Source organism: Camelus dromedarius, chromosome 13 (genome assembly GCF_036321535.1).
Source record: "Camelus dromedarius isolate mCamDro1 chromosome 13, mCamDro1.pat, whole genome shotgun sequence".
NCBI classification, from domain to species: Eukaryota; Metazoa; Chordata; class Mammalia; order Artiodactyla; family Camelidae; genus Camelus; species Camelus dromedarius.
Genome location: NC_087448.1, coordinates 59,557,667 through 59,846,024, shown reverse-complemented (window position 1 = coordinate 59,846,024; position 288,358 = coordinate 59,557,667). Strand labels below are relative to the sequence as shown.

Here is a 288,358-nt window from a genome sequence, read left to right as displayed (position 1 = left end):
TTTTTGAAGTTTTATTTTCTTTGAAATTATCTGTATTTGCACATGTCTTGGTTGACTAAGTCTTGGTCTACTCTCTCATGCTGAGGGTTTTTCTCCCATCTTTGGTGACCTTGGACCATTGATTCCATGGATAGTTTCTCTCCTCTCACCTTCCCACCCCTCCCCTCAAGGATTCCTGGCCTCTGACATGAATGAGAACCACCGAACAGACAGTGTCCCCATTTCACCATCAATGCCGTAATGGGGAGGGTCCTGTTCTGGGACACCAAACCCCATTCTGAAAGCTTTATTCACTTTCAAAAAAATTATTTATTTTTTTTAAGATATTCTTCACATTTAAAGCAAAAATATATAAATACATATACATATATTTATATATATTCATACACATATATATGTATATGTGTATACACACACACACACGGTATGTTCTTTGCTTTGGGGATGGTTTAAAGGAAGTGACAGACTGCAGTTCATTCATTCACTCCCATTTCTGCCCTTCTTCCCACTTTCAGTCTTCTTACCTGTTGAATCTCAGGGCAATCTGTGGAAAATGACTCCAATCTCCACTCAAGACTTCTCTGCACATTATGGCTCTGACTTTCTCTGCTACCATCATCCAGAAGTCATACCACAGTAGCCTTCTGTCTTCCTGAAATTCATCACAATCTTTGGTTCATTCATGACCTCTCTCTCCATTCATATTTTTTAAAAATAATAGCACATAATCCATAATCATGTACTTTCTAGTTAACAATTCAACGATTATTGGGGAGACACAGAAAATAAAAACTGGTATTTTTTTGCCATGGTGAAAAGGAAATCAAATTTTATTTTATTGGCTGCATACTTTTTCCATGCTGAGAGAACAAATTTTGAATACATAGGTTACACGACTCCTGCATAACCACGGAAGACCATGTGTAACTGACTCCACAGTTCTATTCTTGTTCACACATCAAGCCCACGTATGTCTAACCCTCATAACGTCATCCTCACTGCGTTCTGTAATGTGCTTACATTGCTTACACCAAAATGGCACCTTTTAGCACAGTGACTGGCACATAGTATAAGCTTGAGATAGGCTGGGACCTGGGACCTGGGGCCCTTTGCTGGAGTGCTTGCACCTGGACAAACATCTCCAACAGGATATAAAGTAACTTTAGAAGGGACTAAAAGTAACTGCACACATGCTCAGTTGGGACAATTATGAAAAATAAGACAAAAACAGGCCACAAATCAACTGCTGTTTCTGAGATGCCGGGAGCAAAAGCAGGGACTGTGCATGATCCCTGCACACAGCACCACCAAGGGGGCAGGCTGACCACCTAAGCCACCCTCTGTCCGACCCACTGATCTGTCCCTTATCTCATCCCTTTTAAGGGACCCCTGCCCTCCTGAGAGAGAGAGCGAGGGCGCCTGTTACTTGTTCTCGCTCCCTCCTGCTGCAGCTCGAGTCCCAGCAAAGCCTTGCCTCAATTTCTCATCTGGCCTCATCAATTTCTATTGATTAAGGAGTCCAAGGACCAGAGTTGGTAACAAGCTTAAGGCATGTTATCTATCGTAATGGATTAATAATGCTCACCAATCCCAAAATATTCCAGGAGAAAAGCTAGGACTGATGGTTGCTCAGACACAAAACAATTCATGAAATATTATATAAATATGTTCAAAAATGTATCTGTGTGCCCTGTAACTGTCAATTACTATTGTTATTGGTTCTCCTTTGGCTTTCTAATTATTTGTGCACATTGCCATGCGTCTTCACTAAGTAGCTTCTCTTTGTCTTTAACCTAATACAAATTATTTGTCCCCTATTTTGGCGAAAAGTCCAAAACATTTTCTCCTTTGAGATTTCCCTCACCCACTGTCTTAAATTCCCAGTATTTCCAGGAAAATGGAGGTGGTTCACAGTAATATTTGTAGGGCTCAGTAGTCAGATGACCTTTTGTCTGCTCTGCCACTTACTACATATGTGAATCTGGGCAATTACTAAGCCTCTCCCAGCTTCAGTTCCCTTTTTTGGCAAAGTGTGGATACCAACAGCACACGGTGGTGCGCCATCTACGGTAGTGAGAACCAAATGAGCTATTAGATGCCGTTGCTGCCATATAGTTAGTGCTGAAGAAAGCCAGACAATTACAGAGCAGTGTCAAGGCAGTCTACAAAGAGAAAATCGCAGTCATACTACCTCTAGCACCAAAGAGAAAAAAAAGATAAGAGGCCATCTTTCAAGTACTATGCAGCAATAGCATTTGCGGACTTGACTGTTCTTGTTTCTTTGCAATCCCTCTCTCCAGACTAGAAGTATTCTGGTAGAGTTTGAGTTTTGTAACCGCCCCGGTCTACCTTCCCTGTTAGTGCCACATTTGCTCTTAAGCATCACTTTCACCAGGGCTCTTCATCCTTTATCCATCAAACTCAAGCACTTAAGCCTGGCTTTGACTGCTCCGCATGCCATGGATTCAACTCCACCTGCAATTTTGTTTGCCAAACCTTTCATGCATTTCTGCAGGTCTCCAAGCCTTCAATTGTGCGCCATATGTGTATTGAGCCCCTCCTGCGCACCTGTTGTAGTGTGAGGCGTTAAGGATTCATAAGTTCATAAGACATGCGTTGATGAATTAGCAGTCAAGTGTAGGAAAATAGATACGGAGACAGATTATCCCATCCAGGGTGATACAGGCTCTAGTGAAGTTATGAATGAGGTGCAGCAAGAAGGGATGATCCTTTCCTGGCCACTGCTCTTATGTGAATAAGGCCACGTCACTGAGGCCTTTAGCAGTGTTTTACTATTTCAATGTCTTCACGTTCCTTAAAATGCCAGCCCGTGGAAAGGTTTTGTTTCAGAAACGAATCTGCCCTGATAGTTAGTTTAGAGGAAAAGTGTGGCGGGCGGTGTGACGCCCGTGCAAACGCTGAACAGGTGAGTTCCCAAACGTGATTAACTTACCGTGTGGCACAGAGGAAATCATTTCACGAGTAAACTCTGGGACTCTGCTGTCTCATCTGCAAAATAAGGACTTGGGCCAAGTCATCTGTAATGACCATTTCTGGATTAGCAACTTGTGGTTGCGTATTTGGCCCCTGTGGCCACTGCCCTTCCAGCTGCCTAGGTAAGAATATTTATTGCCAGTTCCAAACAGGTGGACTTGGGATCTGGGGTCCTCAGATAGGGGTAGTTTTGAAATACACTTGCACCGGGCTTCCTAACTTCATGTATAAGGGAATCGGCCAGGAATGGTAGGAATTGCAAAGTGTCATGTGCCCCCTTCCTTTTTCAGGATTGGATGCAGGAGGCAGCAGTCTGGAGCACAAGGGAATGGAGCAGACTGTGAGATGCTCACCTCCTCTTGGCCTTTCCAGATGAAGCAGCAGCACTGTTTGCTGGGAAACTTTAAAGGAGGATGCTTCATTGGAATTGGAATGAGCTGTGGGTGTTCTAAGGAAGAAGCTTTAAAGCTGTTGACTATTCCACACCTGACTGAGTCTGGCTTCCTTCTCCATTTTGCTTCCTTAAATCCTCTTAAAGTTTCTAATATTTTGTATATTTTACCCACAGATGGTACTTTCCAAAAATAACTTGCATTTCCCTATGAACGTTTTAAAGTCTTTTTCTAAGATTAGAGAATGGTTTGAGCTCGGTAACTTTACTGTGGTCTTTGTATTAAATGTCTATATATGTACTAAAATAATAAAATGCACTCATCTGAAATGGACTTGAGCCCATTCTCAAAATGTGTGCTAACCCCACCAAAAATTTGTATTAATCCTGTCCCGAACTGTGACAGAAAGACCATGGCTAGTCTAGCTGGCTAGAGAAAAACCTCTTGGGTGCAAAACATGTTTAGATCTCGTGAGAGCTAGAGTTGAGGTTTAACAGAGAAAGTGAATAAATCCTCAGGCTGGTCCTGGGGAGGCAGCAGGACCAAGCTACACCTGGGACACAGGAGAGGACGGAGAAGAGGCAACATGGGTTGCCAACACAAGACTGGGGGTCTGGGGTAGATATCTGTAACTGGAATATGAATCCAAAAAAGAAAAAAAAAGATGAATGGAACACAGACCCAGCAGTTCAAATGGGCAAGTGGGGTCTGGTTGTTAAGGCTGATTGCTGGATGCCGGCTCTTCCCCAAAGTCACGTTCGTTTACTCTCTTTGGCTGTCCGACTCCACCTAAAAGGCCAGGAGAGGTTCTTACCAATCATGTTCCAAAGTACCGTGATGAGAGGGCTGGGTGCTAGGAGAGTAACTCTCACCTGGAGAGAACACTTTCTGGAGTCTGAGTCGGTGTAAGTGTCACCGTGGGCGACGGCAGGGCCGCCCCTGACCTCGGTTCTTGTTGTTGGTGCCACAAAGAACTGAGGAGCCACACCAGCAGCAGAGTACCGGGAGGGTGTGTGGGGAAGAAATACACTTCGAGAGAGAAGCGGGCCAAGCCAAGGGAGGCGATGGCCCCGACAGCAGAGGATTTTAGCTTCTTAAGCTTCCGTTTTGCCTGGGGAACCACACCACTTTTGATCGATAGTTGAGAACTCTGTGATGGGTACCCGAATTGCGCCTTTTCCCCAGAATTCGCTTTGTTATGATGAGACTAATATGTGGGCAGAAGATGGAGCAGGAGACAGCGAGCGTTCCAGGGCGGCCGGGTCATGAGAGGACTCGGCGCCCCAGGCTTTGCGCATGCTCGCCCAGGGCAGTTTCCCACCGTGGGTCTTGGTCTCTTCTCTGTGGTTGGTGGTTCGTTAGGCGTTACCCGCATGGGGTGGAGCAGAGTCTCTTCTGGGTCCTCCCAGGATACCGTCCTCCTGGGTCTCACTGCTCATGTCTCAACTGCCTAACAGAAAGATGTGATGGATGATTAATTTTACCAAGAATAAATTTGAATCCCAATGGGGAAAAAAAATGGCTGTAGAGATTATACAGGTGCCAGAGAACAATATCTGTAAGAGACAGAAATACAGGAAAGTAGCTAAAGAAGAAAACAAAACAAAACAAACAAACAAACAAAAAACAAGGAAATATCAATGGAAAAATAAATAAATAAATAAATAAATAAATAAATAAATAAATAAATAAATAAATAAAGTCCAACTACAAAGACTATCAGAGAAATAACAAGACTAGAAATAGGGGTAGACATGTCAAAGGCGAATTCTTTCCTTCGCTGTCTTTTATATTCTAAATTATGTGAGGGACAGTGGGTTTGTATTTGGGGCAAGAGGTCAAAAGAGCCCTGCCCATGTGGTAGCTCTTAATGTTAACTAGAACAGAATGGTCAGAGTAGGATAGGATTTTAAAACGTTAGCGATTCTCTTGCCTGTACTTTTGTCAAAAATTGTTAATTTTACAAGTAATGTATCTACATAAAATGCTATGAATATGAATCTATTTAATAATTTTAGAAGATATGTATTATAATATTTAAAATTGTATCTGTAACAGATATATAATGTTTGTGTTTTGTTTCTCACCAGCAGCCTGATCCCCCCCTCAATGCAATCCACGTAGTTCTGGAGGCCAGATATAGCACTCTGTCTCCACCATTGATTTAGGGCAGTCCACGTGACTCAAGAGTATTCTATTCCCCTGGCCACAATAGTTGACCCATGGATGCTATATGATTTAATTCAGACCAATCAGGATGTTACTCTAGAGTTTCCATACCAACACTGGAATGGAAAGTCTACAACCCACCGCCTGATACCCTCAGATAGAGTTGAACACGCATCGTTGCTTAGCCGGAATGATGCAGCCCTAGGGGCGTATTCCAACCCCAGGGTATAAAGCTTTGTGTAAAACAGAACATAGTCAATACCCAGTGTGGAAGGGAGAGGAATGAAGAGTAGTTGAATAGAAGCTAAAACACTTTTAAGTCTCCAGATCCTAATGTATCTTAAAATCAACATCATGCCCATCCTTTGGACTTTAACTAATAGTTAAAATTATCTGCCTTCATTTTTCACTAAAATTAGTTTGAATCATATTGTACATGTACATGAAAAAAATTGTGAAAGCATGGTATCTTGAAGGTAAGTCATTGCTTCTGAAAAGATTGCATTTTTTGATTTATACCAGAGTCAATCTGTACCAGAACTAAACAATTACAGTAAATACAATACAGTGTCTTTATGACAATGACGTAATTCTACTGGAAAAAACATCTAATTTGGTGCCTTTTATAGGATGGAAATAGAAGTAGGCAGGCAAACGAACAAATAAACATAAAAAATAAGCACTAATCTTTCTTACTCATAAAGTCAATTTGCTTACCTCTCAGTAAAACATTCAGCACCAAAGTTCTTGCTCTATTAAACTTGTTAATTATCTTGTGGTGTGCCCCTGCAATTTGCAAATCAGGAAAAACGTGTAAGATGTTGAACCATTAATTGGTAATTACTCTTAAAATAGTAGTTTCCCTTGCTGTAGATAATATATCTAGGCTTTTCTCCATTGTCCAAGATAAAGATTCCTTTTTAACAAGTTCTAAACAGTTTTCTGAAGGTTGAGGTCAATGATATTTTTGTGAAGCCACTTGTCAGAACTCATTTAATGAAATATTCTTCAGCATTTTTGCAAGCTAGACTGGACGTCTGGGATCTTTAATCCCTGGTTAAAAAAAAAAAAGGAATGAACATCCTTGACATTGATGTTCCCATTAGATAATGACATATTTTCATCTTGCATTTTACCCATGGACAATCAAAGGAATTGTATATTTATCAAAAAACTTAATGAGTGTGTAAATTCCTTCTACATCTTCAGCATCTGCTAATTGCCAGCCCTTCTTTAGAGTTCTTGAAGTTGACACCAGGGAAATATTGGAGAAGAAGAACGGGGAGATGGAGTGCATTTGTTTACTTGTGATAGCTCCGTGGTTGCTCAGTCCTCATCAGGCATGCCCAGGCCCCGGCCTGGGGCTGCTGTGCACGTACAGGTGCTTAAAGACGCTTACTAGCCTGCATGGCCATGAATCTGGCACAGTCTTAACTGATGTTCTTCCTTCTGTCTTTGCCCTTCTGCTTTCTCTGGCCAGCCTATTTAAGGAAGCCCTGAAAAGAAGTGATATTTCTGCACAAAATATCCATATTTAAAATTATACAGTATTTGTTCATTTGATTAGTATGACGTGTAAAGTCACGAGAGTAGGCAACTTCCTTGGTTTGTTCATTGCTGTGGCTCTGGGAAGCTATCTTGGGGAGTGACATTGAAAGCTTTTGATAAGTACTTTCTTTTTTAAAATTTTTAAATGTATTTTTATTGAAGTATAGTCAGTTTACAATGTGTCAATTTCTGGTGTGCAGAACAATACTTTAGTCACCTTAACAAATGAAAAAAAAAGAATTGATAGATATAGTCTGAAGGAAAGGAAGGAATTGATGCAAGAAACATCAAGATGGGAAATTTTATAACACTGGGAACTTCATTGTATAGACAAGGTGAGATAAAGTTCGAGCTATCTCCAAAAATCAATAGATATTTGGGATAATGAGGTCATCAATTTCTGAGATAGAAAGCAGATATAGAAGAGAAGGTGGGAGAAAGGAGAGAAAAAACGCTTATTTTGGGAGCCTGCCTACCTGTCTTCCTGGGGAAATCCATTAGCTAGGTTGAAAGGCATCTTTGAAGCCCAGGGAGACATGACTAGAAAAGTAGATTGAAATATTATTATCATAGTACTCATAGTTTAAATGTTTTCATGTATTATTTCTTCTGTCTGGAATAATCACCTTTTCTTTTCATACGTTCTGACAAATGTTCTATTTGTTCTTCATCGTCCAGATCAATGGCATTCTCATTTGGGAAGTCTAACTGACAGAAGAATATTTGTTTTCCTTCATACCATCATTATATTATTCCTTGAACACAGTAATACACGTATGGCAAAGCAATACAAACAGGAAATCGTATTCTTGTCTGCTCTGATCCTCATGTCCATACATACTTAGCAAATCGTGATGGTAAGGGAGATATTTATCACTGAATAATAGCAATAAAACTTCAATTATAGTAATGAGCATTTTATAGCCGAATGAATGAAAGCAGTAAGTGGAATCAATAAGCAAGAGGTTGAAGAGATGCTGATGTTGGAGCGTGGGGCAACGCTACATTCAAATGGATGAAGAAATGGAGTTTATGATGGATGAAGAGAGAACAGCAAGGAACATTGAGATGGAGCAAAGGGGAGGACAAGAAGCAAGAAAGTGAAGTGACTTCCTACTTCTTAGGGAGGGAGCCTTCAAGGACAAGGTCACGCAGAGAGGTCAAGTAGTACGTTGCCAGAGCAAGACCCTTGGGTTCTAGTGACTCAGGGCACTAGGGACCTACAAGACAACTATTTAGTGGAATAAAGGCGATAGAATCAAGGCTGAAGGGCGAGTGAGAGAAATGCAATAATGAGCAGAGGATGAAGCGCAGTCTTCCCCCAGGGTATGAGCGCTTGATGAAAAGAGCTGTAATAATTCAAACAGCTGCAGGATCCTCAAAGATGTTATCTTCTCGGTTTACTCTCAATACAGAGGAGAACTGAGATACGATGTTCTTTAAAAGAAGGTGCCCCATGTAAAAGCAGAGGCCAAAACTGCAAGAGAAGAGACACTTGATGGAACAGTTATCTCAGAGTGTGTGGGAGAGGAGAGGAACAGGAACGAAGGTGAGGGGGGTAGAATGCCGTTGGCTTTGGGAGAAAGGGAAGGCTGACTCTTTGAAATGGGTGGAAAGAGGAAATAGTGACAGTAAAGGGATTTTTATTTTCCTATTGGAAGGGAAAATTGAGGACATTGCATTAAAAGAAGGATTTGCAAAATCAGTGTTATTAGGTAGATACAATGGCAATTGTTTCATTTGTGTCAAAAAAAGATTGCCAGTTAGATGTGAACAGAAACGTACAAATATCGTACAAATACTAATGGTCTGCCTATGATGTAATTGAAATACAGTAAAAATGTTAATGACATTTACAGAATCTTTTGGAAGCCCAGAATACCCCTTTTGAGCTTTTGATTATCTTAGTATTTTAATATTATAATTACAGCATGTCAGTTACTCTATTTAAAGTGCAATTATCAAAACTCAGAGGAAACTGATTCTTGTGCATCCATAATTTTATACGTTATAATTTTAGAGCTTGAGCTATTTTTATGTTATCATTTTAGTCACAGAAACATAGTTAGAAGGCTAAGGACTTGTATTTTTCAATAGGCTTTTCAAGATAATCTTCGCTTTTAAAGTGGCCTTGTCACCGAATACACGTTTATCTGAGCTAGATCAAATTGCTTCTGGTGGAATGAAATGGTTAATGTAGCTTTCATAAACACGTCAGGACAAAACTATATCCTCCAAAAACCATGTCTTATAAAACTCTTTGATGGAGGCCACTTGATCCTATGGGAATGAGGAGGGCATTTTACATTATATTGACCGATGATGATTTACTGATTTCACGTGAGTGTTTACTGAAATGTCATCTCAAAGTGGCCTTCCTCAACTACTCCATTTAAAATTATTCCTCCACAAAAATGTAAGCTCCCTGATATCTGGGGCTTTGCTTTGTTCACCAGTGTATCTCGAGGGCCCAGAAAGAAGTCTTTCTTGCTGAATCAACAACTGTGTTTAGATGATGTATCCACTTAACGACTACGATGTTACCCTTGAATAAAACAATAGTGGTTCCCAAACTAGCTGATAGCAGAATCAACTGGAGAAACTTTTAAATACTGAGATTTCCAGTCCCCACCTCCCAGAGACACTACTTTGGTGGGTTTAAAGTGGAATTTAAGATTTAAAAAATAATACTCTAGGTGTTTCACACAATCAGTTGGAATGGGAATGACAGTCAAAAGCAACATGTGTAATTTATTTATTTATTTTTTTTAGTATAGAATTGCGTAGTTTATGTCTCTTTTCCCTGCCTTCTCTCCCTCTCTCCCTTAACTTCCTTCTTCCAACTCATATTATTAAGCACACTAAATACTAGGCATTGCAGATACCAGAATCAAGTAACTAATGGTCCCTGCCTTTAAAATGCATCCAGTTAAGCAGGGAAAAGTTTTTACCCTTTGAGAGGCAATATGCTTTTTGCAGAGTCAAATACGAGCAGATAATGAGTGATGAAGCTGGTTAATATAGCCTGTGTGTGTGTGTGTGTTTCAAAAATGAAATGTGAGCGAATAAAGGAGCTAATCTTCTCATGAGATTTATGACAGACCCTGGAGAGAATCCAAAAGAGACACTGTAAACATATTATGAGAAAAAGCACAGTTTTGGGAATAACTGTAGGAAAATGTTTTGAGCCGGTCTCCTTCCTAAAGCACAGATTCCCTATACAAACTCTGCTTTTACCAGAAATATATATGGTGGTTCGGTTCTCTGACCAACGGAGTCTAATTTATTAACTGCTTGAAATAAGTAGGAGCCCAGAACTTAGCATGTTGAACAACACTTCCCATCACATTACATTCAAGGCACTGACATAAGATGGCAGGAATCTGTTACTTTTCCTTGCAGCTCTGACCCAGAAGAGGGTTCTTCTCTCCTTCCCATGATTCCCCTGCTGAACAGTTCTCGTCACAGTGCTCCAGACAACCTTAATAAGCTAGAGCGTAGTTCAAGGCAAGGTGGTGACTTGGGCACAAACAGGGGCTGCAGAGGGAAGGGTCCTGCCTCTTGCGTCCTTTGTCAACATCCTTTCCCTGTAGGCATTCCCTCTCCTGCACTAAAATAATCAGCTTTAAAACAAGGCAAGCAGAGGAGGTTAGGGCTAACGAGTCACGACTGAAGTTGCTCTGTGCTGGTAAAAGAGAAGGAAATGACAGTGAAAGGAAGTGTAGTGGTCTGCACTGAGCGCAAGGGGAATCAGCCAATTCTGAGTCAAGACAGAATTCAAACGCTGCCCATAGTTGGCAGAACAGAGTTCATGTGGATGCGTAAGCTCAGGCTTACTAACAACCAGTTTTGTTATCATAACACCTAATAGTAGCTTCGAGGATAATAAATGATTCTTCATTTAAAATAAAATATATGGAAGAAAGCTATTTTCAGTTCATACAAAAGGAGAAGTTACTTCACTAAGACAGGGAGTTTTATCTTGTTTTGTCTCAGGGTTGCTGTGTTAGTTTGAAGTCAGATCTGTTTACCACAGGTTAAAGTGGAATAACAGAAAATTCCAGAAGAATTTGATTTTCAGAGAATGTCAACTTAAGAGGCACAAATAACCATCGACAAAGCTGAGAATCTTGAGGACTGAGTCCGAGGGGTTCTCATACATCTGTCCTGGTCTATGGGGCCCTGACTTGTACCACATTCCAATTTTATAAGGGCAAATATGCCTACCACCACCGATTTCAAGTTACCAAAGGTTTAACCATGACCTCAGAATTCCTCAACATTTAACTATTGGCTCCAGCGTGTGACTGGCTGGGACAGAATCTGGGTACCATCACACCCAACACAGAGCTGACTGTTACGCAGTAAACATTCGCTGAATTCTAGTTGAGAGAGTTTTAAAACAACCATTATGAGAATATTGCTTCTTCCAGTTCCTCCATTGTTTTACTTCAGGGCATGCCAGTTATTACGAAGGCAATTTTACCTTCTCCAGCCTATAACATGCCCTTTTATAGCCTGTAAGGGATGAAACGATAGAGGTTTAGGAAGATAGAGTCCTACATACTATATCACAAAGTCCGTGGACATTTCCAAATGCAGTAGATTTCAAAAGGCTGCTTTGATAGTTAAGGCAGTTTTGTCTTATGTCATTAAATGGATAGAAGTTAATCACATAAATGGATTATTTCAAGATTCCCCATAACTAACATTCTTATAACAGAATACCAGTGGATGAGAAAGGTGTCTGCCTTTTTGTTACTGAAGAGCACAAGGCACACTTTGGGTGACTTAAACATGCTAGGATTTGTTTGATTTTAAATCTGCGGCCACCTATTTTTACCAATTAAAACAGAGTCATCTAAAGACCAAGTTGAACAAGTCAGACAGTTGCAACAAAAAAGAAGATTAGAACCTTGTTTGACTGATTTCGGAGCCTTTGCTCGTATGATGAGGAGACAGAAAGCAGAGCTACGAGGGACAGGAGCTGGATAGGGGTCTAAATATAGCCCTTGTCTGCCCCTGCCTTCCAGAAGGGAGGCTCTGTTTACTGCTCAGTTCCGCTGGGCTTTCTAGGCTTCTGAATGGGTCAAGGCCCAGAATTTAACAAGCCAAAAAAGAGGCTGAACTATTCTTTATGAAGAAAGATCACTGCATAACTGCTAGAAAAATGCCCAGTCCTGGAAATTGGGAAGAGCGGTGGCAGGGGCCAGCTGCTCTTACAGGAAACTCAGAGAAGGAAGATGGAGAAAGGAACTGGAAAGATGTGTAAGGACTTTTCAGAGATTTTGCTGAATGCTGGCAAGTGTCACTTTCCTCACCCCACCCCCTCTGCTGGGATTTCAGAGACTTTAGGAAATATCTTCTCTAATATTTTTCAAAGCTTTGGAATGAAATGGATGTTTACATTAAGTTCATTGCCTTAACTGAGATTTGCCTAAATGTAGTCCTACTTTATTCTGGTTGTTACTAATTAAAAAAAAAAAAAAAAAAAAAAAGGAAATAGAAAGAGAGAGAGAGAAAGAAAAGAAACAAAAAAATAAAATAAAAAAGGAAAATTGCAAATGATTAGTTCCTGGAAGAAACAGAGAGAACTTTCATTTCCTGGGGAAGTGAGATATTAAGTGTTTGATGCCAGCTATTTCTATGATTTCATACTTTTTTTAAAAAAAAATAAACATTGTCATAGATTTTTCTTCATCATTTCATCCTAAATACAAAGGAAGGATTTTCATGAGACTTCAAAAACATAGTACTTTGGCAATTGTACCAGAGTTGTATATTTGACATACCATTTAAAAGCAAAATATTCACAGCTTCCCTTTCTTATCTGAACATCAATAATATTTTTCACTTTTGGCAAGGAAAAAAAAAGTTGCTCACCATTTTTTATTTTACCAATGGTATATTTCATTTAACTTATTTCTGCTTGTTAGTTTTTGAGCACATTAGATTATTTATTGACTGGAAATTCTGGCAGTCACAACAAGAAGGAATCCAGGCAAGCTTCCTCAGCTATTAAAATATACAGCCTTGCATGTGTCGGATGCCAAGTCTGACTGGCATTGCCCCTTGTGATGCCAGTTCTTCTTTTAGATTTAGATGGTCACGTGCGTTGATTTTCCAGGAAACTGATCAGAAACTATTTTGTTTCCAAAACATCATGTTTCAGTTCACAGACATTGAAAAATGTAAATAGAGCATCGAGGCCAAAGACCTCATGGTACATCAAACAGCAAACAGAAATGAACATAATCCGCATGTGGGTTCCTGCCTTCAGAGCACAGATGTTTCTCTGGAGTCACTCAAGGGCTGCAGCTATGGCCCTTCCACGTCAAAAGCAATGGACTCTCTCCTTTCAGATTTCCTTCCACCATTAATATCAGCATTCTGGGGCGTATCTCAGTTTCCATGCATCAGAGTCAATAAATACAAGGCAGTGACCTCAGGGAAACCCTGCCTTCCCCTGGACCTCTGGAACTGGTGTGCTTGCATCCAGCAGTGGGAGGTTATACCATTAATCAAGGGCATTATCCTTCCATCAGTGAAGGTAGCTGGTCATTTCCCTCTCCTTGCCCCTCAAACTGAACTCCTTCCTCTAGTCTTCACGCGGGATTCACCTCCCTGCCAGCTTTGAGTGGGGAATGTGCTGGTGGGTTTGATTACAAAAGTGTTAGCATATCAGAAAGAAATCATGAGACATTTGGAAACCTAATAATAAAACTGAAAATGTAAAACTTTGAGCCGTGAAGCAACCCAAATTTGGGGGTTATTTTTAGAATTTTCTCTTAAACGTTCAGAATTTTCTTCCCTTGGAAAACCTAGACTGTGTCAAGGAAAGACAAAAACTTTGGGCATGGAGATATATTGATTTCTCATGGTTATAGTAGGTTTAATGTTTGTAATCTACAAGACAAATATTTTTCTAAATATCTTCTTTTCTAATGGGCCTTTTAATTGTTCTTAATTTGGAAAGAATATGCATAACTTTGGATTGTTTAAGGTTGTCTCTTTTCGTGGCACTCTTTTTTTTTCAGAGGTGAGATCAGGCTTCTGGTTCTGGTCTTCTGGCCTTATTTTTCTTTCAACATTTATTAAAACAATGTAAACTGAGTGTTTACTATATGCCAACCCTGTGCTGGACATTTTTATCACATTGCTATCCATGCTTTCCTTGTGTAGTGATACTAAATAGCAATCTGGAATGTCTCTGGAACTTCTTTACAAGTCACATCCCACGGAACATGAAAAACAGGAGTCCTAGGAACTAGAGGAAGACTTCACTCGGGGGTGCCAAAGCCACGTTCAAGCTAGAATTCTAGCTTCGTGAATGATACCACCAGAATATCCCATGAAGTGAACTCTCGGATCCAGCCAAACCATTGTTATTAGAACCACTTTGAGTTCTTGACAACTTATTCTGCTAAATTGATGTTAATATAAGGGAACACTGGGGAGGCCCACCTACAGCAGAATTCTCCAGGACATTGTTTCTAGTGCTAGACAGTGAGACAGTGTAGCAATCACTAGCTCAGTACTCTTAGAAAGTCATTGCTTAAGGGCTTCATTTTTTTTTTTTTTTAATGTGGAACCAACTAGGTGGTTACTAAGATTCCAACTAACTCTAAACTCTGAGCTTCTATTGGCTCTATGACAGGTGCAACGTTTGTTCACTCATTTTGTTATTGACCAACTGACTCAAGAGATTTTAGGAAACTGATGGGAAGAAGTTTGTGGACAGGGAAACTATTCCACCAGTCAAACAATCAAAGATATATGGAGTGCATGCTGTGTGTGACAGTCTAGGTATGATCTGTCCCTAGGGAAAGAGGAAGAAAAGTAGAGTCAGGTGAGCAAAAATCTGTTCTGAGACGCTCCCCCCCACCCCCGACCCCGGATATTCTTGGACGTCTGTAACACAGAAAAGCTGTAGCCGAGGTGACTTGGTCCAGGTGTCTTAGGCATCATCAAAGAGATACTTGACTTCAAGTATTGAGAAGAAGGACTACAGAGAAAACAGGATACTGATATATATATAAACACACATAGTGTTAGTTATACTGATTTATCAAAATTTGCTTGATGGTCACATATTTTGCATATTACAAAATAAATCAGATTAACCATGTTTTCAGTCATACTTGCAGTATTCGTTCACACATGAGACAGGTGGTGAAGGCCTCTGTGTTAGATACTGTTCTAGGCAAAATCTAAAGCTATTCCAGTGAACCAGTCACGCAGATCTTTGACCTCATGAAGCTTAGTTGTTAACACCTTAACCTTAAAAGTAATTAGGAATTATGTAATTCAATGCATTTTTTCCTGAGTCTTTCATAATCTTTATAATCTATATTAAGGCATTCAAAATGGGTAAGTGCCAAAGACAAAAGTTTATGAAAAAAAACACATTTAAACCTTAACTCAATATCTAAGTTCTTATTCTAGAGTTTTCCAAAGACTCTCAGAATAAAAGTTATATTCATAACAATGTGCATTTGAAAGATTTCTGAGAAGTATAATAATTTTTCAATTTTAAGACTTTGGTGTTTAGAAGAAGTCCTAGTTACCAAAAAGACTTTTAAGAATTAATAGGACGAGTAAAAATCGGTTTTCATAGACCTATATCATGTCATGAGGTACAAGGTACTTATAAAAGTTATACAATGAAATAGACATTCAGGAACAATAGACTGCCTTCTCAATTCCAACTGGCAGCGTTACAACTGAAGTGGGTAAACCTAATCTGATTATGGCCTAGAAAGTTCTGACATCGAGACTTACAACGTAAGTCTAAGAGATTTTCTGACCTTATTTTATTCTTTAAGTCAGTTCAGTTCCGTCCTGAAACTCCTTACTGACGGTGGGACTTCCTGAGTTCTGAGCAGGAGGGCTGAATCTGGTTTCAGAGAGACCACCAACCATTCGCACAGAAATGTGGAAACTTTCCATATTGGAATTAAATTTTTATAGCAAGATTAAACTTGTTCACTTGTTTTAAAAAATTCAAGCACATTCTATTGCTTCTACTCAAACCAAACGGTAGAGGTTTCTAGTTCACTTTCAGATTATGGATCATTTTAAGACGGTCTCAAATCATATGGCTACTTTCATTGCATTTCAGTTGTTAACATTAAGTACTTAGTGTTTAAGAGGGAATCAATGATTGTTAAAGTCACACTTTAGAGAACATTGGAGGTTTTTCTTGACAATATGACTTCAAAGTCTCTATGCATTTAGCAATAGAAATTATTCAGTCAGTTTCTCAGGGAGACTTACATAGAAATAGAATGAATGGAAATCCAATAATGCCGAACGATTCCATAGACCAGAAGCACAAGAATGAAAATGGAAAAACCTTTATGTAATCGCTTATCTTTAATTTTATTCCTTCTCTCTCTCTCCCAGAGTTTATGGTCCTTTACTAATCTGAAATAATTTCCCCTGAGGCCCTTGAATGTAATGAGTTTTAACTTAGTAACTGATAATTATAAACTACTCAGCCTCACTTTTTATTTTTTTATTGAATTATTGCTGCTTTCAGGCCATTTGATACATTTTTCATTCCTATCCGTAAGTTGTTTCATTTCTGACAGAGGGAACCAGTGGCGTGGAGTGGTTTATAAAGGCTTATTGACCTTGAAACTGCCTGTCATGTGTTAACCCAATCTTTCCACGTTTCTGAAAGTGGATACACGTACTTCTGTATGGTAACATGAGATAAACCACGACTCTTGGTCGCATACACTTCCCAAGTTAATGATAATAGCTTAATTTTCTTGAGCTCTGACCTCATGTCAAATCTAGGCTAAACACCTTTCATATGCTGCTTCTTAACCTTACAAATGAAATGAGACCATATTCTTATGGTACCCATTGTAAACATGTGGTAATCGAGGCTCAGAATGCTTACGTAATTCACTCAAGGACACATGACTGTTAATAATAGCATCTGGACTTGAGCCAGGGGTGCCTGATTCCAAAGCAGATGTGCCACCTCTATGATGTCCTGCCTTGTACACACTTACAACTACTTAGCTGTAAAAGAACTCATGTCGTAAGGAGTTAATTCCACTCCAAAGTTGCTATTGTCTGGCTGGTCCAACCATTACTAACAACTAAACCATTACTAATTAACTAAACTCCCTACCAGCATCCTCTCAAAAAAAAAAAAAAAAAAAAAAAAACAGAAAACAACAACAAAAAACAATAAAAACCTCAATCTTTTTTTTTGCCTATAATTTAACCCATTGTGTAGAGGCACTTAATTATTAACAAAATTGTGGACTCGTGTATTTAAATATGGGAGGTTATTTATTTATTTGAAGTATAGCCAGTTTACAGTGTTGTGTCAATTTCTGGTTTCAGCATAATGTTTCAGTCATTCAAATAGATACATGTATTCCTTTTCATATTTTTTCATTATAGGTTACTATAAGATATTGAATATAGTTCCCTGTGCTATAGAGTAGAAACCTGTTGTTCATCTATTTTATATAGAGTAGTTAGTATCTGTAAATCTCAGTTAGTATCTGTAAATCTCAGTTAGTATCTGTAAATCTTGATTAAATCAGTTTTAACTCATGGATACTTTACAATTGGTTATGGCTTATAATTATGTCTATATGCAAATAATCTCATACTCAGACAGTGGGTGCCCTCTCAAGTTGACTGCCTTTCTTTTTCCATGTCTGCATAATTCTTAGATCACTTGCTTACTTCCTGGAACAATAAGATTTCCAAGTTTATCTTAAATTGATTTTCTCAGCTCCAACAGTGGAGTCCACATTTTCTCCAACGAACCCTGGCTCCATCCAGTTTCTGTCACAATTATTCAATTCTGACACTCCAGTGTGAAAGTAGTTGTAAATAATACGTAAATGAATGACTGTAGCTGTGTTCCAATAAAACTTAATTTATAAAAAAAAAAAAACAGGTAGCGGACCTGAGTTGGCCTGCAGGATGTATAGTTTGTTGGTTCCTAACCTAAAGCATCCTGAAAATGTTCTTTCTTAAGGCCTTTGTCTGTTTCTTTGCACGCATAATTCCTCAAATGAAAGATTCATTAGTATAGGTTCTCTTTATATTTTGGATCTTCAGAATCATAATTTCATTCAAGTTTTCTTTTTGCCAGCTACCAAAACAGAAGCTATATCTCCTGATTTAGTCAGGCTATATTAAGCTTGTATAACAGAGTCCTCACAAAACAGTGGCTCAGAGGTTATCAAAGTTCATTGTCCTTTCCTGTAAAAGTTGAAGTTGAGTGCTGGAGGAAGGTGGGCGTCCTAGTCATTCAGGAACCCATGCCAGTGCTGGGTTTGTTATGATGAGTTTTGGCTTTCAAGGATGCTGTGGCCATTATCATTCCATCCAGGGGAGAAGGCGGAGGAGCGTATAGGGTCGGCACACTCAGACTCTTACCTTGCCCCAGAAATGGTACCCATCCCTTAATTCTCACATGCCATTGGAGATAGTTCAGTCCTGTGACCAGAATCGACTGCAGGAGATCCTGGGGGAATAGAGTATTTCCATGTTCCCAACCATAAGTTTCTTACTATGAAAAAACAGAGGATGGATTTTAGTGGACAACAGCTATCTCTGCCAGCTCCAGTGTTGGACCAATCCCTATACCATTTTGTTGGATAATAAAGTCCACCGCATTTTTAGAGGGTTAAATTGCCAACTGGATCTCCCAAATTGACAGGAATAATTAGCACTTGATGAAGGAAAGGCAATCAGAAAGTATACAAAGGCCAAGAAGTTGAGTCAAATCAGCCTTGACCCTGGTAAATCCTTATACTAGGAAGGCCCCCCAAAATGTGTTCTGTTGGCTTACAGCTCTGGCTGAAAAACACAGCAGAAGGACAACTCTGCTTCACTTGCCACAGGTGGACAGCCAGCATTCAGAAACTGTTCTAAAGTAGATATTAATGTGCAATAAGGAAAACAAACATGTCGTCTGAAACTAAATGCGCAAGTCCACCTTACACTGGCCCCATCAAAAGCTTCTGGAATAGAAATTTGACCCTTAAATGTATAATCTCTATTTCTCAATTAACCACATATCAGGGGCACTATTGATCATCAGGGCCAGTGGGCAGCAAAAACAGCTGGATGTGGAACAGAGGAGAGTGTAGGCAGACTGGAAGCTACCAAAACTCTGCATCTGTCTGCATTGAAGCATGGCGGCCTTCAGAGAATATTGACTGTTGTCTCATTTATCACCTCCATGTCTCTCCTGGTTAACTCCAATCTAGAAACTTACAGGGAAGCATGTTCTAGTAAATAAAGTCCCAGACTAACCAATCTGACAGAGTCCAAACCCCCATATAATGTGAACATGCACGGGAGACTTTATTTTAAGTAGATATTTGAAAATTTTTTTTCTCTGCACTTTAACTGCCTCCTCCTTAACTAAAACTTTTTTAGGCCTATTTTCCAAGATTTTAGAAGACATGGATTACAGTTATCATTTTTTCACTAACAGGATCATCATCCTTAGAAAGATGCTTAATTTATCTGCAAGGTAATAACCTTATTTGAAAAATGAAGGGTTTGGAATGCATGATTGCTAAGATCCCATCTTGCTTCTTGCTTCTAATAGTACAAGCGAAGTGTTTTCTTCTTTTCAATGAGATTTTCTCAGAGCTTAATTCTTAAAAATAGAAACCTAGATTATTTTTCCTAAATGTTATTCCATTTGGAAAGTCTTTCCTTCACAAACACAATATAATTCTACTTTTAAAGCAAGAAATCATGTTCAAATGCAGCTTTGATCTGCCTTCACATTAGATCTGCATAATAGAGTAATTGAAAAAAAAGACAGAAATATAGTACATTACTGAGCTTCAATTAAATTTCCGAGCTGGAATGTGTACACAGGGAAATAGTCAACCACAGTTTAATGCATTTAAAATTGCAGACATCATTAATGCTGTACATTAACAAAGCACAAATTAACTGTCTCATGTCATTTGCTTTTAAAAACCGCTTCAGATGCATTTATATTCAAAATCCAAATACAGTCATTATTTTAAATAAGAAATTGTGTCTGGTTTGTGGCTTATAGTATAAATCAGTATGAAGATACCCTGTTCATTTCATTTTCACATTACAAAGTATGACATAATATGTATAAAGATGCTCAGTATACCTTTTATCATTTTACCACAAGAAAAATAAAAGAACTTATGTGTTGATAGATTTGATTAACTTTTCCAGATTGAATGTCAGGATATTAAATTAGATCTTCTAGAATTATTTCTTATTTTAATCAAAAATTCAAAAATAAACCAGTGCTGAAAATAGTTTACATTGGGTTATATTCTTTTAGCCAGTTTTTTCTTGTCAATTTTTCTCTGTTTTAATTAGTCAAATAATGACATGGTTCCCAACCTGGGGTCTTTGTATCCACAACTTTTTTTTTTCTAAATTGTCTACAGCATATATTAAAACTTCATTATCCATTGGGCCTCTCTTTGTCACTCCCCGTGGTATCCTGCTTGGATAGAACCTGCAACTCTGAACTGGGAACAAGTCCCCCAGATGACTCTGACGCACAGCGGAAACTGGAAACCCCGGCTTGAACACTTTCAAACACAGCTGTATTTGATGAACAATGATACGAGAGACTTTAAAATACGTAACGTGTGAAGTCCCAGTCCCTGTGTCCCTTTCAGTCTCTCAGCTGATACTTGACTGGTCTGGGCTCTCACCAGTTCCTCCCTCGGCTGTAATGGGAACACCCCGCATCAGTTATCCTGCGCCCTTCCCCTCATTGCCCATTTCTCCTTTTGGCTCCATCTTTACTCCCACCAGTGTAGACTTTTCTCACATATCAGTCTCATCACATGATACTTTTCAAAGTCAAACCACAAATCTACCTCCCTAGGCTTATGTTTTAACCCTAATGTTTAAACAGTCTATACTGTCTCTATCCCTACAAAAATTCTGTGTTATCTAAATACAACGTGTTCTGGCCACTTTATGATTGAGGTCACTAAACGTTAGTGTTACTTTTGCCTTGAATGTCCATTTTCCCCTTCACTTTCTAATTTCCTAATTATACTTCTTTCTAAGTAATCTTGTTGTTTTAGTTAAAAAAAAATTTTTTTTTGTGGGGTAGAGGGGAGGTAATTAGGTTTATTTATGTTTTTATTTTAATGGAGGTCCTGGGGATTGAACCCAGGACCTCATACATTCTGGGCATGAGTTCTACCACTGAGCTATACTCAGATGGTACAGAGAGTTCTCAGTTTCCCCATGGCTAAAATCTTACATTAGTATCGCAGATTTCTCACAAATTATAAACTTAATGCAGATACATTATCATTAACTGAAGTCTCAACTTTACTTGTATTTTCTTAGTTTTTATCTAACATCCTTTTTTTGTTCCAGAATCTTGTCAAGGACACCACGTCTTCTACTTGTTATCATGTCTTCTTAAGGCTCTTCTGTGGCTCTTTGTTCTTTATGACCTTGACAGTTCTGAAGTGTATTGGTCAGATAATTGGCAACGTGTCCTTCCATAAAGAGTTTTATAGTGTTTTTCTCAAACCAAGATGTGTGCACTAGGTATGCGTATTGTTAGCGGAGTGTGGTTGGTTCCTGGTCATCTCAGCTGTCGAAACAAAGAAACATCTGTGTATACTGTATTAATTTCCTTTAGTTCCTATAACAAATTACCCTAAATTCAGCAGCTTAAAACAACGTAAATTTATTTTCTTGTGTTCTAGAGGTCAAATTTCCAAAATGGGTCTGAATGGGCTAAAATTAAGGCATTGGCAGGGCTGTTTTCCTTTCTAGAGGTGATGAGGGTAAATCATTTTCTTGCCTTTTCCAGATTCCAGAGGCTGGAATCACTTCTTGGCTCATGATCTCCTTATAGCATCAAAGCTAGCAATATCTGGTCAGTCTTGCTTACATCACATCACTGGGGCACTGATCCTCTTTGCACTGATACGGGACCCTCATGATTCCATGGGGCCTGGGGAATCCAGGCTAATCTCCCATGATAAACTATTTTAAGTGAAAAAAGAAAGCATTAGAATCTTTGTCAAAATTTATTTCAAATATAACTAAAGGAATTTATCAGAACATTGACAAAATAAGCTTTTTGTTAATTTCATTTTGCTAAAATAATTTTAATAAGATGGTTAAAGTGTTGCTTTAGCCATTTAAACAAGAAATGAACAGCATCTATAAAAACAGATTTAATACCTTACAAACTACTGGGTATAAGACAGGCTCAAGGATGTATTGTACAACACGGGGAATATGGCCAATATTTTGTAATACCTATAGTTGGAAAGTAACCTTTAAAAATTGTATTAAAAAAACACCACGTTGTACAGTTTAATATCTTACTACTTAATTTTATCAAATAAATCTCAATAAAGCTGAAAATTTTTAAAAAGATTTAATAAAAATTGGTTGCATAAAATTATGTCTGATATAACTATTATATTTGGATAAATCAATTAAACAAGGTGGGTGCAGGATTGGGCTGAAAATAAGAATACAGTAGAGTGTGGCAGGAGGAAAAGACATACAATTCGTACATCTCTGATGAGAATAAGATTCTCTGAATACAGTTCTTCGGAACATATATCCTGAAAGCTATTAGAGCCACATGAGTTTAGTTATGAAAAACAGCACCAGGGGAGCAGCAATCTCTCTGTTTCACCACTGACTACGAATTTCTTGAGTTTTCTCTAAAGACAGTAAGATCTATTTAGATGTCTCACCACGTACGTGCTTTTTGATTGTTTTATAGTGACATGATCCTAAGCTTCTGTGTTTTATGGAGTAGGAGGTAACGTAACATAATCCCTACTTGTTTAAATTTTGGAGGTGGGATTCATACTTAGACTTCATCACTTACCAACTACATGAACTTGACAAAATTATTTAACCTTCCTAACAATCATTGTTTTGTTGGCTTTTTTTGCTTTTGTTTTTGTTTTTTTGGGGGGATGTTAAAGATTAAATAACATTATACAAGTAGAGAATTTAGCACATTATAAGTACTCAAAAGATGTTAACCATTATTATGATTGACATTATTAGTGGAGTTATGTTCAAAGTGGCATAAAATTGTAAAGAAAGGTATCTGGAGAAAGGACTACTGCGGGGTATAAAATATGATTTGGGGGATAAAAGCTATGGTACTCCAATGAAAAAACTATTGAAGCTAAAGTGTTCATGTTTTCTTCATCCTGATGGTTTCTTTCTTACTCAATAATCAACAAAATCAAAGGGACGTATGGATTGTAAGTTAAAAGAAAAGCATGGCACCGTTGTCCGCTCTAGGCGTTTTGCCCTCCAAAGCCACCATCCCGTAAGTTAAGCCCTACTCTGGCCAATTAAGTGGCCCCTTTATCTGTGGTGCTGCTTTCTTCCACCTTTATCGCTGCTATCTTCCACCTCGAGGCCTGCAGACACCCCGGTCTCCAGGCTGTAACATGCGTTTCTCTCCCTTTGTGCTCCTCTAGTATATCTAGTTGACACGCACAGCCAACGCCTAACAACTCGATTTGCTTCCTCCAAAAAGCCTCCTGAATGGCCACCAGCATTTAGTAATTCCTCTGCTAGAACACAGATGCCTTATTTTCTAATTGTCAGTTCACTTGCCAGTTTGACCCTCTAAACTAGTGATTTTTCAGCTACAGCACTGTTGACATTTTGGGCCAGATGATTCTTGGCTGGGGGATGGGGAGGGGACTGTCCTGTGCATTGTGGGTACTCAGCAGTACCTGTGGCCTCTAACCACCAGATAGACATTGGTAGCATTTAACCTCCATCACCAGTTTTCACATTCAGTTGTCTCCAGACATCACCAAACGTCCTTGGGGGAGAAAAACTGCCCTTGATTGAGAATCACTGCTCTGGACAAGTGGATCTCAATCTTGGTTGCTAATTAGAATTTTCTGGGGAATTTAAAAAAAAATCTATATATGGATCTCACTCAAGAGATTCTGTTTTAATTGGTTTAAAACCAAACCAGGATTCAAAATAAAGAGTAAGAAAAAAGAAAAAAAGAAAAACCTTGACACTTAGCTTGTTTTAAGTCACAAAAGCAAGCCTCTGAGTCTATTATTTATGTTATATTACCAGCACATAATAAAACCTGGCACTTCTTTTTGTCAGTCATTAGATATTTTGATGATGAAATGAATGAATGAGTGAATGAATGAATTCAGCTAGGTGCTTATCTACATCACAGACATGGTTCTGCATTTTACTGTAGTTTTCTGTTTCTTTATCTATTACGCATTCTTTGTAGGAATTTGTCTCTGTATTTCCATTCTAGCACAGCACTCAGCATCTATTTGACAATTAGCTAGTATTCTTGAAAGGATGCAGTAATGAATGAATGAATAACTGAAGGAGCATAGCATTTTGCACTTACCTAGTTCCTACTGTGGTACAGACTGCTGGTTGCACTTTGTTATTATCATGAAAAATTTGCCAATTCAATGTCTAGTCTCATTTTTTTATGTTAAGCAAAAAAATTCTGATTTTATCAGGGAAGGAATGTTCCAGCTCAAAGACTAGATTTCCCAGCCTTCTAGTAGCTGGGTACGGTATGAGACTACATCTGGCCAGTGAGATGTAAGGAAGAAATTGTTCAATGGGGTTTCTGGAAAAGCTCATTAAAAAAGGGTAAGAAAAATGACATTGATCTCTTTCTATCTTCCCTCTCTCCTCATTTTCTTGCTCCCTACTCCATATGGCTGGGGCTCCAGATACGATTTTTGATAGCAGGATGATTTTAGACTGAAAGTCATTTGTCAAGATAAGAAGCAAAAACCCTTGTACGCTGTCATGCCAGTTCTGGGCTGCGCACCTTTGCCCCTTCAGGTTTAACTGAGAGAAAGAAAAAGTTCAGTCTTCTTTCTGACCTTTGTGAGTAGCAAGCAGCTGGATGTAACGCTTCACTACTCCAATAGTCAACATAACACAGTGGGTTGGCAAAGCCAATTTCCTTTATCTTGCCTTCATTTCACTATGTACTTTTCACAGGAAGAGGGCATACACTTTAATTATGCCTTATGTGATCATAATGCTTATGAAGATGGATATATCAGCCTATGGTTTGGGCAAATGCATTTTGATCTGGCTTCCTGTATCAAGCTAGCACGTTCCTTTCAGCAAATCATGTCTGGAGTCTTCTTTCCGAATTCCAGAGTGCGCCTCCAGTACATGCCTAAATGCACCTCACAACGCTCACTTGCCTTTAATGGGAATTTTCTTGCTGTGAACTTGTTGTCCGTGTAAGAATGCTTCCTTTCAGAGCTTGCATTAAGGATTGTAAGCTACGCATATAAAAATGACTGGCATGCCTGCTGTTAAGTAGTTGTTTTTAGAAAAATAAATCTTTTGCTTCCAGCAAGATTCTGCTATCTCAATTCACTCAAATGGAATGGAAATTGCCATCTAGACTAATTATACACTTGGAAATGTTCACTTAAGGATAATTGTCTGTTGGTAACTGCCCTCACCGGCTACCATCTTGCAGACGTGACGGTGCCCTCTTGATGGTGTAACATTCTACTGAATACTTGAATGGAGAAACTGTGAAGACATTGTTAAGCTTTTGCTGAGAGAACGCTGAAATATTTATAGGCCTCAGACTCTCCCCTAACTGCTTTAAAACCTGGACTTATAAACATATTCTCTTCTTTCCTCTTAGCTCCCCCAAATATAGAAGTAATAAAAAGATTTGTCAATTTACTTTCTTGTAAAACTCACATTTTTCAACAACTTAAAAGAAAGCTGGATTTGTGTTACTCACCTATATTTCATTCATGTGTTTGGGTCTTACTGTTTTTTTTGTTTTGTTTTGTTTTGTTTTTTTGCATAGACGAACCAGCAAAATATTATCCCACTGAGGGAAAATAATAAAAACATTTGAGTTGAAAATACAATTGGAGGGGGAGGGTACAACTCCGTGGTTAGAACACATGGTTAGCATGCACGAGGTCCTGGGTTCAATCCCCAGTACCTCCATTAAAATAACTAACTAAATAAATAAACCTAATTCCTCCCCCCCAAACAAACAAACAAACAAATAAAAAAAGAAAATACAATTTATATGGTAGAACTTCCATCACAAATATAGCAGTAATCATTTGAAAAGCACGTTACTTAATCCATAGTACAGTGATACGGTTGGAAGATACCTTCCTACGTTATAGTCATTGCCTCAAAAGAATAAATAAAAGTAACAGAACTATCTTCAATAGCTTGTAATAGCCTATAACAAAAAAGAATATGGAAAAGAATATATCTATGTATAACTGAATCACTATGCTGTACCCTAGAAACTAACACAATATTGTCAATCAACCATACTTAAAAAAAAATGGGATATATTTAATCCAGCTGTTTGAAACCAAGTTATTTTAACCATTCTGGCCAGCGTTTGGTGAAATTTCATTTAATTTCAGCTCTTTATGGACAATCTGAATATCCACTTCTCTCCTAGTTCTTTTTTCAAATATTTTTCCCATTTATCTATGGAACAGCCTTTTAATATTGATTTGTGGCATCAAATCAATATTGTTTACATACATCGTAAATATCTTTTCCTACACTTCTGGCTTGCCTTTTTAGCTTTTAATATCTTTTGGTTAGCAGAAGGTCTTAAATGTATTGTAACTAAATTTAACATTTTTACCTTTATGCTTATGTCTTTGGGTTTCCTAACTGAAAAAAATTTTGCCTACCTTTCAGGGTCATTAGAAAATCATTTAGTGGTAATTATTAAAATCAATATGTGATTAATTAATACATTAATATATATTATATTATTATATTATAATTCATTAATAGTCATTTCATTTCATTTCTGAATATATATATATATATACACACACACAAAAGAATTTATCCACTTGTCAAATAAAAAGACATCTAGAAGGATGTTTATAGTGATTTAGCACTTATTTTTATAAAACTATAAACAATCCTGATATTTAGTAACAGAACAGACAAAAGTAGTAAATTTACACAATGGTGTGCTATGCAGAGACGAGCCTAAACTACTGCAACACGGATGGGTCATAAAAACGTCTTTATTTAACCAAAGATGTCAGACACGAATTGTACACAAATGTGTGATTCCAAATTATACAAAGTTCAAAAGAAGGCAAAGCTAATCTCTGGTCATGTTCAGGGTCAGAATAAGTCAGAGAGTTGTCATCTTTGGAGAGAGGAGACCTTGATTAGGATAAGACAAGTTGGTGTGTGTGTGGTCTTGGGATGGTTCCGTTTCTTGCTCTTGTTCATGGTTACATGTTGACACAAATGTGTCCACTTCATGAAAACGTAGTGAACCCTTGTGATTTGTATTCTTGGTATGTATAGTAAACTTCAATAAATAATTTTAATTTAAGTAAAGACCTACCATTTCACAAAGAGCCTTAGGAAAACAGACATATGTATGTATATGTATGACTGAAACATTACGCTGTACGCCAGAAATGTACACAACATTGAAAACTAACAATACTCCAATAAAAAATGGAATAAAAAAAGATAATTAGGATGGACACCATATTTTCAGGAATCCATAATTATTTACTAACAGGGGCTCTCTTATCTGTTTTTTGAGAGCAGCTAGTTGATGTTCCAGCCTGATTTAACTTGAGTAATCTTTACTCTGGTAAATTATCTTATTCATCAGACTGGCTGATTTACTGATACAATGTCCCAAATGATACCCTAAGAGGTTCTATTGGGAAGGAAATTTTAGTAATCATGGTCTACAGGATGAAAGAATTCATTCTGTATAGCCTCTCTAGAGTTATTATTTCCTTCATCTTTCTACCTTTATTTTTAATTTTTTTTAATTGGGGTGCAATTTACATATAATGTTATATGAATTCCAACAACAAAATGATACAATATTTATACACATTGCAAAATGATTGCCACGATGAGGCTAGTTAATATCCATAACCATATAGAGTTACACATTTTTTTCTTGTGATTAGAACTTTTTAACATTAACTCTCTTAGCAACTTTCAGGTATGCAATACTGTATTATTAACTATAGTCACCATGCTGTAAATTACAATCCCATGATGACTTGGTTATTTTATAACTGGAAGTTTATACCTTTGGACCACATTTACCCATTCTGACCAGCCCCCACTCCCTGCTTCTGGCAGCTATCATTCTGTGCTCTGTAAACCAGTAAGCCATTATTAACTTCCTATAACTTTGTCCTAAACAAACAATCACATATATGTTTTCTCTAAGTAAACAATTACATGCATGTCCATAAATGTATAGAGTTCTCTTTCTCTTTTTAATAGGGTAAGATTATATGCCCTGCTCTGAAACATTTTTAACATAACAAATAATATTGACAAATAATAGTCTTTCTCATCCTGTGTTACATTCTATTTTATAAAAATGCTATAATTTGTTTCATAATGACCCAATGTCTGATTATAAGCAATAAAGCATTGAACTCCCTCAAATTCTGTTTTCTCACATTTGATAGAGAATTTCTATACACATAATTAGTATAAGTAAGACTGCTGGTCTAAAGGGAAATACATTGATCTAGTCATGATTCATGATCCCAATAGAGAAATCAATTTATTTAGCTTGAGAAAAATACCTTATCATAAAAGTATTGTGTGTTTCAGAGCTTCACCAGGAATTTTAGAGACCCAAACTCAAAAAAAAAAAACCTAGAAAACTAGGAAAGGCAAGGAACAGCCAATGTTTTATCACAGACTTGTGTGTCTTTTGAGATTTAAATGATACGCATTTCACTATTTCTCTGAACATAAAATGTTACAAACGTTAAGAGTTAAAAGGTAGCGAATGACATTCACTATAGCACTTGATGCTTAATCCCACAACTGCCACCACAGATGACCTCTCACCATTGCTACACGTGTCAGTTCTCTCAGGGATCAAAGCCCTGGACAGAAGAGTCAGGCTGACCAAGGCTCAATAGTGCTGTGAAAAAATGTAAAGAATTTTTGTGCACGAGGTGTGGTCCTGGGTTTCCCCAAATTAAGAAACCCATGCAGATACTGGGGAACCCTACACAAATTGCTCACACTATACACACATTTTCAATTTTAATAAACACCATCAAATTTTATTCCAAATAAATTACACCAATGTTTACTCTGATACACAGTAGATGAAGTATACATTTCCCAGTAAGCACTGAAAATTTTCAATTTTTAAACTACTGCCTATATGACAAAAATTTAAAATTACCATTACACGTTGCAATTTGGATTTCCATGATTACTTATGAAGATTAACATCTTTACATTTATTTTAAAATATTGAGTTTCCTAATGATAAATTTAACATATTTCTATACTTCACATGTCTTTCTCTTTTTTATTTTTTGGGGCTATTTTCATTCTGAAGATGTTATCTCCTTATTTAATTTAATGGTGTGAATATTTTTAAACTCTATTTGATTCTTGATGAACTCATCTGATATAGTTTGTATCCCTCTTTAGTTTTGTGTGATCCTAAAACTGGGGTGTGTATAGTATTTATTGAAAAACTCAATGATTAGAATGTGCTTACCTGACATAGTCTAGGAGCAAGAAGTTTCTGACAGTTCAGAAAGGTCAGAGGATTAACATCCATAGATAATTAGACCAACTATAAATCCACCACTAGGACTAACATTTCCAAATTGTCCAGTTGAGTGTCATGACATGTTATTGAACATCTTCTTGCTAAGTTAGAAAGATTGATCAGAGCTTCCATCACTGAAGGAAGTAAAGCTCTCTTATTAGCCATATTCATACACATTACTCACTTACGTGCTATGAATTTTGTGCCACCACCCTAGTTTATATTCTATATTCATTCAGCAATATTTGTGGCACAACTGCTTTTTTCTGAGCACTGTTCTAAGAGCTGGAGATACAGCAGTAAACAAAGCAGGTGGTCTACCTTCATGGGACTTACATTCTCTAGGCTGAGCTTGGTAAAATCATAAAAATGAAGAAATACATAGTTGTTCTGACAGGTGTAAGTGCCAGGAAGAATGATAAAACAGAGACATGGGGAGAAGGAGAGCTGAAGACACATAGAGTGGCCAGGGAAGGCTCACAGGACAGAAGCCTGAAAGACACTAGAGTTGAGTCTTCAGGACAAGGTGCTGGCAGAAGTAAAGGTGGAGACTGCCACGGCACTAAGGCAAGGTACGGATCGACGTGAAAGCTAGGAGGCTGCACAACAAGTCAAGAGAGGTGCTTCTAGGACACAGATGTTGGTGCGCTACATTACACGGCGCCAGAGTCATAGTAAAGATGGTAAGGATTTGGACTTGTACCCTAGACTTGTCGAAGGGGCAACCATTGCAAGATTTCGAGAAATGCAGTGACCTAATTTGACTTATGTTTTTAAAAGACTGCTTCGCTGTTTTGTGGAGAAGAGACTCTGGAGGAAGAAAAGGAGTAGAAGCTGGAAGACGTTTAGGACACTCTGGCAGCAAGCCAGGCAAAAGATGCCCAGGGCTCGGAGTCACTAGAATAATTCTAATTAACAGAGTAATTAGAATAATTCTAATATTTTGAAATAAAAGGCTATGGATTTCAGAGGACAGCCTCTGCCTGACTTCATGGGCAGCCATGCTTGCACACTGTGTGAAGGTGAGAACTCCAGAGCCATGATGTGTGGGTACCACTGTCAGCTCTACTAATAATTAGCTTTGTGATCATGAGCAACTTAATTAACGTCTCTGCCTCAGTTTCTTCAAGTAAAAAAAAGGGGTAATTGTGAGGAATAAACAGTTTATAAAGTGTTTACAATAGTGTGAACACAGAAAGTGCTAGGTAAATGTCAGCTTATTACCATGTTTATTTCAGGCAAAACTCATAATGAAGTTTCTAGAGAAATCTTTATGGCCAAATTGAATGACTGTTAATCTGTTATATTCCCATGCAAATAATATTTTCAGACAAAAAAGACAAGTGAACAAAAATCCTTTCAATTAAATACGAGTCAATGATTCTCAATTTGGGGCAATTTCCCCATCAAGGGACATTTACCAATATCTGGAGACAGCTTTAATTGTCATTTATTGGGATGAGGGAGATGTGTTACTGATACAGAGTGGATGAAGGGTTGGAATGCTGGTAAACATCCTAAAATGCATAGGACAATCCTCCACAACAAAGAGTTATCTAGTCTAAAATATTAATAGTGTCATAGTTGGGTAAACCTAATGTAAATTCTAGAAACAGATTAGCACAGGTATTCAAACTTTCATATGTACTTAAAAGTATATCAACTGGAACATTTTCACACTGCATTACATTTTTCCTCTTTTCTCTACGTGAAAAGTCCCTTCCTTTTCTTTCTTATTTTTTTCACCTCTCAGAAGAGAAAAGTTTATCCTCAAATCTCTATAGTTTTGAAGATCACAAAAGATTTCCTGTTTTTAGTATTTAAACATGGCACCGCAGTTAGAGAAAGCTCTTGAAGCTTGCGTTACTGCTCCTTGCAGCCTTTTTCAGGTCATACCAGTATGTCCCAAGCTTCTGATAAAACTTGAACTTTGTCGTGGGATTTATTTCTTATGCATTTCTACAGTCCTGTTTAGAGCACATTTTAATTAACTGTATCACATAGTTCATTTTATTTTGTACGAATTTTTCCTTCATAGGAAACTTCATTGGATCACCCAGTTGAATTTACAGGAGAATGGATATAAATTGTAACTTTAAACAAAGTTGTCATCTGAAATGCACAATGCCTGGCTGGCCCTGCTGCCATTCAGGGATACCATGCCCTGAAAATACACGGAAAAGTTAGAAACCGCTTCCTGGGCTGCTTTAATTACCTCTCCTTTTGGTCTTACTGATAGCGATCTGTATTTTTAAGACTATCATACCTCTCAAATTATTTGCAGACATTAGTGACTTGTCTGTATCATCTGTGTGTTCTCACTGGATCTAGGTTACTGGCAGTCTGAGAACGCTAAGGTCTAGGAAATTCCTGACTTCCTATTTAGGTAAAGATGTTCAGTTTGATCTCTTACCGCTTAAAAGAGGAGTATTCTAACATAAAACTACGAGACAATCCAGCTGGGTTGATTTCACTCGTGGGTTTTTTGTTTATTTGTTTTTGTGATTTTTTTGTTTTGTTTTGTTTTGTTTTTGCCTTTTGGTAATGCCTTCTTTAAGAGCTTCAAGGACAAACGGCTCTCAGTAGTGGAATGGGGCTGGCTCTCACCACTTGGCAAGAGCCAATGATACATGTTCCTTCCCCTCTTTACATGCAGTGATGTCCTACTGATAGCTTGTAACTGGCGGTGGTAGGAGAATTCACACCACTGACACTGGCAAGTACTACAGAGCAGAGCTTTCTCCTCCAGAGAGCCAGCTGTTAGCCTTACTACCCTCCTAGGATTTCAACTTGTTTTCCTTGCTTTGTTAGAAGCTTGCAGAAGTGCTACATAAGCTTTCAGTGCCAGAGAGTCTGCGAACATTATTGTCAAGCTGAGAATTATAGTTAGTTTTAAACTGGGTCCTCCTACTTTATAGGAGAAACATTTTTCTTCCAGTTTATAAGATCCACTGAGATACCTTGGTCAGTCAAAACGAATTAAGCAATCACTTTTGAGTTCTTCCCATCATTGAATTACGGCTAATTTTTCCCAACACCTCTTATGTCTTCCTTGCTAGGTGCCTTTTATTAGCCAGGTGTTTCTGGCAGGTCGAGATCCACAGATATATCTTGGAGTAAATGTGGTATTTACCCATTTTGCTTGTTTTGGAACCTCTAAAAACTAACGATGGTGTGACTCTGTCATTGCTTTCAGCATTTACTGAAATCATCGGGCTGCACATTTGAATTTGGAGTTACTAAATTTTCAATAATTATATGTTAGTATTTAATTCTGTAGATTTCAAAAACAAAGATTTGAAGATTTATGTCATGTCTGCTGTAGAATATGTCTCCGAAAGGATTTTTTCCTTTGGGTTTGTGCTCAAAGTTCTTTTCTTCTGCTCTATCAGCTAAGCTATAATTTTTTGGAGATGCTTTCATTCAAGGGTATATATATTTTGCCAGCATGCTTGGTGGGAGCGGGATATTTTATAAACACAGCACCTAATATTTCAAATACATGTCTTACAGATGCGGTATTTATGTGAAACCACACAGGACTCCTTTATTACAAGCTATAGAAGGCTGTTTAGGACTCAGGCATCAATTAGCCTGGTGGCCATGTATAGATCATCAAACTCTGTTGCCATCCCCACAACCCACAATTCAATGTTGCTTTCATTAGGAAAATATTTGGGGTTTTCAAATTCTAGTGAAATGCATTTGTTTATATATAAATCATACAAATTTTAAAAAAAAGACAAAAACCCCCCCATGAATCAGAACCAATCATGCAACAGTTCACCAAGTTCTTAAGCAGAATACTGCCTTTCTATTATTTGAATTTTCCACACAGATATTCCCTTTTATAGAAATCCATAAGTAACAATATTAGGGTAAGTCTCATTCAGTAACATCCTGTTGTCGACTGGAGGCTTAAGGAGGTTTTTTGATTGTTTTTGTTTTTACTTTTATTCTGGGTTCTGTACTTCTGGTGCCTCAGGCGTATCAATTCCCTGTAGCGGTTTCTGCTCACAGCTCTGTAACTGGTGCTAAGAGCTGTGTCCTTTCCTGCAGGTGGTCCCATTTATCTCTGGGCAATGGCTGAGAACAAGATGCTCAGCTATTCAAGATGGGGGCTGACAAAGGGGCTTTGTCATCACGCTGTTTCAATCTATCCATTGTGAAAATTGCTTTTCTTCATTTGATGTTATATTATCAGTATCCCTCTATGCCACTTAAACTCTTCAAAAACTTTGTCCTTTATAACACGTTAAAATGTTTTCTAAATATGATCGTAACAGATGTTCAATGCAGACAACTTGGCAGAGGTAGAAAAATGTAAAGAAAAAGCAACTGCCAAAACCATCCACTCAACACTTCAGTGTGTTACTTCCAGTATTTTCGTAGGTCACATTCTTTCACATCTTTTATTTTTCACTTACCACTCTTTACTGAATGTTTTCCATGTGATCACGTGTTTTTTTCACTGTGATTATTTTTAATGGCTGAATATCAGCACAGTATCTATTGCATACTTTGCCCTACTTGTTAATGATGAAGTTCTGGGATTTAATTTTTTTTTAAATTAATGTAGTAACTTATGGTGAAAAAGAATATGACAACGAATGTACATATATATGTGTGTGTGTGTGTGTGTGTTCATGTATGACTGAAGCATTATGCTGTACATCAGAAATTAACACAACATTGTAAACTGACTATACTTCAATAAAAATATATACACAAAAAATTAAAATGTGTGATGATTATGCTGTACATATAATCTTTTAGAAATTTGCCTTAAAATTATATTACTGAGACATTTTAAGGTATTGAAGACATTTTTCCAAATTGTTCTCTGCACAGGCTGTTATAATACACAATCCATCAGGAACACATGAAGGGGCCTATTTTCACACACTTTAGCTGGTCAATAGAATATTCAAAGAATTATAGTTCTTCATGAATTATTCCCCAAGAGGAAGGAACTTCAACGTTTCCTCTTACTTTTGTAATAAAATGCTTGCATATAACTCTGTCTGCATTAGGTTGGATGCCTAAGGACACAGTGCTTATATTTTAACATAGAAAGCTAGATTAAATGGCCTCCTTGCTACGTATGCAAATATTCCCACTTTTAGGATTTCCCCTCCCCCCCATAGTATATGCTTTTTATGATCTTTGAAGAATATTATTAGAACATTTTGACTACAGTTGTTTTATGTTTTTGATAGATAAAGGCCTAATAAATGATGACAAATCATGTTGATGTGATATTTATAATATGGGACTTGGGATTTTATATTTTAGAATGCTTTATTTACCCCAAAAGCTTAAAAAATGGAATTTCAGTAGAATATAAAATAAACATAATTTTGAGCACAGTAATAACAGAATGACATAAAAAGAGGGCCAAACTTAAAGAATTAATTAAAATTGCTACATACAAAAATATTTAATGGGAAATATTTTTATGTAGTGTCACTCAAAAAGTGCACATTTAACACATAAGAATTTGGATAAATACCACATGTTGTCAATATCTGCCATTTATTCTTCAGGAAAATTCATTTTCTGTTTGTTCCCACGCCCTATTTTTCACTTAAGAGCAAGATTTTGCATTTTCTAATATTTTTAATTAAGTCAGATGAAACCATACGTGATAAGCCATGAGATTTTACTTTTATCACTGAAACGTGCACACTGAAAACAAGTCATCCCAGCGCAGGCAGAGTTTACAATTCAGTTTGTATGTATGAAAAAAAAAAATTTTACTACCTTCCTCACTCCGCTTTTCCTTTGAGAACACTGTTAACCCAATTCCTAATAAGGAAACTGCTCGGCACACTTACAGGAAAAAAGGCACGGGTTTCCTTGGCAACCGGAGCCATGTGCAATCTCTCAGAACAGCTCCTCCTACACTCAAGTTTCCTAGGTAGCAGGCTGCATATATTTATAAAGACAATGGGATAATGGGACAGATATGACCCTGTTCAACCTCGCATGTAAAAAGCTTCAATGGGAAAGATGCATTTGCTATAATAACTGGCAATTTGAGAGAAAATGTTAATTGTAGAATGAGGTCGCTGCCTCTGCCTAATTCAGGTTTAACAGTTTAACTCAAGATCCAAAGTATATTATATGTTCATCAAGAATTTTTTTACAGCCAAAAAAAAAATTTAAAAAATTAAAACCTCCACCACCTCCCATGTTACTTCACCCCTACCTCTCCACCAGCAAATTAGCTCATACATGTTTGCAGCTAAAGGTAAACTGCAGGTGAGCAATTTCATGGTAAAGAGCGATGACTAATCTCCCAGGGTTCTGTCAATGAAGCAGAAAAGCTGAGCCTTTATCTCACATGAATGGAAAGGAACTCAATTTACCCTGAAATTGACAGTAAAATGCCACAAAAGTTGAAAAATGTCTAAACGGAACTTGTCTATTGATCTAGAAAATATTAGTGAACAAATCACGAATGGTTTAAAGGAAACAGATACTTACAGTAAAATTTTAAAAAAGGAGAAATTATTGAGAAAACATTATATACAGTCTATGCACAGGGTTAGTTTCTGGCTGTAGGGATGGGTGGGAAAATTATATGAATTCATTTATATCATGCAAGTTCTGTTTTTCTAACATAAAAACATTCAGAAGAAATCAAATTAAAGGGCAGATGTAGATTATTATCAAATGTGGACAGAGCCAATGCAAAATTTCCTGGCTAATTGGGAATCTTTACAAGCCAAATATTATTCAAAAAAATTTTTTTGAAAACTTAAAAAATTCTTTATTTGACATAATAGGAGCTCCTATTCTATGACACACAACTTCTATGCTCTCACAGTGCAATTACGTATAATTGTCTATTGAGTTGCACACAAAGAAAAATATAATTTATATGTAATTAATCAGCTCTGGAGCATTCTGAATTTTAAACTATGAGCAACTTGAGGAGTATAGATTACATTGTTTAAAACTGTTTCCTGAATACTTAGTAGAACATTTTTACAACTAGAACCTGGAGGGAGGAATATCAATACACTTACTCTAATAACCTTCCTGCAACATACATTGTGAAATAGTCTATATGTTTATTTTTTGAACGGACAAGTGGGACACATTTTTGAACAAAAATTTGGTACACAAATATTTTTAGATTGCTTTTTAAAATATAATTATGTTTAATTTCTGTCTAACTTTCTGTCTGTCTCTCTCTCATACACACACACACTCATTCTTTTTATCTGATCACTTTCATTGAATTAATTGAAATAGTATGCTTTCCTTTAATGCCTCATAGACCTTTTATCAGGTTAACCTGTATTACATAATGTAGTATGTTTAAAAGATATGTTTTACTCTAGTGTATAAATTTAGCATAAATTACTTAAAAATTTCTCCTCTGCTGGATGCTTAACTTGGTCTACTTCAATTGTGTACACAACACACATATATACCCTATACTTGTGCTTTTTATTTCCTATTTTGTGTGATTCCAAGCAGTGAAGTTTGCAGAGTTTGAGAATCAGTCTTGGAAAGTATTTTGAGATTGCAAGTATGGACTGTAAATAATTTATGACAATAACAGCACAGACTCCTTATATTCGGAACTGTTAGTTTAGTGCACTACAGGGTATGGCTAAGTACTCCATCTGCAGGTTTACTTGTCTCACGATGCAGACTTGCCAAGCTCGTGTTCAGCAGCGTCCTTTTAAATTCGTATTCTTATTCCAGTGCACCCTCTTTTTCTTCCTCACAATTCTAAATCCAAATGTCCCTCTTCTATTTGCAAAAGCAAAAATGCAACAATAAGAGTAGACATTTACTTAAGTTATCTAATTATTTACTTTGTTTTAGGTTAAGTATGTACTAGGTGCTAAGTGATTTACTTGCATTAGAGGATCAAATATCAAGGATTAATCTCTATTACTTGATTATTTTGTTACCCTTTCAGTCCTTTTTCCAATATAATTTGAGCAGACAATTCTGTTTATATTTTTTATATCCAACTAAAGCCTGTCTTCTGGCTGTTTCTAAGATGTGTTTTGTTTTTTTTTTGTTGTTCATCAGGGAGATCTTTCCCATCACCCCTGATAGCACACCGTGAACATAAATGAAAACATATGAAAATAAATAAAACAAGAAGAAGGAAATTACTAACATCTGGTTTGAATGTATAGAAGCAATGCTTATTCTGAGGCGTTACAGAACTAGTCATTATTTTTTAACTAATAACTAGCTGCCATGCAGCATAGTGCTTCCAGAGTAAGAATGTCAGAGCAATCCGTGTACGTCTTCTAGCCTAGTTGAATTTTATTTTATGGTAAATAACACTAAAATCAAGGCCATCTTTGATGGGCATATTTAATTTAATATGCTTCTAATTTTAGTTACTTGGTTTTTAACTACTATACTATGTTTAAGAAAAAATGTTTGGGAGGAAGGGCATAGCTCAGCAGTAGAGTGCATGTCGCATGCATGAGGCCCTGGGTTCAATCCCCAGGACCTCCATTAAAATAAATAAATAAACCTAATTACTTACCCCCACCCCCCCAAAAAAAAAAACCCAAACAAGCCAAAAGGAAAAAAAGATGTTTGAAGGAACAAAAGATATTAATTTAAGCTGACAAACAAATGAACATTTATGGGACATCACAGACAGAATGTCTTGCTCAGATGAACAACTTGGCTATTACCTCTAAGCCTGTCCATCTCTGAGATACTCTAATTCTCATGCTGCAGTCTTAGAATACATGCCACCATCAGTGTCTTTGCACAGAACTGAACTTTGTCCTTTTTAAATCATGTCAGCTCCATTAGCCACAGATTGGACATTTTAGACCTCTTTTCATCAGAATGGTTACTCTTTACCTAAAACTAGCAGAGTAATATTCTTTAATTTGTTAAACCTATGGTGCAATTAAGAGATGTCTGGCTAACTATTTTGGAAATGGTAAATATTTCTTACATGAAAGTGGCAGTTTAAAGTTTCCCAAGGAAAGTGAATCCATCTGTAAATGGTATGAATACATTAGTGAAGAAACCAGCAAGGTCACAAAAACCATTTTCAATGTCAAGGCTTATCGTAATCCATAAAACAGATCTTTCTTTAATCTTTTATGGAACTATAAAAGACAGTCTCAAAATTTGAATGATTAGGAGGAATACTCAATTTTGACCTTTAAAAATGTATTTATTAGGTTTATAGAAAGCTCCATGTACATAGAGGCTTGATTGCCATGCTTCTTTCTTCTCTGAGCTACTGCACACACTCAGGCAGACCCCCCCCTCCCCATGCTCTGCATGACTGGCTATGAAGGGAAGTGCATCCATTATCTTTTACTCTGCCCAACACTAAAGTGCTTATTTTTCAACATATTACTCAACATATTAAGCCATACATAATGAGCTCTAATCCTACAGTGAAAACTTTCTTACTTGCTTTGCTATGTGCTTAATAAAAAGTCACAAGAAAATGCAAAAGGAAGTCTGAGAAAAATAACACGGAGTACCATCTTTGTCATACAGCATGTGAAATAATCTACCTGATGAAGCAAGCTCCAGTATTAAGGAAACAACAGTTTCCTTTTTTCTCTGTTTTATCTTTATCGCATTTCAATGTATGGAATAAACACACATAGATAAAAGTAATATTAATATGACTTACAAAATAAAATGATCTCATGAACACCACAAACCTACTACCCAGTCCAAGAATAGAATCTGGAACTTGCATTACCTCTTCCTGCTCTGTTTCTCTTCCTACCTTCTTCTATATTTGATCTTATATATATTAATTGAAACAATGAATTGCTTAGTTTTTCTTATTAAATTAGTGAATAAAAGATAACATATGATAGATAATCTTGTGGAACTTACTGCTTTTACTCAACATTATGCTTCCAAAATTCATTTGTGTTGCCTTGTGCACCTGTAATTTATTGATTTATCTGCTGTTTAATGTTTTATTGTGCTAGTGTACCACAATTTGTGAATTTGGATTGTTTCTAGGTTTTTTTTTCCCCTAATACAAACCGTCTTGATAAGAACACCCTTTTGTACATAGTTGAATAGGCTAGGATGTTGGCATAGCTCTATGAATGAAATGACTCGGAAAGAGGTACGTGAATATTCAGCTTTAGGAGATGGTGCAGATTATTTTCCAAAATGGTTGTACTACTTACATTCTCATTAGAAACATATGAGACCATGGTTGTATTATTTGACTTAATTTTTGAAAATCTAGAATGCATAAAATGGTTTCTCATTTTTGTTTTATCTTTATTATATTTACAATTTTCAATGATTTTCAGCAGTTTTCACACACTAATTGGCCTTATGTGTCTCTTCTTTGGCCTTGAGTTTGGCCTGCTTTTCTATTGGCCTGTTTTGCATTTTTATTTAGATTGATTTTTAGGAGTTCTTTATACTCCGCATGCTAAAACTTTGTTGGACAAACATAGATACATACACATCACTTGTACATGGTCCCTTTTTGTGATGTCTTTCAATGAACAGGATTTGAAAAATTTTATTGTGGTCATTTTTTATCATTGTTTAGACTCTCCACCAGTAGTAAGCTTAGCTATAGCTTTTTGCTTGTTTGTTTTTTTCCTTCTTCTTCCTGCACCAGGAAAAAGGATTCCAAACCAAGGCAAATAAGGAAGTGTGTAAGTTTGCATGTATAAGCCACACAGCGCAAACTTATAAATCTTCCTGTCAGGAACTTGACACAAGGAAATGAGGAAACCATCCTGCAAACAAGTAATATTTGCTCTGCAATGACTGGCTGCTGGCCAGCTCAGAACTACCGATGCGGTAACAATCGTATAATTCTAAGAGACTGATTTATGTTCTCACTGCATAAAGCATCCTACTCACTGTTAAACAGCCACTGCTCTGCAGACTGGAGAACAGCCTTTGTCGGTATCTTTATGTAAAAGTCACCTTTCTGGATGAAATCATTGCCATGAATTTCACTGTGTCTTAATAATACTGTTGGGTGCAGAGTAGGTATAATTGGCTCAAATTCTTAAGGCTCCAACTTCCTTTTCCCAGCGTCACAATTTTACTGAAATTCCATTTTTACAGTAATGAGTTTTGATTTTAACCACAAAAATATTCTTCAATTCAAATGCTTGATTAACGTTATAATTTGGCCTGACATCTGGGTTAGTATTTTATTTATCTCAGGCCCATGTTCAGATTCTGAATCTCACAGATATTCATTCTCTGAATCACCCATTTTTAAGCCTCTCAACATCAAAGGTCAGATTCAATTTAAAAAAATAGAATTTCTATCGTGTTATTAAGCCGGAAATTTGGGTTTGTCAACAGAAGAATAAGAAAGGAATTGGGGGAGAGGTGCCCTTATTTTTCCAACATGGCATCCATTGAGCATTCCTTCTGTGCTCTGTGCATTGCCACCAGGTTTCCAGAGGGCTGCAAGAAGGTCACAGGTCAACAGTCAGGGTCCCCTTTGTCATAGTAAGGACTAACTTACATGCAGTGTGGCACCTGCCCCACTCGGCACTTCCTCCTGTCCCACAGCGAGCATAGGGATAAGATGTGGGGAGAGAGGTCACGAATGGCAGCAAACTGACTTCTTTCCAGGCAGATAAGGTGGACTGAACACTTCAATACGATCATGGCCAAGGATGCCTAAATTCTGCATTGAATGCTGGAATTGCTCTACCTGCCTCTGGATTGTCTCTGCTTCTGGATCACAATGTGCTAGGAGTTCCATCCGAACACCTGGGATGTTCACCAGCCCTCCCTATGGCCAGTTCTGAACTAAAATTCCTTCCTCAAAAATGCAAAATGTAATCTGTATTTTTAGCCACTTGCTCTAGGCAGTTGAAAAATAGAGAAAATAACTTTAGAGGAAAAACTACAGGTTGTGGGGACTGTATCTTGGATGTTCCCTCCCGCTTAATCACCGAGATTCTGGTCACAAAACTTTCTCATTTTTATTTTTCTAGCCCTGGCAAACTGCCAACAGCACAATCAGTTTCTCTGTCTTTAAGACTATCCTTCTGACCAGACCCTCTATCTGGATGCCTAGCATCTTGTCTCATAAGCAGAATGTGCAAATGTCCTGAGGTTACCAGAGACTGCAGAGTAGATGGCTCACCTTTCTTCCTTTTCTTGAAATTTTACCCACAACTTTAGCTTGTCCCCATAAATCTCAAATGCCTTCAAATAAGTGTCTTTCTAATATACATATAGTTTATTGGGTTTTTTCCTTCTGTCTTTTGACAGGATATTTATTTGGTTTTTACAAGCTACTCCATTATATCTGAAAGCAGAATCCCATCATTCTTTTATAATATTTCTTTTCCTATTTTGAGAATAAAACCCTGAAATTTTAAAATTATATTTTTCTTCTATTATTTCTCAAAAAGATATCACTTTACTGACCTGCAATTATTTTAATTAACTAATGCATTGGTGAAAATAACCATACAGAGTTAAAATACTTTTATTCATTAGACAATTGTGTACTGTATATAAGTATATTTTTATTTTTGCTATTGTCTTGTAATGTGAAACTTATTAGTCCTTCAAGCAAGTGGGATAATTTATAATTTGTTTTACTTTTCTTTCTAACCATCTGTGGTAACTCAATTGTGTTTCAAGCTAATATATGTTCTAACCAAACACATAACCTGCAATTGCCTTTAATTTCAGTCTTTTTAGGATTTGAGGCAGTTTTTGCTTTTCCTGTTTTAAGCTGGAAAGACAAACCTTAAAGTAAAAATTCTGGTAACCGCATTCATAGCTACAGATTTATGTAGGAAGTACAGAACTAACCAAGTCTACAGTGGATAATTAATCAATTTCTCAAAAACTAAAAACAGCAAACACACACTTCTGTATTTTATAGATGCAGAAAAAGAATAATTGTTTTGCAATTTTATTTGAAGAAGACATGCAGACTTCTTAGTCTTTTCTAAGAGGATCTCATTTGTCAACTGCTAAAGAAACAAACTCTTAAATACTACCAACAGTTACAAAATTAAGTTACCAATTATATGATAAAATGCATGTAATTCTTGCCAAACTGAATCCAATAGCCAAGAGGTTATAAAAGCAATACAGATTCATCCTTCATAATATCATATATGGTGAATATGATTTATTTTAGTAAAATAATTTTTAATTACCTAGGTACACTGGGAAGTATCTCTTCTGTTATTTGAAGAGGATCGTGACAACTTTTGTCAGTAATCAATATGACACTGTAGGAAGTTTTAATCTATTATTAAATAGATTTTCTGAGTGATCCCCTATCAAAATCAATTTCACAGCAAAAAATGGAGCTTAAAATTACTGAAAAGTGTTGTTCAGGTTTATCCGTATAAGAGAAAAACATCAATAAATTAGACATAGTGTAAGGAATGTCTTTTTTTCTTAGCAAATGTTGGTAAGAGAATTAGAGAAGTAACATCTTAAATTTTAAAAATGTGATGCACAATCATGATGTATGTTTTTAAATGACATCACATACATTTCAATCTGATCAGCTAATTCTTAGTTTTAAGTCAGCAGAACAAAATAAAAAATGAAGAAGCTTTAAATAGTAGTTGATTTTTTTCCTTTAATTTGAATATATTTCTACTGAAATGGATTGAAATTGAAGTATTTTTAGAACATATCTAAAACTTAGTCTTTTTTGTTCTTCCCAGCTGTAGTTTCTAACTTCCATCTTTAAGCTAATTTTTAGCCAGTTCCACATAAAATGAAAATTCTCATTTTTCCTTCTGCCTACCCTCCTCCAGTAAATGTTTGCCTCCCACAGAGCCTCACTTGAGCCTCAATTAGTGGGAGTATTTGAAATAAAATAATTTCTCTTTCAATCTCTTACCTGAGCATATTTTTGCCTTACTTTTCACATTCATTTCAATTTCATGGAGAAGCCCAATGTCTTCCTATAAAAGAAGTGACTAAATGTTTTCTACTAGTGTCAGTGATGTGCTTTTGAATGGTACCAGGATAGAAAGTCTTATCTTGAATGTTGAATGTTAGATGAGATAAATAACATTATTTTCATTTAAAGGGTGATTTTAATAAGACTATAGAGTTCTCTTTAGAAGTCCTTAGGGCAGAAAACATGTCAAATATTAATAATGATTTATCTCCAAATTACTGTATATTATAAAAAACTCACATAATGCCAATATTACCCAACTGACTTCTGCTTTTAGAATTATCGTGGACTAGCTATTCTACTTAAACATATTCTGATTCTGGATAAATTATACATAATTTAAAATACTTTGTTAAGCTCACAAAATATTAAGGAAAATCAAGAAACAATCAAGTAAAAAAATAAACAGCAAGTTGAATCAGTGTTAGGACAAAATAAAACTTTTTTTTTTCTGCAGAGGGAGAAGGGGGTCAAATCTCTCACAAATAATATACTGCACAGAGAAGGACTACTCCCTTCGAGAAAGACTGTAAATGAAATAATTCAAACACAATTGGAGCAAAAGGACCAACGGGAAATCTATGTTTTAGCTCCAGATTAAGATGATCTCTCCTGAGATTTTTGTAATGAAGGCCTGCCTCACTTGGGTCTAGAGTTTAACTTTGTATTATAGACATGGTTATAAGCCTTCTAGAGAAGAGGTAAATTAAAGTGCTCCTTGGCACACTCAGAGTTAAATTTTTTGAATGAAAAGCTTTTTATATAAAGACCCTCAAGCTAATGTTTAGGCAAAATGAACTCAAAATAAAGCATTAAAAAACAGACCAAGAAGTAAGTCAATATAAGTAAATATAACAAAAAACTCTCTGAAGAAATTATCAGAGATAACACATAAAAATGATTCGTTAGGTACAAAATAAGTAAATAAAAGATGAATTTGAAATAAAATAATCATGGATCAAAAGGCTATCAAAAATAGGCAGAAAGATTTTTTAAATGGACCAAAGAACTTCTGAAAATTAAAAAATAATAATGGAAATAAAAAGTATTTGATGAGTGGTATAAGCAGATTTTATGATAGATTAAAACTTATTGAATCATAAAATATACCTATGAAATTACACATCATGCAGTGTAGAGATATAAGTAGTGATGGGGAATGTAGAGGAGAGTTAAAGACATGTAGAATAAAATGAGAAAATTTAGTATTTTTTTAACAGATTTCCAAAAAGGAGGTGAGAGATAGTTTAAAGATACAATGCTTGAAAGTTTCGCAGAAAAAAAAAAAATGAAAGACTTGAAAGTTTTGAGTTAAATGACTCAATGAATTTTCATAATAATAAAAAAAATAAAACCACACCTAGTCTTATTGCAGTGAGGATACAGGGCACTGAGACAAAACATTAAATTCAGCAAGAAAGAAAAGAAAGGCCACATACAAAGGAATCACAAGGAAAGCTAATTTATATTGGATTAATCCAGTCAAAATATTAGACAATAAAACTACTAACTAGAACTTTAAACTCAACAAAACTATCTTTCAATAATGAGTGAGAAAAATAAACCAAGAGGAAAAAAAATGACACTGGAGTAAGAATATGTACAAAAAAATAGAAAAGAAAAAAGAAAAAAAAGCCCTAGGAAAGTGAAGACAAATTTAAAACGTGAACGCAGTGTGCAAAAATATGAACAAACCTTTTCATTAGAAGAAGGGATACGAATGGTTAATAAATATGCCCATCCTCATTAGTAATCTGGGAAATTCTCATTAAATGAAATAGAACTTTTACACTTGACAAAAGGTCGAGTACCTGGAAAGCACCAAGTGTTGGTGAGGACGTGCAGCACCGAGAATTCCTACATTTATCATTTGTGGAAGTATGTCGGTCTAAACACTTTTGAAGACAATGTGACACTGTCTAGGTAGTTTGAAAGATATGCATACTTGTGACCAAGCATTTTCAATCTCAGGAAAGTACCAAAGAGAATCTCATATAAATTATAAAAAGCAGGCATTTGCAAGAGTATCACTGTAGTACTGATTTTGATACAAAAGCTGAAAATAGTCAACCTATTGAGATTTTGCACTTTGACATACTGACTCCATGCAACCATATATTGAAGCGACTGTTGATAAATGAGAGTGGAGGTTATCAAGAGGCATGGAATTCCCAAACATATTAGGTGCACAAAGCAAGCGGCAGAGGAATGAATTAAGTATGTGTACCATTACTATACATATTATATATATATTTTATACATATATTTAATAAATATATTATCTTTGGCATACATACATGTGGCAAAATTATAATAAAAAGCAAGGAAAATAAAAACAGAAAAATCCAAGAAGCAGTTAACAATGATGGGAGAGCCCTAAGGGTGAGGAAGTGGAATGTAATTAAGAAGTAGCAAGCTGGGGTCCTTTAAGTTACTAACAATAACGTATTTTTAAAAATGAGTGGTTAGTACAAATGCTCTCGTCTGTCATACTTTGTACTATATATACAATACAGTTTTCTTCACATGTGACAACTTCCTTATTAATGAACTTGATGACATGGCCATATATCTATTATTTTAAAATTTAATTTAAATTTACTGTCCAGTGCTTAGCAATTATTCATCAAAAATCAAAGGTCATATTTGACTCTGGAATTAAAGGATGAAAGTTTTATTTCAATAAACTATAATTTAAAAGTTATAAATGGCATTACAAATGTATTTCTATTTAGTACTGTACTTTTGTATTTTTTAGTTTAGAATAATTTTGTTTCCCAGAGGAGTTTTTTTTGGTTGCATTTGCGTTGTGTAATTTATTATAGAGCATCAATTACAAACAAATATCATCATAAGGAAAATATTGGGTCAAATTTATTCGCCAGATTTTTTATACATGAGTCCCAAAGAAAGTAACGTCTCACCGCACATGGTAGTACTTTATTTACTTACACGTTCTCATGTGTTTTTTTTTTCTTTTACCCTTTGTCAGTTTCCAAGTGTTCTATTGTGTAGCCCAAATTCTAAGAGTTTCAATAAAGTCACTCCCTTTAACTAAACTTTAACTTTGAGCAAAAGAAAATATATTAACTCTTCCTAAAATGTTAGGAACTTGGTATTATTACTATCTTGATTTTATGTGTGAGGAAACTGAGACTCAGAAAGGTTGAGTAAACTGTCCAAGATCATAGAGATAATTATTGACACAATAGGAATTCAAACTCATCTTGGAATAACATTCTACCTTATTTTCCAAAATGTGATGCTTAAAGAGGGATTTCAACATACATATACGTTTGAATATGTGTTCCTAAATGAGTATATGGCTCAGAAAGTTCTTACTGTGGACAGTTTTCACTTGTTACATCTATTCATTTCATTTTCATGATTCTTTCTGCATTTTGGTAATTTAAACAAATTATTTTCAGTATTATTTTATTTGAATTATTATTTATTAGAGCAATCTCCTACTAGATTGTTCTAATACATTCCAGATCTTGGATACATGCTAATTCTTAAAATTGTTCTTAAATATGACTCATTCATTTTTGTCCAGAGTTAGAAAATATAAAGTAAATTATGATTTGTCTTTAAATCTGAATTTTGACTAGTGTTGGCATAATTTTAGAAAAATTCTTCTAGTCTAGAGTATGGAAGCCTATTTTCAAAGGATGCCAGACGCTCCCTATATTCTCTTTTGTAAAAGAAAAATCTGATAATATATATGGTGACATTCATTCATGAACTTGAAAGGAAATACTTCATATAAATACTCTTTGGCCTAAAAGACATTCTATTTTTATAACCAGATCTCAAATACTAGAAACTTTTTTGCTTTTGCAATAGGGGAGGACAAATCTCACTCCACATTGATCTGTTTCTTTTACTTTAAACTTTGTGCTCTCTTGCTTTTGCTACAAGTTAATCACTAAAGGAATGCTGCTTACAGCTTAAAGTATACATAATGGCCCATCTCCGGGAACCCTTTCTCCCGTGTCTGAGCGTCAAGCTAAAATACGTTTCTTTAATCATAGGAAACATCCTGACCAAGTGCACCTGTCAATGGATGCAGGAAAGAAGAAATTAGCACATCCCTTCCAGAGTCTGGCCAGAACCAGGAAATATTTGCAACAATGCCTTTTGAAACTAACCTCCTCAACTCTTCCTCTTTGCTCTATAGAAGAAACTAGCATCCAAACCTGGGCAAGATGGTTCTTTGGGACACTAGTCCATCATCTTCTATGTCTGCTGGCTTTCTGAATGAAGTCTCTATTCCTTGCCTGAGACTTGTCTCTTGATTGACTGGCCTGTTGTGCAGCCAGCAGTAGGAGCTTGGACTTGGTAACACTTTTAATTCACTTTATTTTGAAACGGAAATGTATATTTTATCAAGGTGTGATAATGATTAAAATGTGCCTAATACTGAGTGACAATGAAAATGACAATGGACAATCAGACAGAAATATGGTGTTTCTTCATAAAGGCAATATAAATGTTCATGATTAGTAGATCATTTAAAAAGCAAAGGCCAAAAAAAAAAAATGAAATCATCGTATGACTATTAAAACACATAAACATACAGTAGATCACTTGAAAGTATTCAAATCAATTCCTCCATACAGATACAACCTACTTTTAGAGTCATTAATTCAAAAGACTTTTACTTAAGACATGTTTTAGGGCTAAAACAATTCTCTATGTATATGTATTCTCTGTGTACATGGAGTCTCTATGCAATGTAAAATCTCAACCTTCAAATGTAACCTAATTGAGGAGACAAGACTTACACAGAAAAATGTGAGGATTAGATAAAAATGCTGTAAACAACAGCATAGTTGTTGAAGAATTGTGAACATTTGTATAGATGGAGTGAAAACTCGAATTTCTAGTCAGAAAGGTTGGGATGAAGTAGGGGATGTCGGGGGCATCTCATCATCTTCTGAGGCATCTCTGTTCTCCCAGTTTCCTGGAAAAAGTCCCCTTTTTCTCAGTCAATTAGATTAAAAGCTGTACTTGCTATGCTATGACTATGTGTGTTTCCTCTCTTATTGCCTTATTCACTGAAAATAAACTATACTTAAATTAGATAACATTTTTATTAAATGTTCTGCAGAAGGAATAAAGGCTTCATTTGAGTCACTCTTACCCTGTGTTCATTAAACAATATTAGGTCACTATTACAAATGCAGAGAAAACTATATCCCCAGGATAGATGGTCAAGGATTTACTAGCATCAGCAGGAGGGGGTGAGGGCAGGCTGAGGGGAAACAGACATGAAATCAGGAATCTACCCAGAGAAAATATTACTTGGAAAACAAACATTCATCTGTAAAGAGAACAAAGATGACTTTTTTTCTTTGATTTTATATGACATTTTCCCAAAATAAAATATTTTATTTCTGTGTGAAATGCATAAAATGGCCATGCTTGGATTAAAATCCCTTGCATTTTGGCCATAGTGTCCGACTGCAAGCAGTCTGCCTACTTGTCACCACTCACTGCAAAGGCAAGCCTGCTGGTGACATGGTGACCCAGCATATACTGAGCCTACAGCCAGGTAGGAATTCGGAGAATCAGCTTTTTAGCAAAATAATTTAAAACTACAGAGGATACCCCTACAATTTACCTTTGCTGATAAACTCATATCTACAACAGTATAGTCAAAATTTATCAGCGATCTTTTGAAAATACTTGATGAGTATAAGAGATATGCAGAAATAACCAAGATGAACAAATTATTTTGAAGAAAATGGAGACGATTCATTGATTAGAGAAAAATAATAATTAAGAACCACTGAGAGTTGTAAAAGATTGTTACATCCATCAAACAAAAGTAAGTTAATGAAAAGGCTTTTAGAGTTTTTGATTCTCAATTTGCTCTTGTGTTTTTCAAAATTTATACTTACTTTGTATTAAATTCCCTCATGCATTTTGAGTGGAGGAAGAGTTTATATATTTTTGAATGAGTTGTTTGTCTTCTTTTTATTGAATTGTGAGAGAGCTCTACATATTCTAGATATAATTCATTGTCAAATACAGATTTTGAAAGCACTCTTTTCCAGAGTGCGGATTGCCTTTTCAATTTCATAGTAGTGTCTAATTTAGTGCCTAATTTATTGATTTTCCTATTTTATAATATTTTATATTGTGTTCTATCTAAAATTTCTTTATCACATCCAAAGTCATCCAATTTCCACACTGTTTTCTTCTAGCAATTTTACAGTTACAGCTTTTATATATTTAAAGTAATTTATATATATACTATAAGATGCTATATGTGGTATCATTTCTCAAATTTTACATTTCTCACATGTCCCTATTAATAGTAATATTGAGAATTTTTATATGCATTATGTCAAGTTGTAGCATTTCTCCTTTTTCAAAGTTTCTGTTCAAATCTCTTGCCCATTTTTTTTTTCCCATTAAGTAATTTGTCTTTTTATTATTGGGTTTTAGAAGTTCTTTATAAATTCTTGAGACCAGACCTTGTTCCTATTTTGGGGGCGAATATTTCTCCTTGGTTTGTGGCTTGTACATGTATTTTCTAACTGGTGCTTTTGATGAACAGATTTTTCTAAAATTTTGATACAGTTAATTCATTATATATATAAATAATTATATATATATATGTTTGTTTGTTTGTTTGTTTGTTTGTTTGTTTATTTATTTATTTATTTATTGCTTTTTGTGAACTGGCCAAAAAACAAACAAAAAAAAATAAAACCTCATGTATCCCCAGTCATATAGATAGTTGCTTATATTTTCCATTAAAATTTCTATGTTTATAGCTTGTATCTTTAAATCTATTACTGTATTTAATCAATTTTTCCACATCATGTAAGATAAGAGTCAAATTTCTTTCCCTTCATTTCTTTCACATGGATATATAATTTTTGTTAATTTCTCTATTATTTATCTATTATTAATATCTCTATTATTCCTTTAATCATTGATTCTTATTCTTATCTCTATTATTCACTTTTTCCTATGTATTCCGCATTTTCTTTGCACATCTGCATCTAAAGCCATCCATGTATCTCAAAGCACAGCTTTGCCTGTATCTTGCAAATGTTAGAACTGAATTTTTAATATCATTTAATTTAAAATATTTTCTAGTTTGTTTTGTGCTTTTCTTACCGCTTTATAAACCTGTTAAGAGTCTGTTATCTCATTTTCAAATATTTGATGTTTTCTTAGATAATATAAAATTATTGATTTCTAATTCTATCTCATAGTGGTCAGAGAGTTTAATTTGTATGATTTTAATCTCTTAAATTTAAAGATATTTAATTATGTAATTTTCTTCCTTAATGTGTTTCTTGTTAGCCACATACACTTTATGATTTTATGTCTCCATGATGAATAAACTTTTTATCATTATGAACAGTTCCTTGTTTGCTATCATAATATACTTTGCTTGGAGTCTATTTTATATAATATTAATATAGACAAGCCTCATGTAGACAAGCCTTATGATCTTCTGTGTATGATATACACGTCCATCAATTTACTTTCAATTTCTATATGCATTAAAGTCTATTTACTTAGAAACCATATTAATTAGTCTTTTTTTTTTTAAATTCACTCTGTTAGGCTCTGCCTTTTACTTATTAGCTACTTACTCCATTAACATTTAACAAGACTATCAACAAAGCTGGATTCTGTTCTTCCATTTAATTATTGGTATTGTTCGATTTTTTATTTCAACTATTTATTCAACTACTTATAGAACAGTTTATTATTTTGTCTTGCCAAATTCCTTACTTGTAAAATCCTTCTTTAGCTTCCTGAGTTGAATAATGTAGATAATTTGTTCTCAATTTTAAACTATTCTTGACAGATATTTAACTTAGGATTTAAATAACAGAGTATTCTTGAAAACACTTGCTATTTTAGTAAAGGCACTTGGAACCATCCTGCAGGGCATCCCAGTCACTTTATAGCAGTTGATTAGTATCTAGCACAGTGATCTCATAAAGACATTAAAGGAATTTATCAGAATTACGTAAAAAACCAAGTTGTTTAGAATAATAAAATTACAAATTCATTATATTATCCTCTAGGTAAGAAGAGAAGCAGTGATAATTAATTGTTGGCATAATATTTTAAGCATCATTTTTCATGCTACTGCAGAATATGTTCAGTAAAGCCTCTGGCTTGCCCTAGTTACTAATTGTCTGCTGTAGACTTTATTTTTTCCTCCCTCCTCTTTTTTTTCCTTCTCAGCTCTTACATCATTTAAATACTCAGTGATTGGTGTCATCATCAACTCTCTTTCTTCCAACATGTTGATTTAATTTAGCATGTGCAGTTCACAGATGCAAGGTTATTGATAAAATTTTGAAAAATAAGGTTTATTTTAGTACCATACAACTGGTAGACACTTTAGAGTTTTATGTGTTTCCTTTGAAAATGAACAGCCGAAAACCTATTTTTCAACAGCATTCACATATCTTCTACCAACAATATGTTTAACATTCTAAAATTTATCTAAATGGTATCTTCCCTGAAAACTTTACTTTTGGAGTTAAAAAATGGTATAGAAATCTTTGCTGGATTATACACATTAATTAGTAACAAAAGAGACTTTTGTCAGCTATACAATAGAATAATTTATCTTTTAATGTGTTCATTGTTCATTAATATTCCTTAAGGTACTATTATCAATACCTTACTAATTGAAAGGCTGAAAAATTACATTAGATCATTTCATCATTTTAGTCATTCCAAGATGTAGGCAAGGATAGATATTATTTACGCTTTATGAATCAAGGAAGAAAATTGGCAAACAATAAAATGAGCAAGTTGTTGAATGAAAAGAAAGACCAACTCTTCTGATTTCTTGGACCTTAGAAATTTCATCATTTTTAAAATGATTATTCTGCATTGATTTCTCTCTAGTACATTTCTGTGATGTTCAGAGCTTGGAGGCAGTTAAAAGAAAGGAACAAGTAAACTGGGAATTAAGAAATCCTTGAATTTCATACTCACCAAAAGATGGTTCTAAAAGCAGATGGAAACAGTTATCGTGAGTGTGAAAGCACTCGATCATTTCCTACCCACTGTTTCCTCTTTTCTCATCCTTTTGGTGACAGCTGGCACTGAGACAAGCTCATCAAATAATACAACACATTTTCACTGAAGTCATGTAAAACCTGGGGGCTAAATGATATGAACCTTTAATAATAGTCCCTCTTCACATTTGTAGAGCTGACTAAACGGATCTCAGAGACATCATCTCCGAGGTAGGAAAGGGAGGTGCTATCTTCCCCAGTCTTTTTTTTTTTTTTTAACTGAAGTATAGTCAGTTACAATGTGTCAGTTTCTGGTGCACAGCATATTTCCCCAGTCTTTAAAAAAAGGGGAAAAAATCACTTGTTGGGGGATTACTAAGTACTGGGTATAATTGCCATAGAAGGAAATAGCAAATTAAACATCAGGGTAGTTAACAGTCCCAGGAGCAAAAGTTGCTCAGTTCATGTTTCTCTTAATGCATGGAGCAGGGAGGAGGCAGAAGTCCACAACGGAAGACCGAGTTTTTGCATTTCTGGCTCTCCCTGGGCATGAGGGAGGTACAGAGCTGTACCCACTCTTTGTTGAAATTAATGAGGTCACATCCCAGGCATCTCAGAACCTGGAGCATATTAGCGTGGTATCCGGGCAGAGGCTCAAGAGACCCTGAGAACATGGGAGAAAAGGAAATTTTGCTTTTTCTCTACACATATTGAATGGTGTTTAAAACACTCAGGTTAAAAGTGACAGATCATGTCTGCAAAGAGACAAGAGCTCCACTGAAAGTTTCAAAACAATATATTTTGTATTAATAATTTTATGGGATACAACTACATTTTTATACTAGTAATGATAATTATGAGCTATCAAGTCCATATGCTAATACTGTTTTCCATGCTTATATATGTTCAACCATAAGAGAAAGGAGCAATTAGCTTTATATATTCCTAAATTTCATGCATATTTTTAGAAAGGTGCTTTATTGTTTTGTAATGCTATTCCGCAGTCCACTCTAGTCCAAGAAAGGTTTTGCATTTTTCCCCCACATACCTGTTCATGGTACAGTTGTATATTGTATTTTCGAAATAGGCATATAATGAGACATCAATTCCATACCTGTTATCGCCTTTTAGCTGATAGATATGGCAGCATTTATATCTTATTTCACTGGGATTTAAAGTTAACCATTCCTAATTGGAAGTAAGAATCCAATAACTTTTTAAAAATAAGGTATTTTGTACCATATCAATGCATTTAAATGACACTTTCACAAGCTCACTATCTGACACTTTCCTTTCTCAACACATTTGAAAAACAAAGTGATGGCAATGTCTTCCACAATAAGCTTTATTTTCAATGTACAGATCCATAGAAGTGTCAAAGGATTCTCTTCTAGTCTTTTTCCCTTAAATCTAACACCTAAGAATATCTATATTATGCCTTCTTATAATAGAGAATTAGAATATAATGCAATTATTCCCAAATGATCAATAGGTCACTACACTTCCCATGGGTAAGATGCTTTGAAATGTGATTTTCACATATTTAAGCGATAAAAAACAAGCTGTCTTTGTAATTTAGAATATCTGTAGTATAAAGGCTTGGCCTTTTAGGACAATGATTTAGATTTTTTTTTTTTTTTTCATCTGGATACCTGTGGCTACACTATTTTACCTAAATTGTTCTGGTGAGAAAAGTCAAAAAGAAATACAGCTGCTGTAAGGAATTTGGGAAGAAAAAATATTCCCATGCCATTTGGTTTAAACTAAGCCCCTGAGTGACTGAGCCATTGGGCACTAGAGAGTTTATAAAAAGAGCAGAGAGAGGTATTTCCTAAATGTTCACATTTGCCAAATTGGAGCTACACTAGGGATATTTAACCTACTATTTCATTTGATCCTCAGACCAGCCCTGAAAGGTAAACAGAGTGGCCCATCTTACAGCAGAAAGCTGAGGCTTAGAGCTATTACATACTTTGTCCACGGTCAAGTGGTTATTAAAACATAGCTAGGATTCAAACCCAAGTTCTGTCAAACCCAGGACATTTTCGGCCACGCTATATAGGCACCTGCTCACATGAATTGCTAGCACATCCTCAGGTATTAGGACTATTAAGTTAGAGTTGCTTAAAGTATTATGCGATCCAAAAATGAAGGAGAGGACAGATCCTTCTTTTATTAGAGTATAAATGCAAATGCCTCTTCCAAATCACAGACCACCAACAGGAAGCCTGCAGAAATTATTAATTGTGCCAGCTATCAGTCTTTTCATGCATAAAATTCAAAATTTGTTACTCTGCCTACAGATGAAATGACATTTTATAAAAAGCTAATAATATGCACTCACAAGTTTGCCTGTCAACACCAACGAGCCAATAGCAACCTGCCAAAGCTAAACTTGAGTATCGTATTAAAATCATTGGCATGCAGGCATAAAATTATACAGTTTATTCTAACTGTGTTGAGTATCAGTACTATTTAGTTTTAGAGTATAGCAGAGGCTTTTGGAATTACAAAACTATGGATAATTTGAACGCCATTAGAGCTCATCTTGACATACAGAGTCCCAGAGGTAAGGACTCTGAGGGCCAGAAAAAGTGACCCACTCCTGCCTGGGAGGAGGTCGGTCTGGCCTGCGGCCTCTTTCCTTGCACTTCCATCCCAGGGATTACCCAGTACTGCATCTTTAATCTCCTCTCCGTGCCTGAAGCTGTACAAGGATTATTCATTTATTTATTTAAATCTATTATAGTTCATTCCAGAAAACAGCCGGGACAGCTTGCAAATAGAATTTTAAAAGATGGAATAAACTAAAATAGGAGTAAAAGAAAGAAAAACAAAGATTGAGTTACAAATGGACCTAGAAATTAGACAACAAAAAGCCTGCCATGAAGACCTATAGATGTGGTTTTAAATTAGCTTTTACTGTGGCTGGAAGCTTTGTAGGACAAATGCAGGAATTCAGATTTGACCCGGTACATAGTTTGCTGGACCCAGAAAGTCGGAAGTAGACTTACTCCTGGAGGTGGTGGTGCTCAGGTGCTGACTCATACCGCTCAGACCACATCATGGAACTCAGTCATACACATCTCTTCCCAGCTCTGACTCCAGTGACGTCACACTGGTGTCCTGAGATCAGCCACTGTGGAAGAGTTCACACCCTGGGAATCAGTCAATGCTACAAAGGATGGCTTGTGTCCCCCGGGGAGCTAGTTGTCAAACTTTCACCGGCACACCACTGCTTAAATTTCTTTCCAAGACACATACAGACATTAGGCCTGTCTTATAGCTTCCCTCAGCGTAGGCAGGATACATCAAAGATACAATTCAGTAAAAAAAGAAAAAAAAATTCACGAGGCATCAATACATTGTAGTCTTGATTCTCTCATCTTGATTGTCAAGAATTGATCAAAGTATAGATTTTAGATTCTATAGAAAAAGCAATGGACCACATATGCTTCATGTGATTTAAAAATATATATATATTTTTTTCTCTGAGCTGAATATTGATCAATATTTGGCGTAAGCATCTGACTACTTAGAATCCAATCAAAATTTAATAAAACTGAGAGAACTGAGGCCCCTTAACAGGAGAGGCATCTTTCACTTGCTTGTGGATCGTGTATGAAATACAACTTATAACGGTAGAAGCCACCACATTTTCAAAGGACCCGTCATCACAAAAGTGAAAAGACAATCCACAGAATGGGAAAAAATATTTGTAAATCATATATCTGATAAAGGACTTGTACCTAGAATATTCGTCCAAGGAAATTATCCTCAGTATCATGGCTATTTGACTCAGTTCACATCACTATGTTCAATCCTGTGTCTCTAAATATGATCAACATCATAACCTAAAACCACAACATCCATCTGAGGTAGAGAAAATTTGATTTTTCATTCCGGCTTCACCACTATTTGTGCTGCTTTTACGTTTATCTTTGTAAATCCCTCTCTCTCCATCAGTCCACTCAAACGGAAACCAAGTAGATTAAACGTGATGATTTCTAAGATCCCTTCTAGAAGTGTAGACCGTAGAGAACGGGGTGTATGACCAGATTTAACCAATGAATATTTTATACCTTTTAGTAATATATCTGATGTATAGAAAGTGATATAAAATCAATACAGGTACCTCATTCAGATAACTAACAGGCAGTATTATTTTCTTGTTCCTGAGCTAAGTGTTAAGGATGTCATTAAGGTAAAAATTAACTGAGCAATGACTCATTTATTTTTCCCTGTTTTTTTTTCTTCTCCATAGATCTCATCTCTGCCATCTGCTAGCTGTGTTAATACCTAAAAGATGGGAATATAACAGAACTTATTAAATCAATCTCAATAAATTATCATAATGACTAGTTGAGATAATCCAGTTACCCAGAAAAGAGTAAATCTTCAAAGATTGTTTTTAATCACAAGAGAAAAATCTTCAGCAACTAGCATGCCCAGTACAAAAAAAAAAAAAAAAAATCCATTCTATAGAGGAAATTTCACACTCAATTTTATTCACTGCAGACCAAACTGAATTCTAGAGTTACCTGATAAAATCTGACCCTAAATTAACACCTATGGAATTTCAAAGACCTAAGCCAAAGTCTCTCTAACTGACTTCCATTCCAGTCATTTATCTGGCTATCACCTTTGGTGTGATAGAATACTTGTATATGAGTTCCCAGGGTTGCTCAGATATTCTATTTATTCATTGATTATTCTTCAGTTCCATATGAGTCAAAGCTGTGCCTTATTGCAAAAACTACATATACTTCCTAGCAACTTGTTCAGTGATTGGTTATAGCTTCAGATAAGATTTACATCAATAACCGGGAACATTTAAAATACATTTTGCAGTTATATGGAACTTGAACTGTTAAGTAATAGTTTGTTTATAAAATTATAATTCTGATTATATGTAGATCCTCTGAAAACCGCCATCTTCAATTCAGTGTCACTGCAACTTTCACGTAACTGGTATGTTCATAAATTCGTTTTATTGGACTTTGTGTTATATTTAACTGCTTAAATGTTTGTCTTCCTCAATGAAGGGTAAGTTACTGAAAGTCAGGTTTCATGTTTTAGTTAAGTTTCTTCAAAATAGCATATATTTAATTGTTAAATATATTTACAGTTTACATCTATTTAATGTGCATCTTCTGTGTCCTACACACTTTGGCATGTTTTTTTATACATAATAGATCAAAAAATAAGTGTGACTATATCTTTGCAGTTTCTAATTTCTAGCGACTTTAACTGTTGAAAGCTTATTTAATTTATTAGAAAAAAATCATTAAAATTTCACCAAAATTAAACATAATACAATTAATTAATGGAACAAAATGTTCAAGGATATTTTATAGGTGACAAAAAGCATCTTTATTTTTGAAAATAAAAAAGTTGGGACATGATCCTCTTGAAACTTATTTGGCTTTTAAAGTAAAGGGTGACATCAATGGATATCAATGGATTTAGGAGAAATGGGTCTCAGCTTTGACTTCTGTCACAAAGCAGAAATTTGATGTTGAACTGATGAGACTCTTTACTCAACTTCATTATGTGTAAATGAGAGAAACAGATAAATTCCAACATCCATCCTGACTGTAAAATTTTGATTGTTCAATATAAATACTTCTCTAAAAATACTTTTTTGTTTTTTGTTTTTTTTACAATTAATCTCTCCCTCCCCTTGCTCTACCAGGTACATTGGCTAAGAAAACCTTTTGAATCAGTTTAGACCTTTCATTAGGAAAAGAAAACCTGGATGGAAATTGCTCAGCAAAATATGAGCAGGGGCTGCAATATTCAATGACAGGTGGCATTTGCCTTCCAGAGAAATGAAAAGCAGCTCATTCTCTCATTGTTATAGAAAGGCGGCATGCCACCGCTGCAAAGCCAACTTCTGAATTGTTGAAACCCCCTTCACTTTGCAAGCCTCGCTCTAAGGCATGCAGCAAACTTCCCCAGCAGATACAGCCGCAGGATGTGTCTGCCCACTAGCACGGGATGAGAGGAATAAACGCGCGTGCGCTTGCGTGCACACGCTAGTGTGTTTCATGCTGCCTCGTGCCCTCCGTGGCTATAAAGAGCATCTCTCTAATTTCAGGTGGTGGGAAGGGGAGAGAACACGTTAGTATTTTAAAGAGAACTTTAAATTCAACCTCAAAGTATCTTTTTTATTTTTTGGTTTGTGTATAAGTCAGGCTTTAAACAAAGCTCTTTAAATGTGCCAATTAACTATATTAATAAACACACCAACATATTGCATACCTGATCATTTTAATGCTGAAAACCCGCAATTTAAAGTTTGAAGGATGGTGACATGTCTGCATTTTTTAAATTAAAAAAAATTTTTTAGTGGGGGGGCAATTAAGTTTATTTTTATTTATTTGTTTATTCATTTAATGGAGGTACTGGGGATTGAACCCAGGACTACTGAGCTATACCTTCCCCCCAGGTCTTAAATAGCCTTTTGTTGCCTGAATTTGAGTTCTTTTCTGGCTCATTAACCTCCAGGAGAGGAAGGAAGAGGTGTCCAAAAATCTTACTCAAGCTATTCTTGTTTTAAGGATAATATACAAAGTTTACACCACCATAAAGAAAAATCAAAGAACAAGTTCAAAATGGAGAAGGTATCATCAAACACAAGCCTTAGCACCTAACCACTGCAGCTTCTAGTTAGAACTGGGTGGAAATTTTCGGAGAGACTCCTGTTTAGATTGTGGGCCAGAGATTCAAAAGAAGGTTGCCTTTAAAACCCAGTTGAATGAGAACTGTTTGGGATTTACTGGGTAGACAATATTAGTTATCTGGTCAACCGTAAGCCTTTAATTCTCACCTTGATCCCCACCCCCACTTCTGTCTCACACACAGGCTCGTACACAACTTTGTTAAATATTAGCAGTGCAGTATATTGCAAAGAGTGCTATCACGGAAACTTTTTAATATGTGGTTTTTTTTTTTTACTGTTTTATTCACCACTAACTGGGTGTGATACTTTGTGCAAGCAAACCAGCTCGTTGAGCTTCCTTTTCTTCTTTCAAAATAGAAATATATTATATATTTCTTCATCGGGGTGCTGTGAGGTGATGTCTGATAGTACTGAGTGATTTCAGTATGAACTTTAAATCAATGTACTTACGCATTAGAAGAGGAAAAAAAAAGACATCAATTCATAATATCACAATTCAGCTAAATTAGTACATTCTACAGTCAATAAGCATTCATGGTTTTTTTTTGTGTGTGTGTGTATAGAAGCAACAGTGGACAATTTCAGTAACATTCTGTGGAAAACTGGAATTAATTTTCAAACTCACTTTCAACTGCCAAAATCAAGGTTTCAGTAAAGAAGAGTAGGAAGAGTTGATAATGGGAAGAAATCAATTGTGCTTTAATGTGCAGAATGTAGAGGTAGAGAACGACTGTAGCTCAAATTATTCCTGCCTTTCCATCCAATGAAAGAATGAGCTGCTTTTCATTGCTCTGGAAGGCAAATGCTCTTTCGAATTACATCACCTTGGAAAATTTTGTTAATACTCTAAATCCCAGTTTCTCTTGTGTAAAATAAGGATGCCAATAGCTGTCCCTTAGGGCTGAGTCAGGGCAGGGTTGTCTTTTAAAATAACCCTTTAATAGTGAATTGATGAAAAAGGTACAAAATCCATGGAAAGAAGCTGCAGTATCTCTTCTCTTCAGTGGAGAGGATAAGCAAGAGGCTAACTGCTAACCCAGCGCAACTCTGAGTTCGCCAACCCTTAGTCTTGCGTGAGACCATTATTTGGGGATTGGATTATTCCCTGTGTATGTTCTCCTTTTCATATCTGTTTCCAATTAGTCTTCTCATTTATCCTATTTCCACCGAATAACTCTTACTTACTGATAGTTTCCACTTTTACCTTACTTTATAATGTAGCAAAGGTTTTCCAATTTTTTCTCATAACTGCTGATTTGCTGATTCCAACGAACTGTCTTTCTCTCTTAATATGCCCTACTCCAATTCCCAAGACACAGAAATGTGACTGTATCTGCTTATATTTTACCCAAATGTGACACTGTTGGTGACTTGCGAGGGTTTGGATTGGATGTCCAGCCATAAATCCACACGTGGGCCAGTCAGCAATGCCTGGTTGTGAGAGGAGGAAGATGTGCTCTCAGGGTACCAGTTGCTTTTTCTAGCTGCCACCTGAGTGGGGGATTGTGGGCAGAGCCAAGTTTTCTTGGAATTAGCTTACAGGTATCTTGAGTAAATGTCAAGTGAGATCATTATTAAATTTTAAGTCCAGCCATACTAGGCATCCAATAAATGTACTTATTATCATTCCTATTACTATAATGATTAGAATTGTTAGTTGATGAATATTTTAGTCAAAAACCGTTGTGGAAAAATACTAAGAAAATATGTTGTTTTTTTTTTTAAAAGGTGGTAGATATTTTTATAGCTAAGTATGAATTTGAGAATAAATTTTATCTCCTACTGTATTTTATATTCACTGCAAGTTAGGAAAAAGAAAACTTGCCAACTGCCTATCCATGTATTTCTTTACTTATCCATAAGAAGTTGTAGTTACAACCTTGACACATAATTTGTAGGTGTTATTAGTTTCTGGGAAGTCAAAGATGTAGCACTTTCTAGGTTAGTTTGGAAATGGAAAAGGAAAAGGACTTTCTCTTACTCTTCTTCTAGCAGAAAATCAATTTGTAATTACAGAATAAATATACAAAGGATAATTCACAGACAGAAGCAAATGCAGAATGCTCATATTAGTGGATGAATATTTCTGTGTATGTAAGTCAGGCAGATCAAAGTTGAATTGCATCCTAGAGACAGCGGTAGAGCTGTCTATACTTGGGAAATGTTGCTTTTATAACTGTAACGCCCTGTGCTTTCTTCCCTCTGCTCCTCAGAACGACTGACAGCCTGCCCTGCACCTGTGGACTGTTTGCAGCTGCCTCCTCCCCACAGTATTCACCCACCAATCAGCCCAGCAGACACGAGGTACGTAATACTAGAAAATCTACAAACTTACATGCCTAGACTCTTTCTTGATTTCTCTGAAGTTTACTGAAGGAAGCTTGTGTTCTGGAGCCTGGAAGACCTCTCCATCCCTCTTATTTAGGTATGTGACATTAGGAAAGCCATATAACCTATGTTAGCTTCAGATTTCTTTTTTATCTACAAAGTAATACTATCTGCTTTTTGGAACTTCCATAAAAGCTGAAGTAATAAAACATAAAGTTCCTAGCCTTTGGTAGGTTTCTTTCCGACTTGCTAAGTGTTAAGGAAGGGAATGCAAAGTTCTATCAGAATACAAAAATGCAATCTGCATCTCTTCCAGGCACTGCTCCCTAATTTTGACAGTTATGACGATAAAACAAAAGAAATTCTATACCCACCTAAAATATTTCAACGTTAAGTGTTTCTACCACATTCCACTGAAATATCAAAGAAAAAATATTGTCAAAGTAAAATACATAGTTTTAAAAGAAAGGTTTTCTATCAAACTAAGTTCCAGAGACTTATCATCCACCAAAAGGGGCTAAATAACAAGTTTTATCTAGTCTCCCAGACAACAGTGAACCATTGTCATTTATCTTCCCCTGTGGAAAATAAGCTCCATGTGGACAGAGCCCAGTTTTGCCCTGGGATGCGTCTCTGGGATCTAGAACCAGGTCTGACACACAGGTGACAATTTGTTGAATAAATGTGTGAAAGCTCCAAAAGGTACTTGTAGTAATTCGGTGAGAAATTAGATAGCCTAATAATGGAAGAAAAGTTTAAAAATACCATGGAAGTCTAACAATGGCAACCACTAGGCACTGGACCATGTCATGCAGAGGCAAAAAAGGGGGTTTTGTGTCTAACCAGCTCGTATCAGCACAGAACAGAATGACTGAAGTTCATGTCGAGGAACCTTAATTACTCAAAATGTTGGAATATGTTAAGTACCTTTACTGTTTAGAAATCAGAGAAATAAACATTTCATAAAGAATTTGATAAAAGCTACTTTTAAAAATCCAAGTTTTGATGTTTTAGAAAGAAATCTTCAGGCAACACTTCATGCCTTGTTAAGTGTACAAAGTTTGTTACAGAATTTCACATTATATGTCTGTGCACATGCATGTGTGCACGTGTGTGTATGTGTATAACATTATATTTCTAAATGGAAATCAAATGTGGTTTCAACAGACGTTTACTCGAAGATAAGAAGCTTTCTAATAGTTCTGATATACCCCTTACTGATATTATTTACAATTTAAAATAAATTCTGACATTAAAAATTGGAGAATTGGAGATTTACTCACACATATTTGAAGTATTACACGTGAAAATAAATTAATAACAGCATTGTGTGTTATAGCAAAAAGCAGAAACAAACTAAAGGTCCAGCATTAAGGAGCAGAAGAGCTGAAGTCTGATACGTCCGCACAAAGAAATACTGAAGCTTCAAATTAAAAAGGTGGCTCCGAACGTATTGTTACTGACAGTTCTCCTGGTTACAGTGTTAAAGAAAATTGCAAAGTACTAAAAATGTGTGTAGCGTGCAATAATTCGCATTAAAATTAAATACAGTATACCTGTAATATGTCATATATGCTAACGCATATACGTTTCATTCTGCATGGACTATCTTTGGAAAACGAATTAAGAAACCAGTGACCCTGGCTGTCTGTGGGGACTGAGGCAGGTTTAATTTTCATTCTAAACCCTCTGATAACTTTTCTCTGTGTACCTTGTTCATGTATCTCCTGACGTCCCGTATTTCCCAGCCCACATCTGGGTTCACCTGCAGCTTCAGGGACCAGTTCGGGAGCAGGCTGACAGCTTCCCATCTCCGGCACCCATAGCTCTCTGCCCTGTGCCTGACTCTTGCTGCAGCACAGGGGTTCACTGGGGCGATGCCAAGAACACCCAGATGTGGTAGCCCAGCGCCAATAGTGTGACTGGTTCTTTTTCAAAAAATTGTAAAAAAAAAAGATTTACATTTGACATTTAAAAATACAATTGGAATTTAAAACATAGGCATATTTTTAAAGTATAAGGGTATTAAAGTATATTTGAATTTACTAGTATATGAAAGCATTTCAAGATTATACATTCAGTTTAAAAAAAAACAGTAAGTAGATATTTATTTCCTTGAAAAATCAAAATAAAATATAACAGGGAGTGCCATTTTAGACACCATAATGTGTCATTATTAAAGGTCTACAAAAGTCGTATGTCATTTTTATTCTGGGTAAATGAGAGTCACTTAAGAGTTCCTAAATTTTACAAAATATTTGTATTCCATACAAAATGTATCTACACTTCAACTTTAAAAAATGGATTTAAGTGAAGCCATGAATATGGTTGCAGTTAAATAACAATATTCTGAAGTTTATAATGGAATACTTTCTATGCCAAGTTATTTACTTGTTTCCTTGACTAAGGCTGAATTATTAAGAAAAATCTGGCAAGTAAGAAGTATCTTATTCCTAACATGGCCACAAGAATGAGTGCTAAATACGACTAGTAATATAGTTTATTTTAATTATTTTAAAATCAACATATATATTATAGATATATTTTAATTATATAGAAATAATTTAGCACTCATCAATATATCCACCCTTTAAACAGACATTAATATTTTGTCACATTAACATCAAAATTATGTTTGCATTTTGGAAAGAGCAGAAATTACAAATTTGGATAAAGATCTACCCCTCCATTCTTTCTGCCTTAAAATTAGTGTACTGCCTTTTTTGGTTTGATTTCATATTTTACTATGCAAGAATTATATCTGTAATTTGTGCTTTTTTCACATTTATACGAACATTATTTTACTGTGATATGCTTTTCCCCTAAATATTATGCGGTTGAAATTTATCTATGATAAATAATGTAGATAGAGTTCATTAATTTTAGCTGATCTACAGTTTTCCATTGTATGAATGAAGGAGTCCAACATATAATTAAAGTTAGCTTAAATTTTTGATGTTTTGGTTAAACCGCTGTTTCACTTTTTGATCATATTTACTTGGCGAAACTAGTACCACATCCTAGGTCTCCTTTCTTCCCTGGAGTTTATACTGTTTTCTGCAAATGACATTTCTCATTTCTAATCCACAGGATATAAAATGTATCCAGATGGCATTGAAAAAGTAATAGTAGAGATGGCCATATATATAACACTCAATATAACCACAAAAGCATATTGAATTTGTTTTTATTTTGATACTGTTCATTCCCATGTCATTCTTTGTATATTTTTGGAGAGGCATTTTCCCAGGATAAACAGAAAAGAAATGGTCTCATCAGAAGCTAAAAGACAGATCTGACTTTTTGTCTTGCTCTCACGTGCCTTGCATTGGGCTTGCCTTCATTGGTACAATCTCCCCCTGGCAAGCAGCCACCCTCTGATGCTCATTAGTCATTAAGCAGGAATATCTGAGCAAAGCACCTTGTACAACATTTTTTAGAACTTGACTAATCAGAATACCTTCTGCAAAAGTCAGTCCCGAATTGACTTTATCCTGAACCAACTGGCAGTTCTCACACTATGATCCAGTGTCTGTGATGTGAGGCCCCGCTCCTCCCCTTCTCTCCTTGTTTTCACAGGCGTCCTTATAAAATCCACTTTGTTTCCAGTACATCTCTCTGTGAGCATAAGGACTTCAACTACCATGATAAATATATAAAGGACACCAAGATGTGCCAGACAGAATTTTTTTCCAACAACATTCTGCAGAGAAGAAAATACGAGTGAGAAAAAGTGATAGAGCAAAATGTGGATGTGACCTAAGAGATGTCAGCCATGTTCTATGGTGGGAAAAAACAGGCGAAAAAAAAGATTATTTCGAACAGAGTAAAAGAGGCAAGGGGAGAGGCATTCAAACTGAATCTTGAAGTGTATGCAGGATTTCACTAGGCACAGAGGAGCTAAAAGCATATTCAGTGCAGAAGTTTTGCAGAGCTGATGGGTTGGAAACACAATGACTTTCAAGGGTAAATTTGGCTAATATGAATTTTGTCATACATTTTTGTCAGTTTTGACATTTTCACTATAAGATTAGCATGTGGATGTTAAGGGTAAATTAGGTAGATACAGTGACAATTACAGAAATATTACTTTCATGAGATGCTAAGTTTGAAGAAAAATTTTAAAATTTTTGCCTAAGAATAACTGTGTTTGTAACGTAGATATTTTTCAACCCGACTTTCCAAAATACTTAACCTTGGAGAACAAAATAGTAATTCATAGAAATTTTTTTATGAGCACAGAAACTTGGTGAAACAAGATCCTATATATTATAGCAGAAATATTGCTCTGTTTATTCAATGAATACAATATGCCTTGTTACGACAATGTAATTCATTTCCATGTAATAGCTTTAGGAAGTAATTCTAAATTGCAATGTAAGAGAGGAGCACAGGAAGGTACCATTAATCTTCTTCATGGAATAAATCCCAGAATATACCCAAAATACACTAACCCAAAAGGGATTATGAGCTTTAAAAATATAACATGATGTTTAAGTTCATTCTCTTATAAAATCATCCTCTCCAGATCCATAGTAACATGCTAACGTATTATAAAAATATATGGCAGAAACTTTCCCTTTAAATTTGCTTAAGAATGACAACTAAATCTGATGATTTAAGATTAAGTCCAGGAGAGAAGAAGAGAGAGAGAATGGGATTGGCCCTTGAAAAGCATGGTGAGGCACGTTGGGGGAAAATTCTCCATCAGTTTCTCTTACATTTCTGCACATCTCGTGAGCAGGGCAAGTAGCTACTCTGTTATTCATTTCAAGATTATTTGTATAGCAAATAATCCTGGAAGAAAGAAATGATACTTTGCTTCAGAACAAAGGGCAGGTTTGTTTACAGCCTTATAGTTAGAAATAGTTTCCCCCTCTGGAGCAAAGAGCAGGTATACTTACTGCCCAATATAATAAAGGTAATAACTCCTTTTTGAGGAAAGGTCAGGTCTTTTTCGCTGCCCATTAAAAAATATTTCGGGTCGCAATTCCTCTCCTGTAATATAACCCACTGTATATGCAGGTGTTAACTCTCTGTGCTGCCTTGTGAGAACTGGGCTGGGCAAACTCGTACAAGGAAACTCTATGAATACTCTAGCTACTGCTACTGCCGTGAGCAGTAAAGTGCTTTGTCTCTAAACAAGTTTTGTTTTATTTTGCCAGCACCGATGTAACGGTGGCAGGCTAATTTGTTAGTTTGCAAAGACATTAAAAATCTCAGTCACTTTATAGTTCTCGACAAGATGAAGTTTCCCATCTTGTGTTGAGGGTATTATTATTATCATTATTATTATTATTACACTATATTTCTCACAACAGTTTTCTTAGCATATCAGCAGTCCTCAAATTGCAGAAATATGCTCTTCGATTTCTTTTTCATCCAGGGTATCAGAGAGAGTATCCAGAGCTACAATGCTCCAGATTCGGGAATACTGGAGACTAGTAAAATTCAATATATACAATATTCTTAATCTAAGGAAAACCTGCTATTTTCTTTTCCCTTGACCAGTGATCCTTTTATGATGTTGTAGCAACTGAGCGTTTTATTCTGGAAACAATTCTACTAGTGGAATTGACAGCCCTGTGAAGAAACTGATGGCCTGATAAACCAAGGTTGGCATAATATTTATTAGGTTCTTAAAGGCACTGCAAAACAAAGAGAAGCAGAGTTATTGCTAAGAATCTGCTGATAAATAGCATATGTTTAGAATTTGTTAAGCTTTTCCTGAATTAAAAAAATTCATCTTAATTGAGCCCATTAATTTCTATCTTATCTATTATCAACCATGAAAACATATTTCACAGAGATAAACAGATAAGAAATTCTTCATTCCTATACACTTAAAAAAATTCGAGGCACTTACAATTTTTCATGTTAGGATTTTAAACATAGATATCTAACTTCAGTCTCCACTGTAAAATTGCTTTTTTTTTTTTTTTTGGTAGGGTAGGTAATTAGGTTTATTTATTTATTTACTTTTTAATGGAGATACTGGGAATTGAACCCAGGATGCTAAGCATGCACTCCACCCCAGAGCTAAACGGTCTCCGCTACACTGTAAAATTACAGTAAAGAAAATGCTTTTAAAGATAAAGCTCAAAAGAAGGGGGATAAGAGAAGAGCAGACAACAGTAATAAAATTCTGGAAACAGGAGCGGAGGCTGATGTATTCATGCACTCTAGCCTAAGCTAGAATGAAAACCACACCAAATTGGTCAGGGAATCCTCAAAGTCTTAGGAAACAACAGTTTCAGAATCATCCAACACTGGAGGTAAATTTGGGCCTAAAATTAATATAAATATTTTAAAAATGACTGACAGGAGTGAGCTCCCTAGGTGCCAGTGTCCCGTACACAATTATGCAGGCTGCTCTTCCCCTGCTGGACCACCAGGTGGAGTGATGAGCAGGACCCTGCACTAAATTCTGGGGCTCCTAGTCCTCTGCCTCCAGGCAGCTCCCAGGAAGCCAACAGACTCTTATCCTTCCAGGCATCAATACCTACAGAAAAGTCAGAGGAAATATCACATCAATGAAACTAAAAAAAGAACTTTATTTTAAAAAAAATAAGAAAATAAGTTTTTGGAAGCCCTCACATTTACCAAAGAAAATCTATTGGAGACAAAAGTTAATCTATTTAAAGTTTGTGTTTTCTTCCATTATTTTTTGTCATGTGCATGAATTTACATGATTTCTGCTTGTTTCTTTTCAGACACTAAGTAATTATATAAGAAGAACAGAAGAAGATGGTGAACATCTAAGGGAGGGAAGAGATTATTAAGTCTAACCAGGCCCAAAGGAATTCAATAGTTACACTTTCTTCTAAATAATGTTTACTTATTTTTTTCAAAAGCTAAGTTTGCATCATATATTTTAGAACATTTTCTATCTTAAAAAGGGGTAATTTTTTCCCAGTCATCTTTTACAATTCTTTGAATGTATGGAATCAATTATTGCGAAAGGCACACTGTCACAGTTTGGTAGGTAGATATAAACTTAATTATTCTGACCTCAGCATAAGCACATAATCACCTAATTAGTAAGAGCAACAGTTCATTAAGCAATGCAAAACCCCATGCCTTTCTGCTGTATTACAAACCTGTTTTGTTTTTACAAAAAGTTGATTCAAATGCCATCACAACCTGTTTTAAGATGGTTAGTAACGCTATTGTCATTTTAATTTTAATCCAGAAGAAAATGGATTTATCATTGGTCATTTAACAAGTTAAAATCATGAGCTCTTTGTCAAAATTTCTTTATTAGTACAATTTATTATCTTGCAGGAAATATTTGATCATAGAACATATACTTTTTGTGCTAATTGTTTTGCTGAGGTTGGGGAAAAAAGGAAATGACCAAGAATTAGGCCTTGAAGGGAGGAAAAAAATTCTGTTTTGTGTAAGTAAGAGGAATTGAAACCGGCAAGAATTTGGAATAGTCCCCTAGAAGAAATAGTTAGTTCTTTAAGCCATTTGCAAAGGAATGCAAGATTGGGTAAAATGATGTTTAACTGATGACGTAAATAGGGAGAGGATGAATTGAATGGCTAGGGCCAGTGTAAGAGGACTGTATCAGTTTGGGTTTGATCAGGAGAAGAAATTACCATAGATAATATAAAAACAGGAAATTAGCAGCCTACATTTTCATTGAAAGGAATAAGGGAGGAATTACCAGGAAAAGCCTCTGCTGGCTTTAAGAAGGCAAGAGAGAAGAGAAGACAAATGTCAGTCATCTCAGCTGCAGATCAAAGAATCATGCTTGGAAGCTACCAGCAAATCCTCACCTCACCACAGCCCAGGTACACGACTGTAAGGGTTTTTTGTTTGTTTTTTGGGTTTTTTTTTTTTGTCTGCCTTCCAAAATTCATAGAACTCCCACTGATGGAATCTAAATGGGACACTATGGGCAAGACATAGATAGTAAATCAGCTATGATTCAACACAATGATAAATTAAAGTGTCTAGGTTGTGACCAGGAACCCATCAACTATCAAAAATAGCAAATTCCTACCTCAGGGACTGGATAGGACACATAACAAACTATCATAACTGCTAAATTCAGAACTTAGTTCATTTGAGAGCTTGAGTAATAGTTTATCTCAGTCGTGAAAGTCAGATTGAGAAATACAAAATGTGATTAATTAAGATATATCTTCAGATGTCCAAGTGCTTTTTAGACTATAGACACTAATAACCTTAATCAAGACGAAAATTCTGGTACGTGACATACACGACTTCCCTTTGTCTTTATAACAGACATAGGAGCAAGACTCTAGCTGGTGAATTCACCAGTTACTACAGACAGTCAATAGTCTCACTGACTGACTTCATGTTCTAATGACTGGGTGACAGCCATGTAATACCTTATTATCAAATAGCCTTGGGGACACTATTTCTTGTCATTTTGAAGGTGGCCTCGTAGTCCAACTAAATCAGAAACACTGTGAATGTTGTTTACTTACTATTTTATCCAGACTTTATTGTCTTCTTGCCATTGACCGAATCAGTAACAATTTAACTGGCTTCTTGCCCTAATCCTCCAATTTTCTTCACCCTTTTCAATCTCTTCTGTTGTTGGTATTACTCCTTTGACATCTACACTATCTATTTTTAGAGCAAAAAAAAAAAAAAAAAAAATCTCCTGGGAATCTGCTTCACCCACATGACAGGGATAAGATGTCAGAACCCCCAGCTCTACTCCTGGGGAAAGTACACAAATGCCCAAAGGTTCCAAGGACTTACGTTTGCACAGTCGTTTCTGCCCACAGGTTCCAGCAAAGGGCGATTGCTCAGAGGAGCGATGCTCTGCAACACCTCAAATCTATTGAAAAGAAATGTTATTTTAAAAATGGGAAGAGACAGAATAAAAGCAAAGGGAAATCAAGGAACAGATTTTTTTTTAAATTGAGGTATAGTTGACTTACAGTATTACATTAGTTTCAGGTGCAAAGCACAGTGATGCAATATTTTTATAGATTATACTCCACACAGTTATTACAAAATATAACTCTACTCCCAGTGCTGAACATTACCTCCTTGTAACTTATTTATTTTTACCTACTAGTTTGTACCTCTTAATCCCCTTCGCCTATTTTACCACTTCCCCACAGAATGTTCTGAAAAACAAAAATTACCTATCACGGTGGGGAGGGACAATACAGGGGTGGTGGAGCGGGAGATACAACTTATTGGCTGTAAGATAGGCCACAAAGATGTGGGGGATGTGGCCGATATTTTGTAATAACTGTAAATGGAGTATAACCTTTTAAAATGATATAAAATTTTAAAAATATCAAAAAACAACACTTCAGCATCTTTCTCCTTTGCTCATCTTTATCATTGCTCTATAGTTACCTTTTTTTAAACTAAAATAGTTCTTTGTGTTTACTATGACTGCATATTTTTTTACTTCATAATCAACAGGTCTTTCCATTAAATTTATTTACTTGGGGGGGAAAAAAAAATACCCTATTGTCAGTTCTTAGGAAAAAGGAATAGAGGCAGCCAGAGTCAAAAATATGTTCAGAACTCTGCAGGGGCAAAATGAGAGCTCTTCGGGGAAGCTCCAAGTTCAGAGCCGGGCACTGAGGTAATATTTGTACCAGCCCTCTGCTCTCAGTTGTAGCAATAGTTGCTGTAATATTTATCTGTATTTTGGAGGAAAGCAAACCTCAGCCTTTCCCTTAGTCTGCTAGCGACAAGTATCTAGGTTTGCTCCGAATCTTCTTATTGAATGATAAACTAGTTCCCCACATTTGATGTGAATTTCTGTCTCCTGATAACCTGAAGTCCTTCAAAGACACAAAAATGAAAATGATGGCCTGCAGAGGTCCCGTGAATGATCTCAGTAGCACGGAGATATCGTGCCAGATAATCCTGAATTAAAGATTCGAAGTGTATGGTGGGCCATTCAGGATAACAGTAAATGTTGCCTCCAATCATTAGCAAATTCCTATTTTTTCCTGTAACGGGGTTTGGCAAATTTTAACAATGATGTGAGAAAACCCTGGAAAGTGAACCCAGTAGTCTCAATAAATGTTCCCAAAGCTTTCAAAGGGAGATAGAGCATGAATGTGTTTATTCCTTCTTAAACCACCCACGAGAGAGACTTTTCACATAAAGTTATCACATGACATACTTCACTTAGAATAAAATGTGTTTTAGAGCAGCGTTTCAAAGTTCTGCGGAAGTTGTTCCCTCAGCCTACGCTCTGTGAACATAGATTTTTTTTCAAGATTTTTTGCTGACCAGACTTTCCGTATGATAGTCTTATCTTTCAGAATCTACAATAAGAGGTTCTTCATATTTAAGATTATATAAAAAATTGATATCATCTTGAACAGATCTTTGCAAGTAAAGATAGGGTGACATATAGGCTCTTAACTGAGATTTGTACATGTTCCCATTAAAATGGAATCAAGCAGAGAGGAATTCCATATTTCAGAATCAACTTTTTAGAATTCATGAAGTCCAGACTCTGAAGCGAGATTTGCATCCAGTGATAAAACACATTATTCAAAGTTAACTATGGTCTGTTGTATCAGCCTTTAATTCCTCCTTGCCGGGGCACTGGTAATGAACCTCAGGCAGGAGCCCTAAGGGAATATTCTCAGTGCTGATCCTGTCTTGTGTGCTACATTGTTACCCGAGTCAGTGCTGATCAAGGTCTGATTTTTCAGGGTCTAGAGTAGAGATCCCTGACTTATGAATCCAAGGATGTCCAGCGTTATAATTTTCTATTTTTGATGTCTGTATTCACGACAGCCTGGTCTAGCATAGAGTCACACTTAGGCCACTTTCTCCACTTTTTTGCAAATGTCAGTCACTACTCAATTTGGTTTCCTTTTTTTGGTACTGCATTCCTTTCCCTTGGTTTATAAATACGCTAAATAATCGAGGTAATGTTCTTTGGTAAATTTGGTCCCATTGATTCCCAACTTCACTGATGATCTAGCCTCGCAATTGAAGAATAGCTCAGCATCAAAGGGCAGAATAATTATGACTTTCATTTTATTCTTATTTTTCCTCACCATTTAAAACCTGAGGAATCAAAAGGTTATAAAATAGTTTAACTAGAAACAATAAATATACATTTATTTTCTGTAATATACTTAATAAATACATATGAGAAGGAAAGAAGTTTGACTTCTGTTACAGTCCCAGCCTTGCCAGAAAAATCTATGTAACCTCAGGCAAATTAAAACCTCTCCAGACATCACTTTGCTCATCTACAAAAACAACAGCCACAAAGGAACAAGGATGTTGGATTAGACGTATAAAAGAAGGCACTGATTTCTTTTCAATTGTGAAATTCTAACGATCTATTAAAAATTATCTAAAAGTTTGTCTCGAATTATCCCAGTGTTCTATCTAATAAAAACATGAATCACAATTGTTCTTCATTTACTCCACACGGAATGTTTCAAACAATTAAGTGTTTACATGTGATTGCATTTTATGATTTGTTACAATTTTACTTGACTGCTAGATCCTGGGTCAGAGAACTTGATCTAATTTATGCTTGCTGGCACTGAAGTTTATTTATGGCACTGAATAAATGATGGTGTAACAACACATTTGAAAATATCTTCCTAAGGGACCAGAGTTATAGCATTAATTTGCATTTTTCTTTCTAAAATTCAGATAAATATAAGTATTTATGGAAGGAACAAATGTTGTATGTTGGCTCTGAGATCTGTCTTCAGTATGGAATGCTGGGTGTTTATCCCTTGTGTTATCTTGGTGCTGAGCTCTTTTCAAAGAGTTGTAGGGTGGTTTAGGTGGCAGATATGAAAGCAATGTTGATTCAGTTACATTTTCTATATTTTCCCTTAGTAATGTGCAAAAAAAAAAAAAAAAAAATCATCACACCAAACAGCTAAATCAAGCCAAATTCTAAAATTATGACAGGCTGTAAAGAAAATTAGTGATTAATTATAATTCAGATTTACAACAGTATTTGTTTTTGAATGAAGTAAATTTCCATTAAAATGTAAACAAAGAACAAGCCTAAAAAAGATGGGATGTGTGTTTGGTAAAGTAAATAATCGTTATAATTTCTAAAACCTTTGGCTGGGAAATTCATGGCAAAAAAAAACTGTAAGTGATATTTATAACTAAAAACAAAAACAAAACCTTAATTTTTAATTCTTTCTCCCACCAAAGTCTCAATTATATTCTCTCAATGGCGATACAAATTAAAGTATTTCTCTTTGTGAGGTACACAAGTGCTCTGAATGGATGAGCCTCTCGGTCTACCTGCTCCATAATGGGTGCAAATCCTGGCTCTACTGGGTGTTAGCTGAGAGACTCTGCCCAAAGCACTTGGCTGTTTGAATTTGCAACGTCCTCAGGCATAAGATGTAAATTATTCTTTCTTAGTTTGATTGTTGCATTGATTTGTGATGTCCTACGTGTACAGCACCTATGACGGAAACTGACATATAAAATTCTTAGTCAATGCTGTTTCCTTCCATGTTTTACTTATTTTCTTTCAATTCTGCACTCACTCTAACCTCATGGGATATAGACTTGAAGATTCTAGAAATTTTATATTTTCATTGCTTCTGCTTTTATGCATCTGTTAAATTCAGTATTGTAAAAATTAAGACAGGAGGGAAGGGGGCAGGGCACAACTGTTAAAAGACTGGCACAACAATTGAGGATAGGTTAACTGGTTAGAACCAACTCAGCCCAAGATGGCAGAAGATCTGACTTCTGGTAGACCTTAAGCCTCATTATAGGCTCATTGTAATACATTAGCAAGCCAAATGACACACTCACAGGCACCATGACAGTTCCTAGGCTGACCATAAAAGGGGGGACCCAATTCCTGGAAATCCCCGCCCCTTCCCCCAAATAGTTGGAATAATCCTCCCACTCCTTAGCATAAGAAATTACCCAGCCCATAAAAACTAACCACCTGCACATCTCGGAGCCACCTCTCTTGCCCTCTGAGATGGCCAGCTCTCGGTCTATGGAGTGTGTATCTCCTTAAATAAACTTCCTTTCACTATATTAGCGCTTGTTCTTGAATTCTTTCCTGCATGAGACAAGAACCAATTCTCTGGTAACAAAACTACAACTGTCTAACAGCAGGTCAGTAAGTTCAAGTTAAACAAGGTAATGAATGAAGGGCCCTCCCATGTTGATATGATGAGACACAGAATGGGAGGATGGTAATGGTAGTTGGTTGAGGATGTAAAGATATTGATAATTATTGTGCTTTTTAAAAAGCATCTTGAGTTTGAAATAAACATACGTTTTAATTCCTATCATTCGATGGGAAAATCAGACAGGGAAACCTATACATATGTACAAAATGACTGAGTGAGATAAAAGTGCGTAATTTCCTGCTAAAGAGATAATAGTGTTACCCTATCAAAAAAAAAAAAACAAAAACAAACAAACAAAAAAACAAGAGTATGGAGTCAATGATGGAAGATTTCATAACAGAAAAGAGCTTGAGACAAGTTTGATAAGCAGGAAGATATTCTTGTGTGTGGTAAAGAATAATGACAAAGTCATTCAGAAGCACTCTGTCAGAGTATCTCAGGTCTCAGAGAACATTTGGTGCTTGCTTGGTGTCTTCTAAGCTAAATCTCACTATAAAATGGGGAAAATCCAGGAAGAGTTCACATACAGTAGGATTATTTTACCAGATTTATTTTAGAAAATGAAAACACCCGATCTTCCTTTGCATTGGTTATAACTCACTATTGAGTCACAGCTTTTTGTTATGCTTAATTTTCTTCCAATTTCACTTACTTGTCATTTCTCATATTTAATGCTACCTTTGTATGACTAACAATTGCTGCTTATCAAATGAATGTGACAGTCCCCTCAGACACAACAGATTTTTCTGGGGATATGATTAATACTGAATGATTCACTGATATTAGATGTAGTACATATTAATTAGTATCTTTCCTTTGAGATTAACTCCATGAAGGCAAAAGGAAACTTCAAGTATTTTCTTCCCCAGAAACCAAAAGGCTCTAGTTAACAGTGTGGCAGTGAGATATTTTTTTCCTAGCAACTTGCAATTCCATTTCTCTATTCTTTTGGTTGTAATCCTAGCACTAAGGGAGGATGCCCTGTACTGACAGCCTACAGAATCAAGATCATTATTTCACCCTTTCCTCTCCTCCATCACACTGCACTACCTATGTCTCCATGGTTTTAATCCATGAATAGCTAATATTTAAGCTGAAGTGTCAAAACTGGTAATGAGATTTTTATCTCTTCTATAGAAGTTCATTCATTCATTCTGTAACTATTCTATAATTTTTCCTATTTTATTTTTTATATTTCATTATTTATATTTTTGTATTTTAAATATCTGTAAACTGATAAAACTATATTATAATAAGAAGAACAATAATAGAATCATAAATAAAACATCATAGGGGACCAAGAATCGAAGTCTTCAGCCTGTATCATTTCAATATTCTCAAGTGCATATAAATGAGGACTGTATTTAAGTAACTCTGATAGTCAGTATCAGGCTAGCAAAAGGTTATTCACATAATGTAGGTGACCAGCTAATCAATCAGCAGTGTTATCCTTATCAAAGAGTATAGTTTTCAGATATATATTTCAAAAATTAGTACAAATCAAGTGTCACTGGGACCATAACTGTGTTGCTCATTCAATCAAATCTGATCACATAACTTTTAAAAAACTTCTTACTATTGGGATTTTTGAGTGGCTAACATAGATAAAAATAAAAACTATGAGAGGTAGACTGGTTAGAGTAGCATGGTTCCTTTGAGCCATCCATCTCCTCCAACCCAGAGCACACAAGGATTTGGGATCATCTCTGGTTAAAATGTTACTGAATGGATTTCCATGTTTAAAAAATGGACCATTGCAACAGCAAGAGAAGATACTGTAAGTAAAATCCAAAGGTGAAAATCTGTACAAGATAGCCATTCTGTCAGTGGCATTTTCACTTTTTGTGGAAATCAAGGTGTTGAAAGCAAGGTTCTGCCACTGTCTCTGTAACTTGTTCTCGCCTTTCAATGTTGAAGAAACACTTAATGAAATCCACTCTCTCATGTACTGGACTGTGAATATTAAATGTCAAGGATCTTCTCTAGTGTATTATCAACTGTTTTATTTTTTGGCTTTTTAATTTATAAGAGTTTTGAGATTCCCCTTGTTTGAACCATCTAAGCGGCCAGCTATTTTTGTATAGGCTTGTAACCCAAAGAAGTCTCAAAGCCCTCACTATCTGACCCTACCATTTATCATATATGTCATTAAAAATTAAATAAGCAAGACACAGACAACTGAGATTAATATTCTACATTTTATAATTGTGTAGCTCTGAGCATAATGAAAATGCTCAGGCAAATAGAAATAATTTGCAAAGTATATTTTCTTCTCTTGTTAGCACAAAATCTACCAGATGCTTACACAGTCCCTTCCTTTTTCCTTCCTGATTCTCCTGGCATTAATTTCACAATCAGCTTATGTCTTTTATTCTGCTTTTCCCAACTCATAAAATCCTGGCCACATGCAATTTTTAACATTACATTCTTGATTCATTACCCCCTCCCATCAGTACTTTATTGTCATACATGATACAGCTATGTAATTCTGTGCGTTTATAAAAGTATAAAAATTGTTGAAATATTTGGCTCTGGAAGCAAGTACATCCAAATATTTAGAACATATTCATCATTTTCACAATTTAAGATACATATTTGTTATTTGTGATACATATGAATACTATTTATAATACAAATTATTTCTAATACATATTTGCTAAATTACATTATTTAAAAAGTCAGGTCATTTTGTGGGTTTTTTTTTTTTGTATTTCTGGGGAAAATCATACGTGGTCAGAATGTATCATAACAACCACATCTTTTTTACTGGTCAACTTACTAGTTTTTATTGAGATATAACTGACATATAACATTATTTTAGTTTAAGGGGTAACACATAGCGACTTGACATTTGTATATATTGAGAAATGATCATGACAATAACCTAGTTAACATCTATCATCACACATAGTTACAATTTTTTTCTTGTGATGAGAACTTTTAAGATATGCTCTCTTGGCAACTAGTACTTATGCAAAAAAAATTGAAGCTATGTTCATTGAATCTTGGATTTGTCTGTTTTACATTTTTCTAAAGGACTGAATTAGAATTTTGTTAGATTCCTGTCTGGTTTTTTGTAACCCTATTTAATTTGTGTATTAACTACTATTCTTGTACTTTGGGCATAGCTAGGCTTTCTCTAAGTTTTTGAGTTGGATAGCTTTTCTAATACATGCATTTAAGTAAAAGTGGCTTTTTCTAGTACAAAGCAGAGTCCATAGCAGTTGTCAAAATATTTAAACATTTCTATTTGGATATATTGAAAGCCACTATCCAGAGCCACTGCCCTCAGTGCTCCTACAAATCTCAACAGATTTCTTTCCTGGACCTTCTACCTCCACCAGACCAGGCTGGGAGCAGAGTGAGGCAAGTCACATACTTGCCTAAGGGACAATATTTAAGAGGACTCAAAACAAAACAAAACGAAACAACTCAGTAACTAAGATAAATAATAGTTCATACGCTATTTAAAAAATCAAAATGGATGCTAAAAAATCCATGGTGAAGAAAATATCAAAATTTTAGATTAAAAATGCGGATTGTTGTTCACCTCCTTCAAGACCCTGAGACGGGAACGGTCACTTCCAGTTGGCCCGTAGTTCCGAGAACACAGTTACCAGCGGGGCAGGTCTGTGAGAGCTGACGATGGTGTGCAGACAGACTGAGCAACACAGGGCTTTCTATATAGTCACGTTTTTTATTTGTTTGGTTTTTGCTTTCTTGTAGAGCTTTTTATTCTCTTTTTTCCATTTGGTTTGAAAAATGGGAGGATGTTTTGATAAGCATATATAGGGGCTGTCTTCCTTTTGGCCCAGCACAGCACTGCCTTCAGACCTGCCTACTTCCATTTGATTGTCCAGTCCCTGGCAGTCAGCACTCCCAAGTTCTTACCTCTGGGACACTGGCATTTGCGTTCTTCAAGCACTTTAAATACATGCCCTCAAGAAGCCACAGGTGGGCATCACAGGAGCACCGACTATCTCACTGGTGGTCTTGCCCACTGACCACAACCTTCAGAAGTCGGCAATCTTCAGAAGGGTCTGTCATCCCTGGTAGAAGAGCTTGGAGCCCTGGGGGCCGAATACCAGTCTGGCTTCCCCTCCTCAGTTTGGTTTTGAAAGATTCTAGGAGGGGCCAGAGAAGCCCATGGCTGGTGATGAAGGGTCCCTGCTGGCTTTGGCCAGGCACCGTGGTGTCCACTGACGTTGTGAGCACTCCAGCAACAGGAGGAAGACCACGGGCACTGAAGGAGGCTTTGGTGTAGTTTTGGGCCATGAACCTGAAGGATTTGGGGTCATGTTGAATTTCATCTTCATTTAATTGCACCGCGTTAGGGAAAACCCTCAAATACTCACCTGTCACGGCTATTAACCCTCTTCCTATGAATACACGAAGAACGCAGCACTGGCCCTGCTGCGTAATTCTAAATGCATGCTGACTTGTTAGAAGGATATCATTTTCATCATCGTCTCCATTTGGAAGGTGAAGATACTGAAACTCTAAGTCATTACTTACTTGGGTGGTAGAGCTGTTAATTGGCAGCCCAGCAAAGAGCCATAGTCTCAATTACCCTCCTATGCCGCATGGCATCTGGCCTGAAGAAGTAAATGAGAGTCTAATCCATGGTTCTCAAGACTCAGTCAAAAATGGAGATAGTGATAATATAAAGATCTCAGGCAGTGCTGTAAGTGTTATAAAGCTAATGAAGTCTTCCATCGGTCTACCTGTTGTTTTGTAAGTAATCTCCCACTTTTTGCCAGGTGCTTTCAGGACTTCTTTATTTACATTTAATGAATTTGTAGTTCAGCAAAATTAGAGAGAGGAAGGAATGGCATCAACAATGTCACTGATTTTCAGAGAATTTTTTCTTGAATCTATTGATCATTTAATAATTATCAATTTAATTGGCGGTGGTGGGGAGTCTTTGAAAAAGTCAGTGTTGTTCCTTAAATGAAATCATGGCAGAAATGGAAGCGACATTCACAAGAAAAAGTTTCTTCATACAAAATAGCATGCTAACAATTTTTAAAAATCAGCAAGTGATTTGGAAGTTGGTTGAATTATTAATGAATGGTTGTCCTGTAAATTATATCACTTGGTAACTGAATTTGAATAATACAGAGTTAGGGAATGAAAGTAATACGTATTTTAAGATTTAACTTATTTGCTGGTTTTAAATTAGTTTGAAATTTTAAACTAATTATTAAACAGTTTCGCTATCGTACCAGCATTTATGGCTAAAAATTGCCTTACTATTCATTAAGTTATTACTTTCTAGTGTTGACCAGTCTTAAAGACTCTTTGAATTAACCAGTGTTATTTGCCTTACTGACTTCTGAAATCCATCCTTGAGCATATCTATGTAAAAACACATATACATACATATATTATGTATGTATGTATATATATATATATATGTGTGTGTGTGTGTGTGTGTGTATAGTTTCTTACATTTTACTCCTTTCTGGGTTCAACTTCCTTCTTCCTGAAGTGATAACTCTTTCATGGAAATCATATAATTTGATTTTTTTTTTAATCTCTGCTTCACTCCTCAAAATTGTATGCATTTCACTCTCACTTTTCAATAATAGTATAATTACTTTCCCCACAACATTAAAAATAGCACTCTGTGCTTTTCTGGCCTTTCCTGTTGCTTAAGAAGACTTCCATTAATCTAGCTGTGTTTTGGTAGGTAGTCGCTCATTTCTTTCTGAGTGCTTTCAGGGCTTATTTATTTGGCTTTAATATTCTACAGTTTTACTATACTGGGGTCAATTATGACATTTTTAAAATTCTGTTCAAAATTTGAAGTGTTTTTAAATTTTAGTATCTATGTCTTCCTGTAATAGGGAAGAACAAATCTGACTCTATATTGGATCTGTTTCTCTTACTTTAAATTTTGTATTCTATTGCTTCGGCTACAAGTTAATCACTAAAGGGGTGTTGCTTATAGCTTAAAATATACATAATGTTCCATCTCCAAGAACCCCGACTCCCATGTCTTAAGCATTAAGCTAAAATACCTTTGTTTAGCTCACAGGAGATATCCTGAACAAGCCCACCTGTGAATGGCTGCAGTCAAGGAGAGATGAGCACTTGCCCTCTGGAGTCTGGCAGGAACCAGGAAATATTTGCAACAACTTACCTTTTTGACTTTCCTTCCTCACCTCCCGCCCGCCAGCTTTGTTCTATAAAGGACACTAGCATCCAAACCTGGGCAATATGGTTTTTTGGAACAGGAGTCCACTATCTTCCTGGCCTGCTGGCTTTCTGAATAAATGTTGCTATTTCTTGCCCCAACAACTTGTCTCTTGATTGATCGGCCCGTCCTGTTGGCAAGCAGTACAAGCTTGGACTCGGTAACATTCCCTCAGTTCTGAAAATATTTTCAAATACTGCCTCTCTTCCATTGTTTCTATTATTTTCTCTCTGAAACACCTTTTATAGATGAGTTGTACACTGTCCTTCTATACTTTGTGTTTCCTTTCCCGTCTCCTTAACTCTCTGAGCTGAATTTTGGATAATTTTTCAATGGCTGCCCAATTATTATTTTTAAATTTCTAAATGTTCTCCAAGTTATTTCTAAATGTTCTCAGAATTATTTCTAAATGTTCTCCAGGTTTCTTATCTGTCTCTTTGTTTTATTTTCACATTGATTTGTTAGTTACTTAGGGGATTCTTACCTTGTATTTCTCCAGTCATTTTAAACTCCCTGAGGTTGGAGTTTAAAAATCTCAAGCTTGTGGGGAACACGTTTTCCATTGCAGTCACTCATGCTCTTGTTTACAATGGACTGTTTCCTCTCTTATTTGTAATATTTTCAAATGACCGCATCTTAGGTCTGCAATACGTTCTTTCGTTTCTTATAAAATTTCTGTGCAGTACGAGTTGTTGAAGTTCCTTTCCATGTAGTTTTTCTTTCCTTCACTTCCGTCAGGGGCTCTGGCCCTTGACCAATTTAGGTTCGTTTTTCAGTTTGAATTTTCCTGTATTGTACAATTAGTGTAAATTCTGGCCTAAAGTTGACTAAGAGTTACTTCATAGGGAAAAAAAAAAATTCTCCCCTAGGGCTGGGGGAGGCGTGTTTATTGTTATCTCTTTGAACAAGAGGATGGAGGATATACGTCCCCTCTCGTGGGGGTTGCAGCCTTTAATTCTCAGCCATGTGATGCCACTCTTCGTCCACCCCGCCGTCTTCTTGCGGTGACCTCATGATCCGCCATGATCATCATAGTTTGCTCCGACCAGTGTGGTTGAGTTTCCTCTTCTTCTCTGGCCCCTACACATTTGTTTTCTTCTATTGTAAGCCTAGACAATTATTGAAAAGGATGCATTTATTTTCCCCCAGAATCTTTTGTTATCTATACAGGGAAGGATTCTGGCCAGCCTGGTCTACCATTTTGCCAGAATCAGACAGATTTATTTTTACAATGCTATTTTAAAACAGGTTTTCTTCTATCTTGGGTAGACGCCATCATCCCTAATCACAGAATAATTTGCAATGACGCTTATTTCTGCACATGGGCCTGAAACTCTCTTTACATAACCCCCTCCACACACACACACATACAATAATATACACATGCAAAAGAGAGTCAGATGGTAAGATGAGATACAATTTAACACATTTATAACTTGCTCCATGCTAATGGGGACAAAATTTGTTAGGAAGACTTGTTGTGAAAGCCAAGAGAAGCTGTTCCAGGCATGGCGGCTGTCATCATAGGAATGCATGCAGGGGACAGTGTTGTACTTCAGAGGTTGGTGTGAGGTAAATGCATTGATAGGATACAGTGCTTTCAAAACAAAAGTATATTAGAGTCATTTGATGAGAGAAAAATAATCATTCCTGGGCCTGAAAATGCTTCCATGTGTTTAGCTGGGTCCAGGAATCTACACTGTGGTAAGCACTTCAGTTGACTCTTTGCAAGTAGCTTATGGCATATGGGGCTGCTTTGGGAACCACTGGGGAGACATAGCAAGAAATTAATAGTGGAGTAAGGAAACTGGTTTATAAAGGGCTTTGATGCCTTCAGTAAGGAATCTATGCTTTATCTGGATGAATGACCAGGAGATCCAATCCCTGAATGGCAATGAAAATCCCCAAAAGGCAATGTGATGTGAAAACATTAGAATGTAAGCTATATGTGTCAATAGCATGAACTAAATAACTGTTAAATCTGCTTATTTATAAATGGTGATGTATGTATTAGATCAGGGGTCAGTCAGCAAACTCCACCCCAAGGACTGAATGTTACCTGTGCCTTGTTTTTGTATGGCCAGTGAGCTAAGAATGATTTTTAAAGAATTATGTTTGGGGGTGGTAGGGTAGGCATTACTGAGTCCAAACTCATTCTGCTCATTACATGGCAGGCCAATAAATTGGGAGATGAGGTGTTGGGGTAAGGAATAACGACTTTTTTTGGAAAGCCAGCAGACCAAGAATGTCCTGGAGAACCATCTTAGCCGGGTCAGAATTCAGACTCCTTTTATGCTATAAAGGGGAAAGAATGTGGCCAGGTGATGCAAATTTCTTGATGTCAAAACCCTTTTTTCTTGCAGCTGTCCATGTAAGTCAGGTGTTTCTGTATACCTCCTACAAGACAAATGTTATTTTCTGTTCTGCAAGTTTTTAATCTCTATGTGAATGGAAAAGTGTTACACCCTTAAAGGTCAAAACCCTGAGAATGGGCTAACCTGTATATTTTAGGCTAGAGGCAACATTCTTTTACAAAAGGTGCAGAACCAGCATGACTAAGCCCAGAAAGCAGAGCACAGGGTTAGAGCTAAAGGAACAGATCTAATATGGAGTCAGATTTGTTCCCCCCTGTTACAAGAGTATGTGACAATAACCACATGTGGCTCTCAAATCCTTAAATATTTACTGTCTGGCCTTTTACTGAATATGTTTGGCAAGTCTCTGAATTTAGACAGACTCAAGGTTTTCCCAGTGGGTGTGACAAGTTAGCAAGGCATCAGTGTGACTAGAATATATGAAGAGAAGCTGCATCAGAATGAGGCAAAAGCAAGTAGGTCTGGACTAGGAGCCATGGTCCACACAGCTCTCAAAGCAAGATTATTAAAGGACTAGATTGAGAAAGTGACCAAAGTACCTTCCATGAGATGACACAGTGACCTTTTTAAAAATGCAAATTTAATCATGTCTAAATGGAAATCCTTCATTAATTTCCAGTCTTCCTCAAGATAAAATCAAAACACGGAATAGCACACCAAGCTCTCTGAGACACATTCCAAACTCACATTCTTTCTCATGTCAAAACTGATCCACCATAACCCATTCTCATGAAACTCTTTGAAATTCTATGGATGTGCAAAATACTTCCACTGCATTTGTTATTTGATTTATTTACTTATTATTTGTTTTTAAAATAAAGTACAGAGTTTAAAAATCAAATTGTACATGTATTATAATAAATACCAACTGTTCCGAACTCTACTTCTGATTTCCCCCCTAAAGTTCTTTTCTAATATTTCCATTTTTCCCCTGAAGTTACCTCCATTCGTCTAAATAATTCCCATAAAATCCTCTTTCCCAGTTTTCTACATTAAATATTATTCACTTAATTCTTATTTTTGAGATCAAGATTTAGCACTGTTACACTACTCCTTCTCCTCCACGTAATCCTCTCACTTCCCTCCCAATATTATTTCACCATTTGAAACTCGGTGTCTTCCTAGTACTGATGTTTTTCTGATGGTGAACGTATTAGACTGAACCTCTGATTTTTCACATCTGTCTTATTTTCTGTCTGTTAGTCATTTGGATTTGCTTTCTGGGAATTTGCTTAGTATTATCAATTAAACCTGTTCTTTTTTTTTTTTAATTTCCGACATAATATTTTCAAAATATCTTTCTTTTTCTCTGGTTGTCAATATTGCCTGATGTGTTTTTTTTCTTTATGAATTTTAGTTCTATTTTCTTCGTCAGCTTCCTGCTTTGCTTTATTTCCTTGGAACCTCCCCTCCACTTTGTCGTTTACCTGATTTGCTTTCTATATTTCATGTTGGAATCTACAAATATCTTTGATTTCTTGGCCACCCATTAATACTTAAGACTGAAGACTGAAAATCTGTCTAGAATTCCAGAATTCCATATGCAACCGTGGACTAGGAGTGGATTTCACCAAAGGTAGTCAAACAGGAACTCACTTATACTATATGCCTTCTGTCAGTGTTTGTCTGCTATTTTTTCTGTCTTTGGTCTGTTTCTAGGGAAGAATCCTCTAGTAGTCTGGCTGAGGGAATCCGCCACCTGTCTAAAAGGTGATTTGAGGTAGAGAGTGTGGTGGTGAAGGGAGTATCTCACCATTCAGCCTGCACACTCTCACATATCTCTCCAGTATTTGGCCATTCAGTCTCGCCCTCAGTTTTACTGTGTGCTCCAGAGAAACGGGTTGCTCTGGGTCCAATTCTATAGAGAATGAACCCACTGTCTCCTTCTTAGGCGCCTGCTATAGAGTAAGCTCACAAAATTTGTAGTAATTTGTGATAATGAGAAATAATAAGCAAGTGTCAGGATGAGAATGTACACAGTTGTGTTAGGATTATGGAGATGGAGTATACAAACAAAAACAAACAAACAACATATAGGAGCAGAAAGGCCAAAAAACAGGCTCATAGGTTTGATAGCACAGTGTGAACTCTAGCCCATGAGCAAGAATCAGACCTGGAGACGTGGGGAAAGTTCCACTCTGCCAAGAGGTAATGATGTCTCACCTGGATTGATCAGTGGAGATGCTTCAGTTTATGAAATTTGTTCTAGATGGAAAGAGAAAGGGATGGAGGATGAATCAAGGGTCAATCTGATTGAGAAATACAGCATGTAGTCTTTTGAAGTTTATTGTCTCAGTCACTGCCCACCCTGTGATCCTGCGAGTTGCCATGATTCTGTAATTAGTATCATGAGCTAATTCTGTAATTAGTGTCATTTGAAGGAACTGATAAGTATCCACAGGCATTAGAACCAGAAAATGGAGAGGAACACTAGTTCTATGCGCTAACAGATGGGAACTTACTACTGGACTAAGCAGGGTGACAATCAATCATCCAATTAAATAATCAGTACACCGTACCTGGCTTATTGCTAAGTTTCCCAGCCCACGGATCACTTTTTAAACTTACGGGTGACTGTTTTGAGGTGACCTGGAACAATGGCTGGGGAGCCACCACCTTGGTCTAATATTTACTCTGAATTACTTCATACAAGGGAGAAGTTTCATCAGCCCTGGACATTCAAGGTCGTTTTAAATCTCATTTTTTTTACTTTTTGTGGACAAAGTAATCTCTTTCAAACTATGCAAGGCCCTGAATTTCTGGACCTTTTCCATTGCCTTTCAGTTCTGATTCCAAATCAGCTAATTTTTACCATGCTCATTTCCTCTTTCTTTCAGTACCTTGACAAAAGCAGCTAACAATAAGCATTATACACTATTTATGGTACTATTTTCCAAAATTTTCCTATAGAGCTACAGAGCAGGCACATTATTTGCATTCCAAGCTATAGCAGGTGAGCATTTTATTAAATATTTTGCAACAACATAACATGAATATCCAGGCATCTGTTCTGGTATATCTTTTTACTTGCCACCTCCATGTAACTAACAGTATATATTTTATCTTATATGTTGGCTGTAACAAATCCTATGTGTTTTACTTTTTTCCCCAGTAGTAGCGTCCCAATTCAAGGTAGCAATTAAGACAGCTTAGCCTTGCCAATAGGATAGGCAAATATCCAAAGGAATGGAATAGCATACTCTAGAACAGATTTACTCATATTTGGATACCTGATATATGAAAAGCTAAATTAATACACCAAACAAATGAAGTTAAGAAAATTGAAGATCCATGTTGGATATCACATGAAAAATAACTCCAGTGGTTTGAAGACTTAAGTGCAGAAGTAAAAACTATAAATGTTTTATCAAAATTAAATGGAAGTAAATAGATCATGATTTCAAAACATGAAAGAATATTTGAACAATATGGGAAAATGCTAATGTTAAAGAAAAAACTGATAAATTCAAATACATAAAAATGAAGGATTTCTTGTCATTAACACATGCCATAAAGGGAGTAACAAGACAAGAGGAATGACTATTGAGTTTACAAAGAAAAATATCCAAATGCTCTGAACCCACAAGAAAACATGCTCGACCATGTTGAATTATTCATGGATAAAAGAATTAAAAACACATGTGATAGATGGGCAAAAAGTTAAAAGCCTGAAAATAAACAAACTTGTCAAGCATGAGAATGAACAAAATAACACAAATGCCCCAATAGAGGGAGTATAAATATATATAAAGAACTTGAAGAATAAATTGTCATTATTTAGTAAAGATACATATATCTTATAAACCAACAATTTAATTCCTTGTATATACTGTTAGAGATAGTCTTTTTTATATTTGCAAATCTTGATACATTTATAAAAATGTATAATGTATTTCGGCAGCATTGTTTTTAGTACACAAAAACTGACAAAACCAAACCACAAAATCCATAAATAACAGAATGAATTTATAAACTGTTGCATACATATACAATAGAAAATTACATGGGATGAAATAAACACATCATAATCACCTATAGTACCAGGTATTAATCTCACAAACTCAAAGTTGAATGAAGGAAAGACAAAAAGCATATATATAGCAGTGTGATTCCATTCATATGAAGTTTAAAACCAGGCAAATTAAATTATAAAACTTAGGAATCCATACATACTTGTTAAAACTATAAAGAAAAGCAAGAAGTTCATTTTTACAAATTCAGCAAACAGCTCTAAGAGAAATGTGAAAAGAATCTGGGGGACATCATGGATGTTAATTGTGTTCTTTCTTACTATGAGTAGGTAACAGATTTTAGGTTCATAACTGTCAAATAAAATTTTATATAAATAGAAGTATGACAGTTACATCTTTGACATAGTATATTAAGCAATTAAAATAAAAACAAAGTAGAATTCTAAGGATATAGAGAGAAGTTTTTAATGCTATGTTAATTAACAATCTAATTGCAAAGTAGAGGTGGGAAAAAAAGATTGACATTTTTCCTTTGTTTTAGTCAACTTTCTGTTTTCCTTTGTATTTTGTGTATAGGCATTTATAATATTTAACCAAACTATCTGTTCTAAAGCTAATGTCAGGTCAGCCAGTTTTTCTAGGGCAATTTACACATCTTAAATTTTATTATACATATGCATCACCTGGGGGTCTTGTTAAAAATGCAGATTCTGACTCAGTGATCTGGGACGAGGCCTGAGCTTCTTACAAGAGATTGTGCTCCGTGCTGTTAGTCTAAGGGCTGCTCTTTGAGGAACAGGGCCCCAAACCACATGTTACTGAATTAACCAGAATTCAACTGGTAATCTGTAAGTAGAGTGACCATGGATTTTTCACTCAACTGGGACACATTTGGGAGTGAAACAGAGCTGTTATTAATAATTGTGCTCGACCATAAGGCATAAACAGGAAATTTTTCCCCTACAAATCTTGGACATAGGTTCTCCCCAGCTCTGAGTTACAACGACCTTTTATGCACTCTACAGTTTACGACAATACGTTCTCAGAAACTGAGCACCATTAATGCACCTGAATATCATACCAACATTGTCCCAAAAGAGAAAGAACTTGAAATGTGTAATAATTAATCTGAGGAAAGGCCCTTGAGCTAGTGGGTAGAAGTTTATATTTTGCAAAATGCACAGTAGAGAAAAAGTTATGCCCCAGTTGAAGTGGGTGTAAATTTCCCATCTGCTACTAGCTAGACAGTCTGGACCCCGGAATCTTCTTGCTCCTGAAATACTTATAAGATATGATCATATTCCATTTTAATGATCTAATCTCTACTTTTGGTATTACAGACCATTTTGTTTTCTCTTTTTTTTACATTTTTATTTTTCTAACTTAAAGTGATTTGTTTGCTTCCATCTACTTTCCCTTAATATTCTAGATTTAAAAACTACTTGTAAATCAGCTTTTTAAAGCAACACAGTAATTGTCTGTGATTCAGCAAACTCAATGTCATAGGTCCCATAATGAATGCTTGTATTTTGATAAGTATATTTGGGGAATTGTTTCATTTAGAAGTTTTTACTCTTAGTACAGATGTGAAAAATGGATGTTAGGGTTTCAACTGCTTGATAATTTGTTTATATGATGCTTTTGTTGAAAATCTTAAATATTTAAGGCAGTGACCCAAAACACTAAGGGAAAAACATAAACAGCAAAAACCAAAAATAGAAACACAAAGGAGACTGCATTTGTAAAAAATAAGTAGAAGTAACATACAGGTCATCTGTATGCCAGTGAAAACTAATGCATGGATTTCAAAATACAGTATTTCATAAAAATGATGTTAGAAAACAATAATGGATAAAAGATGAAACTTATAATTAAACTGAAAAAGCTAGGAATCCTTTTTGTCTCTGAAACACCATGCTCTCCTCATTTTATCTACAAAATGTCATCGCGAAAACTTTGCTTCTGCCAGAACGAAAGGGGATCTTGATGAGTCTCATTTAATATCTCTATCTGTAGTCACAAAAAAATGTTTCTAAGTAATGGAGATGAATGATTATGGTTTAAATCATTTAAAAATGTTAAAAACAGTGAATCATATTCAGTACTAAAAGAGCCTTAAACTTGAGGTATGATGCTTTTTGATAATGACATACAGTTTGAAAAAAAAAAAGCAGAAACTGACATTCTAGAAAAACAAAATGAGTGATTCACCCCCCAGCAAAATCTAATATCACTTCCAGGATATTAAATGCTTCATGTGCCCCATTAGTCATAGATTCTGGCCTTGCTGTAGGAGGCACTAGAGATATTCCCAGGTTTTCAATGTTATTGTCATAATTTTTTAGTTCTTGTGACTCCATGAAGATTTACTCACCTGTGAAGAAGTCATAATGAAACAGCCTTATCACAGCCAATTCATTGATTGTTCATGAAATTGATATACAGACTTGGCACAGGGAGCTTCAAGTACTAACTCTCAACACACCCAAAAAGAAATTCTCTCTCAACTATGAATATCATTCGCCTCCCCAACTGTGTGATGATTGCCAGGGACTGGCGATGTTCTACCTGCAAATGCTTCTAGTCAGGCCTTTGGATGTCTTTATTTATCACATAATCTATTGCACTCCATTTAACACACATCTTTCAAGGACATGTACCAGGACAAGACCACAAGACATCATCTCTTTCCTCAAGGAGCTCACGCAGGACGACAGACAGACGCATCAGAACAGAATCTGACAAGTGCTATGAAGGAAGTAGAGATGGGATGGAGAAGGAAAAAGGTGTTCAGGTTCTGCCACTTTTAGCCAAATTACCTTCTCCAAGATGCACATACATAAAATCTATTCATACGTTTCTATTCAATATCTCTTCTATGTGACAAGTTCTTAAATTGTGTTCTTGTTGTTGTTTGTCTGTTTGTTTGTTTCTCTTCTGGCCTAACTGGATACACCAGTGCCACCATCTCCTACTAAATCCCATCAACTGTTTGAGGGGGAGGGTGTAGCTCAGTGGTAGAGCATGTGCTTAGCATGCATGAGGTCCTGAGTTCAATCCCCAGTACCTCCATTAAAAAAAAAAAAAAAAAAGAAGTCTGTATCTTATTTATTCTCTTTTTAATATACTTTTCGTTTCAAAATCCTCCTTAAAATATAATTATCTAAAGTAAACACAATACTATGTTAGGATGTGAATATAATTCTATAACACAGCTGAAACTATTATATTATTACTTTTTTGGTAGTTAGGGTCATACTACTACACTCAACAAATTTTTTTCTCCTCCCCTATTTTTTAAATGTAGAAAGGCCATATAAATGCAATAGATTTTTGTCTGCTTGCTTTAAAAAAAAAGAATGTCTATTAGATTATGGTACATGTTTCAATTTGTTCAAATACTTTGAATCTAAATTCTGACACCAAATATTTTAACTCTCCTCTCAGACTGAGAGATTTGATTAGCATTGCTTCTGTTTTCATCCAGGCAACAATAAAATTGTTGATCAGTACGAGGTCAAGAACAGGGTTTTCTGGAGTTCTATTGTAGCGTACAGTAAATATCGCCAGGGAAATGTTTACTAACTGTCCGCTGCTGAGGAATCTGCTCCAATTTGGAAAAACATCTACCGCAGGGGTCTCCAAGACTCCACTCGAGACTGAAGTATTCATCAAAGGTGGAATCACTTCACACACATTTCCACTTCCATCATATCGCCTATTACATCAAGGCCCTCTTTGTTTGCTAGCTGTTTTTTGAATACACATCTGTTTCACTTCTGCCCTGGTTACAGTGTGTGGTTCACCTGGTCGACCCTGCTCTGCTCACCTCTTCTTCTTCTGAGGTTTCTGCTTCTTATCCAAGTACTGAAAGTATCTCCATCAAATAGCATCTTCATTTGCCCTTCCAGACTGACTCTGAATTTCTTGTTCTTAGGACTGGTCCTCATGGGTGTCTTGACCTCTCAGTCTACTCAGAGCCGTTGGCCCCAAAAGTACAAGTGGAAAATGGTAATAGTTCTATTTAAGATGTATTGAGAGAGTGATGTGTGACAAACACCCTTTTAAGTCTCTTATGGATAATTTCATTTAATGTGTATCACAAACCTCTGAGGTGGATTCCTTATGAGGCCATTTCACAGAAAAAAAGAAACAGAGACATGAGTACCTTGCCCAAGGTCATGCCATTAGCAGGTGGATTGAGGGAATCAAAGGTGACCCTTTGAATATCACTCCTAAAATACGATTATTCAACCAGCTGTAATTTGCCAGATTATTCTATCACTATCAGTGATATTTTTAGACTTTAAAAGTACTTTTTAAAATCAATTCCTCACACACACACACGATTGGCTAAAACAAAAAAGAGCAGTAAAATCAAACCTTGGCAAGGATGTGTACTCAGGAAATCTCAAACTATGAGTAGGAATGTAACACAGTAATTACCTTTCACTTTGGGGAAAGGGGCCTGATAAATCAATCAATCAATCATATTTTAATATACATACAGAAATAAAATGATATATATCATATATCTCCACTATGACCAAGGAGTTGCATGCCTAGGTATTTATCCAAGAAAATTGAAAGACTATTTTAAAAAATGTTTTTAATGAGAATATCTTTTTTGTAATAAAAAACTAGAAACCGTCCAAGTTTCTATCAACAGAGGAATGAATAAATAAATTGCGAAGTATTCATACAGTGGAATACCACTCAGGAGTAAAAAGGAATGAGCTACTGATATATGCAAAAACAAAGATAAATCTCATAAACATTATAGTGAGTAAAAGAAGTCATTCACCAAAATTAGTGTATACCAAAGTGACGGCGTTCTTCGATTTTACTGAGAGGAAAAGGAAATTACGCTTCATACCATGGTTTGTTCTTAATGGATGCACAGTGGAACTTAGTATTGGATTCACTCTTGTCCATATACAGTAGTCCTAACAACCTAAATCATTGACATCAAGGTCTCACCCATGTCAGTTCAGTTACCTCTTTTTGAAAAATGGAATTATTTCCCTGAGTCGTGTATCTCATTCTCCACGGTTGGCCATAATTGCTGATCCTGGTTCTGGAAATTCTTTTCTGTCCTTCCGGCTGGAGATGCTTTGATGTGGAGGTGCTGGAGCTGTGTGCTGTCTCACTACCTGCTCAGCTACCCTGGGATGTAAGCAGCATCTTACCTTCCCCCAACAGTTTCAGTGAGGCAAATTCCCGTTCCGAATAGGACAAGAGCAGAACAGCAGTTAAGTTGTTCTCTTAACATTATACCATCTGTTCCAAGGGATGGGACTCTCTCTTCCTTGTTTCTCTGTCTGTTATGAGCCTAGCAAAAGTGTTCTTTTTCATTGTCTGCACATTCTCTGCAAGGCTCAGATTTTTGTTTATTAGCCTTCCTCTTACAGTTTCATGCAACTATTACATTTATATTTAGGTTCAAGCACCTTCTCCTCTGCTTTGCTTCTTTCCAAGTGTACAATCACCAAAGAATCCTCCAAAGTCACAGAGCTTTCTTTAGAAAATAAAGCTCTTGCGTTTTCTTCTTTAGACTTTTTTCTTTTTCAGGCTTTAGCCATGAAACCCCCCATCATTTCTCTTTCTTTAAGGTTATATATTTTTTCCTAAAATTAAAACAAAACAAAAGAAAACAAAACTCTGGTTGGGACTTTAATGGCTATGTCTAGTCAGAATTGGGGTAAATTATGATTAAGAGAGGAAGATTTTCATAAATATACCTCCCATCTCTCCTTGCCTTTGAAACTAGTGATGTGATATTTCCTCTTTAAAGCAAGAAATTATTCTGTTGGTTTATGATTTCATGATTGTTTCTTCCTTTCTCTGACAGTAACTAACAAATTTCTCATTGAGACTTAAGCACAGGTCCCTGTGAGTTTGGGTCTATGGCATGTCCTAACAAATGAAATGCATTATATTTTAATATATTTTTAAACGAAACATGGTATAGTGATATTAAGTCTTGTTTTTCACCATAATTGTTCAAAGTACCCTCTACTAGAGCCATGGCATTGTTGTCAATGACATGATATGTACCACATTACTTTCAGGATTAAATATTAACATTGTAGGAATTGTTCAGAATTATATAAAACAAAAAGGTTATAAAATGAACTAACAGGTAGTACAGGACAGGGGAATATAAGATTCTTCCCCACTCATGGCAAACGGAGAGAGCTGAGTGAGTTCTGTGGCTAGGATTTGAACTTTCACCTGTCTGTGAATGGGTGATGTGGTTTAGGACAGGCAATCTTACTAAAGTTTGCACGGAAGAAGTCCGCTGCAGTTACGCAGTGAGTTACAGGTATCCCAAACACACCTTCAGGCCCTCCTTATGGGTAATGTAGAATACAGTTAGCCCTCTGTATCTGCAGATACAGGCAGTAAGGAAAAACAAGTCCATGTTGTAGACTGGAAGGACGGAACACCTAACACAAACACCTCTCCAACTTCCGTTAGTTTGAGTGACACAATTTGTATCATGAATCTAGCACAGTGGCCTCTCCCAAGACTTTCTCCTGCCTTCAGAGGTAGAGTGAGAAAGGGAGGAGAAACTATACATAGCAGGCCAAGCTCCTTTTACTCTGATTGCTCGGGGGGGCCTGGGTGTACGACCAGGCACACACTCTTAGCTCCTTCCCTTTAAGCTGTATGTTTGCAAAGACAGGTCCTCACATAGCGGGGCCTTTGGTCATCCAATATAACCAATAATCTGGAAAAAAAAAATCTGTGTACTTTTGAGAATTCAATATTAGGAAGTCCACTTGCCTTCCAATAAAGGAAACAGTCACAATTGGCACTTTTTAAATAATGAAAATGACACTGTTTCTCCATGCACCTTATATTTTACTCATATTTACTAATTGGTTCAGAATTTAAGTGGAGGAAATGGTCATTAATAGATTCTCTTTCAATCTCCCTAATAATTCCATTCATTGTTTACAAATATTGCAGTTAGTAAATATTCCCTTTTAGAATTTATTGTATGTTCTATGTCATGTTTAGATAACAGTAATCTTGCCATTTTGGTCTTTAAAAAATGTTTTGGCCTCCTTTTTGACCATGTAATGAATACATGTCTTTTAATGTACCAGCATGGCAAAGTCCGTCACTCTAAAATATTCTATCTTGATCTTCCTATGTGAAACACAAGATTTATAATCACGTGAAAGTCTGGAAGAAGAAAGTAGGAGTTCATTCTTTTTTCATTTGTTTCTGAATTTTTTGGTTTGTTTGTTGCTGGATAAATATGAGACAATGCTATTTAATTTGTTTTACAGGTGACATCTATATTTTAAAATGTACATGAAGTAAAGTCAAAATAAAAGGTTGAATAACTATCTGCAAACTGAATTAGTACTGAGAGTGTGTCAAAAGAAATAGACAGGACTTCCATTACCACCCATGAAAGATAACATGGGATCCATCAAGAAATATGGACAAAAATACATGAAAAAAAAGTTTCCTGACATTGAAAAAAATCATACATGGCTGTAAACTCTGAAGGAAGGGAAACTTGCCATATACTGATCGCAAATTAACATATGAAGAGATATTTAACATCACATGTCATTAGGGAATTGGAACTTTAAATAATGAGATACCACCACACACTTACTGCAATGGCTAAAATCCAAAACCCAATGTTTTAGCCTGCTCAGGCTGCCATAACAAAAGTTCCACAGACTAAGTTGCTTAAACGACAGAAGTTTATTTTTTCACGGTCCTAGAAGCTAGAGGTCCAAAATCAAATTGTCAGCAGGGTTCATTTCTTCTAAAACCTCTCTTTTGGCTTGGAGAGAGTCTACTATTTCATTTTCCTTCATGTAGTCTTCTCTGTGTATTTTTCTGTGTCCTGATCATCTCTTATTATAGGGACACCAGTCATATTGGGTTAAGGATTCACTCTAATTACATAATTTTAACATATTGGCTCTCAAAGACCTTATCTCAAAATACTGTTCTATTCTGCAGTTGTAGGGGTTAGCATTTCAACATAAGAGTTTTGACAATGCTCCTTCTTGTCTCAGAATATTCCTTGTGTGTAGAATCTCTTTCTTAAGATCATCTTCTCAGTCCATTATTCAATTCATAATTAAATATTACCTTCCTATAGAGGTCTTCCTATACCATCTTATTACAGTGCTCTCCCTCCCACTCCCATTCCAACCTCACCACGGCCTTGAACTTTCTGCCTCCTTACCACACTGTCTTTCCCTCACAGCCCTTATCAGCATCTGGAACTTTGTCATTTGTGTTGTACATGTTTATTGTCTGTCTCTCCCTCTAGAATGTGAGAGCTTCCTGGAGCAGTGACTGTGTCCATCTTAATCAATAACCCATCAATGCTCAGCACAGAGCCAATGTCTGACACACTGTAGTCACTCAATACATGTTTGAATGACTGAATGTTGATTGATGTAATCTGTGAGACTGAGTAAGTAATTTACTCTCTCTTTGTCTTGGATTCGTCTCCTATAAAATATAAACACTGGACCAGAGGATCTCAAGGCTTCTTTCCAGCTCTAAATCTCCATCTTCCAAGGCACTGTGGCAATCCTTTTCCAAATAGAGTCCACTGTCACGGTAACATGCAGAACACACTGCTGCCTTTAACAGAGGTCATGCAGATGGGGTGTGGAGTACCTGAAGTCAGGGGTCTTAAGTAATGGTATCTCCCAATCTACCTCATGAACAGAGCAGCAGATTCTTTGCTGACATAGTAAACACAAGCAAGGCCTTAGGGGCTCCTCTCTCTGTCACTTTCCCACCCAATTCCCCACCACTGCAGCCCCTGAAACATCTCTTATAACCCTGCCAACTCTGAGGAGAAATTTGAAAATGACTGGCCTAGGGAGACATGAACATTTTCTTGGACATCCCGTTGTAAATCTGGTTCACAATCTTTCAAAGACAGAATAGACTAACTGATCAGAAGAATGGCTTATAGGCACACATGCAATTGAACATTAGGGTGAAAGGTTTAGACTAACTGTTTTGGACTTGCCTACACAGGGTAGGTAGAAACATTCATTATTGTTAGTTAAAAAAACAAGACAAAAAGGGTGAAATAATCAGTCTTGAATAGGATGTATGTAACTACTGGAATCTCTCATTTGGAATAGTTTCCATCCTTGCTTTAAAGTTTTAGACAATACAACTAAAATAAAGTGCTTATTTATTGGACCCTTATTTGCTAAACTTCACTGATAATTTTATATTTTAATTTTGAAATGTATGACATCTGTGCTTTTTTCTGTAATTTATAAAATCAATGGCCAAAACAATAAAACTGGATTCAATGTATATTTTTTGTTATTCAAGACTAAAAAGGTATTGGCAGCTATGATTAAAATGGGTTTAGACACTGGGTTACTCATGAAAAGTTAAGTTAAAGCAATGGCAAAGTGGGTCAAAACATGAAAAAGAAGCTTGTTAAGGCAAAACTGATAGTTCCCGTGACAGAACATATGTTACCTTTATAATAATTTTATCATGTAACAAACAATTTTCACATCACAAAGACTAAATAATAGGGCATATGTCTTTAATTCTATAAACCTGATCTCATCTAATGCTCATTGTTTTGAACTATTAATGACTCCATTTTTGTCTGTATTTAAAACTTCTGAATATTTTTCAAAAAATTTCGTTCATATTTATAAATTGTATCCTAAGAGATTCAAAGGTTAATGTTTTTTTTTCCAGTATGAAAATGTGCAATGTATTTTTAGTAATACTTAATGCATAAACATGAATAATTCTGCCAATAATATAGATTACACTACAGCAGATTGCACTATTATTTATAGGACAACTGTCTGAGGAGCAAAATAAATCCTTAAAAATTTGCCACCAAAATAATTTGAGACACGCGGAAGTACACCCTTCTGCAGGTAGGTAGATAGATAGACGGACAGACAGATAATAACAGAAAGAGCCAGTCACCTTCCATTAACATGGCCACAGAACTGGCAGGCACGTGTCAGCCTTTGACGAGGACAAAAGGATACCAGCTGGTCTTTATTGTGCACACACTTCTTATTATTAATTGGTTGTAAGGTGCTAATGAAATTTTCATGGTATTTGTCACTGATTAAAATCTCCTAACAGTTTTCTAGCTTTAAATAATTCCCTCTAAATGTGTATATGTGTGTACACACATAGGTTACATGTGTATCTGATGACTTCTCATGCCTTCTATGTCTGAGATTTTAATTTTGTATTTCCCCCAAAGGATTTTCCTAGGCATGTATATTTAATAGTCATCTTAAATACATATGGCTATATGTATAAAACATTGCAAATGTAATTGTGACAGGTGTGCTGATTGTCTACCATCTAGGGCCCTTTTAAGTAGCAACGGGTGAAATGAAAGCAAAAACATCCAAGGAATGAAGGGGGGACTGGGTTAGAGAACTGTGAACACTGTTTCCAGAGCGTGGATTCTCCACGGCTATTGCGGAAGGCACTACCTCCCTCCTGCTGAGAAATCTATCAATCTGCCAAAGCTGGAAAAGTGGACTCCCACTATTTCAGCCTTTGCCTGTTGGGCTGATACACAACCACAGAACAAGAGTGTAGTGACCAACTCTGAGAAAGGAACATTTTGCAATATGGATCTCCTACAAAAACCAGTGGTGACATTTAATTTGTCATAAATCCCAGAAGAAAAGCTCTGGACCCATTTGGTGAGTTATTTGAAAAAGATAGCTGCTCACCAAGTAACTTAGTGTCACGAGTCGCCGCTTGCAAGTTTTACTTTTTGGCAAAGAAGAGCAGTCAGTTTCTGTTCAATTTACTTAACAATCTGGATACTGTTTTGAAAACTAACCCAACGGCTTTTGACTATCAAACCTAGGATTTGTTGAAAAATTAAACACAAAACTGACAGCTTTTATTGTAATTAATGCAAACACCAACATAAATTTATAATTAGAACCTATTTCTTCTCATAGCATTTTGTTTACTTTGTTTTATCTGGTGGATAAAATCATATATGTTCAATGTATAAAATTTAAATATTTGAAAATTACAAAATATTGAGAAAAATAAGATTGTACATCATTTCACCATCCAGAGATATACACTATTTACATAAGTGTATATGGATTTGTGAACGGTGTGCATATGTAAAAATAGTTGGCAATTGATCAATCCAACTTTTTATTGAAAAATTTTAGTTCATACTATCAGTTCAGTTTTATATTCTCCATTTATCATGTAGTAATAATGCTTACATATGGTATTATATTTAACTTTTAAAAAGTTCTTTCATTACTGTATAATTTTCCAAGAGATGCCTACACAATACTTGATTTAACCAATCCCTACTGATAGACTTTCAGATTATTTCCTTTTTGTTTATTAATATTTTTCTATTATAGATATAGATTTAATGCATATATTTGTATAAATTTTCTATATAAATGTTTATTTATTTCCCTAGGAAATTCGCTTAATGTGGGAATTCTGGGAATAAAGACAGCGAGTTGTTAAAAAATAGGAATGCGCATTTTTAAGTTCTTTCCCCTTAAAGTTGGGCCAACTTCCATTTTGACCAGCACTGAGAATTAACCACCTACCACTCCATGCAACAGTATAGAAGAACCTTGTAAATACAATATTGAGCAAAAGACCAGAAGCAATAGAGTACATATTGCTAAATTTCCTTTATACAAAAATCAAGAATGGGCAAAATTCACCTATGGTTATAAAGTTGGTAATAGTGGCTACCTTTGTGAGGAGTAGTGACTGAGGAGAGCCAAAAATGGGACTTCTGAGATGCTGTTAATATTCTATTTCCTGATGTAAGTGATGTATATCTGACTTTGTACGTGACTCGACTCAGAATGTGTGCACTCTTTGAATGAATACTTCAATATGTAGTTAAAACATGATTAATAAAAAGATGAAGAATTGAAGGGACTTAATAAAACCACTCAATTATCTAGGATATCAAAGCCAATAATATGAAATGATAATATAGCAAATGTCGGGGGGGAAAGAAGAAATCCAAATATTACGAGAGTCTCATAATAAAAATAATAGCTAATGCATTTCAAGAATTTCTTAGTTCATAGGATTGCATTAATTGCTCTACAAATATTCTTGACCCCGGACAACAGCCCAAATGGTAGGTAGTATTATTATAGCATTGTTACAACTGGGGGACCATAAGCACAGAAAAGTTGAATAGCTTCCCCATAGTTACACAGATATTAGTGGTGGAGGAGAATACAAGCCAGAAACAAGAGGAAGAAAGAAGACACTCATGACTGGAGACTTGCGGAATGCGAAGACTAGAATCCACTTAAGGAAATGCCAGTCTTGTTTAGATGAGAAGGACAGTAAGGAAACCCCTTAGGCAATTTGGAGGAGAAGCCACGTGTTTACAGTAGGCAATTCACTTTTGACAGTCAATCCCTTTTGGTAGAACAAATAGCAGAGCAACCCCCTCACAGCACCACTTTATCATGGAAAGGGAGAAAATATTCAGAAACCCTGTCATTGAGCAAATAATTCCAGAACTTCAGAATGGCGGGTGAGGGGTGGATGTAGCTCAGTGGTAGAGAGCATGGTTAGCATGCACAAGGTCCTGGGTTCAATCCCCAGTACCTCCATAAAAAAATAAAAAATAAAATCTATTTAAAAAAAAGAATATTAGACTAATCTTACTTAACAATTTGTCATCAGAATAAGTCCCTAAGTCTCACATCTCTGTTTATCCAGTCACCAGTAGGAGTGACAAGCTTCTCAGTCTATCCATAATACCTTCACCGCCATCTTCATACTGCTATTAAGAGATAGGCATTCCTTTATCTGATCAAATCACAATACCTATACATGGATACGATCTCATATTTGAAAACAGCAAATATGCTTTTAAATCCTCTCTACCTGACTTTCTTCTCCAGATATTTGCTTGTATTTTCCATCAGCTCAGAAGAGGCTACTCAGCTCACTCTACCTAAAGAGACTGTTCCCCACAGGTCACTTTCTATCTTGTCACAGTGTTTATTTCAATAGGTACATATGTCAATGTTTCTACTTATTATTTATTTGTTTTCATCTTTCTTGTCTGAAACTCTGATTGTAATATAAGCTCAATGAGACCAATCACTTGTCTTAATTACCCCTGTAATGCACTTTTCAAAGTGTCAGGCAGATACACGGATTTAAGAATTCAAATATTTCTTGAACACATGGATAAGTGAATGAATGAGTGAAGACCCTGAATAGTCAATCCATAGATACATTGTTTAAATAGGTGTATAGATTTGAGAAAGAATCCTTTATGAGATATTTATATTCCATCAGTTGTTGGCCATCCTTACGATTTGATTAAAAAAATAAAGTGAAAGAATTTGCTTAGAGATTATGAACTCTTTAGCAATTAACAAAGACAAGTTAAGTATTCACAGTTGGTGTTTTAGTCATTGTTCCCGCTGACAGTTGGAACTTCGGAAGAGAAAGAAATCAAGAGAATAAAAACATTGGGTATGAAAATGGAATTTTAAAAATGTACATTTCCAGATTATGACTCAAGATACCAGATTGATACACTTATCCCTTGCCAATAATTTTACGTCATTTGTATGGGAAAAGTATTATTCCAGAGATAGATGGCTTGATAATGAGGGCTTTAAACTGAATTTGTAGACAGATGGAAAAAAACACTCTGGGTAAACACAGGAGTCTAGTCTATATGCAAATAGTATGTTTAACATGGCAAGAAAAAGTGGAGGAGATGGTTAGGGATTCACACAAGAGAACAGTATCCCCTTATACTGAGTACAGACAGGCAACTTCAATTCTAGATACTCACATACTTAGAGGAAGAGAAGGGATAACACACAGACTGGAGAGTCCATCACAGCTCTGGTCACATGATCCTCTAGAAATCAACACATTTAGATGAGTTTAGATTGTGTATTAGAATGTGGAACAGAGGCTAATGCACAGAAAAAGGACAAGGAAGACAACTGAGTTCTTGATCAAGAAACAGAGATGTGTAGGAAAATAATAAACTTAAGAGTGAAATCAGCCTACAGAGACAGTTAAGTTAATGACTTAACTCTAAAGGGAAACAGAAGATGGCTCACAGAAATACACTCCTGAGCCAGATAAATGAAATGGTGTCACCAAAAGAGCAGAAGAACTGTTGCAAAATCTGACAGTAAGTCTGTAGATTAAAAGATAATATTATATCAGTGTTAATTCCTTGATTTGGTACTGCAATTATGTAAGAGAATGCACTTGTTTGGGGGAAATACACAGTGAGGTATGTAGTGGTAAAGGGGCAACATGTCTGCAACCTATTCTGAAACCGTTAAGGAAACAAATCTGTATTTTTGCAGACAGAAACATACATATGGACATATTGGATTTTTTAAAATTATTGCTACAATTTCTCTGTCTCAAATTATGTCAAAATAAAAGAAATAAAATAGAGCACAAAATTCAGAGATAGGAAAACTGTTCATATTTTAGATCATGACTAACTAGCATTATGATCATGAACAAATTCTCTCACCTTTTTGAAACTCAACTACAAAATGAATTTTAGACCTATTTCTAGATTCATGATGATAATCAAATGAAATTGTACTGTGCTTTGTAAATTATGAAGAATAATGTATTGCAACATTGGTTTTATTATAATAAGAGTAGGGTGAAAATTATAGTAGACCCAGAGGCAAGATAAAGTTGCCCTGGGTTCCCACTAGTAATTTTTTCAGCTAAGAGTGGTTTTGACTCCTGTGGTAATAGTTTATTCTCTCCAAGAACAGAAAAAGCGACTAGTGGAACCTCATTCTAAATCAAATGGGAAAATTTTGTAAAAATATTAAAAGAAATAATGGCACTTGCCAGGTTGGAAACAGAAACACCTAAGCACTTAATTTGGGAAAAGTAAAGGACATGCTAACTTGTAGGGTACACTTTGCAAAGGTAAACCTTAAAATAACTTGAAATTCCCAACACTCAATAAGATTAAGGAAAGGAGGTGTGCTTATCAATGTGTGTACAATACCTCTGTCTGTACAATCTCAAATTATCTGGATGAGGAAGTGTGATATGAAGAACTACTGATACAAAAATTTGCTGGCAGAGCACAGGGAACTATGTTCAATATCTTGTAATGGCCTCTAATGAAAAATAACATGAAAAGGAATATATATATTATAAATGAATCGCTATGCTGTACACCAGAAATTAACACAGCATTGTAAATTGACTATACTTCAGTTAAAGAAAAAGAAATACATGTAAGTCAAATATCTCTTATAGTAGCACTTACTATAAGCCAGGAAATATGTTAGGTGCAGAACTCCGAAGGCGAAGAAGGAGGATCTTTTCCCTTGCAGAATTTCAGTTTTATCCTATCTCATGGTAGCTTTACATGCTTTTATTCCCAGATTTAACACAGAGCTTAAAAATCTTACTTTCTCCATGTGTCAAAAAGTCAAACTATTCTAAGTCACAAAGAATAAAATTTATCTTGTACCTATTCAAAAATGCAAGAATAAGAATAAAATAGAATAGTAGATTGTGACAAAATAATCTACTTATATTATAAACATATGACATAATCTCGCTGAAGCGGGTGAGGAAAGAGAGGTATTGATCTAAGTAACTTTGGAAATGATTGGAAGCTACAAAACTAAAGATAAAAAAAATGGACGTTAACACTTTAGTTGGTAACACTGTTGCTAGCAAGGGTAAGAGTTAATTATTCTGAAGCTGTATGTATATAGAAATTGGATGAAAAAGGAAATGGATGGTGAGTGGAGGAGACAGATTCTCACTGCTGGAGTGGGAAGTTAGAGATGAATGAGGAGAGAGATGTTAGAAGGAACCACATGGGACTGGATTCGAGTTGGAGACATCAGAGTGAACTCATTAATACAGATACTGTTGGATAGACAGAGAAAAAAACATAGACATGCAGGTGTACATGGGTTTTATGCATACATGTATTTCCTAGCTCTGTCTGCTAAGATTGCCTGGAGCAATGACACCCCAACAGGAATGAGTATACTGTGCCCAGACCGTGGTTTCTAATCACATTCTTCAATAAAAAGAATTGGGGCTCCTTAGAGAGATGGCTGATTCTAGGACAGAAGCAAGAAATAAACAAAGTAAACAAGAGCATTTGTAGTGTTAGAAAAGAAGGAACTATTCAAAAAATAATGGGAGGGGTATGCCCAAGGGACACGGGATCCAACTGAAAGGGCTCGTGATGGCCAATAGCTGGAAGAATTGAGGAACAAAATAAATAAACTATTGGATTATAATCCAGAGTATAAAGCAGGTATCCATGAGTCCATACTGATACAAATGATTGAATAAACTAAAAACAATGGAGAATAGACAACTCTTTGGTACAAAAGAATCCCAAATGGTTATGTAGATAATTTCCCCACTGAGGAGGCAGAGCATAATTCCCCTTATGGGAACTGCTTCCAAAGAATACAGTGTGGAAAGACGGAGCTGAATAACTTTACTTTGTAGAACCTGGTGATCAAGTTTAACCTCATCTGTGTTAAGTCATGAAGTCATGTTGACAGCATGTACCCTTGAAAATGATACTTTGCTTTTGTGGTCTTCCTCCTTGAAAATCCAAAACCCCAGGCTCTGTCAGAGACCAGAGTAGCCTAGGGCTGTGTAGAACTAAATGTAATGTGTAACTTGGATAGGATCCTGGAACAGAAAAAGACATTAGGGAAAATAACGAAACCTTAATAAAGTGTGGCATTTAGTTAATAATGATGAGTCAATATTGCTTTATAGTTGGACAGGTGTACCATTGTAACGTAGGATGTTAACAATCGGGGAAACAACGCAGATTATACAGGAACTTCCTCTACTATCTTTCCTTTTGGTAAACCTAAAACTATTTTAAAACATTTTTTAAATATAAAAAAACACACCACACACAGGCATATTTACAGTGTGAAAAAACTAGCTTCTCAGATTCCACAACATAATTGTCTCTTTTAAGGACTTGAAACTTAATGAACCTGACATGTACGGACAAGTGAAAAATGACAGTTAACTCTTTGTGGTTAATGGCGTAATGATGATGGTTAATACTGAGGGTGTTCGTCTGTTACCCAAGTTTGTACACAATTATGTGTGTGCATGTGTGTGTGCCTGTCTGTACATTAGCAAAATAGCTCATACAAGATTCTCTTGTACTAAGAAACGTGTAAGCACAAGAAAGGGTTAATAAGTTGAGTTGGATAATTCCTGTTTTCTTGCATCTCAATGATTTTCTGCCCCCAATCCTGAGAGCTATGAAGTAATCTTGTGACCCTTACATGTTCTGACCTCTTACTATAGAATTCTCACGTATCAGGTAGTTAAGATTTCAGAACCTAAAATTCCTGAAACAAGGATGCTATGCTGAATAAACAGGAACATGAGGTATTAGATAAGATACACAATTATCCAAGAAGGTAGTGTTTTAGACCTGGTTTTACCACTTATGAACCACATGTGCGCTGCCTGAAAACAGCTCTTCTAAAAGGGGATAATCAATTCTGTAGAGCTGAGGCAAACCGCATTTTGAAAAGCTGCTAAATGTTATCGATATATAAGATATCATCATCACAGCGGCAAGGATATTCTGTGCCATGATGTTTTCAGAAATTAGAGTATCGATTCTGCAAAAGGAAATTCTATTTTAAATAACGAAGTGTTGTATTTAGGGTTATCTTAAACGAAATGCTCATAGAATACAGAAATTCTCTTTAAAATTCCAAAAATGATAAAGTCAGTAGTATAAACAGCACATACAATATCAAAAATAGAGAAGAAAAATGTTTATATATAACATTAATATTATCATTTTGGATGGAAAATTAGGCAATGTTTTTTGGACTTGTAACAATGTATATATTTTTGTCTTTTAAAATCACTCTTCCTGAGGGTCATTATGTCACTAAATCCTGTAAATGACATATAAAAATCCCATGTTACTAAAACAATCAAGAAAATTTTATACACTAAAATTTCTTGAAACATTATGGATTGTTTAAAAAAAAAATGTCTTCCTAATATTTTGGCTTAAATTAATTACCTGCAACAGAGACCAGGCCTGACATCCTCACAGGTGGTCTACGTGATGTTTGTGCATTCAGCCTGGACCAACCTCGATGGATTCTTTCCTGTCCTCCCCTCCTGCGTGCTAATTCTTCCCCCAGAGCTTTTTTGTTGTTGTTATTCTACCACTAATGCTTCCATTCATGCTCCAGGAGGTACTTTGCTGTAATTAGTGCGTAAATCAGATAGTATCACAACCTGGTCTTTGTGCTTTTCTCCTTTTATGGATACTGACGATACAGGAGAACAAGATCAGATTCCTTCTTCTCATAGAAAAATTGAAGGCTCTATGGACTTTATAAAATTACATTAGTGCAAAAAAGTTTACCAGGCATATGTCTTAATTGTCTGGAAGGAGTTGTTTACACCTAATGGGAAAGACTGGAATCTAACATCTCAAAAGAGATTAGCATATATATATATATACATACATGTATATACATATATATACATGTGTGTACATATTTGTTTATACATGTAAGTAGATAAAAATATTCACATACATTATATATACTATACATGCCATATATTATAGTATGTTATCTATAATAATATAATACATATACACTAATTGTTCTAACTCCTTTTCACCTTTTAAAAAAATTACCTAGTTTGTTTTCTATTTAACTCTTGGCGGTTTTTACTTAACATCTGGCTACAGTTGGTTCCTGTAGTGCTGAAAACATGGACAGAGAGAAAAAGATTTTTTTCAGTTGTTGCACCTCCTGTGTCCCCCTGGAAACTAGTGTACGTGTAAGAAATTAAAAGAAGTATATACTATTGTCTCTTGCCATTACGTATTTAGACATTTCCATCCATTGTATCGGTGTCGTATGGCTAACTAACCAGCTAGCTAGTTACCCATCTGTAGTTTTCTGTGAAGTGCCCACAAATGCCAGGCCCTGGGCTAGATGTCTCAAAGTTTTATATGTGTTCATTTAAGTCTCAAAACAAATTTGCAAAATTGCAAAGGAGTTGTAAGTAAACGTGCTATGTTACTGGATGGAAAGTGGAAAAGATAGTACAAAGCAGTCTACAAAAAATCGTACAAATTCAGAATCCCAAGAAACACCTTCAAACCCGTTCCTCACCAAGGAGAAGACATAACTTCACGTGTGTGTGTAAGAAGACAAGCATGTTTTGTTTGTTTCGCAACAACCTTGTTCAGAAAACAGGTTCAGGATAATGAAATGTCTTGGACAACTAATCACACCTCCGTTAGAACGAAGGTGACTATGGTGGTTGATTAAGTACCAGAGTTGAGGTCAGATGACATGGACCCAACTCCCAGCTTAGTGAGAGTTCCTTAGCATTGTGTCTTGGAAATAGTAAGTGCTCAATGAATATGCCCTGCATGAGATTACAGGGCAGCACAAAGTCAGGCAGTCTGAGCTCTTAAAAGAGTGAGCATAGTGCGTAGAAAAAGAAAAAAGGCGACGCCACAGTTATCTCATAGCTCTACTAAGACATAGTGTGCTTCCTAAGTTGAGTGTTCCCTCAATTTATAGATTTTCCTAACTATTAACCATAATGAGGCAAGAAGATGTGAAATATGAAAATGAATCCAGTTTTATTATTCAGCATCTAATGAGACATGCACGGCACAGAAAATATTTTTAAAAGTAATTATCTCTTTATGCCAGATAATAGAAGAAGATCTGGATCTTAAAGCAAATTGACTTGGGAGGGAGATGAAGAGGAATCAGTTCATTAATAATATGGACATTTTCCAAACAGGAACATGTAAATTAGCTGCAGGTGTATTCTTGGATTGGTGATTGGAAAAAGGAATCATCCAGCAAGTGAAAGATCACTCCTCAGGGTAAATGAAATGTGCACAATGCAATATGTGAAATCAAGACAGTGCCAGAGTATTTGTCAACTATAATCATGGCCACCACCCTCCTTCCCTGACCTCATCCTGTCTGGTTCTCGTGAGCTATTATTTTCAGAGATTCTTATGGCAGCTTCTTTTAGCTGTATTTCCCAGCAGCCCTCATAACGGTAATTCTAATCTACATTTCATCCGATTACCTAGAGGTGCCAGTATGTGTGGACAGCTCAGCACTGCTTCTTCAGCATCACCAACCAAGAACAGCTAAAGGTAAGTTTCATAAGAAGTCTAATGTAGCAGCTCACGCGCATGAGCAATAATCCTTCAAGAATATTGTACAGAGCATCAGGCTTTCTTTAATGTTAAACAATACAATTTGTAACATTATCAGTATCTTTCCCCTCTCCCTTTTGCTGTACCCTGAGGCAAGGTGCATGTCTTGAGGCTTCTTTCCGACCCAGGTGGGTTCTCATTTTACCCCAGCTGTGTGTGTGCGTGCGTGTGTGTGTATGCACGCACATGCGCAGACATGTGTGCGCACATGTGTGCTTGGGTGCAAGCAGTGTCCAATTTTAGGAATCTTGACCAAAGTCCTCAGCTATGCTCATTTCTACCTGCAGCACCAGAGCACAGAGGCAACTCTACAAATTAATTTCTAGGAATAGTCCAGTTCTGTTAGCTCTCCTGGACAAATATTCAAACTTGCATATATTACATTAGGCAACAATGCGTGCAATTGTTTTAAATAGACCTTAAGTGTCAGCTGCCCTAAAAGTCAGTTTTACAGTATTTAAAATGAAAAGGAAACATGTTCTGTAACTTACGAATTCTATCTAAATTTGAAATTGTCCATTGGATCTACTTTGGTGAGAGGTCAAGCCTGGAACTGGGGACACTAGTTAGGAGCCAGACAGAGCCAGAAGGCAGGAAGTGTAGAGGTAGGTACTCCCACTGTCCCTGCCCTCTGATATGCAAAGCGGTCTGGGTCTTGTAGACCAGAGGGCAGTCTCCCAGATGGGTGAGGAGGACAGAGAATAGATAAGGGTCAAATGGAGAATAAAGAGAAGTTCCTTGTCTTCCATTTCTTTCGTGTTCTTCCCCAAAGCAATCATCTGACACTCTTCAACTTACTCTTTTGACATTTACCTCCACATCTTTATTAAGCTCATTTTCATTGCTGGTTCTTGGTTTTCCAGTAGCAGACATTTTCTACTGACCTCCCAATCTCAACAGCCCTGGAAAGGTGGGTGGGATGGATTCCTGCACTGAGAACTATCGTTCATGTTTCACAATTACCCATCTAACGTTTCTAGGTGGTTTTCAGTGTTTATAATACATCCAGAAGTAACTGATTCAGGAATAAATAATGAAATCTAAATGGTACTTTAAAAGGAAAGACTGCAGTATTATTTCAAATGCCTCAGCGTTTTCTAGGATGCCTCAAAAGGACCACAAAGTCTAAGAGTCTGAGTTAAAAAGAACAACCTGTTACTCTGCTGCTCAGAAGGTCCCAGAAGAATCTGTACATCTAGAATGAGAATATGAGAATAAAGCTTAAATTAATTCTTTAGTTCAAATGATCTTTTTTTTTTCTAATTTGACATCTTGATGTATTTTTCTCACTCATGTTTTATTTACTGTTTCAGACCAGTTATACATAAAATAAGTTTTAGTTTTCTTCAGCTTTTACCATCGTAGATTAAATGCAATGTTGGTGTTAAACGTTCTCTTGAATATATTTTAAAGATCATCATCAATACAGGATGGGTTAGATCTCATGAGTGTTGCTTTAGGAAGATATGAGGCAGGGGCCATATGCTTCCCTATTTTATAGAGGAAATATATATATAACAGTTCCAAATATAACATAACTGTCAAAGGACATGAAATCAGCTATTGGTAAAAAATAATCACCAACAGTGCAAAGCATCACCAGGACAGAATGTAAGAAAAATAAAGCTTTAGTACAGAGAGACTCTGGTTGAGAAGAAATAACTATTACCTGTCTCTTCTAGTGATTCAAGTCCAATATTAATTACACTGGGGAATATGTCATTTTTCTCCCCCTAAAATATTTTTTGTCAAATTATAACTATGCTTTGAGCTTTATATATGCTAATTATTTATAAACTTTCTAAATGTGCCTCCTAAGTATGAGTATACACAGACTTTCTGCTACTTTTGACAAGTTGACAGTTTATGTATTTTCAGAAAATCATTCCATTGAAGCTGTTTAATAAACAGTCGATTATCATCAATTATGTACCTTGTTATGTCTCTTTATCCCCCTCCCCCCCGATCTCCAGGAGTCTAAAAATAGACCAGTTGTATGCACAAATTAAGTCTTATTTTAGACTGCCATCTGAAATCTAACATTTGCCAAATTTCATTATATTTAACGTGCCATTTAAAATTGTCACTAAATCTATTTCGTGGAGAAAGCGTACAGAGATCAACAGGAGAATGTCCTAATAGTTGATGGGGTTATAGTCTTCATAACACCAATATACATCACATGAACTGAGAGAAGACTTGATTTTTCCTGCCCCTAAAATTCTAAAACTATCAGAAGCACAGAATTAAAAGAAAAACTTTACATTACTCTATATTCAATAACTTTAGGTGTCCTAGTCTTTGCTGACCTATTTATGGGAATTTATTGGCTTTTGAAGGCTGTATGTGAGCCTTTCCCCAGGTTTGGCCCTCAATTACCTGTGTCACAAAGAGGACATTTCAGTTTAGACAAAGACTCTTCAATTGTGCCTTAAATCTGGTTTACATACCGTAGCATGGGTGAGAAAAATTTTTAAATTTCTACATTTTTCTAAAATTTGCATGAATCTTCCCTTTAGAGTCAGGAGGCATTCTTGCCGGTTCCAACCCCACTGCCCATCTTGGGCACTTACTAGATTTGTAGAAGGGGATAATGGGAAAGGAGAGTCTTTAGTGTTTTCATTTATATTAATATCTTCCTACAAACTTCCACCCTTTGATAATGAAAATAATGAATTGTTGCAAAATGTAAAAGAAAAATGGCTCCATGGAGGAGATTCCATGAAGCCATTTCAAGGAAGGCAAAGGAAACAGAGGCGAACATCACCAGAGATTAAATTTATGGCATGCTTTCCTTGGATTTCTCTAGTCTCTTTTACTCACATAAGTGAAAATATAAAAGATGTAAAAATTTTGGATAAATACATAAGAAACAACATTCCATGTTTGTCTATTTTCAGATTCTCTTTTCACTAAAGTGTGAAAGCTGTCTCAAGAATGTTCTAGAGTTTTACAAAGTAGTGAAGCAAAACTAGAATGTGTCATCTCTGTCTAATTCTAATCCCAACCTGATAATAATGAGTAATTTATGAAAGTACCAAAAATCGTGGTTGGTGTCTGTAACCACACCCAAGGCTTCCTTAAGAAAATGAGCAGATTTCCTCAGGAAAAATCCTTTAGAAACATGAAAAATATATCTGCCTTTATTATGAGATGTTTGTTCCAAGAGTATTTATTAAATTGTCAGAGATAATATGCATAATATTTGTAGGATATTAACAATTGATTGTTTGTAGCATATTAACAATGCCTCGTTTGTCATATTTTGTTAAGGATTGTTATAAATTTTAGTACTTAACAATCATATTAGTAATAGTAATTTAGCCTTCACGCTACATTTTCTTGGTTTTTCACTTCCATTTAAAAAAAATATATTTCCTTTCCATACTGAGTTATTTCAACTCTTTGCTTGGCTAAATATTTCTTTAAGTAATGGTTTTTCAACAAAATATGCATGTGAAAGAACTGCTGGAAAACTGATAACTTTTCATTGAATTTCAGCATGAATGAGGTGCTTGCCTAGATGGTAAGTCTTATAGTCATAGTATTTTCCCTTCAGAAAATTCTGCTAGTTTATTAAATTCTCTTACTTTAAGTTTTCAAAGAAAAACTCAGATTTTGTTTACGTGTTGGGTGTCTATATTTTTCCATCTAAATATTTCCAAGAGTTTTTTTTTCCTCCTTGAAAGGAAAATATTAGCCCAGTTATGCCCAGGTGTCTGTGCATTTTTTTCATAAAATTTGGTAATCCCTTTCAATTTAAGATCTCCCTTTCCAGTAAAAAATTCAAAATAACCAAAAATACCTCCCTAATAATCTCTAGCATATGGAGATGAAAGGAATCAGAAATGATGAGCAGCACAGTTGAGAAGTACCTGATAAGCATGTTGAATTTGGATGTTAATCAAAAGAACCAAACCAAGCTTCTAGCTTATTAACCAGCCAATTAGCCCAGAGGTGCCAAATATGACAAAGGAAGGTCAGTTAATAAAGGCATTTATCACAAAAAAGCTCAGTGAAGCAGAGACACCTCTCCAGAAGCTACCAGAATGTTCTCAAACATGTAACAGTTTTTTTTCTCCTTCCATTCCCCACTTTAGGTCATTTTCATTATAAAATTTTATATTAAGAAAAACATAGAATGTGTTGCTCAGTAAAATGCTTACTAAGTCCAGCCTTACTTACACAATGCAATAGCAAACAAGATCAGATGCAAGATTTAAATATTCAATGATTTTATCCCTTATGACTAAGTTTCCAATTCTAGGGAAAATCTTCTAGATAAAATATTAAGTCAAATATCTTTAAATGACAGCTATTTTTGTGGCTCTCTGAAATCGAGCACTTCTTATGTATTTTTTGATATTTTTACTTAGGCCTATCGCAAAGCGTTAATAAATACATTCAAACTCGCTCATTGTATGGTTAACACATCTCATGCCTGTATGTGCTGGCAATACTAAAACAGTAATGTTTACTATTAACTGGAGATAAGTTAAAGGAATACAGAGTATTCCAATATTTCAAAAAGTTATTTTACCACTCTTCATTAACACATCAAAATCTGAAGACCAGAAAGAAGAACGGAAAATGTGTCTTTAAGGTTTCATCTGCACTAACAATGGTGTGAGGGTACCTCATCCTCTAAGTCCACAAAATGCACCCCAGAAAGTGACATTCTTTACTCCTGCCAAGCGATGCTCTAATTACTGTGTCACTAACAGACCATAATCGTCCCTGTTTCCACATCTGTAAGGACAACACCTGCTCCGTGAGAGCAGGCACTTACGCCTGATTAACTAAGACGAATCTTTAACGACAATACACTTAATAAGGCCTGAGCTGCACAGTCCTCTTGCCCATTTATGTCCTGGTAGCAAAGAAAATTGATTCCCTGTGTAAAACAAAAGGATGTTGTAAAAACACTCAATATAATATCTAGTCATCATCTGAGGTGGTCTTGCTTTTTCAAAAAGTCAGTTGTTATCATTCAAATATCTTGCATGATAATTATAGTATTCACCCGTGAGACTGTCTAAAAATTTCACCTTTTATTGATATTTGTACTAGCAAAATTCAAGTGTAGAGTCACCTGTGAAGGGAGAGTTGTGATTTCTGTAGGTTTATCCTTATTGCAAAAAGCCCTTATCTAAACCTCAGTTACTAGAGTCATTACCTTTAAATTCCCAAGGATTTATTAGCTTCCAGGAAGTTATTAGTATTGACCTACTGAGATTACCTACATAATGCTTTCCATTGAGGTGGATTCTGGAGAGATGCACTTGTATTTATTTTCTATGCTGCATAACAAATTACCACAAACTTAATGGATTAAAACAAATCATGTTTATTATCTCACAATTTTTGTGGGTCAAAAAGTTCAGGCACTGATTATGATTTAATAAGATTGCAATCAATGTGTCAACCAGGCTGGGATTTTATCATAGGCTAGACTAGGGAAAGAGCTACCTCCAAACTGCCTCAGGTTGTTGGCAGAATTTCTCTTTCTTTTTAAATTTTTTTAAAATTTAAGTATAGTCAGTTTACAATGTTATGTCAATTTCTAGTGTATAGCATAATAGTTCAATCATACATATACATACATATATTCGTTTCCATATTCTTTTTCATTATTGGTTACTACAAGGTATTGAGTATAGTTCCCTGTGAATTTATTTCTTGGTGGCTATTGGATTTCTGGGAATTTGCGTCTTCAGAACTGGATAGGGAGGCAGACACACATAGACACGCACACAGAAGCTTTAGCAAGATAAACACTCCACTGTGTTTGCATACACACAATCAAGTATAGCCCATTACCTTTGCCATAATCTGTTGGTTGTATAAATAATAAAGGTCAGAAACTTGGATCTATATAAATAAATGGAAAACATTGAAGGTTGAATAGATGAAGGTAAAATGGAAACTTTTTATATTTCTTATTCTTAATTGATCAGATAACAGTTTGTTCAAAATAACAACAGCAACAATATATTCCAATATGCATGCATAAGTATATACCTTAGGTATATATACCCATAAAGTGTATAGTGTTATTTGAAAGTGGACTTAAATTATTTGAAAATGTACATTGCAAAGCCTAGGACAACCACTAAAAAAAGAAAATAAAAAAGAAATTTAACTAATATGCTAAGAAAGAAGAAAAATGGGATCATATAAAATACTCGATTATAATCGCAAAAGGTAGATAAACAGTGGAAGACAAAAATAGGAAACAAGAGCAGGGACAACAAACAGAAAATAGTAATAAATATATTAGATATTATATTAATAGTGACCACTTGAATGTCAATTGTCTATATATACCAATTAAAAGACAGGTTGTCAGGGTGAATCAAAAATTATGACCCAACTGTATACTGTCTAAAAGAAATCCACTTTAAATACAAAGACACATATAGGTTAAAAGTAAATGGATGTTAAAAAAATGTCATGTTAACATTAATCAACAGAAAAGAGGAGTAGCTATATTGCATTCAGATGGAGCAGACTTCAAAGTAGGAAACTTACCAAGGACAAAAAAAGAGCACTACATAATGATAAAGGGGCTAATTCTCCAAGAAGACATACAAATCCTTGACACATATGTGCCTAACGATGGAGCATTAAACTACGTGAGGCAAATGCTGATAGGATGATAAGGAGAAATAGTTGAATCTACTATCATATTTATAGACTTAAACACCCGTCTCTCAGAAATAGACAAATCCAGAAAGCAGAAAATTAACAAGGACATAGTTGAACTCAACAACACCCTCAGTTAACTGGATGTAATGGACTCTATAGAATGCTTCCTCCAGTAACAGCAGAATACATGTTTTTCTCAAGCTCACATGAAATATTCCTAAATGTTCCAAACCATAGACACACCTTAATAAATTTAAAATAATAGAAATCAAAGTGTCTTCTCTAAGTTTATATCAAAATTAAACTAGAAATCAGTAACAGAAAGATAGATGAAAAAAATCCCCCCAAATGTGGAGATTAATCAACACATTTCTAAATAACACATGGGACAAAGAAGACATCTCAGGATAAATTCAAAAATATTTTGAACTAAATGAAAATAAAAATACAACTCATCAAAATTTGAGAGATGCAGCAAAACCAGTGCTTAGAGGGAAATTTATAGCATTGAATAAATATATTAGAAAAGAAGAAAGCTCTAAAATCAATAATATAAATTACAACCTTAGGAAAAGAGAAAAAGAAGAGCATATTAATTTCAAAGTAACCAGAAGAAAAAAATAATAGTAATTATACAGATCAGTAAAATTGAAAACAGGAAATCAATAGAGAAGATAAAACCAGAAGCTGATTCTTTGAAAAGATCAATAAAACTGATAAGCCTTTAGCCAGGTTAAGAAAGAAAGAATACAAATTACTAATATCAGAAATAACAGAGGGACATCACTACAGATTCTATGAACATTAAAAGGATAATAAATCCTATGAACAGCTCTATGCCCACAAATTTGATAACCTAGTTGAAATGGACCAATTCCTTGAAAGACATAATCTGCCAAGACTCACACAAAAAATTAGATAATCTGAATAGGTCTATATCTATTAGTAAAATTATATTGATAATTAATAACCTTCCAAAACAGAAAGCACCAGGCCTAGATGGGTTTTCTGGTGAATTCTACCAAATATTTAAGGAAGAAATTATACTCATTCTTCACAATCTCTTTTAGAGGATACAATCAAAGAATATACTCCCTAACTTATTATATGAGGCTGCATTACTCTCATAACAAAACTGAACAAAGATATTATGAGAAAAAAAAAAAAAACTAGAGACCAATGTTCTCTCATGACTATAGAGGCAAAAATCACCCCCCCCCAAATTATGAAATTAAATCCAACAGTGTAGAAAAAGAATTACACAACACAGCCAAGTGGGATTTATCCCAGATGTGAAAGGCTGGCTCAACATTGCAATTGTCAACCATCACATCAACAGACAAGAAGAAGTCACATGATCATATCAATAGCTGCAGAGAAAGTATTAAACAAAATCCAATCCTAGGAATGAGGGAATTTTCAACTTGATAAAGACTATCTATAAAGAACCTATAGCTAACATCATACTTAATGATGAGAAACTCAAAACTGGCCCACTAAGAACACGTACAAGGCAAGGATGTCCCCTCTCACCACTTTTTCAACATTGTACTAGAAATTCTTGCTAATGCAGTCAATAAAAGGAAATAAAATGCATACAGATTGAGAAGAAAGACATAAAACTCTGTTCACAGATGATATTATTGTCTCTGTAGAAAATCTGAAAGAATTCACACACACAAAAATCTTGGAACTAGTAAGTGATCATAGCAAAGCTACAGGGTACAAAGTTAATATACAAAAGTCAACTGTTTTCCTATATACTAACAATGATCAAGTGGAATTTGAAATTAAAAACACAATACTATTTATATTAGTACCCCCAAAAGGATTACTTAGGCATAAATTTAGTAAAATATGTATAAGATCTATCTAAAAAATGCTACAAAACTCGATGAATAAAATGACAAGAAGAACTAAATAAATGAAGAGATACTGCATATTCAGGGATATGAAGACTCAATATTGTCACAATGTTAGTTATTTCCAATTTGATATACAGAGTCAATGCAATTCTGATTAAAATTCCAGCAAGTTATCATGTTTATATTGAGAAACTGATTCTAAGGTTTATATGAAATTCTCTGTTCAGTTTCCTTAATCAGGGAGGCCACCAGCTCTGCTTGTCCCAGTGTCCACCTTGCACAGGCTCTGTAAAATCTTCCCAGAGAGCAAGTTGGAGCTTTCATAGAATTCATCTAATTCCTCACTATCAGAAATCACTATTTTTGTGTGGCCTGTTTTTCACTGTCTGGAAAACATTGTTTTGAATTCTCTGTTCAGTTTTTTATTTTGATTTTCTTAAGATGGAAGTGTAAATCCATCTCCTGTTCCTCAATCATGAGCAGAAGTCTACCCCCATTAGTATTTCCACTCAAGAACTCAGTTCTGAGACTCAGACTTTTGAGGAGAGGGTAATGCTCAGCTGCTGGTGTTAGTATTATGCAAAGATGCTGTTTCAAGGAGTATGGGACAAATGGACCTTAGTTCCAACTGTTCCGGGATCTAACTCACACTGCTGGAGCAGTTTAGCCGGGTGATACTGAAAGAAAGAGCAAACAAAATAAAAAGGATCAAGTTCTTCCTTCAGTCTCCCTCTCCTGCCTTTTTTTTCATTAGAAACCAATTGGGAGCCATCTGGCAAAAGAAAAAATACGGTTTTCTAACCCCCGCTTCACAAAACAGAGTGTAAGGGTTATGAGTGGTGATGTGCTCTGACTCTACAGACCTTTTAGGATTGCCAGAGGACATGAAAGTAATAAAAGGTACCACCTCAGAGAATACTTAGGACCTCTATTCCTCATGCTCACCAACAGGCCATTTAATCACTGATAATTAAAATAACATCACCCCAACCAGTGAGAGCCACCCTCTTTCTTTACATTTTGGTTCAGGGTCATGAGGAAAACACAATGGCCAGGTGGCAGTATCAGCTTCCAAATCAGCTTCTAACTCAACTATTGTTTGGCCTCTTGGCAGAATCATCCCTCCCTTGGCAATGAGGACCCCCGAATCAGCAGAGCTCAATATTGTAAAAAACGGAAAGCATCAATTCTGTGAATGAGTAATTAGGTGAATGAATGAGCAAAAGCTCTCCCGCTCCCCTCTCTTGGTTTCCAGATCTACGTGTTCTGTCTGTTTGAAGGAATAAATTGGTCACTTTTATTTTTTTTATTTTTTTAACATTTTTTATTGATTTATAATCATTTTACAATGTTGTGTCAAATTCCAGTGTTCAGCACAATTTTTCAGTCATTCATGGACATATACACACTCATTGTCACATTTTTTTCTCTGTGAGTTATCGTAACATTTTGTGTATATTTCCCTGTGCTATACAGTGTAATCTTGTTTATCTATTCTACAATTTTGAAATCCCAGTCTCTTTTAAAGTAAGAACAAATCTGCTCTGTGGATTTAAAGCCCCATCTATTGCACACCCTCTTTACCACTGTTGTAGCTACTGGGGTACCTGGGTAGCAACAAAGACATCCTCAGACAGCAGTTTGAAAACTGTGGCTCTAGGAGGTTTATAAGCTGCATTCCATGACAGGACATCACTGCTTCAAAATGCTCCCCAACTTCTGTCATAATGGAATTTTTAGATGACTATCCCACTGTACCCCAGTCTAGCCTGCAAAAGGGAAATGTAATTTGCAGAGTCCCATCCTCAGTGTAAAGTAATTAGTAAACCAGAATATAGAAGAGTAGGTTTGGAATCAAGAGACTATAGTTTATTAACCAGTCCTGCAAGAAGGATAGCGTGCAGACGTTATCTGCCTATGGCTCACAAGTAGAGTTTGAACTCATTCTAGGGGTTATGATCTTTGAAGGTTTTAGTAAGACAATCATACAATTTGATTTCCTTTTGAAATATCACTCTGGTTGCTCTCTGGAGAAGAGAAGCCTTTTTTGGATGTGTGCTGGATGAGATGGAGAACTGAAAATATTGTGAGACACATTAATCCGAGAGAAGATGTTGAGTAGTTGGATAATCTGATACTCAGTGAAGTGGCCTGAACTATTCATATGAATTTGAAAGTCATCAGCATAGAGAAACTGTCTAGATAATAAGATTTAGGCCAGAGACTGGTTAAGATACCCAGAGAAAAAGTGTAGCTAGAGAAATTGAATGAATTAGAGATAGAATTCCAGATCTTTCTAACATTTCTAAATCAGGTAAGAATGTTTGCATGTTGGGAGTCTGATTTGAAAGCCTCTGGAGGCCAAGCCAACTCTTGAACATTGTTTCCAAATAACTCTTTAAAATAATTCCCAAACATAAAATCTGGTAAGAACAGACTGACTTTGATTTAAATGGTAGTTAGTAGCTTAGTGTCCTATGTGGGACCTTTCTCAGTATTAGCTGTGGTTCTGAGCCATTTACACAGAAGAGAGCTTGAAAATTCTTGCTTTAACAGACAATAAGAAGTGTAAGTTTGACTCCTTCTATAAAAGGGACACTGGTCTCAAATAAAATTGACATTGGGGGCCAATAATCATTACAGAGTTAACATTTCTCAAATGTAGTCCATACAAGTGGGAGGCCCAAATTTAATTTAAGGTTTGATTTTCCCCCTATTCACCTCTGAATTACTCCAAAGGGGCATATTGTTAGGGGTCAGATAAGAGTTAAAATATTAGGCAATGAAATTTTCCTTCAAGTATCAATGAAACAAGATAGTCAATACTGCAGAGGCCTGGGGGGCTCTTCATTGTAGCTCAAGTTGACAAATCCTATTGATCATCACAATTACAGTGCCTTTTCCTGAGAGCCTCTCTAGATTGGTTCAGTTTCTGGAGCGGTGCCCAGGATTTGGTATTTTCAAAAGCTGCACAATTGATTCTGGATATCAGCTGCATTTTGTAGCAATGCATCTGAATGTCCCTAAAAAGGACCTTAATGAAAGTGAATTTTGGCAATGCCTTATGGTTGAATTAGCTGGTCAACAAAAGGGTAATGGCAAATGGTCACAACAATTATTTTAAAGAGTGAAAAAAAAATTTTTTTTTACCAAACTGAGAATCAAAGAGCGAACCATTTAATTAATAATCATGTTCTTCTAGCTAATCACCACCATCTCCAGGGGAGGGTCCGCTGCACTTAGAAGGTATTTCAGTAGTCACGTAGAGTAGCTTGGTTGTCTGTGAGGACGTGTGCCTGGGACAAGCCACCCACCATGCATGTTAGTTTGCCAGAGACGTCCAGGGCCCAGAAGACCTTTCTGACATCTGCAGATCAGAGTGAGCAGTTATCCAGTCTTCAGTCTGGTCACTGTGATACGATCCCTTCTGTGACCTGTATACCTTTTCCCTTTTAGTGTCCCCAACAATTCAGCTACAAGGTTTTGTCAGGAACCTCCTTAAGGTCCTTCTGATCAAAATTTAGATAATAAGGGTATTTGCTAAATGATGCTTAGGTGCAGTTTTCCCCCAGTTAGCAATTCAGCTAAATGAATAAATCTGTTCTATAAACACACATCTTTGTATCTACATGCATTTGTTATTGTTTATATTAAACAAGTGTTCATTAAACGGGTAACTTTATTTATTTACTTAGTTAATTACTTACTACAATTGAGTTTGTGCCGTCTGGAGGACTGTAGGTTATAAAATCCCACCTATTTCTTTGATGGTTCATGAATATAAAAGTTATCATGAGGGCCTTTATGCACTGGTGCTCCTTGTAGAACAGTTGATAACCCTTTCAAATTCTCACGGAAGAGGAAATTTATAATACATCCTAGAGCCACACATAGTTAGTGGGAGATCAGAGATACAATGCAAAAAATTATTAATGTCACCAAGCTCCTACCCAAAGCAACTCTCACTACACACAAAATATTAATTTTTCATTCTCTAAACTGATGCAGTAAGGTGAGAAATATTCAGAGCATGAAGAACTATGGATCTTATTCATACAAACACAGAATCAAGGAGAGCAGGTTGAATCTTTCACTTTCCTTTTTGTTGGGATGATGCCTTGGGGAATTTAAATCAGGACAAGGACTCTAAAATAACAAGACAATAACAACTAAATGACCAGCCGCAGCCGCAGCAGTATTCATCATCACAATTAACATGCTCATTGTAGCGTCTATTTAATAAGTACCTCTGAAATGTGAGGCAGCATGTTAACACTTTACATTCTCTTTAAATTTTAATTATATTTAATCATCCCATTGGCTCCATAAAGTAAGTATTATTATCCCTATTCAACAAAAGGAACACTGGAAAATTAGTCATTTGCCTAAGGCGATGCCACTAGAAAGTGATGGAGTTAGGATCCTAATCTCAGCTTTTACTAAATTGGGTTACACCTGAAGATGCCTTTGGTTGGTGGCACGCCACCCTAATGGTGTTTTATTTGAATGTGTTTAGGGGAGGACTAATTATATTGTCTTTTGTTCCTTTGTTCCTCCTTAACTGCCTTGTTTTGTGTGAAATGCGTATTTTATAGTGTTGATTAGTCCCTTTCCTCATTTTTTGCTCATTTCTAACTACATAGTTTTACATTAACTTCTCAATGGCTGCACTGAGTCCAATCTGCATTTTCATTTATCATAATCTACTTCAGATTAATGCTAATCCTACCAAAATACACAAATTTTGCTCCAATATGGTCTCATTCCCTCCTCTCTTTTTAAAGGCTACTGTTGTCACATGTATTACATGCATCTATAACTTCAGAATTTATATTATGCCATAATTATTGTTTTATGCAATCTTACATGCTTTTAAAGTAGTTAAAACAGAAAACAGAAAATAAGTCTATACAGTCTTTTATGTTTACACCCAAGTTTCCCATTCAATTGTACATATTTCTTCTCTATGTATTTCAGTCACTGACTAGAATTGTTCCCCATGAGCCTGAACACTTCCCCTTAGTATATCTTGGGAAGCATGACCCTAGCAACAGATACCCTCAGGTTCTGTTTTTTCTGGGAATATCTTTATTTGCCTTCGTTAAAAAAATTTTTTTATTGAGGCATATTTTACATATTTTATAATTCAATCCCTTCAAGTACCCGATTCAAAGTTTTAAAAATAAATCTACTAAGTTGTGCAACTGTTATCACAAAACAATTTCTGAACATTTTCATCCCGCCAATAAGATCTCTTATGCCTGTTAAGTACCTGACCCCTCTACTCCAGGCAAACACTATACTTTCCATGTTTATAAAATTTCTCCCTCTGAATGATTCAAAAAATAGAATCATACAACAAATGTTCTCCTGTGTCTGACCTCCTTCACCCACACAATGCTGGGGAGGTTCATCTATGTTACACAGAGAGCAGCAATCAGCCCCACTCCCCAACACTAAACATCATTCTACTGCAGAGATGCAGTAGGCTTTGTCCATCAATCAGTACGTCAGTGGACACCCAGGTGATTTACAATCCCTGGCCACCGTGAACAAGGTTGCTAAGAATATTAATACACAAATTTTTATGTGCATGTATATTTTCATTTCTCCTGGGTAAACATGCCCAGAAATAAAGTTGCTGGGCTGAGTTTCTTCTGTAGGCTCCAGAGGAGAACCTATTTCCTTGCCTATTTCATCCTTTAGAGCTTCCCGTGGGCTGGTGGTCCTCTTTCTTCTTGTTCCAAGCCAGAAATGTCAGGTTGACTTCTTTTCAGATCACCTCATTCTGACCTTCTCTTCTATTCCCCTCTTCCACTTTTAAGAACCTTTGTGATTATATATAAACTCACTGGATTATGTCAAGAATAATCTCCCAATTTAAAGTTAGCTAATTAGGACATTCAATTCTGTCTGCAACCTTAGTTCTATTTTTCAATGTAATGCAACTTACAAGATTTCAAGGACAAGGACATGGACATCAAAGTACAGATTTATTTTCTTTCAGCACTTTGAATATGTCAACTCACTGTCATTGTTTCTCATGAGAAGTTAGGCATTAATCACTGAGATGCTCTCCTATTCATAATCAATCACTTACTTCGTTTACTACTCTCAAGATTTTCTCCTGGTTCTTGGGTTTCAACAATGTAATTGTAATGTGTCTAGTTGTACATATCCTTGTTATCCTACTTTACTGAGCTTTGTGCACCTGTATACTAATTTTTATCGACTTCAGAAAGTCTTAGTCTATTATTCTTCAAATACTATTTCACTCTCTCTTTTTGGATCTCCCATTATATAATGTTGTCAAGCTTAACATTATACCACAGATCTCTGAGTCTTTATTTTTCTTCAGTATTTTTTCTTTCAGTTCTTCATACTGGATAATTTCATTCCTTCTTTCTTCTCCCAAATCAAATCTACCACTGAACCCCTTTAGTGAATTTTTTATTTTAATTATTGTGATTTTCAAATCTATCATGTTCATTTTTTTCTTTTGTATAACGTTTATCTCTTACTTGAGAATATTTATTGTTACTTCGTTTCCTTTAATTCTTTAAACACGTTTTTAAACGTGTTTAAAGTAACTATAGGACGTTTTTCTGTAAAACTCAACATCTGAGGATACTAAAATATAATTCCAACGACTTTTTCCTTTTAATATTGGTTACACTTTGCTGGTTTTGTGTGTGTGTGTGATATCTTTTTGTTTTTGTTGAAAACGGGACATATTATGTAATGTTGCAATTCTAGTTTCTTATCTTTTCTCTTATAGGTTGTTGTTCTTGTTGGGATTTTGTTATTGTTTTTGTTTTGTTTTCTTTGCTTCTTGGTTTGTATGCTTCCTTTGGTTTGTATGGTTCCTTGGTTTGTATGCCTGGGCTAAATCTGTGAAATCTGTTTCTGCTGTACTGTGAAACCACTAATATTATTTCTGCTCAGGTTATGTTTTAAAACATATAATCTAGTTTTTATTTTTAGGTCTCGCTTCTTAGGGGCCACTGCTGTGTCTGTGTGTCTTAGCTGTCGCCAGTTGTTAGACTGAGGTTATGTTTAAGCAAGTCAAGCCAATAAGATTTCCTTCTTCTGTTAACAGATCTGCGGGTTGGTTAAAAATTAAACATCCAGACCATTTTCAGACCCTAGGTTTTACTTTTAGTTTGTGCTGGTACCCTGTGCACATACATGCAAAACCTGCCAGGAACTCCTTTGCCTCAGTCACAACTCAGAATAAAAGAGGTGTTGGCCTTCCTTGCTCAACCATATCTGAGATCATGACTTTAACCTTGCTTCTGGCCACTGGTCACCAATACTCCAAAATAAGTAATTCTTCTTCAACTGCGACAGTGAAACTAATGGATCTCATGGCCAGCCCCATTCTGCCATGTATTCCATGTAGACCAAGCCAGGGGAAAGAGAAGCAGCCTCAGGAGAGAATACCTCAGATTCTCATTGCTCCTCCCTGAACTTCAGCCACTTTTCAAGAAAAATGCTTTTTAGATTGGCGTATTCTTTTTGTCTAATTCCAGGGTTCTGAAATGGAAACTTACGCCTATTTTGGGGGAAGAGAATTTGCCAATTTTCTCATTTGGCCATAGTCATCAAGAATTTTTTTTAACATTTTAATGACAAAATTATTCTAACTGAGCACATTATAAGATTAGTGACAAAAAACATATAATCTTGTAAATAGATGCATATAAATCATTTGATAACAACCATCACTCATTTATGGTTTAAAAATGACTCTGAGCAAATTGGAAATATGAAAGAAACTCCTTGCTTGATACTTATAAAAAAAACTGCAAAAAACCTAAGCATATGACAGCCTCAATTTCAACTTGTTCAGAAGTCCCTGGCTAATATACTAAGTGAAATAAAAAGGAATGAAAAAGTTTAAATTGTGAGGAGGAAAGAATAAACTGTTCTTATTTCAAGACAGTATGACTCTCCACAAAGAAAATTCAAAAGGCTTGAAAAAAATTCTTAGAAATTATAACAGATTTTAGGATATAGGTTTGCTAGGTATAAGATTACCTGACAATAAAGCCTTTTTACAGAAACCAACAGTGTTCCTTTACACCAACAGCAATCAATGAGAAAATAGAATTTTTAAAAGATAACATTTACAATAGTAACAAACTTGTGAGAAATCTAGTAATAAATCTTAAGACCAGAGTGCTAGGGAAACAAGAAGGAAAAGAAAAAAAAAAAACTAAACAAAAAAAGCTGTTTGGAAAGAGACCCTACTCCAAAATATATTTGAATGTTATATGTGACAGATGTACAAATCGGTGGGGGTTATCTGTTGATTAATAAAGCATAGAGATTTGTTATTGATATAAAATAGATATCTTAGATTGCATTACTAACAAAAGTCCATTCCAATACATAAAGCTGTTAGGTTTAAAAGTTAAATCTTTTACATCTTTGGGGAAAAAAATATGAGACAATGAGAAGGTTTTCTTGATTCAAATTTTAAAAGCACAGATAAAGGAATATTGACTACATCATGGTGGAAAATAAAGACAGTATAACCCTTTTATTAATGCTACAAGCTTATGCAGTACTGATGTGAATCGACTTTATCTTTCTTCCCTCATTTAATTATATTTTTAAACAGAGGTTTCTTTCCAGTCTCCAGAAAAAAGAGCAATCAAAGTTAAAGTTATTATATTGATCATCTATGAAACTGATACTTATTGTTCACCTTCAATTCTAAGTGAAAAAAATAGAGAAATGAAAAGAAATAATCAGGGCAAAAATAATTCAAGTTAACTTTGAAAATACTGAAATGTTTAAAAAGCTACCAACAGTGGCAGAGGATTCCTTAACTTCCACAGATCTTGGTTACAAACCATTAAGTTGTTTGGAATTTTTTACTAATTCTGTTTTAAATTTTCCTTTAAAAATTCACATGAAGCATCAAAAATTAATTACCACAGTTACAGTAAGGTATCTCAAAAATTCTTATTAGAATTACAATTTTGGTATTATTACACAGTAAATTACATATGCAAAGTTTCTAGTGCGTTTAAATCGTTTAAGAACAATTTTTATTCTTAAAATAATAGATAATATAAACTTGTCCAAGATATAGTATAGTAATATATTTTTGACAAATTGATCTGTTCATTATTAATAATAATGGAGAATATAAGGAGTTATCTGTAAGAAAGAAAATAAGTCTTTCTCCCAAAACAGAGCTTACATGACGCAGTAAAACTATAAATGTAACCCCAGTTTTTGCTCTGGAACTGAAAAGAGTAATTGAGAGAAAACACTGCTCACAAACTAATTATACATTTTTCTAAAATACCATTTTCTTAAAACATAAGACCCATCTGGCTTAACATCTGCAAAATTCCTATCATTAAAAAGGAAGGAAGTAAACATAGTAGAAGCTATTCAAGGATTCTGTACACGTCACTAAATTTTCTAGGCTTTAAATTTGACTATAACAGAAGAATGTATACAGATTGTACTTTCTTGAAATCAAAGTTACAAAATTTTGGAATCAAACTTTGAATAATTGATTTTTATTCTGTCTTCGATGATTTTTGGTTTCTTCTGTTGTTTATCATAAACTTGATTGTGTAATTAACTTCTTAATTTCTCTATTGGCTGGATGAGTTAAACATGGCTAAAATCAGACAACCCCAGGTCTCTAACCACTGAACTGCCAAATGGAACTATTTTAACCAATTGATTTAATGAATCACTAATTTGTTCATTCATTTGAAATATGTTTTCATTGGCAAAAATATATCCTTCATGTACTATTGGCAAAAATATATCCTTCATGTGCTGACATATAGCAATGAAGAAGACAGCATGATCCCCGCTTATGTGAAGTTGCTGGATAGTTCTTGTAAAGTTTCGGCCTGAAGCACAGAAACTCAGACTCCAGGATCATGCCAAACAATACAGGGATTGCAGTCACTTCTTTCTGTCTCACAGTGAAGAGATAAATAATTCTACTCCTAACTTTTCATTTAGTTTAAGCCACTAAGGAGGCTGGAATGGTTGGGAAAGTGTGAGGTCACATCTTCATTGGAATTAAAAGAATGGAAAGTAGACCAAAGACTTCTTTCTGATCCTAGAAAACTATAGGAAGATTCATGTGCAGAGTTATGAATTCTGCATAGCATTATTCCACTTTAAGTTTTAGGTAAAAGATGCTTACGTACTTTTTATATATGCCAGGCAATATCCTATTATTTAATTCTTCTAAAACACCCATTTATTTAAAACTTCTAAAAAGACTATAATACAAATATGCTTATTATCTGAACTTTACATATAAAAACACTCAGATACAGAGAAATCAAGCACTTCAGCTGAAGTCACACAGCTAGCGAGTGACAGAGTCAAGGTTTGAATCTAACCAATTGAAATCCAGAATCTGGGTTCTTGACAACTACAAATGCTGCCTTTCACATATTCAAGGAGTTATGTTTCCTGGGACCTCAAATGGACTTCTCTTTTCTTTAATTACTAAAAAAGAGTCAGTTGTTGTAATACTTCAAAATGTGCTAAACTGATAAGGAGATCCAATTTGGAGCAAAACTAATTCTGCAACTATACTTTCTAGCTGAAAGAACTTTATGTGATTCTTCTGCAAGCCATGGGGATATATGTTAATAGTTTACTGAGTTTTAATGGACCTCAAAAGGCCCATTAAACACATTATTTAAACACATGCTTGAAGCTCTTAGCCCTTTTTTGATCAATAAAGCACTTTTTTATAAGTATTTTTTCTTGTATTTAAAGGAGGAATTACAACTTTCCATAGCTGTACATACAACCCTTTTCTCCTAAAAAGGAGTCAGTACTCCTATATTTTTCATTTTTTGTCAAAGCGAGAAGCAAATACTTTAGAACTGTTAAATATATAATAAAGTAAATAAAGTTTAGTGTTTTCTAGGGTAAAAAAAAAACAACAACAAAAACAAAAAACACATTATTTATTTTCAGAAAAGGTAGACTGGGGACCTCTGCAAACGAGTCCTTACCTAAAAGCAGCAAAACTATTGACAAAAAATTGTTGAAATCAACTCTTTGGAATTCTGAATATTAACCAATGCCTTGCAACAATCTCAGGAGCATTTATTCAAGAAAAACTGTTGAACATAGGTGAGAATGGCAGTTTATGTCATTTGAATTTGACCTATTCCTATCTCCAACTCCCCAACTTACAGTTGCCTTGAAAACTGGTAGCCTTGCAACCACTAAGCTGTGTAAACCAGTGGTGTTGCAGGCACCTGAAGGAGCAGATGAATTTGGAAGCTATTCCCAGAACATTGTCAGTATTTGACCAGTCTCACAACTCCTTGGAAAAGCTCTCTTTGCAGGATGTTTTTGTTATTTGACCTAATTTTGGAGCTTGCTCCATGAGAAAATCCCATCTCCAGGAAATTGCTTGAAAAATATCAAAGGCAATAGTTTACAATGCAACTCTCCAAGGCTGTCAATATGAGTTGGAACAAATAAGAGGTTGGCCAAAACATAAAAGGAAGCTCTGTGAAACGAGATGTCCTTAGGGAGTTCTGAAAAGCCTTGACATGTTCCTGGTGATCCAGAGGACAGGACTCATGTGTGGGACGATACACAGGCCAGGAATAGAAGATCTGAGTCTACCACTGCGAGCTGACCTTGAGATCCTGCATAAACAGGAATAAAAGACTACACCAGAGTTTTTAACTGCCTAAGAACAGAAGCCCAGAGTACAGAGCCCCTTAACAAAGGGTGTAAGACGTCTGTAACATCCCAAGGAATTAAATGAAATCTCTGACAGATCAGTAGATGATCACTAAGCTACGTGAGCACATCAGCACCCACAGTCTACAAGGAACGCAAGATTTTATAATTATTCTTGGAAAGTCACTAAACAAATAAAAAGTAGCAACAACCATGACGACAAAAACATCAGCAACAACAAACTCTGGGGATGAAGGGAAATCTGATTTCTGGAACTTCCACACTAAAAAGTCCAGTTTTCAACAACAGAAATATGAGACAGGCAAAGAAGAAGGAAAAGAAAGCGTTGCTCACGCTCAAGAAAATAAAAGCAGTCAAAAGAAACGATCCCTGAGGGGGCCCAGATTTACAAGATAAAGACTTTAAATAAGCTATTAAAGAGATAAAAGAAACCACATCGAAAAAAATTAAAGGAAAATATAACAATGGTGTCTCACCAAGTAGATATTGTCAATAGAGATACAGAAATATTAAATATTAACAAGAACCAAGTAGCAATTCTGGGAATTGAGAAATGCAATACTTGAAAATTCACTAGTAGCATTCAACAGTAGTCTATTAAGTGTGCAAAAGCATTGTGTCTAAAAAAATCCAATGTACCTACCTTAATTAGAGAATTCTTTTTTTGGTAACAAATGCTAATCATCATCTGAGCCTTCAGTGAGTAATAGTAGCAACTCAAAGATCACCAACCACAGATCACTGTAAAAAACAATGATAATAAAATGTATGAAATATTGAGACGATTATCAAAATGTGACACAGAGACATGAAGTGAGAAAATGCTGTTGGAGAAACGGCACTGATAGAGTCGCTCAATGCAGGGTTGCCACACACCTTCAGTTTGTGAAAAACACAATTTCCATGAAGCACCATATATTAAAGCACAATTAAACGAGGTAAGCTGGTATAAAATCCAGTGTTACTACATTTTTAGTTTGTAATTTCACTTTTATTTCCGACAGTATTTAAAAGACAAATGTGTCAAACAATTATTTTTAATCTACGTTAAAGGGCACACTATGCCCAAATGTGGGCGAGGATCTGTTGAAACTGCAAGTGCTGGGGGAATTTAAAATGGTGTAGCTGCTATGGAAGATGGTTTGGCAGTTCCTCTAAAGGCTAAACAAAGAATTACCGTATGATCCAGCGATTCTGCTGCTAGCTGTATAGACAAAGGAATTGAAAACAAGGTCTCAGACACGTGTATGCCAGTGTTCATAGCACCCTTATTCACAATAGCCAAAAGGTGGAAACACCCCAAGTGTCCATGAGCAATAGATAAACAGTATGTGGTATATGCAAATAATGGGCCATTATCCAGCCATAAAGAGAAGGGAAGTTCTGATACGTGCTATCACATGAAAGAACCTTAAAAACATGTGCTAGGTGAAATAATTCAGATATAAGAGATGAATATTGTATGATGCTGCTTATATGGGTTACCTAGAATGAGCAGATTCATAGAAACAGAATGTAGTTTAGAGGTTACGTGGGACATAGGGGAGGGGCAGGGGGAATTATTGCTTAATGGATACAGAGTTTGTGCTAAAGTAATAAAAAAAGTTTGGATATAGTGGTGATGATTAAACAACACTGTGAATATAATTAATGCTACAGAATTGTTCACTTAAAAATGGTTAAAATGGTAAATTTTGTTACGTATATATTACAAGAATAGAGAAAAAATACAAAAAGGCCTGTCCTCCTAGCTCTTCTGAGCCTTTCTGGCATCACTCACTTAGTAATACTTAAAAGCTCTCCCTTCTGTCTTAAATAACTAAGGTTGCCCTTTAAAGTTATTTACATTTGTTTGACCTTTGTAGAAGATGAAATTATAGTCTCCATCTTTTTAGAACCTTTCTCATGTTTAAAATGTACTACAAATATCGACTTTTCTCTCCCATCCAAAATCAGCACAAAGTGTTTTAACCTCCTATAAAACATCCTGTATTTCAATCTTTTTCTTATATCAGAAACTCTTCTTTTTCTATATTTGAACTTTTCCTGGTTTCTCTCAGGTTGGAGAAAAACTAGAAAATGCCCTTCAGGTGGAATGTATCAAATACTAAAGAAATTGTGGAAGCTAAGTTTTTGCCTCATGAAAATCTGATATGTCTGTTTATTTAAAAAAACTAAAGTGTGTCTGGATTTTTCTTTTTTGTCTTTCACTTATGATTTCCAATTCTCATTTTGTTTTTTGTCCCCAATTTTCAGTACACATTCATGCTTCTTACTGCACAGAAGTAATCTCTCTAAAATTCCATTCTAGTCACTTCTGTAAAGTGTCCTTTAATTTTTAATTCCATCTGGCTAAGTGCTGGCCACCTCCCTAAGTGTCTGCCATGGACTTAATGAAAATGCTCACTAATCCATCTCCCAGGTCAGACTTGCCATCTACCTCTCAGGCATCCGGGAGAAATTAATGAGTTCATTGTTCTAGTGCTCTTTGAATACTTGCATTTCAGAAGTGCTATGCCAAAGTTCTCCAAAAATTTGTGTTATGAAATTGTTCATGAAAAATGAATTTTATGATTTTAGTAAATGTTAAGAGCATTAAGTATTCAAAGGAATAGACCCCAGCTATTGAAAACTTGAAAGGCATTAGCTAAAGCCAGAACACCCTTACTGATATAACTGTACAGATAATGCAGGGGTTGGTGGAGGGTTTAAATCAGAATGTTTATATAATGTAAATATCTAAAAAACAAGTTTACACTACCATTTATCTTATCATAGGAAAAACAAAATGCAAATAATAGAAGAGTGATATTTACTTAGGTCAATATTAATTCATTGTGTTTGAAAAATACTCATTTTTATCACAATAACATCTAACAATTCTTAGAATGCTTCAAAAACACATATTAAGAAGAGAAAAATTATCCAAAATTCACAGCAGAGTTCCTTCAACAACTTGCCATGTTTCCTTTAATTCTTTGGCTATGTATATATTTTTAATGATGTTGAGTAAATGCTATATTTCTAGGAGTATGTGCTAATTTCAAAGGTATTTTTCATTATATCACACTATCATATTTCATACTATATAGAGATATCAACACAAAAGATAAACATAAATATGAAATTAACCCAATTTCTACCGCTGATAATATTTTGATATAGTTCAATAAAATATTTTTTTTGCATTTCAAAAATTTCAGTTCTCTTTTTAACAGAACTATTTTAATAACTTTATTATACAAGAATGAATTTTTATCACACCAAAATCAGGTAATGAAAAAAGCTAAAAGAAAAAATCAAAAATCATGACTAATCCCACCATGTAGAGACACATTAATAGTCTGGATTATAGTTACTCCTTCTCCTTTGAGATATAAATATGTATACATCTGTGTATACATACAGATGTGCAGATAGAGGCATATATTATACCGTGGATTTTGTGCTTCCCTCAAAATTCATATGTTGTTACTAATTCCCACTGTGATGATATTTGGAGGTGGGGACTTTGAACGTTTACTAGAATGGAGCCTTGATGAGTGAGACTAGCACCCTTGAAAAAGAGGCTCCAGAGAGCATCCTCACTCCTTCCATCACACGCGGATGCAGTGAGAAGACAGCTGTCTATGAACTAGGAAGCAGGTCCTCACCAGACACAGAATCTGCCAGCACCTTGATTGTGTGCTTCCCAGCCTCTAGAGCTGTGAGGAATAAAATTTTGTCATTTATAAGTCACTCAGTTTATGGTATTTTTGTTATAGCAGACTGACTGGACCAATATATTATAGGTAGATATATAGATATATGGATTATATGCATGGTATTTTATAATTTCATATCCATATCAATAAATGTATATAATCCAAACTACCATACTTAACATTTGCATAATATTCCAATACAAGGAATGTGGATGTGGAAAGACAATATAAAATGAACAGAATGTCACTTCTGACGTCCAAATGCCTGAACTGTCTCATTACTGCTGACAACGTGTCATGGGTTAGTTTTTTATAAAACTGTATCTATAAAATGACAGATAAGATAAAATTGTAACAGGATATATTGCTGTATCATGAAAACTAAATCTTATAATACATGTATAAAACTTAGAAAGGCTCTATATATAGAAAGCCTTTCATTGTATTTGCTCATTTTCATCATTTTGACAATTTAATAAGCTAATATCTATTTGTTAACATTTGTTCCCAATTTTTCATTTCTGTCAGTCATGCTGTGATGATTATCTTTATACAAGATGATTGCACAATTAAATATTTTCTTAGGATAAGACTGGAGAAAAAATTCTTTAGTTGAAGGGAAGCTACATATTAGGATCTTCTGATAAATTTCTAAGTAGTACTTCAAAAAATTTTTGTTAATATTCTCTCCTACTATTACATGTATCAGAATGTCTGTTGTACCCCCCCACCAACACTAAGTATTATCATTATTTTTAATATGTACCGATTTGAAAAGAAAAAAACATTTTAAATAAATTAAACAGCAAGTTTGGCTATTTTTATAAATGTTTATCATCATTTCTTTTTGGTAATTATTTTTCTATTATGATCATCATTTTTTCCATTTATCTTGCAAGTGCACTTACAAAACTCTCTAGAGTCATTTCCTAAAAGTTTCACCTTCACTGTTTTCAGAGGTTTATTCTTTGTCGATTTGGGAATCTTTTCTAGTCAAGGAAAAACACCTTATTTAGGAATCTAACATTTCACTTTTTCAAAATTTTCAAAAAATGTGTATTTATAAAATGTGTATTTTCATAAGTTCCTGCATATGTTCTATGATTATTGTTTCCTTTTCTTTTTTTTCACTTGAAATTAGATCTTACTTTGCACTGAATTTCTGATTCAGTGATTTGATTATCATTGGTGTCATTTCTGCTTTTCACTCCCTGCAATGTTAATTTCAATTCTGCTAATGAAGTTTTGGTATCCTTACTATCTTATCTTTCCAATTGCCTTCTTATATCAACTAAGTCTCTCCTTGTAGATTTTGATTATTTCAAAAAGAATACTAAAATTTTTTCTAAATTTTTATTTTGCAGAAAATTACTTTTAGAGGAAATGTTTTCTTCTGAGTCTTGAATTTGCTATTTGTTTTTCCTCTAAAAACCTTAGATGCGATTTCTATGTTCTTAAAGATCAAAGAAGATATTGACTATAACAAATGTGTAATGATAGTAATAATATTTAGCATTTCTTCAGTACCAACTAAGTGTGGTCTTATTACATGTCTTATCCTCTATTCCACAAGGTTTGTGTTGTTATAATCATTTTACAGAGAAGAAAGTTGTGTCTTAGATTAAGTAACTTGCTTATTGTTATGCATAGATCTGTTAAGAAGATGAGTTGTGATTTAATTTAATACCAAATATCTCATTTGTTCCCATTCAACACACTATCTGAAGTAATTACTCTTCTGTCACATTTAGTCTGAAGGAGTTAACACTGGAATATAAGTTATTCACAAAGCAGAAATTTATCATCTATGGGAAGATATAATCACAATTGAACAACTGTGATAATCAAAATGTACTTTGATTAATAAGTTCTATAGAACGTGACTAGGAGATGATGAAGCCATTGTACCTGGGACAATGGCTGATGTTAGAACTTGAGTGCAGACCTGTTCCATTTAAGGACCAGAGAATGCTTGTCTTGATAGAACATGGTGTTTACTTTGGGGAAAGCGTCTTTGTAAGGTCATATTGTTTCTAAAATGGTAATTGAGACTTACAGAACCATACCTGCAACTCTAGAATGAATGGATGTTTTGAATGCCTTGAATACCAAATTTTATTCTGGAGAAAGTCTGAGCATCCATCATTTTTTTCAGTAAATAAATAGTATTAAAAATGAAATGCATATTCGTCTATTTAAAGATGTTTACTGTCTGCCGGTTTTGAGCACAGACATACCCAAATGAGTAATGCTACATTGCTTATGTCTTGCCCTTCAGCAAAGCACAATCTGATGGAAGAGACCAGTACGTATACAAATCACTGTAATAGAGCCATAAACATCAAGAACATGCACAAATAGGTTCATAAACAGTGCTACAGACCCAAACGGTTACAGTACATCGAGGGACATCCTATTACAGAGCCATAAACCCTGACTTACAGCTAGAGAACGCAAATAAGGGAAATGGTTAAGCCTACCTGTGTGAAGGATTAGGAAAGCTTCATAGGAGGTGTTGATTTGTGATGAGAGCCTATGAAATTAATAGAATTCTGTCAGCTAGTGAGAAAAGGGGAAAGCAAGTGTCCCCCTTTCAATTTTTTTCATCATTCCCCTGCTTAATTTCTAAGAGTTCTGCATGTGTTCAGCATGCTGAATGCTTCAATAGCTCAAAGTCAAATTTAGAAACTAGTTCTGTGCCCTAAGGGCAGAGAGTGACACTGGGTCGTATTGGCCACTGAGGGATATTAGGATTTCTTACTACATTTCAGACCACAGAGTGTTTTGTGACACCCCAGAACTCTTCTTATGAGTGTGGATCTTAGATGAAGTGGGGGCTTCAGTTTGATCTGCATTTATTATGTGATAGATTTAGGATCAGACTACTCTCAGTGTTTCTAGAGAATGCTTCCAAACAGGAAGAGAAAATTTGTTCAAAATAAAGCAATGTTCTTAAGAAGCTGCCCTTCTGCACCTTCACCTTCCCATTCAAAATTGTACAGAACACGATACTACCCAGATTTAGAGTAAACACTTCAAGGTGACTGAGGATCCTTTAAATACAACTCGATCCCCAATCTTACTTAATGGAAATCTGGAGCTGCTGTGAGGATTCGGTATGGCTGAGAGGTGCCACAGCCCAAAAGTACAACAGGAGGTCTGATGGCAAAGGGAATTTTGTACATCCTCCCCCTTAAAAAAATAAAAATTTCTCTTTCCTTATTCCTATTCCCTCTTGTTCTGCAGTATCTATCCCGGAGTCCTTCAGTTATTAAACAAACAAACTAAAAAACTTGCTTTCATGCAGGGGTCAATTCATCCTCAATAAATTTAGCTGAATATGGTTAAAACTTTTATTTTTTTTATGAAAAGGGCACCCTAAAAATTCAGAGAGCCTTCAAAGCAAGTAGTCACTGATGGAATGATTTCAGGTACCATAATATATCACTGAAGTGGTATTTTGGGGTTTGAATAAGAGCTAGTCACTTTCTGTACCGTGAATTTAATTGTATTTGTTTGTTCCAATCACATTGTAATACTGTATTATGATGATGCCCTACACACACACACACACACATGACCCTGTATGCATCTTCTTTATCCATTTTTGGTTGACATACATTTAGGTTGTTTCTATGTTTTGGCCATTGTGAATAATGGTAGTGCAACTTTTAGTTTGGATCATCTGAAAGCCTGAGAAGGAAGTCAGATGCTCCTGATTTATTAAGGAAACACTCAGAAGAAAGGATGTGAAGGAAGCAGGACAGGACAGAGGAAAGAGCTAAGTTAAGGATGTCCTCTGAGCCTGGTGTCCTCCTGCCGGCTGATCCCACAGAGGGCTCTGGAGCAGAACCTGCAGCACAAAATTGGCCTCACTTTGAGCCACTGGCATCCAGGTCGGTCTGCCATTCCCTGTGAGCTGCACAAGGCTGGGCACTCTTGTTCAACTCGGGGCAAGTCTCAAGAGGAGAGAGGAGCTGTAAGTCCTTAGCAGCCATCACTAAGCAATGGAGGATGAATGTTCTGGCCTGATGAAGGAGATCTGGCCAGTGCAGCAAAAACTTTCATAAATTTACTTTTTAATTTATTATATAGTGAACACTCAGAAATATTTATTAAATCTTTAAATGAATTATTGGACTGTAACTATGAGCAAGGTGTTATATCATTTCCAGTGAATGCCCACTGGAGTGGGGGTGGTGAGATAAAACCACGAACAACCTATAACATAGGGCAGACTGTAACATCTACAAGATGTATAGATTTTAAGGAACTACAGATGAGGTATAAATTTCGTCTCAAAGCAATCAGGAAAAACTTCAGGGAAAAAAATGGAACTTGTAATTTTTTACGAACACTTTGATTCTGAGGAAGAAAAGAGGTAAATACTTCAACGGCGAGAGCTACATTGCCAGTGCCACTGACACAGAACGTTTCCGCATCAGGCGAAGAAAAGCGGTCACATGGCTGCTGCATAGAGCACATGTTACAGTGTGTACATTTCATAGTAGAAGAGGAGTAAATATCACTAGAAAGATTAACTGGGGGGTCTAAATGTGGAGGATGCTGAGTGGCAAGCCGAGAGGTTTGGTTTTAACTCTACCGGTAACAGGAAGTCATTAGGGATATTTTAGCATGAAAGTGAAGTTAACAGAAAAGATAGTTTTAGTCCAGTGAGGTAGTTTACACTGGGGAGCATCTAGATAGAAACCAATTATAAGGCTACCTTGAATTACCTTTTGAAATTAAACGCCTTAATATCTCTGCTTCTTCGTTGAAAGCTACATTTTATTAAATATTTATTCAAAGCAATTTCTTTTAAAGGTTAAACGAAAAAGCAGACTTTCTAAACACTGTATTTCTAGGCCATATGTAAATTCCTTGTCTTGAAATACATTTTGAGAAAAAGTATGATATATGAGAATTTCAAAATATTTCTGACCCTGAATTTATAATAATGGAACGTTGACAAAATATAGACTTTCCACTAACTCTTTCTTAGTGTTAAAATATAGTCCATGGTGGATTTCTTTGATTTATTTTATTATCTTAATTAGCCATTTCATATTTCTCAACTGCAGCAAATTTGTACTTAAGAGTTTCTTAGGGGCTTATCCCAAGAAGGGACAGTGAGGAATCAAAAGCAGAATGCTCAATCCTCAAAGAGAAAACAAAGCAGTGTTTATGGGAACATTCTGAGTTAGAGAAGCTTTCACATACAGTTTCTCACTTACTTTGCATATTCAATAAGTGCTCTCATTGTAATTTACGTGTTAATCAAGTGACCTGAGTTTACCTAGTAAGAGTCAGAATTCAAACTCAGCTTTGCCAACATAAAGCTCTTTCCCTATCTATTAGCCTACATAGCATAGCATCCACACATATATCACATCTACTAGCAGGCACAGAATATTCACATGTAAAGATGAGCAGCAATATAAGGTAGCTATTGTTAGGAGCTAGGGAATAGTGATACAGAAAATAACTGGCAATATGTAGCTCTATAAATGTTAAAATATATGTAACACAGTTTTTCTTATTCCTATAATCCCATTTAATTTCAACCTCTGCCCCCACAACCTCTCTGACCTCAGGGATGAGGCCATACTATAAAACCATAATCACATTTACAGGCCATAAATAGAGGAATGCTTATGGTTATATTGAAGAATTAATATTATATTATTTACAGTTTTTTTTAAGATTTTATGTATGTTTCATAAATAGTATGATTTTTAATTTATTAATTATAATATTACTTATTTATTGGATTACTTAATAGTACAACTGATTTGATATTAATGGATGTGTTTAAATAAATACTTTCATTCTGCTAGTCACAAAATTTTGCCTAGAATGAATTTATTGCTAATCCTCACAAAATTCCCCAAGATTAGGTTTTGTAATCATTGTTGCAGTTAGAAAATTAAAACTGCAAAAGGTTATGTAACTTGCCCAAAGGCACATATCATTAATTTTAGAATTAATATGAGAGTCCAAGTCTCTGTGACAGGGCATCAGCTTTAAAGAACCTATTACCTATCTGTAGAGAGACACTTGAATTAAAAACTAGTGACAGACAGTGAAAAGCTTATGTCTGATTAGATGACCAGGGCATTAGAATAGTCATTGTAATAGTTTCCCATCACTGTTGCAACAAATTACCATAACTTGGTGTCTTAAAATAACACAATTTTATTATCTTACAATTCTGGAAGTCAGAAGTCCAAAATGAGTCCATGAAGTAAAATCAAGGTGTTGGTAGGACTGGGTTCCTTCTGTAGGTCTCGAGGACAATCCATGTCCTTCCCTCTTCCAGCTTCTACAGGCTCCTATTCCTGGTGCACAACCCCTTCCATCTTCAAACGCAGCAATAGCTGGTCAAGTCTTTCTCATGCTACATCATTCTACACTCCTGCCTCTCTCTTCCACATTTAAATGACTCACGTGATTCCTTGAGGTCCACCCAGGTAATCCAGGATAATCTCTTTATCTCAAGATTCTTAGCTAGACCACATCTTCAGAGTATCTTCTGTCAGGTCAAGTAAAGTATTCACAGGTCCTGGAGATTTTGACATGAACATCCTTGGAGTCCATTATCTTGCCTATTAGATTCAGGGAAGGCTTTCTTGAAGAAAGTGATATGTAGACTTTGACACTGAGTGTTAGAGTTTGGGTCAGAACATTATAATCTGAGGAAACATTCAGACAAGATATGGTGAGAGACTGAGAGATTATTTAGAGTGGCCCATGTGTGCAGCCATGGCTACTGTATCATTCACTAAGTACTTTTTGTGATTTCAGTTAAGTCACTGTAATGTTCAGGGTCTCCATTTTTTCACATATAAAATGAAGGTATCAGGCTATGTGAGCTCTATAGATTCTTCTTCCAACCACATAAATAAATATATACTTACATTTTAACATATATATTCATGCATAAATGAGTACTTCTTAAAATTGAGGTAAAATTGACATATAACATTGTATTAGTTTCAGGCGTACAACATCATGATTCAGTCTTTGTATATATTGCAAAATGCTCGCCACAGTGAGTCTAATTAACATTCATCAAAATACATAGTTACAAAAAACTCTTTTCTTGTCATTGAGAATGTCAAACAATATTTATCAGGCCTCCGGAGGGTGCGTGGCAGTGTTCAAGCATGAGACAGTCATTGAACATCTTGTGTTTAGCTTAATCAAAGCTTTACATTTCTATTTGGACAGGGCCATGCATTTTTATTTCCTACCTTATTCATTCTGAAACAAAGTGAAAAATTATTTTGTATATTTGCTTTTTTTCCTTTCTTCTCTCATCACTTCGTTCACGGCACTTTCATTTAGTCTTTTGTAACTTTTTTCATTTAATTAAATTCTTACTAAAATATATTCTTCTCAATATTTTAGTTTTGTCAAAGCAAGGAAAAAGAGAAAGATACAAAAACTCGTTATGCATTGTTTGTATTTATTAATATTTTCTGGTATTATTTATCATCTTTCTGAGATTTATTGTGTTCTTTCTTTATGTCATACTATTCCTTCATGTGAAACAATTCCCACACCAGAGTCTACTTAAAAGAAAACAGACATCATTTTTTTAAACATTTTTTATTGATTTATAATCATTTTACAATGTTGTGTCAAATTCCAGTGGAGAGCACAATTTTTCAATTACACATGAACATGTGTATATTCATTGTCACTTTTTTTTCTCTGTGAGCTACCATAAGATCGTGTATATATTTCCCTGTGCTATACAGTATAATCTTGTTTATCTATTCTACAATTTTGAAATCCCAGTCTATCTCTTCCCACTCCCTGCCCCCTTGGCAACCACAAGTTTATATTCTATGTCTGTGAGTCTATTTCTAAAAGCAAACAGACATCATGATCTAAATTCAAAATCAGCTCCCAGACTTGCCGTAAAGCCTGTATTTCTACTGTTAGTATCACTCCTTTGGATTTAAAAAAAAAAATCCTCTTCTGTAAACTCTTATTACAAGGCAATCATTTTGCCCTGAAAGAAGTTTACTGATTGCATATCACCATAATATACTGGCAAAGAGCAGAGAGCCGGTCCTGAGTAGACAGCTGGAAGGCCCTATGCATTTTGGATGATGATGAAGTAGAGGAGGGAAAGCCCAGGCTCGGGATACTGCCGTGTCTCTCTACTGTCTCTGCCACGGACTTCTTTCCTGTTCTCTCAACTAGACCCTAGTTGGGTCTTAATACCTCCTACCTGACACATATATCAACATACTATGCCATTTATATCACTTTCTCGATAGTTTCCTACATCCAGCCCCTCCCCTTCAATTAACCCTACATACTTCGTATCATTCTGCTCTGAAGCTTGTTTGTCTATATCACAGGTAAGTTAAAATTCAGAGTCTTCCACAGCATGGTCTGTACCAATCTTTTCAATGTCACTGCACTTTTAACGAAGTCTTCACTAGTGTCAAACATGTCTATTCACAGTTCCTTGAATACACATATGTCAACATCCATTTCTACCTCTACTCATCAAAGTAGTTTCCCTGCCAAGTAAGCTTGGACTCTTCCTTTTTCTTTCTAAATCCTATCTTTCTAGCTCTGCAAGAAGATCTTATCTTATTTCCTCAGATTTCATGGATTAATACTTCCCTGAAATTCTACGGCACTGACAATCTATTCTTCATTTGTCATATAATGAACCGTGGGTTTGCTTTTTTAAACATAGGTTTCTCTTCTCAATGTAAGTATACTACCTGCCCAACTACATTCTAAATCCCTCAGGAATGGGGACTATAACCTTACCCTCTTGGCATTCTCAATCCATAGCACATAGCCTTATTTATAAATGGTTCGCAGTAGAAGTTTGTGAATGATTATGACAACTACTTTACAATTTGGTTCGAGGAATCTAAATTATATGTAGATAAAAAACCTACTGGTATTTGATTATTTGTATGTAATAGAGATATGGAGGGGGATACTGAATAGCTGAGAAGCCATGGGATTGGGGGGGTCACCAAGATAAAAGTCGTAACTTTTAAAATGCAGATCAAGGTTCTGAACTGCACCCTTATCAAGTGTCAACACAAGGATATAACATATGGTAACTCAGGTTCTTCCAAATGTCGTCATGTTTGCTAAAAACATTTTAAAACTCATAGGAGGTTTTAGGCAAATTCCAGTAACATTCTTGGGGATAGAGCCAACTATCTTTCACTTTGTTTCAAAAATTCAAAGCTTACTGTAGTTCTTACATCACCAAAATGATCACACAGTTCAGAATATATAACACCTTTCTGAGGAGGTTCTATTTTTCTGGATACACAGAAATGATTCTTATCTCAGCTGAAAACAGGTATGAGGTCACTTGTCAAGAACAGGCTCAAATATTTCTTTCTCTGAAAAATCATCTTCAAATCATTTCATAATTGGTTGTTTCTTCCAATGTGCTCCCAAAACACGTTACCTTTCTCTGTTATAAAACTTACTATTATTTTATTATATAGTTTATTTACATTTCCATAATTGTCACTACCCCAACAATTTGTTAAGGATATTTTTCCCCTTTTGTTTTTTGTTTGATTTTTAACGTTGGGGAAATTTCACATTAAAAGTGTGCCATGAATGTTTATCAAATGTGTATTTTAAGAACACATGGAAGTTTGAAACTTCTACCACCTGATTTTGGGTATTTATTCTCTCAGAGGCATCTGTCATGCTTTAAGCAAACAGAAGTCCACAGAGCCAACAAATGAAGTGATCAGTAACAATAGTGAGATTGAAGCAAGCTCCTTAAAGATGGAATTGTACTTCGACTTTATAACTCTCACCAGAACTAAAAGAGTTCTTGGCATACTGTATGTGCTCAATAAGGATTTACTAAGTGGATTTTAAATCCTACTCTGACCATTACAATTTCAGAGGTGAAGAAAAATCAGCACCAAATATAAGGTATTCCCTTGCCAGTGAAGATGGGCTAGAAAATAGAGAGGTTATATTTCAATATTTTATTCCACCTCTCCTGGATTTCTGATGATCTGTACCTTCCAAGTTGCTGAAGCCATTATAATGAACAACTCATGAAAGTTTCTGAAGACCATCTCTACTCCTGAATCTTCTGGTAATAACACAACAGGTTATATGTAAATCCTTGATGTTTATAAAAGGATATGAATTTACAAGCCCTAGTACAATATGATGACCATATTACAAAATTTGTGGAATTCAGATTTCAGTGAAATCATGGATGTTTAAAGTACCGTCCCATTTATCACACCTCTGTGTTGATGAATGTGGACAGTAATGACTGATGCAACATTTTAATGGGAAGAAAAACAGCTATCTCCATTATGGGGGAACGTTTTCAGACTTACTAATAGCATATCTGTGGTATCTGTTTACTCTCCAATAGCAAAAATGGCATTCTATGTAACAGAACTGTGAATAATTGTAAAGCTTCTGGTACTTAACTGTACCAGATGGCTTAACTATAGAGAGATTCAAATGAATGGTATTATATTTACCAGACATCTGGAAAACTTCTAACAACATATGGAACTCAAGACTAGCACTCCCAGTAATTTTTAATGGCAAGGCATTAACATTTGCAAAAGTGAGATTCTGATATGGCAGCATTTTACCACATCCATTGTTGTTCAGACTTTCTACAGTTCTCCTAATATCAATGTATGCAGAACATTTATATATACGAAGTGGTTAGCAATCTATGGATGCTTTGAAATTTTGTGGCACAGGAAGAACTATGAGAATTGAAAAGGAAAGATAAAAGAGAAAAAGTATAATTTAACCGTACTATGAAAACAAGCAATGTTCCTTAATGGCTGAGAAAGGCTGAGTGTTATTTTTTTAAAACAAAACAAAACAAAAAAATTGGACAATGTTTTCTCTTCAAATTCTTAGTAACTGACAATTTAACTCATATTTGATTTTTTATTTCCAAACATAGTGCTTAAGAAAGTGGTTTGAGAACAAAAAATAAAAGTAAAAATAAAATTAAAAAAAACAAAGTGGTTTGGGATATAACCAGACCTTCCTCTGATGCCACCCAGTTTATCTGTATTTTTGAGTCCCAGAATTCATCTTATTGAAGAACAGTAGAAGAATCATGTCTCTAATATTCTTATGGATTACTAAACAATAAATTGTTATAAGTAAAATGCATTTAAGGTTACATAAGAATCTTTCAGTTATCCATTGTAAGAATTAAATAGGTTAAAAATAATCTGTAAGGTTAAGGGTGACAATCAGAGTTCAATTAAAATAATAGGTTAGCAATTATCTAATCAAGACATGTTATAAGACTAAATAAATGTCTAAGTAGAACTTTAACATTTTCAGTCAATTTCAAATGAAGGAAGGGAGGAAGAAAGAAAGAAAAGGGAAAAAAGAAAGAAAAAGACAGATATGGAGGGAAAGAAAAAGGAGGAAAAGAGGAAGAATAGGGATCAGGGGACAGTAGGTGTTAAAAAAGGGGAAAAGTTAAATAGGGCTTTAGGAAAATCACTTCAATATAAATTCTATTCCTTAAAATAACATCGAGAAATACATTGAGTAGATTTCTGTATATTGACTTGTGTCCAATAACTCTATTTAATTCACTTAATAATGCTAATAATTTATTTGTAAATTCTTTTGGAGTTTCTAAATATGCAATCATAAAGCTTCTTAAATATATGTTGATAGTGTTCATTCATTTATGGAAATTCTCACCCAATATATTTTCAAATATGGTTTCTACTCAATTTTCTCTCTCTTCTTCTTCTGGAACTCATTGCTCACTGTTAAAACTTTTTACAATGATCTGCATGTCTCTTATGTTCTTTGGTAGATCTCATTTCTCTCTCTTGGCATCATATTGATACTTTTTTATTGATCTAGCTAACAGATCACTGATTCTGTCTTCTGATGTTTTTAACCTTTCATTACTGCTGTTGAATTCTTAACTTTGATTATTATTATTTTTTTGACTTCTACCATTTTATTCTTTTGTGTGTGTGTGAATTTTGGGATCTTTACTGAAATCCTCCATAATTTTCTCTATGATCTTGTACATATTAATCAAAATTATTTTAACATCCCTGTTGGTAACTCAAAATCTCAACCACGAGTCAGGCAGTTTCTTTTATCTGTTTTTTCTTCATTTTCAGTCAGTGATCCTGTATGTTTGCTTGTTGTGCTTTATTGTGCCTTGTAATTTTGGATAAGACGAGCATTCTGTGTATAATACCACAGAAATGCTGGATGATGTTAACTACTTCCAAAAAACTTAAATTTTTCTTTTGGTAGGCAGATAAACAATGAATCGGCATCAATTTGAGCTTTGTAATAGCTGATACATACTTTAGGTTTATATTTACTTCTAGGCTGTCATACTTTTAGACCATGGCACTTACTTTAAGTTTTGTCTGATGTCTAAAGTCAAAGATGGACCATACAGCTGCTAAAATCTCAGTCCAACTCTTACAGCTGTCCAGCTGTTTTTCTTTGCTGAGTTTCCTAGGGTTTTTCTCTATGGATGCACAACTGAGGATCAACCTTAGACTTAAGAACAATTCTATACAGATTTTGGTGTTTATTTCTCTGCAATCCCCTTCTCTCCAGAATTCTGTTGCTTTACTTTCAGCCAATCTGAAAGCCTCAAACTCCAATCTCTTTCCTCTCAGCTAAGTAGGGCTCTTGATTGCTGCATGGTACATTTCTTCTCCCAGTGGGTAAACTAGAAATTTCCCTAAGGGAAAAAACTTAGATAGATATGGAAATGACATGGTACACTGTCCTTCACTCAAGGACTCTAATCACTCAAATCTTACTTGTGTTTCTTGCTCCTCATTGTCTTCAAACGTTGTTTTTTAAAATATATTTTGTCCATTTGATAATTACCTTCACCAGTAAGGATAGTGCAATTTGAGTTTCCCTCTAGTTACCAAATGCAGATTATCTTTATTGATTAAATTTTGATTTGTTACTGAAATATATCATAATTGTTATTGATTAAGCAACCTGACAAAGTATTTAGGAAGTAAGGATCAGAGTGTATGATCACATTCAGATCAGATCGGTCTGATAACAAATGCCCATTTTCTTGTATTATATCTTACATAACAAGATGTATCTCTGTTGTGAGTAGGACCTAAGTTGTTGCTCTAGTTAAAGGTAAATTGAAAAAGTTCTTATCAGCAGTATGTGGAGTCATGGACCAAGAGAAACAGGTCACAGGTGGAACTGAGGGTGCAAGAAGAGTGGGAGATTTGGAATAACTTCAATAGAGAGAAGGATGAATAATAATATGTGATTTTAAGGATTACTGAAGTTCACTAAGAGTTTACCTTAGGTCTGATAGCATGGGATGACTCTCACAGGCAAGGTACTCCTTCTGACTTCAGGATTGGGTTTAGCAAAGCAGACAAAGCAGATGACAGATAATCCAGGTGTAGCACATTATAACTTCAGGGAATAAGGAATTCTGAGATTTTAGTAAATGTCAAACTGAACTATACTCGCTGCCTATTAATACTTATTATATTGAATGCTACATTTGAAATCAGTTGAAATTTCAAAAACTGCCAACTGGGCAGAGAGTATGACCAAGCCAACCTAAGATGTCAGAAGACAGCAAGAGGAGAAAGAAGGAATTGGAAAGCAAAAAATCTGAAGGTCTTGTGGGTGGAGATTGATATCCTACATGTGAAACACCTTCATATGGTAATAAATATGTTATTGTAATAAAATTGGAGGGTGAAATGAAATAGAGGGCAGGTAAATGAGCTGATTAGGTCAAGAATCTATGAAGTCACGTTTTTATTTTTAACAAACAAAGGAAAAAGATTTCATTCCATAAGCAATATTTTGAAAAGAATAGTTTTGATGATCTATCATAAATACTGGCTTATATTTAGAAAAATGTGAAATCACTGCTTAAAATTAGTAAAATGGCTTTAATGGTGACAAACTTCCAAGTATAACTTGAGCATCACAGGGGTAAGTACCCTGCTACTCATCTGATGCCTTTTATTCGATTTTATCAAAAGTTTTGATAAAATCTCAAATACAATGTCTATTTCAGAGATTTGATACAATGTGTTATTTATTTTCATCCATAATTCTAGTTTCTATGCTTCACTTATAAATGTTTTATGAATATAAATTATCCAAAGAATGCATTTTTCTTAATTTAGGATGAAGTACTTACCCACTTTACAAAAGAACATAGATATACTTTTCTTAACTAGAACAGTCACAAAACAATTTAAATGTCACCTTCTGGATATCAGTCTAATTCCAGAGAACCAATATATAGCTCTTTAAATTGTTGATTTTCAGTTCATCAACTTTAGTACTATTTTTTCACTTTTCTTTCTCTGGCAGTGGTTCTCAGATTATTCAATGGGGTCCCTAAAAGCAATATTATCATGAAAAATTTGCTTTATATGTCTTGTATCCCAGTGAAATCATTTAATAGTATTTTGTTACAAGTTATGGATATGATTAACATAACTCTAAGTTGATTTCAATTGCATGACTGCACAGATCTGTATAAGAAAGAGATGTCATCTGTTATGCACTCATGAATTAGATCTCTAAGTCTGCTAGAGAAAATGTCCTTTGTAGAAATGACAAATAACTTCAGTAGAATCATTCAAAGTAAAAAAAAAATGAACGTATATATTTTAAATTTAAATCTGATATATACAAAGGTTTACAGCAGCTTTATTATAATCAACAAAAACTGGAACAACTGAAAGGTTTTCAACTAGTCAAAAACTAGTCAACAAATAAATACACAGTGGTACAGCAACAAAATGGAATAGTATTCAGCCATAAAAAGGAACAAACTAGTGATATACACAACACAGATAAATCTACAAGACAATATGCAAAATGAAAGCAGCAAAACCTAAATGCTACATGCTTTATGATCCCATTTATATTACATCATAGAAAAGGCAAGACATGGGATCAGAAAACATATCAATGGTTGCTAGGGAATACAGGGTGAGGTCAAGTATTTGGCGATAGAGGGACACAGAGAATTTTTGGGAGATGGTAAAATTGTTCTAAATCTGGAAAGTGGTGCTGGCTGCCCAATGGTATACATTTGTCAAAGGTCAGAGAATTGTACGCTACTAAAGAGGGTGAATTCTACTTTGTGTAAATTATACTTCTATAAACCTGACTAAACAAAGAAAAACTTTCATTTTAAGGGAATGCACTTCTGGGTATGATGCTCCGAAAAGAGTACGTCATATCTGTAGCTTTCTTCCCAAGTGTGTTACCTTAATCTAATCATGAGAAAACATAATGACAAGTTGAGGGGCCTACTACAAAATAACTCCTCAAAATATCAAGACCATGAATGTCAGAGTTACTCTCAAGAACTGTCACAGACTTGAGGAAACTAGGAAATCTTACAACTGCCTTTCAAGTTCCGGATGCTGGACAAGAAAATGCATTTGTAGGACAACTGACAAAATCTGAAGACTATAGAGTAGTTATTAATACACCGATTAATGTTAATTCCCTGGTTTAGATCATTTTACTGTAGTCATGTAAGACGTTACCGTTAGAGAAACATGGGTAAGAGGTAAGACAACTATGCACACCATCTCCAGCTATTTGTAAGTCTAAAATTATTTTAAGTAAAAAGCTTAAAACTGTAAATGGCCTAGAATTTCACTTTCTTGGTAAAATATATTTGACGGTGGCAGCCTTCCCATTAGTAACAACAAACTTGTACAGAATTTGTATACAGTTAAAAACATAATTAATTAATTAATATTATTTTTAAAGCCATCATAAAGCTGTGAAGTCACAAAGCACTAGATGATTCCAAATACCAAACAGGGAAAACATTTCCCTATATGAGCAGGTAACTGCTGGCCCTTTTATTTCTTGAGCAGACTTGCCATTCCTGGACACGAGCTTTAATCAAGCTTTTTGTGGACAGAGAAAAGCTCTAAAAAGAAAACAAACCAGGAGAGATTTCAATGGCCATTTGTGCTGAAATTTGGTGGATGATCAAATACATTGTCTGTTTCATCAACTGGGACATTTGCTGAATCTGAGGCATCACAGGAGACTGGGAATTTGAGCCTAAAAGGGAAGGACCAAATTTCTCACAGTCATGAGGCATGAGCTTTCAGCAGGATTCTAGGTGTCTGTGCTGCAATTGTCTTCTAAGTACTTCCAGAGATTCACTACTTTTTCTTTATATGCCATGGATCTCTCTAACAGCATGAAATATTACAGGTATTACAGCAAAAAAAGAAGTCCTTTGGCACAGTCTGGGCATGCTACTGAGACAAAGTTACGCCAGCGTGAAAGGCAACGAATACACGAGAGTTCTCTCCATCAAGATATTTGTCCCATTTTGAATTCACATGTGTGACTGTATTAAAAGTTTACTTAAAATAGCCAAAGACCACAAGTTTCATGGTGGAAGAGGCAGGAACTTCTGTTTTTTCTATGAAGCCCATGAGGGCCATGACCAAGCTGGGGCTGGGCAGGAAAAACAGAATAAAATTTCTCACAATCTTGCACTTCTTAGGAGACAAATTCTTGCCAGATGGAGGGACATGAGGCAAATAAAGACAGGTATCATCTGAGTCTAACCAAAGCTACCACCTAGCCCCGACTCAGTTCAATTATAATGGCACTGATGTAATCACAATATTATATCTGCTTAACAGAGGAAGCTGTGAACTATCTCTAGGGGAAAATAACATTGACTACTGTCTCTGTAATTCCTTAAACAATATGTGTGGCATGTGTTAAATATATATATTTAACAGGTCAGGTTGAAGGGACAAGAAAAAGGAAAAAGAAGAGAAAACAGAAACAGACCCACAGAATATCAAATGTTGTGTTAGAAGAATAGGATTTTTAAAATAAATATGATTAATACATTAAAGTAAATAGAGGAAGAGGTGGATGAAATTAATAAAAAAAATGAGACTAAACAGAAGGTAAGAATCTCTAAAATAGCATCAAATTGGCAATCTGAAACTATAAACAATACTTAGAGTTAAAATCAGCAGATTGAACACAGCAAAAAACAGAAGAAGTGAAATCAGATACTAGTTAAGAGAAAATATAAAAACTGAAAAATAAAGAAAATTATAAAGAAGACAGAATATAGCCTAAGAGATTTGTGAGATATAGTCAAAAAGTCTAATATATGTGTAACTGAAATCCCAGAAGGAAAGACAAGACAGAATGGTGCATGAGCGATATTGATTACATATTGGGCAATAATTTCTCAAAATTGATTAAATACACCAATAAACAGGTTCAAAAATCTCAATAAATCTAAACATGACAATAAATTTCATCATAGCAAAACACTTAACGACAAAGATAAAGAGAAAATCTTATTTACAAACAGAAAAAAAGACACTTCACCTCTAAAGAAGCAACAATCTCAAGTGTACATGAAACATAGACCAAAATAGACCACAAGCTGGGCAATAAAGCAAGACAATGTATTTTGAACAACTGAAATTTCTGACAACATTGGAATTAATCTAGAAGTAAAGAATAGAAAGACAACTAGAAAATCCCTAAATATTTGTAAGTCAAATAACACATTTCTGAATAAGTAATAGGTCACAAAGAGTTATCTCAATAGATAGAAGAAAATATTGCGATTGCATTATAATAAAAATATAGCAAAGGAAATATTGTGGAATGTATCTAAAGGAGTACTCAAAAATAAAAGGATATTTTATAAAGAAGAAATGTTGAAAATCAGTGATAGAAGCTTCCATTGTAAAAAGTACAGTCAAAGTATAGCAATTTCAACTCAAAAAAAATAAATAAAAACAGGAAATAGTAGAGAATGGCAAAGCAAATTAATAAAAATAACAAGCATACAATAGAGAAAATAAGACATACACTCAATATGAAAAAATAACAAAAGGCCTGAACTGGAACTTCAAAAAGTACATCTAAATAGCCCATAAATATAGTTTCTCAACTTTTTTAGTCGAGTGAAATTCAATTAAAACCACAATGTGATATAACCACATACTGATAAGAATAACTGAAATAAAAAATGCAGGCAATAGTACCTAATTTTGACCATGTGGAGTACTGGAATTGGTTCAACAGCTGTGGGAAGTTGTTTGACAGCACCTACTAAGGCATGCCCCATGATCCAGAAAATTTCACTCCAATGTAAGCATCAAGCAAAAATGCATATTTACATTTCCCTACAAAAGCATAGGCAAATGTCATTAAGCACTATTTATAATAGCCAAAGACTAGAAATAACACGAAAATTCATCCACAGTAATATACATAAATAAATTATGGTATATTCACACAACAGAATACTGCAGAGCATTGAGAATGAATGGACACAGTTACAGGAAACAGCACAAACATGTAACAGGATGAGTGTCATAAACATAATATTGAACAAGAGGAACCCAACACAAGGGAGTACTTATTACATGACTGCAAATACGCGCTGCAAAATCCAGCAAAACTAAACAGTATATATTTACATGTTCACACACTGAAACCAAAATCTTGAAGAAAATTAAATGAAATATTATAACATCCAAGATGGTTAAGGAGGGAGACTCAGTGTGCTCAAAAGTGCTAGTATGATGTTAATTACCAACCTTGGTGGTGGTTTTAGTAGCATTTTAACTGTTCTTTAAAGTGTTCGAGTACTGTTTACTTTTTCACAAGTATGGTATATTTCACTGTTAAAAACAATGTTAAGAAAGTGAACAATCTTCTACAAAAATAGTCATACTTTATACATTTTCAAAGCAAAAATTACATCTTAGTGGCATATGAAAGAAAAATTTGAATGTCTTTGAAAGCTATTCCAGTGTGAATCAGAGAACAGGTATTAATCTTTATTCCAATTCTCTGATATAGTTATAAAATGTCTTCTTGTTACCAAAGTTACTATTTGGAGAAGGACTGTATTGAAGATTTGTCCAGAAGGAAATACTGATTTTCCGTATTAAATAGATCTTACCAGAGCTGTCATTCCTGGAAAATTAGATGGAAATCAGCAAGCTCCAATGTTGCAAACTACAAGAAATTAGTGTTTCCTGGTGAATAGCATTTGAGGCAGGAAATGATAAGAGATAAGATTCAACTTGATTATGGAGATCAAGAACCTCTTCTCAACTCAGGAACTAATGCTTTATCTGGCATGTGCTGTGAAGTCACTGAATCCTTTTAAATAGAGAACTGCCATAGTTGGATGTGCATTTTAGGTAAATTAATCTGGTGGCAACGTGGAAACCTAAATATGAAATGCTAAACAGCAACAGATTTTCTCCTTCTAAAAGAAGCTAGAAAAACTAGAGTGATAATTTCTCCTTTTATTTTTTGAATCTTTGTGTAGTTTAACTTTCAAAGACTTACTAATGCCAACAGAATAACATTCAAAAAAAGATCCTTGCCATCACTAAGTCCTCCATTCTCTTTTCCAGGATTATTTGCTGGTACAGAGTTTCTCAAGCAAGAATCTAAGGACCTCAGGATTCTTTTTCTTGTCTAGGCAAAGTCCATTTTCTTGTCTGCTGAAATCTTCCCTCCAGTGGGTATTTCCCTATCCTTCCAAGTCAATCACTTCTTCCCCAGTGGTCCCTCAGAACCGTGTTTCAGCCTCTACTGTGCATTCATTTTATCCTACCCTGTACTGCACTCAGTTGCTTGTGCACACTTCTCTCCCACAAAATTTCTGCCTTACTGTTTGCATTCCTGCCCCTACTCCTCAGTACTATATCCATTATAATTGTTCAATAATGCTTTAATGAATTATCCTTTATTTATTTGCTTTTGAAATGAGTTCCCTTCTTTCAAGGGAATGTTTTTTAAAAATTAATTTAATGGATTTTGTATATATATTTACATATGAAATATGTAAGATACATACAATATGCAAAATACATTGTGTGTCTGTGTGTGTATAGACTATATACACCAAAGCACATATCAGACATTCTTCTAGATCATACATGCTCAAGGAAGGCAATATTGCCCCCAAGGAGACAAATTTGGTCCAAAGGAGGGGGAAACAGGCGTTAATGCAGTTTGTAAACCTCCAAAGGGCCATAATACATTGAAGTATTAAAATTTCACAGGGTGTAGATGACTAAGGAAAAATATCTTTAAAGACTCTACATGGAGTGTAATTTTTAAAAGTTGGGAGACACTATACTAGACACACAGTAGAGAACAGCCAGATAAAATACCTACTTCAGCAGATGTTGTAGAGAGAGAAGACAGACCAATACACGACTCTACAAGCAACATAAGATAGTGGAAAATGTCCCAAATTAAAAAGGGTGTATAAATAGAGTTTTAATAGATTAACAGAGAGGGTGCTTTAAATTAGGAAGGTTATGACTGGCCTCTCTACTGACATAACCTTTAAAATGAATGCATATCTAAATGATTAGAAAGAGTCAAACATTGTAAACTGTAGGGGAAGAGAATTCAAGGTAGAGAGAACAGTTAGTGCCAAAGCCCTAATTTAAAGATTGGCTTGTTTTGTTTGAGGAACAGAAAACCTGTGTGGCTGGAGCACATGAGGCAACAGCTGGTATGAGAAGTGAGGTCAAGAGAAGGTTCTATTTAACATGGAGAGATAACAGCATATTTTTATACTAATGGACTAATCCAACACTAGAGAGTTAATATTAGGAGAAAAACGGGAGGATTGCTGGACTGATGTTCTTGAATGCAGTAGGGTACCAGAGCTCAGAGCAAAATGTGAGAATTGATTTTTGAATAGAATCATGAATCTTTTCACCTCTAGTGAAAGTAGGCAGGAAGACAGAGAATATATGTGCAAATGTTCATAGGTCAGTGTTGTCTTCTAATTGCTTATATTTTCTGGGTAAAGTAAGAAGAAAGATCATGAGCTGAGTGAGGACTGGGGAGATGGTGTTGTAAATGACATATGAAGAGTGCCTTTGAAATAGTTCTTTAAGAAAAATGGAGAGTCAATGGACTAGGAAATTTAGAATAATTGTCTGGGACATAAAGATCCCATTAGATGTCTATAGTGATGGATTTGAGCTGAGAAAGGTCATTGTGGTTGTGTGCTTTTCTCCAGTCACACTCAGTTGTTTGGGTGCAAATGCAAAATAGGGTTTAACTAGGGTTGTGATTTTGACAAGCAAGTCTAATGAAGGGAAAGACATCAAGGGAATTGAGCAGTAACTCAGTGAAACCACTATTATGATGGACAGTGGGATTTGAGTCAGATAGGAAGGCAAAGAAAATATCAAGGAAGTGAGGAGTGAAAAGATAATGAGATCAATGAATGACCCCTTCAGATTATGAAGCAGTCGCACTCACCGGTCATGACGGGGTCTGTGCAAGAACATTGCTATGGGGGTGAACGGCTGAGGTGGTGTGAAGGAGGGCATAGTAATTGAAGGGGAGGAGTTCAGGAATTTATTTCTAGCATTTGTGTTTTTAATGCATTCTCCACATGTTGGTTGAGGTCATGAGAAGATGAGTCATGTTGAACAGATTGAACACAAGCCATAAAATAAATCATTCTAATAAATATTCTGTTAAAGATGGAAACTTATCACGAGATAGCAAATTTTAACTATTGTTGGTATGTTATGAATTCAGACAGAGTGGAGAGTGGGAAGATGGCAAAATGTCAAATGAAAGGATGGACTTAATGACATAGCCTATTCAACTGCCTGATCAGATTGTGTACCAATATTGAAGGAAAAAAAAGCCCCAAGAGTGCAAAACAAAGAAAGCATGGGTAAAACCATCAAACATTAAAACTGATTTTTAAAACACATTTAAATATATGCAATTATTTTCAGCTATTCTGACTACTGTTCACATTTGATGTGCATTACTCAATGAGACAGTTAAAACCTATTTTTAGTAAATCATATTATGAAGTATTAATTCCAACTGTAGTCAAATTTTAATCTCATTTCTTATAAAATGTTTAATGTTTTCTGTAAATGTGTAACAAAATAAAGGTCACATTATAGCTTATGGGTCAATTAGTTTTAGTAACAATATATCCATATGCAATATACGTATATTATATGTGTATATGTGTAAAGATATATACATTTCATTAAACACAGAGGGAAATTTTATATTTAACAAAATATTACAGTTATTCCTAATTTTAATACATAATTGTTTCCATTTTTCTCAAACGCAGAACACATGCTTTCAAACACATACACACGCACACACACACACGCACACACACACACACTCTTATACATGCTTAATGAAGTAATATCATGCCTTTTATCATGCTATTAGCTTTATTAACTACTATTTTTAGATACATACTATATGGTTTTAAAAATTAAATAATGAGAAAAAAATCATATGAATTTACCTTTTATAACTTACAAAATGGGTAATAGATTAGATTAGATTTGTAAAATTTTAATCCCAACTGCTTTTGGTAATCTCTCCTACAAAAGACTTATATCATAGTTTAGGTTTTAGTGTTTTTATAGTATTTATTGAAATTGTATAAACATGTTTATTTGTGATGGTAAAAGCAATTATCTTTTTATTTCAGAAAATAATTATTTGCCTGCTTGGATTATATGGTAGGTATTTTCTATAAATAAAATGAGACATGTCTGTAGCTCTGAGGGTCTATTAAAATGTATTTAAACCATGAGATAAAAGTAAATATTTTAATGACAAAGATATATTGAAAATATTTTCTATTTTTAATTTATTTTTCTTTTGTATTGAGAGTTGTAAAATATGTTACAGGTGTACAATACAGTGATTCACAATTTTTAAAGGTTATACTCCATTTATAGTTATGAGTAAGAGCAGAAGAAATCAAAAATCCCAAATATCAAATAAAATAAGAAGATAATTCATAGTCTTTCCTGATTTCCTGTGCTGTGTTGTCATATCTCTTCAGTTGCTCGCAACACATAGCAATTTCAAATGTATTTCTCAGTTCTGCCACTCAGCACGCTTGAAATGAGAAGGGAAGATACCACTCATCTTTATTACGGATTATATTGGGGATTCTCTATCATGGGAAAACATATTGAATCTCCCTCATCTATATAAATATAAAAAATATGGGTACAAGGACAAATAAGAAATAAGAAGAAAAGGACAAGTGACTTTTTCTACTGACTTGTGGGTAGAAAGAGACCATCTAGATCTTCCAACTCAAGTTTCATCACCCTTAGGAAGATCCCCAATTAGCCTTGTCTTGGTAATCTAGTGTCTCTGCCCTGTGTGATCTGGTAAGAAATGGTCCCAAGGCAGGGAGCAAAGTGAGATCTAAAAATTGGTGCTTCAAGTTATGATCCTAACCAAATATTTTATATACCACTCAATTTTACTGCCAAGACATGAAGGGGTACTAAAAATCAGGTATATATCTATGTTTTAATTTTTAAAATGTTTTCTTAGTCATTGCTGTCAAATTACTCAATCATTTATATTTATTTTCTCTTGAAACTTCTTGTTGCAAAATTCTAAAGAAATATGCACATGTTTTCTTCTTTCATGCCCTTTTAAGAAATGTATCCTTGCGCAATAATGAACAAAAAAAAAATCAATAATAAATCTGTATTATGTCTGCTCACAAAACTTATTCAGAGGTGGCAAACAATTTTCTGCAGATGAGCTCTCTGGGGGAATCTGGACTCTCTCTCACATCTCTAAAGAGGGGTATTTGGAGATGTTCATGCTCAGTTTCACATGTCAGCTGCAAAAGCAAGTGAGAACTTCAATGCTATTGTCAAAGTAAGAAGTTAATAAATAAATCCCAAGGTACTCTGGAAAATAAAATTTATTTTCTTCAGGCTTCATCTACTTTGAGAGAAAGGAACATCAATAAAGGACATAAGTCTTAAGTTGAGACTTAAAAGTAAAAATCTGCAGGGTGGGGAAGGAGAGGAAGGGACAAGATACGGCCCGGAATACGACCAGCTCTTAAGAGGGAAGCAGAAGAAAACAATGTTTGCCTAACAAAGCACCTCGGATATAATATCAGATCATTTGTATCACTTATTTTTCGCATGCCCAACTTTTTGGATATTCTCATAAATCCAAAATATATTTTCCCGATCTAGATCTCCCTGTAAATGACTCCAAGGGATAAATCCAAGTGCTAACTGAATATTCTAATAGCAGACCTCACCAGGAATTTCAAATTCAGTGTGTCAAAACTGGCATCCTTCATCTGTTACCTTGTCAAGTCTCTCTCCCCCAAAAAGGCACTCCATATTTTCATTTGTTTAGTTTAGACCCTGATCATTTATTTCTTCTATTATGGTAACAGCCACCTAAAGTGTCTCCTTGACTCTCAAAGCATTCCCCTTAATCCAGTGAGTCTTTTTCTCTGATGAGCATAGGAACATTTACTCGGTCTACAAAAAATGTACATATGCTCTTACACAGGACAATTCGCCTACGATTTAAAAATAATCATATATCCATGAATCCCATTCTTAATCCTCCTAGCAGTTCCTGGACCCTGGGTTAATAGTTCCTACACTAACCTAGTCTCAAAACTTCTGCCAAAATAATTACAAAGAAGGAAATCTGTTGTGACCCTATTCTGTATGAGAAAATTCAAAACTTTTGGTGCAGCATGTAAGGTCTGTCATGATGTGAACACCCCTCATTCTTCAGTCTCTGATTTGCCACCCATCCTTTCTTCTCTTTTGATCTACATTAAATTCCTGGAGATTAACTGCCCGGTAATTTCACTGCTGTAGCCAAACCATTCTCCCTGCTGGATATGTCCTCTCTGTTTATCACCCGGACACCTTAAACTCGCGTTTCAAGAGGAGTTTAGGCATCATATTATCCATGAAACCTTACCAGATTCCCTTCTTTCACCTCTATCCTCTGCCTGGATTAGCTGTCATTCCCATAAGTACCCTCTCTTCCAGAATGGACCTGCAGATTTTCACACAAACTCCCCAAATCTGTGAATGATTAACTAGAAGCGTCCTGTGCTTGGCTTGGGAGGAGACTGTGGAATTGCTAAGATGGAAAAAAGTATCCCTTTCTTCCTCCCTTCCCACAAGGAGAAAAGAGAAAGTTAGTGACCACTTTCTAACAGCAAACACTGCTTTCCCAGAAAGCCGATGTGTGATTCACAAGGTTCCCTTCCTGCCTTCCCTAATTATGTGATCAAGGATGGGAAGAAAGTTGAACAGGGATAGTTCTACTGCATCTAAGTCCTTCAAGAGTTCTCTCTTCTAATTCTTAGCAGCAGCCTTGAGCACGGGGTCTACCAACAGCCTTTGTGTATTCAAATATCTTTGTCATTCGACTCAAAAGCTTCCCTTCTTTGTTCCTGGCTCATTAAGCTCCTTGTTAATGTAGATTTTTCCCTCTGTCTATGACATGTCTCTCCACAAAGCTCATCTCTAACTCATGATGTTGGATGTTGAACACACACTAGACTATCCCACTCTACTGCTCTATTCTTTCCTACAAGCATCCACGCACACATGCTTCTGTCCTCCCTAGGTTAAAAATCCCAAATCTCCCATGCATAGTAACTTCTGTCAGATTTGTTCTATTTTCCCAGATTTTTCAAACATTCATGAACCAGCCATGGAATATACTAAACTCAAACCCAGATCCTTGCTATAGAGAGCTATTAGAGTATTTGCAAAATGCAATGTAATTATCATCTGTTTGACGGAGTATGAGCTCAGTAAGGTTGACAACTTCATTTATTCTTGACATCTTAGAGCATACAGCACATGATTGGCAGACCGGGATTAGAATAGTGGTTAGAAGCACAATGTTAGGAAAATTAATTAGGATAATGACTACAAAACCAGTGTCTGGTACATAGTGAATATTCAGTAAATGTTTGCTTATTATTATAGTTGGCAATGATTAAATGTTTGCTGATTGTCAAGGATAAACATAAAAGAAAAGCCTAAAAATATTTTTCATCTCTTACAATTATTATATAATTCTAACAATATCCAAAACATATTTTCTTCTGGCTCCAGTTTCCAGATTTGTTATGTTTTTTCAAACTCCAGGTGTCCATGTGTCTTAAACAAAGACATTTCTCGGTAGGCATTCTTACAAAATAGAAGAGTCTCACTATGAATTACAAAAATGTAATAGCCTACACCTTTTTACAGCTGGGCACAATTTCCTGAGGCCATACAGTGTGTACTGCACACTGACATTCTTAAAATCATGTCACTAAAGTATTAACAGCCTCAGGCAAGGGAACAAATGGAAATTTATGATGCATCTAAGAAATACAGAGAACTGGAGATTTTATGATAACAGTGTGAATACTGTGGACCAACTTAGCAAATATTCATGTATCTGATCCTGAGAACTACTTAGACACCCATGGGAATGCAAAGCAGGACATATTTGGGTGGCCTGATCAATGTTTTAATAATTTTATATACTGTTGATATAGACCAGAATTGTGATTTTTTTGTGACCATGTTTTATCTTTAGCAGAATAATCTTTTCAAAAAATTTCTGTAAAAATTTACATACAGTTCCACTATATGAAGGTAAGTGTGTGAGACTTTCCTAGGTTCTTTTTGCTTTTATTCCTGCTTCCTAAGAACTCATTCTACATATATCTCCCAGAGTTAATCAGATTACCTTCTTTGACTACTTATAACTGTCCAATAGGTTTGTTATGCACACAGAGAAAAAAAAAAAAAGCAGACATCTTACTCTGTCCTGTAGAGCCCCATGAGATCTGGTCCCTGCCAACGTTTCTAACTTCATCTCATCCCATCTACCCAGTATCTACAAGCTATGGGCATCTTCACTTATCTTCTCTATCCTTCCCAGCTCCAAAATTTGTTCAGAATTTTGCACTGGTGCTTTTCTCTGCCTGAAACACTCTTCCACCTAATTTGTGCATAGCTGAGGTATTCCTGTAAGTGCATTCTTTACTTAAATGTCACCTCCTCAGAGAAGTCTTTCTTAACCATCAAAATAGCATAGTCACCCAGTCATACTCAATCACAGTGACTTACTTTGCCTCTCCGCATGGTACTTACCACTGGCATCTTCTCATTTTTAAAAATTTTTTTATTATGTCTTCCTCCACTAGAATGTATATTCTAGGAGAACAGGAACCTTATCTCTTTTTTCCACTGGTCTAGCAATGGTATTTTCAACAGTGCCTGGCATAGTGGGTACTGATAGAAGGAAGGAAGGAAGGAAGGAAGGAAGGAAGGAAGGAAGGAAGGAAGGAAGGAAGGAAGGAAGGGAGGGAGGGAGGGAGGAAGGAAGGAAGGAAGGAAGGGAGGAAGGGAGGGAGGAAGGGAGGAAGGAAAAGTGGGACTTACTCTGTGCACATCTTTCCCTCCTTGCTTTTATTTTCCTATCTATAAATTCCCCCAGATTCTATCAAACACTCTGAAGAATTTGATAAATACACACCTCTTTCAATTCCCCCCATATTCTCAGCAACAGACCCCCAGCCCTCTACATACAGAAATGCTAAGTTTACATGTTGAGAGGAAGTGTAGTTCCCATCTTAAGACACAGCATCCACAGCCATGTACGCCCATCGCTTCTCTTCTATATGAAAACATTTTCTGTTATGTAAACACGAGTTTTCAACCCTCTCAGCAGACAAAGACTGCGATCGTTGTCAGTAGTCTCGTCTTCACACATTAAGGATAATGAGACATTGATTTGCTCCCAGCAGCTCAGTGTGTTCCTTTAGCTTTACTGAGATAGCAGCATGTAGAAGGAAACCAGATGGCTGTGAACAGGAGGAGGGATGGCTCTGGAAAATAAAGTTGGATCCATGCAAATTCTGTGAGAAATACTGAATATTTGCAGATAAATTTCTTTTTTACTCCTGTTTCCAGTTACATAAATTTTCAAGATATATATGATAGCTCCACTATTATCATATTTTAAAAAATCATCCTAAACACATAATGGGACTTTATTCAGAAAAGAGTGCAAAGCACTTGACTGATTATGATATATTTCTGTTTTTCAACACTCCTGCAATCCAGAAGGGGAGCTGAAATCATGCACACATTCATTTTTAGATCCTCTTGGCCTCCTTTTAACCCGACAACCTTAGGTAACTTATTGTCTCTTTACCACATTTTGTTCTTCCATAAAATAAGGTGATCAATAGCTCTGCTTTCTGGCTGCTGTAAGCTGTAAGCAGGCCAAAATAAGTATCTAGCTATCATCCAAGATGGGGCATACAGCAGATGCTCAAAAAATACTAAAGAACTCCCGGTGTTGAGATGAAGTAGAAACATCGAACACTGAAGTCCTGATGTCATAATAAATTTTAAATTTCCAAATTTCTCGATTTCTAGTTCAGGAGCACAACTATCTCAGCTCTTTAACTATGACTGGCTTCCTTACAACAAGCTAGCCCCCATCCAACCTCCTTCCTTAAGGAATATGAACTATTTTTAGAGTATACTGAACCCTGCAAACTGTAATCAATTTTGTTCCATTAATTATGATGTTTTTATTAGTATTCTTTCCATCAAAAGAAAATCTCTCCACCTGCCATCTTTGGTTCCATAATCTCATTCTCTCTCAAGAGCCCACATATTTTTGTCTTGCTTCTTAAGTTCTTCCTCTTTACTTGATCCCTTCCAGGATTCAGAAATTCTGTAACACTTCCCTCTTTAAACAAAATTCATGAGCCCATATACATTCCTCGCTATTTTCCTACCTTTCTACTCCCCTCCAAAGGAGAACTTTTGGAGTTGGCTGCACAGTTACTGTTTTTCCTTCCTTTTCTCGCATCTCATTTGCTCTTCAGTCTTCTCCGATGTGACTTTTGATCCCACCGTTCCACTGGAACATCTCTTGTTAGCCTCACCAATGATCTTCAAGCTGCCATTCAGTGAAGCACTTACAAATTTCTTCTTAACTTATTAGCAACATTTGACATATTTGTCAATATTTTCCTGCCTTTAGCTTGACTTCTGTGGCACCCAGCTTGAGTCATTCTCCCACCACCTCTCTAAATATCTCCGCTCAGTACCTTCAGGCAGCTTCTCTTCTGTCTGATCTCTAAATGTGATAGGTTGCATTGCTTTGTTCTAAGTCCTCTTCTCTCTGTCTTCACTCTTGTCCTAACAAAACTTATCTACCTCCTTGACTTTCACACTATTCATATTGACTTCCAAATTTAGATCGCAAACACAAAAGTACAATGTGCAAGAACATATGGGTAAAGTAAACAGAAATGGTAACTCTAAGAGAAAAATCAAAGAAAATATTCAAAATTAAAACATTGTAACAGAAGTGCAGAATGCTTTTTATGGGTTTAGCAGTAGATTCACCAGAGGAAAAAAAAACCAGTGAGCTTGAAGATAGGTCAACGCAAAAAGAAAATAATGAAAACAGAACAGACCATCCAAGAGCCAAGATTTGTAATTTCAAAAGATATACATACCATAGATATAATTAGAATGCCAGAATACCAGGAGAAGAAAGAGAGCACAGAGTGAAAGAAAGAGTTGAAGCAATAATGGCTGAGAACTTTCCAAAACTCAATGACAGACACCAAACCACAGATCTAAGAAATACAGAAAACACCAAGCAAGACAAATACAAAATAAACAAACAAAAAGTTTTAAACACCTAAACATATCAGAATCAAATAGCAGAAAATCAAAGGCAAGGTAAAATATTGAAAGAAACCAGAGAAGAAAAATACTTCATGTAAATAAAAACAAGGGTCAAAAATTACAGCCAATTTCTTAGCAGAAGCCACGCCAACAAGAAGAAAATAAACAAAACATTTGAAGCATTAAAGAAAAAAATCAATAGCCTAGAATTCTATACTCATGGAAATTATTTTTCCCAAAATGAAGGACAATAAAGACTTTCTTGGAAATTCATTACTCAAAACCTGCTCCACAAGAAATGTGCAAAGAAATTCTTCAGGCAGAAGGAAAACTTGGTCAAAAACTTTGATCTTTATAAAGAACGGAAGCATACTGGAAAAGGCAAAAATAGCATCTCTTTATTCTTCACTGATCTAAAAATAACTGTGTAAAGTAACAGAGAAAAATAACAATGTATTAGGTAATTATGGAATATGGAGAGGTGAAATGAATGACATCAATGCTCCACAGGATGGGAGGGAGTAATCGGGAGTCATACTCTGTTATAAGGCTGTTATAAGGTATCCTAAGAGATGAAATCTAAATAACACTTTCTTATCACATTCATCCTGTACTGCCTGCAGAATAAACCTCAGCCTCATTAGTGTAACAGGCACGGATCATCAGTTTAGCTCCATGCCTGTCTTTTTTGGCCTCAACCACAAGCAGCCCATGATTTAGTCATATGGAGTAATTGTAATTCTCTGAGCATAATGAACAATTCAGTATCTTTATCCATGCTGATTAGTTTGCCTAGAACATCCTCCACTCCTTGTCACAAATCGCTTTTATATGTTTTAAAAACTACTTATCCTTCTATTTAAAAAAAAAAGCTCATGTAACATTGCTAGGCACAGATGTATAAGGTTAATGACCTCAAAGTAAAAGAAGAGTATTCCTAAGACTGCTTGAAAATTTCTTACTGAATGTTTGGAAACTCTTCTCAATAAGATAAGAAAATATAGAAAAGAGGCAAACATTAGAAGAGATTCTGAATTTTGTTTTGATAACTCTGGGTTTGAAGAGCCTAGGAGACTTTCTAGCCTTTGGCAAACACAGAATTGTTCAAATTTGGCAGTTAATTACATTGAGTTGATAATAGAAATGTGGTGTAGATAACTTTAGACAGAGACAAAAAAAAATAGAGAATGTACAAATAAACCCTCAGATATTTTCTATGTATTAAAGAGGAAGAAAACCAAAAATCTTCTTGTCATAGAAACAAATGGAGAATGTTTCCAAGAAGGTAAATTTGGTCAATGGTTTGAGTGCTGGACAGAGATTAAAGGTGACGCTGAGACCTGGGCTCTCAGTAGGAATACGAGACATAAATTCCCCACCCCTACCACATATCGCTTTCTTCGGTGACCCACATGACATAGTGATTCTGATCGATCCATGTGGTTCTAAGTAGGAGTTACTCCATCTCTCACTTCAACCCTAAAAGCATGCCACTGGTCCCAGCAATTTATTCAGAAGCACACACAATCTGAGTTGAACCAATGGGATTCTCCCTCATACATGATAGCAGTAGCTATCAGGAATGAGACTTCTTCATTCTCTGGGACTTGAAAATTGCAAAAAGACTTGTAAATTGTGATATGGCAGGGGTCACCCTGCCACAGCAGAAAGATTTTCTGAGAGGGACACATTTTAACTCTGATGGTAACTTCAGCTTTGTAGGTTGTTTTTTTTTTAATTTGTTTGTTTGTTTGCTTTATTTGTTTTTTAAGGTAAATATACTTTTTATTTGCAACAAATGAATATAGTTTCTGTCTAGGATGAATATAGCTTCTGTCACTTGTACCTGCAGAAGTCGTAAGTAAAATAGATCATTGTACTTCAAGAGAAGAGTTTCAACACAGTGGCTAGAATGAAATTCACACACTTGCTGAATAATTAACGAAGAGAGAGAAAATGGAACTAGCAAGAATATGGCACTCTTTAAAGACTTTGGGCAGTAAGTGGGAGAAATTGTAAGGAGAAAGCAAGCAAAAAGCATGTTCTGGGAGTTTTTTCAAGAACAAATTTTTTTCTTAGGAACAAAAAAATTTTAAGAACAAAAGAGATCTGAGAACACTTGCAGACTGAGGATAGGGACTGGAAAAAAAATGAGACTGAAGGTGCAGAAAAGAAAGGGAGATGGATGCACTTACATTTATATTGTCAAGAAAGGCTTTTTTTGGAGGCAGCAACTTCTGATAGAAGGCACTAGAACCGTTTTCAGAGTGACAGTCACCTTTCTCAATTTGATTGATGGAAACAATTTCACAAGTAAATGTGAACAGAAAGGGAAAAAAGGCAATTCAGGAAGTGGGAAAAGGTGAGGGAGATACTCTAATGTCAAACTATGATAACTAGCTCATCATTTTAAAAGCCATGTTTTATTCTACATTTAAGGTGTATGTTTTGAATCTTTAACTAGTAGTAATTTTTTAAGGCCAGGAAACTTACCTAAAACATTCTGATTTTCATTTGAGAATCATGCTACAAACAGATGTGTAATACATAGTTTTAACATTCTTTTTAGGGTCTATGATCTGAAAGACTAGAAAAAACTATACTGTAACAGTATATATACTCTATCCAATACAATTACATTAACAGGTGAAGAATTAATAATACTCCTACATTCAGTGCAATGATGAAAAATCAAAGCTTCTGGACATAAGTTTCTTTCTCTGTCAGAACTTTTCTGTTCTCTCCACCCTCTTCGCATATAAAACTCTTTTATAACATCTTATTCCAAATGTATAGGAAGCCAAGTAGTGAGTTTGCTCAAGAACTTCCTTGATAGGAACCTAAAATAAAGAGAAGTTTGTGTTGTTTCTATTTGTGTGTTTGTGTGTTTTAATAATTGCAGCCCAGAAACTGAGCATAGCAAGTGTTCACATGCTATTTATTGTTTGAATGAGAAAAACAAAGGAATAATGTGATTGAATATGAATGATTAAGTCACACAGTCAGTTCTCTCATTTGCTTTTCCCTGGATATCGAAAACTTCAAATTCTGGTTCTTTTTTATAAACTATGTATGGCTTATTCAGAGTATATTAAAGCAAAACTAGGCATTTTCCATCAATAAGCAATGTAGAATCTCACTATGTTAACTGCTTCTATTTAAAACTTCAAATTGGCTTGCTTCTATAATGTCTACACTTCTATGTGTGTGTGTATATATATATATACATATACATACATATACACACACACACACACATATATATATAGTATCTGTTTTACATCTGCCATATTCATCCTTATTACCGACATTCTGTATTTACCTTCAGATTCCCAGACTGCCATTTTGGATGAAGAGAGGTGCAGGTATCTATTTACTACAGGACTATATGAATTAAGAGTACTTAAAATGCTAGCTCTCAATCCAGTTGGTCAGGGGAGGTGCCAGGATGGAACACACATTGAAATGAATGCAGAGTCCGTGAATCTGCTCTGTCATAAATCCTCTCGCTGCCTAGTTCTTATCAATCTAATATTATTATATTCAGAAAACTCACAGATTAAGATTTACATATTAAACAGCAGTCCAAGGCATGTTTTCAGATGTCATCATATTTCAGACAGTGTTCAAATGTATTTGTTTTCTTAAACAACACCTAACTTCTTAATAGTTAAAAAAAAAGATATTTGTTTATACTAGAGAAAAAAGTGTTTGGATTATATTGCACAATATAAAGAGTTTACTTAATGTATCTTTGAAATTTTGGATTTTCAAAACACATAATCATCAAAATACAAAACCAAAATGAATTGGATGTCCAATAAGACATATATGTGGCTTTGTTACCACTACCTCAATGTTTAACGTGCACTCTCACTTCTTAACTCGTTTTGTGAGTGCCAGAAAAGTTCTGACACCAAACCTAACAAGAACATTGTAAGAAGAGAAAATTACTAACCAATTTACTTTATGAACAAGAACGCAGTTATCCTTAACAAAATGTGAGCAAGCTGAATCAAACAATAATAAAATGAGTGCTACCTCATAACCAAGTAGAGGTTTTCTTAGGAATGAGAAACAGATTCAACATTAGAAAATTAATATAATTCAGCAGCTTAATAGAACAAAAGAAAAATCACTGGATTATCTCAGTGGAGGCAGAAAAAGCAACACCTATTCAAGAAAAAAAATTTCCTCACATAGGAACAGAAGGGGAAATGTCATCAATTGGGTTATTTTTTAAATGGGAATAAATGTTTTCTGTATGCCTAATCTTTAGATTAAAAACATACAGCTGTTTCAGGTAAAAAAAAATATGTATTATATATATATATAATATATATATCTGCAAAATGCTTATAGCTGATATTAAAGTTCATGGTGAAATACTGACTTTTTCCCCCTAAGACTGAGAACAAGGTGAGAAAGCCCACCATTAGTATTTTTATTTACCATGTTACGGAAGGTCCTAGCCAATAAAATTTTTCAAAAAGAAAAAAAAAGGCATAAAAGTCATAAGGTAAGAAGCAAAACTATATTCACAAAAGAACTTGGTGTTTATAAAAATAATCACAAGGAACCTATCAAAAAAAAAAAAAACCCAAACACTACTAGAACTAACAGGCAACTTTAGCAAAGTCACAGTATACAAAGAACAATCGTATTTTTATTTGCTAGCAAAAAACACCCAGAAATTAAATTAAACTAATAAAATATAAAACAACAGCAAAACAAAATATCTAGGAATAAATTAACAAAAATGTGAAAGCTCTCTATACTGAAAACTACAAAATAATTCTCAGAGAAATTGTAAATATGGACAAATGGAGAACTATACCATGTTCATGGATTGGAAGACTCAATATTATTAAGATGCAAGCCTTCCTTCATTCTTCTAGCAACTACACAACCCCAGCGAAAATTTGTTGAAATATCCAAGCTAATTCAAAAATTTACATCCGAAGTATTTAGAATAGACAACACAATTTTGAAAAAGAAAAAAAGAAAACTGGAATACTTACATCACCTGATTTTGGGAATTACTCTAAAGCTATAGTAATCAAGGCTGTGTGGCTCTGGCATCAGGACAGATACAAAGGCAAATGAACGGGCTAGAGAGACCTCAAGGAGACCTCCACATGTACTCAACTGATCTTCAACCATGTTGCCAAGGTAGTACAATGGGGGAAGGCTGGCTTTTTTTTTTTTTTTCTTTTCATTTGTTTTGTTTTCAGCAAATCTTGCTAGAACAATTTGATATCTCTATGTAAAAACATCTAACCTAGACTTTGGCCTTAAGCCACTTACAAAAATTGCTTTGAGACTGATTATGGTCCTAAATGTAAAAGCTAAAATTATTAGGCTTCTAAGGAAATACAAGAGAACATCCTCATGACTTTGGATTAGGCAATGATTTCTTATACCAGGTTAAAAAGTGCTAAAATAAGGAAAAAAATGGACTTGAATAACCCAACAAAGTAATAGGCAAAAGATCTGAAAAGACATTTCACTAATGTGGATATGTAACTGAAAATAAGCACATGAAAAAATGCTAAGCACCATAAGTCATCCTGAAAATACAAATTAAAACCACTGTAAGTTACCACTATGCAACCACTAGAATGGCTAGTTTCTTTTTAATGACAATGCCACGTATTTAGGAGGGGAAGAAACAGTTGGAACTTCATATGTTGCTAATGGAATTGTAAAACGTAGTATCACTCTGGAATTCTCTTAGGCAATTTATTTTAAGCCTAAACATACAGCTATCCAGCAATTCCAATTCAGGATATATAAAATATATACAACCAAAGTGACTTGTAAAAAAATGTTTATAGCAGCCTTACTTATAATAGTCAAAAAAATGGAAGCAACCCAAATGAACAAAAAAATAAACAAATCATGTATATCCAAACAATGGAATACTACTCAGCAATACGCTGATAACATGGATTAATCATTATACAGAACAAAAGAAACCAGACACAAAAGATAACTTATTATATTTCCAATTATATGAATTTTACAACAACAGAGGCTAAGCTATGCTGATGATCTCAAAATGTTAATGTTTGCTTCTGGGTGAGATGAATTGGCTGAAAAGGAAAACAAAGGAAGTTTCCGGAGTGATGGAAATTTTCTATATCCCTATATGAGCGCTAGTTTCATGTATATATTTACCAAAACTAATTGAATTGTACACTTAAAATCTATACATTTCACATGTAAATTATGAATCAACAAAGTAAATAAAATTAACTTTACCTTGCCCATATCTAAATGTCTTCAACATTTTTCTTACAGCATTATTCTTAGATAGGTTTCATGTGACTGCTAGTACATTTTGAAAACTCCTGCACTCGAGATAGGACTTGAAAACTAGTTGTCTGGCTCCAAAGGTCATATTCAGTACAGCATGGAAGAGAAATTTAGCAACTTTATTCTTTAATTCAGCCATAACTAGACATTAAACAGAAGTCAGAAACTTCAAGCCAGAATTTCTCATGTACTAAGAAATAGTAAGAGTGTTTTTGGAAGACAAACACTCACTAGCCATTATGCCTTGTTAGCAGTTAGGGGAAAAGTTAGCAAATAATTATGCTAGTCGCTACTCATTTAAATCTATTTGTATTTTGTATCTTTAATGATGGCTTCCTGTCCTGTTTCCATTCTTCCTTCTTTGATCTGAACTTATCAGAAACACTGATATTTAAATTTGTAAAAGAGAGAGAAAGAAGAAATCACAGAAGACATCTAAAATATTTAAAGTTTTCTAACTTCTTATGCTTTCTGGAAGAACAAAAAAATCAAGTAAGAATTACATTGAGGATATCATTTACAATATGAGAGAAAACAACCATGCATGTGTTTTATGAACGGTGACTATTTTCAGGGCAGATAAACTACTGAGAAATTAAATTCTGTAATATTCAGGAAAGATAAAAATTTTTTAAAAGAAAATAATAAAAGTGTTAGAAGGCAAAGCAATTAATGTGTATAGCCAAAGAATTTCAATAATTTTGGCTTGCATTTCTAATCTCAGACTGCTAGACAACACTTCCACAGCCCGTGGAATATAAAATCAATTAAAATTCATTTTGTGTCATATATATTTAGTCTAAATTATACTATTAAGCCAAATGTTTAAATCTGTTTACTTTGCTACAAAAAAAGTCCTTTGGAAAAATCCTCAAATCTTTGAATTTATCACCCATTAGCTGCCAAGCAGCTGGTCAAGAAATGCTCAATAGTCCAAAAAACTTCTATTTTAGAAGCTATTCTCAGTCAACAGCTTTGCCTTGGGAATTCAATGTATCTGGAAAGTATCCCAATAATGGAACAGATGAACTATTTCTTTTTTCTCCTGCTTAGCGACAGGCAAAATCTAAAATTGTAAAAATGATTACCACCCAATTCTTAACAGATTATGATCCTGAAAATCATAACAAAACAAAATAACAACTTCACTCCTTCCAAATTTTCAGATTTCTTACTCTCTAACATTTGTGTAAATTCTTCCCAAATAAAAGCTTAAACCATATTCATGAGCTAAATGGCATGTTTTGGGGCTATATAGTCTTACACATGAATTTAGCAATTCCTTTACATGAAGAAATATATATTCTCTTAAGCAAGTTTCTGTATAGTTAGCCCAAAATTTTGCATTTTATTCTCATTGAAGGGTTATCTTCATCTCTGCATGGTTATTGATGTGTTTAGAACATTTACATTCAATGTAATTATCAACATGGTAAAATGGGTAAATCTACCATCTTATTGCTTGTTTTTCATTTGTCACTTCTGTCCTTTATTTTTTTTTCCCCCTCTTTTCCTGCCTCCTTTGGGACAGATTGAATTTTTATTTTATTTATATCCATTATTCGTTTATTATTAAAATTATTTTATGTTTTAGTGGCTACTCTAAAGTTTGCAATATTTATCTTTTACTTATAGTCTACTTTAAACTAATATTGTATCATTTACTTATATTGAAAGAGACTTACAATTAACATTTCTGCTCCCCACCAACTTCATGCTCATTGTCCTAGCGCTATCATACACATAATTTCTGTATATGTTTTAGCACCACAAGACATTTTTATTATTTTTGCTTTGAATAATTATCTTTTAAAGAGCTTTTAAAAAATTAGATGAACTGTCTTGTGTATTTATTGGCATAATCACCACTGCTGGCACTTTCATTCCGTTGTGTAGATGCAAATTTCATTCTGGTATCTGGTATGTTTTCACTTTGGCCCATTAAGAACTTTATTATTTCTTCTAATTCAGGACTGTTGGCCACAAAAGCTCTTTTGTTTATCTGCAAAAAATCTTTACTTCATCTTCATTTTTGAAAGATACTGTTTATAGTTATAGAATTCTAGACTGACAGATTTTTTTCTTCCAGAACATTAAAAATGTCATTCTACTAGTTTCCGGCTTGCAGACTTTCAGATAAGAAGTGGGCTGTCTGTCTTGTCCTTGTTCCTCAGAATATAATGTGCCTTTCCCCCCCTCTGATTACTTTTATGATTTTTTTTCTTTATTAGTGGTTTTCAGCAATTTGATTTTTATGTACCTTGTTGAATTTTTTTTTAATGTTTCTTCTACTTGGGTTGATTAAACCTCTTGAATTTCTGTACTTAAATTTGCCATCAAATTTGAAACATTTTTCAATCATGATTTCTTCAAATACATATTTGTGTCCATCACCTTCTGCATATCCTCCTCTCTCTAATAAATCAAATATATTCAATATTTTCCCTGAGGTCATTGGAGTTTTATTCATTTTTTTCTGTGTTTCGTTTGGGAGTTTTTATTGCTAAATTTTCTGCAGTGTCTAATCAGTTAATTATTACTGGTAAGATTTTCATTTTAGATATTATCATTTTCATCCAGATGTTCCCTCTGGGTCTTTTTTATATATTCCATTTCTCTTCCCATCATGTTCATATTTTCCTCCATCCTCTTGTACTTAGAGATAATTATAAAAACTGTTTAAGATCACCATCTGCCAAATCCATTATGTCTGTCATTTTGATCTGTTTTTAATGACTGATTTTTCCTTCTGCTTCTTTGAATGCCTGTTTTTTATTGGATGCTGAACCTTCTGGGTGCTAGATTTTGTTGTGCTCCTTTAGACAATAAAGGGTGACATTATGATACATAATTAAATTACTTGGAATCAGGTTGAAAGTTTTAAGGCTTGCTTTTCAGGCTTGCTGGTGTGGATAAAGTACACTAGCTAGTCTATAGTTAATATAGAACTACTACTAAGGCATAAACACATTAGAAGATTCTAACTGATGTTCTGTGTATTAAGGGCTTCCCACTTGGTGGGTGGAAACACAAATTATTTCCAGCTCTTCGTGTGCATTGGCGGTTGTCAGGTTTTACTGCTTTTCAGCTCCAACCCCTTCTGCCTCTATCCCTAGCCTTCAGGAATTTCCTCTCACACGTGTGCAAATCAAACTCAATGAAAGACTCTGACTATCTCAGAGACTTTCTCTTTGCAGCTCTCCCCTCTCTGATTTCTGCCCTGAAAGTTCTATTCCTCTGTGACTCCTTAAATTCTGATCTCTGGTCTCCTGAGCCCAGTGAAATCACTGGGTTCTGCTTGAGTTCCTCTCCATGTGCTCTGGCCCATGAGCAGTAAGGTGTGGCACTCATAGAACTCATCTCATTTGTTTTTCTTTTCTCAGTTGCTCCTTTTTTCAATACCTGAAAATAGTTGTCTCATACATTTTATCTAGTTTTCTAGTCATGGAATGCAAGGGAGTAGATCTGGTTTCTGTTGTTCCATTATGCTCAGAAGTTCTAGCTTACTAATTATGATTCCAACTGCTTCTATTTCTATTTTTCATGCCCTTTAAAATTTCAATTTAATCATTATATTTTTATTTTCAGAATTTATCATTTTTCTTTTTCAAAATTTCCCCTTTTCATAATGCATTATCTTCTTTTCAGGGCTAAAATGACATTTTTGTTTAATCTAGTTCTTCAGATTCTTGGGAGGCTAAGTTTGCTTATTCCTACCACTGTGCAGTCATTGTTCATGCTTTGCTTAATGCCTTCATCAGTGTTTTCAAAGGAAATTTAGAGGCTGCCTTAGAGATTATTGACATTGTGCCTTCTTAACCCAGAAAGCCATTTTGGTAATTTTACCAGGTAATCAATTATGTTATTCCTTTACTAAAGACAATATAAATTCACCTATTTACCAAATAATGTAAGTGGTATCCACGGGATTTAAATCTATAGAGATGACTGAGTGACGACATGAAGAGTCTAATGCCATTGAAAGATTTTTATTACATACATTTCTCAATAGAAGGGGGCACACAAACCACACAGAGCCAAGTGGAAAGCACCAGGTTTTGGTCAAGAGGCAGGAGGAGGAGTGAGGGAGAAAGCCCTGGCCGGAGCCTTTGTTGGGATTTCTGCGGGAAAGGCAAGGCAGTACTGGGGAAATGGCATACTACCAAACTGGCTACTTTCAATAATTCTGGTGTGCTTTGGGCTACAGGGGTGGTCTCTGCTTGCCTGGCATCTGGGTTGCTTTCCCTAAATCATAGCATTTACACAAAGGGTCATAAGCTCAAATGACTGCAGGGGAGCAAAGGAAAACACAAAAGTGTGATTAGGACAACAGGTGCTGAACCATTTGTATCTACATCAAATGTAACAGTCACTTAGCTGCACCGTACAGAACCAACCCCAACTCCCCAGGGCCACGTGTCACCAGTTCACAACGTCTGCTTTACACACCATCATCATACAAGAAAAGTTAGTATCAACGAGCAATTCCTCATCCCTAAGAATTAAATAATTTTAGAAAAATCACTAATGAGATTTCTACTGCAGGGTCTCTGATTCAGAATAAACACGTGACAGAAGTAATGGTATGGGAACATGTGAGGAGAGCCACATCATTTTTTATTTAAATGGCTTCTTTATTTAATAATATTTGATAAGAATCTTTAATTAGCCTTTCTAACCTCTGCTTTCACTAGCAGCAGTAAATTGAGCAAGCAGTCTGTCATTTGAGTAGATAAGCCTTAAAACAAGAACAAAGCAAGAATCAAACTGTATAATCTACTGCATTAAGAACACTTATGACCGCAGTTAATGGAATGTAAAAACAGTACTGCAATTTGGAAGCATTACCAATCTCTAACATTTTTAAAGTAACATTAATTCATTCAACAAATTTTGACTAAGTACCTGCTACAGGCCAGGCAGTGTTCTAGATGCCGGGAAATAAAACCCGAGTAAGAACTCCTTGTGATGCTCAACAAATGAATTTATCACTCAATTATCTGCATTTTAAACAGTAAATACTAAAAGTAAATTTTGTATAGGATCAAATTAGGTAAATTTTGCAAAGAAACACCAATAACTATGTTTTGTCAATATTCAAAATCTATTTTGGGCATTTTCTCACTTTTTACAAGGAGAATAATACACATCCTGAGTGCTTTGTATGTTTTATCTTAGACATCAAATAAGACAGTGAATGTAAAACACTTTAAAAAGGACAAAATGCTATAAAAATATAAGAGATATTATCATTGACTATTTCTTGCTTTGGTTAGGCATGATGGAGAGCTATAAATAATTTTTAACATATCAAATAACAACAATATCAAATTGAAAATAACTGACATTTTAATGGTAACTGAGTAATGTACTCATAATATGGCAAGTTAGGATGCAATTCTTTTATTTTAACCTGACCTGTGTCCTCAGAGATTTAATTTAATTGGTCTGCTGTGGGCTTTTAGGAGTCAGGAGATTTCATGAGCACTCTGGGTGGTTAAATTTTTTAATTTAATAAAAATTGAATATATGAGGTGAGCAACATGATGATTTGATATACATATACACAGTAAAATGATTAGTACAGTCAAGCTAATTAACATATCACATAGTTTTTATATATGTTATGTTATAAATATACAACTATATATAGTTACATATATAGTTGTGAGATATAGATACATACCCATTCATACATTTCACAATTTCTTTATCCATTCATCCACAAACAACTTACGTTGTTTCCTTATCTCGGTGACCGCATCTTTTTCATACTAACAATGAAATATCAGGGGAAAAACAGCAAAGAAACAATTCCTTTTAAAATTAAATCCAAAAAAATAAAGCACTTAGGAATAAATCTGGCCAAGGAGGTGAAAAACTTACATGCAGAGAACTACAAAACATTGATTAATGAAATTAAATATGACTTAAATAAATGGAAAGATATTCCATGCTCTTGGATTGGAAGAATTAATATTGTTAAAATGGCCATACTACCCAAAACAATTTACAGATTTAATGTGATCTCTATCAAACTACCCAGGACATTTTTCACAGAACTAGAATAAATAATCCTAAAATTTATATGGAATCACCAAAGGCCCAGAATTGCCAAAGCAATACAGAAGAAAAAGAAAGAAGCTGGAGGAATAACCGTCCCAGACTTCAGACAATTACTACAGAGCTACAGTAATCAAAGCAGCATGGTATTGGCATAAAAACAGACATATGGATCAATGGAGCAGAGTAGAGAGCCCAGATATAAACCCACAGACCTACAGTCAATTAATCTTCAATAAAGGAGGCAAGAATATACAATGGAGAAAAGACAGTCTCTTCAGCAAGTGGTGTTGGGAAAACTGGACAGCAGCATGTAAATCAATCAAGTTAGAACACTCCCTCACATCATACACAGAAATCAACTCAAAATGGCTTAAGGACTTAAATATAAGACAAGACACCATAAAGCATCCAGAAGAAAACACAGGCAAAACATTCTCTGACAAACCTTACCAATGTTCTCCTAGGGCAGTCTATCCAAGCAATAGAAATAAAAGCAAAAATAAACAAATGGGACCTAATTAAACTTATAAGCTTTTGCACAGCAAAGGAAACCATAAGTAAAACAAAACGACAACCTACAGAATGGGAGAAAATATTTGCAAATGATGCAACTGACAAGGGGTTAATTTCCAGAATATATAAACAGCACATACAACTTAATAACAAAAAAACAAACACCCAATCCAAAAATAAGGAGAAGTAGACAGAAGATCTAAACAAGCAATTCTCCAATGAAGACATAAAAATGGCCATTAGGCACATAAAAAAAAAAAGAGTTCAATATCACTATCAAAAAAATGCAAATCAAAACTACAATGAGGTATCAACTAATACCAGTCAGAATGGCTATCATTAAAAAGTCCACAAACCATAAATGCTGGAGAGGCTGTGGAGAAAAGGGAACCCTCCTATACTTTGGGTGGGAATGTAGGTTGGTGCAGCCATTATGGAAAATAGTATGGAGATTCCTCAAAAAAAACTAAAAATACACTTACCATACGATCAGCAATCCCACTCCTGGGCATCTATCTGGAGGGAACCTTAATTCAAAAAAGATGCATGCACCCAATGTTTATACCAGCACTATTTACAATAGGCAACATGGAAACAACCTAAATGTCCATCAACAGATGACTGGATAAAGAAGCTGTAGTATATTTATACAATGGAATACTACTCAGTAATGAAAATAATAAAATAATGCCATTTGAAGCAACATGCGTGGACCTGGAGTAGGTCATTCTAACAAGTAAGGCAGAAAGAGAAAGAAAAACAATATATGATATCACTCATATGTGGAATCTAAAAAAAAAGAAGATACAAATGAACTTATTTACAAAACAGAAACAGGCTCACAGACACAGAAAGCAATCTTATGGTTACCAGGCTGGGCAGAAGTGGGTGGAAAGGGATAAATTTGGAGTTAGAGATTTGCAAATACTAACTACTATATATAAAATAGATAAACAACAAGGTCCTACTGTATAGTACAGGGAACTAAATTCAATATCTTGTAGTAACCTATAATGAAAAAGAACATGAAAAAAATATGTGTATGTATATGTATGATTGAAACATTATGCTGTACACCAGAAATTGACACAACATTGTAAACAGACTATACTTCAATTAAAAAAAAAAAAAATTTTACCATGACTCTTAGGAGGCTAACTGATGGGGAAGAGTGAGAGGAGAGAGGTGAGAACAAATTCTAAACATTTAGGAATAGATGTTCAATATCTTTTGGGAACACAATGTTTTCCTAGTGTTCTTTTGATATAATATATTATATCAATATATTTTCTGAGAGGCAGCATTATGTGAGTACTGAAGTTCTACTGACTCCTGTCTTCATTACTTTTTATACATACCATAAAAATGCTAATCAAAACATGTTCTTCTTTTCAGGATTTTGCCACAAGTTTTTATACATAAACAGAAACAAAACTCTAAATATCAAGATGCAAATATTGTTTAAAAACACATAATATATATTCTTAGAAATAGAGACTGTAGGCTTACACTCTAAATCTATTGTTTGGCTAGCTGACACCAGGTTCTCTCTTAGAGTTGCTAAACAAGACAACAATAGACAATTACTTCAGGGGCTCTCTATTGACTTCAAAGTTGAGTGCAGTCCTCTGGCTCACCCCTAGGCCCATCAGTAGTTTTCTCCTTATTGCTAGTCTCGAAATTCTTAGTGATAACAACAAATCCCACAGTTCCAGCTATTACTATAACTCCATCCCCAAAACTACCAACCACTTAATTTTACCTCTCTCTGTATATGGCAAGACCTACATTTTTTAAATTGAGTAAGACGACGACTGTTATGAGAACTTTGAGGCCTTACTTTCCTACAGTCAGAATCATCACGCTACCTGCATGGAGATGTCACCATAGAAGAGGAGTCTGCCACAAAATTATGGCAAATGAAACTGGTATTCAGCACTCCCACTACAGCTGCTTCCCTACTCCCTTTCTAGGTATCTCTCCGTAATAAACACAATATTCCAAATATTAACCATTCCTCCCTATTTTAGGGCCTACCTGTTTTCCATTTTGTCTATGCCCTGCACTGTTTCTTAAAAACGGCATGACAGACCTTAATAAACATAAGAGGATGTTTATTCTCCAAACGCAGGTGCTTAGACTTGTAATAAAATTTAGAGGACATACAGTCTTCTTCCCGCACTAGAACTTCGGACTGTTAGATCCTAGAGGGTTGGCACCTACCTGTCTTCCTCATCCCGGCACACCCAGGGTTTAGCTTTAGTGCCTGACACAAAGTTTGTTATTAAACTGAATAGATGTGGCCGATAATCGGCAACCTAGTTCCATGGTTTAATTCTATTACACCACTTACCAAACTGCTGAAATCTGTTCACGGATTCCACTTCTCAACTGGATGCCAAGTTCCTCAAGTGCTGGGATCTTGTCTTTCTCACCAACTTGGTAAGTGTCCTATCTGTCGAAATTTAAAATGTGAAAGAAAAAAAGGACGAGAATCAACTTGGTAAGTCTCTGTCGAAATTTAAAATGTGAAAGAAAAAAGTACGAGAAATAACAGAATTACTTTGCTGGACACGCAGAAAACACTGACGCTAAAGCTCAGTGAAGATTCCAACTTCTTGAGCGTCAATCAAGCTTCGCGCGCAGGTTTCCTCAGCGAGTTAGGAGAGCGCCCGCCTCCAGCCCCGCTCATCGCCCCGCCCACTTCCGCTTCGCTCTTCTCCCGCCTCCCGGGGCCCTTGCTTCCGCCTCAAGCTGCCAGCTGGGACCTGGCATCCTACTATCTATGCCTGCGCTTGCGCTGCCTGACTAAAACTACGGAAGAAAATAACTGCAGTTAGAAAACTATTCTTACCATACGACCTGTAATTTTATTTTAGAGATATAACTGCAAAAGCAGCAGCTATTTGTAACTTGTAGGCTCCGCCTAGCGTGCGCATCTGGGCCCGATTTTCAGGCAGTACTTTGGACAACAGCAACCTGGGAGGGCCCCGGCTTGCGGAGGGAGACGTGGAGCTCAGACGCGCAGAGCGCCGCCCAGGCAGTGGGGTGGCTGGGAGACCTTGGCGTGCGGTCTCGGTCCGGACCTGGTCCATCATGTAAGTGTTTGCTTTCCACCCGCCCGCGTCCCGGGCCCGCAGCCCGACCTTAACTCTCTCGTTCTCTTCCCCAGGTCGAAGGTTTCCTTTAAGATCACACTGACGTCGGACCCGCGGCTGCCGTACAAAGTGTAAGTAGCTCGGCCGCGGGGGCTTCCTATGGGCTGGGCGGGCCGAGCCTTCCAAACAGCGTCCTCCTCTGCGGCCCGCATTCCTTTCCTGTCTCCCCGGAGCCTCTCCCCCCATCCCACCCGATCTGACAGATCCTCTGAGTGTCAGCTGACCCGGGCGCGGGGTGTGCGGGGGTGTGTGACGGGAACGTTGCTGCTGCTCTCCCGTCGGAGCTCATTGGGGGGTGATGGAGCGGGAGGACGTGGGGACCAGGCTCTGGTGGTTTGCTGGGGTGCTTAAAACAGTCTGTATCTGTTCGTGACGAGAAAAGCCTTTCACCATTTGGACCAGCTGTTAGAGGAAGGAAGGTAAGCGTTCCAGCCCAGGTTCCGTCATTACTAGAACGCTTGTTACCGTCGGACACCTGATTCTCGTTGAGTGTGAATCACGCGATAGTTTGGCTTCCCGAAGTGAAGAGATTATCCCCGTCTTTTCATCTCTGACTTCTTCCTTTACACTGGATTATTCCCATCAATATGTCAGCTGGCTCTAAAAGAAAGACTGAGAAGGAGGGAGGGAGAAAGAGGAAGGAGTAGGGCGGCGGCGGCTCTAAGAGTGCCTGGGGCCTTCTCTCAGTTCACTTCGTTTGTGATGACTGAATTTAGTAGCCACACCTGTGGTTCAGTGTGTGTGTAATTCTGTGTATGTATAATCTGTATGTGGGTTTGTGTATATAAAATATGCAAAACATGTTTGTGTAAGGATAATTATGTTTCCTGTTCTAAGTAATGGAAACCAGTCCTTGGGTACTGGTAAAAGCAGCTGAGATTTGTGGGAAAGCCTGCTTCAACGTTTTGAGGCCACTTTTCGTTTGTCAGGCAGGTAAACATGTACTTTGATAGAGAAACTTCCCTGGAGCTACTAATAGTTAAATTCCAGAAAGTATATTTCAGTTCTAGGTTTATTCTGGAGGATGTCCTTGTTTTTGTTTTGTTGTTTGTCGCTATTGCTCTTTGGTTATAGAAATGATGAAATCAAACATTTTCTTTTATATACAGAATACATTAAAAAGACCTGTGACTCTTTCAGTCTGATTCTCATCTTCCTCGCTTCCCACTTCTCCCCCTTTCCGTACTACCGCCATCAATTAATTGAGGTTTCAGCCATCCTTTCCCCAGATCAACAAGCGAGGCTTTTAAATCCTCCCAGCTCTAGCACACGTTCTGTTTTGTGCTTGGAATACAGTTTTGTGACTTCCACTTCTTGACAGCATCCTTTAATAACCAGAATTTCAACTCTGAAAATTTCTGTGCTGGTCTAGGAATTTCATCTCACCCTTCTCTCCTGTCTCACAGAAACGTTTTTGTTCTTTACAACACTTGTCAAGTTATGCCATAGTTCCATTTATGTGAAATATTTCTTTAAAAATATTTTGCCAGTTATCTACTTTAATCACTTTGATATACAGGCTAGTTCCCATTTTTTCAAAACACCAATATGTAAGTGCTAGTTTTACAAAATGATGTGACTGGTAACACAAGAACTTCAAATCTAGATAAGGCCTCTGGTGTTGCACTAACTCCCAGTCCCTCTGAAACTTTCTGCCAATTAGAACATGCACTATATGTTTTTATTTTATGTTGTATTGGATTTTCTTTGGACAGTCACAAATTTAATATACAGGTAGATAACAATGTTTATGAATATCAAGATGGCATTTAATTATATAATACAAGGACATTTCTGACCTCTAGTCCAAAAGTGAATTGAAACCCCACGGTTTTCAAAGATCTCCTTTAGATGCAGGTTTTAGGACAATGACTCTCAGGTTCTAAACTAGATAAACTGCAGAAATACTTGCAAAGTACTATTCCCTGCTTTTGTAAACTTTCATATTGCCAGTTTATTAGATAATTTTTAAACAAATGGCTATCCTATAGAATTTTGTTTTTCTCTTTTTATTCTTATGAAAAAGGAAAGGGAAAAAATGGTGTCCATTTTTATTCTTTAACAATATTTTGGGGGAGTGGAGTAGGGCAGCCAAGAAATGTAGTCACACTTTTCTTACTGAAAGCCCTTGTAATGTGCTGTCAGATATAATGATTTTTACATTCAGTAATCAATTTTTAGACTTAAGTGAAGAAGTGGTACCTAGTAGTAGATGTTACACAGTAGTAGTTGGTATTAAATCATTAAAGAATATACAGTGATGACAGGAAAGTTTCAAAGGGAAATGTTACATCAACTTGGACTACTGTACACAGCTTCATAAAGAGGCTTATGATTCAATGATGCTCCCCAAGTAGCCTCTTCTAATGAAAACGGTCACATTCCTCATGGGTTGAAAAGGCGTTGGAACTGGAGGTGGCAGAGTGCACTGAAGACTGCAATGAAAGCCATCTCTGGAAACAAGTAGCAACCTACACACTAGACCTATTTGTATCAAAGTGTTAAACTTGTGCAAATCCACACGTGTATAGGTTATTCATTTTCAGGTGGAGTTGTGGGCACCTTCTCGGCTATAAGGCTAATTGCTTATTTATTTTTTTAAGAGGTAATGAACATAGTGTGCAATCAAAATAGCCAACCTCAGACTCAAAAGACCGCTTTGCCAAGGTCTGCTACAATAGCTGAAATAAGTAACAAAAGACTTTGTAAAATATCAGCCTTTTGAAAAATTCTTTTTAATTCTTGCAGACTCAGTGTTCCCGAAAGTACACCTTTCACAGCAGTCTTAAAGTTTGCAGCAGAAGAAGTAAGTATAGCAATTGGAACAGCCTGTAGAGAATGCGCTCTGGCAGTGTACCTCAGAAATCTGCATGCATCCTGACCCACCACTTCCAAGTGGGCTCATTACTAGATGAACACTGTCAAAAAATTAAGCCTTACTTTATAGATAAAAGTAAGTTGAGGCTCACAGAGATAAGCATGAATTAAACAAGTTGACACATGAATTTAATGTAACCATTAAAAACTATAAGGGGAATTTTTATTGAAAATGAAAAGGTGGTAATACATAAAGTTTTTCAAAAACAACGTTATATCACACTGTATTCTGTATGCTTATATTTTTACTAGCTTTGATCCTAGAATTTATTATATATTTATCATTTTTCATTTTTTTCTCCATAAGCATTTGGACAGTCAGTAAAATCCATTGTTTTTAAAAGTGTTTTTAAAAATACATTTGGGTTTCTGTTTTTAAGAAATAAAATTTTTCCATCTAAAATTTTCATCAGAGGCATCTATAAAGTAACTCTTTGGACATGACAATTAGAAGAGACGCTTGGCCTGGTGGAAATGGCACCAAAACTGTGACTTTGGACTTAGGGTACCTCTTTTAACTGTCATAATTATCTGTGTAACATGGGCAAGCCCCTCAATTTCTCTCTTCCTTAAATTTCTTAATCTTTAAAATGGAAGTAATTAATGCCTGCCCTTCCTGTATGATTAAGTGATTTTGAGTAAAAATATATAAACATTTAGTAAAATGCTGTGGAGTTAAAAGCACAATACAGTGCAGAGTAACCCAACTCCAAATACTTTCATTCGAAATCTTCAGAAAAGTTTATAGTCGATAGAAAAGATGTAATTAAATACTTAAGAAACCAGCTTAACCCAGAATCCTGCTCTGTCTTGAAGGGATTAATGGAAAAATAGCCAGCCAGTGTTCATAGCTCCTTGTAAACTATTGTCAGGGGCCACTCACATCATTCATCACTCGTTCAGGATTAAACTGAAAAGTGGTATCATTTGCTTTATTGTCAGTTTCGATCTATCCTTCATGCAGAAAGAATAAGTAAAAAGAGATGGAGAACAAATCTCTTTCCAGCATCATCATAACTTTTTGCTACTGGGATCACTTGGTTGAAATACCCTGGTTTGGGGCCCAGCAGATCGCACAGATTCCAATTGAAGAAGGAGATCCATTTATGCTATAATTAATATTTATTATTAAATTTTGTAATTATTTTGTAGTGTGTCCTTTATAAGGCAAAAGCATTGTGATCTTGTTCTTCTAGTAAAAACCTATGAAAATCCTAACAGACGTGCAATGGAAAATGAACGAATTTCATACAACCACATGTATCGATTAAGATTTTAACGCACCTTATTAATTATAATAAGTCACAAGTGTTAACAAACTTAGAAAGGTTCTGACTTTAACGCAACAGTGAGAAGGCTTTTCAAAGATGACATTGTAGAATCTTCTAGTAAGAACAGGAGTTGACGAGAAACCAAAAGTCTGTGGCTAAAATCCCCAATAAAATTCTCTGAATAAAAAGTAAAATAAAATTCCCCAAAACATGACTGGGCATTTATTTAAATAATGAGTTGTCAAAGCCTGAGGAGAGCCTCTTAATCTCCTAAATTGTAAGACACATGGGATTTGAGGTAGAAATAAATGAAAACTGAGGAGCACCCAATATACTTGCGTCCAGGAGCAAGCTTGTCAGTACTGGACATAGGACAGAAGTAGCGGCTACTGCATGGACATCACTAGTGATGCTTCCCCGCATTTCAGTTTGACCATTGATTCTCCCTGCTGGTTAAGGAAAAAGTTGTCTACAGTTGCTTTTGATTTTTAATGTCATAAGATATGTTGCCAATAAGAAAATGCACAGTTTATCTTAAAATGGACATAACTTAGAGTAACAACTAGAAACTTTGTAATACTCAAATTTTAGAAATCTGAGATTTCCTATAATTAATTTAGGTGTTTAGAGTTTTCATAAGTATTATAACCTCTATAAGATCTTTGAAGTATTTTCAAATTTATTTATTAAAGTACATTTTGAAGTTACTTTAGGTTTATTTAAAACTTTTAAACTGTAAGAAGACACAGTTAAAAATGTGTCATATGGACAGTAAAATTATTTGTGTTTTAGGTACCTGAGCCTGCAACAAGTAATTGAATGAATTAACGAGGACATGAACACACTTTGACAACTGCCAGTTGCTAGAGCATTAAGAGAATTCCACCTTTTAGCTTCCAATAAGTCCCATAACACGTTTCATTGATTCACAAAGCACTGCTTTTTACACCTCTGAAAGCAGATGGGCTTCCCATCAGGACTGGCACTGTGGCCGTCACATAACTGTCTGGTTGACATCACCTGCACCCACTCGTACTTGGAGTTATTTCCTGGTGGCATAATTGGACTGTTACAGTCCTACGAGATTTAAGTCAACATAGCATTTGAGAATTTGAGGAAGGAGTATGAGCCTTGGTTGGCCTCTTATTAAACACGAGAGAACATTTGTTTGAACAGTACTATTTCTACAAAGAAATTTTAGGAATATTCTAAGCAGCTTTTTGCTTTTATTTTTGCTTACGCCTGAGCATTATATACGACAAAAGTAAATCATGTCTTAAGTATGAAAGAGTAAACATTGAGTCAGAGATTTATTGACCATTTTTCTCTTTTTGCAGTACATAAAATAAATCCGTTTTATAATCTGTGGTGTCCGAGATGCAATGAAATGCCATATTCAGAGAACAATGTTTTTTTTAAAATAAAGCAAATTAATAGTACTTTCTTTGATAATGCTACTTATCCTAAAAGATTAATCACCTTTAGAATTAGAGGATTGATTATATGTGCCCTATCCTTGCTGACCATCTTTTGTAATTAGCATTGTTGTATATTTTTTTTTCTTTTACTCTAGTTTAAAGTTCCTGCAGCAACAAGTGCAATTATTACCAATGGTAAGAATTCATTTTAAAACGGTTTATTACCTTAGAGTTACCGAAATTGTTTCAAAGAAAGCAAATCAGTTAAAACTGATTTAAATACAAAAAGGCCAAAATTTATTTCACCGTAAATGTTACACACAATTGTAAACACTGAGGCAGGGTTATTGTCCATAATTGTGTCTTTCAGTTTTGTTGTTGTTTTTTGGGGAGGGGGGGATGCTTTTAGTATATAGTACAGCACTTTATAATATCTTGTGTCCTTATAACTTCATGCCAAGTTATTACTGAAAATAATGACTTTTATGTAACAGGGGTTTTGTTTTGTTTTTTAATAAATTATATTGGTAAATGCTTTTAGAATATAGGCAGGTAAGCAAATGTACCTTTGCTGTACCTTGTCTTATTGCTTTCCTGATAGAAAACAATTTCTTATAGGCTTGCAATAATGAGTATTTTATACATTAAATTCTGAATATCTTACGATACTACTACTACTTAGGTGTGATGGTGCTAGCCCTGTGAGAAGATACTGAAGTAAGACAAGGAATAAAGATTGCAGGGAGGGCTTAACTGTCGTTCAAGAACACAAAGCAGTATTCACAGGTCCTGGCGAGTGGTTCACGTTCAGTTAAGGTGGACTAAGGAAAGAAGATGGCCTTAAATGGGCAGTAGTGTGGGTTTGTTTAGACGTATCAGAGTGTCCCGGAATTCTCCGACATTCTGCGTGCTAGCTGTCACACTGAAGTGTGTCTCTGTTTGGAAGAGAGCTAGCCTACTTTTCTGGAAAGTTTTAGATTCACAAACGGATAGTTGTTGGGAAAGTGCTTTGTAAATTTGTATCAAGTGTCAGTGAAAGTTAATGACTTTGTGGGCTCTCCAGCTTTAAGATTCAATGCTTCAAAACAGTATTTAAATGATTAATGATATACCTAAGGTGTTTTGGCTTCATTTTTCACTGGGGTGGCCTAAAAGAATAAAAAACTACCTTCTGTCAAGATCATTGTGTTGACAGATGTCCTTGTCTAATTCAGCAATGTGTGTAAATGTGCAATAGAGGTTTCAGCATAACTTACCTGAAAGATTGTCATTCATGTTCTCAGTTGAATTGTTTAGCTTGTGCCTGTAAACACAGTATCACTATTTTGGCCCATTTCCTGTTACTATTAAAGCATTTTAGCTTCAGAAATAACTTAGATGATTTTACAACATATTTTCTAGATGGAATAGGAATAAATCCTGCACAGACTGCCGGTGAGTGTCTGAAGCCCATGGAAGGTATGGGTGAGGCTGTATGTCAGTTAATACTAAATATTTAATTCATCCTTATTAGACTTGGTAGGATTTTGCCAGGATAACAGCCGAGTTTGAGACATTACATAGCAGTGTTTACAAATGTGTTTGAATAATTTGTTTCATTGTATGTATCAGTTATGTATGCTTTTGGCTACGAGAAAGAGAAAACCTAACAAACAAACATTAAAGGTATTAGTACTTGTAACAAAAAGTCTGAAGGTAAGATTGTGCTCTTACGGGAATGATTTTGACCTCCCTCGTAAGGTAGTTGTGAGGTAGGACTGAGAAGTGTTTCAGAGTTGGCATTACTCACACTCAGCATTCAGTAAGTGCTAGCTAGTAGTATTTTAAAGAAGCACAGTCATTTAAACTTCAAGGGGCTTAGTCTATACTCAGCGTTTCAAACTGTTAACATGATACAGTGCTAACAAGCAGGAAGGGGGAAAGCAGTCTTAACCTTTTTAACAGCTAGTTGTGTATTTCCTTTAGATGTACCTTCCGTAGCTTATAATCCAATTATAATATTTTGAAAGTAAGCATGATTTAATATTATGTTACCTCAATCTTGAGAAGTAGTTATTTTTAAGTTACTGTATTTTAAAATACTTCTACAAAGTTATATTGTCCTCTTAGGTCCTGAGATTGAAAGTTAGCCACAGAGCAAATAAAGAGGGATTTCAGATGATAATTTTTGTTCACATTAATTGGTGGTTTTAAAATATATAATTTTATTAAATCCAAAGGGCTATTTTTTGAAAATTATGAGCCATTTTGTTGTATAGATGTCTTTAAACTTAGCTTCATAGGTCTTGCCTTTTCTTATTCTAGAAGTGTTCAGAAGTCTGTATTAATTTGAATTACTGCTGACTTTAACATGATGCCTGTTGTATTACCCTTGAAAATGGAATTGTGTGCATCATGGGGTATGAAGAATCCAGACCCAAAATAGCTCAGGGTTTCTCAACTGTTGTCACTTGTGGTAATTTAGATTTATTATTTTTTCTGTCCTTGAGTATTTCAGTGTATGGAAAACAAGGACTGATGGTTAAAGTAATTTATGTTGTCATTTGATGATTATATTTGTTAGTATTTCCTTGGGTAGTGTTCTTATTTAAAATTTTCAGACATTTGTTGGCTTGTTGACTACGTGAGAGAAATAGGAACAAGACTTAAGAAGCCTGCAGTTGGGTTTTAATGGTATTTGAGCTTTGTACCTACTTTACACTCCTGTGTTTCTTTTGTATAATCATTGTTGGAATGTTAAGATAACATGTCACTTTTTAAATACCTAACTTTTTGTTTCATTTGTTTGTATAGGAAATGTTTTTCTAAAGCATGGTTCAGAACTGCGAATAATTCCTAGAGATCGTGTTGGAAGTTGTTAATATCTGCTGCTTGGAATATACAGTTACCTTTCCAAATAAATATTGGTGTTATTATCATTGTAAAATTGGAATCAGGATTTAAAGCACTGTGGAAACACCAGTAGTAGATGCAGGAATGCAGGGTGACTCTCCGTCCCTTCTTGTGATTCACACTCCTCCTCGCGTGAAGAGGAGACACGTCGGCACCGAGGTGTCATCGCCGCAGGAGAGCATGGGCTTTCGTTGCTGCCTCGCAGCACACGCAGGTTGTTCACTGGGGGGAAGTGGGTTATCCAGCTGTGTTTCATAACTGGAGGATGCATCTGATAAATTGTTTTGGAGAAAATTTGAAAATTAAAATTTACTGAATATTATTCCATTTGTCTTTGAGTTAAAAATGTGAAAAGATTATGGATCTGCACAGGGCATTTTGCTTGAGAGCATCTGACTTACGCAAAAATAGTTGATTCTTCATTATATATCGTTGATGATAAAGGATTGTGTCAGTGAATACTTAACAATGTTAAGTTTTTATCATTTATCTTGTTTTTAAGTTTCAAATGTCATGTGTTCATATAAATTTTAATTTCATATCTAAGAGCCAAGAATTGAGTGTTTGATCTGGCCCGTACGTGTAGAATTGATACCCACACCGAAGAGCTTTAGCTGTGATCTTGCAGAATCCAATGCTTGTGAAGGTGAGAATGGAAAGTAAAAGTAGAAGCGTTGGTTGCTGAATGACACATTCCTCTATCGATCTCTTTTGATATAATTTGAAAACAGGAATCCTCAAGAAACCTTCATCTCTTTGAGGATAATATTTCTAAATAACTTTCAGGGAGGAGGTACTGTAGGAGGAGCTGAAGTTCACAGCAGAGCTCAAGGCAGTGCTAATTGAAGTGCTAACTAATCACACTTAGTGCAGACCCAACATTTGAGGAGGCGTTAAGATTAGTTACTGGAGGAATGAGAAGCCAGAAGGGAAGATGGGGAAGCCCAGCTGCCCAGTCTTCTAGTAGGAAGGAAAGAAAGAAACAAGAAGTGAAGGGGAGCCGGAAACTGTAACAGTGTCAGGAAAGGCCAGACTGCAGACGAAAATGCAAAGGCTGCTTTGGGAAGAACTGAGGGACAGCAAAGTTCTTGATGTCGTTATAAGGAGCAGAAGGCACTGAGAGAAAGCGAAGTGTAAGCCTTGTCAACAGATTTCAAAACTCCCCTTAGGAGAACCCAAAGAATGATACGCATAAGGGAAGACTGTGCCCGTAGAGAAGACATCAGCATCTTTGCAAATCTTGAAAGGTGAATCGAACATCTCACGGTGATTCAGAACCAGTGCTTGACTTGCCGTATTCGAGATGGTGAGCTGTGGAGGCAGGCCTGTGTCTGTCTGGCTCTTTCTAGGCCTGCTAATGTAGGCTTTCGATAAATTCTTGTTGAATTATTCATGAGTAAAGTATCTCTAAGATCAGTTTTTATCTAAGCATGCATAGGCCCTTGGTTCATTGGGAAAAAATATTATGCAGCAGAATCAGTATCTGAGGGTGATGGTTAAGTTTAAGAAACTAACTAGAATTGTTCATATATTTGACAGATGAACAGCAGGATTCTGAATTGTAAGCAAAAAAAAAAAAGTGCTGAGGAAGAAAAGTATACTGCTAATGTTTGGGGAGCTTTTTAATTTTATATACAAGATTTGATGCTTAAAGATCCCTGGTCCTTCACAACATTAAATTCAGTTAACCAGAAATTTATGAATATCCATTCCTTGAATTGTATGCTTTATTTAGATTTCCCTCCATTCTGTTTCTAGCACAAAATCCTGCCCCACTGTGTTATATAGATAAGTTTTATGATGTCCTGTACCGTAATTTGTTTAATGTTTTTGTTCTTTGGCTTGAAAATTTTATTGCGGTAAGTTCTTAAAAACGTTTCCCTAAAGAATTAGACATTTTGTTATTAAATAAATGTGATCTGTAACTTTGTGCAGAACGTTTTGAAGTATTCAGTTTAAATGTTTTATTGATACGTAATATCTTATGAAAATACATTTTCTTTTACCATAAATCCTATTGTCTACTCATTATTAAAGCACTTAATTAGCACATCTGTTGAGCGAGTGTATAACAAATGTAACAAAAAACAAAGCAAAAAAGGGCAAAGATGGTTAATGGCTGTAGCTCTTAGAAATGAGAATGTATTTCCAAATGCCAGTCCATTTTCAGAGGCACCATGTTCTTATGCCTCCTTGTCTTCACTTTCTGTTTCTCTGCCTGCAAAACCTCAGGTTCGTTCAAGTGTAAAAGCCTTTGAGCCTCTCCTCACCCCTCCCAGGCAGAGTTAGGTGTTCAGCTGTCTAAGCATTTTGTACATTAGAGCAGTTATTAAACACAGAATCACATTTCTGATTTAAACTGTAAATTTTACAAAAGCATAAGATCATGACTGAAACTGGGCTTCTTTCCAGATTGCCTTGCCTGTGATAGTAAGTATAATTAAAAGACTGTGAAAGAACGAAAACTTCGAAAATTTCAACTCTGTGTCTCTCGTACCTGGTAACTTTTTCAGCCAGCATGTTGGGTGAGCCAGTATGCCCGTATTCCTCACCACACCTATAGCAGGGAATTTGCCCTGTCTCAGAAATGAATTAATCACTTTTGTAAGTGTAAAACATTATCCCAATTTTTTAACAAATACGTATTAATCTTTAGCTATATTATGGATAATGGTAAATACTGGAGATGAGGTGTGATTGAGTCATTTCTTTTCCTTGGGCTCTCTAAAATTTATACATTTCAAAAACAGCAAAATCTACCAACTGACGTAATTACATGGACGTGAAATGCGTGTCAAAACTTCAGTGTTGAGCGTGGCGCTAGGAAATTTGCATATGTTATCTCACTTAATCCTTAGTCTTCATAAACTGCCATGTTCATTTTTTCTCTTTATACCGTTTAGGGTGGAGGCAAGATTTAAGTTAATGTGTCCAGAGTTACAGTGAGATTGGCTCCTAGATCTAGGTGACTGGAATCCACACCAAGTCATTGCATGTTGGCCACCATTTTCCCTAGAATTATATTGGAATATTTTTCCAAAAAGAAAAAATGATATCTCTGGAAAGGGTCTCCTGGCTTGCTGTTGAACATTTCTGTAATCTCACTTTGAAAAACTGAGCATTAGATAAACTACATAAGCACACTTAGACTCTTTTAGTAAGTATATGTACTTAGAACTACAAAGAGAATCGTGAACATTTGAAAAGCAGATTTATGGCCCTATTACCAACTTTGCTATATAGACGGGTGTTGTGGTAATTTTGTCTGGATGCAGAACACTGGCCAAGGTTGGCAGACAAATGCAGAGAGCAGTCCTTTTGCATAAATCTGATTTTCTGGCAGAACTTGTTAGCATTGTAAAGCTGTTATTAAGCACATATGATGATACGCCATGTCAGTATTTGGCTGAGTAACCCTGGATTTAATAAATTCTTAAATGCACAATTTACAACTGATGAGCTGTTTGAGGAAAAAAAAAAACTGATGTCAGCGCCACAAACATTTTGGTGTTTTAAGTGGAGATGCTAACTTCTGTGACTTTCTAGATAAGTGTATGGACAGATTAGGGCTTTAAGTTATCCTTAGCTGTGCACGTTATGGAGGAATGACACATAAGAGATCATGACTAAACAAATGAGTGAATTGCAGAGGTCTTAATCCTTTGTGACCACTGCAAGAAATCCATATTACCTGCCAGACTGTTTTATTCAACGTTCTCAGTTTTGGCATCGTGTTAGAAGCAGCTTAAAAAAATATTTATTGAAAAAGTAAATAATTTATTGTTTGTTTTGATATTTGGGAGGGATTCAGCTGGCACTTTGAGCCTTAAACCTAAAGTCTTGTAAAGGAATGAACCCTGTTAACTTCTTTGTTCCTGAAAAAGTGCACATGGACATCAGATCATTTATTGAGATTTTACTTTGTATCAGGCACTATGTTTTATGTTTTACATTTTTATTTAGCCCTCATTATAGTCTATGAAGGCAAGACTATTTTTCCATCAGAAGCTGGAACTTTAGATTAAGAAGATTAGATTTTAGAAGCTGGAACTTTCAAAGAGATTTGGTAAGTTTTTGGAGGTTACACAAATAATAAGCAGCAAAGGTGTATGTATCTCAAACCATACTTGGGAAGTCCCAGGAAGCACTACACTGCCGACTGGGGCCCTGGGAAGTCAGTCTAGTTCAAAACCCAAAAAGCTGGTACCTCCCACTGTGCCACCTTCTCTGGCCTCTCTCCACTTCCATATTCATCATGACCTTTGTCTCACCCTGCATAGATTTTAAACCCAGTAAGAAAGGAGGATGACAGGAATGGAAGAGTCTACAGTTCCCTTTCTGTTTCTTCATTCTGCTTCATATCTGTGTATCTGAGATTCGTCCATCCTTTATTCAGGCATTGACCTACTAAGGGTACAGAGATGAATTAGACCTGCTTTCTGCCCTTCATAGTTAAGTTCCATGCTCTGAGGCATGGGAAGCAGGGTGTGTTGGCCAGTATCTACCTCCTTCCACCATCTTTTGTAGGTCTCATTGGAAATACTCATCCCTTGTTTAATGCCTGACAAACCCCCATTACTGCTCTCTACTCACAAACTTCAGCCTACCTTGGATCATTTGTATGGTGCCTACTCAAGAGGAGAGGATCCCTGAGGCCAAGACTGGTGAATCTGGAGATAAAATCAGCTGTGTGTAAAGCAAAAGCAAGGAGAAGCAAGTAGACCCGAAGGAGAGGGATGAATAGGTAGAGCTTAGATTTCAGGAATTAAGATGGAATTCAAAATCCTAAATTGGAAGACTGGTCAGGAATCTCACGGGTAACAGAAAAGTCAAGGCGTGGTGGGTATTTTGGGGTCAGGTTTGGCAAGAGAGGTGGGCACATTGCTACAGGTGCATCTCAGGGGTGCTCAGAAATCTGAAATCTAATTTGGCACAACTACTGTCCCAGCCAAGAAGCAGGAGGAAATCTGAAGTCAAGGACTTGATCTGTTCAGTGCCTCCTGGTGGAAACTAAAGAACCACATTAGGAAGATGCTTAAACAGTTTGAATGTGGTACAGTGTAGGATCAGTAAGAACAGATACAGATGCTGGCAAAAATTTTGCTTTTAAAACCTACTGAAATTAAGCTATCAGTAGAATAATGGTGTCTTCTGATTTTTCAACCGAAGCTGTTCTTGTAATAAGTATCTATAGTGACAAAGTCAGTATCAATGATACAATATGGTTTCTAAAGAAAGAAATAGCCATTTGAAAGTATAAGCCTATGTATTCATTTCCTAAGGCTGCTGTACCAGAAACTGAGTGGCTTACACAACAGAAGCTCATTGTTTCATGGTTCTGGAGCCTGGAAAGCAAGGTGTCAGTAGGGTTGGTTCCTTGTGATGACTACGAAGGTAGGATCCATCCCAGCGCTCTTTCCTTGGCTTAGAGATGGTGATCTCCCTGTATCTCTTAATGCCTTCTGTTTTCTATGTGTGTCTGCCTCTTTGTTCAGATTTTCCCTTTTTATAAAGATACCAGTCATGTTGGATTATGACGCACCCTAAAAAGTTCATCTTAACTAATTATATCTGCAGTGACCCAATTTCTGAATCAGTTCACCTTCTGAGGTTCTAGAGGTTAGGGTTCCAACATATCTTAGTTTTTGCAGGGGAAACAATTCAACCAAAACAGCGCACTTGCTGCTATTAATGAGTTGTGGCTTTCCAGATAAGGCTATAGATGAAATATGTGAATCACAGAATGTATCCTAGAAATAAGCTTTGCATGTGTGAATACAATTCACAAATCCAATCAGAAATTTATGAACAAAGCTCCACAATTTTAAATAAGTCAGTTGAATGAATTGGATTAAACAGAAGGGAAAATGAAAGGCATTATTAATCCCCAAGTTCCACTTCAGCTTCTCCCAATAACCCATTGCCCAGTGCTGCTCAGGAGCAAATGACACTGAGTTTCTCTTTTTTAGAAACACAAAGAGCAGAGTGATACCCTACAGGCAGGCAGCTGAAAGGCACAGAAGTTCCAGCCACTTACTCAGAAACCTGAAATATTAGTCCCCACACAATCATCAGCTCGAGTTTCCAACAGTGACAGAAAGGTTATGTTCCTAGACTTCTTAGCCTTGGACATTTTGCTGGGATATAACTGCATCCCTCACATAAATAAAGAGCTGTTTTCTGTTTTTCTTTTCAGCAGCCAGGTTGCTTTCCATTGCCTCCACTGCTTACAGAATTCAACAAGCTGTACCCATCATTCAGCTCCCCTTTGATACAAAGAAAAGTGTGGGCGCCCAAAGCATCCTCTAAAAGAACGCACTAGGAGCAGGGAGATGCACTTGAGGTGGAGGCTTCGCATTAAGTGAGGGGTGGAAGCTGCACAGCCAATTATAGGTACATTTCTACTTGTTGAGAAGACCTCAAAATAGAAGGTTTTAAAAATCTGCCTCTCAAGATTTTCTTTTCAGTGAAATTGAAGAAAAAAAATTTATGATAGGCCATATATAAAATAGAGCCTGCCAAAGTAATCGTTTTCTTCCTCTTAGCAGACTCAAGGCGCAGGATAATTGCCTCTCCGTGATGCTTTGTCATGAGTGTTCTAAATAAACTGCTCTCAAGCAGCCCCCTTAAGAGCAGCACCCCCTAGGAGTCTACCATTCAGACTTGAAACTATAATTTGTTGCAGACACTCTCAGCAAAATGCATCCTTTCCCCATCTCGAAACTTGATAATTAGGTGTGTGTAGTTAGAGGTAAAAATAAAATGAAGAGGAAAGTTATCCAGGTGCAAGTTATTAACCTGGAGTGATGGCGGAACAAGGGGAACTTCAGAAAGCAAACTCACATTTTTGGTGCGCATCATACGTTCCAGTCACTTTGCTAAGAGCTTTAACTCATGTACCTCTTAATTCTTCATGCTGATCCATTTATGCATTGATTTTATGGATGAGAGAGATGAAACGACTTACACACCAAGAAAACAGTAGAAGTAGGATTCAAGCCCACGGTGGTTTGACTCTAAAGCTTATATTCCTCCCACTCAGTTCCAGCCGCTGAGAGACAGGCAGAGAATGTGCAGAGCGTGCCAAGCTAACTTCCCAACCCACAATCACATCCTGGTCCCTGCTGTCTTCATCAGAGTATACCTCTGCTATCCCCTGATCTGTAACCCTTTGCAGACCTTCTTATGTTCATCCGTTTGGTCATGCTGTTCTTGCCTGGATTGCCCATTTCTTTTATTCTCCATGTACAAGGCTTAACCAGGTGCAGTGCCACTCCGCTAGGGGGTGTTTGGAAATGTGCACAGCATTTATGGTTGTCACAGTTAGGGTGCTACTGGCAGCAAGTGCCTGGGAGTTGGGACTGCTCCCAGTCTGCAATGCCATGATGTATGGCTAGCTCTACCCGGCGGAGGACAGAGGACTGCTCTGTGCCAGATGCCCGTAGCGCCCCATCGAGAGCACAGACCCTGAATCTCACTCATCCCTCCAGCCCCATCACCTCCGGGAACTTTTTGATGTCTTGCACCCTTGGATCTGAAACGGTCTGCCCCTTTTCGGGAATGCAGAAAGACTTCTTATCTATTAGTCTGTACGTTTAGTGCTATTGTGGTTTGAATTCAATTATTATCCTTTCTCATTACACATATTTTTTGGCTATTTAGTAATTCTTTTAATGCTCCTTGAGGTCAGATACATGTTATATGTTCCTTTAATTATAGTCACAATCACAAATATTTCTATAGCTTATATAACACAGATTTGCCAGACACTCTTCTTTTAAGTGCTATGTGTGTATGTATGTATGTATTATATACATATAAAATACTATCCAAAGATATTTTGACACTAACCAGTGTGATCTATAGCAAGAAAGATGAACAGTCTGTTCCAACCCATGAGATTTCCAGGTTGACAGCCAACACAGTCATTTAACTCACTTAACCCTCCCTAAAGCACTATAGAATATTACTATTTCATAGATAGAAAAACTGAGGAATGGAGAGGTTAAGTAACTTGCACAGTAGTCACGCAGTTAATGGGTGTCAGGACTGTAATTCAAACCCAGGGAGTCTGGCTTCAGAGTCTGATGCTCTTAACTGCCAGATTCAGTAGCTGTTCCTAACATGTCATGATCACTTACTGTAAACTTTAATTTGTAGAAGATATAAATGCCATTTGTTAAGGATAGTGATGGAATAACATACAGGAACTCCGAACATGGTCACTTAACCCAGCTAAGAAGAAAGATCTTCGCCCATGTTCCAAAGATTTGTCACTGCCCATCGTCGGGGAGGGGGGGATGTGGAGCCCGCTGGCACTCTGAAGCTGCTCTGAAGTTCATAAGACCCCCACCCCTGGGCTCTCTGTGTGCCTGGAGCCGTTGGCACCTTAACCCCACTCCCCACTGTGGGACCACTTCGCACACCTGCATTTCTGCAAGATAAAAATAATCTCTTGGTGTGTGTCTACCCTGGCAGGGCTCACCGCCCCAGGAGACAGATTGTCTCACAGCACCCCAGGCCGACAGGCCTCACGCCCTGCCCTTATCAGCACTGTAAATCCTAGTACTCGAGAGGGCCCTGGCGGATCTCACAGCCAGGTGCCTGTGTGGGAATTGCTCGTGCGCCCTCTGCTCCTGGTGTGCACCGTCCCTCCTCCCAATAAAAGGCCCTGCATGCCCACCCTCGGGGCTCACGCCGGCACCTCTCCTCTGTGTGGTCCGCTGTGGCCTAGAGCTGCAATTAAACCTTCCTGATTAAACCTTCCTGAACCTCTGTCAGTCTCTGGTAAATTATCTTACCAACCCGAGTCACCGGCCCTCTGCATCATGTCCCACAGCAAAGGGGATAAGGGAGGCCTCCTCCAAAGGTGAACTAAACCTAGAGCATCAAGTTCAAGGCAAGCGGCAGTGGAAAGAGGGGCTGGAGAGTAAGCAAGGGCCGACCGCGGAGGAGCCCTGTCAGTTTGCTTCAACTTAATCTTGTAGGTAGTGGGTTTTAAACAAGGGGTGACCCGGCCAAGTAAGAGTTCTACAGGTGTCACTTTCACACCTGTGGGTGGATGATCTGAGGAGAATCAGGTTACAACAGTGACAGAGGCTGTGGCAGTGTGTGTAGATGATGATGACGATGATGCTGATGACAGGCCTGTCTGAACCAGGACATCACTGTTGTGGACTCTCCCCTCCAGACCTCGCTGAAGTCCCTGCCTCTCACTCAGCTTCCAGCATCCACCTAATACACCCCCGTATGGCCCATATGCCTTTTCTTGGGTAAGTGGACTGCAGATCAAAACTGTACCTCATATACTGAAGTGGGGAGGCAGCATGTGCAGGATGTGAGCACTAGCCTTAGGATCCTAACATCTGGGTTCAGTTCCAGTGTTGCTTTAATTACCTGTGCCATGTAGCCTCTCTGAGTGTGTTCTATTATCTGCATAAATGAGGGTAACTTGCAAAGGCCAGAACACGTCAGAAAAGAAGGCGCCTCCACCTTTTCCAGGAAAAATGTTGCTTATCTTCTGAACACTAAATGGTTATCTTAATTCTAGGAAGCATTTAAATGTCATTTTTTATTTTGCCAAAGATACCTCCACTTCATCATTTCATCTGCAACAAGCTTTATGGTTATTATTTTTTCATCTGCCAACTAGCCAAGCTGTACCCTTGGTTCGCTTCTTTGGAAATTCCACGGAAGTCAGTGGGACGTGGAATGATTAGCTCACAGCTGAGCCTGGCCTGTGTTCCTGTATGATTAGCGTGGCAGGAGGCCAGAGAGAACTTGGGAAGCAAAGAATTGTATTTGCACGAACAATGTCTCAGCAACGTGAATTCCAAAGGGGAATTAATGAGGGAAATAATGACTCTAACAGACCCGTCCTGTTCTCTCTTCCCATCTTTGCCTGCCACGCTGCCTTTTCTGTAAACAGTAAGGAGTGGGTATGTGTGTGGTGTGTGTCTGTGTGACGGGTGTCTGTGCGATGGGTGTCTGTGTGATGGGTGTCTGTGTGATGTCTGCACAGTGTGTATGTCTATCTTCAGAGCAAAATAAGGATTGGAAGGGTCCCCTCACTTCCTCAGGGAAGCCACCCAGCAGGTGAATGTCTTAAACCTTAGCAGGATTTCATAGCTGTTTATGCACCTGCGTCCCCCTGTGCATTGAGTGTGACTGGAGCTCAGGGTCCATGTGTTCTCACTTCGTGCCCAGGGTGGCAGTTGGCATCCAGGCAGAGATCAAAATTTGCTGAATTGCTTGTGATCAAATCAGCCGAAATTTTGGCAATTGTTTTGGAGCCATTGATTCTCCCCTTAGCACGAGTTCCAGGAGTATCTGTTAGACAGGGGGAAATGTTATTTTTAATACATATTTATTCAGGAGGAAAATATCAGAGGTTCTCTCTTTTCTTCTCCTTTTTTTGCACGCTCCCTAATGCTTCGGTTGTTTGCTGAACAACTAGCTGTATCCAATCAGCTAGTATTTTTCATTATGGCAAAAGCTACTTCTAGATGCATTTGGGGTTTTTTTTTTTTTCAGTTCTTAGGCATTTTTATTCTGTTTGATGCAAATGGGATTGTTTTCTTAATTACTCTTTCTGATGGTGTGTTATTAGTGTGTAGAAATGCAACTGATTTTTGGATTGATTTTGCATCCTGTAACTACTGATTCGTTATTAATTCTAACAGTTTTGGGTGGAGTTTTTAGGATTTTCTGTATATAACATTCTGTCATCTGCAAATAAGCCTTTTATTTCTTTTTTCCTGATTCCATTGACTTTATTTCTCTTTCTTGGCTAATTGCTTTGGCTAGGACTTCCAGTACTATGTAGAATAAAAGTGGTAGAAGTGGGCATCCTTATCTTGTCCCTGATTTTAGAGGAAAAGCTTTCAGTTTCTCACTATTGAGTATGAAGTTAGCTGTGGGTGTGTCATATCTGGCCTTTATAGGTTGTGGTACGTTCCCTCTAAACCCAGTTTGTTGGGAGTTTTTATCATGAGTGCATATTAAATTCTGTCAAATGCTTTTCCTGCATTTACTGAAATGATCATATGATTTGTATCCTTTTTGTTAACGTGGTGAATCACGTTGATTTGCAGGTGCTGAACCATTCTTGCATTCCTGGGATAAATCCCACTTGATCTTTTTTTTTTCCCCTCTCTTTTGGCCTTTAACCAAGGAATTATTCTTTATTATGAACTAATACAAGCTCAAATAAATTTTTAAACATATTGAGATGTGTAAAGAACAAAGTATAAATTTCCTGTGAACTCATTGCAAGTCATTTTGCTAGCAGTGTTTTGTTTATTTTCAAATTTTTCTATGTTTTTGCAAAAAACTGACAATTATTTTTTAACAAATATTTTTTGAATACCTCTATATTTTCAGTCCTGCTCTAGGCACTGAGAAGACATTGGCAATAAGTATATCCCTGACTCTTAGAGACTTTCTGTTTCAGTGGAGTGACAAAGAAAAAAAAATTTAAAGTACACAAAATAATATTTGGGAGTTGTAAATGCTAGGAGCAAACAATACAGAAAGACAGGAGAATACGTGAAGGGAAGGACGGTATTACTTAAGGTAGTCAGGGATGGCTTCCTGGAGGAGGTGTCATATGAGCATAAACAAGAATGAGATGAAGGAAATACACATTCATGATGGAGAGCCAAGCATGCCAGGCAGAATGAAAAACAGATCCGAAGACCATGAGGCAGAAACAAACGTGGCATGCTGGTAGACCACAGAAGGGCCAGGGTACTGCAGGAGAGGGCACAGGGATGAAAGCAGGACAAAGTGAGGTCAGAGCTGGGTACCCAGGGCAGGGAGGGCTTCCTGAGTTCTTTGGGTTCCATTTCAGTGTTATAGGAAGGCACTGGAGGATTTAGTAGGAGAGTGATGTGATCTGACTTGCACTTTTAAAGAATGTGTTTGTTGCCGTGTGGAGATTAGAATGTAGAGGAGGAAGAGCATAAGGAGGGAAGAGGCCCAGCTGGGAGGCTCTTGCGTCAGTGCAGGCAAAACGATGTCACTTGGATCGGAAATGAAGGTGATGAGAAGTGATCTTATTCTAAATATATGTTAAACGTAGACCCAGCAGAATCTGTTGAGAAAACGAGATGAATCAGTGGTGACTTCTATGACAAATCTGAAATATATGGGAGAGAAAAGACACTTGGGACTCGACACTGACCGTCCTAGACATCTCCCTGGAGAGAATGCATGCTTGCTCTCTGTCGCCTCTGTCTTTTACCTTATTAGTAAAACCGGTATTGGTTGAGATTCACCATTTGACTATCAAACTCTTCACCATTTGACACACTACATATTATGTTTATCCACGGTTCACAGATGAAGAAGTTAAGGAACAGAAAGTTAATTAAATAACCTGCTAAAGGTCTCACCTCATGTTAACCATGAGTCAAGGTTTGCACCCAGGAACTCTGACAACAGAGCTTCTGTTCTTTGCCACTATGCTACCCTGCCCTTCTCTGCTCTCTAATTCTTGGTCTGAAATCTTCCTAGAGAGGCAATTTAATGGTTTGCTGGCCGGCCAATGGTTTGCCGTCCTGATTTACTCATCTGGCAAGGTCATTCAGTGCAAGGATCACTGTCACCCGTTCCTTCATCTGGGCTGGGATGGGAACCCATCTTTGTCTGGTGTGGAAATAATCCTGCTAATGTTTTTAAAGGCTACCAGAAGCGTTATCTATTAGACTGATGATTCTGAAGTTCATGCTCCATCTCTAGCTATGGCCCTACAGATGGGACTCTCCCGTGTAATTTTTAAGGAAAATATTTCTTATGCTAGTTACTCAAAGAATGACAACAAAGATAAAACTTCACTTTGGTCTGGGCCAAAGATCAAAAAAATTGGTTGGGAATGGATGGTATTAGAAAGACTGTCTTTAGGGAACAGTTTTCCTAGTGTTAAGTGAAGAATCGAGTTCTGTATCTTTGACTTTTGAAATGGGCTCATACTACCAAAAATGGTATTTAGTATTTCAAACAGGAGACAGCATTGACTACCATTAAGTTCATGATCCGAAAATTTTATCAGATACTCATACATGTGTATACGACACATACACATCAGGAATACATGAGTGCCTACAGAGATACTGGCAGTCTTTGAATAGTTTTAGCTCTGTATTCTCTTTGTATATTGAATTCCCAAATAAATTCTTCACATTAAAATCCATATTCTGGAACTAATCAGCATGTAGTTAGAAAAGTGAAATGTTAAAATGAGCCCGGGTTGTCCTGTCTGTCCGGTGATTTATAATAGAAGGTGAGAACATCTGGTTGCCTTAGCTTTTGAAGTAAGGCATATTTTTATTAAGATGTACTTGACAGAAGCAGTTAACATTTGACCCTACTGTGAATCTTTGCTTTCTCTTACAGATTTATTGACAGATTGGGATGGCTTTATCTTTTTACTGAAGGGGGATTGTCAGAGCATTTATCAGCTTTGTGTATTTTTGTGAATTTTTTTTACCTTGATTGTACATTATTTGCACATGCATTTTATATAGAAATAAAAATCAAATTTCTTTTGTAAAAATCAGTCTTCATTCCAAATATTGATTTATCCTTTATAATTTTACTGAGTACAATTGATCCAAGGTGTCTTTACTTTGAATTATATCCTTGATTTTTGGCCAACTATGTATGACTCAGCTGTCTCCAAAACTTGGAGGACAATTCTTGTTACCAGATCAGTGTCACTTTCCAGGCTGGAGATGTCATCATAGACCCTCTATGGAGAAAGAATGTTGCGTAATTGAAAGACAGATTTGGATTCAAATCCTAGATTATTTTTGTTTCTTCTGAAGGAAAATAAAATGAAAAATGATGTCACCGAGCAAAAACCAGCACTTGTGGAAGTAGCTGGAAAGGTGCTCAGTAAAAGTTAACTTGCATTTTTGTCCTAACATTGTCTCTCCTTGCCCCATCTTCTTCCCCACGAAATGAACGAGGATTGCATTTTTATTGTCTCGTAAAAACAAAAGGGAATTGGACATTGATATTCTCATTTCAAAACATATAAACAGCTTTCATTCCTTTGCTGTCTGCACTCCCATAAAAACTCTGCACCACACATTAAATTTTCTGGGATGCTATTTTTTCATTCCCTGGCTAAGGAGACGAATACTTTATCCCTTTTTATTTCTTCTACTTGATTTTTTTAAATGCTGTCCCCTATTCTCAGGAGCCAAGAAACTACGTATTATCAGTTATGGTGGAAATATGTTTAGCTACAAAACAATCATTCCAGGAAACTAGGGTTGATTGGAGCGAGGCCTCTTCATAACTCCATGTGTTTTCTTCCAAAGACTCCTAGCAAATTGTCATGAACATCATTCTTAGTGGCCAGACATTTCTAATTATTCACCACTGTGAGTCCTCTCTGCTTTGGTATATAGGACATTATACCCCCGTCCTGTTATGCGGGTCCACGTGACTTAGTTACAGTCTAGTGGTATATATGTGGAAGTGGTATGTGTTACTGTCACTTCCAAACTGAGGCACAGAAAAAGCCCTCTTTGACTGCCATTCTTTCTCAGGAGGAGGCCTTTGTTAGATGGAGGAATCACAAGCTATAAACAGCATAGGTTTCTAAGTCACTCAAGCAGAGGAAAGCGATCTTTGAGTCACTCAATGAGCAGAAAGCTCTGCAAGAGAAAGAAATGGACTCACATTAGCTTAACTCTTAAGAGTTTTGGGATCATATCACATCACAGCAAGACCTTATCTCTCTTGACTGAAGCTCCAGTTGGAGAAATCCATTCTATTTGGGGAGGTCATTCATTCCCTCAGGAAGCTCTTACTAATCATTTATATTGGGCCAGGCGTTGTGCTTGAGGCTGTGAAGATAAAAGAAAAATGGAACAAAATGTAGACCCTGGCTCTTAGGAGCTGATGGTCGAATAGCAGCACTGTCTGAAGTTTCACTGGGTTCTTTATAGTCTTTCAAAGTGTATTTACACACCTTATTTCACATGATCTTCAAAACAGCCCTACGACTATTTCTATTTCACAAATGAGTAAATCAGGACCCAGATCCATAAAATAATTGAGTGGGGAAACCAGGACTTCCATGAGGCTTTCTGATTTCTGCCTGTTCAGATGTTTCAACTAAATTCTAGGCTTCTGTATAAGGGAACTGTCTTCTGAGGCTAAGTCATGGAGCCCTGGAGGAGGGTGTGTTGCAAGGAGAAGCAGAGTGTGGTGGGCAGAGGCTGCTGTTCAAAGCAAGTGTGCTTGATCTCAGAGTTTCTGCCACTTGGGAACTGTACTGAGGTGAACCCAACGTCCACAAGAAATGTCTGTTTGCAACAATGAAGCTTTTTAAAAATGTGTTAACTGGGGTATAGAGGAACAAGAAAGACACCTAAGAAAAAGGGCTCCAACTCCACTTCTGATTACATTATACATAGAACTGCTGGATGGGAAGTTTGGCAAGTAAATTTCTAATTAAATATATGTAACACTATACTATATTTTGCATGTAAGTGATTAATTTACATCTGAAACTCACTGATGAACAATTCTTCTAAGTTATTATATAATTTATTCATCATTCTACTAACTAGCTGTCCTTACTGATATGCAAGACTTATTTGCTAAGTCATTTTGTGACACTATAATGTATGTGTATTCTTGTTTTTGTATTAAAAATAAAAGCTGCTTACAGTAACTCAATATTTTCTAAGATACAAAGCCTACACAATTATGAACTTGTGAGCGTGGAAAATATACATTGTTATCACATATATTCTGAAGTCCTATCAAATTCTCAGTAATTATTTGTTAAATTAGTACACGATAAATGATAAATAAATAAATAAATAAAGCAGGGGTATCAGAACCACCCCTGTGATTCACTTGGAGAGTAATTGGAGGCTGAACACTGTGGATTATATTTTAAGGGAAACAAACATTAAACAAAAGAGAGAAGGGTATGAGGTGGAGCACTGTAGAAAATACAATAAAGAGATTAACTTAAATGTGAGGCTCTCAATCTCCATTTAAAAGTTCAACTTAAATATTTGAAATTAATTCTATTATAGACAGTATTTTTTTTGATGTGTGTGCTTATTTGATCCCTTTCCATCTTTCTGCCCTGTAAAAAATAAGTGAATTACATATAAGAATGCATTTTCCACCATCTAGAGAAAGAGGATTTTTATGCGACTGTTGTAAAATGATGACAGGTGCAACCTTTCAGAAGTAAAAACAGAAAATTAAATTAATCCAGGCTGACTAATCATTGTTCCTAGTGTTTAATCTTGGACAATCTGATTAATTAGCTATTATTTCCAAGTAATGCTCAAACTAGAAAATAACTGTATCTTATTTTCCCTGTGTGAAAAATTCTTTTTCATCATTACATGAGCAAAGGCAATGAACAGCAGTTAACCAAAATACTGGTGAGTAGGGAAGCAACTTACTGTGTACATTTCGTTAGGAGAAACCTAGATCTCTACAGGAAAGAGACATTAACGCTTGATCTGGTTGGATCCCTGTGTAAGTGCTATTTTTGCATGGGGTGTTAGAATTGTTTTGTATCATGCAGTTAGAGGATTTTGTTGAATTATGCTATTATGGAAGTGTATTGTATGTATCATGGAGTTCTAGTTTGTTGTATCATGAGTTATAGAATTTTGTTGTGTCATGGAATTAGAGACGTTTGTTGTATCACGGACTTACAGAAATACATAATCTAATGGAGTTAGAGAATTTTGGTGGTAGAGAAATCATCAGAAATCATTTAGTCCAAACCCTTCATTTTGGAGTTGGGGAAACTGAGAGCTTATCTGGCATCCCCAGGGTCACACAGTTAGTTGAAAATATGTCAGGATTTGTCAGTTCCTTTTTTTTCCTCCTCGGTGAGAATTTTATATTTCATTTAAATTTTTATCTTTGTAAAACCAAAGCAATGTTATATGTTTCTATATTAGGAACTTAATTCTGTTTTTTTTTTTTAAGATTTATATTCCTTTCAATTTCAGATGAAACTAAATCCCAATGATCTCTGCCCTTTTCTTATCAATATTTTTTTCAAGGTCAATAATCTGCATGACATCTTTATTCAATCTACTTCAGTCACAAATAATTTTTAATCAGTATTCTGTCTATAGAAGACATTTAAATTATAGGTAAAATTAATTTATAAGACTATACCATCATTATAAAAGAAAGCAAATTTAATTTAAAGGAACAGCAAATTAGATGTTATTCAGAAACTGAAATGAGTTATTTGTCAGTTTAGTATTAAACCTTAACTTCTGAGTTTCCTGGCATCTAAGAATAAAGAAAAGGTATTGAATAAGCTGAATTCCCTTTTTTATAACTAAAATATGTATTTAATCAATATTTAGTATAAAATCGGTACATACATCTATTCTTATCTTGAGGAAAAAATGCTTTTATAGCAGTTAATGTAATAAGAAATTTATCTCATGAATTCTTGATAAAACAATGAGCAATATATTTTAAAATGATGTAACCAAAACAGAGCACAAATGTCAAAAAAAAGTTCCCCCCCAAAAAAGAGACTGTAATCTTGGATCATAACTCAATGAAATTCTTCTTCCTCTTCCTACACGCTCTTATGATCTCACTGAATGCAGCAATGCAAGTCACAGGATATGAATCTGGGCATTTTATATACTTAATGAGTCAGAAATTTTTGCAATCAAATCAAAGATGATTTCTGTGATGAATACCATAAGTGCCTGTGTGCTACATTATTGATTACTAAGAGCTTCCTCTGCTTCATAAGCAGCTTTGTAGGGCATGAAATTCTGTTTCATGAAAACTGGAGCCCAACTACAGAAGCATTGTTTCGGTAGGGGTAGGTCATAGGAGTACCTCTGGTTAAATACAGAGTTTTCTCCCATATGGACTTTGATTCTTCTCAAGCACTTCAAGAAATGTGTAATCAAAACCCCAAAGTTCTGTTATCATGGCATAAAATATTTTTGCCCCCAAATGTTAAGAACATTTGTTATCAGTTAACAGCCTTGACATAAAAAAATATCAACAGGGCCACTAAAGACGATTTGAATTGCGTCTGTAATATCCCCAGATAAGTTATCCAAAAAAATTAATCTCATAAAATGTTTAGAACCTACCTTTAGATAATAGTTGATGAAAACTGTCCACTGAAATGTTGGAAAACATGAATTAAATGAAAAGACTGTGATTCTAATGTATTTTGTGTTAAACCACTCTAACAATTATTGACCAAGAATCTTCTTGCATATATTTCTACTTAGGTAAAAAGATTACCAACATTAAAAAAAAAGTATCAGTGCTTTGAATTTCTACTACAATCAAATTGCTACTATAAGTATATTTGTGTATTGCTTTGAAGTGCTTTTACATACGTTATCGTGATATCTCCCCAAATCACTCTGTGAATAAGATATTATTTGCATTTCACAAGTAAGACTGCTGGGGCTCAAGGTGATTAAATACTATGCCTTGTTTATTAGTTGAGATTAGGATTGACTGAAAGAGAAACTCAAAATGCTTTGACTTAAACAAGATAAAATGCCTTTCTTTCTGAAGCCTTTATGGTTATGTTTTTCTTTCAATTCCAAGGCTGCTATAGAGCTTTACAGGTGACGAATCCAAGAGCCTTGTATCTTATTACCCTATGATATAAGGCTTTTAGTCTCAAGGTTACCTCATGGTTAAAGGGGGCTGCTGGAGGTCCAGCAATTATGATCACATTTTAAAATTGGAAGGAAAAATAAAGTAAGGGAAGAATAGTTTTGGGAAATCATGCACTACTTCAGCTGATAAGATCACATATGTCCACATCTGGCTGAAAAGGGGCTGAGAAGTCTTCCTATTCTGGGCTCAGTGTATCTAGCTGAAAATGATTCTGTTACTATGAAAACAAGAATGAATCTCTATTGAGGATCAACTTCTGGTCTCTGCTACATGTAACACCTCATAGCAAGTAAGTCAGAAGCCGGGGACTGGAACTCAGGCTGTCTTGCTTCTTATCTCACAGTCAAACTGCAGTGTGTTGTCATATCAGTAACAACAAAAGGGGATGAGACATAGCCTTGGTTTTCATCATGTAGAGCTGTGATGGTGTCTACCACAAGACTATGCCTGCTTGCCCTCATTTTGCCAGATTTGTTTAAATATAATCTTGGAAGAAACACTAATAACAGTTCTGCTATTGTGAATACTCTGTCTATGGAGGTAAAATCCAAAGCTATTTTCTTGAGTGCTACCAGAAGTCTTACAGTGTTTTTAATTGTATTCATATTAAGAAAGAACTAAGTACATCATTACTCAGATATGAAATACACATATCTTCTATCTAGGGCAAGATTTTAGATCAAGATTAATTTATTTTCAATGATTGAATAAATACTATCTGGGGGGACTACCAAGGATGAGTAAGTCTACAATTCTAGAGGGATAGAAGAATTTACATCTTGTAGTTGGTGTGGCCATCTTTTTGAGACCAACTCTAGAAATTATGAATAATTTAGCCAAGAATGGGGCTCAAAATTCAGCATGAGAATTCTCAACTTCTTCCCTGAGAAAGATGATTTCTTGAGCATTTTTACAGTGAGATAGGTAAAATATTGACATTAAAATTGGTTTAAAAGAGTACTCAGAGATTTGCTGAAAATAGAAGTATATTTGACAGAATTTCAGCACTTTCTTATAGCAAGAGCCTACATTTGGAATTATACTTTCAAGCCCAGACTCCCCAAATGTCCAAAAGATGTGAGAAAACAAAACAAAAATTGTGGAAGGAAGTAAAATGCTTGATGAATGAAAAGGGGAAAAAAATCGTCTTATTATGTGGCTGTTAGCCAGGCATAAAAGTTTAAATTGGGTAAAAAGCCTGACAGCCTATGTCTGGAGGCATAAAAGAGGTAATAAAGAAATAAGTGATTTTTCTTGGTTCAAAAAGTTACAAGTGTAATTAACGTGAAGACGAGAAGCAGCTCTGAGAGTGCAGACTTTTTTTATTGCAGCAACGGTCTTCATATTCTAGGGTGCATCAGAGTCACCTGAGGGCCTATTAAAACACAGATGACTGGTTCCCAATCTCAGAGTTTCTAATTCAGTAGATCTGGAGTGAGGCTTGGAATTCGAATTTCTTAACAAGTTCCTAAGTAATACAGATGCTACTGGTCCAAGGATAGCACTTGAAGACCCTGCAATACAGAATAATTGTTCAGGGAAACAACTGAAATTGCATGTAAGAATAGAATAAAATTCTATGTGGTATTTTCAGTTCTCAAGAAAATGAGCTGTCCTCTACTGGCAAAGTTGGTACATGTTTTCATTCCCAATTAACACGATATTTGAGTGAGAGTCACTACCGCCTGTGACCAGAGAGTGCATATTCTAGCTTATCTGAAAAGGAAACAAGAGAGATGTGTTGTGATTGTTCACCATCTGGGAGAAAGATGATGTTGACGGCGCTCCTACGTCTCTGGCATGACACCAAATTACATATATAAAAAAGACAACCAGTGCACAATTTTTCCAGATGTTTAGTCTGTAACTCTCTGTAAGGACAAACATTCAGAAATTGCGGTTTCCAGTAAATTAAACATCTGGATATTTGATTGTTTTGTTTTTTTTTATTATTCTTATCTGATATTTTGGGGTCATATAGACTTGATCTTGCCCTTAGAGCAACTGTCAGGCTATGAAGTCATCCCCCGTCCCACAGGTCTATCTACTGCTGTTTTTCCCAACATATAATGGCTATGCCACCTAGATCCCCAGTGCCCTTCTGTGTCTTTGAAGTTGGTCATCCACGAGCTATTATTCCATTTGTCATCTCACTACACTCTAGCGGTTTAAATTCTCACAGTGAGAAATCCATGGAGCCACTTAATCCTGTAATGATTCCATCATGGTTACAACTCTTTGAAAGAGGGAACCCTATGAGTATGTACAATACAGCCGCACTTTGCTTGGATAAAACTGCAGAACAACCAGTATATCTAACTGACTAATTCATCTAACAGTCACATTTGAAATGATGCTTTCACTACTCAAGCTGTACTAAGAAAGCTTGATAAAAATAAGACAGAAGAAATGTTTTAAATATGTGTGTACACATAGTCAGATCAATTAATATAAAGCTAATATAAAACATATCTAAACAGCCATATTAATTTTATATGCATCTATCCAGTCTCTATCTAGTCTTTTACCTGAAAGAAAAATATAAAAATTCTAGTTTGTGTGAATGGCACATATTTTTCAAGTGGTATTAGAAATAACAGAATTTAAGTATGAGAAATGGATTTATTCAGTCCACTGTGTTTTGCTTGAAATTTGAGAGGTGGCTTATTTAAAGTCAAAATCAAGTGAAATGCACACACACACCATCCCCACACAAGCATGCACGCACACATGCACACACGCACAAACAAAGGATCCACGTTAATTTATTTTCATATTGATATACAACAACATCTTTTTGCATTGTACTTTTGGGATTAAATAATTTAATTATAAAACTTCTGATTATTTCTCACATAGAAGGCTGATATTGTGGTGCTTCAAAGACAGTTCCCAAGGTAGTGTCACAAATGGATAGGAACTATTACCTTTAAAAGCATCTTTGAGGTAAAAGCATTATGCTGATGAGAAGAAAAACTTCAAAGGCAATACTGTTAAGAACTGACCTTAAATCTAGCTTAGTTCATGTAAAAGAATACTCATTCAGAGAAAAGGAAGAAAATGGGCAAGATTTTCTGTGCCAGATACCAAACTGTTCCAGAATGTAGTGAAATAAACCCTAAATTATGAGAATCTGTGATTGACTATGTATAAGATGCAGGATTGGAGATGACTAAAGTATGCAGTGGTCCTGGAAAGATGTAAGTTAGATACCCAAGGAACCATTGGATCATAAGTATAGTGGTGGCCACATTTACTACTAACAGTAATGCCCCAAATCTCAGTGTGCTGAATCCCAAGTTAGTGAGTAACCAGAAGTCCTATGATTTCTGGAAATGCCCAAGATAACTAATTGCGTGTGAAATCCATGAAGTGAGTACAAATCTCAGTCCACAACTGAGCCAGGACTTGTGAAACAAATTTGTCTACAGGTTGAGGAAAAGCCAGCTGGTGAGCATGGTTGACAGGGGTACATTTGCAGATGAGAAAAAGAGTTACAGAAGGGAACTGGACTGCTCATGTTGGTTGGACATTTCAGTATTTGTCTGAATACTAATGGTGCAAAGGATCTAAAATAGCCAAAGCAATCTTAAAAAAATAAAACTAAGTTGGAAGGCTTTCATTACCTGATTTCAAGACTTATAATAAAGTTATTACAATCAGGACGATGTGGTCTTGGCCCAAAGACAGACAAAGAAGTCAATGGAATCTGAAAATAGAACCACACATATGTAGTAAACTGATTTTCAGCAAAGGTACCGAAGTAATTCAATGTGTAATGAATTGTCTTTTCAACAAATGATGCTAGAACGGCTGGAGAATCATGAGTAAAGCTGAATCTCAACACCACCTCACACAAAGTAACTTGACGCACATCACAAACCTAGATGTAAAGCTAAATGTAAAGCTTGTAGGAAAAATAGAGACTATGTGTGTGACCCTGGTTTAAGGATAGATATCTTCTTACACAGATTGTAAGCAAGCTGTGAACAGAATCTTCAAGTGAAAAAGACATTGTAATGACCAATAAATACAAGAAAAAATCCTCAACACCATTAGTTATCAAGGGAATTAAAATTACCATGAAATGCTATGTCACATACACCAGAGAGGACTAAAATGAAAAAGTCTTGAGTACCAGGTGTTGGCATGGATAGAGGAAATGGAATTCTCCCACATTGCTGATGGGACTACAAAATGATACACTTTAGGAAACAGTTTGGCAGTGGCTTATATAATTAAACTAAGACCTAACTACCCTATGATCTAGCAATTCGACTCCTGGACACTTACCTAAGTTAAACTAAAGATACATGTCACCAAAGAATTACACACATACCTTCATAATGAACCCAGACTGGAAACAATCCAAATTTCCATCAACAAGAGAATGAACAAATTTTGGTATATTCATACAAAAACATTCAGCATGAAATGAATATCAAAAAATATAATCTTGAATAAAAGAAGCTAGTCATAAGAGAGGATATGTGATTCCATTTATATGAAATTCCAAAACAGGCAAAACTAAGCTATAATATTATAAATTAGAAGAGATACTGCTTTTAGGCTGAGGGTAAGGAGTTCAGTTCCACAAAGCTACTCAGGAACTTCCTGTGATGATGGAAATTATATATATATATATTTCACACATATTATATATACATGTATGAATATATATAATCTTATAAATTATGTAAAATATTTTTAAAATTATATATATGTAATATATTTTATGTATATAAATAATAGTTTGGGTTACCCAGGTATATATTTTTATGAAAATCCATTGAACTCTATACTTAAAATGGGTACACTTAAATACATATAAATTATAAATCAATAAGTATTAATTATATGCAAACCAGCATTACAACTATAACTAATAGCAAGATATTTACAACACAACTCTCAACTGATGGAGTCGTTAAGCTGTGAGGTTCACTGTCTACACTGTCACATGTCAATTTCTAGAAATTGACCTTGCTCTGAGGTATTATACTCTGTGGTTGTGGAAAGATTAAATGAGACAAAGTAAGTAAAGAACATAACGTTAAAGGCTTGGCTGAATAAATGAAAGCTATTTTGAAACAAATGTCTGGAAAAAGCAGTGAAGACTGAGTGTGCAGGCATCACCACACTGTTGTGAGACATACAAGTTTGAGCCTAGACGTGTGATTCACAGTTACCCTCCGAGCAATCTACCAACTATAAGTCTTGAATTTTTATCAACCCTGTCTTCACCCCGTACATGGGGTCTGTCGTCATTCCCGTAGGGAACGTGGGCAAGGCCAGCACACAGTCCCTCTCTCCAAGCTGTGCTTCACAGCCGGGGATGTGCACCATCCACACCAACTTCTCAGAGATTCAAGAGACACGGCTTCAATTTACCCCTACTGGGGAGCTTAGAGGCAGAAATTCTGCCTCCATTCTGCTAATTGACTCTAATTTTAAAAATAAAAAAGATTTATTTTCCCTCTTAGATCTTAAATGAATCTTCCCATATGACCAGTTTTGCCTGGCCAAGGCTGCAGCTGGTTAAAGGGTTTGAATCCATCATTAGGTATTCACTCTGTGATCCAATTTAATAAAAATAATTCTATAATCTTTCATCTAAAATTATGTTGTATGAAATACCATTAGCTAGAGATTAGGGGAAATTTCCATTTACCTTTTTTCATTATTCAAGGGAAAGCAGGTACTCTGACACACAGATTTCAAAAGATAAAATTTATCCAAAGGTGGAGTTTCAAATAATGATGAACCAAAACAATATGGCCATCAGGGAGAAAAGGGATTTTCATTTAGGCTTTTTTTCCCTAAGATTCTCTGGTTGTTCTGCCCAGGGGCATTGCCAGCACTGGATATACAGCGCTTGACATGTTTCACTAAAGAAAATGAAGAAAGGATTTACCGGTCTTCCCAGGGCTGGAGCAATCTCCCTGATTCTAGTAAATTTATTTAAACTGAGACTGATCTTACCATCTATTCTTTTTCGTAAAGACAGAGAAAGTTCTTTGGCTTACCCCAACTGAAATGAGAATTTTATCTCATCATAAAACTGCCCATTAACTTGTGCTAATTGAGTGGATTTTACATTATGAAGAGAAAGCAGTCCATCAATTCACTCGCTGATGAGTTGAGAGGTCTTGGTATCCTGATTAGCAGGTCACAACACCTCAGAAGTGAAATTCCGCCCTTGCCAATGAGGCTAACATTTTTAAGTCTTGCATCTGATGCCTGGGAATGAGATAGTCTGTAAATGATGGACTCTGAGAAACGGTGTGCTTTTCCTTCCATATGTAACAAACTTCAGTTCTCATCTTCTGGACTTAATAACAATCCCTCTAATTTTACCCTGTTCCATCTTTTAATCTCCTCACCCTAATTTTTAGCCTGTGTATGTGGTTTGCATACAGATGACTTAAATGCCTTTATTTTCTTTCTATCATATTAAACGGTAATTCTGGGGAAATTGTCCTATGAATCTCATTGGATTACTGAGAGAATCAAATGAGATAATGCTTATAGAGTGCTTAGCATGTCGACTGGCACATATTAAATATGCAATGAACATAAATGATTATGTGTGATAAACTCCTTGTGGGGAGAGTCTTTGGCTTTAGAACTTTTGGTAGGGTATATATTACAGATCCATGCCATCTCTCCCTGAATAAATTTTGTCCAATTTCATAGGGATGATTTAAATTGCAAACATACATGATGATTTTTACTTAGTACTTCCTTTCCTGAAGTTACCATTTGTTTTTTCATCTCAGAAGGTTCTCAGCAATTAAGTGATTCTTTTAAAAACCTTTTTCCTCATTGAGAAGGGGCAGCAAATGAGCAAATGCATCAAGTAGAGGAAATGAACAAACATCGTAGCAAACTCAGCAATGAGTCAACTAGATACATAGTAATGCCATGAACTCTAAAACTGGTTTAATTCTTAATCATAAATTATCCTTCCATTCTTTACTAGTCTTCAGTGAACAATAACAGAATTGAACTAAAATTTTAAATGGTTTGAGACTTTATATTAAAATAAAACTGAAAATTTTTGTTTATTTCTGGTTAGATAATCTTCCCCTAATCTAAGCCTGGTCAGCATCTTCTTCCTGTAACATGGAAAAGTGTAAAATAAATAATTGACAGAACAAATATTTTGATAGAGTGTGTGCATTACTCTTTTTCATATAGTATTCTCTGTGTTGGAATACAAAATATCTGAGGAAGAAGATGTACAGACTACCAGGCATAAAATAAATAAGCTACAAGGACATATTATACAGCTCAGGGAATACAGCCAATATATCATAATAACTTTAAATGGTGTATAATCTATAAAAATGTTGAATCATTGTGTTATGAACCTGAAACTGATATAATGTAAATCAACTATACCTCAATAAAAAAATTAATGAATTTTTTAAAAAAAATGAAAGATGGAAAAAAGACAAATGTTTGAGGAAGGTAATGTCTTCTTTTGGTCATCTTTTCTTATTGCACAGATTTTTGGAGGGGGCTCATGGCAATATTTCATAGTATTGCACTATACTAGATTTTCTGAGCTTTTTTTTTTCAATCTAGAAGTTTTTTTTCTTTTCTCTGACTTCAGAGTGGCCAAGTGACTCTTTTGATGGTGACTAAGAGGCCACTTCAACATATTCTATTTTTCCCACACAATTTCCTGTTTGAAACAGCATCCGTCACCCTGGTTGTGAGAAATTCTTTGGTTAAAACAGCCAGAGAACCTGAATAGAGATTTTTTTTTTTCTTTTACCGCTTATAGAAGTAGTGCCTAACAGATCCCTGAGTGTCTCCAAAAATGAATGTAAGACTTTTTTAGATGTAAAAAGGGCTACATATTATTTCTGGGCAGTAAAATCAAATAATCATTGTCAACTATTTACTAATGGTTTGAGTGATTTATGAAGGCAATCAAATAAAAATAAACTGTCATTAAAATCTCACTCACTTAAATCTTATTACTTGAGCCTTTCTAGAGTACACTTTGGCCAGTATTCTCTATTACGATATTTGAACATTTGTTTACTTAGTAAGAATCTGGAGTCATGCTATTCTTTCTATGACCCTGGAAAACTGCAAACTTGAAATGAAAAACAATGTAGTCATAGCTGTGCTTTGCTTCCTAAAGCTAAAATCAGAGACCCATCATATGTATTGTTATCTAGGTCCCAGGTTTGCATGTGTTGAAACTATCACTGGTGTTATCAATTTTTTTAACATTTTTTATTGAGTTATAGGCATTTTGCAATGTTGTGTCAATTTGCAAGTCTGAAGGAGTAGCCTCAAACATTCATCAGTAGAAATTACAGGCAAGATTACCTAATCTTCCTCATGAGTACCGTGCATTGCATTTCTATCACACCAGGAACAGTCCACCTTATAAACAAAGTGTAGCGTTAAGGTGTAAGGCAACATTGCATAATGAGAAGGATCAGTGAATTAGTATTTCACGATACAGGCATGCAACCTACTCCTGTCAAGATGTAGACCGTTTCCATCATCCCAGGTTTCCTTGCATCTCTTTGTAGTCAGTCTCCTTCTGCCAATCCTGGACACTAGAAACCACTGATCCACTTTCTGCCATTACAAGTTTGGATTTTTTAAAATGGATGACCATAACCTTTTGTGTTTGCCTTCTTTCACAAAACATAATGCTTTAGAAATTCATCCTTGTTATTTTTGTTTGTTTGTTTATAGATGAGAAGCAACATTTTTATTTCACCTCAGTTTTTCCCCATGGAAAAGTAGATATTATTAGTGCTGTATATACAATCAGTATATGATTATATTTTCCCAAACATGTATTAAATTTATTCTTGTTCACTCCCTTTTGCACCTTAGATCTTCCATCTGAAATAATTTTCTTTCCTACAAAGGTACATTTTACACAAGTCCCTCCAGTATGGTTTAAGGATAAACTCAAGTTTTGGTTTGCCTGAAAAATTCTTTATTTTCCCCTCATTTTTTCATGTTACTTTAGCTAGGTATAAGATTAGAGGTTGACAATTAGGGCAGAGACAGCTGTCCATGGGAGATGCCTGCCCCACTTCTATGGCACAGAATTGCTGCAGGGAAGTAACTGTCCACTGCTTATGTCTAGATGATGCAATTTTGGTTGACACATTTTGTTTTTCCTCTCTGCTTTTTCCCATTTCACAAAGTTTGTCATGAATATGTATTTTTGGTATAAACTGCTAAAGATTTGAAAACAGTGGGTTATTACCAAGAAAATAAAGATCAAAGAAAGCAAGCATGTTTTAGGGTGTAGGTAATACAGCACTACTTGTATAAAAATTGGCAGTACTTAATATGTTACAAGAGTGGGCAGAAGAAGCAGTTTCTTTATTCACAGAGTCCCAGAGATCTATGGCTATCACATGAGAAGTCTTTTTTATGAATGGACTTCATGAATGTGACTACTCAATTATATGTTCAAGGCTGCTAGGCAATTTGAATAATTTTTGTACTTGTTGCAAGACCAATGTGTTACACTGGGGAAGTGCTTTTACTTCAATGATCTGGCATTGGGGTGAAGAATTAATTTAGTGCAAACAGATTTTTTTAAATTTTAAACAAACATGTACAGCTATATTTTATCAAAATATTGCACTTTCAACTATACACTATTGTACAGTTTTATGCATTACTTAAAAATAAATGTATGAATAAACATTCTGTTGTTTATATTTAGTGACATTTAAATTATGGCACATAAGTTTTTTTTGCAGTTCACAACAAAGTGGAAATGTGGCTTTGAAACCTTAAAGGATCATCGAAATGTCTACAAATAATAAATGCTAGAGAAGGTTTAGAGAAAAATAAATGTAAGTTGGTGCAGCCACTATGGAGAGTTTCCTTAAAAACTAAGAATAAACTTACCATATGATCCAGCAATCCCATTACTGGGCATATATTCAGAGAAAACTGTAATTTGAAAAGATACATGCACCCCAATGTTCATAGCAACACTATTTACAATAACCAAGACATGGAAGCACCCTAAATATCTATCAACAGATGAATAGATAAAAAAAGATGTGGTATGCATACATACAATGGAATATTACTCAGCCATAAAAATGAAATAATACCATTTGCAGCAACATAGATGGATCTAAAGATTGTCATACTAAGTCAGTCAGACAGAGAAAGACAAACATCATATCGTTTATATGTAGAATCTTAAAAAAAAAGATACTGATGAACTTATTTACAAAACAAAAATAGATTCAGACATAAAAAACAAACTTATGTTTACCAAGGGGGGAAGGGGGGAGGGATAAACTTGGGATTAACATCTACACACTACTATATATAAAATATATAACTAACAAGGACCTACTATACAGCACAGGGAACTACACTCAATATCTTATAATAGCCCATAATGGAAAAGAATCTGAAAAAGAATAGATATATGTTTATGTATAACCGAATCCCTCTGTTGTATATCTGAAAACAACACAACATGGTAAATCATCTATACTTCAATTTAATAAAAACTTAAATGAAAATGACTTTGTTACTGCAACATTGATTCATATAAGAACCTTGAACTGACCTGAAAATAATCTTCATACAATCCTGTTGCTTTTCTGTATAACCAGTCAAAAGTGCTCTCTCAATATAGATCAGTCACTAGAAAAACCTGAAAAATCAAATAAAGCACTTCTCAGTCAAGAACATTTTTACTTTATGCCCCTGGCTTTAGGAAAAATTTCCCAGTTGAGAATCCATGGTGACTGTATGCTGCTTTTGAATCAGAGCCCTACGTTGTAGATGGAATAACTCAACATTCAGCCTGAGTTTGTCCCAAGATAAAAGTTATTGCTACATCTTGAAGACTTCATATTGTTGAAGACACAATTAAAATAATGATTAGAAGTCCACTTGCATTCACTTAACAAATGTTTACTGTTGACTGCCAGCCATTAGGAAGTCTGAAGCATGCAGAGAAGGTACAAAGTTCTAACCCTAGAATCAGAAATGCTGGCTCTTCCTAAATAGAGATTTTTTCTCCCAGTCTTTCTTTTAAAGTACTTCTTTATGATACTGTATCAAAAAAAAATGATGTATTTATATTATAGCTTTTAAAAAATCTCATTTGCATTCCAGTCCCGTATTTCTGAGGATGTGACTTACTTCCAAAATAGACACATGGTAAGTATTTTAGTCTCATCATCTAAATATGTACGAGTCAACATTTAGCTTCGGTTACTATGCTGATGATGACTAAACTCTTGCAGCCCATGTGAACAGCATGGCAGTTAGACTGGAACAGATCTGGTCAAATCCCAACCCATCACTTACCTGCCTTGTTTCCCTGGGTAAGTTACTTAATGTCTCTGAGGGCCTCTTTATTTACAAAATAGCGGGAGGGGCTTGGGGAACCTTTCATGAAATTTATATGAATGCTATATATTTCCAACAAATTTGAAATTTCCTCATTTCTGGTTTCATTTTCAGTAGATGATATTTCTAGACACAGTTTCCCAGTTCCAGGGGGACAGTCTATTGTGTCTTGTAGCTCCTATCCCTTTTAATGTAATGAGTAGTAATTGTGTGAGTATAGGCTACTGTCACTGGTTGTGCAGATTTAATTCAACAGTAATTGCTCTTGACTATTCCTTAAAGCCAAAGATGTTATTGCTCAATTTCATAATTTTTTATGTTTGAGTAAGAATTATTTATTTCTGGTTCTACTTCTGTAACCAGTTTGAATGTCAGCTGATTTAATCAGAAGGGTCACTAGTAAAGCATCTTCTCTGCACTTAAAAAAAAAAAAAGAAGAACCGGAAGAATTGTCTGACCATTATGATAGTTACTGGCTCCATTCAGGCTTAGAGATTACTAGCTCAGCAACAACTCAATGCTGTTTTGAACTTGTGTCTAGTAAAGGTTAGACAGTTGAATTAGGCACAAAGAGACTGATCAAGAGGGAGATTTCTACAGCTTGCAGGCCCTGCTAGTCTGAGCTCTAGCTTGGCTTCTGGTTCTCAATGCACTCTTCTGTTCTAGCATATTAGCTTCTTTTAAAAAAAAAAAATTATTGAAGTCTCATCAGTTTACAGTGTTGTGTCAATTTCTGGTGCACAGCATCGTGCGTCAGTCATCCACACACGTACCTACATTTGTCTTCATAGTCATACTCTTCTTGACCCTTAGACCAATGTCTTCTGCAGAAGTTCTATCCCTGTCAGTGCTTACTGAGAAGATTTACTGATTTCCTCCACATTCCTGGGGTTTCAATGCCATGACTACTATATTTGTTAAGGCTCTTTTGGAACCTTAGAACTACAGAAATCCATTCACACCTTCTTAAGTGAGGAGGGGGAGGAAAAGGAGGAGGGAAGGAATTTATCTGAAAGATACTGACATCTCTCAAAGAAACAGAAAAGGCTGAATAACAAAGACTTGGGAAGGGAAAGAATTGGTACCGCTGTGGGGACATAATCACAGGAAGAGCGGACATTCCGTCCTTGAACATGACCATTTACTAGGCTTGGCTTCGATGACTAATAGTTGTCATTCTTTGGTCCGTGTTTCAGTCTGGGAAGAAAACATCTGTTTGATCCACATTAGACCAGTTGTCTGTCTCCAGACTGATCAATCACAAAGCACAATTGCAGGAGAATATGAAATTGTTGAATAGGCACCCTGAGAGGTATTTACTATCTTCCCATACATGTTTTCAGCTCTAAATTCTTTCTCCCTGCTGCGACTGTATGTTTTGTCTTTTTTCTTCTCTCTTCCTGCCTTTGAACAACCCAGGCATTGCCCTGAGTGAAACATCTTTATACTGAGCAAAAATGGTTTACTGTTTCTTCTTCTTGGGGATAGAAAGTGTTACTTACTCTCTCTCTTGTGTGGGGTTCCAGTGGAATATATTTGGAGATGATATTTACAGGATTGTTTTTTGCAAGAATCTCTGGATTTCCACGCCTTTTCAATCCTGGGGTAGAATGCAATACCTCCTCCGGAGGGCTGACCTAAAGCCTGTTATGCAGAAGAAAGCCTTTTTCTTAATTCTTAGTCTTTGCTGGATTTATACTGACATATACATTTAATTCAAAGCAAAATTAGTTGCAAAAGAGATGAAGACGGTAATTCAAATAGATGTTTTAATTTCCACGGTTGAATATAAGAGAGAGGGTTTCTATAAGTGTTGCATAGTCTTTAACTCCTAGGGCTCCTTGTGAGGTTCTTAGGCTTTGAGGTTAGAGGTGGCAGGTTGAAATAATTAATGCTTTGAGCATTAATCAGAGAATAAAAGAAAATGCCATTAGCATTTCTATGAAATCACAGTTTATGAAAACTAAAGCTCTACCCTTAATATTTCAAATATATTCATATTATTTAAAACCTTCATGAAGTCTGATTTTACACACTGGTGAGGTCAAATAGCTCACATTTGAGCTCAATGCTCTGACCCTCTACACTTAATTAAAAGATGACTGGGATTTTCTTGATTCTTGTACATGATCTTAGTTGTAGCCAGCTGCTCTCTAGTCCTGCATCATGGAATCCATTACCCCGATACTCTTGATCATCTCTGCTCCCCTAGAGTCATGGAGGCTGATATGCTAGAACAGAAGAGTGCATCGAGAACCAGAAGCCAAGCTAGAGCCCAGACTAGCAGAGCCTGCAAGCTGTAGAAATCTCCCTCTTGGTCAGTCCCTTTGTGCCTAACTCACCTGTCTAGACTTTACTATGCACAAGTTCAAAACAGCATTCAGGAGTTGCTGAGCTAGTAATCTCTAAGCCTGAATGGACCCAATAATATCATAAGGGAGCCTATATATTGCTGGCTGGGCTGGTTTCTATCCCTAATGCCTCCGGCCACTGCCACGGTCCAACATGAACCGACTTCATGCCATCAGGCCATTGACCTCTGCTGCTCATCTCCATTTCCTTTTGGTAGGAGAGCTCCTCTCACGTTTCCTGACCAGTTCATTTAGGTTGATTCTCAGAGAGTTGTTGACCCCTCCCCCCCCCACCGGGACATTTTCTTTGTTCCCTCTATACCACAGCCTTCTACTGCTTGGGTCATTAAGATACTTTGGGAAGGAAACAGAGATCGCCAGGTATAGTCTGCAGTGCGTTGTACCTGCAGATGTTGCTTCTGCCACGTTGATCCCTGTTTTCAGTCTTACCTGTCCTGTCAGGCTTCTTTTGGGCCAAGAGCTCCATTGTCTTTCTGCATCTTATTCCTAGTTAAAAATAAGTCTATATCCCAATTATAGGCTACAAACAAGTTTTTGTTTTTTTCCTCATGAGCTCCTTGAGCTCCACATAAATTAAGGGGTGTCCCAGGACTTCTGTCTCAGTCTCAAACTTTCTGTGGCCAATAAGAGGCAAGTCTTCCTGCAATGGAAGGAGGCCCTCCAGGAGGGTGATGTTTCTAGCCTCCCTTCTAACTTTATCCAGCCCACAATGTTCTAATGCAAGTACAACTCTGTCGTCTGGAGACTGTGTGCAATACATTGTAATGCAATTCTTTACTTGTGATAAATATACATAAATATTAAAATTTACCATTTTAACTATTTTTAAGTACAGTTTGGTGATGTTAACTATATTCATATTGTTGTGCAACCATCATCACCATCCACCTTCAGAGCTTTTTCATCATCCCAAACTGAAACTCTGTCCCCATTAAAGGATATCTCCCCAGTCTTCCCTCCCCCCTGCCCCTGGTAACCACTATCCCACCTTCTGTCTCTGTGAATTGACCGCTCCAGATACAAGCAGAATCATACAGTGTTTGTGCTTTTGTGTCTGGCTTATTTCTCTTACATAATGTCTTCAAGCTTTATCCATATTATAGCACATATAAAAGAATTTCATTCTTTTTAAAGGCTGGATCGTATTCCATTGTCTGTACAGATGACATTTAGTTTGTCTTGTCATCTGTCAAAGGAGACTGGGGTTGTTTCTACCTCTCGGCTATTGTGAGTAAAGCTGCCAGGAGCATGGATGTGGAAATCTGCTCCCATCCTAGTTTCAGCTCAAAACAAATATATGTGTTTAGATCCATTAAAATTAGGCAGATGCTGTTCTGCTCTTTTATTTAAAACTAGTTTCTGGCTGTATTATTGGGATTAATTAATTAAATCGTCTATTAATAAGGATGAGTTCCTTCATTTGGATTTACTATTTAAATCACTCATTCAAATGATTGAGAGGGCAAGAATATAAATATGAGTTTCTTAGAATCTAATTGGGGAGGCAGGCAAGGAAGTGAGCATTCCAAACAACTAAATGATTATTAAAATGGTACTACCCTCTGGGCGCTATGAGAACACAGAGCAAGGCCCTTAAGAGATTCAGGAAATTCAGGCTTCCTAAGATGATACTGGAACAGAATCTGGAAACAGAAGTAGGATCATCTCTTGAGAGCTTTGGAGAATCAGGGAGGAAGTTGTCTTGGCTGAGAAGAAAACTATGAAAAATCAGGAAGCCTGGGGATGTGATCAGTGACTAAGGCTAGAGCAATCATGCGAAAACTGAGAGGCAGGGAGGCAGACAAATGAGAGATCGTAAATGTCTTTATTCCAGCACAGGCTGGGGAGTTCGACTTCTCTCCTAAAGCAAGTCGGACACTGCAACTCATCGTCCTAAATGTTTCAATACATTTTGACTTTTAAAAAAATGCTTCTTGCATCAGTTTGGATCTAGTCTCATTTCCTGACGCATCGGGCACCTCACTGCCACCTACTCAGGAACAAATTGTGCCAATACTTAATAACAGTCCACCCACGTGGACTTTTAACATCAGTATAATTATGAGGGATTAAAGCACCTTCATGTCAGCAATTAATTTGTTCACTGTTTTTATCATTGATAAGTGAAGAGCTAATACCAGATTACTTAGAAGGGCCCCGAATTCTAAATAGAATGTTTAAATGAAAATGGTTTGAAAATCCTGTTTGGTTCTGAGTCAGACCAAAGCTCTTTTGTGGAAAAGGAAAGTGTGTTGCCCTCCGGCTGCTAGTTTTCTGTATGACAGACTCTACCTCCCTAACCAAGGCATGTTTCTTTATGTGCTGCGGAACCACAAAGTAAAACGTTGATGGATTGACAAAATGAATGGATTACGCGGTAAAAGATGTTCAGCAGAGCATCCATTTGGTCAGCCCTGCTCTGTAAATTCAAGAACACTCGATCCCAGTGACACTGCTATGACCCGAATATCAGCTGGAGGTATGGCTCGGAAATAAAGCAGCAAATTGCTCCAGAAAGTAGTCTATTTACCAGATATTAAGGGGCAGGTGGAGAGGATTTGGGGTTTCAGTTATATTTTTTCCCACTAATTGATTTCGGTTAAAGACCACTCTTCTGAAATGACAGATAACTATTGTTCCATATTTTATAGCACGATATTTATCCTTAGATAAAATTATATAGAGAATATAGGCCTGCACCATGCTATTGAGAAGTAACCGTGGCAAAGGAGATGGCTTGTCTAACATGGAATATTTGAGAGGAGACAACCCACTAAATCCTATTCGGTATGTAAAGCAATGGACCTAGTTTATACTCCTAAGATGTCTGTAACCTGCAGGGCCTACAATAAAAATTACATTAAAGAACAGTAAACATTAAAAAAAATCAATCTATATCTAAAAGAGTGCAGAGTCTGGATACTGGAGATGAATGAATTACCGACATTTTGATACGTAGATGGCTGGATGATGAAAACCTTAGAGAATTTACAAGAAAATCTCTTTCTGAACAGCAAAAGCAGTGATACAGTGCTACAGATAAATATATAATATTTAAATATAACAAGCACATTAGTGCATTGCCGTGTACAGGATGTATATAGACACTTTCTTTAATGCACATCTGGCTTACACCTGCTCTATACGACTGTGTGTGCGTTGTAGGGCAATTTTTTCCTAGTGTACATTTCTTTGTTAAGAAAGCCTAGGAACAGAGCTACGTGGAAAAATTACACACAAGTATCCAGAAGAAACAACTGGTTACAGAGATTCAATGAATTTTTCCTCCATATTTTGAGGAAACATTTGATCTCTTTAAAACATGACTGTTAAACCCAGTACTGTATCATGTAATGACCATAAGAACTAGAAGTTTTTCATTTTCCCTGCAGAATCCTTGCCAGCTAGAATTAAGCCAAACACTGTAGATGCTCAAAAAATTTCAGAATATATAAACAGTGCACACAATTTGAACAAACAGGTGCTATGGTCTATTGGAAGTTCTTCTCTCTGACCAGAGGCCCCCGGAAACACACATGAAGTTGAGTGAGTCAAATTTACTGTTAACTGCAGCGACAGAGAGGAGACATACCACGGGCAAAACACAAGACGTCACGGTAAGAGGGTATTAAGGGCTTTCACAGTGGAGGAGCTGGGCTTTGGTTCAGTGGCTTTATGGAGGATTTAAGGAGGCAGGGCTCCACTCTGGATCAGGCGTTGTCAGGAAGCAGGGACAGTTCTATCACAGAATGTTTCAATAAATCTTATCTCGAATGAGAGTGAACTAGAGGAGGAAGCTAAAGCTTTGTTTAAAGAAGAAGCTACATTTAGCAATATAGGCAAGATGGAGGAATTTTTGTGGCTTGGAACATTTTTTTTTTCTTATGTGTTCAGACATAATTACAGAGTAGTCTTATTTTTGTCTTCATCCAATATGGTCATAGAGTGGCCTCCTCTGATGTTGGTGCTCTGAAAATTGTTGATATTTAAAGGAGAATGTCAGGGACCAGCTAAAGGTGCCAGGCCAGCCCCTTACAACACCAGGTCACGGCCGACAGTGCCTGGCAAGTCCCTGGCTGCCCAGGACCACTTTCGTTTTTTGTTTTTTTAACATGAATCTGGTATTTATTCTTTCGGTTGTGACTTTCATCCTTTAAAGTGTTTTCAGTAGCTAACTTAACACAATAACTTCAAATTCCATGCCAACCTCGAGGCACACTTTGAAGATAATTGGCTAAAATCTTGAAATGGGAAGAAAGTCTGAAAGGATGAGCATCAAAAATTTAAAAATCGGTTACTTACATAACTTAAAATATATGGAGGCAATGAGATTCTTTTTCTGAGGTTTTTCTCTATTTTCTAATGAAAAATATTTTTAAGTGTGTGAAATGCTTTGAATAAGGTGTTAAATGTTCAGAGTACTCAGAATTATTTGTATTATGAATAATTCCAGGGCTGTGATTAGTAAACAGAGTGAGCTTTTTTCAGTGTCTGAATCATTTTAGACGAAAAGCAGCTAAAATGAATGCAAGACCAATTTTCATAGTCCCACTGCCTGTGAGACAAGGTGTTTCAATGTGACTGTAGGAGGGACGGGGCCCTGCAGATGTATGATTATAAGTAGCAATAACTGAAAACCATTAAGTTGGAGCTGAACAGTTTGGTAGAAAAAGGAAAAAGAAAATGTCAAGATTTGTGACTCCAAATTCAAGCCCCTCAGGCCTGCCCCAGGTTTTCCCGGGCTCTTGTTTCAGAATATCTTTAGGGCTTATGTCCCAGGACCCATTCATTCTGTTAGAGTCTTTTAAAAAGGCAACTGGAGTGACTTAAAAGAGCTGTATTTTTTTTCTCATATGGAAGAATAAGAAAAGCAAGACAGCCAGGAACTGAACTTCTAATGGATATCCACTTCAATATCTGATTACTGGTATGAAGCTTCCAAATTAGCTGTTCTGTTTTGTCTCTCAGTGGGAGCACCGTTGATTCTAGAGTATGAGGTCATAAAAAAATTATGTAGTGGAAAACAATAAACTGAGAATAAACACTAAAGGTAAAGCTGGAATAGTCTCTAGTTCATTTACTGATTCAACAAATATTTTCCAAGTGCCTACTGTGTACTGGGCACCATGATGGATGCTGAAGATACAAAGTTGGGGCTATGTTTTGATCGGAAAGACCTATGCATTCAGGGTGGGGCACAGGGAGTGAAAGTGGAGGATGTAGAACTGTCAGTTTCACTGCTTTCAGTGTTAATTTCTGATTGCGGCTGCAACCAATGGCCACAACTAGGTGGCTTAGAACAATGCAAATTGATTCTCTAACTGTTCTGGCAAAGTCCCAGATGGGTCTCACTGAGCCAAAATCAAGGTGTAAGCAGGGCAGCCTCCCTTCTGGAGGGTCTTGGCGTTAAGCAGCTTCTAGAAGCTGTTCACATTTATAGCCAGAACGTTGCATGACTCTTGTACATACTTCTGCCTTCCATCTTTCAAGGACCCTGTGATTTCCATTTGGCCCACCTGGATAAGCCATGATACTTTGTCTGCTTTAAGGTAGGCTAAATAACAACCTTAATTCCATCTGCAGCTTTAGTAGCTCTTGCTATATAGCATAACGTGTTCGCAGGTTCCAGAGATTAGAAGGTGGGTATCTTTGGGTGGCCATTTTTCTGCCTTTTTCTGCCTACCAGAGACACGGTATGAAAAATGCACTATTGGGACAAATCTCCCTGTAATAACTAGGCATGGTTGTTCAGCCCTCCGTGTCTTTTGCTTCAAGATACTAGTCATGATCCCTAAAATCTGTGGCTGAGATAGCTAAATTTAGGTGATCTTTTAAAGATTTTAATGTCTTAAGCCTTTTCCTTCTTTTAATATCTTTAGATTCTTTTCCCAACTCCTTCCTTCATTTATAAAACATTTTTTGAAGTTCAGGAAAACATTTGCCATCCTTTCCTTTAAGCGGTGATATTTCCCTCCTATGCTTTCTTGATTTCAAAAATTGTTACAAATTACTTTTTTTTGGCCGCCCTCCTCTCCTACTGCCAATCTTATATACATCAAATACCAAACCAAGGATGACTTTTGCCCAGACATAGACTGGTAAACTTATTTTCCATGTCCAATATATACCATTTAATATTTCTTCATAGCTTAACTCTGAGTTTCTCAAGGGCAAGTCTGAATTTTGCGATTATTTTTTTCATACTCTACACACAACATAATGTCAGGCATATATTATACTCAAAAATGCTTTCTGCATAAATAAATGGACAATATAACCTGATTTCCTGGACTGTTGAGCACTTAGAGATGTGATTTCAAAATGTAAGGCTTTGAGGTTCTTCATTAAAAATACAGTAGCCTGAGGAAGAGTTAGCAAGCAGAAAAAGAATAAATCTGTTCTTCTATACCTCAGTGACACAGCGGGTTCCTTGGAATGATAGTCTCTGTCAACCCGGTTTCCTGTGGTTCCTGGAAAGGAAGCTGTGTGTGTTGGGAGGGGCTTGCGGCAGGAGTTAGGCATTATTCCCAGGAGACGCCATCAACTCCTCTTGGTCTTTATGAGCCACGAGCACTCTTGTTTTCCCAGACTTGGTGAATCGGTGACTAAATGTTCCCATGGAAACTAGATGTCAGGGGCCCGTACCATTTCTTGGCCCATTACTTTCTCCATTACCCTGTCTCATCTTGGGGCCTCTGTACATCTGGAAGCTGTTACTGGCACCCCAGCACACTTTAGCCGTGCCACCTGTCCTTGCTGTCTCTCGGCTCACTTCCTGACAGTGGATTCTGAAATTGAGCTGCGGGAATGAAGTGACTCCCTGACCCTCTTCTCTGCCTGGCAATGGCCTTCCCATCTCCTTCATAGCCATAATCCACTGAAATCAAACTGCAGATACATCACGATCCACAGTATATAAATCCATATGTCTGTAAGCCACCTCTCTGGCTATTCCCTTAGTCAAGTCCACACCATCTCCCACTTAGATCATGGTAATCATCTCCTTGCTCTGCCCCTGCTCCTCTACAATCTGTTCCCAGTCAAGCTGCCTGCTCTCCTTTGCACGTGAAAAACAGTTAATGTTCTTCTCTGCTTACAACCCTGCAAGGACGCCTCATTTCCCTCCGAGCAGATCCTTACAGGAGCCTACAAAGACCTACCTAATTTGGTCCTGCTACTCCTCTGATCTCTCTTTGACATAGTCTAAGAGCTCCTAAAAGTCATGACGACTCCGTATTGCCAGAAGTCTGCACAGTGCCTGGTGCACAGTGCTCATCAATGTTTCTCCAAATGTTGAATACACACCCAGCCCCCCAGTGAAGAGCTAAAGCCTCCAATGGTCTTCCTCCATCATTCCCCGTCTCTGAGTCTGAGTTGAAGAGAACTGGGTTCAATGACCATCTGGAAACCTCAGGCAATAACCACCCAGGCCCAGGAACCAAGCCCTGAACCTGGCAGTGATCTTGTAAATGACTGGCAGTTGTCTGACTTCGCAGTATACCCATTCCTATTTAACATTTCAACTTCAGCTGAAATTCTCTCTCTCAAATGTGAATTCCTTTTGGTTAGGAGTCAAATTCTTCCTTTGGACACTACAACATCTGTGCGTACTGAACTCAATTCTGGCTAAAAAATATTAATGTATTTTCCCTTGGTACCCAATTAAAAATGGGAATGTATTACAATGTCTTATTGTTCCTCAAACCTCAGAAATGTAATAGTCTCTCAGAGCAATCAGCAGTATGTTAATTACATAAACACCATAAACTCAATGGAATGGAAATTCACATTCTACTAGAAATCATCATAACAGAAACACTTTTCAAAGATTATTTTCTGAAGCAGTTACTTGAGACTGAATATTGTGGAAGATTTATATGATGGCAATTCTCTAAAGAGTTTAAAGTGTCTCCATATATTGATTCAACACTCCTGCATTCTAACCAATGCGTAAATATTTGAAAATTAAATTATGCAGGGCGAAGATATTGTCGCAGCGACTGCACTGATCATATTTTACATTTGTAGCATAGATTTTAAATTCTTGGCAGTTTTAAGTTTAGAAACTCATACTATTTTCTCCTTTGTCTTAAAAAAAATCCCCTTTTTCTTAAATTTTCTATAAAACAAGCATAAACGATTTAACATAAGCTTCCCAAAATATTTTTAACAGATTTATTGTAATACGCACCATACAATTTACCCATTTAAAGTGTACACCTTATTGGTTTTTAGTATTTTCATAGAGCTGTAAAACCATCACTAAATGTCTTAGAATATTTTCATTACCCCAGAAAGAAAGCCTGGAACACATTTGCAGTTATCCCTTATTTGCCGTCAGTGCCTCCAGCCCTAGACAACAGTTAATCTGTTTGCCCTTTATATTTGCCTACCTGAATATCTCACACAAATGGGACTATACAGTATGTAGTCTTTTATGACTGTCTTCTTTCACTTAGCATAGTATTTTCAAGGTACATCAATGTTCTTACATGATCAGTACTTCCTTCATTTTTACAGTGGAATAACATCTATTATATGGATGCTCCACATTTGGTTGACCCGTGCCTCAGTTGACGAACACTTGGGTTGTATTTGTATTTTGGCTATTATGAAAAATGCTGCTGTAAATGTTTCTGCAAAAATTTTTGTATGTTTGTTTTGTTTCCATTCTCTTGGGTGTATTACCTAGGAGTGGAATTACTGGGCCATATCTTAACTCTATATTTAACATTTTAGGGAACTGCCTGCCATACTGTTTCCCAAAGTGGCTACACTATTTCACATTCCCACTAGCAATATAGCAGAGTTCCAATTTATCCACATCTTTGTCAACACTTGTTATTGGCTGTCTTTTTGTTTATAACCATCCTTGTCTGTGTGAAGTAGCATCCTGTGATTTTGATCTGCCTTTACTTAATGATTAATGTTGAGCATCTTTTCATGTATTTATTGGTCAGTTGTATATCTTCTTTGGAGAAATATGTATTCAGATCATTCACCCATTTTTCAAGTGATTTGTTTTATTATGGAGTTATAGGAGTTTTTTTTAAAATATATTTTAGGTACAATTCTAGATACAAGTCAGATAGATGATTTTCAAATATTATCTTCCATTCTGTGTGTTGTCTTTTTATTTTCTTCATTGTGTTGTTTGAAGCACAAAAGCTTTTCCTCTTAATCAAATCCAATTCATCCATTTTTTTCTCTGTTGCTTATGTTGTTGGTGTCATGGCTAGGAAGACTTTGACTAACCCAAGGTCACAAAGATTTACTTCTATATTTTCTTGTATGAGTCTTATAGTTTTATGTCTTACTTTTAGGTACATAGCACATTTTGAGTTAATTTTTTTGTAGGATGTGAGGGAGGAGATGAACTTCATTCTTTTGCATGTGGAAATCCAGCTATCTCAGCAATGTTAGATGAAAAGACTCTTCTTTCTCCATTGAATTGTTTTGGTCCCCTTATAAAAATCAATGGACTGTACTGTAAAGGGCTGTTTCTGGGATCTTCATGCTAATCCATCCATCTAGACACTTATCCTTATTCCACACTCTGCCGCACTATCTTGACTACTGTAGGTTTGCAGTAAGTGTTGAATCTGGATGTGTGAGTCCTCCAAGTCTGCTCTCTTTTTCAAGATTGTTTTGACTGTTCTAGGTCCCTTGCATATCCCTATTACTTTCACCAAACGACTTAAATTAATTTTGTATGCAACAGATACAGTATTTGAATATCTGTTATTCAGTAAAAGGTGGTCAGTACTTCATAAGTTTTATTTGACCAGAGTATCCAGTTCAATGCCTGTCTTTAACAGAAAACACAATGAGTTAGCCCTGCAGGATTTACATTAGTTTCCAAGGAATGAAGATTGATTTTTAGATAACTGATCCATCCCTTAATCCTTATATTAAATATCTTTCATACCTAATTTTTCCCCACTAGGCTTTTACTTTATTAAACAGAAAACATACCTGCCAGACATGCTATGCTTTTTAAGAGCCCAAGTTCTCTTCAAAGATACTCCAGATCAGTTCCTTATGCCCTTTATTATTTTCCTGTAGTTTGTATTTAACTAGTCAGTGATTTGCTAAGCCTAGTTTCATGTTCTAAAAAGGTCGGGTACTACATGATTCTTTTGTCTATTTCTCATATTGGCTAACTCTGAAAAATCTCAGATTTTAAAGGTACATCTATTGGGTTTAAAATTATTTCTAGAGGAAATGGAAATACTGTTTATAACTGGGGAGAGCTAGGACATTCTTACCCATATAATGAAAATAACTTTACTTCCTTTGCTTAGCGTGATAATTATTTATCATCTCCAAATATTTATAGATTACTAATACAGCTGAAAATAATAATTTACCCTTTACTATGCAAATAGATCATTGAAATTCATGATTCTGGATATTTCAAAAGAATGGAAGATAGAACACACACTGTGTTTTTATTTTATGTTGGTTCAATTAATTGGAGGCAAAATGGTCTCTCTGGAAAAGACTTGTCTGAAAGTAAATAAATAAAGCGATTGTTTAAAAATGGCCTATTCCTTTGCAAAACATCAGCATGAAAGATGGAATAGCTGTTGACAGGGAAGAAAATATAGTAATTCTTTGAAATACACAATCAAAGAGGGAGCTTGGTTCTTCCTATTTTCCTTTTTTCATCCTTTTTTTTTTTTTTTTTTTTTAACACTCTCTGCTAATGACTTTGGGTGTTCTTCAGTTTGTATGAACTCCAAAAAGGGTTGTCTTCTTTCTGGCTTTTTTAAAAAAGTTTTTCAAGACTCTCAACTAAATAAGTATAAACTGATTACTTAGAGCAGTGCTTCAAAAGTGTTAATGTTCATGTCAGTAACCAAGTAATTATTAAGATAAAGATTCTGATTCAACATGTCTGGGGCAAGGCCCGAGAGTCTGCATTTCTAACAAGTTCACAGGTGATGCCAGCTTGGCAGGTAGCAAGGTTTTAGAGGATCAGTGATCCAAGAACCTCCCTTTTATGGTAAGACTTACAGTTACAAGAAGGGAAAGGAGGGTGGGAAGGGATAAACTGGGAGTTCAGGATTTGCAGATACACACTATTATGTATCAAATAAACAACAAATTTCTACTAGCACAGGGAACTATATTTGATACCTTGTAGTAACCTACAATGAAAAAGAATATGAAAAGAAATATGTGTATGTATATGTATGACCGAAACATGATGCTGTACACCAGAAATTGACACAACATTGTAAACTGACTATACTTCATTAAAAATTTTTTTAAAAAAGATAAACATATCTTGGGAAGACATTACAAGTTCCATAATATTTCTATTACAAAGTTTCTGTGTATTTTTCCAGAGATGAATTATTCCTGGAAAAACATATTTATATAAAGTTTGAAACACAAGGACTAGCATCTGATAGTGTTCTGTACATTTTTTTAAAATTTATATTTATCTGGAAGAATTTCTGATATTGCTTTTTTTTTTTTTTCCTTCCAATCTCCTTTTTAAAACACTGGTGCTTAGGAGCAGTCCCTCAGAGCGATCTGAGAGGCTGTCATCCCGGGCTTGAAGAGGTTCAGGTCCTCAGAAATGCCTGCCAAATAAAGCATAACTCTCAACTTAAAAAAAAAAAAAAAATTGGTGCTTACATAAGGAAACTATTAAATTTGTATGAATAATTACTCAGACAACCTGCTGGATTCTGCTGCTCTTCATGACTTTTATAGAATAATTCTCTAGAATTTTTTGGTGGTATAATATCAACTTAAAGATAATTTTATTTCCTCCCTTCAATATTTATACTTTTAATTTTTTTCTCCTGGTTAATACTTTCAAGAGAGTGTTAAATAATAGTGAAAAAAGATTCTTGTCCTGTATCTGACTTTAATGGGAATGCTTTTGCTTTTCATTTTAGGCACGATGCTGACTTTAAGAGTTCTCTCAATAATATCTCTATTTCTCTCTCTCCCTCCCTTTTTCTCTTTCTCTCATGTATGTCCTTATGTGTGTATGTATGAATGAGTTTATATAGCAGTATTAGGCATGCATCTATTCCTTTATATTATAAAAGTTGAAAACTGAGACTGAACACTGCATCATATTAAGTGACTTTCCAGCATATGGAAATGATTTCCTTTTAAATATAGCATTATGTAAAATGATAAAAGGACATTTCAAAATATTGAAACATTTTCTTCATTCTTGGCATGTACTTTACTTGGCCATGGGATAGTATTCTTTTTGTTAATAACTTTATTGAGGTAAAATTCACGTGCAAGAAACTGCACATATTTAAAATAAACAACTCGATGAATTTTGGAAGACGTACGCACCTGTGAATACCATCATCACAGTCAGGATATAAAATATTTACATCACATTGAACCATTTTCCCACGCCTCTTCATAATTCATTACTCCCTTCACTCCTGGTTCCAGGTGATCACAGATCTGTTTTCTGACATTATACATTAGTTCTCCTCTTTAGACTTTTATGTTTTGTACAAATGGAGCTATACAACATATACACTTTTGTGTCTGGTTTCTTTCACTCAGCATAATGCTTTTGAGGTTAATTTTTCTGCATGTGTAAGTAGATCATTCCTTTTTATTGCTTGGTAGTATCCACTGTATGGATATGCCGTATTTTGTCTATCTATCTATCAGTTGATAGTTTTACCCAAGTTTTATTAATTACAAATAAATCTATCTGAGCTTTCATATACAAGCCTCTGTGTAGACACGTGTTTCCCCATCTCTTGAGTAATTACCTGTGAGTGGAATAGCTGATACATATTAGAGGTGTATATTTAAATATTTAGGAAACTGCCAATTTCCCAAAGAAGTTGCACCAGTCCGGTCCAATTGCCGCTCAATATTCTTGCCAACTCTGATTAGCCTCAGTCTTTTTTATTTTAGAATTTCAAATAGGTGTGTGGATATAGTTTACACTTCCCTGAGACATTGATCATCTTTTCATGTGTATATTTTTGCCACCTGTGTATTATTTTGTGAAATATCTGTTCAAGTCTTTTATTATCCACTTCTGCACTAGGTTGTTTGTTATTAATATTGAGATTTAAGAGTTATATAAATGAGTTATTTAAATATCTTGAATACAAGTCCTTCGTGTGATACATAATTTGCAAGGAGTTTCTTCCAATGTACAGTCTGCCCTTCCATTTTCTTAACTGTGTCTTTCAAAGAGCTAACATTTAAAATTTTTTATAAAGTCTAATTTATTGATGTTTAATTTTTTCTGCTTTGGGGTTTCTATCTATTACATTGACTACCTGAAAGTCTCAATGACTTTCTTTTATATTTTTTCTTTCTCGATCTTTCATAGTTTTAGCTTTTGCATTTAAGTTTATCATCCATTTATAGTGAATTTTTGTGCATGGGTTGCGGTGAAAGTTGATGTTTATTTTTTTCCACGCAGATGTCTAATTGTTCCAGCACCAAATGCTGAAGACACTTTCCTTTTCCCATGGAATTCTCCCACCACAATTGTGACCATAAGTGTGTGGAATTATTTCTGAACTCTCTACTGTGTCTCATTAATCTGTATGTGCATTTTCCCGTCAATACTGAGTTATTTTCATCACTGGAGGAATAGCATATAGGTGTGAAAAAAATCACACATAAATTTTTATCTTTTTGACCTCACTTATCTTTTTTATCTTTCTTAGCCAAAAGGTTTTTTCTTTAGCATTCTTTATGGCACATTCTGCTGGCAATAAATTCTCTCAACTTACATTGTCTTTATCTGCTTTCACTTTGAAGGAGATTTTTGCTGGTAATAAAATTGAAGGTTGATAGATTATGTTTTCTTTTATCCTTGTGAAATGCTGACTGGCTATCTCCCAGCTTGCATAGTATCTGATGAGAAATCGCTTTTCATTCTTTCCTTTGTCCGTTTACAAATAATTCACCCTTTTCCTATGACTGCTTTGAGAATATCTCTTTATTACTAGTTTACAGTGATGTGATTTTGATGTCCCTGGACATGATTTCCATTATAGGTTTATTCCTTAAGTTCTTTTGAACTGTGGATTTATATTTTTCATCAAATTTGGGAAACTTTCAGCTATTATTTCTTAAAATATATTTTTCTGTATCACTTCTCTCCTCTCCTCTGAGCCTTCGGTACCATTTATGTTAGACTGCTTAATATTCCAGCCCTAGTCTTGATACTCTATTCATTTTTTTTTCAGTGTATTTTCTTACTGCACTGTATTTCGGATCATTTCTACTGCTTTCTGTTCAAGTTAAATGATCCTTACTTCTGCAATGTCTAAATGCCTTTTGCCTCTGTATTTTTCTTTTCAGATTTTTCTTTTCAGATTTTTCTTTGCCTCTGTATTTTCCATTCCTAAATATTCCACTTGGGAGCATTTTTACCTTTCCTTTCTCTCCTTATTGTGCTCATGTTTTTTCTCTACTTTCTTGAAGAATATGGGCCATAGATTTAATAATTATTTTGACATTCTGCTGCTTCTATTATCTCTTTTATTGCTGGAGCAATTTTTATTGATTGATTTTTCTCTTGCTTGAAAGTCATATTTTCCTATGTATTTACATGGTTCATAATTTTTTTGCTGGATGCCAGAGATGATGGATTTTGGGGTTTGGTCACTGGATTTGTTGTATTTACTTAAACACTGCTTGACTTTGTTCTGGCACTCTCTTAAGTTTCTTGGAATCAGTCGGACCCTTTCAAATTTCATTTAAGCTTTCTTCAGTAGATCTAGAGAAGCCTTTAGTCTAAAGCTGATTTTACCTAACGACTAAGGAGCTACCTTTCACAGGAGTCTGTCCAGGGCCTCAGGTGAACCAAACTGATGAGAACACAGTCAATCCTCAGTTCTGTTAAGCTCTAGCTTCTTTTTCCTAATGATTCTTCCCCTTGTCTTGTGCAGTTTCCTCTAACATTTGTTTATCTGAATCCTCAGCCAAAGACTCCAGGGCCTCAGTGCAGATCTTTCGAGGGCTCCCTGCCCTCTCTGTTCATCTCTCTCTTACCTCATCGTCCACCCAACAAGGTCTAGCAGCTCGCTCTCTGTAAACTGTGACTCTCTGTGCCCTTAACTCAGCGGGACACCTGAGTTCTGTTTGACTCTCTCCTCTTGATACTTCAAGCTCAGTGACAGGGCTCACATCAGTTGTTACTCTTTGATCAGGGTCCCGCTCTTGTGTTACCCACAGTTTCCCATACTGTGCATATTTTTTATGCACATTTAAGAAGGGAGAATAAACCAGGGTCTTGTTACAACCCCATCACAACCAGAGTGGAAGTTTTAGAATGATGTTTTGGTAAGTTGCAGCAAAGTCCTTATTACTGCAACACTGTCTGCAATTACATATGTACATATTAATTTTCTATGATTTTTGCTACTTTCTTTCAGGGTCATCAGTTGTGAGTATGTTCCCTTTTTTTAATATTTCGTATCTAACTATATTTTATTTTTAAAAAAATCATTGCTTATGTATCAATATTATTCTCTCATCCATGTTCCTCATCATACTTTTTCACAATTTCTGTTCTCATATGTGCTGCTTCAGATAAGGCTTTAATTTTTCTCATTAATTTCTTTTCTGTTTCTCTCAAACTCTGCTAGCATATTGTATTTTACCTCCTTCTTTTGTTGTACTCTATCATCCGTGAGCTTTTGTACCTTTTGAAAAAAGATTTGTTTGAATTCATGGAACTACTGAAACGCAACAAAATATAAAATAAAATATAAAAATAGTTGATCATTATTTTTATCTGCTCAGTAAAAAATGTGTTCCTAGTCAGGTGCCCTACTTCTGCCATGTATGTTTCTGGTCTGTGCTTCCATTCTTCCTTTTTGCAGGGCATTATTCTATGTCATGTACACACATAATTTTAAAATGATACCACTCATTTCTGGTGTTTATAGGAGCTTCACATGAAAAAGGGGTTGGTAAGAATTTCTCCCAACCACTGAAGAGTGTTTGGATGCAGAGTTGTGTATGTGTGTGAGTTCTTTTAACCTTTGTTTCTTCCCAGCTAACCGAAACTGACAACTGCTCACATTTCAGAGTCCCACTTCTCTGCTCTGCCTTATCAAACAATTGATTTTTGCCAGATGGCATATCTGATTGTCCTCATTCAATCCTGCCTTCCCTGTTACGTGGTTGGTTCCAAAAATGGTTCTAGGAAACACATACAATCAGTCTGTGCATTCTTTTCTCTTTGTTCCAAGTAAGTAGTTATTGATTTTCTACAAACTTTAAATAAGAATGTTTTCCTTGTTTGCTCTTATATTTGTCTCTGCAGACATACTCTCTAAGCATTTTCTGTACTCCTGTTTGATATTCACACTTTAGTAGTTTGGAGAAACAGTTATCTCAGAGGTTTTCAATGATAAAATATATTTATTTTTCCCATTATCTTTACTGCTTTGGGAGATGTTCAAAATAAAATGATTTAGAGATGCCTTTACTCCAACATTTTAATATTACAATTCAAATTCTGCTTTAAAATTATAAATGCTTGAAAACCTTGGTGCTAAACATCAACAAACATAACAAATTGACCATAAATCACTGTGAAAAAGCAATGTAGTTAAAACGCACTACAAACACTCAGATTTCCTATCATTTTACTGTTGGTTGCCATTTGTTGATTATGATGACTGAATATACAATGATACATCTCAAGGTGAAAAAAATGCCTATCTATGTGAAAGCAAAAATCAAGACTGGAAAAAAATATCAATCAAATCCATTGATCAGTGTTTAAATCTTCTCTGCAACATCAATGCCAATTAACTATCCAATTCACTTCTAGTAAAGAGAGCTCTCAAAGTTATAAACCTACCCATTCTATCTTAGGAAAACCTTGTTATAACACTGGTATTAATCACCGTTCTTGGATTTTTGAGCATCTCAACTTTTTTCTAAAGAGCATCTTTAAATTTAAAATCTTTAGCCTACTTGGTAAACTTCACTGCTCTCAAAGTGGTGCCCCTGGTTAAAGCCATTTCCTGATACCATTTTGGCCAGAAGATATTTGCATCTCTCTGCATGTGGCTCAGCAGAGGATTGAGGTAGAAGGGAGAAGGATATGTGACAGAGGCATATTCAGTGGTTCTAGATAAGGAGCTCATTATCATATTTATATTTGTAATGAAACTGCATTCCTTGGCCCTTATGAGCCCACTTATTTAGAAATTGATGTTTGCATTTTATTCTTTCTATAGGATATAATGTTAGAAAATAAATATCTATATGTTGGCATAGGCTCTTTGTTGTCCCTTTGACTTAATATATATGATCTAAGAAAAACAGTGATTTGGAGTATAAGAATGCTGGTTACACACACATATTTTATTTTAAAACAGAACTTGAAAAGCCCAGATAGTAAATTATACATAATATGCCTATAAATGGGTGTTTGGTTTAATAAATATGGATAAGGAAGAGTGTATTGTGTTTATTCTTTTTCCCTCAACAATTTTGAATTAAGAGAAAAGAAATAGCCGAGCACTGAACATTTTCAAAAGCAATCTTTTATGTCAAAAGATGAGTTAATTTCTGTGCACACGTTTACTTGGCCAAGTACTGAAAATTTTGCTTTTGGTTTGAAATAACTAATTTCTTTGAATCAAGATCTGGGTCTCAATGCACAAAAATCTAAACATGGGATGATCTTGTTGTTATCTGATGATGGATGGCCACGGATATTTTTCTGATAGTGTTGTGCAGAACAGCAAAGCTATACCAATCAAACACTTTATGTATCTCCAGAATCCTCCAAGTTCATGCTCTAGTGAAGTGATTTTTTTTTTCCCTACAGGAGCAAGAAATAAAGCCCCCATTTGCCAGAAACAAAACTCTCTGACTTTGGGTCGATCACACAGTTTCTTTGGGTCTTGATTTGTTCATTTGTTAAAGGAGGTGTTTAATCTTTAGCACACAGTTCCAAATTTTAATGATGTGATATGTTTGCTAACCAAGTAAACATAGTGTTCAATATTTCAAAAATAGGGGAGGGAGCGATTAAGGAGTGCAACTCCAAGAAGTAGAGGGAGAAAAAAGAAACGGGTCTAGGAAGTAATACCAGGTGGTACTATGACGTGGTCCTGTGCTTGTTGCTGCCTCACAAGGAGCTGTAGAAAGACACAGCCATGCAACCAGCAGGGGCACCTGCTCTTAGCTTCACAAGCTGCTCAGGAAGCCAAATCCTGCACCTGTGATGTGGCAGTTCATCCAAGTCAGAATAAAATGGAGCAGCCAAGGGCTCTGGGAGGGGCAGCATCTTCTGGGCCCACAGAGTGTGAATCTACCAGGGCAATGGCTGGAGTGGGCTGAGCATCTGAGGTTCTTGCAAACACATCAAGTCAAGAGACTCTGAGGAGGCTTGTATGGTGGACCAACCCCACAGACCCTCAATCTATACTTTGTTTATCAATGATTGGCTGTTAAGGAAATATAGGCCATGCGAAGAATACATTTCACATTGATCTTTTTTCTAAATATGTGCAAAGTTATGCTATATCCTGATTGTGCTATGAATATCTTATTAGCAAAAAAAAAAAAATCTGTTTTGTGCAAGTTAAATTTAAGACATCTTTTGGATATCAAAGTGGTGACGTTAGGGATGAAGTTATATATATAAGAATTTGGAGCTTAAGGGAGAAATTTGAATTGCAGATATAAATTTAGGTGCCATTGGCATATAGATACTACTTAAAACCATGGGCCTAGATAAATATACTGTTGGGGCTCAGGACAGGCCACCCCCAAATATGTCCAATGGCAAATTAATTATTTTGAACTAAAGTTACTTAAGAAATGGACAATGCACAAGGGACATTCTGACCCTCCTGTCTGTCTCCTTGAAAGCAGAAAACAAATCTCTCATGTGAAAGGTACAGTCCCTGAATCTGGAGATAGAAAGTTACCCAAATCACCAGAGAGAGAGAATTTGGCTGAAAAGTCTGTAAAAACGAAGTGTGTTATTTGGTTAATTTGCTACCCCAAGGTCAAACTCTGGTTAGATTCTTCACTAATTGAGCACCCAAAGCCTATGTTTTTTGTCCTGTCAATTCCTCACAAATTTGTTATTTTTTTTGTCTAGAAAGTATAAAAACTGCCTGCTTTGACTACTTCTTAGGTCCCATTTGTATGAGCCCTCCATGTGCGTGAATTAACATTTGTTTCTTTTTCTCCTGTTTATCTGTCTCGTGTCAATTTTATTATTAGTACAGCCGCAAGAATTCAACAAGGATCAAGGGGAAAAAATAGCCCCCTCCCTGATCATACCTTTAAGTTACTATACAATTTATCATGTATATTGCTTATTTTCTTTCTTCAGTATAAGGTATTTGAAGAAGGAACATGCCTGATTGGTTCACCTATGTGTTCCAAGGGTTTAGGACAGTGCTGAGCCTCCGAAAATACCTCAAAATTTTCTTAATTGGACGAAGGCTATGCCTTGAGAGAAGGGAGGAAGAAAGCCATGCTGGAGATTTGAGCAGCGAGAATTTAGGAAGCGATGTTCTGTCAAGTTGGACAGTATCTTGGGGAAGTTTCAAATTGCAAGAGAAGGCAAAGAGCTGAGGTTTGTGATAATTTGATGTGAGTCCATGCAGTGCGGCTCTCTTTTCTCCAGCCGCATTGGGATACAGTGTTAGAGGAGCAGAATGTACAAAGAGCTGCGTTCAATGAAGGTGGAAGATTCAAAGTGATTAAAGCAGGCGGGAGAGAGGGAAAGGAGATGAGTTTCATGACAATTCTTAGCCAGCAAAGAACCCCTCTGTCTGGGGAGGGGTGAAAGATAATGAAAAGTAATAGGATAATCAGACTGGAGATCTTAAAAGATGACAGATTGTTTAAATGTGGGGTTAGGAGGACTTAGTCTAGTTCAAGAGCTAGGAAGATGAAAAATTACTGATCTGAGAGTGGAATGGTTAAACCCTGTAATTCTGGGTGCAATGTGATTATTGTGCTGAGGTGAGGTGCAGGAAGAAATGTCTGGAAGCAAGATCAAGGAGCTGGAATCTCTACCTGGAGCTCAAGTTCCAGATAATACATAATTGCTACTAATAAGAATGCTCTGGTGGCCCCATGATGTTCAACCAAATGCCGTAAATCTGATTGCAGACAGCTGATCAAATGTGCACTTTCACATACAGCGCAGCTTGTCCCCAGAGCACATAGTAATTACAAAGCAGAATGCCAGTGCGGGCTCTGTTTGCAGAGTCCCGAGACAGGATTCTCTTTTAGACGCCAGAAGGGAGAAAATTAAACTCATCGTTCTATTGTAGCTAGAATTTCATCTAATTAAATTAAAGAACAGATTGAATAGTTTAACATATTTCAACATTCATATGGCACTGAAAATCCTTGGTTGGCAGCTGTGTAAATCAGCAGGAAATCAGGGGAAAGCAGGAATGAAATGAATATTTAGAAATGGAAGTAGCAGGCAGTGCTCTTTCTAGAACGCCCTTTACTGCTTACATGGCATTACTCGTGATTAAGACATGAATTTAATGTCATCAATATATTATCAAAACATAATAGTAATTAAAAGATCATGAGTTTTAATATCTCCCCACTTAAACTTTTATTTATCACCTTTTCAATTTTAATGAGCTGAACACATGAAAGAAAGAAGCATATATCTTGAGCTCTACATCTCTCTCCTCCTCCATTAAATTCCAAAAATATAAACAACCATTGTTATGAACACCACGCCCATACAACATCCAAATATGGTTTGAGGCATGTAGCACAAAAATGGCTTTGACATTAAGGATCCTAACTTATACATAGATGCACAGTTACATAATTCCCAGGAATCTGAAGTGAGCTAAGTTGATATTTCACAACTTAGCATGTTTTGTGTGAAAATTCTCATAAATGCTCAGAAGCAGAAAGCATTGTGTGATGAACTCCCATACACTCATAATCCTGATTTGATAATTATCAAGATTTTACTACAATTTTATTTATTTTATTCTTTGAAATTTTTATTGAAGTTTTTTGAAGAAAATGTCAAATCTTATCATTTCCTTCCTACCTAGTTCACAATTATGTAGCTTGAGATTCTAGTATTATAAAGTGTATTTAGTAGTTTTTTCAAAACTTTGCCCCCCAAAAGCTTTGTACATGATTTGAGGCTTTCCTCTTTTCTACTGTAAGTATTTAGTTCTACAAGTTTTCCTTTCACACTTTAGCTGTTTCAATCCAAGAAATGTTGAAAAGGGAGAAGTAAAAGAGCTACCATATAATAATATGATCTTTCCTCTTTCTTGAACTTGGGATTTGCAGAAACTGGAGTATTTGCTTGCTTTCCAGCAAATGATGCTGTCAGATACTCTTCCTTTTCTTTCTGCTGTCATCAACTTTCTCTGCCTCTGGGTTTGGTATACAAACCAGTTTTATCATATTAGTCACTTAGAACTTGGTTTTGTACTCCTTACAGTTACTGATGAGTGAAAAAGTATTTCTAATGAAAGTTTTTCTCTCATTTCAAAAAACAGAAGATCACATTAACAGTTATCATATCCATAAGTATCCATATTTCAGGTCCAAAGAAGAAGTGTTACAAAATGTTGGGTGTATTAGTCAGGGTTCTCCAGAGAAACAGACCAGTAGCGTATACGATATAAGAGGAGATTTAATATGGAGATTGACTCACGCAATATGGAAGCCAAGATGTACCACAAATGCTATCTGCAAGCTGGAGAACCAGGAAAGCCAGCAGTGTAGAAAGCCTGGGAACCAGGAGGGCTGCAAGTGTTAGTTCCAAACCCTTCAAGGGTAGGAGGAGGTGAATGCCCCAGCTCAAGAAAAGGCAGAATTAATCCTTTCCCTGTCTTTTTGTTCTATCTGGGCCCTCAGTGGATTGAATCACGCCCACCCACATCAGTGACTGATTCAAATGATAATCTTTTCCAGAAACACCCTTATAGACACACTCAGAAAGAATGTTTCTGCCCCCTCTCTGGTCTTGCCTTAGTTCAGTGAAGTTGACACAGAAAATTAACCAGTCACATTACAAAATTCAGTCCAATTGCAAATCTTTCTTTTAAGATATTTTAAACTATAAATATATAATTAAACAAACATGTTGCAATTGATGCTCCGTCATTGGTTCTGATGAAATACGAGAAATAAATATTATAAAATCTATTTACTTGTAATACCTAAAAAAAAGGAACATTCATCTTTCTAGCTTGAATTTAAATGAAAGCTTATCAAAAAGGAAGTAAGTTAGACAGTATCTGATGGATTCTTTGAGGAGCCTTTCAGCTTAGTGACTTACAGGACTGGTAAAGGGATGTATTTCTGATTTTATTACCCAAAGTTTGGCTGTCTTAGTCATTCCAACATAAGCACACAAGAAGAACAAATAATTCTAGTAATGAGTATCATTCAGTGTGTTTTTAACTCCTTGTATTTCTAATCTGAATTTGGATCCTTTATATAATTCACCGAGGCCAGTTTATTTGCAGTTTATCCAGATGGATTTACTTTTGTCCTTTCAACTCTTGACATTTTAGTGAATGTTGACTCCGAAGTCGGTAAATATTAGCAAGTACTTTGCTTCAATCCAGGTGCTAAGGCTTGTAGTGAGAGAGGAATTCCTGAACCCTGATTTTCTCTAGTTTCTTATTCCCAAGTTAAAAAAAGAAGAAGAAGAAGAAGAAGAATGTCTTTTGAAGTGAGGTTCTTTAGTTTAAAAAGTTAGCCTTGACAATAGAAAGCCACAGCGAAGACCTCTGACTTGGCCGATGGGCTCTCGCTGTGAACTTGACTGATGGTGCAGACTTTGGAAGAGCAGAAGCTCCCCCACGACTTAGCCTCCTACTCAGTTGGCACGTTGTCCACAGGATCATTCCTGTTTATTTTCTCATCCAGCTCATCCATTCCATCACCAATTACATCCACCTGGATGAATCACAAGCTTATAATTTTCTTTTGCGTGGCCCTCAAAGGCACCTTAGGAATTCTTCGTCTCTACACCTGCACTTTTCATAGAATATAAATGGACTTTGGAGTCTATAAATAACCCAATCAACACTAAACACCGCCTTCAACCGCTGACAAGCTGCTGTTCACCAGGTACTCATACTGTGCCTTCATGCTGTTTGCATCAGCAAATCTTTTTTTCTCTTTTAAGTGACTCAGTATATATTCTTTGTGCTATGTCCTCTAAAGTTTTGAAAAAGAAAAGAAAAATAAAAGATTCTGCCCACTAATCCTTTCAAAGCAGCACCAGATAATAACATTTTACTTAGTTAATGGAGAGCATTGAGGTAGCTATGCAGTCATAATGGGGACATTGTTTTTAATCACAGTCATTTGTATAAGAACATTGTTTATATATGCTTTATGTGTGCTTTCTAAAAGTTTTTATGACCCAAAACAACTTTTAATAGTATTGTATGAAATACTGGCATTTGTTTTTTATTTTTGTATGAAACACTGGTACTCTGTTTAATTTAGCTTAAGTGAAAAATCACATGAAAGATGGAATTGTTTAACGGAAAAACATTACTGAGCATCAAACATCTCGTTCATTTTAAACTCCTTTATGAGGAGTCCCTAAATGTTCCTAATTGGAAAACTTTTAATGCCTAGCAAAGATAAATCAAAATTTCTAGAGGGAAAAAAACCAAAGAGAAATTATATGCATCATTCATGAAAACTGAGGAAATTGTCCTTCAAGTACTTTTAATTTTGACAAATATTTGCTAGATAGTATACTAAAATACTGCAATTTAAAGTACGAGCAAATAACTTACTATACCTCTTATGTAAAACTGAGAAATTGCATGATTTCTGACTTTGACTTGCTATTTTAAGAAATTATTTTAAGGTGTATTAACTAAAATGAATATGAATATAGATTATATATGGAAATGTATTTATAGTTTTTTAAAGTAACAATTAATTTTCTTCCACACTTATAAATCTTCTCTGTCCTAAAACATAGGAAATGGATGAATAGTATGGTTTCTAAATTCAGTCAGAATTTCCCAAGGCAATAGAGAAGATATTTCCATTGCTTAAGAAAGAAGCACTTGGTATATTTTGTTTGCTCAGAGGAAATTTTTCTATATGAGAAAACACAATGTTGCCATGGTAATACATCAAAAAATCATTTAATAAATGCAGGATGATGTAAAACCTATCCTGTTTTTAAAAATAGTTCAGATTTTTAAAGCATATGCAGAAACTTTATTTTTGAAAAGTCTTTATAAAGAAACAGTTTAATAAATAAAAATCAATATTTGATTTGATTACATTTCAAACTTATAGAAAGAAAACTCATTGAATTTCAGGTCAGTCTCTTTATTTCCTTTTAGTATATTTATTAACATTGGAAAATACTGGTATTTTGTGGGTAGTGCGAAGGGCTCACATTTTACGGGTCTGTGGAGACATATCAGAGAATGTATAAATACAATATGAAATCCATTCAATCCAGGTATTGGTGGATTTCTTTCTGGTGTTTTCTTCATCTAAAATGAGCATTATGTAGTTGACTCCCTTATTTTCCTAAGCCCTTAGCTGGCGGGGTGAAAGGTACCATTCAGTGGGTGAGCAGGTATCAATCTTTAATGAAAAAGGATATGAAAATGAGTATACGCATGTATATGCATGACTGGGACATTGTGCTGTACGCCAGAAACTGACACATTGTAACTGACTGTACTTCAATTAAAAAAAAAAACAAAAACTTTATAGTCTCAAACCCTCATGGAGCATGCCAGCTGTCACAGGCTTAGCTGGCCTGGCTGGCTTTCAGGGATGCTGGCTCCCTAAGAACAAGCAAGACTTACTTAATCGATTGAAATTGGCTTTTAAGCAATTATTTCATGAATCTTTATTAAAGATAGAAATTATGTGTGAAAATGGCGTCTTTAAAAGAATATTTAGGGTCACAAGAATTTGTTGTACATGGCAGATGACTCGATGCTTATTGAATAAAAGAACAAATTACATAGTAGATTAATGAGTTAGAATTCAACTGAGCGAAGAAAAAGTAGCTGTTTGGGATGATAAGAAAATTGAACAGAATAGAACCTGAGACTAAGAGGTGACTGCAATTATTTGATATGAGTGGTGACCCCCCCAGTCAGCAGTAGAAGTAGAAAAGGACAATGAAGCATGGAGCTCGAAACACCTCTCATACCAAAACCTCCGGTACTTTGTAAACATGAGCACCTGAAGGCACCTAATCCCATAAGCTGAGTGTTCTCAGTTCTGCCATTCTTAGGAAAACCAGAAATACTGGAAAATGTTGGATCTTGAGACACAGGAGAATTTAAAATCCCAGTGACAGAACTGAGGCCAGATGATCACCCTTTAAAGAAACTCTAGAGACCACAGCATATGTCAAAGCAAAACTCTCACAGGACAACTTTTAGGAGATGCACTTCTAATTTCTCAGCATCTTCCGGCGCCTATTAGAGTCACAGAAGTATTTTTCTAACAGTGTAAATCTCTACCGGCTCACTTTCCATCAAGATATGTATTTGGTTATTTTCCTCGGAAAGGAGAACTCAGGAGAATCTTGGAATTATTTCCTTCTCTGGCCCAAGTGATACTATCAAAATTATGTCTACATCATTAATATTTTCCTGGGTCATCTACTTGCAGAGAGATTCCAAATAGATTATTTCATATAAATCAGGTAGGTTATTGTTGTCATTTTCATTTAGCGGTTTAGGAAAACCAGTAGTCCTGGAGGTGAAGCGACTTGCTTAATACCACATAGAATCAGAAATTTTCCCCAGATTCCACATCTCAGTTCGACTGGACCTCGCTACCGTGGGTGGACTGAATAACACCGCTGCCTCTGGGGACAATGCTGGCCACTGTTAATTCTGTATTGTCAGAGAATCTTTGTATTGCCTGAGAAGAAGAAATATTTTCAGAGGAAAGCGAATACCCCTAGGACGACATTCATATCCCCATGAAAAAGCAGGCCTTATTTCATTTTTGTGTGTGTGTGTTGAATCAAATTAAATTCTTGGATGAATGAATTTATTAAAATAGTCATTATGTGGAAATTTTTAAAAGCATAAATCCTATGCAAATGATTGGGTCTTAATGGAGCAAGTGAAGTCACTGGTTTTCTTTGCTAAAGCTAACATCTGGTAAATTTATAGCTCATTATATTGCAGTTTAATGGCAGTAACAAAAATACTGTTAACGCATCAATGGTCAGCCAGCATAAGGAGTAAAAGTTATCATCCAGAAAATAGTCCCCTGGGAAAATGTATTTCTAACTGATTAGCAAAGCTGGTACATGAGGAACCTACATAATGAGGCAACTTTGTTTCTTAGCAACAGGGGAATAAAACAGATCGAAATATGATGAGTTTGACAATGACAATGAATGGGGAGAAATCGTGTAACTTGAAAAAATCAGCAGGAGAGAAGTTGATATGTCTAGTGGAAAGCTGCAGAGTACTTTAAGTTTGAAAAGATTTTGAGCATAAATCCAGCATGGAGAGGAGTATGATATTTGTGGCAAAACAAAAATCTGAAGAAAGAAAATTTCCTGTATAGAAGAAAATGTTCCACTGGCTTTCATTATATTGGAAACTATTACAATCTAACAGCCAAGGTATTAAGGAATGAGAATAAAGGAATAGATCATACTTATATGCTTTTTAAATGCAATACTGATGAACTAATCATAAAAGGAAACGCATTTTACAGATTACCTGAAATTTTAATACAAGAGGAAGGAATTTTCACTAAAGACCATGATATATCAAAAATGTTCATGCATTTTCTCAAAACCCATTTGAACTTTCAATGGAATAAGGGAATTTTGATATATAATATAAGCATGTATTTCAATTCAATGAACACTTTTGATTAATAATAATAATTCACTGGGTGCTTACTATGAACCAAGCTCTTCCTAATCAATTTATATACATTATTTTATTTGATATTTACACCATATTGAAGTAGCCCTTATTTTTCTCATGCCACAAAGGAAAACAGACGACTTTGTGGTGAGCAGAATTCTAATGTGACCTCTAAGAATTCTGCCCTGTTATGTGCACACTTTTTGTCTCTCGTGCACACAATCCCCCTCTTAAATATAGACGGAACCTGTGAACATGGCTGGTAAGTCACTTCTGTGATTAGGTTACCAACTAGTTGATTTTGAGTTGTTCACAAGGATTATTCTCTGGGTTGCTTGATCTAATTAGGGGAGGGTTTTCATGTGTCTGACCACTTCTTGAAGGTGGAGAGATTGTAAGTGTGAGGGAGCCTATGGAGGAGCCATGTGGCAAGGACCTGAGGGAAGCCTCTAGGAAATTGGAGCATTTCCTGCCGGCAGCTGACAGGGCACCAGGGACCTCAGTCATCCAGCTGCATGGGAGTGAATTCTGTGCATGACTAGTAAACTTGGAAGAGGGCCTGGAGTCTCAGAGGGGAGTCGTAACCCTGGAGGACACCTTGACATCACCCTAGGAGGCCTTAGGAAGAGGACTAAGCTAACCTGTACCTGGAAAAATGACATCTGGAAACTGTGAAATTAGAAATGGGTGTTGTTTTAAGCCACTAAATTTGTGATAATTTGTTATGGAGCAGGAGAATTAAAAAACAGTGCATGAAGTCCTGTGGCCGTGAAGTGAATGAGAAGGAAACACAGGGCAGTCTGGTTGTGATGGTCTTGCTTTCAAACATCTTCATATCAATTCCAATATAAATTAAGGGTTTTTTTGTTTGTAATGTATAGAAACTGACTTCTGGCTAAATGAAATAGAAGTAAAAAGATTTCATGTTGAAATACTGAATACCTCCCATGGAAAAAAAAAAAAGGAAAGTTAAAAAAAAAAAAAAGACCTCAAGAAGAAGACAGAAAGCAGTTTCCAGAATCCCAGCTGAAAGATCTCAGGTTTTGGGGGGTAGCTGCTATTGGAAAATGATGGTCTCCTCTGCTTCAGTCCTGAAGGTCAAGATTCAGGTTCCTGGGAAAGCAAGCCCGTCGGCCACACGTCGGCACAGAGGGGCTGGAGGTGCGAGTGACAGGACTTCAGAATCACAAGAAGTTAGGAGAAAAGGAAGTAACGCCAAACTGCTTGTCATTTCTACTTTGTAAGAGTGGGGGTATATTAGGGTTCTCCAGAGAAACAGAACCAGAGATTTTTTTTTAAGGAATCAGTTCAATAATTAGGGGATACTGGCAAATCCAAAATCTGTAAAGCAGGCTGGCAGGCTGGAAATTTTGGCAAGAGTTAATGTAGTCTTGAGTCCAAAAGCCGTCTGGAAGGCAGAATTCCTCTCTCTTTGGGGACTCTCTGTCTTTGCTCTTAAGGTCTTCAGATAATTGAATGTGGCCCACACACATTATGGAAGGTCATCTGCTTTACTCAGAGTCTATTAATTTGCATGTTAATCACATTCAAAAAAATTCCTTCACAGCTACAGCTAGACTGGTGTTAGACCAAACAACTGGGAACTGTAGTCCAGCCAAGTTGGAGCACAAAATTAACCATCACAGGGGGTCTTGTAAAAGTCGAGGGAGGCTTCCAATGCCTTCACATATGTTAGCCCTTTATTCTTGACCAGGGAACCAAGGAAAGGATTCTGGAAGTTAATGAGGATATTTTTCTGTAATGAACTCACAATATTATCAAAGGTTGCATTGAAATTGTATAAACACAATAAATATTTAACTTTAGCAAACTTACAGTGATAGGAAAAATAAACTATGTAATTGAACAACTGGATGTGAGAAAATTTCATAATCATGATGAAACATTTACCTGAAAATCCCTTCTGCGCTATATCCATTTTACTACTAATATTAACTGAGTGGCATCATGCATAGCAGATGAACTGGATTTGATCAAAGCATCCTTGGGACCTGACTGTGATAGGATTTCAGAATTAGGGTACAAAATCAATACATGTTATCTTTGACGAAAAAAATTACATTTTGAATTCTTATGGTTTGAAATTCATCCATCCATTCCCTCTCTTTCTTAATACTTGTTGAGTGATTCAATATAATTTTCTGGAGAAAATTATGACATGGGGCTTGAGATGTCCTTAGTCTCTCTGTGTGATCATTTTCTTCTCTTTCAGGAAGCAGATGTATGATAAACTATAGCTCCAACTCTTTAAGAACTTCTACACTTGCTCAGATCTAGGCTGTATATTTTTTAATGAGGAGTAGCAAGTAGTCACTGATGAGTCCCTGCCAAAAGTCATTTTTAAAGAATGATGCTTTCATGGTTATTTACACCGGTACTCTTATAATTAGATCTGGGGGGATTTTTCCATTAACGTTCCAAATAAGGGTAATGACAGTTGTATTTGAATATTTTTGTCAACCCTGGATTCCACCTTAATCAGGACAATGAGGCGTTCCTACCCTGGGACAGTTATAAACTGGTATGATGAAGCTTGGTTGCAAATAGAGAGCTGCTTGATTTTTCAGAATGGGGACAATTCTTTCAAATTCGGACGCCCGAGGCAATCTGGATGGCTATAGATGCCTCCTTTGTTCAATGTCACATGAAGCAGTATGCTGAGGACGTACAGGAAGTGAAACTTCTCTCGCCCCAAATCTTGCTGACATTTGTGGAGACAGTGAAGTGTAGTGTGATCTCTAAAGTTAGAATGCCTGTGCTGGTGTCCTGGCTCTGCGGCTTCACAACTGTGTGACTGTGGCTGGCTTTCTCAGACTTCTTTGTGTCTCCCTTTCTTTTCAGAATGTGAATAATAGCATTAGGTTTGCAGTGTGGACCTCATGAAATAATGCACGTAGAATGCTTAGAACAAGAAGATGTTGGTGAAAATTTTAATAACTGGCATTTAGGAAATACAAAACCCCAATTAGACAATTTGCCAGCATCCATCATGTAAATTCTCCCCCTCTGGCCAATTTCAAGCTGCCAATATGACATCACTGCACCTGGGGGTGCGGACATGTGCCAGCAGCTCTTGGGAGACAGGACGAGCCAGCATCAGCACACCACTGCTTCGAACAATCCCTGAACATAGCAAACATTCAAGGAAAATACATGATTAGTATTCCTGTTTGTTGAAAAATTTACGACTAAACATGGTCTCATCCAAGAGGCTGCCAAACTGTGCAGATCCTGAAATACTCCCCAAGGTCTTGGCACCTACAGTACATCTTCTTCTGGTCAATAACAGAAAAATGCATTAAAAAAAAACTGAATAAGAAATTTTCAACTAACTGAGATCCTCAAGAGTAAAAGGAAGTTAAGTCTGTTCTGTCAACGTGCTTTTCCCATGCGTCCATGAGTATCTTTCTACTTGAGCTGCTGTTACCAAAGGCAAGACAATCAGTAGCCAACTCACCCACCCATCAGCTACCACGGTGCATCCATGGTTCTGACAGTTCTCCAGCTGGTAAGCAACTGTGCTGACACAGAGGTTCTATTTGTTTGTTGGTGTTTGTTTTCAAATTACAGCTTGGGACTTAAGCAGGTACCTTCAGAACCTGCTCTATTTGGCTCCCGAACCAAAGACACCATGATTCGTTTGTTGAGTTCTAGATTTCTACCAAGCAGGCTGTTTCAAAGCAGCTGAATGGGGAGTGGAAACTTTATCTTATTCAAGGCAAAGATGTGGAATAATAATGATACTGGAGGATTGTAATGAGAATTAACTGAGATAATGTATGCACACAACACGTAGTAGATGCTAAATGAATGTTACCTTTCATCAGTAATATATAGAATTATAATTAGTATTTAGAAGAGATTTTTTTTTTCTTTAAGGAATCTCACAGCAGAGAGGCTTAGCATCCTGATCAAATTTAGACATCTACAGAATTTATTTCAAATCACAACTGAGGTAATTGATGACTAAGAAAGGGGGAGTGAAAATTAGGATATTTTTTAAAAGTTCTTTTGTTTCCTTCTCACTCTGAAAATTCAGTACACTTTATTATTCCCTTTGCTTTATACTTGACAAGAAAAAGGGGAGAGTGGAGTTTGGATGCAAAATTCAACTGCATTTAATTGCTCCTTTTAATTCAATCTGGCTTGTGTCCGGAAGCAATGGGTTATACCAGAGAAAAATAGCTCCTTTCACCCATAAGAGAATCTGTGAGAGAGAAAAAAGTAGGCTTCAGATCTCAGTCTCCAGAGCACCACTGAGTAAAAGGATTTGTCAAAATAGCCATCCCAGGGGTCTCCACGCTCAAGCCCAGAGCAATATTTCAGAATCTCCATTATGTTTGTAAACAAGAACCCAAAAGAAAGGGGCCAGCTCTCTCCCTAAAGGATGGCTTAGGTTTAATGAGTTGGTGGTTGTAAGAGCTTTTAGCTCCTGCATACACCGATTTTTAGATGAAACCTCTTTGTATTATGAATATAGTATACACAGCATGGCCTATCTGTATCCTTTTAGAAACAAAGATCATTGTAATTTTTAAGGTGAGAATTATAGATAGTTCCTCTTACTGACTTTTTAGGAAAGATATCGTGACATTCAGTGACCAGAAATATTGATTTACGTCTTCGAATGTCAGCTACGTGCAGACCATGCTATCAAAACTAGCTTTGCAGTTGGAGGGAAGAGGTGGAAAATATTTGAGTGATTAGCTTTATTGCTAGTGCCCATAAGAATCTGAGTAGAGATCCTCAATCCTGTGTGCATTAAAAAAAAAAAAAAAAAGAAGAAGAGGCTCTAATTAATCTTGGTAAAGACAAACTGGTAAAGAAAAACAAGCAAACAAACAAAACATCTGTTTTGGTTACCCATGGTTATAGTCCCTGTCCCAGTTGGCAACCCCAGGGCAGTGTGAAAGTACCTTAGCCAACTCCTCATCCCCATCTTATATATACAAACTATCTACATAGTATTTAACACAAATAATAGTATACATGAAGTATACACATACATAACATGTAATTAAATAACAAACATTTATTAAGGGGGCAAAATAAATCATATTTTGGATAAATTTATCGGTTTTTAATTTCAAAATGTGTGCTGATAGGATTTTTTTCCAGGACAATATAAAACAGAAACCAAATTTTTACTGTAGGTGCACAAAATGTCACTTTTTATTTTGTTAATAGGTTGAATTTTATTGGAAACAAAATCCAAAAATCTTATATGAAATAGGAACAGCTTGCTGAAAAAAATTAACTCCAAATGGATACTAGATGAAATATCTTTGAATTATTAAGATGTCAAAATCTGTTTTGTTTTTAAAAGAAATATATCTCATCTGAAGCTTCCAGATATAAGTCAGCCTGTAAAATTATAAAAGCTTTCTAGAATTAGTTTACGTATAAAATATAAAATAAAATGGATTCGATTATATCTAAAAATTATTTTCTAAGAATATAAAACCATTTAACAGAAAACAAGCTTAAAAAGCTGGAATTTAAGCCAAACCTATGTGACTCCAAATTTCAAGATCTTTTCACTGTAAGTGATGGCAGTTATATACAATCCATGCTGTCACCCATCCCCATCCTCTCCCATGATGGACCTTGCTAATCAATTGTGACTGTTTTCTGCCAAGTCTGGATGTGATCTTCAAAGACTTCTCAACCCAGAAATTCAGGAAATGGATCATAAGCAGGCATGCAGCCTGAAACCTCTTTGCAATGCCTCCTGTATATCTGCAGCCTGTATATACCTCATCTAGCTTTTTCTAGTGGGAATAATATGTTTTTATAGATTCCCCAGTGTAATTTCCCTTTTGGCAGTCCGTTTTTTCCCCTTCCCTTCCATCTTTCCACCATTAAGGCAAATCCATGGAACTTATTTCCCCAGAGAAGGTTGGGGCGGGTAAAATTCTAGAATGAACAAAACCCATTGAGTAGGAGGGGGTAAAGGATATAAGGAAGGTTCCAGACAGGAGGACATGTGGCAAAGGGAGAAATTATCCTATTATAGAGAAGGGAGATTTGTAGGAATACTTACTGGGGCAGAGATGCTATCTGAGTCCATGAGAAAAATCTAATTACTCTGTTACTAAACTTGGTCAAAGATGAAGAGGATGGAGGGTGTGGATGGAGGGAGAAGGGTTGTTTGAGAGAGAGGAAGAGAGAGACAGGGAGAGAGAGAGACAGAGAGAGGCAGAGAGGAAAGAAAAGAGGAAGAAAAAGAGAAAAAAATAAATAAATTAGAGGAGAACCCATGGACTTCTGGGCTGGGGGTCTACTTCCTTCATGTTTTCAGTGTGCCACATGTGACTGCAAAGACTGAGGGATAAAAAGGCTAGATGGATGAACGTGAGTCTGTGCCCCAGCCAGACGCTCCCTCCCGCAATCCACAGATGGCGCTCCTCATGTGTCCTGGAGACGAGCTGTTACTGAAAAATTGGCCTCTGCACCCCGAAAAGCGAATTCAAACTCGGAGGCAGAGCTTTGGGAGCAAAGAGCAGCTTTATTGCTTTGCCTGGCAAAGGGAGTCACCGCGGGCTCACGCCTTAAAGACTGCGCGCCCTTCTTGGGGTCAGGGTCTTGAGCTTTTACTGATAAACTGGATGGAGCAGAAAAGGTGATAACCATCAGGGCGTTTCACAGAGTGCTACATTCCTCTTAACCACAGTGAATCTTCAGGAGGAATGCCGGAGGGTCAGTTGATTCTTCTGAGGTTAGCAGCCTGTTATCTCCCTCCTGGAGCATAGCCTCTGGGTTATTCTCAGTAAAGAATGAGTCAGCAAACAGGTTCACATCAGGGAAGTCAATTTGTTAGTTTGCTTTATACTCCTTCAGAGACACGAGGGTGGTAAGCGTCTATGAACCCCGGAAGTCAGGGTTCTAGGCAGCAGAGCCTCAGTTCGGTATTCACATGTAAGGCGAAGAGCTGCGAACCCCAGATTCAGCAGCAGATGCCAGTTCAGTGGATGGCGAGGTGAGACTGTTTACTCCTGTTGCCGGCTCTAACCATCACATACCACCTACTGTAGCTGGGAGCAAAGACAGCGAGGGGAGCACAAGTTCCAGAGCCCTTGTCTTTTTTTTTTTAACTGAAGCATAGTCAATTTACAATGTTCTGTCAATTTCCAGTGTACAGCATAGTAGTTCAGTCATACATGTAGATACATATGTTTGTTTTCATATTCTTTCTCGTTATAGGTTACTACAAGACGTTGAATATAGTTCCCTGTGCTATACAGTAGGACCTTGTTGTTTATCTATTTTATATATAGTAGTTAGTATCCACAAATCTCGAACTCCCCATTTATCCCGTCTTACCCCTCCCCACCTTGATCCCAGGCTCCTTGCTGAGGATACCACATTCTTCTGGACCCAGATGCCCTTTTAGGAAGCTGGATGGGAAGGCAAAACGTTTTGCACGAAGCACCCCAGATGGGAGGATGGATATGTTAATTAACTTGATGGGGGAATCCTTTCATGTATACATATATCAAAGCATCACGTTGCACACTTTAAATATCTTACAATTTTATTTGTCAATGACATTTCAACAAGGCTGAAAAAAAAAGAGGAAGCTGTAAAAGGAAATTTCAATTTTAAAATCTGTAGCCCTTAATAGTCACTAGCAAGGAGACAGTTTAAAATCAGGGGAGGTAGTTAACATTTCCTGGTACATCTGAAGATTTTCTCCTGTCGTCAAAGGAAATGAGAGCTCCAGAGTAAGAAGAAATCAGTCCCCAGAAAATAAAAAAGCCACATTTATTGGATGTTCCCAAGGAAGTATCATCCTATCTCATTTTTTTCTGTTTGTCCAGGGAAGGAACTTTCGGACATAGCCTGGAGGGCCACAAAAGGTCCTGCTATTTTTTATCACAAAAATGAGACACCCATTGTCTATATAACTAGTCTTCAGCCACCAAGGGAGGAATTTAGAAGAAACAAGGGGAAACAAGTGGGTATTTACCTGCAAGCATGACTGTCCCTATTTCAAGGGAGAAGCAAATCTCATGTATTAAGTTATGCAGTCAGGACCCTGCGGCTACCTGTGGCAGAGTCAAGAATGACTATCAGTGTGTTTGATTTTTAAATTCATATTTTTCCCACCATGTATTATTGCACATCCAAGTAACTGTTAGCTTTGTCATCTTGATATCGCACAGGGATCTCCATCTCAACTTATCCAAAACTGAATGCATCCCCTTTCCCAATAAAGCCTGTTCTTTTTATTTCCTATGCTGTTCATCTTAGGGAGTATTGTCTCAACCAGAATCATCCAAGATTTCCCACCCTTCTTCACCCTTTCTAATTGTTCAGCGAGTCCTGTTTATTCTATCGCCTGACTGCACAGACACCTTTGTGTTCACACAAAGAACTAAATGAAGGACAAGGAATACCCACCTAGCTATTCCATATTTACAGATAGCTGTGAGGGGAGCAACAGCTGGCAAGTTTCACTGTTACTTAACAGGTCCGACAAAGTGTCTACAGTGAATGAAATCGGTGGGTAACAAGGAGTCCAAACACCACCCTGGAAAGTAGGTTTAATTTCTTGGCAAAGGAATGGTCCAGCTGGAAGGATGCCTGTTGTGAAATCAGATCCAATAAACAGAAGTACAATTCAGAATAAGATGAAGTATATAAGAAACCTGCTTCTGGGTGAACCAATTAGAACTTACTTTGCAGAGAAGTAAGTTCCTTCCTCCCCTCCCTCCCTCCCTCCCACCCTTCCTTCCTTCCTTCCTTCCTTCCTTCCTTCCTTCCTTCCTTCCTTCCTTCCTCTTCTTTCTCTTTCTTTTCCTCTCTCTCTTAATTTATTTATTGTTTTTTTAGAAAGCTCTGTGCTGGAGATTAGTGAGGAGAATCTATATAAACTAATGACAACAATCTGCAGTTTACACTTAAAATACATCCAGTAAAATCACACATCATTTTTGTGGGCCATTGATAGAAACGTTCATATTTCCTCATCAAAGGACAAGCAACAAGGAAATGCTTTGCTAGTCCCTAGTTCTCCTTCCCTTACACCTTTAGTTCCCCTGAGCGTTCTGCATGTGTGTTAGTCTCGTCCCAAGCTCTCTCTACCGGCATTTGCTTTCTATTTGTAGGGATTTTTCTCCCAGACTCTGCTCGTGGACTTGTTCAAGCTTCACTTTAAGAGAAGCTGTGGAGGTCGGCGTCCTGTAATGCCATCCAGCCTTAGCCACCTGCTGTAATCACCCCTGGGCTGTGCTCACTGGCTGCCTGAAGCCGTATCTCTTCTGGCCAATCTGAGAGTTCAAGCTGTTCCCCTTCGATTTACGCAATCCATTAAAATTCTATGCCCTCCAATAATGGAGGGAAGGAGCTATAAATTACTTTTGCTGAGAAGAACAACTTCAAAATGACAAGTATCTCATCATTATGTGCTATTGAATAGCAATAGAATTTGACTGTGATGGATGTGAGTGGGGAAAAAATAGGCATTTCACAGAAGCAAAAGGGGGAGTGGAGAACCAGGCTTAGTGTTACATAGCCAGAAACAATAGTCCACATCATACACAACGGATCTAACGAGGAAACGGATTTCCATGCAGAGCCCTGAGGAACACGTTTTGTGCTGTGAGCCCTGGTCTCTACACTACAGTGCACACTCATGGCTTTCTGCTTCTTTGGACCCAAAGGGCTACAGAGTCCAACTCTGGGACAGAGGCTTGTGAGGGGGAGAGCATCTCTGCCAGATGCAAAGGGGGAGATGCTGATAGTTTCAGTTTCCATAAGAGAAGGCGGATTCTGCTCCCTCTAAGACTCATAAGATCTCATAATATTATCCCGAATTTAGGCAGAGAATTCAGATACTAGACAATCAGAAAGAATGACAAATGTCTGCTGCAACCCCTAAGTTGAAAATTGTTGGCATATTGGGCAGAATCATATATGCTGAGAAGCTATCAGTTTACCAAGTCTCTGAAGCATGTATTCTTACCTGTCAATGTTTAAGGGCAAATACCCATAGGACACACACACACACACACACACACACACACACACACACAGAGCAAATAAAATCAGAAAGATATTTGCTCCTAAACTGCAGCTCTGGAGTTAACTTGTCTAAATGCTGGACAATTTCATGGAAAATGAAAGATGACTAGAAATTAACCATTTGGGGTATTTCAGGTATGATTTTTCTCTGTCTCACTTTTTTTTTTGCTTACTGATGACAGTGTTTAATGCTTTCCGTCCTAATTTTGACAAATAGATACTGGATTGAATGCACTGAATATATTCTTCAATCAGATCACCAGGGGGAGGGGGTTGTTGTTGAAATAAAATAAAAAAATCATAAGGAGTTTATGAAGTTCTAGCCTATGAAAAATATGACAACGCATACATATTTTTAGTATGGAAGCCTAAAATGTTAACTGTAATTGAGCAAGAGTACAGAGTTTCAGTATATATAAGTTAGTAAGAGATTTAATTTTATATGCGTAGGGTAGGATGCTGTATAGTAAACCCATATAAAAAGGAAAATTCACAATTTCCATTTTTATCTTTTTTTATATTCACATTGCACACGCCTGTGCATTATATAGCATTAAAGTTGCTGAACTTTTATTTTGTTTTCATTAAGAACATAATTTCTTTTTTTACTTCAATTATTTCCAGCAAACCAAACAGTTGAAATAAATCTGATACACTACTACTGCTCCAAATTGTCCTGTTGTGTATAGTGCACCAGCACACTCTATTGGACACTTAGGATAATGAATGTGGTCTCCAAATCAAGGGTTTGATGTCATTACATTCTGCTGTTCATTTAATGATGAGGTATTCTTTTTGTACTTTATAGAATATGCTGAAATTGCATGATTTTCAGGGAGAAATCCAGAATTTGGTATCGGTGAGGAAAATGTAACAATTAAAGCCATTTATACACATATACGGGTAGACCACCCGCAGGACACATGGCACGAGGAAATGAGAAATGCTTTCAGATCATTGCTCATCATGCTAAGCAGGTAGACCAGGACTAAGAAATTACAGTCGTCCCTTGGGATCTACGGTGCATTGGTTCCAGTATCCCCACGGATACCAAAATAAGTAGATGCTCAAGTCCCTTCCCATAGTATTTGCGTATCAGCTACTTACATCCAGTGTACTTTAAATCATCTCTAGATAATGCATAATACCTAACACCATGTAAATGCTATATAAACAGTTGTAAATACAATGTAAATGCTATGTCAATAGTTGCCAGCACTGGGTGAATTTAAGTTTTGCTTTTTGGAACATTCTGAAAAATTTTTTTCTGAATATTTTTGATCCAAGGTTGGTTGAATCCCAGGATGCAGAACCCGAGGATACAGGGCCTGACTATAACTCATTCTACAGTTTTTGAGTACCTACTCTCTGTAAGAAAGGCTAACCACGTGGAAGCGAGGATGGCTAAGACATCCCTGCCCTGGCACCCTGAAGAATTGGCAGGGTTGCAAATTTTATGAAGCACTTCTGATACTAAGTAAGCAAAATAAAGGTATAGCTGAATTTTTAAAGGTCCAGTGCCATAATTCCTAATGAGGAATTTAATGTTTTATTCTCAGAAATAAGATAGAGAAGAGTATATTATTCAGACCACGGACCCTGGGAACTTACTACATCTGGCCGTATCTGCCCGGAATTTACTGTGATATCTCAAGTAAAACATTTCCAGACTCATTTGCTTACCTATAAATTATAAGTGTAACTTGGGATGAAAATAATGCTGATTTTTTTTTATGCTTATTATATGTGAAGTTCTTCTCTGAGGGCTATGTTAGCTCATTTAATTCTCACAACAGTCTTATCAGATGTGACTATTTTTTTCCCACTTGGAAGAGATGAAGAGACTGAGGCACAAAGTGCTTAAACAAATATTGAAAGCTCACACGGCAAACCAGTGGTCTAGACCAAAATAGGACATCTGGTTGTCTCTGGCTGAGGACTAGTCATGATAACACAAACTGATAGACATGTAACTCGTAGCCATTCAAGTGATTCTCTAATAATACGTCAGGTCAACAGTGCAGTGATGACCAACGGATACGTCGTAGCCTATGACGGTCATAGTATTTCTTCCTTCAGTGTTAACCACATACAATACATTTTATAGGAGTTTCTTGCCTCCTCAGACATATAGGATATACAGTATATACATGTACATAGAAACAAAATAATTGATAACTTGTTTCAAAAAAGAAAAGAGGGTATTTTAGTAATTGCCATAAGTGGAACAAACTCTAATTGAGCATCAACATAGAATAAGATGCTCTAGTCCTTCAATATTCTTACTAATAAATTCTATTTATTATTGATTCGTGTGCCTATTCATTTGGGTCTTATATTCATTTAATTTGTTTACTTCTCTTAAGTCTTCCATGAGATTGCAAACACATTGAGGGTTTGGATTAAATTTCACGAGTCAGTTGCTCATACAACAGTTCCAAATGTTAAATATGGAAAAAAAAATACTCCAGCGTCAGAATAATGAAATTGTTAACATTATAAAATAAATTGCAAAAGAGATGCTTAATTTAATGGCAAATAAGCCAGTTTTAATAAAAGCAAGCTGTTTCCTAAGCAGTTGTCATTCTCTTTTTAATAGAACCAAAATAGCTATGACTTGACACAAATCAGGGATTCATGCACATGCATGTTTACAGTATTGTGCACATAAGGTATCTCAGTAATAATCTGATCTATAAAACCAGTGTCACACTCTTTTAATTAGGGACACATGGTAAGGTACAAATAGGGGAAAAACACCAGAAAAAAGATATATGTTATCTTGGAGGATTAAGATTGACCAAACAGCAGTAATTTCATTTTGTAATATCTTTTGTCTCCTAAAGGCATTAATAGATGTGTGAAGCCAGTATTTCCATAATGATGGAGAAAGAAATAATTATGAATTTAAATATAACTATGTTATAATTATATATTTTTGCCTGAAATTCTGAAAAAAAAGAAAAAATGACGTATAAGCTATGGCGATGAAACGTCTTTAGAGCAAACTCTCATGTTTTACATTGTATCTCTACGTTAAATCTAAATGGTTCAAATCAAAATCACTTAATACTGTACAAAGTGCACATCAGGAGTTGCTCATACTAATCAGCAACTACTACTTGAAAAATTTGGAAACTGGAAAATTCTTAAGACTCACCCAACCGTGGGGAAAACTCCTAGTGAATCCATGATGTCCAAACATCAAGTGGGAGTGTCAGACTTGAACTAGTCCATCACCCGTCTTCTCTTCTCTTCCAGTGTTAATGGTAAAGAACTGGTATGATTTTATTTAAGTCAGGCTAAAAACAAATCTAAATGATCTTTTCCAACATTATTTGGGGAGAACATATATTGCAGGAGATGCAATTTACTGATTACCTCAAAGTCAGGGAGGAAGTTATCTCTGGGATGGAGAGAGAGGGAGCATGACGTATCGGGGGCAAGCACACACAGGCTTCAAAGATACTGATACTGCTTGCGCTGTGTATTCATTTCAGCAATGCGCCTTATAAGTGTTCATTTTGTTTTACTTCTTTAAACTGGACACGTGTGCTATGTGTGACATATTCACAATAAAAAAATTAAGATTAAAATGATTTAAAAATCATTGAATGAAATGAAAAAATAAAAATAAAATAAAATCACTAAATTAACATATTTTGGCATCCTATATGTCCTTTGTTAGCTTAAATATCTGTCTTTGATAATGACAGTGTAAATTATTTTATATTTCTCGTGGTACAATAAAATTCTTTATATCTTCTGGATGTTAGTCCTTAATCTGTTTTAATTAGGATTAAGTTCTGCTTCAAATAACATTTTTTAAAAAAGCAAATAGCAGTGGGTTAAAAAGTATAGAAGTTTGTTTTTCTCACATTAAAAAAGATGTTTTGGATGCAGGCAACCCAGAAATGATGTGACTGTATTGCTCATTTTCTGAGGGACCCAGCCTTCCTCCAGATTCCTATACCATAAACGCTAGGCTGTGGCCTTTCTATTCATAATATGAGATAGAACTTCAGCATCCCATCCCAGTTCTAAGCCACTACATTATATGAGTGAAATAAGATGAAGGAAAAAGCTGTACTATGGTTCTGTTCACATCCCATTGGCCAGATCTTGGTCACATGGTCATACCTTCCTGCAAGGGAGGTTGGGAAATGTAGTCTTCATTCTGATAGCCACGTTGCCCAGCTAAATATCTTATTTTCTGTGAAAGAAGAGAAAAAATGCTGAGTGGCTTGAGAATAATGTGGCAATACTGACCATAAGAAATAGTGCCTGATTATTCTGTTTACATATTTAAAAACTTTTTCTCTCTGAATTTTGAGTTTGTCAAACTAGAAAATTTCTCTGCTGATCTATGCCTTCTATCTTTTTAAAATTCAAATTCATAGACTAAATATGTTTTTCAAAGGCCATTCAGTATATCCTGTTCTTTCCAAAAATACTCAATTATATTTTAATATAATAAATTAAAAAGGGAAATATAAGCAAATAAAATCAATATATTGGCCATTTTTGTTAAAATATTATTTCTCTAAATTAAAGTGTAATGCTTGTATAAATAATGTTACTACTTTTCTACCATTGATTTGTTAACTACATTGAGCATTTTAGGTAAATTTTGCTGTAAAAATATTAAATTTAAGTTAAGAGTGACATTTTCTTTCTTACTATTCATAATTTTACTTGAACAATGTTAAAATTAAATTATTATACTTTCCATTTCTTTCAGTAATTTATCTGAAATAGCACATGTGAATGTTAATTTCAGAAAATTCCAAAGAAAAATTACTTTCCTCATTCTATTTGTATACCTGACCAGAATTTTAAAATAAGTTTAAAATATTTATTTAATAAAGTGTGATTCTCTCTCAGTTTTGATAAGCATTTCATATATATCTTTAAATTAATAACCAAAGAAAAAAATGTTGACTTATCCTTCATGCTGAACCTCAAATATTGGTAATAAGTCAAATCTTCTGTTTCACAAATAATAAGTTTTACATTTTTTGCCAACATCAACAAATATATATATACACACACACACATACATGGTATAATATTTGTTAGTTAAAACAGACAGACGAACAATGGCACAAAGAGAAACTGTAAGAAACAGAAGTATATTATGTACTTACTGATCTTTCTGGAATTGCTGTATCTGGCTGTTCCATAAAGTGACACATTAACACAGAAAAAGAAATTTTTAGGTATAAGTGGAAGATGTGGTGATACAAAACACGAAATGCTCACATACAGGTTGAATACGAAAATATTTTATTGGCAAACCTTCCTTTGAAACTTGCTCAGAGAGTCTTACAGCTGAATTCTGGGGTCACCTACTAACACCTAACTTGGGGATTCTCAGTCTGAGGTCAGAGACTTCTCTTTCGAGGGCAGGGGATCTTGATTTACTCTCAGCTGCAAATCAGATTGTCATTTAGCACAAAGATATTATTAAGAGCTGCTTGCCCAAGCGTAAAGGTCGTTAGAGGGAAAAACCTTTTGTGTGTGTGTGTTTGCTCTGTGTCCCTCTTCCCATTGTGGTATTTCAGGTCACCTCCCAGGCTTAGGTAAGCCTCTGATGAAGACCCCACTTGGTGGTTACAACCAGGAAGGTTTGTCTGCAGCTTGACATGATGATGAAGGCTGCTCTGTACTTGGCTGAATGCAACTGTGACTTCGAGCAAGGGCTCTGGTGTCAGGTGGATTGGTTCTAAATCCTAGCTGCACCACATAGCAGCTGTGTAAACCTGGGCAGGTTAATTAACCTCTCAGTGCTCAGTAAACTATTTGCATCTTTGGGTGTGATTATAAGGGTGACATACGAAAACCGGGAATAGGAGTAGAGGCCTTGCATTCATCAAGCCCTCAAAAAATATGTACCATCATCACATATTTTATGTTAATATAGATGTGTGTATAAGTATATGCATAAAAAATGACATGTAAGAAGAGAGTGGGGTAGGGTCATTGGAAATTGGATTTGTTCAAGGCCAAAATACTAAGGAGAAGAGAGTGACGGAAATCCCAGTCAATTTCTTAAAAACTGTTATGATATTACTGCACTGGTTACTTTCACTTCACGCCTGATGATTCTGATCACCAGGTCTGAGTTGTGACCCTAGATTTAGAAGTGATTTTTAAATTTCCTAAGAATTAAGCAGCCCATGATCCGTGGGCAATATTCTGATTCCAGTCCAGCATTTCAACCTCCTCTCTCTTCACATCAACTTCTTGCTGTTCCTTAAACACACCATGCTTGTTTCCCACATCTGGGAGTTTGCATGAGCTGTTGTTCTTACCTAAATATTCTTCATCTAACTATGAAGTCTTGCTCTTGTTTTAATACCGAGCTCAACCTTATGTCCTTCCCGTACTGAAGAAGGTCAGCGGTTCTCTACTCTTGAGATCCCCCAGCCCTTTCCGCAAGCTCGCTGCATCCCTCATCCTACCTCGTGCGATTTTCTTTCATCCCCAGAAGGTCACTGGAGTATTAAGCTCTTTGATGGCAGCTGTTCGCTCATTTTCTTTTCTCTGGTGCCTAGCACACTGCCCGCTATAGAGTAAGTGCTCAAAGAATGATTGTAATGATTGAATAAACTTAAGCTCCTTACGTAAGGCTGAGACATACAAATAACTTTAGTACGCAAGATCTAGACCCTCAGAATAAAATGCTAAGTTCATGTCAAGTATTACAGAATCTCAGAAGAAAGAGAAGAGAATGCTCTATTAACACATAATGACATTCCAAGGTATTTCTTGTGCAGAAACACTGTCACATACTGCAAAGGAGCTAGAAAAATATGAGATGACTCTTGCTTCTCTAAATTTACAATCAAGTTAGGGAGACAGAACAGTAGATACTGTTCAAAATGAAATTTGGAGGTTTACAGAAGTCTGGAGATGGGGAAACCATATAAATCATAAAGCTAAATTAGCATAAGCAAAGATAACTTTCTTGAGGAGGTGAGACTAGCATTTGATGTCAAAAAAGACAGTGTTTGTACAGCATCGGGGGAAAACAGATGGTTTTCGAGATGTGCGAAGTAAGGAAAAGCAAAGGGAGGCTGGTGTGTTTGGGAACTGCTGAAACGGAGCCCAGATTGCATGTTAGGAAGCCGTGGGAAATCATGGCAGATCAGCAGGTCGGGCCAGATTCTAATGAGGCTTTTAAAGTTACTAACAGCTAACTAAATTTGAGATTTTTATGGTAACTGAAGCAAATGATTGATTGATGAAGGGGGGGAAGAAAAGCATTGCGCTGATTAAATGTTGACCATTATAATTTTCCGTGCAACAGCTGTTCCTGAAATTGCAGTAATTCAAAACGAAAAATAGACACTGTTGTTCTGAAATAGCTTGGACTATTTGGAACCCTGTAGCCTGAGTGCATGCTATGTGGTTTTGCTAAGAACATGATGGGGTACGGGTTCCTTTTTTTTTTTTTCATTTTTTCATAATGACTCGTTCTATGGATTGAGAATTCAAACTGAGCAACAATTTCACAGTCAGAGTTGGAGTGTGGGTTGTAGAAAGTTGCAGAAGCACTTTTCCAAAGACATGAAAACTCCTCCCTGCTGGCTAATTACACTTCCTAACGAGAATATCTGAAAAACATCCATTGCCTAAACTACTTTTCTGACTAATGCAAATCTATCTATTATCAACTCATTATTTACAGTGTATTACTTGCTGATGGTTATTTTACCAAAAAAAAAAAAAAGTTTAGCCATGAAGCTTGACAGTCTATTTTTACTTCAAGATAAACATTTATGAAACTAACCACATCGTGTAAACACTTGAGGTAGGAATAATCCATGAAAATAATTTACAGTTAACTCCCGGTTACTTATTATTTTCTACCCCAGGTAAACAGTTTGTTTCAAGGTCATCATTTTAGCCTCTAAGCTTAGTCACCTCTATAATGTCAAATAAATCACGTTATAGTTCAACATTAATACACTAGGCATCCTTGTTTACTTAATGGCACATCATCTCTGCACCTCTAATTTATTTTAGACTACTTTGCCTTATCAAGAGATTTGGACATCATCCCATAGTAGATACTTGAAAACAGAGAGAAACCAAAAGGATCACAACCTACGTTTTAGAAATACAATGCTGGTAGCAGTAGAAAGATGAATCAGAGGGCAAGGGAAGAGATTTAAAGGAAGAGGGGCCACTCACAAAATAAATGGTTAGGGCAGGAACAGATTGTACAAGAAATAGAAGAAACAGATTGAAGAGCACTCTAGGGGTTGAATGGGACTTGTTTGGGGACAAATTGAATCAACAGGTACATATAAAATGATCTATCAGTAGTGCCGTCCCAGGCATGCTTGCTAAGGGGGAAAACGGAGCTCCCTGGGTTACTATAAGGAGAGAATGGCAGAGGCTTCTCTGAGTAGCAGGTTGCTATAGCAACAGCATCATGTCAAGGGCAAATAAGAGTCCCATCGTCTCCACTGGTGACCAGCAGAGGTTTTCAGAAGCCTGAAAATGTATTAATATCCTGGACCAACTGGTCTTTTTCTTTTTCTTTTTTTTTTAACATAAAAGTGATCATCAAGTGGATATCATAAACATGGTTAGGACATGAATAGAAACACTAGCTCATCTAATCAAATATGGTAGTGAAACAAGTTTTATGTGAAACTGCACCCCTTAAACCTTCTACTCTAAGCAAGTATAGTGGCCTAACATCTCTGTACTTTTACATTCCTCGTCTGTAAGGCAGAATAATAGTTATAACTACCTCCTAAGCTGATAATACAAGGGGCTTAGGAAGTGCACTGCTAAGTAAAATGTAAATGCTAGCTATTACTGGTCATTACCATCATCCTCTCCTAAGTCCGCAGCATAATGTAGGAGCGAAAATCATGAGCTCTGAGAACAGAATGTTTTTGCTTATTTATTTTAATCTGGCACATTGTAGCTACGTGAACTTGGGCACACTGTCTAACCTCTCTGTGCTTCAGTTTTCTCACTTATAAAATGGGAAATACTCATTGTACCTACCTCACAGAGCTGTTATGTGGATTAAATGAATGGACATTTGTAAAGTACTTAGATGGGTGTCTGGCACATAGTGAAGTATTCATTAAATAAACAAGCAAATGTAAATTTTAAAGTAAGATTCCTCCTGTTCCAGCATTTTCATAATAGCTGTCCTTTTTTAGTAGTTTTTTTTAAATCTAATTTGCTCTCATACTTTTCTATGGCTTCTGAATTTAAAGAAAGCAAAAAGGCAGGCAGAAAAGACTGAACTAAAATTTATTGCATTTATATTTTGGATGTATTGTCATTTAATCTTCACAAAAACCACATGAAGTATTTTTTATTTACAGCCTGCTACAGATAAGAAAATGGACCCAGAAAACTGGGATAACCCAATGCTTCACAGGTGATAAATATTGAAGCCTGAATTTAAATTCACGTTTCATTGATTCTAATATTAATATTCTTTCAATTATACACAGAATTTAAGTTTAAAGTAAATAATAATTATTAACAAATAATTATAATTACTGATTATAATCATGTGGTCTTTTATTCTCATTTTATTCTAATCAAACCTTACATTTTTCATTGTTAACATTTTTTTCTATACATTGTAAAATACATCAAATTATCCACTTGTTATATCATTCCAGGGTAGGGAGGTATAGTGTTCTGCACAAAAGAGAAGTTTAATGGTTAATTAATGATTGATTGACTGTTTAATGGTGGATTTAATTGGGAATATATCCTAAACCATGACTTTAAAAGCCCACAAAAATATATAAATATATGCAATTTTCTGCCATAACCATATCATTTTCTTTTTTCAAACTACAGAGTACTAATTCTTTATCTTATAAAAATTATTTGTATCACTTTACATCTAATAGTTTATTGGGTTTTAAGATGATGGTGAGATTGCTTTATGGCCTTTTAGACAGAGAAGACATCCATTAAAATTATTTTTAAGGAATTGATGTGTGCCTCAAACTTCAAAGTTCATCCCATTTAAAGCAGAATGGTAGACTCCATCCTGGACTTAAGATGAATGAAATATTTGAAATCCACAAAATCCGCTATTGCATTTTCCATTCTCACCAAACTTAGACTTAGTAAAAATGAATTCATCTGCTATTTTCAGGTTAATTTTCAGTTCAGCATTTTGTCAAATTATATTTCTAGCTGGAGTTCCCAATTGTACAGAAGCAGTGATTTCCATATCAAAGTTTAAAGGAAAAGAGAAACACATTTTCAGAGGGCAAGAAAAGAAAATAATTACTGCTCTTAGTCATTCCTCAAGGGCCAAGGACAAAATGGAAGTGATTTTAGATGTGGATGAAAAGGCGAAATGAGGTTCTTCTTTGTCCCTGCTATGCATTCGTTACAAAGCAATCTAAAAACACTACGGGGTCAGAGAGAAGAAACAGGGGTGCCAGAAGGGTATTTTCTCTTTTCAAGTTCAAGCAATTTATAATTTCTATTAGCTAACTTTTAGAAAATCCAATTAAGATATTTTTCACCTGCAAATCTGTTTAGTGAGTAGTTATGTTTTTCTGTTCAGATCGTCTTAACATATCCTTAAAATGGAAGCAGTGTATCCATGAACTGTTTTCAACAATACAGTACAACATTGACAACTACATCTCCTCAAAGGTAATTAAACTCTTTTAAACAGGAACAGAGTTAAGTGTACTGGTGTCTATATTTCCACCTATCATTCTGACAAGACAGAGCATCTCCATAAAAATAACCCAAACCTTAATCTGTTACATGTATGAGCTAGTGAATACAGCTTTTTGGGAAAAAAAAAATAGAAAACGAATCTCACACAGACTCATGGTTAGCTAGCATGGTGTGCCATGAAATATCATCCAGTTTGTGACACACTGAAAACGTGTCTTGATAATTCCTGTTTCAAGAGGTGATAACTTCTTTCAGAGACATTCAAGCAAGTTCAGTAGCATCTTTGCCTTACACAGGAAGAGATTAACACGTGCGTAATCAGAGACAGAGGAAAGGCTGCAATGTAGTCGAAAAATTCAGCATGAGAAACAGAAGTTCTGTGTCCTCAAGCATAACTTAGTATATTTCTCCTAGAGATGAACAAAAAGAAATATACTTTGGTGGGTGGGGTTTAAATTTGTTGTAAGGAGAAGTATTTTTAACAAAATTCATGTTGAACATGCAAGAGACGTTCTATTTCCCCTCACTTGCCCACACTCTATTTTTATCCATCGTGCCCCCTGCCCTGGGAGAATGAGCTCCACGAATTGCACGCACAGGCTCCCTCTGCTTCCAATAGGATTTGGCCCCTGGACCGTATTAGCAGAAGATCTGCACGTGGAAGGAGAGTGAGATCCTGGTATTTATCCTCCAGCTCCCCCTTGCCAGGCTGCAGGTTGGCAGTGGTTCTGTCGCATTACCAAAGGCCAGCGCACCTGTTCAGCATCCCTCTCCTATAACCAGAGCCACACTGGGAGCAACAGTGACGTTTTTTCATGGATTTCAAAACGCATTCACTTCAAGTCTAGGATGCTAAGAACTTCCTGCTATTGCTAGTCCTGAGATACGTCATCCCTTGCTGGTTTTCTTTGGCCCAGCCCACAAGTTTGCAAATAGTTCCTTTATTAATCTCCACTTAATGACCCCATTTGAGGGTGCCATCTTTTCTGCCGACAAATACATGGAGAACATAAATGCATTTCCAGTGTTAAATTTTCAATCTCTTCCTTTAGCTACCAAAGAAATTAAAATGTCTTTAAAGCAATTTAAATGTTTTTTTAGGTTCAGAGATAACAGACAATTTCACTGGATTAGGTAAGGCTGGTAAACAATGATAATTTAATATTCAAAGTTTAATATTTTCTTTATGAGAGTAGAAAAGTGTTTCACAATTCAATAAGTTATTATGTCAAGAGAAACAAACTCAGGCAGTATTTGTAGAACCTCAGTCGGGAAACTATGAAGTTTTCTCGTTGTATGCTTTTGATTGAGTGTTATGCCCTAATTATAAATATTTCAAATAGTCATATCTCTCACTTTCTTTCGAGTTTGAAACATACTTACTTATTACACCATCTTTCAAACAAAAGCAAAATTATATACTGATACTACCATATTTTGAATCTTCATCCATATGTTAATGTTCACATAGGTATCAAAGAATGAGTTTTGATTTTAAGACCCACGGCAGCAAAGCCCTATAATGATCAGTTAGGCCGTCTCTAGGGATGACAAGAATGTTCGCTTCCATCCATTTTTGAATTTTCCACTCCTGTCATTTACTCCTGTCCCAACTGCTCAAAATCCTTTTCCCCACACCTAAACAGGATCACTGAGTCAACCCAGTTCGAAACGGAAATGAGAATAGCAGTCTGCTACACACGCTCTTCAATGTCGCCCTCCCCAACTCCTCTTATCCAATGGGCACAACCGCATGAACACACTTTACTTGCTGAACTCAGCCATGATATTTTTATGTATTTGGCCAAAGGGCAAAGATAATAATTTGTTGTTAAATTTAATATAAGCATGGAAAAGCTGACCCATCAAGCTTCTCACTCAGGATGTATGTTTAAAGTGTTTGTATTTGAACAGATTGTAATATTACTTTATAAATAAACATAATTCACAAGACAGGGTCAGTATAGTGATCTCCCAAATGATGAAATGGAGACTCGGAGAGAGCATGTGGGTTTCTCAAGGTTAAGTAACCACTAAGCTCCAAAACCTGACCTTGAACTCAGGTCTCTTAACTCTAGTTAACTGCTTTATTCATCATACCTTGTGAACACACTTTGATCAAGTATAGTAGAAAAGCCATTAAAACACTGAGTATCCAAATCAGGATAAACAGAGGAAGTGGAGACTGAGATCACCGATAGGACACATCGCCAGGTTCAGAACTTTTCCTGGGAGCAGCTTTATCTGAGGGGAGAAAGGTCTGACAGGTGCATTCTTTGTCACTGCCATTAATCTCAAAAGTTGAGTCCCAGCAGATACAAAGGAAAAGGAGGGAGTAGACATTCTTCTCCCAACATTCTGTCTTAGCATCTCCACCTTAATCTCTCCCAACAGAGAAGTGGGTTAGAGATAGAAATGAGTACCATGAGTTCTTCTGTGACATGGGCTTCTGAGACCATGTGCAACTTCCAACGACCCACGCTTCCAGCAGAGGTGCTCATATTCACAGTTTACTCCTCTCTTATTACATAAAAGTTACTGAACAAATTGTCCAGGAAGACCTGGATAAATTAAATCAAATGATTACTTGATATGATATTAACTGTTGGATTTGATGCCTGGTTATTTGGTTCATGTAGCCCGCACTTCACTGGTACGTGCAAGCAGACTCCAAACCCCAATGGATGTTCCAAAATTTGATTTGCGTATTGTTTTTTTGATTCTCAGAGGAATTACTTCCTAAAAAAATGAAAATAATGATTCTTTTCCTAGACTAACCTGCAAAATCTTACTGAGATCCATCCATAATTCAGCAAGGGAAAAAAAGGAAATACAGTATTTTCATTGTACTAGGAAATAAACCAAGTATAATATTAACTTGATGGAATTATCTTGAATTTGATGTTTGGACATATGGGGAGGCTTACTTCTATTCTTCAGTCATTGATTCATTCATCTGACATGTTTTGAGCACCTTTTATGTGATAATCACATATCAAAGATTTCAGAAACAAAGGAAAAGCGTTGATGATCTCAATTGCTGATAAGCCACTAGACTGATGGGAAAAACTGAGGTGCAAATACACCAAAGTTCCGGCTTGAACATCCTTCAGATACAATTGCGGTCATGTTAACGCTAACCCTACAAATCCTGGCGCACTGAATACCACCATGTGCCAGCAAGACCTCAGAGCCTCTCTTCTTCCTGTTCATCCATCCCACCACGTGTGCCTCCACTCCCCGACCTGGCTCCATGACATATGGCTCCACTTTCTACTGTCTCCACTAACTCCCTCTTAAGGTCCCCAGGGACTATGTTGCCCCCGCCATTCAGTCTTGAGGAGCCAGGGCAAAGATGAGTGTCCATCCCTCACTCTGTGACAGGTACAGGGCCAGCTTCACCCATGTGTCAGCAGTACAGTTGCACAGGGTTCTACTCTCAAAAGGGCCCAGCACTTGGGGATTAGTGCTCTGTGTTCACCATCTATAAATTTTCAATAAATTCATCTTTAAACTTGTGTTTTTGAAATAAAAGTCCAATGGGACAGTGCGTAAAGCTCCAGAACTTGGAGCTTGAGCCCACACATCACCCCTCCACCCCACCACACTCTCTCCACCTCCCGGACTCCATGGGAAAAGTTCTGAGCAGCCACCCTCCACCCTCTGATACCCTGGGTCCTGCCCTGCCCTGCCTCCCGTTACGGCCTCCACTCCCTGACCTCTGCCACTTTCCACCCAGGGCAGCAACAGAGCCATGCTGCTGGGGAGGGGCTTACCTTCCTCTTGTTGCCCTTCACTGCCACGGGGGCCTGGGCAGGGGTCATGGGGAAGGTCAGGGTCACTTGTGTGTACCCTGTGATGTCTAGAGAGGGTGTATGATGATGGTCATCCCGTCCCTGGGCAGGCAGTGTCAGAACATGTTTGATGGGGCCAAGCCTCTCTTGCAACACTTGATCTAGGTACCAAGTGTGTATTAACTTGGAGGATGCAATCCCTTGGGGCAGGGGGTCACCCAATCAACCAAGTTTTTTTTTTTTAAGTATTTATTTTTTTTTTTTTGTATTTTTTTAAGTTAAAGTATAGTCAGTTTACAATGTTGTATCAATTTCTGGTATACAGCACAATGCTTCAGTCATGCTTGAATATATATATATATATATTCGTTTTCATATTCTTTTTCACTGTAAGCTACTATAAGATATCAAATATAGTTCCCTGTGCTATACAGTGTAAACTTGTTTATCTATTTTATATATACCAGTCAGTATCTGCAAATCTTGAACTCCCAATTTATCCTTTCCCACCCCCTTCCCCTCTGGTAACCATAAGTTTGTTTTCTATGTCTGTGAATCTATTTCTGTTTTGAAAATAAGTTCATTTTTTCTTTTTTTTATTTAGATTCTACTTATGAGTGATATCATATGGTATTTTTCTTTCTCTTTCTGGCTTACTTAACCACAGTTATGATGGTTGCCAAATAGGAGAGGAAGATTTACTTCCCTGCCCCTGCTGGGGTCCTGGATTTTCATTTTGTACTGGGGCTGCAAATTATGTACCTGACCCTGAGTAGCTACATAACACCTATTGGATGTCATACTGAACAGAGGGAGAATAACGTTCTCCACTGTTCCCTCTAATGTGAAAGAGGATGATGGGAAAGGAAGACTTCAACATATTGTCAGAACGGCTGCTGGGGATGTGGCCTCAGTTGGCCTGAAGGAACCTCCATGCACAGAGGTGTTGAAGCAAAGGAGATGACTCATGTGGTTTAAAAAAAAATGAGTTATATACAGCATCTAAAAACCAAGTGAATAGACTGAGCATTATGGAAGCCAGATTTCTCATTGCTTGAGAAAATACAAATATAGAAATGGGGAAAGTGAGAATAAATCCTGAAGTGTTGGAGTGGAATTGTGAACTCATGGTTTTTAACATATAAATAGATGGATGGCTATAGAAAGAGAGACAGATCTAAGTGGGCACATCATATATATTCCTAGTTCTGCCTGCTGAGAAGTTCTGGAAGTCCAGTAGCAATCAGCAACCCTAGCATCCTGATCTTTGTTTCTAAATACTATTCTCCACTAAACAGAAACAGGACTCTGGGAAAATGGATGATTCCAGAGCAATGAAAGTATAAGGTGGGACTGGAATACTGCGTGGTACCAGAAAGAAGAGATTGAAGACTATTTAGACATGGCCAAGGAGCAAAGGAATCACCTTAAAAGGGCCTTAATGTCCAAATGTGGGGCAATTTGAGCAGCAAAATAAATAACGATAACAATTAATCATAACCCATTGAGTAAAATAAGCATCATGGGTCCAGGCTGACATAAAACATAAATGAATGAGTGATATGTGAGTGAAAGAAAGGATTACTCTACGTTACAGTAAAATGCCAACCATTAAATGTAGAAAGAGTGATGAAATTAGAATATCACCTTCCAACAGCCACCACAGTAAAAACTGATTCAAGAAAAGACTAATCAGTGGATGTTATAAAAAAAAAAGAGTGGTAGTTTGAAAGAAACAAAGTATTTACCTAGTCTCAAAGTAGCTCCCTACCTATTTTTTAAAAAGTCCTTATGATTTATTTAAAAATTAAAATAATAAGTGCATGTTGATATAAATAGCATAATTTTTATTAAAATATTTTTTCAAAAATTAGTGAGCAGAGTGGCATTCCTTAATTTTGGGGTAAATCTTATTAATATTGGGATTACTGGAAGACAGGTGGATTGTCATATCTGCTTCTATATTCACTCTTGTGTGACATGCGGTTTAGGTTGAACTACATGAAGAACACGTGGCCTGACACAGATGTGTCATTGAAAAATGACAGAGTATTTAACAGCCTTTTCAGATAATGGTGGATATTCTTCTTTGGCACTACAGCAAAACTTAACAAACATTAGTTTCTTAAAATTTATTTATATAAGTGGACTACCATGCATGTTTGTGTATATATTTAATGTGTGCATACTGTTTATGTGTGTGTATTAATATATCACACACAGTTGTATCATGACTCAGAGTGATGTGGCTGAAAATATCAGAAACGTAAACCAACACGTTAAAAAAAAATCTATCAATGAAATTTTCATACTGTTAAATTCCATTTAGTTTGTATTTTTTAATTAATATACTGTACTCTTAATGGTTTTAGATTTACCAAAAAAAAAAAAAAAAAAATCAGATACCGCTGAGTTTCCATAAGCATCCGTACCCTACACACAGTTTTCCCTGTTATTAAGATCTTGCACGATTGTGGCACATCTGTTACAATTGAGTCACTTTTGATACATTATTATTAACTGAAGTTCACAGTTTGCATTAAAATGTGCTCTTTGTGTGCTACAGTTCTCTGGGCTATGGTGGATATCATATATCCACCATTACAGTGTCTTATGAAATAACCTCAGTGCCCTAAAGATGCCCTGCACTTCATGTGTTCATCTTTTATCTTGTAGTTGTTATTGTTATTTAAGAAGTAGTTAGATGTAGAGTGACAAACACAGCTTTGGATCTAACACACCTAAGTCCATCAGCCTGTTGAAGACACTGTTGATGAAGCAATAATGGAGGAGCAGCAGCGGCATTGGAGAGGAGCTCTGGGTGGGGGCTGCCTCCTCCAGGCCAGGGCCGATGATAACACGCGTCACTGCAGATCTGGGCTCCCCGATGCTCTGGGGCATAGACTCCTGCAGTAACAGAAGTCTCCTAGAGTACATCCACTCCAGCCTTCCCACCTCTCTGAGCGACTGATCCATTCATCACCATCTTCAGTGGCATTTCTGCTTCACTTAGAGTGAGCCTTTGTTTTCCAAGCTTCTGAGAATCAGCCTAGCAGGAGATTAGCACCATTTCCCAAGGGTCTTTTTAAATACTATATCCTGTGTTACAAGAGAGTACTTTTATATCAACAAACACTTATCCAACGATATATTCTGTCTCCCTGGATCCAGCACGATTGGGATCAAGTCCCAGATATACGGTCCTGTTCATGTTTCCTGGGTCTCACAACTACTTCTATACTTTGTCCCTTTTCTCCTTTAGCAAGACCGGGACTTTGCTGCCTAGATTTTGTTGTTGCATAAACCGAGTCATTGGTCTGATTGTCAGGGAGGTAGGAGCAGAGCTTAAGGGGAGCACGTGACGTCTTCCAAGGCAGAGCCTTCTACATTGTCTTCACTGGTGGGGGGCAGGTGGCGCTGCGGTGAGAGGTCCGCTCGCCAAGAGAGCGGGGATGACCTGGATTGCCAGGCTTTCAACTGAGTCCACCCAAATGCCACATCCCAAGTCTGAGGTCCCACTGCTCTGGGTCACAGCTCCCATCTTGGCAGAGCAGACTTGTTTAGGTTGAGAATTCAAACTTCCCCAGAGTTCAGTTACCCTTGTAATTAATCACCAGACCTGATGCCAAGGTTTTACCGTAGGAGACTTGAGACTCTTTATATGCTGCCAAGGGATGTTTCACTTTCACTTTGCCTCCAAGTATGATTTGTCTTTGATTATTCGCCCTCAAACCTTCACAGTAAGAACCGTCTCGTTCTATTATTCTTGAGCATAAATAAATTCTAATTTCCCCCAACCTCTTCAACACCTGAAATACTGCGCCAACAAGTGGATTCTTTTCTATTGATAGCTCAGGGGGCTTTCAACCTCTACACTATTGGCATTTGGGGCAGGACAATGCCTTGTTGTGCAGGAGCCGTCCTGTGTAGCACAAGATGTTTAGAAGGTGAAGGTGTCCCAGGTGGGAAAGGCGTGGGGTGGATAATATTACGCCACTGAGAAGTACTGCAGTGGCCCATCCTAGCTCACCACTGAAGAGTTTTAGTTACTGTACCTCCAGTGCTGCCCACACTTCATCTATTACCAGAGATGGTGCCATGCTGTCATCAGGCGAGTGGTTATTCAGTTCTAAATTCCCATCCCAGGTTCTTCCTTCATGGTTGGTGTATTCCTGGAACCAACTGCTGTAGTTCAGGTTTCCAGGGGACCAGATCCTGAGACGGACATTTGCACACAGGAAGCCTTCTGAGGAGAGCCTGCGGGACAGCATCCATCAGGCAGTGAAGAAAGTGAGGGATGGGCACCTTTACATGCAGATTCAATCACACACCAGTTCCCGCGTCAATCCTCAGCTAACTAGGAACTGAGCAGTAGCCACATTCTTACTGTCTATTGGGGAGTCAAGTTAGGTTGCCCTCCAAGAGCTGAGATCAATGAGACAACCATGGCTTCTGGATTCCAGCCTTGCCTGCCTCTCCTTCTTAAGGATGATGATGTGAATTAAACTCAGGACCCAAAGACACTAAGAACTACTTCTGTGCTACCTCCCGCTGTATCTCTAAAGAACTACCATTTCTTATACATTGTGTCTTTAACCTTGTCTATAAAATTCTATAATCATTACTTTCTATGATTTAAAATAAAATTTCATTGAAGGCAATTTTTAAAATAAAAGAACTATATCAAGGTCACTATAATGTCACAAGAGCTCTAGACGATTAATATTTTGCATTTTTCTTTATGTATGAATATATGCATATATTTATATAAGTGGACGTACTATGCATGTTTGTGTATATATTTAATGCGTGCATACTTTTTACATGTGTGTGTATGCATATATCACACACAGTCGTATCATGACTCAGAGTGGTATGGCTGAAAATATCAGAAACATAATCCAACACATTAAAAAAAATGATACACTGAAAAGCAGCTCACCATATATTTGAAAACCTACAAAGAGAAAAGAGAAACAAGAAAGACATGTTATAGGCAGAAGTCAGTTTACTACAAGCCCTCAAGCCCTAGTGACATTTTTTGCAGAAGAAACAGAAAGATGGTTCTATAGGAATCAGTTATCATATCCACAGAATCCATCAGATACAAACAAACTATCCCCTATAGTAAGACTGGAAAGAAACTCAAATCTCAGGTCCTTACACACAACAAGCCATGCAATATAATGCAGAGCAATTTCAACAGTATTAAAACAACAAATACATGGCTGCTCCTTGTGTCTCAACATAAGCCAGTATAATCTTGGCCACGTGTAATCCAATTAAAGCTGTTTAGCAGGCGGCCAGAAGAATTGTGTCAGGCTCTGCAGAAGTCTGTTATTCTGGGCAATTCAACCAAAGACTTTAGCATCGCTGTTGCAATGGTTTTCAAAAGAGGTTCCAGTGGAAGGCCTCGGGTTCCAGGTAAGGAGCAATTCATTTAAATTCTTAGAGTCCTTCATGAGAGTTTGTTTGAAAACAAATTTTTACTATTAAAAAATGGCTATACTTCAATTTTTTTAAATGATAGCAAGTTTTTTTTAAAAGCTTATTGTAGAAGAATACATTAGCAAGATTATACTGTATGGCACAGGGAAATATATACAAGATCTTGTGGTAGCTCACAGCCAAAAAAAAAAAATGTGAAAATGAATACATATGTTCATGTATGACTGAAAAATTGTGCTCCACACTGACACAACATTGTAAACTGACTATAACTCAATAAAATAAAAATTTTTTCAAAAAGCTATTGTAGAGGAATTGATGGCCTGGTTATTCTTCAGTCTTTGGTAAATATTCATTCTCTCAGCTACACTTTTGGTATTAAGTAAGGGCATATTAAATATTAAATACCATGAAAACTGCCTCAAATAAAACTATTGTAAATTGCTGAGCAGGCATGTAACAATATGTTTGAACAGTCAGAAGAACTGTGTGTAGCAGTTACTCAGTCATGCAAAGGTTGAGCAGCCTAACAAGGGAAAGAGCCGAAGTGCAGAAAGGCATCCTGGGAGAATCCTTGTGCAACGCTGTTCTAGAGAAACTCCAACCGAAGCTGGAGAAATGACCTCCTTTGCCTATTCTCAGCTCAAAGTCTAAACCATAGTCCGTTTGATTTACAAAAGCACATCCAAAAGCACCAGACATCTGAATACATTAATTAACTAATTAATTAATGAATGTACTAAATCAGTACAGGTGTATTTGTATTTTTAACTCTTAGATAATATATCACAGCCTTTGTAAAATCTGGATGAGCATGTTTCATCTTCCCAGCAAAATAAGGCATACAAGAAAAAAAATGGAGGTTGACTTGAGAGGTAGAAGACTTCTAGGATTTTCTTCCCAGAAAGCAACATTCCCCCGGGTGTTTTGTGTACATATGGTCAACTAGGAGTGTGACTGTTCTGCTCAAGGGAGATCAAAGAAATATAATATCAGAGACGTGCCACTGACAACTTTGTCACGGCCTTCTCTGTCTTCTATGTATCTTTTTGAGACCAATATACAAGATTCATCTCCAAATCTTTTATACCAATTAATTATTTCCCCTGAAACATTATCCAAGGGTAGTCACTATAATAAACCGAGAAGTCATCCCCATTCTAATTCTTGTGTATTATGTTCTTTTATACAATTCAGCTGAGTTCACCAAACATAATTATACAATGGCCACTAAGTTAGACCTGAAATTCCAAAATCCTTAGAAGAAAACCTAGGGAAAAAATCTCCTTGATATTGATTTTGGCAACGATTGTTTTTGGCTGACACCAAAAGCATAAGTCACAAAAGCAAAAATAAATGAGACCCCATCAAATTAAAAAGCTTCTACATAGCAAAGGAAACAGTCAAGAAAATGAAAGGTAACCTACTGATGGGAGAAAATATTTGTAAACCATCTGTCTCATATGGCGTTAATATCCAAAATATATAAGAAACTCATACAACTCATTAGCAAAAATGCAGTCTGATTTAAAAATGGGCAGAAGACTGGAAGAGCCGTTTCTCCAAAGAAATGAGGCACACATCAATAGCCAAGAAGTACGTGAAAAGATGCTCAACATCGTTAATCACTGGGGAGATGCAAATCCACAGTGGAATATCACCTCACACCTGTTGGAATGGCTATTAGAAAAATACAAGCGATGACAAGTGCCGGAGAAGGTGTGAAAAGAAGGAAGTCCCTGTGCACTGTCGACGGGAATGTAAATTGGCGCAGCCGTTATGGACAACAATATGGAGGTTCTTCAAAAAGTTTTTAAAAACTACCATATGAGATGATTCTATGACAGATACTTTGAAGTCCTCTCAAATATGTTTAAATTGCTCTCTGTGGAATGCATGATTTTAGTAAAACCTGGAAGCTATTACAACGACTTTGAAAACATTGTTTAAAGCAAATTAAAGATTTGGAAAGTGTGTTACCCACACTATTGACAATTCTATGTAAGTTAGGGGAGAACGATGTGGATTTCTGTATTTCTTCTGTACGTCTGTATGAACAGAGCTAAAAAGCAGAAGACCGCACCTCATCCACCCTTCTCTTTATGTAGAGAGCAATAATGACAAATTCCTCTTCCGTGAATGTAGAACTTCCATGAAATATTCCAGGGCTCAGGCTGCCCCGCAGTGTAAGTTTTGGGAGTCATTTTTGTCAAACCTGACTTGAGCAGCTCTCTGGCAAATTTAGCTAGGATATTATATCATATACACTATACAGCGTGTTGTGAGTGTGCATACGTTCATTCCACATCAGTTATTTACCATCTTCATCTCCTTAGTTTTGCCATGTGAGGATGTAGCATTTCATACTTAAAACTTCACAGGAATCAAGTTTCTTTGGTGGTGTGTGAATCAATGTACTTACTGCTTGTGTGTTTGGCTGTTATAAATATTTCATAAAATATAATTATTGCTCAGCTGCTTTTTCATTTTAGAGGAGTAGCATTTAGGGCTTTTAGTTCAGCACATGTCATTAACATTTGTGGATCTTGGGACTGAAACCCATTCATTAAATATGAAGGTTCACATAGTACAGAAAAGAACAAAGAAGACTAATCTAAACACACCTAGAGTTTTCAATATTGAAGGCATAGTGCCATCTGGTGGGAGAAAAAAATGTAGAGGAGAAATACAACACACTGTCCCCACTGATCACAGAAGGACGCTGAGGAACAGACAAAGGCAGAGAATCAGAGATTAAGTGTCATTTCTTAACCCTCAAAGGTCAGTTTGTTGGGGGGACAAGGTCCTAAGGGAAGAGTTAAAGATTTGCTGCAGGGCTACTTCAGACCATACTGTCATGGGGGTATCTCACGTGGGAAGAACTGTCTGATCTTACTCTCCATACCTTCTTTCATTCATTCCTTTGTCTTTCATCCACCTGTTCTTTTAACGGCTTGTGAGGCCCTGTTCTAAGCCAGAACACCCTTGACATGGTGGAACTTACATTCTGGTGGAAGGACGTGGACTATAAACAGATATTTTAAATGATACATTAAATGCTTCAGAGGAAAAAATTAAGCAGGGCGGGACTCCTGGGAGTGCTGGATAGAGGAAGGATGGGGAGGTGGTGCTCCTAGCTTATAACGTGACATTTTAGGCAATAATAGGATCAAATGTAAGAGTGAGCTGTGAGGACATCCAGGGCACGACAAAGAGCAAGGGCGAAGGTTCCGAGAAGGGGCTGAGAAAGGGGCGTGGCTTGTTCAAGAAACAGGCAAGCGCGGCTGGAGCAGAGTGAGGAGGGGGAGAGCGCGTGGAGGGGAGGGGGCCAGACAGATGGCGCCCTGCTGTTTGCGCACTGTTTAGCCATCTGAGGGACAATTTCTCAAGGAAACTGAGAGATTCTAGTGTATATTACTTGAGACTGAATGAAGGCAAAGGAAATTCACTGTATTTATACATGAAATAAATATTTATGAATGTCTATTATTTGCTATACCTTATAAAAATACTGAAAACATAGATAAATGAGGCCTTCAATTATGCCAGTCTAATGGGGAAGGTAATTAACATAATAATTAAAATAAAATGTCATAAAGGCCACATCAGTGTTGTGGACTGCATATTTAGGTGGCCACAATGAAAGAACTCTGGATATTACACATTAAAGTCTTCTGAAAAACGATGAGGCTGGGATGTATCTTAAAGACAGAGGGAAAATAGAAAAATGCAGTGGGGAACTAGTTCTTCACCTCGAAAATGTCCTAATTCGTTGCTAAAAAAATTAAAATGAAAGCACAAAAGAGTTTATAAGGATTTGACGTATTGCAAACTTTGTATCAATTTCTCCTAAAGTAATGTGATGGGGAGGCTGCTCTATGTCTACGACAGAAAGAGCACATGTTTCTTTTGACCAAGGAGTCTCCCCTGGACACCTCTGCACTCAGGGAAGCCCCTCTGCTGGTCACCATAAGTGACCAGTCATTGACAATTTAAGAATTTAGAAAATGATTGCTTCATCTTTTCCTTATATTCATACTCACCTTCCATTTCTCAGTCACAACTTTCGTTATAGGCTTTTTTAACTACTTGATATTTTTAAAACCACATCCACTCTAGATTTTTTTTCCCCTTCTACCCAGAATGTCATCCTCTATCCACTGCCCACCACCACATGTTCATCTGACTCATATCTTCTTAACATTTTACTTCATCTTTCACCTCCTCCAGGATGACTTCCTTGATTCCCTCAGGTTAAATTAAGAATCTTTCCTTATGACCCTCTTTAATACTATGTACCTAACTCAAATATATTTCTTCTGGAATTTTAACTTGTTCCTGCATTTATTTATCCTCCCATCAGAATATCAGCTTGGGGATCAGAGATTATTGCCTATTAATTTTTTACTCTATGTACTTATCACAGCGTTTGGAACATGGCAGACACATTAAATTTTTGCAAAATTTAAGTCAAGGGGAAGAGAAGATTCTAAGATGTGGACTAGGAAGGGTTATTTATCATTTCTGACATGAAAATATTTCCTATAAACAAGTGGCCTTAAATTCAGCACAAACCGTTGGATCCATATTTTTTTTTAAATTTTTATTCATTTTGAAGCTAATGAATTGCTTACTTCATCAACATCATTAAAGTTGAATTTCCTCCTACATGCATTACAATGTTTTAAAAAGCCTAAATGGAGAAATACAAATGATAGCAAATATCTAATTATTTTTCCTCTCTGTGAGGTTTTAAAAAATATATAACTTCAATTTTTTCTCCATATAGATGACTATAACAAATTATAAAAGTTTAAGTGATTCAGTGACATTTGGAGAAATGGAAGCTGAGGCAGGCTTCTCCTGGAGCGCTCCACGTGCAGAGGTTTGCTATCACGGACTAGCACTTATGCCAACTTCAAAGTAAGCCCCCTGCCCCTGCTGGTGGAAGGTCGCGGTGTGGAGCAGCCTCACACTTTCCAGCCATTATTCACCGTCTTCAAACAGGGTCATCTTAAGCAAGCCCTTCTGTGGAGATTGCACTCTTCAAAGGAATCAGAAGCACAGCAAGGCTTAAAATATCACTCAACAGAAAGATAATGATGCTTTGGCAAGGTTGTGTCATTCGATCGTTAGTTCTTTCATAAGTGCCACTAAGTACCTCTTTGGCCAAGTGTCAGGTTTAGCAAACAACGTGTAATTCAAATCTCCAACGAGATTGGGCAGGAATGTGCACTGACTGATCAAGGTGGTGGCGGAATGAGAAAGCAGAGCGCTGTGGCCGGCGTTGGGTTCCTCCTTCTTATCAGGACCGCGGCCCCCCTGGGGCTGACGGGGGCGGAAGATGCTACATATACGGCCGCCAAAAATAGGAGGTCGCCGGTCTTGGGCTGCTGTACCTGATGCCATAATTATCAATAGTCTTTCCTAACAGAGAATTGACCAAGTTTAACAAAAAACAGACATGGTTTAAAAATACCAGCTACCTAAGTTGCCAGTGAAAAGTTAATAGTCTTTCAATGAACATGAAATATTCCTAGAGGGAACTTAAAACATCCCTCCTGAGCACTGCCAATGTGTCAGGCTCTGCACTTGGCCCTTTACCTAAAGGCACTTGCTTTTATCTTCACCACAGCCCTATTCGCTTAGTGTTATGATGCCCACTTCACAGACTGAGGAAACTGAGGCTCAGAGAAGTTATATAACTTTGTCAAGCTCTCAGGGGTAGGAGGTGTCACAGCTAAGATTTTAACTCTGGAATCTAATTTCCTTCCCGCTATAGCAAACACATCTCTCTTTTACTCCTGGCCACAATATTTCTGAATCTTATAAATCCCCTTTTCCCTATCTTAACCAGTCTTTATTCTTCTTTTCATCTCCTTCCCTTATGGTTTCTAAAACCTTAGGAAAATGAACCAACTTCATTGCATGCTTCCCAAGATTTTGTCCATAACCTTCAAAAATCTCCACCAGGTAGAGGTGAATTCAGGATTCTTATTGTTTGGTTAAGTGCACATTTTCTTGTGCTAGGAACCATTTCCAAACATAAGAAAATCAACCGTGTTTCAGAATGGACTCAAAAACAGGAAACAGAGAACACACTAGGGTCTGTGAACAGTTGCTTCATTGGGAAGATGCTCTCACCATTGGCAAAGTGTACAAATGCATCTCCTTGTCCCACTTTGCTCCTATCCATGTGTAATGCACTAACACTTCACCTTGTCTCCAAATAAAGCTATTTCACCCTGGCTTTTTGCAGGAAACAAATATTTCACTCAACTTTCAGAGGTTGTTTTTCCCTAATTCTAATTTTTCAGATCAATGAGCAATAGCATCTAGAGAACAAATTTGTAAAAAGGCCTTAAATTTCTGGAAATGTTTTCTAATTTTATGCTAGTTATAGGAGATTATTTATCTTCTGACATGTACCAAGATTTAAATTTTTAGACTTTTGGATTGTAGATTAAAGATAAGCTACAAATGTTCATAATTTCCTGGGCAATTTCTTTTTCTTGTTATACGTATTTTTAATTGAAATATAGTCGGTTCGCAAAGTTGTGTTAATTTCTGTTGTACAGCATAGTGATTCAGTCATACGTATATATTCCTTTTCATATTCTTTTTCATTGTAAGTTATTATTTCAATCCCCAACACCTTCCCTTTTCACTTTTGTCTGGCAATGCCCACCCACTGATAGGTACCACCTTCTCTGAGACCCTTCCCCATCCTGCCATAACACTAATCACACTGCATTCAAAATTGCCTCCTCTCCCCACTGGACTGTGGACTTCTTGAAAGCTCAAGTTATGGGGACTACATTGTTTTGTCTTTAGCATAGGCCCTGGCACATAGGTGCCCAGTGATTTTAAATGTACTTAATTTATTAATTCTGGGCAGTTGTATCTTTTTTCATGTACTTCACTCTACTTCCCTTAACACTTTACTCACCCATCAGATTTCTCAAAGACACGAGCTCAGGCATTAAACCATTGCTCTCGTAGACACAGAGCTTTGAACATGCACATTATTAACATTCAAAATCATTTAGTTGGTCAGAACATTATGAGTCAATAGTAGGAAGTCAACCTACTCTAGAGTTTACTATTGTCATAATCAATTCCAGTTTAATTAAAATGTCCTCTCAATTAAAAAAAATTTTAGTCACATCGTACAGCATACCACAAAATGTATGGTGTCAAACATAAAGAGACAGACATCAATGGGAGGGCAAAAAATCTCCACAAAATACAAATGGACATTGTATTCGTTTTCTATTGCTGCTGCGACAGATGACCACAAACTCAGTGACTTAAACCAGGACAGAGTTACTGTCTTACAGCTCTGTGGGTCAGAAGTCCAACTCCGGTCTCACTTGACTAAATCAAGGAGCAGGCAGGGCTCTGTCCCTTTCTAGAGACTTCAGGGAGGAGATTCACTTCCTTGTCCTTCCCAGCTTCTAGAAGCTGCCTGGCTCGTGCGCCTCTTCTTCACCTTTAAGACCTGTAACAGCATCTCTCGGAGCCTTATTGTCATCACATCTCATTCTCAGACAACAGAAAAAAGGTATCTTCTTTTAAGGATTCATCTGAGTAGATTGACTGGATATGAATAATTTAGGATAATTTAGATTAATTTCCACATCTCAGTGTCTTTACCCTTAATTTTATATGTTGATTCCCTTTGAATATAAAGCAACATATTAACAGGTTTCTGGGGTTAGCACATGTCATTTTTGGGAGGCCATTATTCTGCTCATCTCAGACATTTAGTGTATATAAAGGTGACATCTCAAATCACTGAGAAAGGCTGGATTTCCTAATAAATGGTGTTGAGTCAGCAAGACAGCGATTTGGAAAAAGATAAATTTTATATATATCTCACACCACTCACCAGAATAAAGCCCTGCGCTTAGAGATCTAAATGTAAAAAATTAGATCATACATATACCCCCAAATAAGAAAACATAAAAGATTGATCAATTTGATTTCATCATAAAATGTCAAAATTCAAATGACAAGAGACTGTTTTTGCAGTTTGAATTAGGAAAATAAAAAAAAAACAAATCTCCCTGAGATAAAAGTTAACTCTTAAAAATAGAAAAGGAGATAAAATCATAATAAAAAAATGGACAAAGGATATAAACAAACAGTTCATAGAAAAATAAAAGTAAAATGGACATATAGAAGAAATTATTAGCCTCTTTTGTAGTAGAAAAATGCATACTAAAGCTATACTATGATATTATATCTCACCTATTAGATTAAAAAAGGTTGAGAAACTTGACAATGCACTGCATGGTGAAGCTTTAGAATTACAAACACTCAAATACATGCTTATAGAAGTACAAAATTGTACAAACCTTATGGGGGAGAATTTCCTAATAGTTAATAAAATGACATGCACATAAACCTTTTGACACAGTAATCTCATTTCTCAGAATCTAACTGAACTCCACAAACATGAAGCAACTTATGCACAGTGTTATTTATTACAGGATTATTGTAAGAGCAGAGGGGGTTGAAAAAATGATGGTATGTCCAGGAATGAAGTTCTATTCAGCCATATGGAAGAAGAGGGATGGCGTCTATTAAAGAAAATAGAGTGTTTTCAAGGATGCATTATTAATTGCATTTAGTATACTTCCTTTTATGTAATGCTGAAAGGAGAATTGAAATTTATATGTACATATATATAAGTTTTAATTTATATGTGTGCGTGTATATATATAACCAAAAAGGAAAAACAAACTCTAGAATTGAACACAAACTGAAAAAACAAAATGAACCTACATGTATACAACATTGTTAACACCAGCCACATGGAAAAGAATTATTATAAGCAACTTTTGAATATGGCACTCTGTAGATTCCTAGTGTGATATACTCTGAGGACAAAAACAATGGCAAGAATTTTAAACTTGGCTCTATGCTTAGTGCAGTAGTATTGTAATTGAGTAGTGAGTATTGACATTGGCATTGTAATTTTGAAGATTTCATTTGTACTGTAGGATAAAGCAAACAAGTAAATAATATTATTAGGAATCTTGATTTTTCAATATAAGAGAAAAGAGACTAAAAGAAATTTTAAAGTTATATTGTTAAATCTGAATTGGAAGTAGCAATATAAACTCATATTTTTGAAAAGTAGATTTCCTAGCACCAGTCACAGAAAAAGCCTGGGAGCAATGACTCACCAGTAACAGTAAGCAGCCTTAGCGTCCAGATTTTTGTCTCTGGATCATTCACTTTAAGTCAGATCCCCGAGAAGCAGACACCAAAACAGAATTAGATGTATAAGAGGTTTATTAGGAGAGGGAGTGGAAGAAGGCAGAAAGAGTCTCCAGACCAGGATGCAGGCATGACACATTCTGAAGGAGAGAGGAAGGGAAGGAAAGAGATCAGAAAGGAAGAGTCTTGGACAGCTGCACATCTCTGAGAAAAGATCAGCCAGGCCAATTGAGAGTCTTTATGCAAAAGTCACCCGTTGGAGAAGTTCTGCATCTTGCCAGAAGGAGCCTGTGTTTGTGGCCTTGCTATGCTCAGTCCTTGGCTGGAGGCAGCCATGGGAAGTGTGACCTCTGCGTGGATTTGGTGATGGGTCTAGATGAGCAGCAGCTGATATTGTCAGTCAGTTATGTTTCCCACAGCAAGGGGTCTGACTGGTACATTGCCACGGCCATTATACCATTTCCCACTAAAAGGAAGCTTTGGATGCTGTGGTCAAGTGACCAGTTCCAGATCTGGTCAGAAAGGTCGAAAGCAGCCTGAGATATTTGGTATAAAAAAATAAGGAAATACTCAAAGACTATGGAGGTTATGTATAAAGGGTTTCCAGCACTATCCTGAAGGGGATACCTCAGGCCAAATTTGGGGAAAATGTACATTGCATCAAAGGGAATTTTAAGTGTAATTTATTTAACATACAAATAAATTAAAATCCAAGATTTTATAATAAAATGATTCTTTAAGAGAGAACGAAGAAGAAAAAGGAAAGATTTTATTTACAATCTAGTATATAGAGAAGAAATAGATTTTTTTAAAATTATCATATTGCAACTTCCAATGCAATAACTGATGAAGGCATAGATCACCGGTGGATGCTAAAACCAACAGGTGAAGGATTGGCAACAGGTAAAATATCACTTACAGTTACTAAGTATCTGCAGAAATATGTACCTTCACAATGAAGAGACATGGTGGTCATCATATTAACTGATCAAAAGAAGCATCACTTAAAATAGGGAACTCAGCAGTGGAGCCTTCCTCTGGGATGCTAATAAAGCTAAATATACAACATCACCTGTAAAATATCCTTTTCCCCCAAATTTAACCTGAATCTAAACAAGTTCTAGACCTAACGGGATCAGAAAGAAGTTAAATAATTCATGAGGAAATAATAAAACAACTCCAGAATGTAAGATGCTCTAAGAAAACAGGCTCAGATCCTTCCAAAAGGTAAAATTAGAAGGCAAGACAGAGGGAGAGAGAGGAGAGACAGATGAGAGAGGGAGAGAGAGACAGAGAGTAAAAGAGAGAGAGAGAGTGTGATGGCTACTTTTAGATTTAGTCATAACTACCAATTCCTGAATTTCAGCCGGATCTTAGATCAAATAAAATACTAAAGACATTCTTGGGACAGTGGGAGAAATCTGAATAAAGATGGTATATTTGATATTATAGAATTATTGTTGAATTTTCTAAAAATAATATTGTGATTATACAAGAGAATGTCCTTATTCTCAGAACAGTCATGATCAAGTATTTCAGAGTGAAGTGTTATGATGTTTTCCTTTTAAAACTTGCTTTTATATGGTGTATCATATATAGTACAGAGAGATGATACACCAATAGATCAAATATGAAAAATGTTAATTTAAAGAGAGAGAATATATGTGTTTATTATAAAAATTTTTCAGCTTTTTTGCATATTTGAAAACTTTCATAACAAAAGTTGGTAGTGAAAAGACAACCTGAGACGAGATAGCATAAGAAACAAAGTGAAGGCACCTTAACCATGGTAAGAAGTGTCCAAAGAGTTTAGCAGTTTTGATTTGATGTTTCTGTGCAATTATCATTCTGATTTGGGTAAGACCGCGTCTCTAAAACCTAATGCTTTTTGGTATATTTCATACTATATTGATTCTTTCCTATTTTATTTCTACTTTAATCATCACACTCCTTGCTGAAGAGAACTACCATAAAATCTAAGTCAAAAATAAATTCTACATGTTTGAAAAACAGATAGTAATTTTTGGAATGCTAAAGTAAAGCACGTTGATTTGTATAATATTTTCAATATTTGTATGAAAACCTTCACTTTCTCAGACATTATGATTCTGTGATAATATAAACTCAAAGCCTAAGAACTTGTAGTTCCAAACCTCAGCACAGTTGCTAGATTTCAATGTAGGCAATGTGTTTAACCTGCATGACCCAGACTCCTCCCTCTCAAATAAGGGCAGGATAAGGGCTCATCTCAGAGGATGACCAGCAAGATGACCCTGAAACATCGCTCCACATCATTACTGTGTCTTTGCTGTGCTTACATAATAGGTGTCTGTTGACTTACTGCTACAGCGATCTGAATTGTGAAAGTCTCTAATTTACAAATTATTTGAGAAATCTAAATTGTACACAGTAAGAAACAGATATCTAATTTTACATTGGCATCACCATATACTTTGCAGATTATAATGCATTTAACCTCTGAATGAAGGATCCTCTTTATTGTCAGAGTTTGAGGATAGTAGTCACCAGTATGGACTTCGCATTCGTAACGAGATGCCTGTTGGATTTACGAACTAAGCTTTCTGTCATCACATTTCTGGATGATTTCTTTCCCCAGGCCAACTTTTAGGGCTTGAAGAGAGGCATGGCCTTTATCAAAGTCACCTTGTTTTACAGAATCCAGCACCACCAGCTTCTCTGAAGGTGTCAGGATGAGGTCAGCTCCACAGATAATGACATGGAATTTGAACAAAATTAATTTGTTTTGTACTGGTCATCTTTCTGAAGTCTCCTAAATTGGGAGCATAGCTTTAAAGAAGACATGCTTTCAAAAACATACTTGTTTAAGAAACTCCACGAATAACCTCAGAGATTTCAGGAGAGCATACAGGGTGTTAATTGTTATTATGAACTAAAAGTATTTAGCAGATTATGTCTCTAATGAGTCACTAGTTCACTACATATTAACCAAAAAAGCACAAGGCTGTTTGCTAAATGTATTAGTAAGGTCAGCGTGAACCACTACAGATAAATCATCAACTATTATTAAAACACTGCTAGGTTAAGGAACATACGGAGAATAAGAGACATGACATATCTCTCACTAAGCTTCAGACTCCATCTTTCAACTATTTTCTAGATATTTATTTATGAAACACTATGGTATGCATAGTTTTAAGTCTGATATGGACTCTGACTCCAGGTATGTATAGTCTTGTAGAAGAAATTAGACCTATTCGTAAACAGCTGTAGAGCCAAGATAGTTAAGGTGAATGCTTAGGAATTAAAAATGTGCTATGGGAGTGTGGGGAAATCAGGAGCAGAGATGGTTGTACATGGATAAAAGCTCAAACTCCTCATATTCCAAGTTGTACACTTATCTTCCCCCTTCATGCATTTACTCTCTGCTTTCTTCAAAACAACAAAAACAAAAACAAAAAGGCAAAGTACTAAATCTACGCCAGGCACTGGGTTATGTTGATGACAGAACAATGCATAAAATTCATTCCCTGACTCAAGGAACTTTCAGCCTAGCTCCTTGAATCTCTCCCCCTACAGTGTGTCCTGTCTCAGTCAACGGCACCTCCACGTCTCCCTTCCATCACATCGAGAACCTCAAAATCACCTTTGACTCCTTCTCCTTTATATTCAGTCGGACTCCAAACCCCATCAGTTCTACCTCTCTTGTTACTGGTCACGTTGCCTCATTCTGAGTTTAGCTATTCGTTAATATTTTATTATAATAGATCGGTCTCTCCCCATACGGGATCTCACCAGTGTCCTACTCAATACCTACATGTCACCAAAACACAGACCTGATACTGTCACCACCTTAACTCAGAAATAGCCCCTTGTTTGTTACAAAATGATGTATGATTCAGTACTCTTTTTATCAGATGCCAACCTCCACTCCCAGCTTGTTCTTCTATGTCCCCCAATCTCCTACACACCCAAGATGCCAGTCATAGGACTGTTCACTTTTCTGGAATATGCCCTGTACTTCCACACCCTTGTGTCTTTGGTCAGGGAGTTCACTCTTCATGGCTTACCTTTCCTCTACCGCATTCTCCTTCAAAGTTGTATTTAATGCTCCAAGTTTAACTCCTCTTAAGCCTTTCCCAGTGTCCCTGGTCATAATTATGTCTTCTTTTGAATA

At 36.3% G+C, this 288,358-nt stretch overlaps 1 protein-coding gene and 1 long non-coding RNA gene across 2 annotated transcripts; one reads left to right on the top strand and one right to left on the bottom strand.

Annotated features, from left to right (window-relative positions):
- Positions 1 to 70,416: 70,416 nt before the first annotated feature.
- On the bottom strand, positions 70,417 to 176,700 carry LOC135322782 (uncharacterized). The gene is made up of 3 exons (XR_010383634.1): positions 176,639 to 176,700; positions 176,429 to 176,530; positions 70,417 to 70,496 (listed from the first exon to the last, which is right to left on the bottom strand). It is a non-coding gene; the product is annotated as an uncharacterized LOC135322782 (long non-coding RNA).
- A 355-nt stretch (positions 176,701 to 177,055) lies between these two features.
- On the top strand, positions 177,056 to 187,703 carry UFM1 (ubiquitin fold modifier 1). The gene is made up of 6 exons (XM_010982424.3): positions 177,056 to 177,173; positions 177,248 to 177,304; positions 179,982 to 180,039; positions 182,955 to 182,994; positions 184,201 to 184,233; positions 185,593 to 187,703. Coding segments are annotated over exons 1-6 (258 nt in total). The 5' UTR covers positions 177,056 to 177,171; the 3' UTR covers positions 185,661 to 187,703.
- Positions 187,704 to 288,358: the final 100,655 nt, after the last annotated feature.

Bases quoted from the DNA above. Each gene is read 5' to 3' on its own strand.
- UFM1 (XM_010982424.3), top strand. The intron at 177,305-179,981 runs GTAAGTAGCTCG...TAATTCTTGCAG, and splicing joins CCGCGGCTGCCGTACAAAGT to ACTCAGTGTTCCCGAAAGTA. The intron at 180,040-182,954 runs GTAAGTATAGCA...CTTTTACTCTAG, and splicing joins TAAAGTTTGCAGCAGAAGAA to TTTAAAGTTCCTGCAGCAAC.